This window comes from Carassius auratus, chromosome 34 (assembly GCF_003368295.1).
Source record: "Carassius auratus strain Wakin chromosome 34, ASM336829v1, whole genome shotgun sequence".
NCBI classification, from domain to species: Eukaryota; Metazoa; Chordata; class Actinopteri; order Cypriniformes; family Cyprinidae; genus Carassius; species Carassius auratus.
Genome location: NC_039276.1, coordinates 21,524,670 through 21,746,554, shown reverse-complemented (window position 1 = coordinate 21,746,554; position 221,885 = coordinate 21,524,670). Strand labels below are relative to the sequence as shown.

At 39.3% G+C, this 221,885-nt stretch overlaps 5 protein-coding genes and 1 long non-coding RNA gene across 9 annotated transcripts in view; 2 read left to right on the top strand and 4 right to left on the bottom strand.

Annotated features, from left to right (window-relative positions):
* The window catches only part of mettl8 (methyltransferase 8, methylcytidine), a 25,713-nt gene extending 23,137 nt beyond the window's left edge, over nt 1–2,576 (top strand). The window contains exons 8-10 of one of the 2 annotated variants that reach the window (XM_026218648.1): nt 1,042–1,151; nt 1,433–1,498; nt 1,626–2,576. In XM_026218648.1, coding sequence (XP_026074433.1) covers nt 1,042–1,151; nt 1,433–1,498; nt 1,626–1,777 — 328 coding nt within the window. In that variant the 3' untranslated portion in view covers nt 1,778–2,576. The remainder of the gene's footprint in view (nt 1–1,041; nt 1,152–1,432; nt 1,499–1,625) is intronic. The other variant, XM_026218649.1, reaches the window with a different exon arrangement.
* Nucleotides 2,577–2,932: 356 nt separating this feature from the next.
* On the top strand, nt 2,933–34,926 carry tlk1a (tousled-like kinase 1a). 3 transcript variants are annotated; one of them, XM_026218634.1, is made up of 22 exons: nt 2,933–3,284; nt 16,047–16,168; nt 17,063–17,134; nt 20,144–20,182; nt 20,982–21,057; nt 21,148–21,191; nt 22,035–22,130; nt 24,182–24,268; nt 24,709–24,801; nt 25,072–25,182; nt 25,829–25,965; nt 26,126–26,314; nt 27,212–27,278; nt 27,574–27,671; nt 27,846–27,927; nt 28,018–28,109; nt 28,501–28,590; nt 28,692–28,861; nt 29,282–29,417; nt 29,501–29,612; nt 30,009–30,116; nt 33,943–34,926. In XM_026218634.1, exons 2-22 carry the CDS (start codon nt 16,052–16,054, stop codon nt 34,081–34,083), a joined length of 2,157 nt encoding a protein of 718 aa, XP_026074419.1. In that variant the 5' UTR covers nt 2,933–3,284; nt 16,047–16,051; the 3' UTR covers nt 34,084–34,926. The 3 variants fall into 3 exon arrangements, with proteins under 3 accessions (XP_026074419.1, XP_026074417.1, XP_026074418.1); XM_026218632.1 differs by having other exon boundaries at nt 2,934–3,195; XM_026218633.1 differs by lacking the exon at nt 20,144–20,182 and having other exon boundaries at nt 2,934–3,195.
* A 7,553-nt stretch (nt 34,927–42,479) lies between these two features.
* gad1a (glutamate decarboxylase 1a) lies at nt 42,480–57,214 on the bottom strand. Its single transcript, XM_026218637.1, has 17 exons — nt 57,062–57,214; nt 56,420–56,583; nt 55,215–55,274; nt 53,630–53,782; nt 52,307–52,549; nt 52,128–52,218; nt 49,812–49,924; nt 48,571–48,686; nt 45,859–45,938; nt 45,724–45,778; nt 44,944–45,060; nt 44,806–44,870; nt 44,481–44,559; nt 44,111–44,260; nt 43,160–43,267; nt 42,955–43,044; nt 42,480–42,823 (listed from the first exon to the last, which is right to left on the bottom strand). The coding sequence occupies exons 2-17, from the start codon at nt 56,487–56,489 to the stop codon at nt 42,650–42,652; spliced, it is 1,764 nt and encodes a 587-aa protein (XP_026074422.1). The 5' UTR covers nt 56,490–56,583; nt 57,062–57,214; the 3' UTR covers nt 42,480–42,649.
* A 4,568-nt stretch (nt 57,215–61,782) lies between these two features.
* sp5a (Sp5 transcription factor a) lies at nt 61,783–64,239 on the bottom strand. The gene is made up of 2 exons (XM_026218647.1): nt 63,969–64,239; nt 61,783–63,246 (listed from the first exon to the last, which is right to left on the bottom strand). Exons 1-2 carry the CDS (start codon nt 64,017–64,019, stop codon nt 62,194–62,196), a joined length of 1,104 nt encoding a protein of 367 aa, XP_026074432.1. The 5' UTR covers nt 64,020–64,239; the 3' UTR covers nt 61,783–62,193.
* Nucleotides 64,240–65,926: 1,687 nt separating this feature from the next.
* Nucleotides 65,927–219,986, bottom strand: myo3b (myosin IIIB). Its single transcript, XM_026219068.1, has 37 exons — nt 219,980–219,986; nt 219,636–219,672; nt 210,795–210,978; nt 209,856–209,990; nt 207,794–207,898; nt 207,471–207,570; nt 205,969–206,045; nt 204,359–204,504; nt 183,606–183,671; nt 177,624–177,779; nt 175,020–175,104; nt 173,723–173,839; nt 173,424–173,528; nt 172,705–172,788; nt 172,289–172,491; nt 172,113–172,211; nt 171,892–172,006; nt 171,668–171,794; nt 170,655–170,865; nt 169,168–169,315; nt 168,531–168,684; nt 168,256–168,344; nt 167,574–167,703; nt 149,077–149,156; nt 148,699–148,719; nt 145,898–145,975; nt 145,607–145,812; nt 141,017–141,128; nt 131,776–131,938; nt 130,792–130,872; nt 126,309–126,363; nt 124,244–124,295; nt 122,986–123,085; nt 78,545–78,645; nt 77,979–78,025; nt 76,291–76,466; nt 65,927–66,623 (listed from the first exon to the last, which is right to left on the bottom strand). Exons 1-36 carry the CDS (start codon nt 219,984–219,986, stop codon nt 76,331–76,333), a joined length of 3,912 nt encoding a protein of 1,303 aa, XP_026074853.1. The 3' UTR covers nt 65,927–66,623; nt 76,291–76,330.
* LOC113053535 (uncharacterized) lies at nt 94,693–95,521 on the bottom strand. Its single transcript, XR_003277237.1, has 3 exons — nt 95,487–95,521; nt 95,215–95,361; nt 94,693–95,058 (listed from the first exon to the last, which is right to left on the bottom strand). It is a non-coding gene; the product is annotated as an uncharacterized LOC113053535 (long non-coding RNA).
* Nucleotides 219,987–221,885: the final 1,899 nt, after the last annotated feature.

Sequence of the window (221,885 nt, the reverse complement as noted above, 5' to 3'; positions counted from 1 at the left end):
ATTTTAGCAGACTGAATCACACAGTGAAAGAACGCACTCTAAATGCGCACGCACATCATTAAAACAACAATTATGATATTATCGCAGACGATATATATCAGTACACTCCGCATCACTGTCGTTTTGGCTAATTTGTGCAAAGCCTCTTGCTTAAATGTCAAAGCTTCATTTTAACCACCTATGCAACGATGCAACTATTTATCTTACCTCTACATGCTTGTGAAAGGTTGATATCTTGTCAAGATTTTACAAGCTTCTAGTTTGGTCTTCCTAGGTAAACATAGCTAACACTCAATAATACAGCATAAATATGGCCAGGGGTTTACTTCATATCCTTCATACTCCATAAATAATGTTTTAAAATGCAGCGAAGTGCAGTACTTCAAACTAAATATGCTTAAGTAAAAGTAAAATTACAGATTTATGTATATATATTACGTTTTATATATATATATATATATATATATATATATATATATATATATATATATATATGTATGAGAGATTCACATGTGATTTATCATGCAGCCCTAAGTTTTGTTTGTTGATCACAAAGTAGATGAGGAAAACTAGGATGCCTGGTGTATTCAGAGCTCATTACTGTCTGGAGTGCGTTATATCACGTTCTGCAGAGGAAGGAGACTGGCGTTTGTCGCGGTTTGGGAAAAAAAGGGTGAAAATTTGACCTAATAACTCATATCAGTTATTACAATAAATAATATATGTATAATAAATTGGGTATCGTTTTTTGCGTAAAATTTAACTTGGACTTGTCCATACCGACCAGATACTATACTGTATTTGGCGGAAACTCAAAAAAAAGAAGAAGAAAAAAAAGGTTTTTATCGTGTTTTGAAACTAAAATCTTCATATATATATATATATATATATATATATATATATATATATATATATATATATATATATATATATATATATATATATATATATATATATATATAAAATAGCCTTATAGCATCTCTGTTATTAATAAAATATGAATCTGCTTAAAACCCCTCTAAGCGTTCTGGTTTCCTTCAGCAGAGCTCAAGATGTGGTGACGTCTTTGGCTGGATTCCTGAAGCAGGGAGGAATCATGCTGTTCAGAGACTATGGCAGATATGATCTGGCACAACTTAGATTTAAAAAAGGTGACCGTCTCTTGATCCACCTTGATCTGGCTCAGTCTTTTCACTTAATTAGTCACGTGTCAGCTGTGTAAATGACATGGTTTAAGTGCATACAGTATACTTTTTTTTTCTCACACTCAGAATTGCCGCTAGAGTCACATTAGCATGTTGTGTGCCTCTTCATTCCTCAAAAAACACCAGATTAATTATTTATATTTGAATCTCGTGACAGTCCTAATATTGTGTTCTATTGAAACTTGATTGTTCTACTCTCTATAACCATGCACGAACACTTCCTACAGGCCAGTGTCTGTCTGAAAACTTCTACACGCGTCAGGATGGAACCTGTGTGTATTTCTTCACTAAAGGTAGAACCGTTTCAGCTGAATTTTGGATGTTGTTGTTAAATTCCTCCCCTATATTTTTGAATTCCATCCCATTTTTGGCTCGCATAAACACCTACTATTCATGCTGCGCATCCTGGTCTCTTTGCAGATGAGGTTCATCATTTGTTTTCTAATGCTGGTCTGGAGGAGCTTCAGAATCTGGAAGACAGAAGACTGCAGGTAAACAGAGGAAAGAAGGTGGTGATGCACAGAGTCTGGATGCAAAGCAAATACAGGAAGCCTTACCTGATTCCTGACTGAGCTCTCAAAGAACTGGGCTGAAGGCCTTAACTTGAACACAAAGTCCTTTCAACATTTTATGTGATAGACTTCAACTATAGCAAATGATGGAGATAACATTGGTATGTGCCACTATTTGTTTTTTATAGGTTTCAGTAAATTGCAATGAATTCATTGTCTTGTATTGCATTTTTAGGTAGTTGAGTGAATTAACATGATTGGAGTCTTGAAAGTTAACTGTGGTTCTTCTAAAAGTCACTTTAGAGTTTAATTAAAGAAACAGAGATAATATTTAGTGCTGGGCAACGATTACCTTTACATAATCTATGTGTGTGTACTGTGTATGCATATGTAAATGTGTATACACACATATACAGTATATATTTTTTAAAATAATTACATGTGTGTGTGCGTGTGCACGCGTGTACGTGTGTGTGTGTGTGTGTGTTTAAATGAGAAATATACACAGTACACACTCAAACATTATGTAAACATTGGCCAACACTAATAATATTATTTAATCATTAAAAATGTGTTTTCTTTCTTATTTTAAGATTATTTTGTGTACTGCTATACTCTTTTTGTATTAATTAGAACAAAATATGTGAACTGTCCATCCTCACAAAAAGGCCAGTTCAGTCAAACTTGATCATGTCACAGAAGATTTTATGATGCTTGTTCTTCAAACATGTATTTGCTCAGGTTTTTATTGAATGGTTTGTGATGTGGTATATTTATGTTTTTATGTGTAATGTTTTACATGTTTGATGTGGCAAATTGATTTTTCAAGAAATAAATTTGTAAAAAAATAAAAACGTTTATTGGACAGTTATTTCACAAATATACTCCACAGTCATAAGGATTCTAAGAGGTGTATCTTATACACAGTACAAGTCATTGTATTTATAAATTACATTGCATGAGATTGCATGGGAATTAATTTTTATATATATTAAAAAAATGTTTTCTGATAGAGCGATAGAAAATACAGTTTGTACAGAATAAAAACCATTACACCTATGGAGAATCCCCACAAGGATGGTAATGATTGTGTGATGGTAATGATTTGTAGACTTAAGGGAAAGTAATTTCTGAGTTGCCCCTGAAGTCTCCCACCATCTCACGAGTGGGAAGTATCGCGATAGTGTCTGAAGAGAGCAGCTTCATGCCTTGAGTTCATCTCTATCCTCTTCAGCAGCAGCTTCAGACGCACTGCAGAGGGCGATGAAGGTTTGTGTGTCTGTCCCAAGTGTTGACAACCCCTCCTCCCCCGATGAAAAACACAATCATCCTTCACTTAGCCTCCCACAGTTCGTGTGAGGTGGACAGCTGACTGATGTTCGTCTCTGTGGGTCTCTGAAGCGGCTGGATGAGTGCGCAGAGGAGCAGTGGAAGTTCGGAGGGGGCGCCATCGTCCTCTCTCACAGCAGCCAAAGAGGGTAAAGTGTGCTCGATTCATCCTCAGATGTGTCTAGCTTCGGACACTAGAAGTGCTTTGGTGGAAGGTTCCTCCAGCTGATAAAAGCAGGTTAGAAACACTCGACCGACTTGGGTTGCGAGTTACAATACGAGGTTAGCTTACTAGCTAATCTGCTAGATCGGCTCACAGTATGTTAGCACTATAGCTTTTAGCGTGGTGTTTTTTGGGTAGTTAGCCGCCTAGCGTGTGCTGTCAAAACTAATATAAATAGCATCTGACTGGCTAACGTGCTAGCGGTTTAGCTTCTCTGCTGGTTAGCATGGACAGCTAATTCAGTTGAGACTAGCGTCTTAGCATTTTAGCTTTGGGCTAATTAGCATCCTTAGCTCGTACTGTACTACAGTGCAACCGCTTAGTACGAGCTCCAACAAGTCAAAATAAGAAACGAAGAGAACGTCAAACTGATAATTCACTGTTTTAGAGCATGTGTGCGATACTTGCTATCGCGTTTGGAGACTGCAATGGCGCTTTTGATGTAATATGTGAGGTTTCAGTGACTTGGAGACTCACGCTCCACGTTTGGTTTCTTAGCGTGCGTTTAATTAACTTTTCCACTTGTTAACTGTGTCTGGACGCTAGATTTGTGTTGCAGTGCGTGTTTGCGTGCACACACGTGTATGTAAAAGCATTTGTTGCGTCTATCAAACACACACAGAGTCACACTGAGTGTTATTATTCTAACAGTTTGGGCTTGGTCTTGCTGTAATGGATGTATATTTGGCACTGTGCCCGTGCTAAGGTGTCGTCCACTTCCACACGTATGGCATTCGGGATATTATTGGAGTTGTTGGCCAGTTGTCAACTTGTGTCAGTGCACACAGCTGAGCTTTCACCCTGTCACGAGCATCACATCCTAACACTAATGTGTGTGTGTCTGTCAACATGCCTGAAGAGGAGATCATCTAGCTGTACTCTCTCCGTGCTGTTGCGTCTGCATGTGTTGTTTTCATTATAAAGAGACCAAAGACAAGTGATATTCCCCCAGAGAGAGGTTTAACTGCAAGAATAGAGATGGCAAACAAGCACTGTGGTGAAAATCACAGAACATGAAGAGCCGATTATTCAATTATTAAACAATAGGTTAATATTTATAGATTTTTATTGACATATGTATGTGTGTGTGTGTGTGTGTCTGTAATAATAAATAAAATATATAAATTGATCATAAGTCAATTATACACACCCACACACACATTATTGTAAAACTTACGGCATAAAGCCCAGAGTAGGTGCGTTTGATTGACAGCAGAAGTCCGTGTCAGAAACAGGTGGACGCTGTGTCTGTGAGGAGCAGAGCTGAAATGACATCCCTGTATTGTAAGGGTTCACCCGGGTGCGTGTGCAGGGGCCGGAGAGCAGGAGACCCGTGCAAAATGTCAAGAAAATGATGCCTCTTCACCAGAGAGTGTGTAAAGGACAAAGAGCAAGAGAGTATTACAGTAAATCTCCTAGAGCCGTCCTTTACACGGTTTTGTGTTTGAATTATTTTCTGTCTTAGAGATGTGGAAAGGTAATTTATCAAGTCTGGGTGATGCTATTAAGCTGCATCTGCCAGATGTTTTGTTTTTGAGGAATAACTGGATTTTTCAGCACTCTTGAAACACATCCAGTGAGTCTGAGGCTGCTCAGAATAGCCTCACCTTCTCCATTACGAACTCTAATGATAAAGCTCCCCCGCGGTCCTGTCTGTGTCCTGTCTGTGTCCTGGCCTGATAACTCCACTGATCTTTGCTCTGCCATTTTGTGTCAGTGGGAGTGTGCTGGGCATCCATGTTGGCTCTTGGTCCTCCAGAGAGAGAGGGATAAGCCTGGTTAAAGGACTGCAGCAGACACAACGCTGCTAGAGAGGTTCATTCAGTGTCTGTCTGCTTCAGGGAACTGCTCGCTCGCTGCTTTTATAGTCCTGTTCACTACACAATATGTGTTTAACAGTAACACACAATTCACAGCTGAAGTGCAGATCTGATTAATAGTGATTCGGATCAGGTTTTCTGCGTTTTTGCATCCGTAGCATGTATTTTGATAGGAAAGCATGGTGTATATGAAAAACGGAAAAAGGCATCTTTAATCTTTGTTCTTATTCAGTCGTTTCCGGTACAGTTAAATTGGTAGACCAACAATGTTTTACAAATACTTTTAAGGGTAAGACCCTGGGCTAGACGTCTCTCTAGACTTTCAAAGCTGTAGGGGTGTCTGTTTAAACGTACATTCCTGTTGATCCTAATTGTGGTGTTAGTGTGAGTGTTGAATCCTGTTGATATTTTGCTGCTAAAAATTATAGTAAAATTTGCCAGAAAATACTAATTATGTAGCTGGTTTATGAGCCAAAACTTTGCTAGATTGCTAGAAAGTTACTAGCTGGCAAGTTTGATCAAGGTTGGAGCAAAACTTTGCTCCATATAATTATAATTCTGATTCAGCCATCAGTCTGATTATTAGGGCTGGGTTTTGTCTCACGATTCAATTCGATTATCCTTCACAAACTTCGATTCAAGATTTATTATTTTGGATGTATATCAGGTACAGGTACATTTTTTTTTCTAATGCTGTAAAATATACCTGTGAGTCAGAAATATTTTTGGGATGTTTAAATTTGCTGATTTGTATTTAAACACTTAAAATATGCTAAAAGTTTTTCTGATATAAAATTATAATACTAACTCCGATATAATTATATTACTTCTCCAATTCATATATATCACTGTAAAACCGAACAGTGAAATTAATCAAATGAAATTAGTTAATTGCACTCAAATAATAACGAAAGTTCATTGGACTTAATTTAAATAATTTCTGTTAACTCAAAAATTTGTTGTAGTGAGGTGAACTTAAAATGATTGTGTTTTCTAGTTCCCAGCATGCTTTAGATGCATCAGAAAACAAGGAAAATAAATTTAGAAATTAAGTTTTATTTTGTGTGTTTTTACACAAGATTAACATAGAGGGACATAAGTTAATACATAAATGTTGTGTTATATTAGATTGTACAAAAGTTTATGTTATGATGGATTTGTAGTGTTACCGTTGTGGTGAAGAGTAGAGCCTGTGGTTAGACTGAGGATGGACAGCCTAATTTTGAGTGTATTTCCCACATTATAGGAGTTGAAAAATAGATAAAATTATGAGTGAATTTATCCCTAATTATAAGTTCAGAAATATAATTATTTAAGATAACTCTGAGATAATTTAAGGCAACTGGAATTAATTTTTTTTAAGTTTATGTAAACTTAAAACATTTAAAAACATCACTTAAATGTTTTTGTGTAATCTGTTACAAAATATTTTTTGAGTTCTGTGAACTTATCAGGGTTTACAGTGTGTGTATATATATATATATATATATATATATATATATATATATATATATATATATATATATATATATATATATATATAAACATTTAAATGGTGGTTGTCACAAAAACTTGACAGATTTATTTAAACAAAAATAAATATCGAAAAACGGTAAAAAAAAAAGTTAAAATAAATGTTATGGCGCATATTTAGCAAAATGCTGCCTTCAAGTGAATTTTTCTAGCTGACTAACGAGTTCATGATCACCGAATAGCCTGTATTTTTCTGAGGTAAATGTGAAGTTACGTGGCACATTTTTTACAAGCTATTTTCGTCTCTCTGCGTTTGAAACACAGATTGAGCGATTACATGAGATGGGATTAGTGGTCGACCGATATCTTAGAAAGCAGGAGGCCCATAGCCGATATAAAGCAGATATAATTTTTAATAATTAAAATTAAAGACATTTGAAATGATTTGACAATGGATAAAAAAATAAGTGTAAAATAAACAGATGACAAAGTATTTTTCACAAATATTTAATTAAAAAGGATGTAAACACTGTAACCAACAGGACACTTTTGGTGTGCATTGTTTCAAATAAAGCCAGAGTAACACTAATTTAACATACAGCACACAGAGAAAATGTCATGAATATGATAGTGGGCAAATACATAAAGCGCAGCATTATTTGTAATCACGAGTTTAATGTTTTAAAGCATGCAATTAACACGGGCCGACCGTCAGACAGAGAACACGCGATCATGCAGGAAACACACTTCACAAGATCTCACAGCTGGATTCGACTAAGTTTATAAGGTTTGTGAAATTAAGTGTTCATTAATCATTCTAAGATTTAAATTCTATAAATGCATTTTTGCTTTATGCTGACTGCAAACGGGAATGTATTATAATGTTTGCCTATTACTAACAGTATAAAAGCAAACGTTATAATACTTTTTGTATACATTAATTCCTTTGTTTTACTTTTCTATCTGATTATTAGACAGACTTCTATCTGTATCAGACCGAACTGTTAACGACGACAGTAAATGAGAGAGAGAGTGTGAGCACTGTGTGTGTGTTCAGGTGCTGCTGCTCTGAGACGTCAAAATAAAAGTCCCGCCTCCAACACATCGGCCAAGCAGAAAACCTTATCAGCCGATGCTGATTATTGCGAAATACCAAATATCGGCCGATATTCCAGTCGACCACTAGACAGGATACAGATTTTGCTCACCTTGCTCACAACCTTCAGATGTTCATTCATGTTTATTTCATGCTTTTAAAGCGGAGCAGACCATCAGTTGACACTGCCACTTCTAACTGAGGCACTGCAGCTATCAGTCACTCCACATTAAACCGTGCCAAAACGCCATTTAATATTTGAATATTGTAATAAAATGGACAGATTTTGAAATCTGAGACTTTATTCATATAAAAAGTAAAAATTAAACAGCCTATTGCAATATATTAGATGGGAGGCGTGCTACAATGTTCTGTTCAATATCTGACAGGCTGGACTAATCAATTCTTGGGGTTTATGAGTTGTTATTGTTTCATAAAAATGAGAATTGATTGAAATAGAGTAATCAATATGTTTTGATCTCTGAACTTCCTAGAAATAGGCAACGGTTTTCCTCGAGTTCACACAGGTTAGCTATGAACATCAGGGGTCTCCAAACTCAGTCCTGAAGGACCTGTGTGCTACAGAGTTGAAGTCCAAACCTAATTAAATACACCTCAACCAGCTTACTACGCATATTAAGTCTTACTAAGCATACTAGAAACTTCCAGGCAAGTTGGAGTTTTGAAACCCCTAATCAACATGATCTGATAACATTAGACTACTGTGATAATTTTTTTCTCTTCATTTTGAGCTGTATATTTGTGACCTGTTGTTGCTTTTTGATTATAATGAGATATTCTTTGTCTTTGTAACATGGTGCTATAGCGTCACAAAGCTGTTTTCAGTGACACTGATTAAATATTCCCTCATATTTATGAAATAAGGGGTTGCTAATGCTGTGTGCGTCAGCTCTCATTTAATTTAGTGTCTGAATGGGTGGGAGTCTCTCCAGAAGGGTTATCATTTACACAGTAGAAAATAAATGTTTTATTGTTGCGGTTTAAACATAAACTCTATGGGCATACTGGGCAGAATTAGTCCTATGAGACATTACTTTTATATCTGTGTAAACTTCTGCTTGATGGTATGAGTCTCAGGCAGCACAGCCACAGACTGATGCAGATTCCACACGGAAAGCTTCCTCACAATCACAAGCTCTAATCTGATTGGTCGGCTTTGCAAAACTTCAAAGAAGTATTTATTTGATTTGACAGATTATGAGCTTCATGGCTTTCATTCTTGGAAATATATTTCGCATATTTATTATGCATATTACGCTGAAAATGAACGTGGATTTGCGCATCTTCTCAGTTAACAACAGCTCTGTGTTGTAACAGCTGCTCTATGTGAAATCACGCACCTGAGGGAATTTACCACTGATTAGAGAACCGGCTTTACTGACGAGATGCGCATTAACGATCGGCCGATCTCGATCGGTGCACCTCTAGTTATAAGAAATCTACATCTCGAATCGGATCTTGATTTGAGTGAATCGTTACATCTCTAGTTACAATGTGTAGAGGTGTTATAAATCCATTACCAGTATTACACAGTATACAGTTCTCTCTCTGAATGTCCCTGATGTAATCCTGTATATCTCAGGGATGTTTTGTTTTTCTCTCCTCATTATATTTGTGTGTTCTAGCTTTGTTGTTCCTAGAGAAGGAGAGAAAAGCCCAGTGTTTGTGTGTGTGGTCACTGGTCTCTGACGGTTGGAGGAGTGTGTCATCACATTCTGTCTGGATGTGGTTCGGTCCAGAAGCATTATTCCCAAAGAGAGTCATTGATCAGTGAGAATATATGTCCGTCACCTCACACTTAATTTGACATTGCACTCTCTTTTCTGAGCAGTTCTGCGTTATGGTGCCAATTACTGGAGGTGAATCCTTGTAAGAGTAGCCTGTATGGTGTTGTGTTGGTTTGCTAGAGAGACTGTAGGGTTTAGATGACTCCCAGTGGAGGCAATGAAACGCTGTTTATTTTTCTAGATTGTGGTGGATGTGGGGACACAATGTAATGTAACACAGTGATATGATGTTGTTGCAGTTAAAGGAACACTCCGACTTTTTGGGACTTTAGCTTATTCACAGTATCCTCCAGAGTTAGATAAGTCCATACATACCTTTTTCATTTCTGTGTGTTCTGTAAGTGTTATTTGATGCACCCACCGCTAGCCTAGCTTAGCACAAAGACTGGATGTAAATGGATACTGTTAGCATAGTAATCCCAATAAGTGACAAAATAATGCAAACATTTTCCTATTTACATGTTGTGATCTGTATAGTCACAGCGTGTACAAATAACAAGGCTATATGAGACAGGGGCCATTTTTAATCGTATAAATACTGGGAACTATATTCTCTCTAGGCATAGGAGCACAGCTAATGTTACTTGGGCGGAGTGGCTACTTGGGCGGAGTGATTAGCGCAGCACATGAGACGCGCTGTTGATGGTTCCGTAAACAAAACAAGTGACTAGCCAGACGTGACTCGTGATCATGGCTGACTCTGAGGAACTGTCACATTCAGAGGAATTTTACTGTGTATCAAACCAAGATCCAGAACCATGTAGTTTTGAGCCAGAATACACAGACGAGGAGTTACAAACTTTGGAAGCTGTAAGACAAGATGTCGAAGGGAGAATCAGAATGAACACAGACTGGTGCTGTAAATGTGGAACATGCCAACCTATGCCGACAGAACCGAGTGCCTTCGTTGTAATGAATGGGACCGGGTATTGCCATCAATGTCAAGGCTTGATGACAATGAAAATGTTTGCGTCACTACCACGGAAGATTTCTCTGCCCTAATACACCCGGCAGTTGTCGCTTTTTTTCCCCATTGTGACAAGATCAACTGGAAGAAACGCCCCATATGCCGAGTGAACCTAATGGTCAGCTGTCCACCAAGTAAGCCATTTTGTTATAATGATCACAAGCAGTGTGTTCATGACAACACAATAATAACCATAAAGGGGATACACGGAGCCCCTATTCACGTAATAGTGTCACTACTAAGGTTATATTACATTAGCATGGCACTGTTACAGTATGGCTAATGTTAGTCATCTCAAAACATAACGGAACACTTACCACAGCAACAGGTAATCCAATTTGTCCTGTCTTTATTATCGATGTGATGGCTGTATCCTTTAGCACACGTTTCATGGTCCGTGTGGCAACTTGCATTTTTTCAAAATAGTCGTCCACAGTAAAATGTTCAGAGCAAACGAAATACTTTGTGATGGTGTTTACAGGTGTGTTTGGATCTATTTCCAGAGCAAGTAGCCATCGATTCATCAGGTCAGCGTTTTGGGTTGGAATTCTATGAAACATCATAGTATTACCTGGTCTCCCCTGTTTATTGTCGCAGCTCTTTACAATACAGCAAGCACCCATGATTGTACACTATAAATGTACTATCTAGTAATTGCTGACTCTATTACTCCAACTCTGAGCGAACTCTCTCTTCTCCTCACCACGGCGTGTAATGTTTGCATTATTTTGTCACTTATTGGGATTACTATGGTAACAGTATCCATTTACATTCAGTCTTTGTGCTAAGCTAGGCTAGCGGTGGGTGCGTCAAATAACACTTACAGAACGCACAGAAATGAAAAAGGTATGTATGGACTTATCTAACTCTGGAGGATACTGTGAATAAGCTAAAGTCCCAAAAAGTTGGAGTGTTCCTTTAAGAAGATCTTATTCTTTATATTAATGCTGTCTGTAGTGGTTTCTGGTTAATGACTGGACTGGTCAGTGTAATGAGAAATTATTTCAAATGAACAAATACACGGATTAAAATGAAGACTGTTTCAGTTTGTGAAAGTTGATGATGTTGATCGGTAACAGCAGTATGTTTCAGCTCCTAGTGTTCTGGGTGGCTCTCAGTAGTATCTGTGTGTTTCCCTGTCCTCTGTTATTCCTGCACTGAGCTGTGGTAACTGTGCTAGGTGTAGAGCCGTAATGGCGACTCCTCCGAGAGAGATAGTGACAGCAGGATGAGCCTTTAGGAGCCCTCACAAGCAACACGGGGGCCATGAAGGACGGTGAGAGAAGCAGGAGGAAGTGATTGATAGAAGGAGAAACGGAGGGAGAGCTGGTTAAGAGGACTGTAATCATGGGAACAATGCTATTTTGGTTGAAATGTCAGTTTTAATGTGCTTGTGCTTGGCGTTTCCTTCACTGCGTGTTACCTTACATGCTCTCTCAGATCAGTATGACTGCTCCTGTATGCACTGACTATCAAACACTGGAAGAGTATATTTCTGTCTAATTCATCTGCGAAACCACCAAAAGTTTTGACTCGTCTGGTTACCTGTATTTATCTTTATCATAAACCACGTTTTTTCTACTTTTTTGCTATTCTGTTATCTACAGCCTGTTTCCATTCAGTTAGCCTTTTAAACAATAAAATGGTGTGTGTAATGACAGCATCCTAGCAGCGATCTTTAGCGCACCCTTTAGCATACACTCAGGACCGCTGCAGTTTGACGCGGCTGAGAAAACTACATGCTGCGTGAAGTTAATGGGATCATACCAATATTAATCCAGTGAAAAATGCTTTGTTAGGCCATTTCACTGTGATTGAAGTGCAAATATATTTAACACAGGTTTAACATTTATATTATCAGCTCGGAAAATACATAATTTGACTAGAAACACCAGAGAGTGGAAATGTGAAGCCTCGTTCTCGTTCAGGAGAAAGGTGGATCGTGTAAATCATGCCTTTGAACTGAGTGCATCAATTTATAAATAGGTTTATGAACTAGTCTATTGGCACATTCCTTTTGCTCATGTTTCGTGAATACAGCCCAGTTTTTGTATGAGCTGAGAATAAAAGATCAGATGGAAAGACCAGTATGGAAGTAGTGATGTGTTTAAAATGCTTAAAAAAAAGAGAAAGATCTGATAATGAACATTGGAAAAGTTCAAAACAAGACAACTATTGACATGACAAAGATTCACATCATATATATAAATAATATATATGTTAGTGCTGCAACAACGCGTCGACGTCATCGATTACGTCGACTACAAAAATACGTTGACGTGCGTGAAATGCGTCGACGCGTCACACTGTTTGTTTACATCTCGCATAATGGCATACTGGGAATGGAGAAAGTTGCATTCTATCACAAAAACAGAGACAACTGTTATCAAAAGTATGTGAATACTTTAAACACAGGACAAATAAAATGGCCCTTTGTTCCCTTTGTAAAACCGATATGGTGTACCACGGCAGCACAACTGCGATGCGCGAGCACCTCAGAGGAAAACATCTTGGCGCTCTCCGGTGTTACGGTTTAACTGGTTAACGTGTGATCTGGTGACCAACTTCCTGGTTCAGGTCTGATATTCTGAAATTCTGAAAAGTTGAGATGTTTTTAACTCGATGCGGTGCGGACGCACCTGGAAAAAATGAGTGTCCTTCCATTATGTCTCTTCCATTATGAGCGCGCTTGTCGCGCGCCTACATTGGAAATAACGAACTTGAGCGCGCAATAGACGTGATATGTGAACGGCCCCTTAAAAGACAGCGCGCCACGAGACAACAGTCACAAACCACGGAGCCACCCCGAATCAGCTCCAGATCTCTGGAAACCAAGCTAAACCATAGCAGAACCCTGACTACATTTTATGGTTTGTGATGCTAAAGAACATTTCATGACTTCTCAGACAACTGTAAATTTATGGCTACTGTGGTTTAATTATAAATGCTATCATAAGCTCATATTTACCATAGTAAAATAATTTTATTTGCCTCTTATTTTATACTGTAAAAACTTCAACCACATAAGTGGAAAATGAATAAAGGGTGAAATATTATATTAGAAGTTGTACTTATATATATTTTTTTTGATAAAGTTATCCAAAGGATTCATTAGCTAATTCAAAAAAGAACATTAGATTGATTATTTATTGTAATAAAAATAATCGTTAGATTAGTCGACTAATCGAAAAAATAATCGTTAGATTAGTCGACAGAAAAAATTGTTGTTAGTTGCAGCTCTAATATATGTTTTTTAAAGAGTTCGTATTTAAGTACGCCAAACAGGAGAAGGACAGCCTACTTGTTTTCAGTGCAGGACAACACTGGATGTTTTTGTGTCTCTAATTAGGGATGTAACCATTCACTCAACTCGAATTCGATTCACGATTTATTGATTGATTTATTTTTACAAAATTACAATCAAGACAAATTATTATTTGCAGCATAAAAAAAAAAAATCCAAAGTCCACCTCTATGTATTTTTTTGGTCTCTTTTTATGTTGTAATTAACCTAATTATATAACATTATGTTGTCAGAGCCCTACAAACTAACTTCTAGGTTTTTGTCCCTAAAACTGACAAAAAAGGATAAGGCCTAAGATTACTTAAGCTGTTATGACAGACAAAAAAACAACAATACACAATTACTGATTATAATTGTTAGAATTATTATGATTATTATTATTATTATTATTGTGGTGATTAAAGAGAGGTTATCTCTCTTAGGTTTTTGCTCTAATAATTTTTTTCTCTTTCTAATAATTGTTTTAACCCCTTAACTGTCACTCACATTTTTGAACAGTGGCTTTGTAGTGCACGATCCAAACTTACATTTTTATAATTCATGAATGAAAATATTTTGTAACATGATATTGATGTACCATAGGGCTGTCACTTTTGTGAAAAATCATTTTCGATTTTTAAGACATAAGTGTTCATTGAATCGATTGTAAAATCGATTTTCCATGTCTAAAAAAAAAGACGTTTCCTTTTTCAACGTCAACTAACGGACGAACGTAAAGAGAGCGCTGGAAACGCACAAGTCAGCAATATTTCTTATTTATTGGCATGAAGTTTCGTGCAGAATAACAAACAGCAACATGAGTGCAACCTTCTCGAAAAAATATATATGCAAAGGGGACGGCTGCCATAACAAGAGAAAAACATCATTGCAGGCTTCAACCCGGCTGCATTTATGATTTAGGCTTTTCAAAAATCTCCAAGATTATTTTAAATAATGATTCAATCCATTTCAAACAACTGTTCAAAAAAAATGGAACTTTAAATGGACTTGAGAACAGGCCGTGTGTGTTTTTTTTTTATTGAACATAACTGACACTTAGTCTAGATGGCACTAGGCAGGCATGAAACGCACAAAAAGGCTAGGGCCGTTACAAATTTATTGGACAGGAAAACAAGTCGATCAACATTTTCGGGGTCCAGAGCAGGGCGTTTTTTATTCGCTATATGTCCAGCTGTTGAGAAGACGCGCTCCGACCGCACTGATGTCCCAGGGACACTCGGGTACAGCTGCGCAAGGTGGGGGTATTACCGGTCGCTGTCAGCTTGCAATGGTCCTTTTAATAACTCAGAATCTCCTGTAACTAGATGCGCGAATAAGGCGAAATCGCGTCTACCACGCTGCGAGACCTCCAGGCGCGCATAAACGCATCTTTACATTGACTTAACATTGAAATCATTCGCGTCAGACGCTCTATTAGCATTTGGTGTGAACGCAGCATAAGAGGATGCTTTCGAACTTCACTGGGTCTTATAGGCGCGTATGGTATTTTCTGTCTAGCTTTGGCAAGGCATACATCACTTTTGGAATTCTTTATTTTCTTTTTTTGCTTGTTTGTGAATTTTGTTACATCTGTATTTTTTAATTGTTTAATTATTTAAAAATTAATAGTGTAAATATTTGGTTAAAATTGATTCCCTATTTACATTTTCGAAACCTTTTTTGGTTGGTCCGATTGATTGCGCAATCGATTTTCGAACTAAAAGTGACAGCCCTAATGTACCATTTACATGGTAATGCAATGTCTGATTTTAAAATGTTTTTTTTTTAAGGATGAATTTTGAGATTTTAAGTTTTCCGTCGATATATAATTTCTGATGATTTCTAAAATGTGATTATAAATTTGAATTTTTTTTAACAAAGGTCAAAACTCCTGTTGTAATTTAGATTGTTGAGGGTGCATAATATATAGATTATCAAGATTAGATTTAATTGTAATATAATGAAGTAAATATAGGCGTCCCACAGAAAGAGCAGGTGACAGTTAACAGGGTTAAATAATCTCTCTCTCTATAATTCGTCTCCTGTGTCAGCCGTGACACTAGGATCTTCTGTTTGTTCATCAGCCGCTGTAGGGATTTCCTGGGTTTCTTCTGCGGTTGTTTTGGGTGTTTTAGACCAAAAGCGCCCTCTGGCCTTCAGATTGAGATTTACAGCTGTTCACAGAACCGTGCTTCACTGAAAGATACGCATGACAATCACAGCTTCTGCCTAATCACGATTTCGATTTCATTTCCACTTCTCGTGCTGCCCTGATTTCCAAGGCTGAAGCCCGTTTGGAGTGACCTACATGTGTGTGTGTTATCCCTCAGGTGCTATGGAGGAGCTGCACAGTCTGGACCCGCGCCGGCAGGAGTTGCTGGAGGCCAGGTTTCTGGGTGGAGTCAGTGGAAACACAGCGGGCAGCACCAGCAGCGCCAGCGGAGGAGCCAAAGTTAGTGTCTGAGTTTAACAAACACACCGGCTTACAAACAGTGGCTGTGTCTGACACCGAAGGTTATGATCAATTATGATTTAGAAACCAATTCAAGCTAAGTTTATGCTTTGGTTATGATATTTCTTTGGTAGGAAAAGTATATTTAAATTTTTTTTTTTTTGCCAATATACGATATTTAACTAATTTATATGCAATCTAACTCATTTTGGCCGATAACTGATATATTTCCTTTACAAAAACAAAACATTTTTCATTGTGGTTTATTTTGAACAAAAATGTAATTTTGAGAATTAAATAAGCAGTGAAGTTATAATGAATAAATCTGTGTATATACTTAAAATTATTTAATTGTGATTCTAATCATTCAAATTTCGCCTCATTTGGGATTTTTCGTATTGGGCCGATGCCGAAATTCGCTTTTAAGCCATTATCGGCTGATTTTGATAATATTGTGCATCCCCTAATTTTAATTTGACCACAGGGAGCCCTCAAAGCAACACACGTTCATTCATATATTAATTAAATTAAATTGCAGCCTTTGCAAATCTCTGGCTTGTATCAATGTGAAAATCGGAGTCGTATGTATTTCAGTTGCTTGGGCCTAACAGGATGTCACACACACACTGGCTTCAGACGTCGATTCTTGCCTTCATGTGGTTTCCGACACAGCCAGTTTCATGAAGACACTCAAAGTCTTCCTACTTTCATGAAGTGCTTTTTGAAATAATTATGCTTTCTGAAAGAGAAGACGTTTTGACTGTGAGGTTCATGTCACAGTTTTCTTCTGCTGTGTGGTGATGTCTTGCTTATACCTCTGTCCTCTCGTTATAATTAACTGATAACACCTGCTGCGTGATCATCGACTCATGTAAATGTGTTTCTCCTGTGCAGACCTTGACAAACAACGAATGCTCCAATCACAGTTTTGGTAGTTTGGGCTCCTCCAGTGATAAAGAGTCAGAGGTGAGTTTAGTTCTGCATGATTGTACAAACAGCTTTAAACCAAATAGCTCTCATATACTGTGACGTATTTCCAAACAGAATATTCAGTGGGAAATAATCATATGTCATGATTTATAACATTTATTGACTGACTGATGTTATCTCCCTGACCTGTAGATCAACAGCATCTGCCAATAATTGATAGCTCATCCAAATTAAATAATTAATCAACCTTCATGTCGTTCCAAACCCAGAAGACTTTTGATCCTCTTCAAAAAAAATACAATAAAAAAAAAAAAAAAAAAAAAAAAAAAATATATATATATATATATATATATATATATATATATATATATATATATATATATAACTTGTTTTTTTTTTTTTTTTTCAAACCACCAACCAACTTGAATGAATCTAATTTATTAAATGATTAACACTTAGATAGAAACAGGTTCTGTTTCTATTCTGGTATGTTGTTGAAATGTAAACCTTTAAACACTGGCTGTAAAAGCTCATTTCAAACACATTAAATAACAATGACAACAGGTTGAGTTTATTGAACATGTAATATAGTGCATACATTTGGCACAAAAGCTTCTCTCTAGAATAACTAATGAGTGATGGACATTGAGTGGCTTTCACTGATTTATCAAAGATCAGTAAAAATCTTAAGGGTAAGGAACAACATGAGGGTGAACAAATGATGCCAGAGTCTTAATATTTAGGTGAATTAACTTTAATGTCTGTTCATGGTCATTTTCTGTTTTTAGATATTTTATTAGTGCACTCTGAGGAAGCATGTGTGTTAAATGACTGCTGATTGGCATACAGGAGCCACACTTGTGAGCAGTTTTTAATCTTGGTAGTTCCCAGAAAGGAGATCTCCATCCTGAAAATCTTCTCAAACAAAAGATTGACTTTCTTCATTCATCATAGCAGCTAGATGATTTGACTCAAGCTTCTGGATAAAGATTTCCATGTAGGCATTTGATCTGTAGGTGTTTTCTCACCGTGAGAAAAGTCTGTCTGAATCAGAGATGTAGTTGTACATCTCTAGAGGTTTTATCTATGGAAGCCCGTTTCAGTCACTGAATAAAGAATAAAACAAGGTGATTGTGACTTTTTTTTTTTTTTTTTTTTTTTTTATCTCACAATTCTGACTTTTTTCTTTAAAGTCATGAACCTTACAATTTTAACATGTTTCTATAGTCAGAAACTCGCAATTCTGAGAAATAAAGTAGTTTATTTTTTATTTTTTATGCAATTGCAAGTTACTATCTCGCAATTCTGCCTTATATCACACAATTCTGAGATAAAAAGTCACAATTATCTTTGTATTATTTATCCATAAGGACTGTGAATGACAAGGAAATAAATAAATCCGTACACTGAAGTGTTTGCTCCGAACTGAGATCTGTGATGGATCCTCTGTTTCTAACTGCTCTGGGTTGAGTCCTGATGAAAGCTGTTGTTAATGACTCAGTTCATAGTTCAGCAGATGGAGCAGAGACCTTCTGCTGTGTTTTCTTTTTACAGAGAAATTGGTGCTGGTGTGTGAGTGTGACTCAGGCCGATGGGACATGTTCCCTGTAATGAAGCTCTAGTTCTGTGTGCTTCTGCATCATTCTGCAGAGGATGCTGTGTGTGTGTGTGTGTGTTTAGGTTTGGTAGTAGGCTCTAGCTGGGTTGGCATCTGTCATAACTCCTGATAGTTTAACCATCAGCAGGCAAAGCTCTACACATGTGCATGCACACACACTCACTCACACACAGACACACACACACACACACGAAGCATCATACTAAGGAGAACTGTCCTCCACACACAACACACCTGCTGTGACATAAATCAGAGCAAGAGAGGAGGAGGAACCAGGGAGAGAGTAAGTGAACAAACTCCACTCATGTGGCTGGGAGCTGCTTATTAGGCCAGACGTCAGACACCTAGATAGTGTAGACCCACACACACACACACACACACACACACAGTGCCACTGCATTAGAGCCGCCACACACACACACACACACACACACACATAGTGCCACTGCATTAGAGCCGCCACACACACACACACCCAGACACTGTCTGTTAGAGCGGCCACACACACACACACACCCGTCAGACTTCCCATAAAACCTCCATTACAGCGGCACCTCAGACTACCTACACTAGATTACCCATAATCCCCTGAACACTAATCACAGCCTCCAACACCTGCAGCCTGAAGCACAGGACTCATTTAATGCCGGCTGATTTACATATTCATGATGGATTAGAATATATGTCTATATGAAGGATTTGCATGTTCAGTGACAGGAATGAAGATGATGTTTCAGAAGTCTTCTCTCAAGTGAAGCAGCACAGATCAGTTCTCTCTCTAACGCACTGAGTCATGTTTGCCTCTGTGTCTGGTCAGTAGTTGTGTGACAGCGGTGGCGAGCGTGTTTGTTTGTGTTGCCTGTGGCCGTCCAGTGACATCAGTCTCAGGTGTGCGGCTCGTTAGGGTCACAGCGGTCCGGGACGGTCTGGCACGGTCACTGAGGACTGATTATACACCGCAGCTTCAGTCCTGTTCCCTGCTCCTCCTCTCCACTGCCTTCTCCTTTTCATTTATTGTTACTTTGTCTTTCTTTCTTTTTCTCCTTTTCCTTTCCTTCCCGTTTTCTTATATCATAAATCATATCATATTTCTTTTACTTTAATTTCCCCCTTTCTTTGTCCTTTTCCTGTATTTTCTGCATCCTGCTTGTATTCCTGTTTCCCTCTTTTCTTTCCCTTTCCTATTCTCTCTCTCCCGTCTTTTTGTTTCCCTTTTCATGACCCATCCCTTCACTTTTCCTCTTTGTTATCCTTATTTCTGTCTTTTTCTTTTCATTTCTTTCCTTATTCATTCTTCTCTTGGTCTCTGTTGCATTTTATTTTCTCTTCCTTTTGTCTTTTTCCTTGTTTCCTTTTCCCTTTATCTTTCATCGGCTCATTTTATGTATCTTTTCCTCTGACTCGTTCTTCCTCTTCCTCTGTTGCAGGGCTCAGATGGGAAAAGAGGAAGTTCTCCTGCGTATTCAGTAAGTCTCGTGTCCCAGTCATGTGAGAATTGAAAAGAGACACAAATGATGTTTTCGGAGGCTCTTGGTTCAGTCACCCAGACAGTGACGCAGTTTCCAGAAACACCTGGCTTTGCACACACACACACACACACACACACACGAGTACATCATTATTATTCTATGATAACCTGAGATTAAACTCTGATATGAGAAATGATGTATAATATAGAGGGCGGAGTTTAACCACATCTGTTTTGGAAACACTCTTTTTCTGTTTCACAGCTATAAAGAGATTAGCATTTGAATCAATGCATCAAGCATTTTCTTCTTTAGATTAAGCGTGTGTGTTCATCTCTTGATGGTGTTGGTGTGTGGAGTTTGGTGGCAGATGTGGAGGTTCAGTCCAAGCCCGTGAGCGAGAACTCGTCTCTGATCTGAATGCAAAGATGCCCTTGGCAGCACACCCCTCTTTGTCTGTGCTGAAAAGAGCAGGATATTTCTGCATCCTTTCCCCAGAGAGACAGAACATAGACTGTGATCATTGGTCCAGGCCCTGGATTATGCACTCTCACATTAGGGATATTCTCATTCTCACTTAGTCTCAAGAGTCATTAAATACAGTTTGAAGACTCACAGTATGTCTCGTTATACTCTCATCTGATGTTCAGAGATTGTATGATTTGCTCTCTGGAGACTATGAATTGAAATGTGGTGCTCAGTGCTCGCTGAGGCCAGCGCTATTGTGTATCGGGTGCAAAATAAGACCTGAATAAATTCACAACAAATGGTGTTTGAATGTAATGTTTCTCATTTCTAGACTCCTGAAAAGAAGCACTCGGAGTCATCACGGGGCAGGAAGAGGAAAGCTGACATCCAGTCCGAGAGCAGTCAGGGTAAACCATTAACTCTCTTGCTCTAGTATGTTCTTCACGTTTAGCTTAATATGCTTAATAATGTGTCTTTTTTTTCCTTTTCTTTCATAGGGAAGTCTGTCATACGGGGACCCAAAATTAGTGATTATTTTGATGTGAGTATCTGTCAGTAATTCGAGGGGAAGCTAATGAAAGCATGTGATAAATCCTCAGCATTGGCTTAATGAAAGCGTAACTGATATACAGAGATTGCAGCTTGGATGATGAAACCAGATTTGCAACACAGCTAGCGTAACATTTTCAAGCAAAACAGAATATTTGCATGGAAGTAATATAGGGTAGACTGAATTTTATTTGTGATGTGATTTGGATAGCGAAGAGTAGTATTGTTTATATATTTTTTTTTATAATTAATAATATGTTCCCACTTGGCATTAATGGTTACATCAAAGACATTCAGAGGCGGTGAAACATTTTACATTGATAAAAGATATTTCAGACACCATAAGTTTTTTTTTTTTTTTTTTTTTTTTACATTTATTAAATGATAATGTGCTTGTCACGTAGCATTGCAAAAATACGGCATATTTTTCATATTCTTCCTTGTGATCCATTGGTCTGATTCAAATTTAATCTACACCAGGATGCTCAAACCGAACACTGTGTCTCTCCACATTAAGCTGGAAAAGCAGAAAGTGTTTTAACATTGAAATAATTCTGGCATCACCTTAAAATAGTTGAACCATAATGCCATTTCTGTCTTTCACTCTCGCTCATGTCATTCCAAACACAAATGTTTTTTTATTCAATCAGAAACTGAAGCTAAAATGTATCACAAGTTGCTGTTCCATGCAATGAAATCATATAATAACCAGTTGTTGTTAAACTCCAGAATGAACAGAACTGTCTATATGGTGTTCGGAGGTGTGGTGTCTAGAACTGCTCCATTAGATAATCATTTAAATCCATATGATTTGTATATTTGCCCTTTTCTGTAGTTTCAGGGTGGTAACGGGTCCAGTCCAGTAAGAGGTCTGCCACCAGTCATCCGCTCACCCCAGAACTCACATTCCCACTCTGCACCAGGATCCAGCGTAGGTCACACACACACACACACACCGTTCACATCTGGTGTTAAGAGCTGCCTTGAGTTATCCGATCACAAGTGGACAGCAGCATCTCTCAACACTTGTGATCAGATTTCATCACATCACCATCTTATTCTGTTTTGAGCAGAATGTTCTTTAGGGTTTTAGTGGAGTATCTGCATTAACCAAACTTTAGATGCGTGTTACTCCATGTTGATGTCAGGGTGCTCTTTACACTCATTAGTAATGGTCCATGAGTACAGGAAATGTTTGGTACAGGTCTTTGAGTTGAATGAATGAATGCAGCATTGTTTTAACCACTATATGTGTGGAACATTTGTGTGTGCAAAACTTGATTTGAATGAGATAATGCCGTTTATATCTAGTGCGTGTTTCCAACAACTACCCTATGTGCAGCAAGATTTGGAAAAAAAGAAAACGTTTTTGACCACATTTACACTTGTTTTTAGCATGGACTACTTATGAATGGGTCATCCGGGACTGAAGCTAATGCTAATAGACCTCAGTCCAGTAATTGTATATCGTGATCAAAGACGTCTCAAACACACGCTCCTTAAACGACTGACATTGAGTCCTCTGCACTGAGTTTGCTGCAGCCTGAATTGAACTACTGGCATTATTGACACACTGTTTTCCTAATTAATGCTGTATAGAGGTCTTCACGGGTCCAAAAATTCTTGCCCGAACCCGACAGAGACCCGTAATGTACCACACCAAACCGACCCGGACCAGTCTATTATTTCAAAGGCTGGACCCGGACCCGTGTAGATCCGAGAAATGCCTACCCGGACCCGACCCGGACCCGTATATTACTTGAAATCTGGACCCGAACCCGCCGGGAAGACACAGACCCGACTGGACCCGACGTTGACATATTCCACCTTAAATTGCTATTACAAGTCAATAAACCTGTTGCGAAGAATACAGCTTTTTGTCTTACCTAATTTAAAGAGCCGTGGTCTCTCTTCCTTGTACCTGACTGCCTGTGATGCATTACAATCCTCCGTCAAGAAAGTTATTCATGTTATTCCTCTCGTTATTCCAAGTCCAAGCTGAATCCACTCATTATTTCAGCTTCAAAAGTCCACTTGATGTTACGGTGACGGATGACAAATGCTACTGTGCACATGTACATTCTGACTCGAGTTAATTCGCATAATAACTTACACTGTTTGCCTTTTGAACTATAATAACGATCGCTCGTGCAATGCCATGGCCGCTGACATTATTTATTTACTATCATCTGATCTCTGTCTGTGCTCTCTGCTCTGCATCGAGTCTGAATCTGAACAACTAAAACTAAGATTAAACGGTTCATTTATAATATTATAAAAATGGGAGAAAATGCAAAACGCGGTTTGGCGTTCGAAGTGTCCCTCACTGCTTGCCATAGAAACATGACTGCACATTCGTGCTAGCTTTATAAACCTAAAATGCCTTAACGCAATTTAAGCGTAATAGAAAACATTCATGTGACAGTTCACCTCAAATTGTGTTGCTGATTTGAAATATATTAAACATGAGTGTGTCAAGTCTGCAAGCATTACCGTGTGTGCACTTGTATTAACTCGAGTCTGCGAGCGAGAGAGAGAGAGAGAGATCACTTTTTTTTGGCTCACTCTTTTCTTTTCCTAATTTTACAAGTTGCAAGTTACAAAAAACACAAGCAGTCTTTGATAACGGCCGGATGTTCTCCGAGTCCGATGACTCCGATCGGCGATCGCACGGGTATTACACACAATGTTAAACAGACCCGGGACCCGAGGTAATAGATTCGGACCCGACCCGGACCCGGCTGATGATTTAAAATATAGACCCGAACCCGTACGGGTCCCGGGTCGGGTCCGGGGTCGACGGGTCTCGGGTGCACTGTGAAGACCTCTAATGCTGTACAGTTGCTCTGACACGATCTGTATTGTTAGAAGCACACACACACACATGCCACAACAACACTCGTCTATATTCCCACAATGCAGACTGTCTGTGTGTGTCTCTCATTACTACACAGTCTAATGTTGTGCAATGCTGTGTTTCAGACCCGGCAGAACAGCTCGTCCCCCACCAGTCTGTGTTTTGGGGACTCTCTTATTTCTTCTCGACAGCTGTCAGTCAAGAGTGTTCAGGTGAGACTTTGCATAGGTGTGCTTGCATTATATTAGTAACAAGAGACTCATTAGTAATCATTGTACAACAATCAATCAATCATCACGTTAACTATTGTTTTACTAGTATTCTTTAGAGCAAAAATTGTTGGTTACTTGGAGCAGAAATATTTAAATATGACATTTTGTGGTTGTCAAAAATGTACTTATATTTCTAATTTTAATATTTAGAAGAAATATATCTGGGATAATGTCAAAACATTAAAATGTACAAATTAAAGAGATTCGGAAAGTAGCACAAATGATTAATGCATGGTGAAAGGTTTGTATTGGTTGTAATTTTTATAATCCGTTATCAAAAGTGAAATCTTTTGATAACGGATGAAGCCCTGTAACTTCAAATGAGTGTATTTGAAGAACATCAATCATGAATAAGTGTTGAGTTGTGTGTGTTCGTGTAGACCGACCTGACGGTGGTAAAACTGGCCGCTATAGAGAGCAATAAAAACCTGGACCTGGAGAAGAAGGAGGGCAGGATAGACGATCTGCTGCGGGTGAGAATTCATTTGAATTCATAGAAACGATTATGTAATCAGACTATTCGTGATGTTGTTAAATATATTTATCTTTTATGTGAAATCTTTGAATCTTTTGAGTGACTAGAGTGCACTTTGATAATGTACAGAGTTTTGACAGAATAAGATTTGATGTGAAAAATCACTTGCATCTTGCAAATTTCCGACTTGGTGTAACCAAGTTCTAACAATGAAATTGTTTGTATTTTTCATAATATATTTAAAAAAAAATCTTCCTCTTTTCTGCAGGCAAACTGTGATCTTAGGAGACAAATTGATGAGCAGCAAAAGCTTCTAGAAAAGTACAAAGAACGTTTAAACAAGTGCATCACGATGAGCAAAAAACTTCTGATTGAGAAGGTGAAGCATCCTTGGGATATTTCAGAAATCAGCGTTTTAGGTTTTGGCTGTAAAGCCCACTGCTTACAGTATGTGTAAAGCAGCGGTTCTCCATTTCAGTCCTTGCGCCCCACTGCTCTGCACATTTTGTATGTTTCTCTTATTGCTTCAGACGTTTGTTCTATTCGAACGTAAGTGCCCTGCGAAATGGACGTCACTGGATATTAAGCCATGATTCCAGTTTGAAGCGAACGTATATGTTCCATTCAAAGTGCATTGAAGTGTGCGAGACGTGAATTTAAACTGTATTGTTTTACAGAGGTATATTTTGTCACAGTTGTCCGTGTGTGCAGATGGACGTTGTGCAACTCAAATCAGTGAATGAATGATCCGAAGTGAGGTAAACTTCAACAGATTTCCCCTGCTCAGGGAGTAGGGAGCAATGAACAATGGGAACACAGTTAATGCATGGAGCTCACTTCTAACGAGCTGATTATCTGAATCAGGTGTGTTAACAAAGAGGGGACACACAATATATGCAGAGCAGTGGGGCGTGAGGACTGTTTTTGAGAACCGCTGGTGTAAAGGTCACGCTTTACAAGTTTCAACACTGTACAATGAATAAGAAGCGATTGAGATGTTTCTGAAGCTGTGTGTGTTTGTCCAGAGCACACAGGAGAAGCAGGCGTGTCGGGAGAAGAGCATGCAGGATCGACTGCGTTTGGGTCATTTCACCTCTGTGAGACGCGGAGCCTCGTTTACAGAGCAGTGGACCGACGGCTACGCCTTCCAGAACCTCGTCAAGTAAGACGCTCGCTGAAGCCCAAAGTAGATTTGCACATGCAGTCCTCTGTAAACACTATTTGCACATTACGATAACTTGACTTGTAAAATATGTTGGACTAAAGTCTTTCTTTAAAGTAGGTCTTTTGTAGTGCATTACAGATTGACTGTTTTTATGCAGACAGCAGGAATGGATCATTCAACAACGGGAAGAAATCGAGAGACAGAGGAAACTGTTAGCTAAGAGAAAGCCACCATCAGCCAGCAGCTCACAGTCTCCCAGCACCAACTCTGAGCCCAAACCACGCAAGACCAAAGCTGTGAACGGCGCTGAGAGCGACCCTTTCCTCAAACCCAGCCTCCCTCAGCTGTGAGTGCTGCTCAACACATTTCCTGATGCCATAGATTTACTATCAATCTCTAATATCTGATGCAACTTAAGGATCTTAAAAACCCTTGGATGAAATGGATTCATTAATATAAAATAAAATAGACAACACGGTAGGACATGATTTATTATGAACCAAAAGTTAATTTTAATGACGTTTCTTTCCACTATGTGGAAAATTAACTTTTTATCTATTATGATACACTGTAAGTCTGTAAGTGAGCATTGTGGAGAAATTGCATCAGCTCCTTCAGAAGCATACGTTTGATTCCCTCTCAGTCAGTCAGATCGTCTTAGCCCAGTACATGCATGGAGGTTTTTTTATGAAGGTAAAACGGTAGCAAAACTCGAAAACTTGTTGATCTGACTGTGAGAACTTGTCATATTAACATTCAAAATTTGTACGTTTAAATTTTTACTCCCAGCTCTGAATCTCTCAATTTGCACACACAATGATCAAAACTACCATGTTCTGAATTGGAAGTTGCAGCTTAATATTTACAAATGTGTAGAATGACATTCATGTAAAGAAAATGACACACAAATGTTTGACAAATGTTTTTTTTTTTTTTTTTTTTTCACCTGAACGTTTTTGTCTTTCTAGAAGAAAACTGTCTGGATTTTAATCATTGAGAAGACAAAATGAAAATCTTTGAACTAAATGTTTGACATATTTCCTTTTGCTCTTCAGTTTCGCTGCCTTGCGTCAAGTCGGCAAGTTCAAATCCTAGCGCTCTGACTTTTGATTATTGTCTGTGTAAAAATGTAATCTTCAAAATATTAGTATGACAAGTTCTCATATTCAGATCAACAAGCTCTCGAGTTCAGCTGCTGATATACCTCCATGTTTCTAAGCCTGTTCCTCTGATGCTCCTGCAGGCTAACTTTAGCGGAGTACCATGAGCAGGAGGAGATCTTCAAACTGAGACTCGGACATCTCAAAAAGGTCAGTGGCTCCTGTATGATTTCAGATGTAAAAACTATTGAAAATGGGAAAGCGATGTCTGTCTTTGTTTCCGCAGAAGTACTCCAAAGAGCAGCATAATCTTCTGTAACATTATGAATGTCTTTACTGTTACTTTTGATCAATTTAATGTGCCTTTGCTTAAAAAGAAAAGGTAGTGATCATCAGCTTTACCCACAATTTTCTGTCCACCTTATCTCCTCCAGCAGCAGAAATGGCAGAACATGCCACCATATGAAATATAAAATAAAATAAGTGTATGTTTGTGTGTTTGTAGGAGGAGGCAGAGATTCAGGCAGAGCTGGAAAGGTTGGAAAGGGTGCGAAATCTTCACATCCGGGAGCTGAAAAGAATAAATAATGAAGACCGTTCACAGTATGTACCCACATGATCTCTGATCTGTCACTATCCTCTGATCTCGCTTTATTTTTCCCTGTTATATTGTGTCTTTCGTACTGGACACACATGATTTAACTGACTCTAAAATGACCATATTCTCCACATTTGTAGCATTTTTTTTTGTTTATCTTTTGTTTTAATCTTTCCCAGATTCAAGGACCACCCCACCCTGAATGAGCGCTACCTGCTGTTACATCTGCTGGGACGAGGGGGCTTCAGTGAGGTCTACAAGGTACCCTTACCCCTCATTTATAACCGAGGCTGAGATATGCTGACCTCTGAGAAAGAAACTGGTCATTTGGTTCATTATTCTGCTCTTCAGGCGTTCGACTTAATCGAGCAACGCTACACTGCTGTGAAGATTCATCAGCTCAACAAAAACTGGAGAGAGGAGAAGAAAGAAAATTACCACAAGTATGTTTCTCCTCTTTGATGCTATTCAATGTTTGATCACCAACACTATATTGAAAATGTATGTTTAATGGCAATGCAGTTGATTAACGAAGAAGTCTTTTGATTTCAATATGCTATAACAGTGTGGCAAACAGCTTTCTACAGATGCTGCTAAGGGAGCTGTATTTAACCACGAAAAAAAACTGTTTAAGCCATTTCTCTCTCTCTTATTTTTATATGTGTGTGCTTGATGTGTAGCATAGGCTTGCTGGCTCATATTGCAGTGTGGGGATATTGTTATGTAAGGCTGTATTTCCATGCCAATTGGTATTCAGCACAGTACTTGAAATGTCTGGAAATCGAGTCCAGTGTCCGTCTGGGTCTCACCTCTCTGTGCCTCTCTTCTCTGCAGACACGCCTGTCGGGAATACCGAATACATAAACAGCTGGATCATCCCAGAATAGTGAAACTGTACGATTACTTTTCACTGGACACAGACACGTGAGTTGGCTCCAGCCCTGCAGACTTCACCGCCCGATCAGATCGATCAGTCATACGTGAGATGGGCACGAGTGACGGGGGGGGGTTTGTGTTTCCTGCAGGTTTTGCACGGTTTTGGAGTACTGTGAAGGAAATGATCTGGATTTCTACTTGAAACAGCACAAGCTGATGTCTGAGAAAGAAGCTCGCTCTATCGTTATGCAGATTGTTAATGCTCTACGATACCTGAACGAGATCAAGCCACCCATAATACACTATGACCTCAAACCCGGTGAACACACACTCTTGTTTTACTTTACTTTTTTTTATTGTAATATATTGCTCAATTTTCATCATCATTACTCAAATCTTCAGAAATCATGATAATATTCTTATTTGCTGCTCAAGAAACAGCTCTGATTATTATCAATGTAGGAAAAAGTTGTGCCGCTTCATATTTTTCTATATTATTTCTATAGAAAGTTTTAAAGAACAGCATTAATTTTCATTTTTATCGATGTAAATATCTTCACTGTCACTTTTGAACAATTTAATACAACCATGGTGAATAAAAGTATTAATTTATTTAAAATATATATTTTCAATGGTTGCATATGCTTTATTTTTTTATGCATACATGAAATATATATTGAAGAGAATGCTGTATAGGGATTACATGTGTGCTTGCATATGTCTGTGTGGTTGTGTGCAGGGAATATTTTACTGGTAGATGGAAATGCATGTGGAGAGATAAAGATCACAGATTTCGGACTGTCTAAAATCATGGATGATGACAACTATGGAGTAGATGGGATGGACCTGACCTCACAAGGGGCAGGCACTTACTGGTAACACACTCACAGATACACTCACATTTTGACCTGTGCCTTTGAAAGCATGAAACTCAGTGGTGTCTTGTTTCGGCTGTAAGGTACTTACCCCCGGAGTGTTTTGTGGTGGGTAAAGAGCCTCCAAAGATCTCCAATAAGGTGGACGTCTGGTCTGTCGGTGTCATATTTTTCCAGTGCCTCTATGGAAAAAAGGTGAGAAGCAATTATCTGAATAACTGGGAAGATTATCAGTAGGATCTACAGTGCAAAATGGAAATGGCTGTCATTTTACTGATTTCTAGTACACCTTTTCGATTGCATAAAGCGCTTAGACTAGTCTTAAAAAGTTAGTCATATATATATATATATATATATATATATATATATATATATATATATATATATATATATATATATATTATTTTTATTTTATTTTTTTCTTAGAAAATGGTTGTGACTTTAAAATCAGTTATGAAAAGTGTCTCATTTGAATCCAAGAAGTCTGATTGTCTCTTGGCTAACCAATAGTTGCAGTCTGAACAGTAGTGTCTTGATGTTTGAACTAGAGCTAGTTCTGTTTTACTATGCAAACTTGATATGTTTCTCTAGCCATTTGGCCATAACCAGTCACAGCAGGACATCCTGCAGGAGAACACCATCCTGAAAGCCACAGAGGTTCAGTTCCCTTCCAAACCTGTTGCCAGCAATGAGGCCAAGGTCAGTTCAGGTTTTCTTTTGAAAAATAATCAGTGTAATGTTTTTAATGAAATTTATACAAATAAATTAGTTGTTCATATTGCACGATTTTTGCAGTGTGGCATGCTCTACTTTGTCTAAAACAGTAGTCATTGAAGGAACAAGTGCTGTCACGGTACCAAACTGTCAGTATTCAGTACCGATACCAGTGAAAATCCACTGCTCTCAGTACCAATTTCGTTACCAAAGCAAAACACAAAAATCTACTAATTAAAAACTACACACTTTTTATCACTAAAAATAAAACCATTCCATTCTTTATACGTATTTACAATTGTGTAATTTTTTGTACAAGTAATATAATTAAGAAAAACAGTAAACAAGTTTCACCCAAATTTAATTGGTCTTTTAATTAATTCAATTTAAACATTTTGTTTTTTGGTAAATAAAGGGGATTCGCTATTAAAATTAAAAATGTAAGACATATTGTGTGATTTATTTCTTAAAAAAATAAAGTTTGATATTTTTTCAACAGTAGTAGCATTATCAGATATATTCTACTAAATAATAGTAATATTTCTAGCACAATGCCTTTATGTAAAATTTTGACGGGCTACTTTTATTTTGACACTGGTTTTACTCAAATTAAACGGTAAAATGCTTGTGAAGTGACTCAGTTCTGGTGATGTTTATGTATTTATGTCCTCATTGAGATGATCACGCGATTCAGTCTCTGTAGTAAACAAACCATTCACACAGAGACGCGCAGAACATGCAGGATTCAGACTTCAAACAACTTTACAGATACTGGTCCATACGGAGATTTGATTTGATTCATTTATGCTAACTTTGACAAATTCTGTGACTGTCCATATTAAAATGTAAGTTTCATTTTCATGACTGGATTTTGAGATTCTGTCCGCGTTTTGCGTGCTGTATGCGTCAAGAACCGGGTTGAGCGGGTACTCGGTACCACCAGTACTTACAGAAACCTGCTACCATGACATTTTCATTTTTTTAGTACCGAGTTGGTACCAAAGTACCGGGTCTTTTGACAACACTACAAGGAACAAACAGTTGTTGAATGGGTGAATTAAAATAAGAACCATGTTCATTGCTTGTCTTAAGTCATTTTAAGTAATCTTGCTGAGGCGCTGGTTGAGAACCATAGATCTAGAACTATTTTAAACAGTTTTTGCAAATTCTTTATAAAATGATGTGTGCAGTTGGTGTAAGCATTAATTTACAGACTACATTGACTTGTTCGGTGTTGTGTCAAAGCTGTGTGGGCGGAGTCAGTGCGGTATTGGTAATAAAAACACCAAAAAAAAAAGAGAAAAACAAAAGCCTGGCTAAACTACTATACATTTACTATAGAAATACCATGGCTAATTTTCTGAAATAAATGTCTTAATAGATTATGACATCACAAAATATCAGGACATTAATTTGAATGGTTTGTTTTCCCCCACGGCATAAACTGTTATGACGTTTTTTGTGGGCGTTCCCACCAATGCCGAACAAGTCAATAGAATATTTGTACTTTAATAGTTTATTGCACTGTAGAACTATTTCAAATGACCTGGGAAACAAGCATTGATTCCCAACTCCAGTCCAGTCATCATCAGCTCATTAGGAGAGATCTCCAGGAACTGAACTGAAAGGGTTCACTGCTCCCTGTTCCCTGAGCACATTCACTTTCAGAACACCCCCCACTGTCAACACACACAGACAAAACACCAGCATTTAGACAAGTTAAAGAAGTTTAGTGTGTGTGTACTAACTTCAATGCTCTAATTTTGTCTCTAGTGTCTTTGGACAGCTCTTTGGTCTTGGCCTTGTAGTAGTGTATACATATAAAGTGAGGAAAATAACTATTTGAACACCCTGTTATTTTGCAAGTTATCCCACTTGGAAATCATGGAGGGGTCTGAAATGGTCATCGTAGGTGCATGTCCACTGTGAGAGACATAATCAAAAAAAAAAATCCAGAAGTCACAATGTATGTTTTTTTTTTTAACTATTTATTTGTATGATACAGCTGCAAATAAGTATTTGAACACCTGAGAAAATCAAGTCACCCTGTCCCATGTGCAGAACCCCCCCCCTAAGCATGATGCTACCACCCCCATGCTTCTCAGTAGGGATGGTACTCATCATTCTTCTTCCTCCAAACACGTTCAGTGGAATTAAGACCAAAAAGTTCTATTTTGGTCTCCTCTGACCACATTACTTTCTCCCATGACTCCTCTGGATCATCCAAATGGTCATTGGCAAACTTAAGACGGGCCTGGACATGTGCTGGTATAAGCAGGGGAACCTTGCGTGCCATGCATGATTTCAAACCATGACGTCTTAGTGTATTACCAGCAGTAACCTTGGAAACGGTGGTCCCAGCTCTTTTCAGGTCATTGACCAGCTCCTCCCATGTACTTCTGGGCTGATTTCTCACCTTTCTTAGGATCATTGAGACCCCACGAGGTGAGATCTTGCATCTCGGAGCCCCAGTCCGAGGGAAATTGACAGTAATGTTGAGCTTCTTCCATTTTCTAATGATTGCTCCAACAGTGGACCTTTTTTCACCAAGCTGCTTGGCAATTTCCCCGTAGCCCTTTCCAGCCTTGTCGAGGTGTACAATTTTGTCTCTAGTGTCTTTGGATAGCTCTTTGGTCTTGGCCATGTAAGTAGTTGGATACTTACTGATTGTATGGGGTGGACAGGTGTCTCTATGCAGCTAATGACCTTAAACAGGTGCATCTAATTTAGGATAATAAATAAGGCAGACTAACAGGTCTTTGAGGGTCAGAATTCTAGCTGATAGACAGGTGTTCAAATACTTATTTGCAGCTGTATCATACAAATAGTTAAAAACCATACATTGTTATTTCTGGATTTTCTTTTTTAGATTATGTCCCTCACAGTGGACATGCACCTATGATGACAATTTCAGACCCCTCCATGATTTTCAAGTGGGAGAACTTGGAAAATATCAGGGTGTTCAAATACTTATTTTTATTATACTTATTACAAATACTTATTACAAACTTTTGAACGGCATTGTGTTTGTGTCATACACACACGTGCATTTAAATCAAGAAGTTAATATTTAGTATTATCATCAACGTTAATAAAGCTAATATTTAAAGTGCTATGTGCATTTAAATGTGATGTTTATATTAGATGTGAATTTTATCTGATAAAGTGTCATAGACCCATAAATGTAAACCTAAAACAGATGAAAATTATTAAAGCCATGCCAGTCTATATAGATTATATATAATGATTTTCAAACTAAGATATCATTTATTAGATATTTTCAGTTTGTTTTATAGAAATGTAAAATTCTGCTGTTGAAAAAGAAATAAATTTATATATACATTATAACTCCAGCTGTGCTAGTGCATTAAATAATTAACCAGACAAACTCTCTATCAGTATACAGTTTAAATTCACCCACAGTGTCAACATTTCCTAAAAATTATTCGAATTTGAGAAATAATCAGTTTTCTTCTCCCCATTATGCAGAGAAAACAGCACAGTGCTCTTCTGCTCATTGCATCATACAATCATTCAGTAAGACTGCTGTCCGTTTCTTTACCGATGCATCATTTGGTTAAAGATCGATCAGACAGAACAGTGTGGTTCAACTCTAGTGAGTTTGTGAGTCAACATAACTTCAAACTCGGTAAAAGAATGTCATAAGAAATTGCAGAACACTGGGTGGCATATTAGTCCAAAATTACTATAATTATTTAAATTATAATTTTTTTACATTTAGCATATTTTCTTATCTAGTGCATAGGCATTTTTGTGTTAGTAATAAAGGTAGTGTCACTGTTTGCTGCAGGCTTTCATCCGCCGGTGTCTGGCCTACAGGAAGGAGGACCGGTTCGATGTGCATCAGCTGGGCAGAGACTCGTACCTGCTGCCTCCCATCAGACGGCCCAGTTCCTCAGGAGCCCTGGCTCCTAACTCCAGCTCATACTGACCACAGACACACAGCCCGGCTGGACAGCGGAAGGAAGTTTGTCTTGAATTCATGTGCTTTTGCAGCAATGAGATTTGGGTTTACTGAAAAAAGTGAGAAAAAAGAAAATAAAGCATGAAAATTTAGACACACCTGGAGAATGTCACAAAGTCATTAAATAAAAACAATGCCTTCTGGAGACTCAATAGGGCACAGCTACTGTTAAGTACTTTGAAAAGTGACTGTTTTCACTCGGTTATTCACATGGTTGCCTCCCAGTTCAGAAAACAGAGAGACCTGGCGAGCCTCTATTAAATTCCCACGGTCTCTGCTGGGTTTCCGTAAATTTAAGGATTTCTTTCTTTCCGAGTTACTGTAACTGGCCTGCAAAGGTTTCATTCTTCACTCTGTAGTAATGTTATGTGGTACAGACAACAGTGTTAGCTTTCTTGTTTTGTTCAGCTAGCTACGAGAATGTAATCCTAGCATACAGAGCGTCTGCTGGCACACTAGGCCCAGGCGGCGTACTAATGTTAAATGCACAAAAGAACCAAATCTAGAGGAATGGCAATGTACAGAATCCTATGCAGGACAAAATAAAGTATCCCCTCTGGAGAGTTCATGTATATTTGTTGTACAGGATCTTAATTTCAGATATTAACTTTCGGCAGATTCGTTCTGTACAGAGGTTTAACATTTTGCCCAATTTCTTGTAAATTTGGTTTCCTGGTGTGTTTTTTCTTTATTATTATTATTTTGCTGCTTTGATGTTGCTCTTTTTCAAACCGCTGTATAATGTACTTTAAGTATAAATTGTACAGACCTGTTAAAAGAATGATTGCAAATAAATGCCAGGAAGCTGCATTAAGTGTGTTGATGTGAAGTGCTGTTGTGTAGCGCCACCCACTGGCCTTCCAGAGTAATGCTCTGTGCATGTGTCAAAGCAGTTTATCAAATGCAAAATACAGATTGCAGCAATACATGCAAGCATTGCCATCATTTATTCTGTGAAATTTTAGTTTGTAAATTGCTGTGGGGTAAGAGGAGCCACTATTTACACCTTGTAAATGCCATCAATTTTAAAATATGTCTCATTAGTATATTTATGGAAAGCTATTTTTGTGAAGACAACGTGTTTTAGCAGCAAATGAATAGCCACAGAATTTCTGTTACACAAACCAATTTTAATTAAGGTATGTAAAATATTTCTGTATTAATAGGCCTATATAGGACTAAGATAACAACGTCTATTCATATCTTGCATATCAGTTCTTTTATTTCCACCGCACTGAACACATTTTCAGATTTTATCAGATCAATATTGTGTTAATGGGGTAAAGTGTTGATAAATGGCACTGAATGCACTGTATGCCACGATTAACAGCTAGATGTGCAGCTGTCACAGCAGAACAAGCGGCTGACATCTATTATTTCAGTCTCATGCAGTGTTACTGTTCCAGCTCTTTTAACTGTATGTAGCCTATACTTGATGGACATTTGGCTTTTTAATCACCCAGCAGCAAAAGAGCCCATTACAGACTCACACAATACTTCTGAAGCCGAGAAACAGTCCAAGCATCACACAGAGCCAGTAACAACTGCTTGAGGAAATGAAATGAGCTCCTATTTCAAAAATAAATCTTATTTTACATAACTGATTAGGCAAGGATAATGATGCACTAATCATTATGAATGACTGCTGAATGAACAATCATTGAAGTATGGTTAACACGGTATGATTTAGTAAGGTGCCCGTGTGCAGAGGTTCATGTATTAACTTTGCACTGATTACACTGCGTTCTAGAAAGTGATTTAGGAAGGAACAAATAGAGGAGAGAACAACAGTGAAGCACACTGGCAGCACTCCAGCACTGTCTAGTCAATGGCATCACTGTTTCAGCTGCAGGTACACACTTGATCATCTGCAGATCACAGCGCTTGATGGCTTGGCTGTGTTTGAAATCAAATACTAGCTCACAGCTTGCTGCATACTGTGCAGTACATGTTTTTTTTTCTTTTTTAGCAGTATGTGCCATTATTACACTCCAACATTTGTCACATGACCTCACAATATCATCTGCAATTCAGGCAGTGGCTTTTAGTTATCACAGACTTGATTCACACGGCTGTTATTATTCTGTGCCAAGGCATGAGCAAGTATTGTTTATATAATACATAAATCATTGGCATAGATGTATAGTGCACATAGATTGATTTAACTTCAAGTCAACTCAAAGTAGGCTAGAGTCGAGGCAAGACATCACTCAGGTGAGGGTAAAACCTTACTTTTCGCCAGGTGATTATTCACAGTACATTTTGTATCACACGTTTTCTAAAACATTGTGTATTTATGCATTATGTAATTACATGGGCAATAGTTTGCATAGGCCTACATACATAAAAAGACATTTGACAAAGCCAGATTCAAAATGTATTATTATTTTTTTTTTTTAAATCACAATGGTGGTGTTTTGTATATATCGTTTCATCACTCAATAAGTCAATAATTTTTTTTTACATTTTTGGATATTTTCTTTGCACTAGGCTGAAAAACATATTATGGAAGCAAATATCTTAGAATTGGAGGGAAAAAAGCTTTTGGATGTAATGTTTTTCCTTTAAGGTTTTATCTGAAGAATAAAAGTCAATAGCCTACCTAAATAGGACCCTCTTAGTTTATAGTAATATAAACTGTAAATATGTTCACTTGTGATTTTTCACTTATAGAATAAGTTACCATATGAAAACGTTTAAACTAGTGGTTTATACATTTGAAAGTAAATGTTTATAAACTAAAAAGTGGGTTAATTTAGTTCCAAGAAGTATTAATTTAAAGTTAAATAATATAGTCCCACGGTATCTGTACATTTGAAAAACACCAAAAACTGAACCTGGATAACGCTACTAACACAAATTCAGTTTTAGCTGGACACTGCTTTTTACCTGTACATTACCTTTACATTTCAAATATATTAATCAAACTGGATGTAATTCATGTAACATTGTATTTATACTCAAGGTACTTCAATGAATATCATACTTTTGTTATTGTAAAAAAAAAAAAAAAAATTCATTAAATGTAGAGAGGTTTCACAGCAATCTATTTTGGTTTAGATGGTAGTTTTACGTAGTGGCAAATATGTGTGTGTGTGCAAGTTGTCTTGGGGTGTTAGGGCAAAGCAGACAGCTGGTCTTTTCAGTCTACTGGAATTGATGTTGATAGTGTTGAAGTTATTCAGCCAAGTGATGATATCTCAGATCATTATTTAGTTTTGTGCAAACTTCATATAGCCAAAATTGTAAATTCTACTTCTTGATACAAGTATGGAAGAACCATCACTTCTACCACAAAAGACTGCTTTTTAAGTTATCTTCCTGATGTATCCAAATTCCTTAGCATATCCAAAACCTCAGAACAACTTGATGATGTAACAGAAACTATGGACTCTCTCTTTTCTAGCACTTTAAATACAGTTGCTCCTTTACGCTTAAGGAAGGTTAAGGAAAACAGTTTGACTCCATGGTATAATGAGCATACTCGCACCCTAAAGAGAGCAGCCCGAAAAATGGAGCACAGCTGGAGGAAAATAAAACTAGAGGTATTTCGTATTGCTTGGCGGGAAAGTAACCTATCCTACAGAAAAGCATTAAAAACTGGTAGATCCAATTTATTTTCTTCTCTTTTAGAAGAAAACAAACATAACCCCAGGTATTTATTCAATACAGTGGCTAAATTAACGAAAAATAAAGCATCAACAAGTGTTGACATTTCCCAACACCACAGCAGTAATGACTTTATGAACTACTTTACTTCTAAAATCGATACTATTAGAGATAAAATTGTAACCATTCAGCCGTCAGCTACAGTATCACATCAGACAGTGCACTATAGACCCCCTGAGGAACAGTTCCACTCATTCTCTACTATAGGAGAGGAAGAATTGTATAAACTTGTTAAATCATCTAAACCAACAACATGTTAGACCCTATACCATCTAAGCTAGATCTTCTGACTATCATTAATTCCTCATTGTCATTAGGATATGTACCCAAAACCTTCAAACTGGCTGTTATTAAGCCTCTCATCAAAAAACCACAACTTGACCCCAAAGAAAGGCCATCCGAGATATAGATGAGATGTTTCTTCATCTGAACACACTTGGAGAAATGTAACTTTACATCACTTGCTCACCAGTGGATCAACATGATGAACTCATATTTTGGCAAGAAATGACAGTTATAATACATGACAACCATCAGTCCCTTCTTTATAAATACACACAAAATAAATCAATTTGTTGATGTTGTTGTTTATTTCTACTGGTGACAGTGAACAGGACTATTGCACATACTGCAAGCCAGTTAAAATGCACATCATTTAACACTCAGGCGCTTTAATCTAGAGATCATTAGCTTTGCATCTACTGTGCAGACTGAGGTAAGCATAGCATACACAAAATATTAGCATAGTTTGTTGATTTAGCATAGTTTGTTGTGTTTGGGCTACTGAAGAACTTAAATCTAATTACTAATACTACAAATCTAGCTTCTAATAAAATACATTTCCCTCTCTCAGGGGGATCATCGCTGTGACGTTGATGTGCTTTTCTCCTAAAAAGTTTTGTTTTCCCCCTATTTTATATACTAGTGACTAAATCTCAACAACAGCATTCATTGCACTATGGTTAGTATCTTAAGTTAGACAAAGTTAGATGCACTACATGGCCAAAGGCACTGATGTCGGGTGAGAGGGTCTGGTGACAGTCAAGGTCTTCCCCACCAGACTTTGTAAACCAGACCCTGTTTTTGGGCACCGCCAGTTCTGTAGATGAACATTATGGTGTAGCATTGACATTGTGTTCACTGGAGTAACTGATAAAACAAAACCCATTGATTAGAATGAGATGTTCACATACTTCTGGCCATATAATGTTGCAGGGTGTTACAAATGTGAATGTCATTTTGTTCCATGTCTTGTGAATTCAAGTTCAGTTCTAGATTTTAAAGATAATGTTCACTAAATGTTCAAAAGTTGTGCTCCATTTCCACATTAAACAATTTGGATTTGATGCTTAGTTTCTAAAAAAAATATTGTGTTTGAATTAACGTACTTGCAACAGATGTCCATGGGGCAAGATATCTGGGTTTTAAAGAAAAAAAGTGAACCTTTACATTTTTGAATAAACATTAAGATTAGTAATTGCTTTAAGTATTTTTCAATGTCATTTCATGTTATGAATGTAGTTAACCAATGTTAAGAAACTGAACATTATTGTCGATGTCAAAGAAAGAACAGAACACAATCGACATGAGACAAGAGAACATGGAGAAGGGTAGAGGAGAAGACATATAATGTCATAGGAGGAAGTCTGATCCTTCATTATGAAATCATAGCTTGAAGATCTCACCACCTCTGCATTCCACACGTCCAGTTTCCTAGTGGAACATTCTAGAACATCTGAGAGGTTTGTAATTCTAGAAAGAACTAGTTAATTATAGACCAATCTCGAATTTCCCTTTTCAGTCCAAGATACTAGAAAAGGTGGTATCCTCACAATTATATTCCTTCTAAGAGAAAAAATGGTATATGTGAGGATTTCCAGTCAGGATTTAGACCGTATCATAGTACTGAGACTGCTCTCCTTAGAGTAACAAATGATCTGCTCTTATCATCTGATCGTGGTTGTATCTCTCTATTAGTTTTATTGGATCTTAGTGCTGCGTTTGACACAATTGACCACGACATTCTTTTGCATAGACTTGAACACTTTGTTGGCATTAATGGAAGAGCATTGGCATGGTTTAAATCGTACTTATATGGCCGCCATCAATTCGTAGCAGTGAATGAATATGTATCATATCGATCACAAGTGCAGTATGGAGTACCTCAAGGCTCAGTACTAGGGCCGCTACTCTTCACGCTTTATATGTTACCCTTGGGAGATATCATCAGGAAACATGGTGTTAGCTTTCACTGTTATGCTGATGATACTCAGCTCTATATTTCTTTACATCCCGGTGAAACACACCAATTTGAAAAACTAATGGAATGGATATTAGTTTTTGTTCTTCCATTTGACATTATGGGAAATTAACATTTACAGGTGTATCAGCGCAGAATCTCAAACAGAAAGGGAACTGTAGATAAATAAAGAGTTTTAATAAAAGATTATTAATAAAGAGTTTTTTGAAGTTACATGCACATCTAAACAATAAACCTTTATGGTTTTTTATGGCATCACTGTAAACAAAAAAAAACTTTTGCATTAATTCATTTAGCAGATGCTTTTGTCCAAAGAATCAAAGAGGAACAAAGCAATTTAGCAAATAATATATCTTTCCTTTTAAAGTGTAATGCTTTTCCATTACTTCTGAAATTCCAGAAATCACACTGTTTCATGCAGCAGGAAGAAACTCATCTTGAAATGAAAAAAAAGAAGAAAGAAATATACCTTTCTCCCGCATTACCTTAACCCAGATAAATGTGTTCAGGCAGCAGAATGCTGAAATTAGCTCCCCACAGGCTGCCTTTGCTTGTGAAAGGGAACAAGCCCTGGTGGCTTTTCTGACAAATATCTTTAAACACATAAATAATGTGCAAACCTGCTCCCACAGAGGACTGGTAACACGTCACTGCTGTGATCACTCAGTAAAACTCCTATTAATGTGAGAAACAAGGAGTGACAGGGGACACGGAGGAAAGAGAGGCTGGATGAGATCCGGAGAAAACCCAGTCCTCAGGCAAATCACTTTCATCTACAGCAAAGGGCTTTCTTGAAAATCTGTCTGAAATCTGCCACAAAAAGGTTTTTGGGTAAGGTAATGGTGCGTTTTGTAGTGATTGCATTTCGATTAGAGAGTTGCATTTAATGCTGCAGCTGCGTCTCAACATTATACCCAATGCCTGTGAAATGCAGAGATAATCCCTGTGAAATGGGCTGGAACATGAAAATTCAACAGCTTATATATGGAGTCCATGCATTACAATGAATGATGAGCTCACTACAGTGCTTTAATGCTGCACTGACCACCGTTTTTTTTTTTTGTTTTGTTTTTTTTTTCAGAGAAAACTATTATAACAGCATTTATTTCTGATCTGAGACATTCAAGGAAAATTAACTCATTCTCAGGCCATCCGAGATATAGATGAGATGTTTCTTCATCTGAACACACTTGGAGAAATGTAACTTTACATCACTTGCTCACCAGTGGATCAACATGATGAACTCATATTTTGGCAAGAAATGACAGTTATAATACATGACAACCATCAGTCCCTTCTTTATAAATACACACAAAATAAATCAATTTGTTGATGTTGTTGTTTATTTCTACTGGTGACAGTGAACAGGACTATTGCACATACTGCAAGCCAGTTAAAATGCACATCATTTAACACTCAGGCGCTTTAATCTAGAGATCATTAGCTTTGCATCTACTGTGCAGACTGAGGTAAGCATAGCATACACAAAATATTAGCATAGTTTGTTGATTTAGCATAGTTTGTTGTGTTTGGGCTACTGAAGAACTTAAATCTAATTACTAATACTACAAATCTAGCTTCTAATAAAATACATTTCCCTCTCTCAGGGGGATCATCGCTGTGACGTTGATGTGCTTTTCTCCTAAAAAGTTTTGTTTTCCCCCTATTTTATATACTAGTGACTAAATCTCAACAACAGCATTCATTGCACTATGGTTAGTATCTTAAGTTAGACAAAGTTAGATGCACTACATGGCCAAAGGCACTGATGTCGGGTGAGAGGGTCTGGTGACAGTCAAGGTCTTCCCCACCAGACTTTGTAAACCAGACCCTGTTTTTGGGCACCGCCAGTTCTGTAGATGAACATTATGGTGTAGCATTGACATTGTGTTCACTGGAGTAACTGATAAAACAAAACCCATTGATTAGAATGAGATGTTCACATACTTCTGGCCATATAATGTTGCAGGGTGTTACAAATGTGAATGTCATTTTGTTCCATGTCTTGTGAATTCAAGTTCAGTTCTAGATTTTAAAGATAATGTTCACTAAATGTTCAAAAGTTGTGCTCCATTTCCACATTAAACAATTTGGATTTGATGCTTAGTTTCTAAAAAAAATATTGTGTTTGAATTAACGTACTTGCAACAGATGTCCATGGGGCAAGATATCTGGGTTTTAAAGAAAAAAAGTGAACCTTTACATTTTTGAATAAACATTAAGATTAGTAATTGCTTTAAGTATTTTTCAATGTCATTTCATATTATGAATGTAGTTAACCAATAACCAAGAAACTGAACATTATTGTCAATGTCAAAGAAAGAACAGAACACAATAGACATGAGACAAGAGAACATGGAGAAGGGTAGAGGAGAAGACATATAATGTCATAGGAGGAAGTCTGATCCTTTATGAAATCATAGCTTGAAGATCTCACCACCTCTGTATTCCACACGTCCAGTTTCCTAGTGGAACATTCTAGAACACCTCATCAGTTTAATATTCCGGAATGTCCAGCTGATACAATACTTCAAAATGTCTTCTCCATTTCCAATACTTAGTACAGAATGTACTAACATCTACTGAATTTCCAACCTGTGTGCTCTATAAATCCTGTCCCAGTCTTTCTATCTCATCGATCAGGAAGTCAATGTCAGATCTGGTTACAGCTGGATTAGAGATAACCATCCTGAAGAAGTTGACCTTGTCACCTTGAGGCTGATAGCCCACCATTGTTGTCCCACACTCCATCATCATTGCCTTGATCTTGGGGGCAACCTAGATAGAAGTCACAGGATAGAAGCTTAAGGTAACCTGGCCGAATAAAGTGAGCGTTGAAATATGTGCCGTACACATTTGTAGAGCAACTTATGTAGACTGAGAAGGAGTGAGTTTGAGTATCGTCTCACCCTATGAAGCCTTTGTCTTCTCTCCTCTCCATCTGGCAGGAGCCGCAGGTTTGGAGGAATGTACCAGAAACACACATTGGTGTGCTGCGGCTAAGAAACAGATAGAAGGGCAGCATTTAAAAGTTATGAAAGAAACCTTGACTCTGAATAGTACTAGAGTATGTGATTAAGCCTGGTAAACTCTGTTGTGATTGCTTTCACTAACCTCCCCTTGAAACACCATCTCATATCCTTCTCGGCTCTTTATCTTGTGGTAGAGATACTCAGACAGCTCCAGACATCTGTCAATGTGCTTCTCAAAGCCTATAGTGCCCTGTTAAAGATGACAGATGCATAACATTACAGCTCATATTCTACACAGACATCTATGTGTTGGATTGACATTAATTCTACACATGACAATACAGTAAATATACATTCGCCATCTATTCATCCAACCAAACATCCATCTTGCTATCCACCCATTTGTCCAACCATCCAGCCACCCACCCACCCATTCTTCCATCCATTCATCCATCCATTAATCCACCCACCACTTTAACCATCATCTTTCCACCCATTTATCCATCATCCATCCACCCATCCATTTATTCATCATCGATCCATACACCCATTTATCCGTCATCCATCTATGCATCCACCCATCATCCATCCATCCACCCACCCACCCATTTATCCATCATCCATCCCAACAGTTAATCCATTAATCCACCCATAACTCTGTCATTTATTCCAACTATTCATCCATCTTCCACCCCTTCATCCAATTTACACTGTTCATCATCCATTCAACTGTTCATCAATCCAACATCCGTCCAATCCACCATCCATCCATCCAACCAACCAACTGTTCATCCCCCCATCCATCCATCCCCCACCCATTCTTCCATCCAACCATTACCCATCAATCCACCCACCTGTTCATAAATCCATCCATCCCTCGGTCCACACATTTATCCATCATCCATCCCATTGGTTCATTAACTCATCTGTTCATCCATCCACTCATACATCCATCATTAATTCCAGCTGTTCATCTATTGACTGATTCCATCAGTCCATTAAAAACATGATTTTTGCATTCTGCGTTTGATTCATTCATGAGTATCACATTATCAAACGCAGAGGTTCTGATCTCATGGATGTGAACACATACCTTTGACTTCCACATGAGCCAGAATTTGAAGATGTCTACATGGCGGCCACACTGTATGGCTTTGTCCCCTGTGTCATAGGTAACATCATACTGCTTATCCGGCTGAAAGAGATAACCAGCACACATGGAGTTGCAGCCCTGAAGAAGACCCTGGAAACACACACACAGTGAGAAAGCAGGAACACTGACAGGATATGAACATAATAACGTCAAACTCAGATAGCAGCTATTTATCTCTCTTTTGATTCTTTGTCTCTATGCTTCTTGTCCTCACTCAGCTTTCTTTGTATTCTATCACTGAATTTCACTTAGTTCCATTACTATTCAGACTCATTTACTCTAATGCACCATTTCTCCCTTTCTCTCTTACCTTCTCTCGGACCAGAATGGCAGAGCACTGCAGTGGAACGCCCATCATCTTGTGTGGGTTCCATGTGACAGAGTTTGCTCTGGAGAAACAACACTGATCAGAACATGCTGTTCACATGTTTAGTTGGTCAATAACACAGATTATGTGATTAGCAGGGGCATAGCAACCATTATAACATTAGAAATTTGAACTTCGTTAAAGAGTCTTAAGTGGGTCATGCAAGTTTACTCTAAGTATTTAATTCCATTAATAAAATATGCATGTACTATTTTTTAAAATAGACTTTTAAGAGTCCCTTTTCCCCCTGGTGCGTAATGTATCATACCTCTCAATGCCATTCAGTTTGTGTCTGTGTTTTCTGGACATCAGCAAACCTCCACCCCACGCTCCCTTCAAAAAAATTCCACAGATCAGTTCCAAAATATGTCTGCTAAAGTGAATAATGAAATGATCACAAACGTACATCCACATGTAGCCACATGTTGTATTTCTCACAGATGTCAGCGATCTCATTGATTGGATCAAAGGCGCCATACACTGTAGATCCAGCTGTAGCGTTCACAAACACTGGCACAAACCCCTGGACAGCAGAGACACAACAAAACCATTTTACCAGATAACATGCACAAGGAAAATCAGAGATGATCAATACTAAATCTTTCAAACTAAACTGAAATGAAATGCTTCTGAAACAAATATGGGCGTAAAGGAACTCCGTTTATTTAAATGAACCCCATGTTATGCTCAGCATCTTAATGGGCCAGTACTGAGATACTATGTTCTGGTGTCTTTTAGATACATCATTCATGTTTATTAATCAACTACACAACTACATTTTTAAAAAAGTGTTATCAAAGGAATGTTCCAGTTTCAATACAGGTTTAACTTTAGAAGTCCAAATGTGCTTACAAACAAAGTCTGCAGTGCAAGGAATCAAAGGTGTAAAAGCAGATATGTCCAGTTTGTATTTTCTTAAGCAGTTTGTAATTGTTCTTTACAAATAGACAAATAGATAAAAAGACAAAAACAGACAAACATATGATTATGCATTATTTTCTTAATCGTTGCTTATTGTGAGAAAATGACAGTGCATAAAGGTTTTTACATGGTTGTGACAGAAAAATAAAGACTGGAATATAACTTTATAAAAGGATGGGCAGCAATCAAATCTCAATAGTCTCATATAATGTTGAAGTCTTTTGGTTAGAGGTGAAGAGTTTATTCTTGTGCACTAGAGACTCACCTTCTGTTTGGCATCAATGACTTTGGTCTCCAGATCAGCCGGAATCACTCTACCTCTAACAAAGACATGCAAATGACTCTTGTTGATGAGACAGTCCACAAACACACAGCACAGACACAGAGAGTTTCCACTTACCTCTCATCTGTCCTCAGCAAGATCAGATTCTCTGTGCCGAAACCCAGCACTGCACTGGCCTTCTTTATAGAGTAGTGACTCTGGGAACAACATTATAACAGACATGTAAGTGTACGGAGGTTTGTGCATTTTTATTTACATTCAAGTCTTCAAAATGGAAAGACAAGACCCATAAAGACACACCATCTTAGAGCTTAGCTCTCACGTTTCATTTGCATTTGGATACATTTAAATATGGTGCATCAAGTCATATCACACCAGGTTATATTCATCTGTTGAAAAACTGGTGCAGGCCCATCTGAAGGACATTACTGGACTCTTGCTGGATCCTCTTCAGTTTGCCTACAAAGCAAACAGATCTGTGGATGATGCAGTAAACATGGGACTGTATCATGTTCTGCAACATCTAGACAGACCAGGGACTTATGTGAGGATCCTGTTTGTGGATTTCAGCTCAGCTTTTAATACCATCATCCCAAACCTCCACCTGCCCAAACTACCTCCGTCTGTCAGTGGATCACCAGTTTCCTGACAGACAGGCAGCAGCTAGTGAGGCTGGGAAAACTCACATCCAGCACCCATACAATCAGCACCGGAGCCCCCCAGGGCTGCGTTCTCTCCCCACTGCTATTCTCCCTGTACACTGATGATTGCACATCTAAGGACATCAAGCTCCTGAAGTTTCCAGACGACACCACACTCATCGGCCTCATTCAGGATAGTGAAGAGTATGCTTACAGACAGGAGGTTAAAGAGCTGACTGTCTGGTGCACTCTCAACAACCTGGAGCTTAACACGCTCAAAACGGTGGAGATGATTGTGGACTTCAGGAGAAACCCCCCTGCACTCCTCCCACTCACCATCATGAACAGCACTGTGACTGCAGTGGAGTCATTCAGGTTCCTGGGCACCACTATCTCTCAGGACCTGAAGTGGGACATTCACATTGACTCTATTGTGAAAAAGGCCAAGAAGAGGTTGTACTTCCTTCGCCAGCTGAGGTAGTTTAACCTGCCACAGGAGCTGCTGAAACAGTTCTACTCCACCATCACTGAATCCATCCTCTGCACTTTACTAACTGTCTGGTTCAGCTCAGCTTCTAAATCTGACCTCAGAAGACTACAGAGGGTAGTCCGGATTACTGAGAGAATCATCGTTACAACCCTCCCTTCTCTCCAAGAACTGTACTTATCCAGAGTGAGCAAAGGGGCTGGCAAAATCACTCTGGACCCCTCACATCCAGCACACTCCCTCTGTGGTTTTATACCAGTGGCGTAGGCACGGGTGTGCCAGGGTGTGCCTGTGCCACCCACAGTGGCAGCTGGCACACCTAAAAATAGAAGCAGAATTATTTTTTATAGTCTCAATAAAAAATGTTTACCAAACTTGGGCTATTATTGATTACTTAAAAAATAAATATATATTTTTAAAATCAACCCTTTCCCGCGTAGATTACAAATATTTTAACTGACCCCTTGTTTCCATGGCGACGCATCATGATTGTCACGTGACACACCACAGCCACTAACAGATGTATCGGTATTCGTTTTATTTCGTTTTTCATTTTTTATTAAAATATATACACAGACTTGCTTACCATGTAAACTATCTGATATTCCAATTCTTTGTTTAAAAACTTTTATAAATTATCTTGATCTATAACGAGATGAGCGCTGCAGTTCAGAGTCCTGTCAGCCGGATTTAATGTAACGTTACAGCACTTGAATTCCCCAGTTTCTCCCGAAATACATAAAAGTAAGTGGCTGTTGAACTGGACGAAAAACAGAGTAAACTTTATTGTTCTGCTATGTGTGTCTGATATATGAATAAAACACTGTAATTCTCTGCAAATTACATTTGATTAGATAGTTTTTGCTGCTTCCATAGACATTAGTGTGTATTTTACAAACTACCAATGTATTGTTTTACTAGTGATTATGTACATTTAAATGTATGAAACCTAAAATAAACATTATGCACTGAGCGCGTCCGTCTCTGGCTCAGTGCCAGCCAAAGCACGAAAGCTGTTTGACTCTGGCAGTTCTGTGACGCCACTGAACATTCTAAATCATACTCTCAGGGGCACAGAAATAAGAATCCAATGTATGGTGCAATAATGCTAAAAACGTTACAATTTAATTTACATTTTAAATTATTTTTGTTAAAATATATCTGCCGACATTTGGACTGCCAACCAATCAGCAAACAGCTGCTGACTGTGACCCCAAAAGTCTATGATATAAACAGATCATTTTTGATTGCACATTGCTAGCTAGCAATATGTCGGAGAGCTTCTTTCTTAATTTTTTTTTGGCTTGATGGACAGCCGGACACAAGGCCTTAACGTTACACCTGATGAGGATGTTTCTCCCTCCCAGGGCCCAACATCAACAGACAGTGTTGCCAGATTGGAAATGTCCAAGTCTCGTACCAGAAGTTCAAAATTATTGTGTTTGGAAGAAAATTATTACATTTAACAATTAACTACATTTTGACACGACCAAATTACCACTAGGAGTATGGTTGGACAGAAGCAGTGCGACAAAAATACTATCCCATAATTTTGCACAGTAATCTGACAATAAATGTGGCACACCCAGATTTTCATATGCACACCCTCTCTTTTCTGGCTACGCTACTGTTTTATACTATATATTTACACTGAAGGCAAGAGAAGAAAGAGAGTGAAGAAAGAGCGAGTAAATGACTTACATGTTCTGAGGTGAACAGCACCAGTCTGGGAGCCGCTGCCATGCCTTTGATTTTAACCTCAGGGTAGTGTTTGTACCGTGCCACCATCACGCTGTACATGTTTGAGATCGCCCCTCCTGCAAGGACAAACATTTCACTTCATTTAATAGGTCTGAAATTAAACATATAAAGCTTACTACATCATATATGATGCACACATTTCTAAGGCCTTTTTCAAAGCTGTTGCACACAATCTACTACATGCCTTCTTGTTTATATAAAGTTCACTTGTTTTCTGCAAGTGAACGTCGCTTGATTGTGCCATCCCAAAGAAGCACAAAGTCACTTTTACGGACTTTTAAATTAAATGTTCCCTTCTGGTGGAATGAACTCCCCAACTCAATCCGAGCAGCTGAGTCCTTAGCCATCTTCTAGAATCGGCTTAAAACACATCTCTTCCATCTTTATTTGACCCTCTAACTTTAACACTCACTATTCTAATTCTATTCTTTAAAAAATCTAACTACCTTTCTAATCTTTTTGTATTCTATTTTCTTTTCATTTATTATGCAATTGTATATGTATGTGTGTGTGTGTGTATGTGTAAAGACCTCTAACTAGCTTGCTCTATTCTTTTTTTTTTAATTCTATCTGTTTTCTTTTTATTTATTATATAAGTTAAAAACCCATCCTACGTGTACTGTGTTAACCTAACTGAGACTTGTTATAGCACTTAGCATTGCTCTTTTTGTTGTTTTTGATTGCTTCCACTGTCTTCATCTGTAAGTCGCTTTGGATAAAACCGTCTGCTAAATGAATAAATGTAAATGTAAATGTAAATATAAATGGCCATATAAATATCACTGACTGCACCAAATTGCATATTTTTGTCCTGTTCGGGCCTCTAAAAAAAAAAAAAATAAAAAAAAAATATATATATATATATATATATATTGGTGTTTTTTCTTCTGTGCGAGCTTCAAATTCTCCGATATCATACTATACGAGCCACAAAAGCCTGATGTGTCATAATTGAACACATATGCAGTTTTATTTTATTTTGTTCAATATGCGGTTTCATAAAAAACAAAAAAAAATGTTTCACTATTATTTCATATGTCGGGCTTTCAACAGCCTAGTGTAGGCAGCCACAGGTTGTCATTTTTTGTTTGTTTGTGAATCAGTGCACCGATGAAAACACCAGCCAATGGTGTGCTATATTAAACATCACCACTTAATCTAGATTTCTTCATTATTCACACCTGGTGAGAAAATGCCATCGCCCTCTCCATTCGGCCAGCCAATGATCTCTCGCATTTTCTTCAGGGTGAGCTGTTCCATCAGTACAAACACGGGTGCAATCTCATATGTAAACCTGTAAACACACACACACACCTCGTTACTACTCGTCCCACATTAATGAGTGTCCTGACAGCAGGAGGTAATTCACTATCTGTATTTATGTCAGTCTGTTCCATCCATCCCAGAATCATTGTGATGGGATGAACCCCACTGGATTCATCTTCAACCTATTATAGCCTGTCAATAATCATCCACGGTGATTAGTAATGATGAGCAGCTCATTAGTTCATGCAAATGTCAAGTGCTCATGCAGTTCTGTCTAATCTATATACACAGTACTGACAGAGAATTTAGAGACAGCATGAGCGTGCAAACATGAGAAGATGAAATCATATACTGTCGAGGAGACCGGGGCTAGTTGTCACACGAGTTAGAGGCAAAAGTTTTATATTATTGTTAAAACATCTAGATTGAAACTAAAAAAAAATTTCACGTCTTTCAAAAAATGTAAATTCCATTACATTTTTGTAATAGCTTTTGGGTAAATGCAATAAAACCACATTCTACATTCAGACAATAAGGTAGTTTTAAAAGTAGATTTTTTTTTTTTTATTAATTAAAAAAGAAAATAACTTTATAAAATAAATTGCACCAGTTTGAAAAATACCTTTCTTGATTATTTTTTATAAAATAAAAAAAAATAGTTGTATTGTGCTTCATAATTATTTATTTTTCTTTTTAGGTTGAATAAAGTTTTTTTTTTTTTTGGACAATAATGGTGAAAATTTCAATATCTCTTCAAACGGGATATTAAGGACAGACAAATGTTCATTTAGGGATTTTATTATAGGGATATTAAGGACAGAAACAAAAAGTGTGACTATCCCTGTGTATACTTCTGTATATGCTCACTTTTAAGAAATTTACGAGGTGAACAAGAGCTCATGATCACATTTGATGTCATTTCCTAAAAGTGTTAATTTGCTGTTTTTATGACACCATCAGTTCTACCATAAAACTGTCTGTTAGCCATTATAGATGTTAAACAGCCCCATGAAATCCAGAGGATCAGTCATTTGGGAATGAGGGGAGTAAATCTGAGGATGTGGAGTAAATCTTTTATTGATCAAAGGAGAATTTGGGCATGGACTGTGAAAGACGTCATAAAATCTCTGAGCCTCAGAGGTCAATCAGAACCAGGGGACTCACTGCTGTTGTCCTTATATAAATGAAGAAGATCCCAATAGACCCATAAAAATACCTAGAGCAGAATTAGGCTTCCTTTTAGTTTTATAATCTGACATCAGAGTCATTTGACCAGATCACACAGCCATTTAATTTTTTAAAGCACTGGCATGGTTAGAGTTAATTTTTTTTTTCACATGAATACCGGCATCTACACCAAATTGCATATTTTTCCTCCTTAAATATGACCTTCATATTCTCCTATATCATGTATGAACCATAAAAAAAAAAACATTTTTAGTAACTTTCCTATTTCAAATATATAAATGAATAAATAAATAAAAGATATTATGACTATAACAGCTTTTTAGTGATGCTTACTAAGACAATCATCACTATTATTACTACTCAAACTTTATACAGCATCATTTTTGTGTGTAGCTCCTCCCTCATCATTTTTACTACAGGCATATATGATACCTCACATTTTGTTAAGAGGTGCGATATTAATATTATAAGTAAACCAATCCATTTTTGACCTGCCATACAATAACAAAAAACTCACTTGTACTTAGCCAGAGCCATATTAGAGACTTTGGGATTTGGGGTTTTTTGACTGTCAGTAATCACAACGACCTACAGTTGCATAGCCACACATTTAAATGCCTACAACAGCATAGCAATGCAATGGCAACCATTCACAATGCACAAATAAGAATTGTGCACAAATAAATACATTTTCTTTTAAAAAGCGTGGTTTGTTTTGCTCTTATATGTAATACTACTGTAATTCAAATTTTTTGCATTCTCAATATCAAATATTACTCACCAGTCTACGTTTAGGATGAACAGACAAATGGCTTGGATGGACAGATGAATGAATGGAAGGGACATGGGGGTGGAGGTGTGGATGGAGTCTCAGCTGGCACTGTGTCTCGGTGTGTAGCTGCAAATTAGTCTTGACCAATGAAGTGTTACTCCTCATTCTGGCCACGTTCATCCGCAGACTGAGCTTTTCTGATGAGAGCTGATGTGTGTTACTCTCAGCTGATAAACACAAGTAAATACCAGTCACCGCAGGCTGAACTCACATGTTGGTGTTGGCAGTAGAGGTCAGCCACTCTCCAGCTAAACCAATGATGTCTAGACCTGAAGACAGCTGGTTAAAAAACCTTGGGTGACCTGCAGAGACAGGAGGAACGGAAATCAGACACACACAGCTGAATATGCAGGTGTTACTGTAATGCTCTTGAAGACTGGTATGGGTCACCTGTGCGGACGCCGTATTTGAGCGTGTCCCTGCAGTCCACCAGGATCTGCTCCAGGCTCTCGGGCTCATCACACAGATCTAAGTTGAAGCCCTCCATTCCCTCCAGCAGCTGGTGCGGATGATGGAAGTCCAGCACTTTTGTGGATCTGTCGAAGGTCTTGCACACATAGTTAGTGAGGATGTCCACCACCTCCAGCAGGAACTGCATCGTATACTCCTCACCGTTTTTAGCAGGAAGCAGATCTGTGACCAATTTTGTTACACCGTTTTATCAGTCAGTCAAATTGCTGTTTGTTATGACAGTTTCCTTCATTCATATAAAAATGTCATTTACACATGCTTGGAATAATTAGGATTTTTCTTTGATGTTTTTAAAAGAAGTATCTTCTGCTCACCAAGGCTGCATTTATTTGTCCAAAATACAGTAAAAACGTTAATAATATGAAATATTATTATAATTTAAAATTACAATTTTCAATTTGAATATATTTTGAAATTTATTCCCATGATGGCAAAGATACATGATACATTACCGCTGGTGGTGAGTTTTTTTAATTATATATATATATATATATATATATATATATATATATATATATATATATATATATATATATATATATATATATATATATATATATATATATATATTAATGAAGGATTAACATTAGCCAAGGATGCATTAAAATCACCAAAAGGGACAGTAAATAGATAATGTTAGGAAATATTTATGTTGTTCATTTGGACTTTCTATGCATACAATAATTTTGTAAATATATATTTTAAATTATATATATATATATATATATATATATATATATATATATATATATATATATATATATATATATATATATATATATTTTTTATTATTATTTTATTTTATTTATTTTATTTTTTATTTTTTTAAGTATTAATCGAATCAGCATATTAGTCTCAAATTAGTCATATCAGCATATGATTTCTGAAAGATCATGTGACACTGAAGACTGGAGTACTACAGACACAATCTGCTTTGCTATTCAAATCCTTCATTGGAATTACATTTTTTTTTTACCTTTTTTGTTCATTCTAAAACAATTAAATCCATACTATTAGAATAAATATGTATATTAAAAAAAGAACTTTTATAATTTTATTTTTTTTATTTATTTTTTAATTTTTATATTTTTATAATTATAAAAGCATAAATTAATTAATATGAACAATTTTGCATTAACCAGAAAAGTTATTTTGAAATAGTTATATTGAAAGTCAAAGTAAGAAAAAAAAAAGAGCGAGTATGAGTGATTGTAGAGTAAAGCAGCAGCCCTCGTCACTCACCTCGCGCATACAGATTGGAGAAGTCCGTCTCTGCGCGTCTGAAGCGAGCGTCGCGCTCGTTGTCCCGTGTTAAAATGCTCTTGGGCTGCTGATCGTTAAAAAACCGGACAACTCGGGTCTTGTCGTCAACATTATTATTCTTCTGCAAAAACCCTATATTATTACACAGAGAAGGAAAATGAAATGAGCGGCTTCCGTTTCCAAACATCACTGCAAATAATTAAACACAGACGAAATGTCTTGAAACTTCTCTCCGGTGCAGTGAGGGTGTTCTCGCGGCTCGACTCGAGTGTATCTCTGGGGGGAGGACACCACTCATGACATCAGTTACACAGCGATTTTGATGGACTGTAAATGACCAATGAACCCTCACCACCACAGAGACCCAGACGTGAGCGCGCGCCGGGGACGCGCTGCGCGTGCTGATCCGACGCCGCGGGTTATACATGTTACATGTCACATAAATAACAATAAATAAATAAATACATTAATGAAAATTATGTAGCCACATGCTTTCGTTAAGAAACAATAGTAGGTAGCCTAACAAAAGATCTAGAGATTTAAGATCTCATCACACTGCATTAACTACAGAGGAGTTATAGCATCATTCGCTTGCATCTGCATATGAACGCCACTACAGATTATTTCATTTCGTCTTCCTCACTGTCCGCATCCTCATCTTCCTCAGCTGATATGGGATCAAATGAACGCTGTTCTCCGACAAAGGCAGCTACATTTCAAGTATGCCAAATTAATATATTGCAAATTAAGTAATATAGTTTAAATCGTTTTCAGACTGAATTGTTTTTTCTTTTACTCAGCAAAGCAAATGGTCATTTTATAGGCAGAATTATTGACTAATTATTTTCTAAAATGTACATTAATATTCTCATTCGTCTGTATCTAATGAAAGACAACCATAAACCGATTTATCGCGAATGAATAATTCACGAAAGAGCATTTCTTCTGAAAGCAGCTCTTATCAGTAAACTTGCGCCATCACGGCTAAACAGAGGCTTGACGGATTGTGCTTTAACAGATCTTCATTGAGCACAAATTCTCTTATTGGGACAAATATAGATTTATCTGCTCACCTCTTCGCCAGATTTTAACTATACGCTGGATAAAACAATCTTAAAGCTATTCTTTATCTTTAATAACCGTAACTTTTCGAAGGGATTTTCTTTATAAAATAGCAAATTCTGTCATTTTCAGGATGTTTTTTCTTCTTCAGTAGCCTAGTCTATTTATTGCAGTGCATCTCCAGACAGTCAAATACTCGCCCCATTAAATATGTCTTTACAAAGAAACGCATTTTTAGTCTTCTCCTCCATTCATGGGTCCATAATGGAGGTAAATTGCTTTGGTGCTGTTGACTGTCAATTAGGTGATCAGCAGAAACCACCAAAAGGGGGCGCTTAGAGACACGTCTGGTCGTAGCAATTCATATTCATGCACCAGAGGACCTGGTGGTTATCAAGACAGCTCGCTCTGCATTTCAGGCCTACGAACCGAGAAACACTTCCATCTCATTCACTGAGTTGCTTATAGAGGAGGCAGGTTTATTTATTTATTTTTTACTCACCGCATATCTTCATTCCGAGTTTCCTCGTGCATCCATGAGCGACTCCACTCCAGTCAGAGTCTACGGGGAGAAAACGGCGAAACCTCTAAGTAATCTGGCAAATAATGCCATAATAGTGCTTCATATTCTACTAATATGAAATCAATGCGTGGCAACTGAACAGACTTTATCATTAATACAGGTCAAGTCAGGACGAGAGGTTGATCTGGAGCGTTCAGCACCATTCACCAGCAGCTCAGGATCATCTCTGTCGGACCCGTTCTTCTCTCTTCATCTCGGGAGCATTCAATCTTCTTCTGTTTCAGCTGCAATTTTGATGTGACGTAAATAATTGCCATGTCTGGTGTGGCATGATTTTTTTTTTTTTTTTTTTGATCTGTGATGCAATTGTATATTTCTTAATTTAATCGTCACAAATGGCTAAAATTGTATATGACGAATTGATTGACGTTTTGTTTCTAAAAGTCTTCATATCGAAAATCTTTCAAGAGTCGAATAATGGAAGTTAATAAATAAATATGAAAATTTGGCTTCGGAGAATTCTAAAAAGCAATATAAGAAAGAACTATGAGAAATAAAGTATTCAAATCTATAACTGCTCATCTAAAAAACTAAAATAAAAACAGAGCCCGCAGATACAAACAAAGCCGACACGAAGTCACATTATACCATGTCTAATGTCTGAAGAGATTGTTTCTGTTGCGGTCGTACGGAAAGTAATAGACGAAGCTGTGTGCGTGTATTAGAGCTGATTTAGAATACCTAAAATTGTATACTCCACCTAATTGCACGTATAGGCCTAAAGACAGACTCGTTCCCGGATTTTATTTATTTTTTATTTTTTTTAATTTTTTTTACGACGAGACGACAAATATATCGCATATTTAATACAATACTGAAGCTAGAAAATTGTCCTGGATAATAATAATAACAATCGGCTAATTTTAAATGATTAAAAATATAATTAATTTCAATTATAGACTATAGGCTACATTTAAAGAACAGTGGGATGCACATTACCTGTTAGCATCTATATCTAGCAAGACAAAAAATGTGTTTGAAATGAACGATGACTGCTCGTTTGTCTTCACTAATTGTCTGTGATGAAGAGAGCGCCGTTTTCCCGCCTCACTGACAAGATTAATAGCGTTGGATACAAAGCAAATTGCCGGAGTGAAATAGTGGTTTATCGTTGATGGACCTACTTGAGGAGGGTGGCCATAAATTTGTCGAGTTGGGACCCGGATCTCCGCCAGAGGAGGAGGAAGCCGCCATCAGCCCCAGTAACTCCTCACTCCAAACAGCCTGTCACTCTCAGAGAAACTGCTCCTGATTCAGCAGACAAAAGTCAGGCTGACTGGAGGGAAGACTGGGGAAGTTCAAAATAAATAAATAAATAAATAAATAGATCAGATACATTAGGTTCTTTGGGTTAGAAGCTGTTATGGAAACAAAACCATAAGAACAGCAAGAAAACAGAACAGAACAGAGCCTTATCAAAGAGTCACTTCTGTATAAAAGATTATTTAAATGGATATGGTTTAAAATGAAACTATTAATTTCATTAAAGGACCTTTAAGACACCCCGAGTTTACGCACATGTTGCCGAGTCTTAAAATTATTTATTGTAGGCTAACATCCTCAGATAAGTCAAATAAGCCGTGAATAAACAAACTCATGAAAATTCATTTATTTTTTATTTATTTTGTTTTTACTGAAAATTCTACTGGATCGATATGTCAATGTATTTTAAGACACTGAAATAATACATGTGAACTAAAACGATGCTCTAAAGGTTTATTCTTTTAAAGAAAACAAAACACTGAAAAGTCCAGCAAACCGCTTACCTTGTGAAAAAACGGAGGGTGCAACAGTATCCAAAATCTCCACGCAACTAAATTTCCTCGACGTCAGATGCGCCCTCACTCCTCCAAAACCAGCTCTCAAATATCAGCAGAAAAAAGCCATTGACCTTCTAGAGACAGTGTTTTATGAGCTGCTCCTGCTCTGCGCGCGGTGGTTAATCCTCTGACAGAATCAGATCTCGTTCCTGCAGAAGCATCGGCGCGAGCGTTACGGCAGCTCTGGTACGTTCCCGCAGGACTTTGTGCCTAAACAAAAAAGCAAGTCACGAACAAACACTTTTTCCAAGTTTGACACAACAGCCACACAGGACAGAAGCGCACAGCACTGCCCATTACATGCTGCTCCAGATCTTAAAAGAGCTTGTGAGAGGAGTGTGGGTCATTCTGACCTTCAAACATCAAGGACAACAGTGCTTGTCCAACAATGCGTTTTAGCACCTGTGCTTGAACACACTATTCGTTATAAACATCGATAAGCGAGATACTCATCGAGATTTGAAGGGTTAGCCTATATGCTTATGGTCAAGCAATCTTCTTAACCTTGAAAAGAGAAGCTCTTGTTTGAGAAGTTTTAGTCCTTGGACACGAATGGGAATGCTGTTCAGACTGGTGCTGTAGAAGATATCCACATGGTGGCAGCAAGCGTTCAGTTAATGTAAGACTCTCACGCGCTTCACATGCATATATATTATCCTAGTTCAAGCACCGCGCGCACCTCGTTTTAGTTTGTTTTTCTTCCTCAGTGTGATAAAATTTCTTTAAGTACTATCTTCTCTAAACAATACAATTAATCGCTGGATTCTGTCATGTTGTACGTCAATAGCGTCCAGAGACGTTTCAGCACCTGGACAGCTCCCTTTGTGACTCAGATCTGCAACACATGAACATCAGTACTAAACATGTATTGAGCTTCAGTGAATCAAACTGGAAACTCACAGCTCCCGCTGTTTATTCTTTATTGTTAACAAACAGGTTCATCAATGGACTTTCCAACTCAAAGAACCCTCTCTTATGAGGCATCACTTTCTGTTGAATTGAGTTCTTGAGTTACAGTTAAACTGCAGTTTCAACTGGTAATGGTTTTCTGTGGCACCCTTAGTCTAAATTGAACTATATCATATTTATTTATTTTCAAAGAAAACCACGTTGAATACTTTGGAACCTTTCTTTTCTTTCTTTTTTATGTGCAGCAAATATATTTATTTTCTATCAATATATATATATATTTTTTCATAGACATTAGCATTGTAGACATTTGTGGTTATTATTATTATTATTATTAGGTTGGCTTGAGAATGCTAGTCACTTGTTAATCATGCTAGCGACATACTAGTCACTTGTTAATCATGCTAGGAAAATGCTAGTAACATGCAAATCATGTTAGAAACATGCTAGTTACATGCTTGTTACTTGCCATCAAACTTAAAACTTTTTAAACTTTTTCAAACTCTCTGGTCAGGCAACAACTACTTAAGACTTTCGTGCTATGCTTTCTCAAGCCAACCTAAAGTTTGTCTTGGCAAACTTTTTTGTCTAGTTTTAATAGTTCTTGCAGGTGTATGGATGCAATTAAATTTTTCATTTTTAAAAACAACGCTGTTCTTGACCTTAGTACATGTTACTTGAACTATCACTATCTATGGATTATGAGTACATCTTATAAAGGCCATGTCGTGTTTGAACACACCGTTCAGAAATGTTAAGATCATTTCAGTAAGAAGCAGCAGAACAGAAGCAAAATATGATCAGATCCTCAAGTCGACGCAAGGTGGCGCTGGTATATTAGTAGCTCAGTCATCACTTGCACCTGCTTCTCAGGCAAATTATGTCATCATGAATATAAAATCCCCCAGACACATCAAGTAGATATTAAGTAATAAAATGAAATAAAATAAAATAAAATAACTATTATTTATTATTCTTTTTAAAAAGACAATTTAATTAGTCGACTGTGTCTCTTTTCAGAAGGGAACTTAATAAATTAATAAAATAATGTTTATAATAATGTTTATAAATTAATAAATAATGCTTAATAAAATAATGTTTTAAAATAAATGTTTATGCAACATTTTTGTATTTATTTTAAACGATAAAGTCACAATATAGCAGTGTATTCTGTCTCACTGTTTAACAAAATGTGTTGTTTTGTAAAAAAAAAAAAAAGGTTTGAAATGTATAAATCATTTGACACAGAGCATCACTTCATACTCAAGTGTTGCTCTTAAACGCACCCCAAACAACCTTTGACACTCAGCTAGGCCTGGCTTCATTATATATATTTTTTCACATAAAAAAAAACAAAAAAAAAAAAAACAGATTTCAAGTATGCATGCTTAAGTATGTGTGTCTAAATGCCTGGTTCTGCCAGACTTTCAACAGACTGACATCAAAGGAAGATCAGAGTGTGGCATTCAGATCAGGTCACGGTGAGGCTTAAACACAGACTCCCTCCAGCAGTCCCTCAGTGCACCTCCACATGTGCTGCTGTGATACCCTGACCATATCTCACCCTCTGGAGGAGAGGAACAGCCTTGTCTGCCCTGTGGGAACAGCTCACTCTGCCTGCTGGTGACACATGTTACTCAGTACCTGAAGACTGGAGGCACATGTGCAGATCCCTCAGGGACATTTTGAGTCATCTGACTTATTGTCTATTCTATAGCACGACACCGGTCAAAACAAAACTGACACATCTACTAAAGCACCTGACACATTATTTTGTGAATCAAATTGACAAATACGCTGATTTCTTTTGTCTTATATTTTGGGATTCATCATGGTAATGTGAGAGTTTAGTAGTAACATATTTAATAGACTATTATAAGCAAGTACCAACACAGTGTTATGGCAATTCCTATCTATTTTGTGCTTCAGCGAATCGGTGGTTAATCTCTATTGGCCTCTCATGATGTTTAAGGGCGAACTTACCAATCATGTGTTTTTATGTCACTCTAGTAAGAAAGTACTTGTTGAAAACATGAATGAATGTGAAGAGATGGATATGAAAGTCTGGATAATAATTTGTCTTGTTTTATGTGTACAACAAATGACATTAATCAGCTGCATGTTGAGAAAATCATTAATCGTTATGACCGTAGTACATATGAACGAACTGTTCTAAAAAATTTGTTTGAGAGTAAGTATGGCTTCTCTCCTTTACTTAATTCAGAATGTGGCTGTTGATGAAGATGAAGATCAGTACATGATTGGTATTAGGAATGAGGAAACTAGGATTATGGGCTTCCTGAAGTGGTTATGAGAGAGAGAGAGAATAATAATAATTTTTTTTTTTTTTTTTTGGATACTGAAGTACATGAAGTCAGTAACATTTGAGCAACACATTTCAAATCACCAAATTGTCATAAACTTTAATTCAATGAATGAATTTCTGCATTTAGCAGATGCTTTTATCCCAAGTGCATGTCCTCAATGAGAAAGAGGTTTTATGTATAAAATTTAATTGTAGGCCTACAGTGTGTCTAAGAAACAGGAAAATAACTATTTTCATAGAATATTAATACATTTCACTATTTACAGTAGATTTGTTACAGTTGTATTCACAGTTCAAATCATAAAAGCAGTATAATACTAGTTAAAGTGTTGCTGTATTTGCACTTCTGTATACAGACTTCAGACACTAACCCTAGTATAACTATAACAAGTAGTATAGCTAGATCCTCTAAATTCGAGTAAGTGGGCGCACATTAGAAAAGGGTTTCGGGATTTGTGCCAGGATTTTACCAATAGAGGCGCTATTGTAGGAGAAACCGCACCATAGCGTTCAAAGAATACCGAAATCCCTCTTCCAAATATCAATAATACATGTATCTTTAATATATCCTCCGTTGATTTAGCAATGCTGGTTTTATGCAAGATAATAGAAACTGCAAGAAGAAACCTCACTTAATAATAAAACATTTTTTAAGGTTGTTCTGTCTTTTACTGTACAAAACGTGCAACATTTTCAGTTTAATTCAGAACAAATAATTAATTAGAACTACAATACAATACTCATTTTTAGAGTGAATTGCCAGAAACCATCTGGTAAAAATCTAAATGCACAGACTGAGGATAAAACTGATTCGATTTGATTACAGTTTCAGCAAAAACAACAGCAGGATCCAAAATCTGCATAGAAATATGTTGTATTTGAATGCCACAGTACTGATACTCATAAACAGATGTTATTATATGAACGTATAATAAAAATCTGACGTGATGGTAAGATCTGCCATACAGTTAGTCACATCATTGTTTCATGAATGTGACTTTAGGATTTCGATGCAGTGCAAAAAAAAAAAAAACTCCACAATAATTTCTTAAAAACAGACAGATTATGTTTTGTAGAATAACTTGGGGATGTGTTTATATATTTTACAAATCAAATACTGACTGCATCTGCAAAACGCTTATGAGTGACTGAAAAACAGAAGAATACAGCTCATGTCAGTAAATGTTTATTTTATGTTTTGTTCTTAAACTCATTTAATGCTGTATAAAAGCTGTCTTTTGCACTGAACACCAGAGCTATGTGTATCCTAATGACTGCTAAATCTCACAGTGCTTTATTCTAGACCTTTTAACAGAGTTTCACTGTTTCTCTGTTAAGCCTTTCATACACACTTCACATAATATAAAACTTACTCCAATTCAAACTTTGACATCTGTTTAACATTTTTCCTTTTAAAAATAAATCTATCCGCTTTAATAACTCCACGTCTTATATTTCAGTGGCACGTACAAGTCATAGTCTTTATTTTCACACGATCATGTTGAAAGATTAACAGATGGTTTTCAATAGCATGCTAAAACACCCCACAAGGAGCGAGAACTGACACTTTCATTCAACAAAAGCTGTCAATACATCTACAGAATAAAGAAATCTTCCACCGAAGACAGAGATCTGAACACAAGTCAAAACTTGTTAATGTTTTGATTAGCTCAGGGACCCGGAAACATTTTCCATGGTTTCCAAAGAATGACTTGAAAATTATATTCACAAGTACAAAAAAAAAAACAGCCTTTTTAACAAAAAAATAAACAATTATTTTCGCTTCATGAGGATCCTGAAGATTGTATATATTGCACTAGTCTATGGTCATCCAAGTCTACTACTACACAGGTCTGAGGTCTTCTCTTTTGACGTAATCAGAGGTCTTTTCGTGACTTTTGCTCTTCTTGTTCTGGTGCGTCTTCACATGTTTGGCCAAATGGTCGCTCCTCATGAACCTCTTGCAGCAGTCCGGACACACAAAACGTTTTTCCCCGGTATGAGTTCTCAGGTGCCTCTGTAACTCGTCCGATCGGGTGAAGCTCTTCCCGCAGAAGAGCCAGTTACACACGAAGGGTCTTTCTCCCGAGTGCCAGCGCAGGTGCGCCTTCAGGTGGGACGTTTTGCCGTATACTTTCCCGCATCCGGGGATGTGGCAGATGTGCTGTTTCTTTTTCCCGGGCTCGTCACTGGAGCTGGACGACTGGCAGTTAGGACACCGGCATCTCCGGCAGCGCCTGGCGGTGGCCAGGGGGGATTTGGTGTGGAGGAGGGCTGCGATTTGAGTCTGGTACTGTGCAAAGTCTGTGTGTCCCAACACCAAGCCCCTCTGGATGGGGAAGCGGTGTGGGCCGAGGCTCGCTGGGTGGCTGACGTGGTTTCCTTGCTGGAGGCTCCACCACGGTATTTCCTCCCCGGGGTTTGGAGACAGCTGTCTCTGCTGCTGATGGACTAGCCCTGAGTGTCCCGGGACGAAACCGTGCGGGATGGGGGGCGGCGCTGCGTAGGTGACGGCCGGCACGTAGGTCGGTGGACGGCTTGATTGTAACGACTGCATGGAACAAGGCAACATCTTGACCGGAGAGAAGTCATAAGGATAGGTGGGGTCGGCCGGAGGGGTCAAGGGGAGCTCGTGGTGGGTGGTGTAGGAGCCCTGCAGGTGAGATTTGGAGGATAGTCCAAAGGAAGAATTGTTGGAAAGCGAGGACTGGGGATTGGCCTCGTTACTCCAAGGGTGGAAAATCCGTGACGGAGACCCGAGGGTCGTGTCGTAGGGAACCTGAATGAAGTCAGTGGGTGTTGATCCGTGATGATGACCGATCCGGTTACACGTCGCCGCTAGAAGCGTCAGAGGAGAGTGTTTGCTGTTTTCTGGCGAGGAGTTAGGAGTGCGGTCCTGGATCGTAGGAAAGAGCCGTAATTAAATATATGCACATGACACATGCTTGAAAACACTTTTTAAAGATCTTATTGTACTTTTTGGGGAAACACTTCCACATGTTTTGTTCAATCATACATACAACATTTTTCACAGACGCAAATTAACCCTGATGTTAATAAAGTATTTCAAAATGAGCCAAAATGACCTTTAAGATCTGTGCTCACAAAACTTTTGTTATTTGAATACGCATAACTTTAGCTGCATTGGTGAAATATGCTCTCAATATTTTTTAAGCAAAAAAAAAAATAATAATTGATTCATATGAGATATTTGCCATCTTAATGAAATACACTGTAAAAAAAAGTTATCCAACTAAAGTTCAACTGCATCTGCATCACAAATTTCTAATTAAAGTGCAAAACAAATTTAGTGCACTTTTTGTTCCACTAATTATAATTAACCCGCTGGTGATAAAAATCGAACTGAAACTCTGAAAAACTCGAACAACATAACGATAAAGGAAGTCAGAAAGTTCGTAAAGTCTTTTTATGTTCTATAAATTAAATATGAACTCGTTCGAATAATCGCTGGCCTAATAAAGTAGAAATGTCTCGTTATCTGCAGGAGTTTGCGCAGTTGCTCGTCAGTAACCACCAGGTCTTTTCTTTCCTTCGCGTTATCCGCGACACGCGCGCTACGAAGAGCATTTTCAGCAACATCTCAAACTTTTGACGAACCTGAAGAAATGCCTGTAGTGTGTCGTTCCTCAGCACAGCCACAGCTGCCATGGCAACACTTCCTCGAGTTCCTCAAGCTTCCCGGTTTAAAGCAGCCAGATTCACTTCTTCTGAAATACTTGAAAACGTCTTCTCACGGAAAGTGCGCGCGCGTCGCTTCCTCTCCTCCAGCTATCCCTGGACCATCTGAGGGAGTGAAGGATCACTTCTTTGGATGTGATAAGGACTTTGGTGGGCCGCCAGCCAGTCAGGAGTGAGATTTATGACTTTGAAGTTCGCCGCTGCCCAATCATCAAAGCAGAGCGGCTCTTTGAGAGGGGGAAGCAAATCCTCTGAATCCACACAAAGCTCCTATGGTGTGTTTGTTGCTCTGGATAAAAGGGCTGATTATTAGGGGGGATGGGACGGGTGGGGATAAAGGCGGGACAATTAATGAAGTAATCACTATGTGGGAAATGTATATACACAAATAATTGGATTTTCTTGATCAAAGAGCCCCTCGCCGCCTGGAGACCCCGCTATTGGATGCCGGAGTCACCCGATCCCCCTTTCTGTAATTAAGGATTTGTTGTGTAACAATGCAACTGTGTGTTATCTCTAGAGATCTGGTGCAGGCTTATGAGATAACTTCAAGAGGAAGGAATCATTTGACTCAGTAAAAAGTTCACACGTAGTTTATTATTAATATTATTTTTTATTTATTTTATTTTTATTATTATTATTGGATACTTTAGTTTTATTATAGTTACCCAAGGAGTTTGGCTTACAACAAAAATCACAGCGAACACGCCATATTAGCAGTTATTCATAAAAGAACATGGCATTAAAAATGAGGATTTAATACACAATTTATAAACAAAAAGATGTACATCAAAATTGTGCAAATGAAATAGGGAGAATAAATAGAAGACATGGAGTCTGGTGTTGATATTTTATGTAATAATTAGAAGCTGTCCTGTGAGTAAATGCAATAATACCACTTTTATTTAATGACAACAGTAGGCTAATGAAACACACGACTTTGATCAACAGATTTAATGGTGACCAAAGCAGGCTACAATTTTCCCACAGACAGGGGAAACCCAAAGTGTTTTAACAAATAATAAAAGTATAGGATCCGGTTGTTTCTGCCACAAATAACAAAGCACTTTTCCTTTGGTTGCACTAATTGCTGGTGATTAAAGACCAAAGAGAACAAGCGACTGCTTATTGTTTCATAGTTAAATAATTTATTAAAGAACAATCCCACAGCACTCTGAGAAAGTCAATGTGAAGCCATCAAGGTGTGGAGGTGACATGATGGAGATGATGTCTTAGTTGTGTGATTTGTAGGCATGGCAAGAGGAGGAGATCCGATCTTTGAGAAAGTCTGAACATTTTCCAGTTCTCCTCCCTCTTCTCCGCCCCGAACCAGCCAAGCCTTCAGTGAAACCCTGTCTCTGTCACATTTAACACTTCCAACAAACATCACAGGAATCAGGGACTAAGCATGGTAAACGAGTGCTAAAAACCACAAGTGCCTCAAAGTAGGATGTGTTTAGGAGTTTCAAAGTTTTGCAGGCAGTTAAGTAAACCGTCAAATCAGCGCAGCTTCAAATATGAGCAGTAAAACAAGACCCACAGAGAGATGTGTCTAATCTATGACTTTTTAAACTGTCCCTTTCGAGCAGTTTGGAGTAGTTGATGTCGAAGCAGATCAGCTCTTTTGATGGGATTAAAGTTTCTCACATATTAATGGAGGAGGAGTGGGATTCCCACCGGGAGGAGATCTCAGTTTCCCTGCAGTCCATTGAGTACAATTCTGTTTATTCTTCTTAACAGTCGCCTCCAAATTATAATGTGTAAACTGTTATAACTATATAATATTAAAAACCTATGATATATGAATAGATTTCTACAGACAGTCTCATAAGCATTTAAAAAGTAGCACACAATAAAACTTGAAATTGTTTATTTTAATTATCAGACAGATTAGGATACAAAACAGCTGTCAAGACCGGATTGAGAACACAGACACTGTACAAGACTGAAACTTCACCACAACTCACAACCATGTTTTTTAAGACCATGCAGTGCATTACTTTCCAGATGTTATGTTTTCTGAAACTTTACTGTGTCGTTGAATGAATGCATTACCAGAGGGAGTTTTATAATATCAACATGAGAAGCAGTGATGCATATTTAAGATCTGTACCAAACTGTTACTGGAACAGCGAGTCTCACATTACAGCGCCGCTCATTTACACGCTCTGCTTCATTAAAGTGAAGAGAGCACATTATTGAGCAGCTGATCACTTTCTATCAAGAGGATGTACACACTTCGTTCTGTGGTCTGTTGCTCATAAACAGCTTAGACCAAACAGGAACAACAAAAGAAACAAATAATGCACAGTGAGTCAATCATCTAATCATGTTGTTTGGCAACATATAATTTTAAATATTAACAGTTCAGTAGTCTGCCATGGAGGGACGGTCTTTATATAATTAACCACAGTATGTATTTTTCCTTTTTATTTTACAAGAAAACTGATAAAGAGAACATTTTTTATTTCATAATAGATGCTTAAATCCAGAAATAAATGCATACATAGATAGTAACCCCTCATTATTTTATATATACAGCAGATTTCGCAGCAAAAGGCTGGAGAAGGCAATCTGTAAAAGAAAAGAAAAAAAGGGTGATTAGTTTTCAGTGGTTATATAAAACATAAATGCAAACATTTGACCATGTAAGATAAAATTCTGAAAGCTTGTCATGTAAATCAATTATCTTTATAAAAATACAGATGACTACATAAAGTGCGCGTAAATATCAGTTGTTACTCTACATCTCCTAATAATATGTTTTACCAAAACATATAATAAATGCAATACAACGATTGAGAGATGAACAAATATTATGTTCTTGACAATCCTGTTGCATTATATTTGATACGGTTTAGCAAGATTTAAAAAAATAATAATTAATACATGAATAATCAAATACTTCACTTCAGTCCAGTAATTGTTCAATTTGAAATATTATTAACAATATAAAGGTTATTTTTACATTAAATCTATCAAAAAGTCAGGTGAACCACAAGCTGACGTATTTACAATCAGATTAAATGGCCTTTTACTTGCTGAAAAAGTCTGAACCATCAACCAGACTAGAGAAGGCATGTAGACATTGTACACAAAGTTTTCCAACAAATTTTTGATCATGTTCATAATTTAAAATAAGAAACAGTAGGCTTTATAGGGCTAATGAAAAGTTTGTCCAAATCACGTTAAATATCAGTCAAATCTACAATAGTTCGATGGTGACGCACAATTTTAACGGATGTCTTCTGACATTTTGATAAAAGCATCAACATTTTTAGTGCTTCTTTCGGACAGGTCAGAGTCGTGTCTAACTTTTCACGTTCTCTGGACAGACAGCAGAAGAAAATAAAGCAAAAAGTCTGAAAAAAGAAAAAGGGGATCCACATCTGTCTCGCACACAAGAGCAGGAGAGATGGAAAGGCAGAGAAATGCTCGGGGCGACCGAGAGCCTCAGTAATGGTGTCTCGTATGAGAAAACATCTGTGAATTTCCTCAGCGATCTTCAACAAAGTCCAACTCAGAGCAGTCACTCAGTGGCCCTTTGAAGTCTCCCCGACAGAGAGCTGCCATTGTGTGCTGAGCCTGACTCTGCTCTTGCTAATTTCCAACATTTTCTCCTGAAACCTGATCCTGTTGCCTGTGCTCAGGCTGGAGTGGTGTGCTGACGGGCCTCGGGTCAGGAGATGAGGGAGAGGTCGCCCCTTGAACACCCGCTCACCGCTGTGTGTGGCACCGTAAATCTGACCCAATGTGTCCCCGCCGGCCCGGGGTAACTGTTGGGGTCACGTCTGGCTTCCTCGAGTGTGATCAGAGGTTAAGGGTTAGACGGAGGGGCCAGAACATCTAGCTCATGGATATTTACTTATTTTAGATTCAGATTGGGATTGGGTTTGAAGACCTGTGTAGACGTTTGTCCTCGAGACTATTTAGGCTTCTGTTGTTACTGAATTAATCAAACATTTCAGAGCACATAGAAAGAGAGAGTTATAACATTTAGATTTCAAAACAACAAACAGTTGTTTTCAAGCAAATTAATATTTATCAATTGATGGCCAACTGGAAATAAGAGATATTGTTAATCAAACCTTTCAGCTTTACTGAAGTATCAGCTTTATCTCAAACGTTTCTCATTAAATCTGTGAAATGCATCAATGAGTCAAGAGTGATTTACAGTACATAAAACTATAGAAATATAAAGCACATAGATTATCACATCAGATTATAAGGATTCGTAAAGTTTGTATTAAATTAATTTGCAAACACAGTATCTTGCCAAATTTGAGAAATATTTGGGATCTCTTCTGAAACCTTAAAGTAGACCTGAGAGATTACTAGAGGTCTTTTTTCTCAGAATAAAAAAGTGGTGAATTGGGAGCCTTTATTTAATTTAATTTAATCTGTGTTCATAATCACAACTGAGATATTAAATTAAGTTTGGCATTTTAGTGACTTTATTATATCCCACTAGTCATTAATTAAAGTTAAATCTAAAACCATAATAAAAAGTTTAATTATTTGAAATAAATGTTAACAAAAATTACATAAAAAAACAAAAACAAAAAAACAAACACTTATTTCAGATAGCTGACAAGGAAACATTTCTCATTTATCATAAATTTAATTTGATGTACTAAAATAAGTACAATTAAAAAAACAGCAAAGTTAATAAAACACCAAAAATATTAAACTAAAGTAACTACAACTAAAAAAACTTTAATAGTACATCAGTGATGCTAAAATAAAACCACTTTTATTTCTTTATGATTCCAGAACTCACATTCTGTAACACATAGTGTAGAGAAGATAATGGTTCAAGCTGTATATGGTAAAGTACTTCCCACAATGGTTATGTGTGTATGATTATGATGAGCTGTAAGAGACCGACTGAACTGAGACTTGCTCTGACGTAAGGGACAGATTTGTTGTTTTTCCTCCTGAATGTAAACAGGTCGTGGCCACTTCTTCTCTCAGCGCTCGTCCTGCTTGCGTTTACTCAGTGGCAGCTGCGAGCACCATCTGGGAGGGCTTCAGCAAGGCCAAACAAAACAGGTTACACCTTCGGCCATGCCAAGTCCTGTAGCCTGTTCCTGGTCTGCACAAACAACAGGGGCTAATCACAATTTCATGCTCTGATTTTCCCCAGACCTCTATCCAAGCCCCGCAGGAATAGAAACTTTAGCTCATTTTCAGGAGATATGGCTACATGCGCTTGCATATGGCCGTGCTCATGCGGGATAGTGCTCAGCTCATAGCTTATGATTACAGAATCCAGCATTTTCATGCTCAAAGTTGTTTCTCCAATTATGGGCACTTTTGGAAAGATAAACTCCCTTAAATCACACTTTTAACAGTCAATTAAATTTTTGTGTTTCAGTGTTTAACAGCACAGACGTCACAGGACAAATGTGTCATCCTATTTCATCGCATGGCAAACTAATTACTACATTTAATTTTTGTAATAACACATTTTTTTAAAAACATTGTTCGCAAAAATTTTAAAAGGAGGATATTATTTGTCCTATATAAATGCAATTAAATTGTATTTGAACCCTTTTTATACTTTGTAAAGGATAACAAAAATGCTTTTAAATTCACATACACTACTGTTTCAAAATTATATATTTAACCCAAAAGTCCAAGTAAAAACTCTAATTGTTATATGCATATATATTAAAATATTCAAATAAATGACATTCTGTTGAACTTTCTTTTCTAAAAAATCATAAAACATTTATCATGGTTTACACAAAAATATTAACCACAACTGTTTTCGAATTTTGATAATAATATTTGTTTATTTATTTTTTGATTTAATCAGCAAATCAGCATATAAGAATGATTTCTGAAGGATCATATGACACAGAAGACTGGAGCAATGATGCTGAAAAATCTGCTTTGATCACAAGAAGAAATATCTTAAACTTAAAAACAGCTATTTAATCAGTTCCCTGTATTTTTGTTTATGCTATATTTTTGATCAAATAAATGCAGCCTTGGTGAGCATAATTATTATTAATTATCTTTCTGACAGGTAGGGTAACAAATAATGTTTTTTTTTTAAACGTGATTTTTTTAAAAGCAAAAATCTGGCTACAATATTCACATCCACATAAATTCATTTTTAAAAGTAAAAGCCATGGTAAAAAGTTTTCAAAACAACTTTAGAAAAAAGTTAGAGATCATGGAACATAAAAGAGTCCATAGTTGAGGAAAGTTCATGCGAATCGACTGAAAAAGTTAAGACTAGTTTGATAAATCTTTTAGACACAAGACTAGTTTGGTAAATCTTTTAGATGCAAGACTAATTTTGGTAAATCTCTTTAGACGCAAGACTAGTTTGGTAAATCTTTTAGACGCAAGACTAGTTTGGTAAATCTTTTAGAAGCAAGACTAGTTTGGTAAATCTTTTAGACGCAAGACTAGTTTGGTAAATCTTTTAGACGCAAGACTAGTTTGGTAAATCTTTTAGACGCAAGACTAGTTTGGTAAATCTTTTAGACGCAAGACAAGTTTGGTAAATCTTTTAGACGCAAGACTAGTTTTGGTAAATCTTTTAGAAGCAAGATAGTTTGGTAAATCTTTTAGACGCAAGACTAGTTTGGTAAATCTTTTAGACTTTTAGACACAAGACTAGTTCGGTAAATCTTTTAGACGCAAGACTAGTTCAGTAAATCTTTTAGACGCAAGACTAGTTTGGTAAATCTTTTAGACGCAAGACTAGTTTGGTAAATCTTTTAGACACAAGACTTTTTCGGTAAATCTTTTAGACGCAAGACTAATTTGGTAAATATTTTAGACGCAAGACTAGTTCAGTAAATCTTTTAGACGCAAGACTAGTTCGGTAAATCTTTTAGACGCAAGACTAGTTCGGTAAATCTTTAAGACGGAAGACTAGTTTGGTAAATCTTTTAGACGCAAGACTAGTTTGGTAAATTTTTTAGAAGCAATACTAGTTTGGTAAATCTTTTAGATGCTAGACTAGTTTGGTAAATCTTTTAGACGCAAGACTAGTTTGGTAAATCTTTTAGACGCAAGATTAGTTTGGTAAATCTTTTAGACGCAAGACTAGTTTGGTAAATATTTTAGACGCAAGACTAGTTCGGTAAATCTTTTAGACGCAAGACTAGTTCGGTAAATCTTTTAGACGCAAGACTAGTTTGGTAAATCTTTTAGACGCAAGACTAGTTCGGTAAATCTTTTAGACGCAATACTAGTTCGGAAAATCTTTTAGAAGCAATACTAGTTTGGTAAATCTTTTAGACACAAGACTAGTTTGGTAAATCTTTTAGACACAAGACTAGTTTGGTAAATCTTTTAGACACATGACTAGTTTGGTAAATCAGTTGGCTAATAGCTCAGTTAGTACTGAGACAGATGTCGAACATTGGTGAGATTTGGCCACAGTCCTCTTTCAGTTCCAAATGCAGCGGGACAAAATCACCCACTTTTATCCCTCCGGTATTCACTCAGTGCTCATGCAAATGTGGGTAAATCAGCGGGGCATAGAAAGCCCTCAACAAATTGCAGGTGTTAGGAAGCCGAAACAAAGGCCACTACAAGCCCTAATGGCATCCAGCATCATTAGCAAGTCTTTGATGTGCGTACTCCACTCACTCTTTTATCTCCTTCTCCCCCTCTCAGCCCTTCTCTTTCTACATCTTACACTACCCCGCTCTCTCCTTCTGTCTTTCTCCTCTAACCCGCTCTCTTTCCGCGGTTCTTCATTAAATCGGTCTTCGGGGAGGGCGCCCACTCCAGCACCCGACATTTGTTTGGCTCTTATGCCTGTCTGTCTGTCTGTCACACATCAGTCAGCGTAAAAGCAGCATGCTAATCTGCAAATATCCTAAAGTACCTGTTTACTCTGAGAGGCGGCGAGCAAAGATGGCAAAAGAAAGTGTTTACTTTCATTCCCAGTTTTATTATCCTGACGCGATTAAGAGATGCGGGCTCGAAGGAAGCATTTACTAGCAAACTAACATATACGTGAGCACAGGAGTGTGTGTGTTCTTTGGTATCAATGGCAGGTTACCTGCTTTACATCCCAGCAGGTTTGAAAGAGAGGCTTTGGAAACACTGCTATTCAAAACTCTTCCTTTGAACTCTAGAGGATATAGAGACAGGACAATGCCAGCCTATTTGTGTTCCCCCTTTGAAGTCCACCCTGTCTATTAGTATGAGAGAGTGTGCTGTCTGACAATAAATACCGCTCTATCTAAAGATTACGGCTGCAAAATATCTGAAAGGTGCCACATTGCTCCGCATACTTGAAAAAGAAAACACATGCTCTAGAACAAACAGTTAAAACCGACAGGAAAAACTCTTCGGTGTTGTATGCAGACCACATTAAAAGAGCTCGTCGGGTGTTTCAGATGTGGAGGGTGCTTTAATGAAGGCAAAGAATAGGCCGTCCTGGTTTTATGGAGCGTAATTGAGATATTAAAGAGCACAGGTGCAGGGCCAACTTTGTTTACAGGAGCTGAGCTTCTGACACAAGATCAGGGATCGTCGGTAGCTTTAGCTTGTCAATAAAGCATTGTATTTGACAGTTTCACAGCTCTGTTTAATTCTCGACCTGCTTTTGATTGCTAAAAGTCACATAGAGTTTCTTCAGTCTTCGTTAACCAAGGATTCCTGCTGAAGAACAGTCTCTACCGTGAAGGCAAACTTCAGAAGCAAGCACAAAAACTAGAGTTTGTTCAAAATTGATTTTTTTATGGCGAAAAAGGCCAAAATAATCTGGGGAACAAGATCTCTCTTAATGGATTCGGTGTTCTTTAAAGAGGCACTCGCGGGTGTTAGAGTGACCTATTTCAGCTGGCGCTTTTCTGAGGAACTAAATATTCTCCCACGGGGAATAATGCTCACACAATATTCTCATTACCACCTCATCCAAGCGCTAGAAAACTGGACACGGCCAGCTATGATTAGAACTAGAACTGATACACACACTAACTGAAAGCGTTATGAACACAACTTTGCGATGATCATTTATCTGCTTTGCCATTGTCTGCAGTCAGAGGGATTACTGTCATTTATAATTACGCTTTAATTCAAATTTTAAGTTGCATGTCCCTTGTAACAAACAAGAATTGAATCTACACTTTCAGTTGAACTTAAAAATTAATTCTAAAACCCAAATCTGGCTAACGCCTGTTTGCTATAAGCCTCATGGAAGTTGAGTGAGTACAGGCCATTTATGAACAAGGAGGTTATTTGTTCAGTGTCATACTTGAGAAAGCATGCATGTTCACAATGCATTCAGATAACTGTTCATAATGTGTTCAACTCACAGAAGCCTAATATGTGTCTTTAAAATGAAACGTGTTTTTCATATATGTTTCAAACTTGGCATAAATTTTAACAGTTCAGTGAGAAACGACTTTATGTTGCATGTAAAAACGATAAGAACCTCTCTCTGAGAAAGGAAAAATAATATCAGCTAGATCCAAATAAGGACAGTTAATTACAAAAACGAACAAGTGAAACTGGACCACACTAAAGAACACCATCATAAACATTCAGAAAACTGGAAAACAAATAATATCTCTCTTAACAACAACAAAATAGGCACTACAAAGAATCCCCAAACCACTAACAATAAATCTGCACTGTCCATGAAACATATAGCAAATTTAGATCAGCCTGTCACAAACTGCTACTGTGCTGGAGCGAGCGGCAACGAGATGCAGAGACGCAGGACAATTCTCAATAAAACAGTCTTTAATCATCTGAAACCAAGGGTTAAACAGGGCAGACAGGAACACACGTAGAATGGAGAGGAAACAAGGGGCAGAACACACTTTATAATCAGTACTAAACAAGGGGAACGAGACGAGACACACCTGAAATCAATGAATATAATCATCACGAGAGAGAAACTAGGTCATGGAGAGCGCATGGGGAGGGAAAACACAACATAACAGGTTCACAATCCTGACACAGCCATTCTCAAACTCATTTTCTTCAGGACGCACATATTTCACAGCGTCTGCTAGCAATTCTACAGGATAATTGTAAACAGAGACCTATGTAAAACACAAGAGGAAAATCATCCGCTTCTTTAGTGACAGATATATACTGAGCAAATGCCAAGTTGGCTTCTTACCAAAATGTCACACATCAGATGATACACTCTGTGTACTATAATTGGCTAACAAATCAGCCGAAATATAGGCAAAATCTTCCACTTCTTCATCAATTTCAAAGAAAAGAAATGTTTTTTGGCATGTGAGTCTCTAAATCAGATTGACTGACTGCAGTATTGCAGGAAATTCATTATCAAATCAAAATAAACAACTGTAGCAAACACACAGATCCCATCACTCCAATATATGCATCAATAAACTGGTGAGAACCCAAACTTGAAAGTTTAGCTACAAGGAATGTGAATTGCTACTATAGAAAAAGGGATGAAACTGGTCAGCAACTGCATGTATTTATATTTACGTTCATACAACACTCATGTACTTCACTTGATATCCACGTTTTATTGACAGTACATCTTTAAAATGTATATTTGAAAATGTGTGCAATATTTTTATATTCTTTGAAAACTTTGTTATTGTAACCTTGCCAATGCTAATGAGCCTTTTATTGACCCCCAAAAAATTAACTGAAAGAGAAAGACAGAAAGATATGGAGGAAGTTTGAGAGAATAAGATCTGTCTACATCTTCACTAAAGATCAGATATTCTTGTGGGCCCTAAAGGGGTCAACAACTGCAGATGAACCAAATTATATGCAAATAATAATAATAATAATAATAAAAACAGTGCCACAAATTGGCTTGTGTGCGTGGTGCGGCCCTTCTCATCTCAGAGAGAGTTTTGTCTAGAATTTCTCATCTACACCAACATCACGGCAGGATGACAAATGGAGTTTTTGAATAAAAGAGAAATAATAATAATAATAATAATAATAATAATAAAACACGGTAAAAGAACAAAGTTGAAAGCAATTTAAAATGTGAGGCATTCACAATAGTCTTATCTTGCTCTCCTCATGTCTTTCTGTCTCTGTGTTTCTCTGAGGGGGGATCAAACGCGAAGAATCACTTTTCATGTGCTAATGTTATCTGGCTCCTTGAGGAGAATTCAAATGAATGATTGTATCATTATTGGTTTGATAAACTGTGTTTAATGAAATAATTATATCAAGGATGTGAATCAAAAATAAGAAAGACATTGGAGGGTATTCCTCAAACTTTCCATTACCACGAGAGGCTTTGAAATGCAGATATTGCCTGATGCCATGAGATAAGGTCAGATTCATCTCTAAGAGTGTCATAAACATCAAAAAAGGGCAGTTGAATATTTGGTTCACAGGGCCCTAAAAAAAATAGGTTTAGACAAAAAGGAAAATTTCTTTTAAAATACTTTATTTATTCTCTGATTTTCAGCACCATTTCAGTGTTTATAATATAAAATATACACTTTTTAAAGTTATGAATTACCTTCATAATGTTTCATAATAACCCTATTTTGACACTGGAATCACAATTAGAAATGTCTGAATTTCACTACAGCCGATATCAAATATTATAACTGCTTTCCTCTTCACTTCTTCCAGACTTCACAACTTCTTCCAGACAATCACATTAACTAGCAACATGATGCACTAATACGTCTCAACAAAAAAGTGCCACATTATTGTTTGGTTTAAATTAAACCGTTTCTTTCTTTCACAAAATTCTGAGTTTATTTAAGCAATTCTGGGTTTACATCTTGCAAATGGCAAGTTTCTGAGTTACATAATTGTAAAAGTCAAAATTACCTTATTTTATCCTTTGGTGGAAACAAGCTTCCTAGATATCTATTCAATTATGTAATAACATAATACAATGCAACATAACTTAACATTAGTTATCTATTTTATCAGTTCAAACAGATTGTTGTACAAGTTGGTTTGCTCTTGTTAAAATAAATCTATTTTCAAGTGTGTGGTAAGTGTCTAAAGTGCTTTGTGGGGTCACTGTAAATGGATAAAAAGTCAACAGAAAGTCAGAGTTTCTGCTGTTGTGTCCTGAATGACTATTACGACACCACAGGACGTCAGTGTCTCCAAACTCAATGAGCTCTGTCATTAAATTCTTCATTCATTCATGCAATGTGACATCTGCACTGTCTGTCATGTGTACTAAGGTGAAACAAGTCAGATCTGACAGTCTGCCACAGCAGACAAGACTACAATCATTGAAAGAGGAGAAAAAAAAGTCTGCTGTCTGCGAAGCTCTCACCAACTGTCAGCACGCGTCAAGGCGGTGGGCGGAGCACAGCTCATCTGGAGGAGATAGCAGGAGGGCCAGTGGGCGTGGCGTTCTTAGGGTTTGGGGAGGGGTCAGATAAAATCTCATCCTCAGGGACAGACAGTAATTGATAATATTCATCCTCTCCATCCAGAAGCTTGATCTGCCTGCGATAATAGAGAGAAATATAAGAGGGTCACTGATACATTAAGCCAAACAGAGCATAAACTGTAAAAATATAGGTATGGTAAGCTAAAAACTTGCTTCTTGTAATATCTAAATTAACTGGATCAATCCATTAAAATAATATATTAATATAACTGAATTAACCTGACTTTATTTTTTGTAAGGGTGAGATCAAGATGTTTCTTAAAGTAAATATAACGTGGAATTTTTTTTGTGAATGTCTTTGTCAATATTTTACATGAAAACCTATTTGACATAACAGCCTATGACATTTTGAAAATGTGTTTATTGTAGTTGCTGTACCTCATTTTTTCTTTCAAGTCATCTAATTTTTTTAAAACATCAGAGATTGTACTTTTTTCTCAGATTTTTTTTTTTACGGGATTGATAAGAGTATTGTGTTAAAAAAAATTTTAAAAACTATTTTTAGGGATGGTATAACTGTGTGTTTTGTGTTGAGTACAGACAGCAATGAGAACAAATGGAGGAGAGAACAACATAATCTTCCATTTTTATATGATAAATACTTCTAATCAAATTACTCAAATAGAAATATTTAAACGTAATCTCTCAACTAATATAAGCTCATTAAAACTGCATAAGTAATAATGATGATAAATTATCTAAATACTGTTAAAAATATATTTAAAATTCCTTGAAAAACAGCAGAACATGCAAATTTCCCTAATCACATCCTAAATGATATTGGCTGCACGTGTCTTTTCGTTTCCATTACAAGATACTGTAATGAACTTTCAACTAAATGACCTTTTCAACCATCTCAACTAGTTACTCTAGCTTCACATATTCTCTGAGGTCCTCGGATTCAAAACATCTTGACTTTCCTCTGTGGGTGGAAGGTCATTTGGTATCATGGAAATCCTGAAACTCACTCCACACAGCGACTTTTCCATCCACTCTTCTATTCTCTCAATACAATTCCCTTCCACTAACTCTTAATGTGTGTTTTTTTTTTTTTTTTTTTTTGAGTTTCTTATGTCAGTCAGCTGCATTTGTGTCTGAAATTTGAACAAACCTGAGTGCTATAAATAACAGCCAATAAATTAATAAAACAGTGTTTTATTTTAAAGTTTTAAAATAGCCAAACACATAACCAGAGAGCTTAAAACAGCGAACTAAATGCAAAAGAAAGTTGCCTTATTTTTTCACCGGGGTTAAAAATAACAAATATATAAAAGAAAAAGCAAGAAACAGTTAATCCTTTCATAAAGAGCGCTGATATACAGCCTGCTCGAGGTATTAGAGGAAGCAGGCTTAACTTCACAGACTGTGAGGTCACATTGCTCACAATTAATACATGCATTCTTATATCACGCTTCTCTCCTCCCAAAAATAATAGAAAAAATGGCCTTCTTATAGTTCGTATTTTCAGCTGCGCATTTGCATGAGAAGCAAACAGAGCCGAGGTCGTCTCGGCTCCCCTCCTGAGCTGGTGGGGTGTTTAGATATGAAGAAGGAAAGCTGTTATTTACCCCAGTTTTCTGGGTTTCCTCTTGCTCCCCTGATAATCCAGACTTCTCTGCAGAGAGGACACAGAACCAGCGCACGCAAACACATATGGACAAACACACACACACACACACACACACACACACACACACACACACACACACACACACACACACACACACACACACACACAGAGTTAGAAAAGCTTCAGAAAAGACAAGCACGAAGCAACGAACATGCGCGAGAGAATCATTAATTTTTAATTCAAAGTGATTTTGTGTTGAATGTGTGCAGATGCTGATAATATCAGAAGTCACAGCATAATTTTTCTTGATCAAAGCGCACGGGGCTGAGGCTGATGAGGCAGGCATCTTGCTCGGCTTTGATAAACCACATCAATTATTCACCGTGAAGGGAGACATCCTCACATGAAAGCAACAGATAAAGCGCCAAAGCACATGGTGGAGACAACAGAACGGCGGAGCGGCGTGGGGGTGGGGGCTCGGGGGTCTGGCACAGGTAGCTTTAATTGTATTATCATCTGGAAACAAAGTTAGACAAAGGCTTCCATGAAAGGCTTTGAACTCACATTGAGATGGTTGTAATAAAGACTGTCTTCCGGGCTGTTTAGGAGCTTGGGCTGCTGTCCTCTTCGCCGAGGGGAACGGTGATGTAGCTTCACCATTGGACCTGCGGGACACACACACACACACACACACACACACATGCATCAGTGACATGTCTCCCATTGTGTTCCCCTGCAGGAATTGTACAAGCAGAGCGGGACAAATAAAGCTGACAGCTGCAACATAAATACATCACACTAAACATTAGTGCACTGCAAGATTTGCACATTTCGTGAAGAAAATGTGAGTTGTGCTTGCCCTTACAAAAGTTGCTATGCAGTGGCATAAATGTGTTCTGAGTGTAATTTGTAATTCGTGTGTTTTCATTTTGGTCAATAGACATGGCTTCTTCAGTATTTTTCATCCTTTTTTTGCAGAATGTGTATTTAGCTAAGAAAGTACTGAGTAATATAAGGCAACTAAATAGGTTAAGGTTAGGTTTAAGGGTTAGTACATAGTTATTACCCAGCTATTGTAATTGCAATAATAAGTACATAGTATGTCCACACAGAACAGGACTGTAAAATAAAATGCTACCCAAAAATCAGTAATTGTACACCACTCCATAACAAGCCAAATCATTTGAGGTGTGATTAATGTCCTGTTCATATTAAACCACTTTAAGGTAAGTTACACATGTAATTACTTACTAGTAACAGTTATTACAAGTAATTACAAGCAATTAATCCTAATCATAAACCTACCAATAGTCTTAAAGTAAGTACACGTACCTAATTAATATTTCACAATATTTAATTACACATACAAAATATCAAAAACAAGACAAAATCAATTTGAACAATTTTTTTGTTCAAAACACTATCTATACATTTACAAACTTTGAAAGATGTTTCTTACGCTCAGCAAGTCTGCATTCATTTGATAGAAAAAATAGTAAAACATAAATATTATGACAATTTCAATTTAAAATAGCTGTTTTATATTGAGATATGTTAAAGGGGTCATATGATGCTGCTAAAAAGAACATTATTTGGTGTATTTGGTTTAAAGAAATGTGAAATGCGGTTTAAGGTTCAAAAGACACATTATTTTCCACATACTGTACATTATTGTTTCTCTATTGTCTTCTGAAAAGCGTTGATTTTTTAAAGGCTTGTTAGTCTGAAAAGTAAGGTGTGCTCTAATTGGCCAGCTATCAAGTGCGTTTTGATTGGCCAAATACCTCAAGCGTATGACAGCAGAAATGTTACACCCCTAACATATTGTGATGCCCTGTCCAGCTGGAGCAACGAGACATAAACAAAACCCATTCTAAACGTGATATAAACATGATTTCTAGTCGTGTCCTTTTTTGGAAGGCCAAATACAGTTGTTTTCGCTTTCTCAATGAAACAGTGTCACACACACCGGCCTTGAGTGAGCGTAAACACACTCAACACTTACATAAAATGATTATTGTGTTTTGACTATTGCATTTTTGCAGTTTGACTATTGATTTTAATGTTTTGACTATTGCAGGTTGAACGACATTATGCAGAAGAATACTTATCCTATCTACCGTAGGGGGCATCATTTTTCACAAAACTGGATCTCTGTAATGCTTATCATTTCGTTCACATCATTCCATGAATAGAAAACCACTTTTAATAACCCCAGGGGACACTTTGAATATTTTTTTCTTCCCTTTGGCCTTTGTAATGCCCCTGCGGTATTTCCAAGGACTCGCTAATGATGTGTTGAGATATATGGTAGATCAATTAATTTATGTCTACCTGGATGACATACTGATATTTTCACTTTCTTTCCAGGAACATGCTCGACACATCAGGCGAGTGCTTCAGGGGTTGTTAGAGAATGGGCTTTTTATCAAGGCGGAGAAATGCATTTTTCATGCACAATCTGCTCCTTTTTTGGGATACATCGTCTCAGCCGAGGGGGTGTGCATTAGAACCCTGCACGGGCCTCAAATTTAGGCCCAAGCCTGGCCCTGGTTTGAGACGCTCAGGCCCGAGCCCGACAGCTTATCAGAATTAACGGCCCAAACCCACACTTCTCCCAAAACAGCTTATAGCCTGTTTCAGCTATCAAAAAATATTCAGTTTTGTATGTAATGGCAAAGTGATCATATTTTGTTTATTTTTTTTTTTTATTAAGTTAATTTAGAAAAATGTTTGGAGCATTTTTTGTTCGTTAAATATCAATTTAACCTTCTCAAATCATCACAACTTGCCTAAAATAAAGTGCACAGATATACTAAAACAGTTCAAGCATATAACAATTATTAAACATTTAACCTAGATAAATGTGCACTATATACAACAGTTTGTGCAGACGCTTCAGGACATGGAGATGCCAGCATGGTCACTTGCATGTTTTCTGTGGACACACCATCATTGTTGGTCATAAGGTAAGAGCAATTCATCATTCGCAACTGTAAAGGGTCTACTTTGGGGAAGACTGCTGACACCTTGCACAAGGAGTGAAAGACACAAAAGGTCATTGCAAAAGAGGCTGGCTGTTCACAGAGCTCTGTGTCCAAGCATATTAATAGAGAGACGAAGGGAAGGAAAATATGTGGTAGAAAAAAGTGTACAAGCAATTGGGATAACCGCACCCTGGAGAGGATTATGAAACAAAACCCATTCAAAAATTTGGGGGAGATTCCAAAGAGTGGACTGCAGCTAGAGTCAGTGCTTCAAGAAACGCTACACACAGACGTATGCAAGACATGGGTTTCAGCTGTCGCATTCCTTGTGTCAAGCCACTCTTGAACAACAGACAGCGTCAGAAGCATCTAAAGACAAAAAGGACTGGACTGCTGCTGAGTGGTCCAAAGTTATGTTCTCTGATGAAAGTAAATTTTGCATTTCCTTTGGATATCAGGGTCCCAGAGTCCGGAGGAAGAGAGGAGAGACACACAATCCACGTTGCTTGAGGTCCAGTGTAAAGTTTCCACAGTCAGTGATAGGGCTGTCACTTTAAGTTCGAAAATCGATTGCACAATCGATCGGACCAACCAAAAAAAGTTTCAAAAATGAAAATAGGTAATAGATTTTAACCAACTATTAATTTAAAAAGAATTAAACAATTAAAAAATATAGATGTAACAAAACTCACAAACAAGCAGAAAAAGAAAATAAAGAATTCAGAAAGTGCAGTAGGCATTGCGAAAGCTAGACAGAAAATACCAGAAATTTTACGCGCCCAGTGATGTCGAAAGCGACCTCTTATGCTGCATTCACACCAAACGAGAATAGAGCGTCTGGCGCAAATGATTTCAATGTTATTAAGTCAATGTAAAGATGCGTTTACGCGCGTTTGGAGGTCTTGCATCTAGTTACAGGAGATTCTGAGTTATGAAAAGGAGCCACCATTGCCAGCTGACAGCGACCAGCTTTTGTGGTGGAAAATTGTCAGTAATATATATACACATATATATTTTTTAGAGAATGATGCACTCCTGTTGCTGTTTGTTGTTCTGCATGAAACTTCATCCCAATAAATAAGAAACATTGCTGACTTGTGCGTTTCCAGCACTCTCTTTACGTTCATCTGTTATTTGGCGTTGAAAAAGGAAATGTCTTCTTTTTTTTCGACATGGAAAATCGATTTTGCAATCGATTCAATGAACACTTATGTCTTAAAAATCGAAAATGATTTTTTCACAAAAGTGACAGCCCTAGTCAGTGATGGTTTGGGGTGCCATGTCATCTGCTGTTGTTGGTCCACTGTGTTTTCGGAGGTCCAAGGTTAAAGCAGCCGTATACCAGGAAGTTTTAGAGCACTTCATGCTTCCTGCTGCTGACCAACTTTATGACCAACAGGACTTGGCACCTGCACACAGTGCCAAAGCTACCAGTAGCTGGTTTAAGGACCATCGTATCCCTGTTCTTAATTGGCCAGCAAACTCGCCTGAAATTAACACTATAGAAAATCTATGGGGTATTGTGAAAAGTAAGATGCGATATGCTAGAACCAACAATGCAGAAGAGCTGAAGGTCACTATCAGAGCAACCTGGGCTCTCATAACACCTGAGAAGTGCCACAGACTGATCGACTCCATGCAACGCCGCATTTCGGAAGTAATTCAGGCAAAAGGAGCCCAACTAAGTATTGAGTGCTGTACATGCTCATACTTTTCATGTTCATACTTTTCAGTTGGCCAAGATTTCTAAAATCTTTTCTTTGTATTGGTCTTAAGTTATATTCTGATTTTCTGAGATACTGCATTTTGGGATTTTCCTTAGTTGTTGGTTATAATTAGGGGTGCTCCTATCACGATCGGCCGATCGTTATGCGCATCTCGTCAGTAAAGCCGGTTATCTAATCAGCGGTTAATTACATCAGGTGCGTGATTTCACACAGAGCAGCTGTTACTACACAGAGCCATTGTTAATAGAGAAGATGCGCAAATCCACTTCATTTTCAGCGTTTATTGGCGCATCTTCTCAGTTAACAACGACTCTGTGTGGTAACAGCTTCTCTATGTGAAATCACGCACCTGATGGAGATAACCGGCTTTACTGACAAGATGCGCATTAACGATCGGCCGATCGTGATCGGAGCACCCCTAGTTATAATCATCAAAATTAAAAGAATTAAACATTTGAAATATATCAGTCTGTTTGTAATGAATTAATATAATATACAATTATATACAAGTTTCACTTTTTGAATGGAATTACTGAAATCAACTTTTTGTTGATATTCTAAATATATGACCAGCACCTGTATATCTATAGAAAACTTTAAAATAGTACTTAATGAAATAAAACAAATTGAAAACAAAAACTATTTTATTATAATCATAAACCGTATAGATGCATTTCTTAAAGGCATGTCTAATGAGGAGATGGCGAGCACTGCATGTTACGGATCACTCGGAGACAGAGGAGTAACAGATGAAGTAGATGTTTATTTTAAGACACAAGCAGAGGAGAAGGTGGTGAGGAGTGGATGGGAGTTGGGATCCCTGCCGGGAAGGAGGTGAACACACACACACGCACCATTGGGGTTTGGAGGAGTCTTCGGGAATAATCCTTGGAGAGAAGATGAAGGCGAAGTAATCCTTAGAGTATATCCTTGGAGAGAAGATAAAGAGGAGTTAGTCCTTATAGTTTGCGCAGATGAATGATCTTGTCGCGAACGTGACCGGACAATGACTGGGTGCGTGTGTGTGGCTTTTATAGTGCTGTGATGGCTGGCAGGTGATGAGGATCAGGTGGTGATGGTTAGAATTCAGGTGAGGGTGTGCGCCGTGATTGTGTGGAGGTGGAACCTGGCATGTTTGTAACAGTACCCCCCTCCCCAGGGCCCGCTCCTGAGGGCCGGGGACCCCGACGACGTGGTGGGCATCCTCTTCCTCTGGGAGCAGGTCGGTTGGGGTGTATGGAGTTGAAGGTATCCAGCAAGGCGGGGTCCAAGATGTCGTGACAGACCGTGTAGACAGCCAGACATTCTGACCGGGTTGGTACTGGGGGGCCTCGGAACGGCGTAGGTCAGCTGTCGTCCTGCGTCTACGGAGCACCCATTGCAGTTGGTGATGGGCAGCGTCCCAGACCCTCTCGCTCTCCCGGAACCAATAGTCGACCGCGGGAACATCTGAGGGCTCTCCAGACCAGGGGAATAGAAGTGGTTGGTAGCCGAGTATGCACTGGAAGGGTGTGAGTCCGGTGGTGGGTTGACAGAGGGAGTTCTGTGCGTACTCGGCCCACTCCAGGAATTGGTTCCAGTTATGAAATCCACCCCTAGGTGTGACCACGGGCGGTTGGGAACGAGCAGAGGATGAAGTTTGCCAGATGGTACATGGCAAGGACTTTTTGACATGGCGCAGCTGGTATATCCACTCACGTATCTTCTGACATCCGAGGCCATGTTGGGCCACCAGAAGCGTTCCCATAGCAACGAGAGGGTTCCATTGACCCCCGGGTGACCAGTGCCAGGTGATGTATGGGTGGAGTGGATGAGAGGAGTGCGCTGTGTCCTAGGGATGTATTGGAGACCTGGTGGGCAACCCGGCGGAGTGTTGTTGGGGCCCTCTGCTGGAGGGAGAGTTTCTGCAGACCAGGTGATGGGGGCGACTATGACCTTGTCCGGAAGGATGGGTTCGGGGTTCTCCGACTTTTCTTCAGGTGCATAACATCTGGACAGAGCATCGGCCTGTTTTTTTTTTCGCCCCAGGGCGGTAGGTGATGGTAAACTGGAAGCGGGTGAAGAATAGCGCCCAGTGGGCTTGTCTGGGATTGAGTCTCTTGGCTGCTCTATAAGGTATTCCAGATTCTTGTGGTCTGTGAGTACTTGAAAAGGGTGTTTGGCTCCCTCCAGCCAGTGTCTCCACTCCCCCAGGGCAAGCTTGATGGCAAGTAGCTCCCTATTGCCAATGTCGTAATTTACCTCCGCCGAGTTGAGTTTCCTGGAGAAGGCGGCGCATGGATGGAGGCGGCTGGGTGTCCCCTGCTGCTGGGATAGGACCGCTCCCACTCCGGTGGTAGATGCGTCCACTTCCACAACGAATGGTAAGTCCGGGTCTGGATTCACAAGGAGTGGGGCGGTCGTGAAGGCCCGCTTCAAGGTTTGGAAGGCTTAGGTGGTGGCAGGAGTCCATGAAAGGGACTTGGGCTTCTGGCGAAGAAGGTTGGTAAGGAGACTGGTGATAGTACTAAAATTCTGAATGAATCATCTATAGAAGTTGGCGAAGCCAAGGAATCGCTGTAGTTCCTTTATGGTGGTAGGAATGGGCCAGTCCCTGACGGCGCTTACTTTCCCCTCGTCCATCCGGATGCCACTGCGGTCGATGGTATATCCAAGGAACTGCACTGAGGGTTGATGGAATGTACACTTCTCTGCTTTTAGGTAGAGATGGTAGTCCTTCAGGCGTTGCAGGACCTCCGCAACGTGGCGTTGATGTTCTGCCTGGCTCTGGGAGTATATCAGGATGTCATCGATGTAGACTAGGACGAACTGATGAAGGAAATCCCGGAGCACCTCATGTATGAAATCCTGGAATACGGAGGGGGCGTTTACAAGTCCATACGGAATCACGCAATATTCATAGTGGCCAGTAGGGGTGATGAAGGCGGTCTTCCACTCGTCCCCCTCACGTATCCGGATGAGGTTATACGCGCTGCGGAGGTTCAACTTGGTAAACACAGAGGCACCACGGAGATGTTCCAGGGTCGCTGGGCGAGGGGAAGAGGATAACGAAACTTCTGATTTATCTTATTGAGAGCTCTGTAATCGATACAAGTCCGTAACCCTCCATCCTTCTTGGCCACGAAGAAGAAGCTGGAAGCAGCAGGGGAGGTAGATGGGCGGATGTATCCTTGAGCCAGCGCCTCCCTGATGTAATCCTCCATGGCCTTCTCCTCCAGGACGGATAAGGGATAAATCCATGCCCTTGGCACTGGTTCACCAGGCAGCAGATCTATAGCACAGTCCCACGGCCGGTGTGGAGGCAGCTTGGAGGCCCGCTTAGAGCAGAAGACAACGCTGAAGGGGGCGTAGCATTTGGGTATGGAGATGGACTGGTTCTCGACAGGGCTTTCAACGGATGTGGAGTAGACTGGTAGTGGTTCGGGGGGATGTTCCGCTGGAACAGGACAGCCGGAGATACATGATTGAAAGCAGGCTTCGCCCCACTTCAGGATTTCTCCGGTCTTCCAGGAGATCACCGGGTTGTGCTGCTCCAACCATGGGCGCCCTAAGATGACGTCAGCGGTGGAATCCTCCAGAACCAGCAGATGGATGTCCTCGTGGTGAAGGAATCCAGTTTGAAGAGAGATAGGGCCCAAGCAGTGGCGTACATATTTCTTGCTTAGCGGCCTGCCGGTGATTGCGTGGCCGTGGTAGGGAGCATGAGCTGACGGCAGAGGGTGCCGGAGATGTAGTTGCCGGCTGACCCAGAATTGAGGAGGGCAGAAACTGGAAGAGATACATCAGCCGCAGTAAGTGTCACAACAGTGGTGAGTGGTTTCATTTGATATTGTGAGGGAAGGATGGCACTTACCATGGGACGAGGAGGATGAACGGGGCATCCAGCTATGGTATGCCCCGAAGCTGCACAGCACAGACACAGATTCTGGGCCAGCCGTCTTTGATTCAGATTCAGATTCAGATTCAACTTTATTGTCATTGCACATGTGGGCACAAGGCAACGAAATACAGTGGACAGGGGAAGAGATAACAGCAAAACATTAGGAAAGAGAGGAGAAAAAAACCCAGCACCCAGACTGTGCTCCTATGGGAGCACCGTTTGAGAACAGTAAAAACACCACAGCACAAATGCACATATCAATACACCATAAACACACGACTAGCAACTGGGGATGGAAATTTGGGGGGTCGAGGTGATCCAGTCCAGGCAATCAGCATCCGGTCCAACAGCCATTATAGCGCTGGTCACAGGCCCGCTTGCCAGACTGGCGGAACAAAGCGGCGAAGGCGAGGGATGGGGGTGTGGGGTGAGTGCATATCTGTATATGTGTAAGAGTTTGTGTATTTGTAGGCCTGGAGAATTGCGATTCTCTCTAGATGCCTCAGTCTGCAGATTATACCGCGTCACAGCAAGTTGCCATGGAGACAGCCTTGGTCAGGTCCTAGACAGAGTCAACAATCAACAGGTGTGGGGGGAAACGGGTGAGGAACGCAGAGTCTCTCGCTGCCGTGCTTTCCAAGGAGAAATTTGTTTTCCAGCCAAGGCCAAGCCAAGGCCAAGCTGGTAGTGGAGCCGAAAGAAGATAAGATACCAGTTGTTTTGGTCTAGTAGCCACATTCCAATTTAACGGTCACTATGATTGTCCCTTTTGGTCTCCAAATCCTCCAATTTCCCTTCCAAAGCCGTGAGATTCACCGTGATGTTATCCATATTGCGGTAAATAGTCTCAGTCTCAATGCTGACCGTTCTGCCCACTGCTTCAATCATGACGGGCAGCCTTATGAGGCTTTGAACAGCTGTTCCCGTCTTCTTAATTTTCCGATAACCCAGGGCAAAGCCTAATCCAATCAGCAGAAGACCTGTTATCATGGTTCCGAATAGGTAGATGTCTTCAATGTCCTCCACAGAAAGAGCCGCCAGACACACGACCCGCCAATTCGCCCACGCGTCCATCGTGTAGCCATCTGCAAACGTTCCGGCAGGGCAGTCAGGTTCCCCCGAACCCAAGCTTCTCGTCGAGAAGATGGTGTCAATTGTGTTGAGAGACCAATTTATCAAATCCATGTTTCAGTTTAGGATAGTTTTGTCACGCTGCCAGTCTTTGTTTTCCTGGGTGTTCCCTAGTGAGCTCACTTCCCCTTAGGCACTTCACCATAGGCACTTTAATTCCGCTAGTCTGGTTGTGTCTTCACAGTAATTGCACTCCAATTAGAATCGCACAGGTGTTGACAATACTCTGTCATTAGTTTCCCTATATAGAGCTGTCTTTCTCTGTTGTCATCATGGAGTCCTTACCCTATGTGTCTCATGCTTTCGTTCCCCCGAGACTTCCTCTACCTTCTCATTCTTCCGAGTTCCCCGTTTCATCCGGTTCCCTCTTTTGGTTACGTTTGTCTCTCATGACTGTTTATTTTTGTAGTTACCCCTCTGTTTAAATAAAACCCTTACCTGCATTTGGATCTACCCTCTCTTTGTGTTTTCCCAAACCCAACCGTGACAGAAGGACTCCATCATGCCTAGATCCAGCGGTGTGAGATTTCGAATCGTTTCCCCAGCCACCATGGAGGAACGGAGGGGGAGATTCCGGAACTTAACCACCCTTCATCAAGAGGGAAGGGAGGTGGGTGGCCTGGCGCAATTGTTTTGGACTTTGGCAGTCGGGTTAGGTTACAATGATGCAGCACTAAAGGATTGGTTTAATAATTGCCTGGATGATCCTTTACCTCAATGGGAGATGAAGGGGTTAGAGATCCTGGACTTTTGGGGGTTTACCAATTACCTGCACCATCGTGCTCAGTGGGATGCAACAACCACACCAGAGTTTCCAGACAAGGCTGCCAGCTCAGCCCCACAACCCAAGATGGCCACCAGCCCAGCCCCACAGCCCAAGATGGCCGCCAGCCTAGCGCCATAGCTCAAGATGGCCGCCAGCCCAGCACCACAGCACAAGATGGCCGACTCAACGCCACCGACTCTCCATCGTAGAGGGCGGAGGAGGAGACAGGCAGCTACTGTTCCTCAGGACCCGGAGAACGTTCCCGAGCGGGGGGCTGCCGTCCATGAGGCCATTCCCGATGCGGTGCCCGCTGCTGTTCCGGAGGCGGTGGCCGAGGCTGTTCCCGATGCGGTGCCCGCTGCTGTTCCGGAGGCCGAGGCGGTGGCCGAGGCCGTTCCCGATGCGGTTCCCGTTGCTGTTCTGGAGGCCGAGGCGGTGCCCGCTGCTGTTCCGGAGGCCGAGGCGGTGGTCGAAGCCGTTCCCGATGCGGTTCCCGTTGCTGTTCCGGAGGCCGGGGCGGTGGCCGAGGTCGTTCCCGATGCGGTGCCCGCTGCTGCTCCGGAGGCCGAGGCTGTTCCCGAGGCGGTGCCTGATGCAGTTCCCGAGGCGGTGCCCGATGCAGTTCCCGAGGCGGTGGCCGATGCTGTTCCCGAGGCGGTGCCCGATGCAGTTTCCGAGGCGGTGCCCGAGGCAGTTCCCGAGGCGGTGCCCGAGGCAGTTCCCGAGGCGGTGCCCGATGCAGTTCCCGAGGCGGTGCCCGATGCTGTTCCCGAGGCGGTGCCCGATGCTGTTCCCGAGGCGGTGCCCGATGCTGTTCCCGAGGCGGTGCCCGATGCTGTTCCCGAGGCGGTGCCCGATGCAGTTCCCGAGGCGGTGCCCGATGCTGTTCCCGAGGCGGTGCCCGATGCTGTTCCCGAGGCGGTGCCCGATGCAGTTCCCGAGGCGGTGCCCGATGCTGTTCCCGAGGCGGTGCCCGAGGCTGTTCCCGAGGCGGTGCCCGATGCAGTTCCCGAGGCGGTGCCCGATGCAGTTCCCGAGGCGGTGCCCGATGCTGTTCCCGAGGCGGTGCCCGATACAGTTCCCGAGGCGGTGCCCGATGCTGTTCCCGAGGCGGTGCCCGATGCAGTTCCCGAGGCGGTGCCCGATGCAGTTCCCGAGGCGGTGCCCGATGCAGTTCCCGAGGCGGTGCCCGATGCAGTTCCCGAGGCGGTGCCCGATGCTGTTCCCGAGGCGGTGCCCGATGCAGTTCCCGAGGCGGTGCTCGATGCTGTTCCCGAGGCGGTGCTCGATGCTGTTCCCGAGGCGGTGCTCGATGTTGTTCCCGAGGCGGTGCCCGATGCGGTTCCCGAGGCGATGCCCGAGGCGGTGCCCGAGGCTGTTCCCGAGGCGGTGCCCGATGCTGTTCCCGAGGCGGTGCTCGATGCAGTTCCCGAGGCGGTGCCCGATGCAGTTCCCGATGCTGTTCCCGAGGCGGAGCCCGATGCTGTTCCCGAGGCGGTGCCCGATGCTGTTCCCGAGGCGGTGCCCGATGCTGTTCCCGAGGCGGTGCCCGATGCTGGTCCCGAGGCGGTGCCCGATGCAGTTCCCGAGGCGGTGCCCGATGCAGTTCCCGAGGCGGTGCCCGATGCAGTTCCCGAGGCGGTGCCCGATGCTGTTCCCGAGGCGGTGCCCGATGCTGTTCCCGAGGCGGTGGCCGATGCAGTTCCCGAGGCGGTGCCCGATGCTGTTCCCGAGGCGGTGCCCGATGCAGTTCCCGAGGCGGTGCCCGATGCTGTTCCCGAGGCGGTGCCCGATGCAGTTCCCGAGGCGGTGCTCGATGTTGTTCCCGAGGCGGTGCTCGATGTTGTTCCCGAGGCGGTGCCCGATGCAGTTCCCGAGGCGGTGCCCGATGCAGTTCCCGAGGCGGTGCCCGATGCTGTTCCCGAGGCGGTGCTCGATGCTGTTCCCGAGGCGGTGCTCGATGTTGTTCCCGAGGCGGTGCCCGATGCAGTTCCCGATGCAGTTCCCGAGGCGGTGCCCGATGCAGTTCCCGAGGCGGTGCCCGATGCTGTTCCCGAGGCGGTGCTCGATGTTGTTCCCGAGGCGGTGCTCGATGTTGTTCCCGAGACGGTGCCCGATGCAGTTCCCGAGGCGGTGCCCGATGCAGTTCCCGAGGCGGTGCCCGATGCTGTTCCCGAGGCGGTGCTCGATGCTGTTCCCGAGGCGGTGCTCGATGTTGTTCCCGAGGCGGTGCCCGATGCAGTTCCCGATGCAGTTCCCGAGGCGGTGCCCGATGCAGTTCCCGAGGCGGTGCCCGATGCAGTTCCCGAGGCGGTGCCCGATGCTGTTCCCGAGGCGGTGCTCGATGTTGTTCCCGAGGCGGTGCTCGATGTTGTTCCCGAGGCGGTGCCCGATGCAGTTCCCGAGGCGGTGCCCGATGCAGTTCCCGAGGCGGTGCCCGATGCTGTTCCCGAGGCGGTGCCTGATGCAGTTCCCGAGGCGGTGCTCGATGCTGTTCCCGAGGCGGTGCCCGAGGCTGTTCCCGAGGCGGTGCCCGATGCAGTTCCCGAGGCGGTGCCCGATGCTGTTCCAGAGGCGGTGCTCGATACAGTTCCCGAGGCGGTGACCACAAGGCCGTGGTGGTCTTCTACTCCGCCCTGGGGGACTCTGGCGGTGACCACGAGGACGTGGTGGTCGTCCGCTCCACCCTGGGGGACTCGGGCGGTGACCACGAGGACGTGGTGGTCGTCCGCTCCGCTCTGGGGGACTCCGGCGGTGACCATGAGGACGTGGTGGTCTTCTGCTCCGCCCTGGTGGACTCCGGCCTCGACCACAAAGACGTGGTGGTCTTCCGCTCCGCCCTGGAGGGCTTTGACTTTGACCACAAGGCCGTGGTGGTCTTCCGCTCCGCCCTGGTGGTCGCCGGCCTCGACCACAAAGATGTGGTGGTCATCTGCTCCGTCCTGGTGGACGCCTCAACATGCCCTTCATGGACTTATGTTTTGTGTTTTTTGAGTTCTGTTTCTGTCTGTTCCTTTTAGTTTAGTCTGGCCCTCCTTCCCTCCCCCTGAGCCTCCACCTGTCCGCCTCCCTCCTGGACTCCTTGTTTTGTGTTGCACCTTTCCATTTCTCCTGGTTGCTCCTGTCCCTGTTTTCTGTCCCTCCGTCCCTCCCCCTGGTCCGCCGCCGTTCCACCTCCCTCCTGCCTCTTTTTCTGTTGGGGTTTTCCTGGGTTTAGGTGGAGCATCTGGTAGCTGCTCCGTAGGGAGGGGGTAATGTCACGCTGCCAGTCTTTGTTTTCCTGGGTGTTCCCTAGTGAGCTCACTTCCCCTTAGGCACTTCACCATAGGCACTTTAATTCCGCTAGTCTGGTTGTGTCTTCACAGTAATTGCACTCCAATTAGAATCGCACAGGTGTTGACAATACTCTGTCATTAGTTTCCCTATATAGAGCTGTCTTTCTCTGTTGTCATCATGGAGTCCTTACCCTATGTGTCTCATGCTCTCGTTCCCCCGAGACTTCCTCTACCTTCTCATTCTTCCGAGTTCCCCGTTTCATCCGGTTCCCTCTTTTGGTTACGTTTGTCTCTCATGACTGTTTATTTTTGTAGTTACCCCTCTGTTTAAATAAAACCCTTACCTGCATTTGGATCTACCCTCTCTTTGTGTTTTCCCAAACCCAACCGTGACAAGTTTAGGATAGCAATGCAGAGAGAGTCTCTCAAAGTAGACGAGACAAGAGAAACAGGCGAAGCAGGGAAGACAGGGAGGAGAGGAAAGAAATGCGACCGCCTCCGTTGAGAGCTTTTCCCTTATTGACGCTCCCCCATAGTGAGGTGGTAGGAATCCACGAGCATGGGTTCGCTGGCTGGTTCTGGGGAGCTGACGTTCTCTGGTCGGCAGAGCGGTGTGGAGGAATGTGCCTGGCCCTGGTGCTCTTCTAAGCACGACTGCATACGAGTGGCGAAGCGGATGGACAGCTGGATGAATCGCCCGAGGTCGATGGTATCCTCGTATGCAGCGAGATGCAACCGCACTCTGGGATCCAGTCCTTGACGATAGGTAGTGAGCAGGGCCTGTTCGTTCCACCCACTGGAGGCCGCCAGAGTTCTGAACTGCAAGGCATAATCATTGACAGACATTTTCCCTTGTTTTAAGTTGTAAAGTCTCTCACCTATTGAGGAGTCCCAGGCAGGTTTGCCGAAAACTTCCCGGAAGTGTTCGATGAAGCTAGAATATGGCTGGGTTACAGGATTATTCTGGGTCCAGAGAGAGTCTGCCCACTGCAATGCCTTGCCTTGTAACTGGGAAATTATAAAGGCTACCTTGGATCGGTCCGTTGGATATGAGAGCAGTTGCATCTCCAGGACCAGTGAACACTGAAGCAGGAAACCGCTGCATTCCTCCGCCGAACCAGAGTAGAGCGCTGACTTGGCCATGGGACTGGCGTGCACGGCAGGTGAAGGAGAGATGACGGGGTTAGCGGAAGTGCTTGCTGCTGGTGGTGATGTGGGTGCTGACATGAGTGTCAGACAGAGTGCGTCAACCAGTTCCTGGTAGGGGTCCGTGAGGCTCATGCTTGCGTCTCTCTGTGCTGGTCCGGTCATCTGTTACGGATCACTTGGAGACAGAGGAGTAACAGATGAAGTAGATGTTTATTTTAAGACACAAGCAGAGGAGCAGGTGGTGAGGAGTGGATGGGAGTTGGGATCCCTGCCGGGAAGGAGGTGAACACACACACACACACTGTTGGGGTTTGGAGGAGTCTTCGGGAATAATCCTTGGAGAGAAGATGAAGGCGAAGTAATCCTTAGAGTATATCCTTGGAGAGAAGATAAAGAGGAGTTAGTCCTTATAGTTTGCGCAGATTAATGATCTTGTCGCGAATGTGACCGTACAATGACTGGGTACATGTGTGTGGCTTTTATAGTGCTGTGATGGCTGGCAGGTGATGAGGATCAGGTGGTGATGGTTAGAATTCAGTTGAGGGTGTGCGCCGTGATTGTGTAGAGGTGGAACCTGGCGTGTTTGTAACACTGCACATGACCAATTGGCTCATTGTTTGTCGTGGTAATCAAATCAAAACTCTGTCAAAATGCAGCTTTTCCCGAAGCATTGGGAATGTTTAATAACTCCCCACGCTCACATTTCTCCCTGATGCTCTGCATGGTCAACTGTCACCTGTATGATAATGCATGTACCGTGTGTATATATATTTTTATAGCCTATAATCATTATTATCAGTATATCATACAGTAGCCTATGTGTGTTCTGCGCGTATATGGGCACAATAAAAAGAAAAAAATGGAATGAGACCGACCCTGACCCAAGCCCGATTTGTGAAAAAAAATGGCTAGAGCCCGGCACGGGGGGACCCGACAGACTTGCAGACCTCTAGTGCGCATGGATTGTGACAAAGTTCAGGGTGTGGTGAATTGGCCAAACCCAGATTTCTGCAAGGCCTTGTAGAGGTTTCTAGGCTTTGCCAATTTTTACCGGTGATTTGTTTGCAATTTCAGCCAGCTAGCCACCCCTTTGACTGCCTTACCCTCTATCAAGACTGCTTTCAGGTGGTCCAGTGCAGCAGAAGCTTCTTCGTTCCAGCTCCCGGCAGTTTGTGGTGGAAGTTGAAGTGGTCCTATCCAAGTGTTCCCTCAAATCCTTGCACATATTTTTCTCACCATTTGTCTCCAGCCGAGTGTAATTATGACATTGGTAACAGAGAGTTGTTGACAGTCAAGCTTGCCTTGGAGGAGTGGTGTCACTGGTTGAAGGGTTCAGGGGTTCCTTTTGTTATTTGGACCAACCACAAGAATTTTGAATATATCAAGTCTGCCAAAAGATTAAACTCTCAGCAGACCCGGTGGGATTTTTCTATTTCTTACCGTCCAGGTTCTAAAAATATCAAACAGAACGCATTTATCCCTTATTTTTGATAATTCAGAGCGGCCAGGTTTTTTTTTTTTTATCCCATTGTGATGCAGAAGGTTTTTATTTTTGCGGTCACCTGGGAGATCAAGTACACACGGCCTCTCAAGGGGTAATGTCCCCATCCAGATGCCCACTGGGTCATTTGTTTGTGCCAGAGTGTTTAAGGTCAGAAGTTATCTGATGGCGTCATTATTCCAAGGTAGCCTGCCCAGTGGCGGTTCTACATTGAAATACACCCTGGGCGAGACCCCTTTCGAGCGCCCCCCCCCCCCCACACACACACACACAAAAAATAGCAAACAAAGTTCTGCACAAACAGCAATATTTTATTATAACAACTGTTTTCATATGATGTGATATCATTGCATGCATGTTTCCAATTTGCCATTCCTGCACTTGTTAAATTGATGTTCCTCTTGGAAAACAATTTACAGCAGAAGCAAAAGAGGCTGTTGTTCTTAATTGAAGAAATCAGCCATCTTCTTGCCATCTTTTCACCACTTACTAATGTCTTCTTAAAATATTAGTGGTGGCAACTTCTCACATTACTCTCATTCCTACGGAAAACAAAGCCAGGTGGCACTTTACTTGGTCCTCTGTGAACCAGCTCAGTCCGAATCCTGTCAGTCAGATGTGAGGGCCAGTGGGGCTCAGTGGGGGTTCAGCTCCAGGCATTTCTATCAGACAGCATATTGGCATATTACTCAAAACACATAGCAGTGAAAAAACACAGTCCTACTCATAAATTATCAGAAATATTAAAATTACATTAAATTGCAGTTGTCTTGTAGCCCACACACACACACACATACACACACACACGATATGCACACCTGAAAGCTCATGCTGGGTAGAAGTAGAGGCAAAGAGGTCTTCATCCTCAATATCAGATATTTGTGGAGACATATTTGTAGCGGAGGAGGTGGTTGGCTCATCCTGACCAGTGGTAGAGGACGCTCCAAAATATTTTAGAAGTGCCCCTGAAATTGCAATTTAACTGCATTTGAAATCAAAAGACCATAGGATAATGTTTTATAAAGCTAAAACAGCCTAGGGTCAAATTGACTCAAAACATAATAGAAGGGTTACATAAACATGCTCTTACACACTAAATGTCTGTCATTACACGCTATATCCTCCTAGACCCGAAAAAAAAACAACATTTATTTATTTCATTTTTTCCCCCCATGTCATCACATTTTTTAGAGCATAGAAACAAATAGTAAAACAAATACATTGAAAAATTATATTTTATTCACGTTATGCTATGGTCACTGGGACTCAGTTGTTTAAAAAATAAAATGACTTTAAATTATATGTTTAGGCAAAAACAAAAACTTTTTGGGTTTCAGGATATTTTTCAACCAAAATTTGTATATCAATCTAACTTTTCATGGAGGTACCATTAGGTTACTGCCTCAAATTATAGGCATGACACACTTTTAAAGCATCATAGCAAAAATGCTAACAAAGAGTTATACCCACCACCAATTAACATTAGCCCTTCATTCATGAAATGGATACTGTAATCATACAGAGACAATAGTTGCATACCTTTATCTTTTGCTCGTTTCTCCTCTTCTTCTTTTCCGAAATTGGGCACCTGGCTTTGACCTTTTCTTCTCCATCTCTGTTTATTTGGCACTCGACAATCAACAGATTTCCCATCCCCCCAACTGTCACTCAGGACCAGAAGTCAGGACTAAACCAATTCACCTTGATGACCGCATAATCGTTTTGTATTACCTAGTTTCATTTGCAGGAACTATAGGCCTGTATATAGGCCTGTATTATAACATTATGAATGAAATGTGCGTTATTTGGAAGAAAGTCGGGGTGTGTGACTGACTTTAGCCTATTATTAATTATATTACTAGTGTGGATCCCCCGTCCCTGTCCACCCCCGCCCTGTCCGTTCCATTTGAGAGAGACCCAGAGGTGAAATGTCGCACGCGCCTCTCGCCCCACTCCCTTACACTTCTCTCACAACACAAAGCTTCAGTGGATATTTTCAGCAAGCAGGGGCGCCAGCAGCTGCAGGGAGCGCCAATTTGCCAATTCCACACACAGTGAAATGATATAAATGACGAAAAAACCGCTTCGCGACACAGAGGATTTTTTGTTTATCTACTCGTGCTGCCGCCCCCAATGTGTCCCGAAAAAATGACGCCCCGGGCGGCTGCCCGGTTCGCCCGTGCCTAAAACCGCTACTGAGCCTGCCATCCTTGAGTTGATTGTATGGTTTTGGTGGCCAACCATGGCTCGTGACATTAGTTTTATTTTGTAATGGCTTGCTCTGTCTGTGCTGTTTCCAAGTCTTCCAGTCAACCCCCTTCTGGACTCCTTCAGCTGTTGTTAGTTCCTTCGAGACCCTGGACCCACATTTCATTAGATTTGTTTCAGGTCTCCCACCCTCACAGATAAACACGATGGTTTTGACTGTGGTAGACCAGTTCTCGAAGGCAATTCATTTCATTGCTCTGCCTAAATTACCTTCTGCCAGAGAAACATACATGGCCTCCCAATGGACGTGGTCTCTGACAGGGGGCCTCAGTTTGTTTCCAAATTTTGGAGAGAGTTTTGTAAATTGTTGGAGGTGACTGTTAGTCTTTCTTTTGGGTTTCATCCCAAGAGTAAGGGACAGACAGAGAGGGCCAACCAAGATTTATAATGAATGTTGTCTTCTCAGAACCCCTCCTCTTGGAGCCAGCAGCTCTCATGGGTTGAGCATGCACATAACTCGTTACCAGTCTCAGCTACTGGCCTATCACCTTTTGAGTGTAGTTTACGGTACCAACCAGTGGAGTGCGAAGTCGCGGTTCCCTCTGCCCATGCATTTGTCCATAGATGCTGATGCACCTGGACCATAGCCAGACTGACCCACCTTCAGTTGCACCAAGGTTCAGACCGATCGCCACCGGTTGAAGCCTCCCATCTACGTTGTGGGTCAAAAAGAGTTGCTTTCATCTAAGAATATTCCTCTCCGATCTGTCAGTAATGAGCTTGCTCCCAAATTTATTGGCCCATTTACTGTCTCCAAAACTATTAGTCCAGTGGAGTAAAGGAAAATTGATCCCGTATTTAATTCATTCAAATTAAAGATGTTTTTCATTCAGCCATTCATCTGCCAGTCACGGTCCCGGTGGATTTATTCCACATTTACCTTGGACTCACCTGCACTGGGTTCGAGATTCTTCACTTCAAGAGCGTGCTGACTGTTATCCGCTATGGTTCATGATTGCGGTCATCTTCCATCTCGTCTCACTGCTTGTTGTTTCTCAATTAACCTAATTGGCACTCGCACTTGGATCTCGAGACTTCTCATTGTGACAGAATATCTCTTTGGATTTGAGACTTTAGTCTTTTCAACTTTACAGATATTCTTTATGCACCAAGAGTTTGTAACTCTCCAAATAGAAAGGGAAAATTGAAATCGCATCATATGCATATGACCCTTTAAAATGTAATTTCTTTCTGGTGCAAATCTGAATTTTCAGCAGACATGGGGACTTGTGACTTGGTGACTTGGACTCGAGTTGACTCGAGTCGCTATTTTTAGGACTTGAGACTTGACTCGGACTTGGAAGTTAAAGACTCGGGACTTGACTTGACTTGAGACACGATGACTTGAATGACTTGAGTGTTAATCACATCATGTTTTCAGTTTGAATATAAAATATATAAATTATTTTTTTAAATAGAGTTGATTACTCAGCTGGAGCGCAGGCTGAGAATAGCGTCATGACTGGATCAGGACACAATCATCAGTCATGCCCTCTCTACCTTACACACACCACGCCCACTTAAATCAGATATCACATCACATCAACATGTCAGCCTGAGAGGTACCAGAGGGTCATCGCTTTTGTCTTCAATAGTTCGCGCCTAAAAACGCGTGGAAAACGCTAGTCGCGCCGCTTTCTACTTCTTTCCAAAGCGCTCGGACAGAAGTGCTCCTGGGGCGTCTGTCGTTGCTAAGCATCCATGACACGCTCTCTCTCAATGAAGACGCGGAAATTTCAGCAAAGGATAAATGGATTTGCAGCACTAAAAATCGCTCGCAGTAACTCTGCTACTAAATTCGTTTCAAAATGGCAATCCATATACAGCTATGAACAGCTGTTCCTTCATCTTAGCTGAGTTTTCAACGTTGATACGGGAAAGGATGAAGCTGATTGGTTAGTTATTGTCACATGACCTGCGGTGCGCTTGCGGCATTGTGAAAAGTTTAGATGTTTTTAACCCGATGCGGTGCGACGCGCGCGCGTTGCTATCATTATGAGCGCGCATACCGCGCGCCTACATTGGAAATAACGAACTTGCGCGCGCAAAAGACGTGATGTGAACGGCCCCTAATGATCCGCTAGCAGGCCGTCAAAAAAACGCATTCCAGGGGCGGCGCTAGGGCTGGGCTAAGGGGGCATAAGCCCCGAATATTTTGTTACCTTGTCTTTCTCATAGAGCAAAACAATTAATCAGAAAAACAAATGTAGCTGCCGCGATTACCCAATCATGAGAAGTGCATATATATATATATATATATATATATATATATATATATATATACAGTACAGAATATAAATATGACGTATTTTAAGTTGTTTCATACTTTTTTGTTATGTACAGTACAGACCAAAAGTTAGGACACACCTTCTCATTCAAAGAGTTTTCTTTATTTTCATGACTATTAAAATTGTAGATTCACACTGAAGGCATCAAGGGCTATTTGACCAAGAAGGAGAGTGATGGGGTGCTGCTCCAGATGACCTGGCCTCCACAGTCACCGGACCTGAACCCAATCGAGATGGTTTAGGGGTGAGCTGGACCGCAGACAGAAGGCAAAAGGGCCAACAAGTACTAAGCATCTCTCGGGGGAACTCCTTCAAGACTGTTGGAAGACCATTTCAGGTGACTACCTCTTGAAGCTCATCAAGGGAATGCCAAGAGTGTGCAAAGCAGTCATCAAAGCAAAAAGTGGCTACTTTGAAGAACCAAGAATATTACATATTTTTGGTTGTTTCACACTTTTTTGTTATTTATATAATTCCACATGTGTCAATTCATAGTTTTGATGCCTTCAGTGTGAATCTACAATTTTCATAGTCAGAAAAAATAAAGAAAACTCTTTGAATGAGAAGGTGTGTCCAAACTTTTGGTCTGTGCTGTACATAACAAAAAAGTATGAAACAACTGAAAATACGTCATATTTATATTCTATTCTCTGAGAGAGAGAGAGAGAGAGAGAGAGAGAGAGAGAGAGTGTGTGTGTGTGTGTGTGTGTGTGAGAGAGAGAGAGAGAGAGAGAGAGAGAGAGAGAGAGAGAGGAGAAATGTAACAGTTTAATGTTGTATGTAAACTGTGTTTGAGAGAGAGAGAGAGAGAGAGAGAGAGAGAGGTGTTCAGAGAGGAGTCTGTTGGATGTTTAGCTGTTATTTGTTTTATGGAGTCAATGTTGAAAATGTAAAACATTTCAAACACTGTTGGCAGAAGTGAAAAATAAATAATTTTAGGAAGTTACAATTTTGTTTGATTCCATGATGTATTTTACTGAACATGAGTATTTACAATGCAAATCCAAATTATTTTAATTTACTGACAGTTACTTATATCTTGTCTTTTAACTTTATTAAGATCAGATTCTGCAGGTAAAATAACAATAATTAAGGTGACTTGACTTGGACTTGACTTGACATAGCTTGTGACTTGACTTTACTTGACTTGCCCAAGAAAAAAATACTTGGGACTTACTTGAGACTTGAAGGTTAAGACTTGAGACTTACTTGAAACTTGAACATGTGTGACTTGGTCCCATCTCTGATTTTCAGCATCATTAATCCTGTCTTCAGTGTCACACGATCCTTCAGAAATCACAATAATATGCTGATTTGCTGCTCAAGAAACATTGCTGATTATCAATGCTGAAAACAGTTGTGCTACTTTTTTTTGTATAAAAATGTGAAATACTTGTCCAATATAAAAGTAGATTAGATATGCAGTGTGTACTTTTCAAAATCATACATGAGTGCCAACCATCTGATCCACCAAAATTCTGTATATTATTGTAGATCAAACAGCATGTCAAGAAGAGGAGAAAGAGAGATAGTCTTGCTTCCTCGTGTTCACTTGTAACCTTTTTAGATCTACAAACACCACAAAATGAGCAGAAATCCAGGACACCTTTCTACGCCAGCATGTATATTTAATATCTCGGTCTGTTTCATCTCAACTTCATTTTAGACAAGGCCGAGCTTCCCTGCTCAACGACTTTTTAGATCCTCCGTAAATCTTCTCTAAAACAGAGTTCAGTGATGTAGTCGTTCTGTAGAATGCTCCGGAACAGAATGGCATGATGGCTTTGAACAGACTGAAGAACATCTCTATCCTTCTCACACATCAAAGCCTTGAGGTTCAGGCTTTCTCTGGCTGGGTGTAATTCTACTTTGCATAGATTTGATTTTCTGCTGCTTCAAAAGTGTTTAAAGAATGGGTGATGTGCTCTTCCACTGTACATTGATGCACTTGTAATAACTGCAGAGTTCTAGTCCACAAGTTCTCCAAATGGGTCAAGAGCACTCAGTGTCACACGCTGCATCCTCTTTCAACTTTAAATTCAAATTTTCTTTTGGCAGAAGATTATTTGACTTTTCCCATCTCCCATGCTTAAGGACCTGCAAGCTTCCTGCATAACGGAACTGCTCTGCAAGTCATTTCACGACTGTAAATCAAAACAGTTTGGACAGAAACTCTATATTTGCCCAATGAACAGAGATCAAACAGAGAGCATAACTGTTTAGGACAAAAATAAGAGATGAAAAATTGGAGAAGCACATTTATGAACAAATTTGTTCTGACAGCAAACCAGTAATTTCATCCATATACTAAACATACATAAGAATATTCCCTCACTTCATTACAATTCTGAGAAAATTAACTAATAGAAATATCTATATTTATACTAGAATAATTTATTAATAATTGATATATAGACTAATTAGTTAAAAGTGTAAAAGTCAACATCAAAACTGACCTCATTTGCATTATTAATACACGTCAGGTCTTTTTAAAATATGCATCTGCCAATTTGCATGAACTGATAATATGCAAAAAAAAATTTTTTTGTTGCCAAACCCTATTATTTGTAAACCTCTTCCCATCAATCATCCATTTTCACCATCCAATCAATTCTGAAAGGATATAAGTAAGTTCTGCTTTACACTTTTTCTTGTTGAATATCCTCTTATATCACCCTCAATTTAGTGGCTCAATTACACCTGAAATGTGAGAAAGTGCAACTGAATTTGAAGTCAAGTGGGTGCAGTTAAGAGGGAGAGAAAGAGCGAGAGAGAGAGAGAGAGAGAGCAATACCTTTCAGTTACTCCCCTAACACAGAGTTTACTGTAAGTAGTCTGACCTAGAGCCGTTAGTGATATGTAAGTCTCAGTAACACACACACACACACACACACACACATATGTGGGATAGTGGCTGACCCCCCCCCCCCCCTTTGTCTGGGAAATCAGTAGCATTTGATCCCGAGCTCTCCCTCAGGGCTGCCGCTCTTGCTTTGACACACCAGCAGCACACAGGCAGCCAAAAAGCCATTCAAACACTCTTCATCTCGCCTATGGCCTATGTACCACATCGCTGGAGCAGAGAATCCCACCATAGACAAAACCAGCGGCTTAGCCTTCGACAGAGGGGACCCCACTCTATAAAATCACAATAAAATGTTAGCTTTTTTTTCCTCTAAAGGTTTTTTTTTTTTTTACTTAAACACATAAATGTTTATTGAATTGACCAGGTAAATAAACATGTATGAATTTGTTATAACTTTTTTATTAATCAAGCTGTTACATTATTCAGTCAGTATTCATTGCCCGTGTTTACGTAAATAAATTACATGCATTTTGCTTTAAGAGAGAGACTCATAATGTAAGGAAAAGAGAGTTTCAATCTCTCACACAGTTTGCATACTGAACTGGATTTGACTGCACATAGAAATGCCAGTTTAGCAACCTCAGGATATCGATGCAGTATTGGGAGAAAAAAAATGTCAATGTGATTGTGAATACTGATATATGACTGTATAAACAAAGTCCTATGGGGTAATATATAAGCTAGTCATTCATTTTCTATCACAGATGTGTTACGTCAGGAGTTGTATTATGTTTATTATTTGTGGTTGTTCCTTTTGCTACTGTGATGTACGGATATGCTGGTATCAAACTTTTATGTTGCGATTACAGTTTTTGCCGTTGCTTGAACACTATAGACCCATGCTTAGACTAAAGTAACACAACTTGAAGCTTTTGTTACCATACATCAAACACATGTACCCATACCTTAAACAAAAGCGCTGCTTTGCACTCTAGTTGCAATTCTGCAACACACTTACTCCTTTATGCAACACACTTGGTCCTGCATACTACACTCTATTTCATACATAAGACACTTCGTTCAAAAATGAAATCCCAGAGTGCCGTTTGGAAAACACATGTATCCAAAATACAAAACACATCGGGTAATTGCTACCACTCAAATACACAACTGAAGGCACTTACTTGCAAAACTGAACACCAATCAGCCAGCTACAAAATCCCTCAGTTTAGCCATTTCAAGAACTTTGCAAGCATGGATAGAGGGAGAGCAAGAGGAAGAGCAGGAGGAGGAGGAGGAGGAAGAGGAAGAGGAGGAGGAGGAGTAGGAGGAGGAGGAAGAGGGAAAGCAAGAGGAAGAGGAAGAACAGGAAGTGGAAGAGGAGGAGAAGGTCGAAGAAGCCATGCACGGACCCCTATTTCTGATGATATAAGAGCAACTTTGGTGGACCATGTGATCAACCATGGCCTGACTGTGTGACATGACATGACATGACCTGACATGTCTCTTCTGCAGGCAATGGAACTGTGGTGACATTCAGGTGACAGCAATCCATGGATGGTTTCGACATGCAAGGGGATATTTTCCCCGGTGCCTAGCGGGAGAAGACATTGCTTGCGATGTCAATGAGGCCAACAGACGGCGGGATCCATGAGCCCACGAATGCACAATTGCAATGATTTTCTGTGTTTACAGTATAGTGTTTTTTATATTCTTATTATTTTTTTGCTTTATCTGAATTCATGTTACTGCAATGTACAGTGCTACAATGTACAATATTGAGTAGGCCTATTTCCTTTTTTGGTTGTTTGAAAATGTGCCTCCCGAAAATATGCCTTCTGAATAAACAGTGAAAATCAAACACTGCAGTGTTTTATATAAAGTAGACTAGTGTGTTCCCCCTGATCTGAAAGTGTATGCATAAGATGCAAGTATGTGTCATTTTGTCATTGAGTTACATTTTGACAAAGGAATGTTAGGTTTTGATAGCAGAGTTTAGGTTTTGATAGTAGAGCTTCAATTTGACACAGATGTGAATGGTACATTTCCCAGTGTTGTGTCATGTTTACTTGTGTGTAGAGTTTTGGCACAATGAGCGAAGTTTTGCAAAATGTGTTCAAGCAACGGGCAAAAACTGTAATTGCTAATGCTTTTAGCACAGTTTACGGTATTATCACTAGGGATGCACCGAAATTTCGGCCACCGAAAATTATCGGCCGGAAATGGCCTTTTTGGTTTTCGGCCGATAGACTTTTATCACCGAAACAACACGGCCGAAATGTTGTGATGACGCAAACAGAAACCGCGACCTGCACGTGCACCAGCATAGCGCAGACCACGAGCTCCACGCGACATTCACTTAACACCAATGAGAACATTCTCTCTCTTCGTATTCCTTTATTCGCAGCACTAAAGCATCTCCTAACAAAGAGATTAAGACGGACCACGAAGTAAAAACAAAGAAAAGTACAGTCTTATAAAGTCTGTGAGCACACGTCTCACTGAGATCTTTTCGGATCCTCTGCACTTCATCGCGAATGTGCTTGATCCGCGTTATAAAGAACATTACTTGGATGCGGAAATAAGGCAGCGCGCACGAGAAATGATCCAGGCCGCGCTGGATGCGGAGAACCCGCGTGGAGACGGAGAAGCGCCAAGCGCAGGAGACAGATCAGAGCGCAGAAAAGACTCGTCTCTGCACCAGATGAGTGGCATGCACCATCGTTGTCTGATATGTTCAGTGGAATTCTGCAAGAAAGTGCCTCAAATAATAATAATAGGTTGGCTATTTTGTTCTTAGGCTACTATACACACACACACACACACACACACACACACAAACATATATACATACATAATATCAGATTGTAGCCATATTTATGCTAGATTTTCTGCTAGATTTCTGCTTTAATTTGATAAAAATGTTTATTTATGCCCTGGCCCTATTTAAATACACTATCTCAAATGTCAGGCAGATGACAAGCTCAACTGCTCAACAGCTAGATGGTTATCTGTCTGAAGTCCCCATCCCCAGAAGTGATAACAGTCTTGCCTACTGGAGAAGTAATGCACTTTCTAGTCCTACATAGAAAAATTTCAAATGCACTTCACCTAAATGCACTTTGTTTTTATGAGAGAACTGTTCATTTTAAAACCTTTCTGCAGGCCAGTAGGCCTGTACATTATTATTAAATATACACGAGTGGGATACATTTTTAGTTTGAATTTTATTTTCTACTGTGCATTGTTGCAATGTGCTTAATAAATATTTGCATCATTTGTAATTATGTATTTTTATGTTTTTTTTTTTTTTTTTTAAATAAGTTATGTAATTGTAATTATTTTTGAAACTTTAATATTAATTTATGCAATTGCAATGTCTTAATTTTAGTAAAGTTAGTACACGGTCATAGCAATAAATGCAACGGTACTAATAATTGGCATATTTTCTTTCGGTGTTTCGGTTTCGGTTTTCGGCCTTGGTTTTCTCTTTTTCGGTTTTCAGTTTCGGCCAAGAATTTTCATTTCGGTGCATCCCTAATTATCACAATATTGAAATTTAGTTGGTGGTAATATTCACACCAAAAAAGTGGTCATATTACAGTATAACAGGTTTAATAATTATTTTCCTATAACAAAAATAACTATGCAATAAAGCAATACAGAAAAATGTATAAAGTTTACACAGAATAAAGTGCAAAAGAACTATAAATACCAATAGGTATCACTTTACAATAAGATCTCGTTAGTTAACCTAAGTTAATGCATTACCATTCACAATACGCAATAGCTACATTTGCTACAGAAGTTATTAATTGTTAAAAAAAAAAAAAAATGAGCGAAGTTTTGCAAAATGTGTTCAAGCAACGGGCAAAAACTGTAATTGCTAATGCTTTTAGCACAGTATACGGTATTATCACAATATTCACAATAAGCAATAGCTACATTTGCTACAGAAGTTATTAATTGTTAAAAAAAAATGAGCGAAGTTTTGCAAAATGTGTTCAAGCAACGGGCAAAAACTGTAATTGCTAATGCTTTTGGCACAGTATACGGTATTATCACAGTATTGAAATTTACTTGGTGGTAATATTCACACTGAGAATAACTAAGATTAATGAATGTTCAGAATAATTTTTCATTTTTATGTTAAGTTTATTTTAACTAATGAAGCCCTACTGTAAAGTGTGAATTAACAAAGCATCAAAACACTTTCAAAAATATCTAGGGCATGTTGTAGTCCAGATTAAAATGTAAAATGTAAAAGTATTTGGCGCTGTGATGAACAACACAGCAAATCCACTAATCTTAATTGCTATTTAAATATGTTTTAGAAAGTAGACTAGCTGCTTTATTTATGGTGTTTTCAGATTAAAGGCTGCATTTTCTGCTGTCACAGAGTGAATGTGCTTTCATTCAGCAGGTGTCCCACGCCTTCCCCCATGTACTTCTCATGCGTGCTTGTTTACATCAGAGCTCACAAGCATCAACACACACATTCTTTAAGCATTCTTTTACAGCACTGTTGTTCACGGTATTTAGAAGTGGCCACAATAATATCGTGCATATACATTACCGTGATTTATCGCATTACGGAATACCAGCATGCTTACTGTGGTGTTTCTTTTTTCCCCCTCTTTCTCTCTTTGTTTTTGTGTGACTACTGATATGTCACACTGTTTAGTCTCTGTTTCCCTGGGTGTCCACTAGTGGGCTCACATCCCCTTAGGCACTTCACCGTAGGCACTAGAATTCCACTAGTCTTGTCCTGTCATCACAGTAATTGGACTCCTGCTAATTGCACCAGGTGCATTCACTTTATTGTCATTAGCCTCCCTATAAATACCAGTCTTTTCCTTTTTATTGTATGGAATCCTTACCTTTCGTGTTTCCAGTCTTCTCTGTTTCTATCTTTCCGAGTTCCCTTTCCTGTCCCTTTCCTTTGTTTGTTTGTTTTGGACTGCCTTTTTGGTTTTGACCTTGGCTTGTGTTGACAACGATTTGGATTACCCCTCAATAAATACCTTCAATTGGATCTCTCTCTCTCCCTGTGTTTCACTGGTTGCGATCGTCACAGAAGGACTCCATCACTGAGATCCAGTGGTATGTCTGTTCATGTTTCCTCCCCAGCCACTGAGCGGGATAGGAATGGTTTTGAGGGAACCCGCCTGGTGGTTTTCCGTGGGACTAGGGGAGGTCGCAAAGGAGTTAGTGGTAAAGAGGAGGTTCGACATCGCTCTCCACCATGGCCCCCCTTCGACCCTGGGCTCGTGTGGAACGGATCGGAGCCGCCGTCTCACCATGGCGGACGGAGAGGAGAAAGGAAGCGTACATCTACCGATCCAACGCCACTGCACGAGATCACCTACCTGTGATTTTCTAATGATCCCAAAAACACTGGTAAACTTGCTCAGGTGTGTTTGATTACGCTTAGAGCTAAACTCTACAGGAAAATGGATCTTGTGGGCCAGATCTGAGGATCACTGCCCTAGACTAAAAGGGCTAGCTTGCAACAAAAGACAAGAAAAGTAAAAGCCAGAAAATCACAACACAAGCAAGCAAACTTAAGGCTTTAATGGGATAAAGGTTTCATAATGAAAGTTCCAACAAAATAGATTTCACACATGTAAGATCACAAAATATATGGATGATATGCATTAAAAATGTTTACTTTTTAACTCTGTTCTTTGTGATTTCTAAAGAGAAGAAAATGTAAACATAATCTTTGCAAAAGCAGCAGCACAGACTTCACACAAATGAAACCAGCTAACCAATGGTGTACCTCAAGTTTGGGTACTGAGACCTCTTTCTTCTCAATAAACATAATATTAATGTAAATAGTTAGGCACAAAATCTTGTAGGAATTATTTTTTATATACTACAAATAAATCACTCCTTACTCACTTGAGTAATAATTCTCCTGTAGCACAAACAGTAGAGCATGGCAGAAGCAACACCAACACCATTTTTATCTCTCTCTCCTTTTCCAAAGTATTGAATATGTGGTAACACTTTATAATAACTGCATGCTATTAATCATTAGTTAAGCATTAGGAAACAGTTAATTCATCATTTATAAAGCATTAATAGACATTTATAAGCAGTTTATAAATACAGATATAAATGCTTTATACCTGATTTAAAAGCATATCTATAATGTATTTAATAATTGTTTTTTCATACTTTATTAACGATCAATTTATCATTTCTAAATTAAGTATAGCATTATTTACACACCAGTTATTAAGGAGTTGTCAGTGGTTCATAAGATCACTTAGAAATTGTAAGTAAATGATTAATAAACTATTTAAATGTGCATTCATACATCTTTTTATTCAGACATATAGTAATAGTTACTTATAGTGTTAATAAATGGTTTATTAACATGTATTTCTACTGTAATTCAGGGTTAATTCAGGTAGTTATAAAACATATGTAGTTGTTAGTTAACTATTTTTGTGAGCTCATCTAAAGTGAGGACTATGTATGCCTTGTAAAGCTCTTACAAATGAGATTTAAAGGCTGTTAATATTTCTATGTTCTGTATCACTGTGTTGTGTTTGTTTCCGTTTTTTGTTTAGAAGATAACTTGAGCCTTTAAATATCCTTTATAAATGCTTTACAAGGCATAACTAGTCCTCACTTTAGATGAGCTCACATAAATAGTTAACTGACCACTACTAAATGCTTTATAACTACCTGAATTTACTACATTTCTTGTGATCTTATGAATCACTGGCAACTCCTAAATAACTGGTTTGTAAATAATGCTATACTTCATTGAGAAATGATAAATTGATCATGAAAAAAGTATTATTAAACACATTATAGATATGCTTTTAAATCAAGAATAAAGCATTTATATCTGTACTTATAAACTGCTTATTACTGTCTATTAATGCTTTATAAATTATGAATTATCTGTTTACTAATGCTTAATTAATGATTAATAGTGTGCAGTTATTATAAAGTGTTACCGAATAGGTAATGTCACTGTGTGACAAAAAGGGTCACACACAAATCCATTAATGGCATAATAAACCATTGTATGTTTTTAATTGTGTTGGGAGGGTCATTAATAATCTCTGAAGCAATCTATGAAAAAAAAGCAATAAAATAAACCACTAAGGAGATGAGTTTTATGTTGTACCATTTGCCCTGCGTATCATAAATGTTTGGATTTGATTTCTTGTCAGAGAGGGGTTTTAATTTGACGAGACTCAGTCCGGCTCTTAAAAAACACCTCTAAATCCCTTGAAAATTAGAACACGCTTCAGAAACTACATAAAAGAGAAACTAAAAGGGTTTTTAGTCATATAAACGCGGGAGGCGTATTGATTCTCGTCGCTCACGTGCATGATCACCTGACACGTCTTGGGCTGGGCCGAGCCGTCAAGGTTTGTTTGTACAGATGGAGCAGAGGGATGGAGGGGGGTGGGGGGTTGTAAGGCAAAATCAGCAGCAGCACTCTTTGATGTCTAAGTGAAGCATGTGCAGACCAGACCATACACACAAACACACTGCTGAACAGAGATGCAGAGAAACAACACACACTCTGATAAAAGCACAACACTAACCCACATACTATGCACAAAAATGTAAAGAGAAACCCATCACTCTAAACTGTCCTGTAATAGTGCATGCAAACTACATTCTTGAACCCTTGCAAACTAAGCTACTGAATAAAACTAAAGGTGGACGATTTCCTGGCAAATCTGGAACTGTTCTAAAATCAGACTCTCAGTAAAGTCTGATGATTGAATTGAAACAGGCCTGTTAAAAGCTAATCCCAATGTTCTTGAAATTACACACACAGCAAGACATTTACAAAGAACACACATACCCACAAACACATTAGGTTTCTGTGAATTGTGGTGACATATAGACTTCCATAGTTGTTGTACTGACCAAACGACATTCTCTATCCCCTAACCAATTGCAGTTCAAGGATCTTTCTATCTCTAATCCAGTTAAGTTCATGGATCTTTCTCCTAACAAACTGATGATCTAAATCAGGTGTGTTAAATAAGGGAGACTTACAAAATGTGCAGAGCACTGAAATTGAGGACCAGTGCCCTAACCCAACCCTAAAACCTAAAACATAATCCTACCCACATAATCCTCCCTTTTACAGGATAAAATAATATTATTACTATCCTATTATATGTTATATGACGATCTGCTGCTCAAAAAACATATCTTATTATAATTGATGTTGAAAACAGTTGTTCTACTTATTTTTCTGAAAACCCTTATAGTTTTTTTCAGGATCCTTTGATAAATTGAAAAATGAATATTGTTCATTTGAAATAGAATCTAATTTGTGCCATTTTCCACATGTAAAACCCTTCTCTCTGTGGTGCCTGTGGTCATTGGAAATCTGACATGATAAGACAAGTCTCAACTCAAAACAGTCGCACCTTAGGAGGATGAAGGGAAATCCACCCAACTCATCACCAAGACTTAAACCATAATACCACAGATGCTTATATGCTAATAGATGGGACAGTATAAGTATCATTTTAAAGACTCAGTCTGTTCTACTGTCCCGCATGAAAGTACATCCTGTTAAACTCTGTTAAAGTTATTCTGTTTCTCACTGACATTAAGAGGATTTCAAAAGTTGGCACCAAGTTAACCAGACTTTCCCACAATACAGTGCTCACTCAGCCAAATCTCACCTACTGAAAACAGGTGTCAATGTTCAGCCAAAGCTAGAAAGTATCTAATCAAAGTCAAGCTTCTCTTTAAAAGAATTACAGTACTGTGTGGATGCACCTGACTTGACTCGGGAAGGTCAACAGGAATCTGACTTGATTCAAGAGGAACAACTGGAACAAGACTCGACTCTGGATGGTCAGCAGGAACTAGCCCTGACGCTGGAGGGTCAACGGTAACTAACTCTGACTCTGGAAGGTCGACGGTGACTAACCCTGACTCTGGAGGGTCCATGAACACCTGACTCAACTCAGGAGGGTCAACCGAGAACTGATTCAACTCTGGAAAGTCAATGGGCACCTGACTTGACTTGGGAAGGTCAACAGGAATCTGACTTGATTCAGGAGGATCAACTGGAACATGACTCGACTCTGGATGGTCAACAGGAACTAGCCCTGACTCTGGAGGGTCAACGGTAACTAACCCTGACTCTGGAAGGTCGACAGTGACTAACCCTGACTCTGGAGGGTCCATGAACCCCTGACTCAACTCAGGAGGGTCAACCGGGAACTGACTCAACTCTGGAAAGTCAACGGGCACCTGACTCGACCCGAGAAGGTCAACTGGAACTTGATTCGACTCTGGACTGCCTGTGGATACGTGAGGCGCCTCGGCTTCAGGCACTGCCTCTGAAATGGCCTCGGGCACCGCCTCAGTCATGGCATCGGGAGCGGCCTCGGGCACCGCCTTGGTTACCGCATCGGGAACGGCCTCGGGCACCGCCTCGGCCTCCGGAATGGCATCGGGCACCACCTCGGCCTCCGGAACGGCATCGGGCACCACCTCTGCCTCCGGAACAGCATCGCACACCGCCCTGGCCTCCGGAACAGCATCCGGGGATGGCAGCGGCCTGCTCGGGCACCACCTCGGGGACGGCAGCGGCCTGTTTGGGAATGTCCTGTGACGGCAGCGGCCCGCCCGGGAACATCCTCCTGGACAGCAGCGGCCTGCTCGGGAACGTCCTCCGGGCTTTGAGGAACGGTAGACGCCTGTCTCCTCCTCCTCCACCCTCTATGATGGCGAGTCGGTGGCACCTTGTCTGGAGACTCAGGCGTTGAGTCGGCCAGCTTGTGCTGTGGCGCTGGGCTGGCAGCCATATTGTGCTGTGGTGCTGGATGGGCGGCCACCTTGGGCAGTGGCGTTGGACCGGCAGCCATCTTGGGCATTGACAATGGACCGGCGGCCATCTTGAGCAGTGGCAATGAGCTGGCGGCCATCCTTCTGAGGAACCGGGTCATCCAGTCCAGTGTTAAAATAGTCTTTAAGGGCCGCATCATTGTACCCCCCCCATGCCCTCGGCCAGGGACCAAAACACCAGTGCCATGGCACCCAAGTCATTGCCCTGGTACCCAAGTCATTGCCCTCTTGGCGGAAGGAGGTCAACTTTAAATATTTATCCCTCCGCTCCACCATGCTAGTTGGGGAGGAGACATGAAAAGACATACCGCTGGATCTTTGGTTGATGGAGTCCTTCTGTGACGATGTGTGTTAGGGAAAACACAAGGAGAGGGTAGATCCAACTGCAAGTTTGATTTATTGCACAAAAAGGGTGATACAAAATAAACAGTCTTGGGAGACCAACAAAACAAAACAAAAGAGGAAACCGGATGGAACGGCAGAAACTCGGAGGAACGAGAAGGTAAGGGGAAGTCTCGGGAGACGAGAACATAGGTACATGAAGGGTAAGGACTCCATACAAACAACAGAGAAGGACAGCTATTTATAAGGAGACTAACGACAAAGGATTGTCTGCACCTGTGCGATTAATTGGAGTGCAATTACTGTGAAGACAGGACCAGACTAGAGGAATTAAAGTGCCTATGGTGAAGTGCCTAAGGAGAAGTGAGCTCACTAAGGAACACCCAGGAAAACAGAGACTGACAGCGTGACAACAACATCCCGTTGAACTAAACAGAAATTCCCAGTGGCCGGATCTCTAAAGATACAGTTGGTGTGCCCTATGCTCCATCTCAACTGAATTTTAGGCCATTTAAAATTAGTTATCATTAAAAAAAGTTATCATTCCTAACTTGTTTAATATTCAGTGTAAAATGACTAGGGCATAAACTTACGAAAAAAAAAAAACATGCAAAAATCAAGGTTGCTGCGGTTCTTGCATTCCTCTGCGTTTGCTCATCAATAGTGTGGTATTGCGGCAGCCCTAGGATGTAGGTGTTTCACCAAAACAAAATTCACCTTGTGAGTCTGTAATCCTAAAAACAAATATAGTAAACAGTTGTGCAACAGTGGTGGCTGAACTTAAATTTGCAGGTGTCACAGAGACAAATATTAACTATGTTGTTATTGCTCTAGAAGAAATGATTAAAAACTAAATAATCTGTGAAAAACAGCCTATCATTAGAGGAGCCCATAAAAATTGTGGTTAAGTCTCAAATTGATCAGTGCTTTGAAAAAATGCTAAATTCTTTTGTGGCATCAAACACTGAGAGCAAGAGAATGCAGTACTTTCTTAGAGAAATGGGGAAAAGTAGATCCTGTCCTCGGAACAAGATTTGCAACACGGCATAACAGAACAAATGGAACTTTTGCCCAAACCATTGTTAAGAAGAAATGTGTATATACAGCAATCCTTGAGCCATTACAGTCCATTTATTCATAATAGACCAATAGTAGATTCAATAATAGATTCAAAATAGACCAAATTTTCTTTATGACACACACATAATGGAGAATTCTTTAAGAATCATACGCTCTTCCCAAAACAAAGACATGCCTTTCAGACACAACAGTTTTTTTGATAAATTAGAATGCTCAAACTCCCTTGGATCAAAACGAGGAATGCATAAATTAGGAGCTATTTATTTTACGCTTTCAAAATATTTTCCCCTAAATACAACTTGAGTTAGCTAAATATCAATTTAGTCGCTTTATTTCATGCATAAGGTATCAAAACAAATGGGTTTGATAAAAGACTAGAGCCGCTTGTCCAGGATATCTCAACACTGGAAACTAATGGGATTCAGGTTCCTTTACATACCATTGTCCAAGTTACCACTGACAACCTTGGTGTCCATTCCTTATTTAGTTTTGTGAAATATTTTAGTGCTAGGTACTGTTGCTGCTTTTCCCAACTAAAGAATGAAGAGTTTCAGACAGTGTTCAGTGTAGATAGTCCAAAGACAGCAGTGCAAACTAAAGAACTTCATGCTGTACACTGCCAGAGAATGTAGATCAATCACTGTCTACATTATGTAATGGGATTAAAAATGGGAGTCTTGCCTTTTAAATTCATTGCAATATTTCCACACTACTGCAATTTTTTTGGTTGACACTATGCACAATATATTAGAGGGGGTAGCACAATATGAGATGAAATTACTCATTCAGCATCTGATTGACAATTGCACTACATCAGCAGAAGTACACAGAAAAAATGAAGGTTTAAACTATGGCTTCATGGAATGGTTTCCAATTACTTGGGCTTAAATTCTACTCAAAGCTTGCATTAACTGCATTATCTGCCCATCATGTTTGGAGATCTTGTGTGTCCCAATGATCAGTACTGGCAATTTGTTCATGCTATCGATTCATTCACGAATTAGAATGATTCGATTGCAGATGTTCTCAAGTCGACAACTCACTGATTCAAATCAACCATTTAGTGCGAGTCTCCAGTGAACTGAATTCACAAGTAAGAACCGGGAGATCTTGTGAGCACGAGAGCGAGCTGATGCTGCTAAAAGTAAGTTACTAATGTCAAATTTGTCGACTCAAAACTGTCTGTTGTTTGTTAACTAAATCTGCTGTAAAGGCTGATCTATTTAACTCCACTGAAATGCTTGAATGCAGACACATCAACATCAGTGTCATGTTTTAGGTAAAAAATAATACTGATTAAATAAAATAACTCATGCACATTATTATTCCCCGCTGCCATTACATTAACAGTTTTATTAAAATGCTATGTATGATGTCTGTTTTTATATTGTTTATCAATAGTATACATTTTTATATTGTTTGGATTAACTAGCTGAGTAGACAGATAAGTGCATCGCAGTGTAAGCTTCACAATGAACATTACTACATCACAAACAAAAATATATCTTCCCAGGCATTTTGAGCAGTAGGCAGAGGCCCAAAAGTGCCCAAAATGAGGCATGCGCCCCCTCAGATGTTTTTAGACAAGTGGATTTTGAATAGCCGATTAATAATTTCTATATTTAATACAATCACACCAGCGTGATTATAACATTCAGTGCATCATATCACCAGCTGCTCAATTCAAATCTGCATTTGTTCCCTGGCTGGCGCTGAGCCAGATAGAGATGCATTTAGAGAAAGACCTAAACTGTTGGATCCCACAAACTAGTTACTACACAGCCACAGTATATCTGATCTAATAGTATTGGATTTTTGAACGTGTGCCGGGTATTGCTTAGTCAGTCCAAGTACTCAATACTCAGTAAGTGCATAGTTGTGCCTCCAGGATGTTTTGTAACATATAGTTAATGGAGAAATTCTAAGTAGATTAGTAGTTTACTAGCATTTCACACTTTTGAGGAAAAGGAGAGTGATGTTGTACGAATGAGTCTGAGAGAGAGAGAGATTGTCTGGACGGGCTCCAGATTGTTGGTGTGACAGTTCTGATGACTTTGGTAGTGACAATAAAGGACCCCCCACCCCCTGTGTTCGTCCTGCATGACATGATGTGTTCCCTGCGGCCGACACAGTCAGCAGAGCGGCCAATTAGACACAGTCAATGACTTGAGCTCTGCACAGGCAGCCTGCTTCTATCAAATGATCTGATCTAAAGAGAACAACAGGAACAACGTCAGAAGATCTTCTAAGATTATTTTGTACTCTCAATGTGAGTAAAATATGTTTCTAATGTACACTGATCCACAAATATATTTGGACACGTAAGTCACAGTTAAACATGTCTGAATGTCATTGCACTAGACTTCAAATCAAAACAAGTGTAAATGACTGATTTTCCTCATTTTTGCTCAGCATCTTTGAATCAGCTGGTATTTTGATGGATTTGTCAGTTCTCCTCAATGTATATATTTCTCCTTTTACATTATCATTAAAATATGACAAGTCTGAGATGTATAGTTAAAGAGTCTACTCAGCAGTGAAGTTTCATTAATTACATAATGCTTTATTAATTAATGAGGATAAACAAAACAGATGAAGAATTATTTTACAGTCCTGACCCACATGTACACACTATACTAAGTTCATAGTAATTAATTACAGCACTTGAGTAGTTAAAGTTACTGGTAATATTTTCACTATGTTTCTCCAATGTTTCTGAATTTTAACTCGTGATGCTGTTTATTTTATTTTGATTGTATTTTTGTTTCTTTTGGATTTGCCCTGCTGATTTGCTTTACTTTTTTTTCTCTCTCTCTGTATGATTGTTTTTTCATTTTATTTCATTTTTTTATTTCAGGCCTTTAAGGCGACCTTAAGGTATTAAAAGATGCTATGTAAAAATAAAAATATTTACACATATCAATGCCTTATTTTGCATAACCATATTGTACAGTAGATCCCTTAACCTGGCCCCATACCTAAGCATACTGTCACTACTACATCAACTGTATATATATATATATATATATATATATATATATATATATATATATATATATATATATATATATATATATATATATATACATATATACATACATACATACATACATACATATATATATATTATATAAGTTTTTCTGAAGTGCTGCAATAACATGGTTTCCTGTAGATCAAAGTTCCTTATGTAACAGTTTCAGAACAAGTCAAAGAGAAGATTTCAGCTTCAGCCAGAAGATTAAATTCATTTGGGCAACACTACCTAGAGGAAATCTGCACTTCCTGAACTTAATCCACCAAAGTGAGTGAAGGCACACTAACTAGACATGACACTATCTGTTCGTGTGCACACATTCATTTGTTTTGTTGCTCATTTGTGCTAATCCTGTAAAACTTTTGATCTTGTTCTCGATGATGCATGTTCAGAGGTATGTTTCACAGCCAACACACTGAGTAAAGCCCAGATCAGACTATTCTAACACTCCCACTCCCCAGAACCCTTCAGGCCAATGTGCAGGCCTGCCATCCACACACAAATAAATAAGAGAAGGCAGCATGAAGTGTTTCCTTTCTAGAATTTTCTTTATGCCTTTCAAGGGCACTTATGTATATGGAATAACGCATCATTGTCTTTATACGTACGTACTTCATAAGTGCAAACTAGTTCTCTTCTGTTGCTCTCTGCTAAAAAGGATCAGACTTCATGGTTTATGAAAGCTGAGCTCCTTATGTTAAACCGCTTTATAAAGATTATGCTTTTGGTAAACATATATGTCAGCAGTGGGAAAACAAGAAAGGTAAATTATGATTCTGAGGGGCTGAAAGAGAGAGAGAGACTCGAACTCCTGATCTGTACTTTGAAGGAATATTCGGTAATTTCCCAACAAAATAACTGATGTCTATACTTCAGATGCTGTCGAATGACACAGAAAATATATATTTCTCAGTAGAGAAAATGTTTACAGAAATGCATATCCTTGTGAGAAAGTATCTGCTAGTATACTTTGGAACAGAATGCTTATTATATAAATAATAGACTTAAAAAGAAGCAATCAAATGAAATGCAAACTGAATACAATGGTTTCAGACACTTTACATTCATTTCAGCTTAATGGAAATTTAGTATAGTTTAAATTTATATTTAATGTAATTTGATTAATTTTGAGTGCTGTTTTGACCTAAGTAAGTAGAACTTAAGGTCACACTTTATTTTAGGGTCCAATTCTCACTATTAACTAACCATTAACTATAACTTTTGACTCAATTAACTCCTTATTTGCTGCTTATTAGTAGTTTATAAGGCAGTTGTTAAGTTTAGGGTATTGGGTAGGATTATGGATGTCATGCATTATATGTACTTTATAAACACTAATAAACAGCCAATATGTTAATCATAGACATGCTAATAAGCAACTACTTATTAGTGTGAATTGGACCCTATACCCTATAAGTGTCACCGAATTTAAGTACATATTTTTATGCAATTTTTGTAATTTATTTGTCTTTGAAATGTGGTTTTGTACTGTCAAATGCATTGACAGGCATGGTTATGGTTATGGTTAATGCTGCACTAAAACTTTCCCAAAACAGAAGTGATACACATTTGCTGAAGCAGCCCTGTCATTTTAGCTTGCTTTTTATATGACTTTGAGCTCTTTTATCATGATGTTTTACAGGACTCATGATCGAGTACTCCACAATGCTGTACCAGGTGAGCTACTGAGCAAGTTTACTCCATTCAGAAAGTTATGCATAGGGAGGTGGTATATGATTCACACATCAAAATGTATTGGTTTACAAATTATGCATTATGGCAAAAATGTTTGAAGGTCATAACATTGTTTTGTGCAAAGAATAATGCAAAATCAAGTATTTTTTAATTGGTTGTCAGCTAAATATAACTATAAATAGTTTGAAAAGGAATAACATTTTTTTGACCTTTTACTGCCCTTATTGTTTGTTACAACCGGGTACTACTGCATCTTTGGAGTTCTGCAAAAATAACATATAAATCACTAGTTTACAATCTTTTAGCAACCTTTTTTCTGTAGTGTCCAATCCAAACCTAAATAAATAATTACCAGATAAATAATTACAAAAAAAAAATCATTTTGTTTGAGGATACCAAGAAAGTACATGGGAGGGATGAGATGCAACATGGTTGCAGTATATAACTGAGTACATTGTGTGGCATACTCCATTCCCATAATGTAACTGTAATGCACTCACCTTCTTTCAAATACTTTCCAAATCTCTGTTTTATTTTCTAGTTCTACACTCTTTCTCTCACTGTGGTGGCCTTGCAGCAGAGAAAAGAGTACAGACATGATCACTTCTAAATGAAATGACCACCAATGTAATGAATAAACTAGAAGCTGCAATTATCTTCTGGACTCATTATTTATTCTGTGCATTGACACAAAACTTTGGATTCAACATCCATAATTCAATTTCCGATATGATAACAGGATCCTACTTATTGAATTAAACAGTATTTTTAAATAGATAAGTATTTAAATATAATTAAAAAGTGTTTTTACACATTTCTAACTGTTCTGTTATCATTTACATTTCTGATTTGACTCGGAAATGAGCAAGTACTCTACTACTGACCTCTGGATCAATATATCATATAGACAATAAAACTTTATTTTTTAAATGTATTTAAATGTATTTCTGCTTACATTTCTTTGTTTCATGACACCCATGGTCTTTGTATTTATAGTTATAAAAAATGGTTATAGTACAAAATATTAAATAAATACATGTTTTTTTTCATATTTGGCTATGGATTTTAAGAGAAAAACTGCAGTCTACTTGTATAAACTAAGGGACAAATCAGTTTTTTTTCAGTGGCAATGGATACAGATTTGGCTGTCTATAAACATTAAAGGAATAATTCATCATCATGTTATTCCACAACCATAAGACATTTATTCATCTTCAAAACACAAGCTAATATATTTTTTATGAAACCTGAAAGATTTCTGTCCATTCCACCAAAAAGATGCTTCAAAAGTTCATAAAGACACTCTAGTCATATTTGATATATCCCATATTTGATGTGTTCATATGTACATAAAAAACTGAATTAAATATGTTCATCATATACAGCAATTGTGCCACCAGAAGACTTGTGTTAAACCGTTTGATTGATAAAGAGTACCTATACAACGTCTTTATGAACTTGTTGACTCATCAAAGTTTTGGTGGAATGGACTTTGAACCTCTCAGGTTTGCCTTAATAAACTCCTAATTTGCTGCTTATTAATAGGTAGTTAGGTAGTTGTTAAAATTAAGTGCTCAGAATTCATAAAAAATATCTTAATTTGTGGTCTGAAGATGAACAAAGGTCTTACTGGTTCGGAACAACATGAGGGTGAGTTATTAATGGCAGAATTTGTATTTTCTGGTGAACTACAGGTATCCCTTTAAAGGTTCACTAAGCAATAATTGAAAAACACTTTTGTGCCTGTTGCCTCTGGTGCTTTCAAATATCATAAACTTTGGCTAAATTCGCTTAGTACACCTTTAAGGGATCTAAAATATGGTCATACAGAAAAAGGCATTAATATGTGCTTTATAAGTACTAATAAATAGCTAATATGCTAGTTATATGCGTGCTAACAAGCGAATAATTATTAGTGAGAATTGGACGCTAAATTAAAATGTTACTGAACACTAATCAGTATAGAGTAAAAATAACAGGCCATGTGAAATGGTGATGGACTTTCGGTCTGTTCAGTCACAAACACACACTACATTCTGTAACAGCTGGGATCAGATCAGAGACTCAGCAGTGCACTTCACGTCCAATAAAGACAGGAGAAGTGTTTTTGGGACTCAGCATAACACACTGGCCATGACCTCTCAAACATTTGATATGGAGAGGTTAGACAGGGATATTGTGTGTGCGTGTGTGTGTGTGTGTGTGTGTCTCTAGGGTGACAGAAGCAGGATGAGAGGCAGGAAATGAGCAAAACTCCAGACATCTGGCACTGCCATCTCCCCTGACACACACACACACACACACACACACAAGCACACTCTGATCTCTTCCGATCAAAGTCTGCCCTGCTTACTCTTCCACAACTCACACATCCACAGACACATTCAAGTGTCATCCACACACACTTACACGTGTTCACCTTCACAGACTGAATCAAACCTTTAGTTTAGCCAACAGCTCCTCTGATGAAGTCATCACACTGTGATCTAAAACCAGTCTGTGTGTGTGTTGGCTCTTAGGGCGGTCCAGTCAGCAGTTCTGTTCTTTTCATATTCAAGGTGAGGTAATTTGACTTAAACAGCTTTAAACTGCGAGTAAGAGTCATGCTGAGAGATCTTTATCCCCCAGCACTGCATGAGTTGAATACAGAATGAACTGTGTGAAAAGTGCAACTAGAGCTGGACAACAGTGTTAGTGAACAATATAGTGAACCCTACTAGCTTTTAACACAAGTGAAAGCTACTGAATATTATTTAGCATCAGTGGCAAGGCCGACTTACAGATGAAGACAGTGGAAGCAATCAAAAACAACAAAAAGAGCAATGATATATAAGTGCTATAACAAGTCTCAGTTAGGTTAACACAGTACACGTAGCATGGGATTTTAAATAATATAATAAATAAAAAGAAAACGGATAGAATAAAAAAAATAGAGCAAGCTGGTGTTAGAGATCTTTACACATACACACACACACACACACACACACACACACACACACAAACACACACACACATACAATTTCATAATAAATGAAAAGAAAATAGAATACAAAAAGATTAGAAAGGTAGTTAGATTTTTTTTAAAGAATAGAATTAGAATAGTGAGTGTTAAAGTTCAATCAACATAAACACAGTCACACATATATGAAAACTGTTGAAAAATAAAACAAATTAAAAAAAAGGCGATCGCTATAAGTTCCACCTCCATCACCTGACAGGTGCGTCAGAGCTTGCACGAGCGGTCACAAGAGCGCACCAGAAATGAAATTAAAAAAAAAAAAAATTCACTTTTTTTTTTGGTGGATTGGCTCATGCTGTTTGTGACACTGTACGCTACAAAACAATGCCGTTTTTTTACTACCAAGACGTAGTTTCTGAGTGTGAGTTATTCTATAACGGGCACAAACAATTCTGTCCATGAAGAACTGAAACATAAACAAAGGAATTATCATCCATATTACAATGTTATTGCTTCGTTGGACTAAACGTGCTCCATGAGATGTCGTTCAGTGGACCCTTACCTTTCTAACTAAACTGGGATTTATAGCTGTGGATGTGTTTATGACTCGTTATTATGACGAATCTGGTATGAACTGGGTTTTCATTCTTCATGTTTTGATGTGTACTGATTACACAAATGTAGCAAATACAGTCTTTATAAGCTTTTCATTGAAAAACAGCGATCTGTCGTTGATGCTTGTTCATTTTCATTGGGTATATATGCGGCTGAAACAGGTAGCTTAGTGCATCCCAAAATTTTCAACATGAACATTTTAATATAACATTATAGTCATGATGGTCAATGGCCTATGGCCTTTAAAAAAAATGTTTATTTGAGGAGGTGGGGTAGTGCACATTAGGCCCCTGTGGCACGGCCTAAGCAGGTACACACTACCTCCAGAAAACCAATAATTTATACAAAACTATAAATGATAATCACAAAAGTAACCATTAAGAATAACATTCTACCAGAAGGGACACTGAGTGTGTTTTTCTTTGTTAGTGTATGTCATCTCCAATGTGTGTGTGTGTTTCAGACAGACAGGATGAGAGGGGTCACCTGTTCTCAGTCTCATGGAGTTAGCGTGGCTGTCTAACCCAAGGCGTGCTCTATTGATCTGACAGTAATCCAGAGCCACTGCAGAGCGGAGTGTGTGTTACATTATCTGTTTTAAACCAGTAATCCATGAACACATGGTTAATCTCAATCCCACCCCCACACACACCTTCCTCACTAATCACTCTAATGATGGACCCCCGGCAACTGATCCATGCAGCACCGCCCCTCCCACCCCGACTGACACACCTTCCCTTTCTCTGTGTAACGATGCACGCACACACACACACACACACACACACACACACACACACACTCACTCCTCCCAGGCAGCTCTCATTAATGGAATTCACAGCCCAGGGCAAAACACAAAGCAAACATATGTTCAGCAAATATGTGTGTTTTGGTCTCTGTGTCACTGTAACTGTGAGCGTTTAATAGAGTCACTGGTGTGTGTGAGTCTTTGATATGATCCATTGTCTGGCCTGAAACTGAAAGCTCATCCAAACCATAAGCTGATTTGACAGGACATGAGAATCAGAGAAAGAAAAAAAAACAGGTGCTTCTGGTTTTAAATGAATAGTTTAGCAAGAATATGAAGATTTTGTCATCATTTCCTCACCAAACGTGTATGACTTTCTCTTTTCCGTGAAACACAAAATCTTTAGCAAAAGGTTTGTACTGCTCATTCATGTCAAACCCTAAAAAACTACTATAAAGTAGTTAATAATTATATGCAATATGCATTAATATTTATATATATATATATTTAAAGTATGCCATTTCCATGATAAATACAGTTTCTAAAACTATGCTAGAGAGTGCTTCTTTTTCGGAAGGGATTCTTCTGTTTATGTAACTTATGTTACTTATGTAACTTATGTCACTTCACCAATCCAATCTTTAAGGTGTTGAAGTACTTATGCATTTTTGTCATTTTTGGAGTTTGACCACTGGTCACACTTTCATTTAACGTGAAAAAAAAAAAAAGCAGTTTAGAGGTTCTTCAAAAGTCAATTTGAACAAAAACAGGGAGAGTAAATGTTGGGTCATTTGTGTCAATGTTTTTTGTTCATTATTCATGTCCGCATGTGTGTGTGCATTTGGGAACGGGAATGTTTCAGCAGCAGACGCACACCAGTGTAAATGTGTGGGTGAACTCACCCTGCTCCTGCAGCCCGTCTCTCTTTCTGCTGTCACTCCGTTTGTCCGTCTTCAGCACAGAAACGTCACCGGAGCTGTCCTCTGCGCTGACAGAGACAACCTGAAAAGAAATGCACACACACACACACATGCATCGACAGAAAAAACATCAGGAACAAAGCAAACAAATATAAACAAGCGGATCATAATGAATAAAACAGCAGTGGGTCTTTTGTGTGAAATAATTGCAGTGATATATTAAGAGCAGGCTGCTTTGGAGCATCCATTAACACAGTGTTTGGCAACAGTAAGTGCTAATGCACTGGTACCAGAGCGCTCCCTCTCTTTCTCTCCCGTCACACTCGCTTCATTGTAATGCAGGAAATAACGGAGGCCGTCCTCGCAGACTTCCACACACATTTAATTTTATCTTTGAATAAAAGAGCTATAGGAAAGAATTAATCTGCTTAACATTTCTAAGTACACCCTCCGAAGGAGCGGGCTGTTTTAATCTTACATATGCTCAGCAGAGTTACTGGCAAAAACTGTACGTTTTCTTCATCTCATCCTTTCAACATCAAATGGCGAGCAGCAAAAATTGGATCAGACTTCAAAGCTCAGCGATGTGCTCCAAGTCACAGAGTGGCTCTACTATTTCACATATTGAATTCGAGTAGGATATCAAAGTCCTAGCAAAGAACCTCAGGTCTTTACTGGAAAAAAAGGGGCTCCAACATCTGTAGAGAGAGCAGCGAAAAGACAAATCACCTCAGGGAGAAGTCAGCGTTTACTCTCTACCACGCTTTTCCAGCCTTTTGATTCACTCCTTCTCTCTATACCTCCATGGGTTCCTCTCTCTCTCGCTCGCTCTCTCTCAGCGGAGAAGTGAATTCTCTGCGAGGGAACTGTCTCTTTTGTTTCAAGGACTGTGCTGTTTGATCTGAGGGTTGCTCTGTCTAATATTCAGTGCAGTCTGGTGACAGTAGAGTTCATATTAACTTGAGCCGCATCAGAAGTGCAATTAAAGGACTAGTTTGTTCAAAAATGAAAATTCTGTCCATGTTTACTCAGCTCTGTGTTGTTTCAAACCTGTATATTGGGAGGATGCTCCTGCTGCAATATCCCATACTGTAAAAGCATACAGTGACCAAGGGCAAAAGGACAGAAAGCACCATAAAAGCAGAGAAAACCTTTTAAGCAGCACGGCAGTTCTACAAACCGTCTCTTTTTTTGTGTGTTTAAAATTATACATGTGCATTCTGTAATGATAATATCTGACCTCTTTATCTGGGAGGTAACTGGTGGAAAATCTTCTTTCAGGTGTGGGTTGTCTGAGAAGAAAAGAAATCATTAAACAGTAACTCCTCATAAACTGCAAGATTAAGATTTACGTAATTCAGAGAACAACTATTAAGTTTAATGCATGCGAAATGATATCATTGATATCAGATGACTGCATTACTGCAAAACTAATATTTTGATTATTCTGATTTTCATTGCTCTCTCCTTCAAATCATTGTAAACATCTGCTCTAAAATCAATGCATGGCACTGAGTGGCCCATGAAATCTAGTTTCATTATATGAACTGCAGACCTGAAGAAAGGCACAGAACATCATGTGGAACAGCTCATGTTCTCCACCTCCAGGTCCAGCTGCTTCCTTTCATTATACTCTATAGGTCCTTGTATATTTATTCTGTTACCAGATTTTATTGCATTAAATTATTCTTTATTTCATGCTGTATATTTTCATAATATATTGTGCTGTTCACAACAACTCTAGGCAGTTTCTGAGAAAAAAAGAAGAGACTTTTAACTTATAAGAGTTTCCTCAAAATGTTCTTCGGCATACATGTGACCACATCAATATCAATGACATCATCATCATCATCAAGTTTGTGACAGTCACCAACTGTGACATAACTATTTAATGCAGTGACTCTTGATGCACAAGGATGGAACATTTAATGTACACACACACACACACACTGACGTCATCTGGTTCTCGTACTCTGTGACAGCGCTCACACACACCTGCTCCTGTCAGCTAATGAGCATGTAGGTAAGCCTATGAACTTTACAAAAGAAAATTGGGCCAGTTGATGTCAAAATAAATCTATAACACTTCTCTCCAGCCCTGATGAAACAGAATAGCAAAGTGTGAGGTTTGAAGTTTCACCACTGAGACTTCTGATATAAACAAGCATTGAGAAACCCCTCTGATAAACCGACTGGCTGGAGGATACACCCCCAAACCCCCCAAAAACACTCAGATGTGGGAGGGCGGGATGAAAACTTTAGATTTTCTAAATCTATTAAAACGATTCATCACAATATGATTATCAACAACCTTTCTGCTAAATGGTATATTAAAAAAAAAAAAAATCTGTGCACTTAACATAAATTATAACTCTGATAGCTCATCTTAATTGTGATCAGAGCATAAGGATTCACATTATTAAAAAAATGCACAAAAGGAGATTTTAAATCATGTTTCAACAAGAGTCAAGTGCTTTGATTCATTGAGCTGTTGGGAGAAGTGCATGGTTAAATGCAATCTGCATTTAAGCAAAACAAAACAGCAAAGTAAAGTGAAATGAAGTGAAACAAAGCAAAGCAAAGCCCAAAAAAAAAAAAAAAGCAAAGCAAAGCAAAAAAAAAATAAACAATAATAATAATGAAACAAAGCAAAGCAAAACGAACAAAGCAAAACAAAATAAAACAAAGCAAAGCAAAATGAAACAACATGGCAAAAAAATAAACAAAACAAAACAAAAAAATAAAATCAAAACAAAACAAAGCAAGGCAAAATAACAAAAAAGCAAAGCAAAACAAACAAACAAAAAACAAAGAAGAACAAAATGAAAGAAAACAAAAAAAGCAATGCAAAGCAACACAAAACAACAACAACCAAACAAAAAAACTAAGGCAAAAAATAAACAAACCAAATATATTTTGTTATTTTGTGCATTTTTATTTATTTATTTATTTTATTTTTTATTTTAAATAAAGAGCTGATTATTGGTAGTTATCTGCATTGATAACACTGATCATCAGTGTCTTCTGAACACTTCTGAACACATTTGTCAGAAGCAGGATCTGCCGTAAGGTTAAAGACGATCATCTGCTAGTGTTTATGTGTGTGTGTGTGTGTGTGTGTGAGGTGATGGTCACTCAGGAGCTATGATTTAAAAAAGGTGAATGCAATGCTTGCACACGCTCTACCACAGCATCACTGGGACATGCTGTAGGGGACCTACTGTATAGAACAAACTGATTCCTACACACACAATCATGCAAAAACACACAAAGGAAAGAAACACAATTAACACACCCTCACTCACCCAGTCCACTGTCGACTCTGTTTGTAGTCTTTCCTGACTCTGTAGCCTCTGTATGCTGTAACAAACATTCACAAAAACAATGAATAAAATAACATGAATCATTATTTACTAGTTTTACAGCAACGAGAGAGTCATAAACCTGATTGTTCAGAAATGTAATAGCACGCCTACTGAGGAATACACATAGTTTGTCCAAATCACTAAAACTAAGTTTGAGCAAAAATAATGGTGATGTTTGAAAACCCTGTTAATAAAAGTGCCACAGATTAGCACTAATGGTGTATTTTGCTTTGTGGTTTCATCAAATGTAATGCAAAAGTTTCCTACTTACAGTATACACATATATTCAGATAAATCATTTCCTTTGATCAGACACACTAAGTGAATTATTAGGATTAAAAAACACACAATGAGCTCTGAGTGAGTAATTAGTACTGTATCACTCATACAAATGAGTGTAAACCCCAGAACACATGAAAGCAGCAGCACTGCTGTAAAATACTAAAGCAGTCATTTATTCCACTTTCAACAAGACGCCCAATTAAAACTCACAAAACTTCAGGGTTTAATCAGAGCAGAGGAGATCAGGGTGTGAACACAGGCCTGAACTCAAACACGTAAACCACTGGAAACATAGTGAGAGTGTATTTTTGTGTAGTTTGTGTAGTGTAGTGTAGTTTTTCGTGTTTTGGAGGGTGTTTATATATACAGTACAGACCAAAAGTTTGGAAACATTACTATTTTTAATGTTTTTGAAAGAAGTTTCTTCTGCTCATCAAGTCTGCATTTATTTGATCAAAAAACTGAAAAAAAAAAACAATAATATTGTGAAATAGTATTACAACTTAAAATAAAAGTTTTCTATTTGGATATACTTAAAATAAATAATTTATTCCTGTGATGCAAAGCTGAATTTTCAGCATCATTACTCCAGCCTTCGGTGTAACATGTACCACCCAGTCTATCACATGATCATTTAGAAATCATTCTAATATTCTGATTTATTATGAGTGTTGGAAACAAAATAATATATATTATAATAATAAATTATAATAATAAATAAATTTTCTTTTCTATCACTTTTTATCAATTTAAACACATCCTTGCTGAATAAAAGTATTAATTTTATTTAAAAAGAAGAAAGAAAAAAATGACTGACCCCAAATTACTGACCAGTAGTGTATATTGTTATTATGAAATATTTATATTTTAAAAACATAGCTTCTTCTTCTTCTTTTTTTTTTTTTTTTTACTTTTTATTCATCAAAGTATCCTAAAAAAGTATCACATGTTCTGAAAAAATATAAAGCAGCAGAACTGTTTCCAACTTTGATAATGAATCATCATATTAGAATGATTTATAAAGGATCTTGTGATAATGATCACATTGTTTTTGATCATAAAAATTCAGCTTTGCATCACAGAAATAAATGATAATTTAAAGTACAATACATTTAAAAACAATTATTTTAAATTGTAATAATATATCACAATATGACTGTTTTTTTTTCTGTATTTTTGATCAAATAAATGCAGACTTGATGAGCAAAAGAAACTTCTTTCAAAAACATTAAAAATAGTAATGTTTCCAAACTTTTGGTCTGTACTGTATACTCAACCAGGGGTGTGTTTTCTGTACACAACGTAACTTTTCTCCATAGTACTATACATCACTGTAGAAACTAACTAGCTAGTCATGACTCTTTCCTGAAAGCGAATGACTTCTGTAATTTAAACAACATTGATTAAAAAATATGGGACTGTCATTAAAGATGTCACGTCTGGGTGGTGGAATAATAATTTGAGATCACAATTAATGTTATATATTTACAGTTAATTTACACAGCGGAAAGCCGTTGATATTTTAACCAAGTTATGTAATTGGTTTACACTTTATTCCTTATCATCATATCATCATATCATCAGCAGCTTTCTCCATGACATAACTGATCTGAGATGATGCTCTATTGAACCAAGGAGCACTTGACTACTAGTCGTTTTGGATTATTTGATGTTTGATTGATGCTTTCCTTAAGACTCTCTTACACGATTACACATCAGCGCATTCTTCAAAACACTGCTGATTGTTCACACACATATTTACATTTGATGAAGTCCAGATGTCATACTAACAAGAAACTATGCTCCCAACCACAAAACGGCAGGATGCTGTTTGTGAATGTTTGTTGGATTTATGGTTTTGGGAAACAACAAACTGTTAAACTGTGCTGGGAACGACAGAGTAACGACAGACTTACTTGCCTTCACAGTAAGCTAACAGTACTTTTGGGAAACACACCCCAGTTACATTTCATGCATAAAAATCTTCTGTGAACATGAATAATTTTGGTGGTCTGGTTTGGTTTAAGGGATAGAGATAGGGTCAACAGTGTAATTATAGATGTAATTACAGAAATTAATTAAGCCCCTTTCACACTGCCATTCCGGCAAATACAGGGGTAAAATGTTCCTGTAATTGTTCCCTGGTCGCTAGATTTGGCACTTTCACACTGCCAGTGATGACCCGGTATATGTGCGTGCTTTCACAAACAGCCCTTGAAGATCCCGTAACGACACGTGACATCAGCGCGTGACGTGTAATGTACGAGTCGACAGCGCTTGGCACGTTATACTTTAACTGAAGCAAGCAAACGATCTCTGCGTCAGCGCGGAAAGTGAGGAACTAACTGATCTCTGCTTCATTACTGTTTGCACATATGTTTTCGTCGGGAATGTTGGTCTTCCTTCAAAACAGCCGGTAAAAAAGTCGCGCGATAACGCGCGTCATCACTTCGATACCGAATTAGATCTGGCTTTTGTTCACACAGCGCTCGTTCCGGATCGATTACCGCAATGTTACTAGGTCCCCGACCCGGGTTCGATTCGGTAATCAATTCCGGGACATGGTTGCTTTCACACAGAAGGCGACCAGGCAATGTTACGGGAATATTGCGGGTCCGACGTGCAGTGTGAAAGGGGCTTTACAGATGTAATTACAGAAATTAATTACAGATGTAATTACAGGAGTATACGAATTTTAGCGAAAACCATCAAAAGTGCTGGGGATGACTGGCAACTTTTTTCAAAAACGCTGGCAGGGAAAGAGTTAATATAGTTGTTGTTTACAAAAATACAGCATTCTCAGCCCATGGATTTCAAATGTTTGCAAGAAGGGTGTTTATTTTAGAAATGCTAATGCGGCCCACCCCAAAGAGGATACACACACCTCTACACGGCTCTGAACATGTGGCCGAACACCGCGCCACCTGCACCAGCGAGCACAGAGCCGGAGAGAGACGTCTGCCAAAAAGAGGAACTGAAGTACTCCAGAAGAGAAGAGGAGAACAATAGCAGCACTCCTCCCTCTCCTTCCTCCCCTTGGACCCCTGCCTCCGCCCCTCCCTCCTCACGCCCTCAGAAGACGAGCGTGGTGATGGAAACGCACCCCAAGAAGGTTAATATGCCCACTTTGATCTCTGTCAGGCCACTGCATGTAAGAATTCATTTACATCTCTAATGAAAAGGGTGACAGTATAAAAAGCCATCTTGTTTCTGGTATGTGCGAGTCTGTAATGGGCCGGGAATGTGAGAGAGGAAGAGGCAGGGATCCCCCAGCACCCCTCTCTCTCTCTCTCTCTCTCTCTCTCTTCACTCGTCTACCGCCTGCTCTGGGCAACAGATGAAAGCAAAGAGAGAAGCTCTAGTAACATGGGCACCAAATGCTGTGACCCAAACTTGCAAAAGAGACGCTGGCTTCAAATATTATTAATTTAGCAGCACTGTTTCATGGGAATGCTTGTTGAGATCAAAAAAGGTACTTTGTTTAAACAGAAGTTTTTGATTGGAAGAAAAAAAAAGCCAAGAGATTGGAAAAGAAAGAGAGAAAGAGCTGTATTTGCTCTTGGCTCATGCATTTTCACTACAGATCTTTACACTACCATTTAAAACTTTGGGTTCTAGGATTTATTTCATTATTATTATTATTATTATTATTTATGTTTTTGAAAGAAGGTCCTATTCTAACCAAGGTTACTTGGTTAACTACAATAAAAACAGCAATATAGTGAAATATTATTACAGTTCAAAATAACCAATTGCTAACTGAATATAGCAACACATTTTCTTGTGATGGCAAAGCTGGATTTCCATCATCATTACTCCAATCTTCACAAGAAACATTTCTTATTATTTTATGGAAACCATGGTACTTTTTATTTTAAATTGAATAAAAAAAATAAAAAAAAATATTTGCCATTTTGTCACATTTTAAATGTTCGCTGTCACTCTATCAATTTTATGCATTCTTGCTAAATGAACATATTATTTTCCTTTAAAAAATGTAACAGATCCAAACTTTAGTTATATTTTTGATAGCATTACATATGAATGTTATTGTAGTTTGATTTTCATAATTTCTATTTTACTTTGCATGTTTTTCCCATGAACTGGATGATGACGTCACTGTATGCTCAGAGATGTGTACCTGACTGGATCTGTACAGCAGCCTGCGCACGCTCTCTCTTTATCTGCTTCAGATTCTGACGGGCCACATAACCCCTCCAGGCTACACCGGGACACAAAAGACAGACATTAGGGGATTAAAACATGCAATACTAGTTTATAGTGCCAACATTTTTCTAGTATTCATCACAGAATTGTAATACAAAACAGAGATCAACAATAAGATTATTTTTTTTTTTTTTAAAGTTCAACCAGTAGTTTTTACTTACAACATTCTCAAGGGATAAACAGTCAAAAATATGATACATTGTTAATTTTTGGGCTCAGTAAAATTCTAATTTAAAAGAAATTAATAATTTTATTTAGCATTAAACTGATCAAAAGTGATATTAAAGATGTTTTAAAAAGAGCTCTATTACAAATAAATGCTGTTCTTTTCAACTTTCTGTTCATTAAAGAATCCTGAGAAACATTAGAAATGGTTCTTGAGCAGCAAATCAGCATATTAAAATGATTTCTGAAAGATCATATGACACTGAAGACTGGAGTAATGATGCTGAAAATTCAGCTTTGATCACAGGAAGAAATTACATTTTAAAACATATTACAATAGAAAACATTTATTTTAAATTCAAATTATATTTTAAAAGTTTACATAACAGCTCTTTCAAAATCATTAAAAGTTTTACCAACCCCAAACTTATGAACAATAGTGTATGCAATGCTAGTAAATAATTTAGCTGTAAAATGCCATACAGTGTAGCCCATTTCCGTCAGAATTTTCCATCCATTCTAACCATGTTTTGTCCTTAAAATTTTATCAGATTTCCTCCGTCATATTAGACAGCTATATAACAAATTTTAATTACAGAAATAAATGGTCACTCATGATTAACAAATGTAAAATGCAGTGACCCTCACAAACTAGCCTAATTTCCTTACTGCTGAGCACTGTACATGCATCTGTTACCAGAGTCATTTGGTAATGCGTTTGGGTTACAAGAACCTGACTGTATAATAATGGCCCCGTTGTTGCGTTTCTCTCTCTCTCTCCGGTACCGCCGAGCTCCCAGCCAGCCCTTGGTGTAGGCCTGCATCAACACCACCCGCGCGATTACCTCCCGCAACATCAGATTGAGCTGCTCCACGTGATAGTACTTCAGAAACACCTGCAAAGAGACGTACAGTCATAGATCCAGGGAAGCATGCTCATACCAATAATAACACCATCTCCATGAGTCTGTCGGGGACACAAAATAATCAAGGGGTACGGGTTGAAAAAGGACTCTTTGAACATATTTTTTTACTAATTTACCAACCGCCTGGTCAATTAGATCCACCGATAACTTCCTTGACTTCTCAGTTATTAAAATAAATGGTAAAACTTTCTATGAAGCCCGTACTTATAATACATTATAAGGGTATTCTTAAGGTATTATAATGAAAAAATAATGCATAATAAAAAAATATAATTATAACAACAATTATAATACATCATAATACTTATGTATTTGTGGTTTGAAGTTATAAGAGTGTGATTATTTGTAACAAACAATGAACTCCATATTAAATCTACTTCATTTACAGAATAATGAACTGTATCATCTTGACATTGTTTAAGATCTGCACAGTATCTTACTACAGCTTGTGAGAGGTTAGATGCTGAGTGTTATTTGAGTGTTTCTGTGGAGCTAATGCTAATTAATTAATGTGAGCTTTATACTCCGACTGAAAAAAAGCAATGTTTTATATAGTTACATTTTATTTTGATGGTCCCCTTAATCAATCGATTATATGCAACTTTGTAACTTCATGCCAACTAGCTGTCATTACAGTATTGGTATGCTCAAGAGTGGTAGAATCTAGACTAAGCGGACATACTTGCAAATGCACTTATAGAAAGTTTATGGGAAGTCGTGTGTTTGTTCACAGTGTGTGTGTTCACTGCTTAAATGCAGAGCACAAATTCTGAGTATGGCCAATGACCCACAGGGAACCAAGCCATATGAACACCTAGCCCAGTACAGGGGCTGACCAGAACTCCGGGCATGCTAACACCAGTACTGGGCCTGGCGACAGACTGCTCCGCCAAGTCTGACTGCCGAGGGTGCTGGAGGATGTTCAACCAGGGTGCGCCAACCGGGGAACTCTACTGGGAGAAGAAAGGCGCTCACATCCCCGTGTTAGGGGGAATGGCGCAGCAAGCATGACACCCAGCCAGCCCTTCCCGCTAATTTACCTGTTACCCAACACCAGGGAAGAAACTGGCTCTACACAAAGGTTGCAAAACCTTGCGAAGGTGTTAGGTGTCGCCCAGCCCGCAGCTCGACAAATGCCTGCCAGAGAGGTGCCAATTGGGAATGGTACGCCAAGGCGATCACTTAGGTCTGCCGCGTCCCATCCAGAAGCCACATGTGGAGGTTCCAGAGATCTGGACGCGGGTGCCAAATGGTGCCAAGCCCCTGAGAGAGAAGGTCCCTCCTCAGGGGGATGCGCCAGGGAGGGGCTGTCACGAGGAGCATTAGTTCCAAAAACCAGGTCCGGGTGGGCCAGTAAGGCGTAACCAACAGGACCTGTTCCTCGTCCTCCCTGACCTTGCACAGTGTCTGTGCGAGCAGGCTCACTAGGGGAAACGCATACTTGCGTAAAGCCCGAGGCCAGCTGTGTGCCAGTGCATCTGTGCCCAGGGGGGCCTGGGACAGGGAATAGTACAGCTGGCAGTGGGAGGACTCGTGGGAAGCAAACAGGTCTACCTGGGCTTCCTTGAATCGACTCCAGATCAGCTGGACCATCTGGGGATGGAGTCACCATTCCCCGGGGAAAGTGAGCTGTCGTGAGAGCGCGTCGGCTGCATGAGGAGGATGTGGATAGCGCGCAGCGACTTGAGCCGCGTCTGACTCCAGAGGAGGAGATGGCAGGCAAGTTAAGACATGTGTAAGGGAAACAGGTCAATTTAGCTCAAAGGGAATCATTTAAGATTTTAAAGGGAATTTGAACAGAATCACTGTTTCACGGCTGTTCACGGAGATGCGCCTGCGGTTCAGTGAACGAGCCGTTTAACATCAAATCTGCGCTGGATACTAATATCCAAACTATAGTGAAAACACTATCAATTAGCACAGTAACAAGATCGGCAGTTTAAGACATTAACTTGTAAGCACAAAACACAAGATACTTCTCTTTTCAATATGAATAAGGCTTTATTAGATAAATCTAAGACATATAAACTAATCTAACACATAAACGCACGCACACACACATTCACACAAGTTGCAGGAAGGTCGAAAGTTAGGGAAAGATGAGTTTAAGAGAATGGAAATATGGAATCCCAAGTTTACAGCAATACGTTAAATTGCATAGACATGAACAACCATCAATCACGTAATTAGCGCTCGCATTGAGTTCCTCAATGGGGTTAAAATTATATTAGATACACCAGCACAACAAATATCTGGGAATACGTTGCCTTAGTTTGCTGTGAAAGGGACTCCAGTTGAAAGGGGTATCCCGGTGTCGCTGATTGGCTTGAAGTTCAGTAGTGAAGTGACGTCTTGGGAAGCCCGTGGTTGTTGGGCATTGGCTGAAAGTGCAGAGTCGTGTTCGCTGGTTGAAGTTGAATGGACGTTACAAAACTTAACGCAGAACACAAAACTCTCAAACGGTAAAGAAAAGAAATAAAGTTTGACGAGACTAGGTTGTTTTCTTTCTCATCGTGGCATAGTAGCAGCAGGCAGGCACGCTGGAACCGCGCTCAAAGAACAATGACGACTAACCGCATGGCTAGATGCTTATAGCTAAAGCTAGTTAGCAAAGCTACAAGCTAAAAGCTAAGAGCAGGCATGACTGATAGCACGAGCAAGGCTGGAACTAAAAGCAGACTAAAAGCCCGCATGACTGATAGCACAAGCAATGCTAGACTAAAAGCCGACATGGCTAATAGCAGCAGCTAGACTAGAACTAAAAGCAGAAATTTAATCGTATCCAAAGTATTTAAACTTTCCTGTTGGCCACCCCTCAAATGTTGCCTTGACCAATCAGATATGTTCTTGGGGTGGGTATCATAAATCATTTGTTTATCTTACCAAGCATGTGGTTCTTGCCTCACAGGGTCTAATTTTGGACATGATTCCTATAACATGATTATGATATATTATACAAATAAATGATTGTCAGGACAATATCAAGCAAGAAAATGCGATTATTTGAATACTAGACATGACTAGGTATCCTATAGTTATCAAAAGACATACACAATAAGTGATTATACATTATAGTCAAATGTGTGGGTTACACATAAATGAATATGGAGTTAAGCAATGGAATGATTCATTCATAAGTCTTTTTTGAGTTCATTCTGGTCCATATATAATGTATAAAAAGGGTTTCTTTGCCATTCTCTGGCAAAGGACTTTTCTGTGAAGACAAAGGTTTAAAGCCCTTCCCCCTTAGGAATTTCAGTCTGGTTCTTCTGGGTGGGGGGAAGTCAATGCAAGTATTTAACTTGATCTCCTGGGTTTACATGTGATGTCCAGTGTTGCATTTCAATCACGAACAATAAATTTGACAATCTCTTCTTCGAATTAAAATTGTCAATAATTGTTATATTGGTGTTAATGTTGAAAGCTGTTGTGTGAACAAGTTGGTTGGTTGGTTATCTTGCTTGGTTCTTGTGGCACTAGAACTGATTTATGACTTCCTGAGGAATTCAGCTCCAATGCACACAGCTCTGATAGACTCTTTGATTTGTCTGATTTGACTCATTTCTGCTACACATGCGACGTGATCGTAGACCGCCCTGTCGGTTGATGTACGAAACAGCCGCAGTGTTGTCCGCGCGGACCAACACATGCTTGTCCAGCAACAGCGGATGAAACCGTCGTAAAGCTAGATGCACTGCCAGCAACTCCAGACAGTTGATGTGCCAATGCAGTCGAGGTCCTGTCCAAGACCCTGAAGCTGTCTGCCCCTTGCATGTCGCACCCCAGCCCGAGTTGGAGGCATCTGTTGTGACAACAACGTGCCGGGACACTTGTTCTAAGGGCACGCTGGCCTGTAGAAAGGCAAGGTCCGACCAGGGGCTAAATAGGTGGTAACACATCGGTGTGATGGTGACACGATGTGTACCGTGGCTCCATGCCCATCTCAGGACTCGGGAGTGCAACCAGTGCTGAAGTGGCCTCATATGAAGCAACCCGAGTGTCGTGACTGCGGCTGCGGATGCCATATGCCCCAGGAGCCTCTGAAAGTGTTTCAGTGGTACCACTGTCCTGCCTCTGAAGGAACTCAGGCAGTCCAGCACTGACTGGGCACGCTCGCTGGTGAGCTGTGCCGTCATACTCACCGAGTCTAACTCCATACCGAGATACGAGATTCTATGCACAGGGGAGAGCTTGCTCTTCTCTCGGTTGACCTGAAACCCCAACTGACTGAGCACCAAAGTCCCTGTGATCGCACAACTGCTCTCAGGACCGGGCCATAATGAGCCAGTCGTCGAGATAGTTGAGGATCCAGACACCCACTTCCCAGAGTGGGGCAAGGGCGCCCTCCGTGAGCTTCATGAAGACACGGGGGGACAGGGAGAGCCCGAAGGGGAGGACCTTGTACTGCCATGCCTGACCCTCGAATGCAAACCGCAGAGCGGTCTGTGGCGAGGGAGGATCAAGACATGAAAGTACGCGTCTTTCAGGTCGATCGCTGCAAATCAGTCCTTGGGCTGAACGCATTTGAGAATGCGTTTCTGCGTCAGCATCTTGAACGGGAGCTTAAAGCAGGGCCCGATTCAAGGCCACCGCTTTTCTTGTGTACGATGAAGTAAGGGCTGTAAAACCCCGTCCTCATCTCGACTGGAGGGACCGGCTCGATTGCATCCTTCGCCAGCAGGACAGCAATCTCCTCGCGCAAATCATAGGCGTCCCGGACTGCTACCGAAGTCTCGAGGATGCCATTGAACTTGGGAGGTCGCCAGGCGAACTGAATCGCGTAACCGACTCTCCCAACTCTGTACAAGTGGCACCAAAGGGACAGTCGACATACCCGCAGTGGTGCAGCGATGGGGAGTTGTGTCGGATGGCCCAGAAGGCATCGCGTTCCAAGTCATCACAGCCACACTCCTCGTGTTCCCGGAGGAACTGGCCAGAGATGCGTGGAGAGGAGTTGCGTCTCCGAACCGCAACCTCTTGACCGCTGGCGAAAGGGGGCATCTGAGAATGAGGAGGCAGTGCGTCGCTCATCGTTAACCCACGAGCCTTGCAACTCGGAGGAAAGGGAAATTGCTCTTTATTTGAAAAAGTGGGTGCAGAAAGAAAAAAAACATAACAGAACAGAAAGAAACATAAACTGAAGATTTTCCACCCGGCCCTCCTCCGGGGGAAGGAGTGGCGCTGTTTTTGCCAGCTCCTGAAGAGCAGATTCCCACATCTCTGAGTTGCCCATGTTAGGGCCGCTTAGTCGACTTCTTTGAGGAATTCGCAGCCGGGAGTGACACGGGGGGCGCAGCTCTCCTGCGCGGGGCTCGACGAGCCGGCCTCGAAGAACTCTCAGCATGGGGCGGAGATGGTGTGGATGATGCAGGGGGGCACCCACGGCGACGAGCAGTCTGAGGCACTGCCTGCGACGGAATGGTGGCAACCGGAGGATCACGTCATGGCGAGATGTGCTGTATGGTCTCAGTCTGCTGTTGTTCTGTCAGGAACTACTGGGCACAGCCCCTGACAGCATCGCCACACAGGACAGCCTGGGATATTGGAGCATCGAGAAAGTGCACTTTGTCAATGTCTCTCATACAGACCAGGCTGAACCTGAAACGGCACTACTGGACCACCAGAGTGGACATCGCCTTCCCGAGGGACTGCGTTGTGACTTCCGTCACCCGGAAGGGGGAGGTCAGCGTACAGGCCTTGGGTGAGAGGCACGGACTATCCCTCCCAGTGGCGGCGTTTTGCGGACACAAGTGCACAGCAATCGCACTCTCCTGCTGGGGAATGTAAACGCCCCCCTAGCTGCCCCGCCATCGAGGGAAGTGAGGACGGAGGAACAAAATGAGCTGCTTCCGGCCGTAAAAGGGGGCCATCCACGACTACATCCGGGAAGAAAGGAACCAGAGTAAAACGCGGTTGTGAGTCGCGCTCCACACCGAGAACCAATCAAACAGCCATGAGCATTCAGGGCTGGTCGGTGCATTCACATCCATCCTAATGCTCACAGCAGCCCGGGCAAGCATGGCTGTCAACTCTTGGTCCAATTCAGCAGTGTCGACAACACCCGAGGGGGGCAGCCCCGCTGAATCTTCATCCACAGAGGTCAACAGCCCATCCCCGATGCTGCAATCGACATCTAATCCCCGGCAGCAAACTGAATGACCAGTTTGAACTGCCATAAGACAGCCCAGCAAAATCACCCAGCAGCCGCACAGGACAAACACTGCGGAAGGGGTTAGAGGTCCATGGGGCTCGTTCCGGCGGAGAAGCTCTCACTGTCACCTTCAAATCTCCCAGAGCACTAGCCGGCGGTCCTCTGCTTGTGGCAGAGAAGTCGGAATGGATAGTGACAGAGGGGTCTGCTCCCTTCCCTTTAAGAAAGGGGAGACGCGATCACAGCGTTGCCATGGTCACACACGCAGTGCGTGTATGAACCATCCACGAACATGCCTTCAGCGTGCTGAATGCCCAGACACGGAAGGCAACGAACATGGCCCTTGTCAGAGAACAGGAAACTACCGCATCCAGAAGGACGCGGACGAAACGGCATCTTTAAAAAGACGCGAATCGTCCGCGATTTGATCTTTTATGAAATCTGCTCTCTTAGTTGAAGCGCCCAGGGGAATCGCTGAAAGGGACACAGCTGTTTGCGCCGTACTGCCAACCAGAACAGCTTCCCGACACAGCAGATGAATGGCTTTGTGGAGTATAACAGCTTTCATACAACCACTCGGCTCCGAAGCAAAAATCTAATGAGTTGGCACGGGGAGTGGCTCAGGTATGTTGAATCCACTTGCCAATTTTCATTGCCGTTTTCTCTTAAACTCAAAGATGATTGGCCTCCCAAGTGAGACCCCATATGTCGTTCGACATAACTCGTAGTGACCGACAGATGGGGAACAGGGCTTTTCCCTGAAAAAAAAAAAAAACATTCTGGGGATGAACCTGTTACATGTATGATCTGGGTTCCCTCCTTTGTTGTGTTTCATTTTTTGTCCTGTGACCTAGTTTTCCTGAGTTGTCTTATTTGTTACTAATTAATTCATTTTGTACTTATATTATACTTATTGTGTACTTAAGCCTTCCGTTCTCCATCAGTATTTGTCAGCTCTCATTTGCAGTTGTGTTTGGTAGCATTTGTTCCTGTTCTCCATTTAGTTTGACATTAAACAAGTGCTCCTAAACTATGCTTCTTTGTCAAACAAATTAATATCGTACCATACTGTAACAGAAGAACTGACAACAAACAGTAAAATTATTAGCAGTGTTTCCCCCTCTGTTATTTCTTTTTAATCTCTTTTTTTTCATGGACCTTCCAACAGTCCAGCTTCCACTGGAAAAGCACACACGGAACTTCATCCATCTGGCATTCCTTATGCATTACCCTGATCACTCCCTACTGTATGTGTTTTTTACCAGCCTGACCAAGAAATCGAAGACAGGCCTTCCAGCGGATGGTTCAAGGAGGATTTTGCTGCTTTACTAAAGTGGGTGCTGATGAACAACAACTCGCCTTTCACCCTCGGCCCTGCAGATAATGACTTCGCCCCAACCCTTATTATTAGGAACTTTAAGACATTTTTGAGGAGGATCTTACAGACTGGTTTGAAGAGGTTATTCCCAGATCTTAAAAATCTCCAGTGTTCTCTCAATCTTCGTTGATTTCGTCCAGCCTAGACTCTCTTGTTCCCCTGCTGGTTCCATCCAGCTGCTGTTCTCCCGTGTTCCCTCTCAGCCTCTCTCTCCCACTTCCTCAATCAACCAGTTTTCAGCCTGCTGTTGCTAAGTATCTGTCATGTGTCTCAGCCCACCAGCTCTGTCCAGCACAGAGGATCCCCTGTCTCCATCTCCAGCGTCTGTGACCATCACTCCACCTCTGCCTGTTGACACTGTGGATCTGCCTTAGCTCCTCCCTCCCTTGGCTCCACCAGAAACCATCAGCCATACGTCTTTCCAGGCTCCCTTGTCTCTCCAGCGATGCCCTTGTTAGAAATAGTCCTGCCTGTGCCTTCTGCTCCATTTGGCTCAACCTTTGTTCTTAGTCCCACTGGCTTAGCCTCTGTCCTCAGGTCATCTGGCTTCACCTTGGATACTCGTCGCCGTGGCTGCACATTGGCCTCCAGTACCACTGACATTGCTTGGGCTCATTGGCTCATCAGCTCTGGGTTCACTTCAGAAGTAGTTTCTTCTCTGTTGGTTGTCCCCAGGGTGTCGTCTACCATCAAGTTATCTCCACCATGGCTCCTCCCACCTACAACTCTGCCCTGAGGCCTCATCCTGACTGGACTCTGTCATTGCATTTGGCTCCTCCTGCTCTGAGCTCCCCACTGGCTCCTCCCACCCCACCTTGGACTGCTTTAGAGACCTTGGACTATTGTGTTTCAGTTGCACTGCACCCTCCTCCAGAGCCCCAGCCCTCCCTCTGCAGCGATTCTATTTATACGGTGTTACATGTGTTACTGTTACATGTATGATCTGTGTTCACTCCTTTGTTGTGTTTTGGTTTTGATATGACTTAGTTTTCCTGAGTTGTCTTATTCATAATTATTTACACCTGTGTCTTGTTGATGAACTCATATGTTTTTTTCTGTGCTTTATGTTCTTAAGCTTTCAGTTCTCCAACAGTATTTGCCAGCTCTCATTTGCACTTGTGTTTGGTAGCATTTGTTTCTGTTCTCCAATTAGTTTGATATTAAACAACTGTTCCTGAACTATTCTTCTTAGTCGTGCAAGTTATTGTCCTACCAAACCGTAACAGTACCATTGTAAAGTGATAATAACAGATGATAAAACTATGGTACTGAACAGTCACTTAATGTACCATGGCATTTATATGATTCTTCAAAGTAAACTAAGCTATTCTACCATGGAATATGCCCAAAAAACCTTGGTATGTTAATGTAGTACAGGGTGAAATTTCCTGGTAGCATCATAGTACGTTTTGTTGCTTTGCAATTCAGCAAACTAAATTGAAGACCACTGACGGAGAGATAAAAAAAAAGATGAAAAGAAAATAAACAACATACTTTGATAGAATGATGATATCTGTACCTTGGTCTTGCCCAGAACCCAGTTGTCTAGTTTGGCTTTCTGCAGTATTGTGATGGCGTTCTCTCTGCTGCCCTCTGGCATCTGATGGGCACGAAAGGCCAGATAATAATACCTTCAAGAAAATAAAAATTACCAGACTATCATCACACCAGTCAAAATGATAAATGTACAGTGCTGAGGTCTCTTCACAAGCTCAAACATTTATTTAACTTGACTAATCATATTGTATCAAACAAAAGTTGTTCTCGGAAAATTTATTTGTTTGTGTTAACTACAGACCATATTTAATGCATTTGACCAAAAACCCATTCAAAAATGCGTATTGACTTCAGGATGATTGAACAAGAAGTGATAAAATGCTAACTCATTTCTGTGTTTTGGCCCTGCAGCACTCCATCAATTTATATATATTATATATTATATATATATATATGGCAATTTGACACAATTCACAAAATTTAGTATATATGAACATGGAGTTAACCATTCATTATTTTTGTCATTCATTTTGGTGACACAAGTGAAAAATGTAAAACATTACACATTTCACTGTTTTGCAAAGAACAAGATGAAAGTCTATGGCAAGACTATCTCTCTATATTGCTCTTCATATTCCAATGATAAAATCTTTCTGCTACAAAAACCTTTGACAGTCAAGGTAAAGTGTCACCTGATTCTCTGATAAATCACTAGATATGGGGCCATTGTTGCCTTGTTGTTACTGTCTGGGGACCATCAGTTTTACTTCTGAATATACCTGCCTATGAATAACTGCCCCTGAATCTCATAAATGAGTCTCATAGAAACATCTGAAGCTTGCGGTTGATCTTGACTATTTACTCACTCTGAAGAGGAAGATATCAACCTTTGTGTTCAAGAAAGAATACTGTCTTTGATTCCACTTGAACCGTGGCCTTTTATAATTATGCTCCTGATAGCTGTTATGTCTCTGGTAGAAAATACAAAGAGCTCTCCTTCACAACATCAGAGAAGGTTTTCCAAAAAAAGATCCATTTGAAACCACTTCTTATTAAAGAAACTGGTTTTACAGAGCCGGTGTGTCAGTGTGGATCAGACAGGAATAGCTATAGTCGTTGTCCGACTAACGAAACGGATACAGAATGGTCACAGTGTTTTTCTTTTTTTTTAATGCAAACTGGTCGGGGAAGTCTGGGGAAAAATACAGATAACCAGGACACTTCTGTGATCAAAAGGATGATGGGGGAAAAAAAGCCGGCGAGAGTCTTGCGTTTGAGTGGCCCCTCTGAGTGCAGAGAAATTGTCTGGGATGTTTATGTAAAAGAGTTGACCTACATGTCCACCATCTGACGGCCCACAAGAGAAAGAGATGGATGGGTTGAAAAAAAAAACAAGAAAGAGAAAAGTTTATAGAAAATGAAGTGTGATTCCCAAAGCCTCTGAAAAGTAAATTTGGACCATGAATTTCCATGGTGTTGAGAAACTTTCAGCGGATTTACTCCGCCCCTTCAAAGTACCACTTCACCACTAATTACTGAACCAGAATCTAATTTAGCACTACTTGTATTCTCAGAGGCTTAATGACCTATTATTGATGAGATTATGGTCTTCGTTCAGAACTGCCAAAATATATAGATAATAAACCTGCAACATGAGTCTTCCAGGAGCTTTAGGGAGCACTAGAGGAGGCGGGTCTATTCAATATGGGCTCATGAAGCGCTCTCTAAGCTTTGATCTCTCTAACTGTCTGTCTGTCTGTCTTTTTTCCTCTTTTCATGATGCCCAAGAGCTTCAGCTAATTAAATCTAATAAAATTCCTGTAGTCAAACAGTAATGCCCAGAATAATATAATTTTGGCTGCATAACTGATGAAGTCTGCACTTGGAGAGGGAATGTGTATGTGTGTGTGAATTTTTTTTTTTTTTTTTTTTTTTTTGAAGGAAGGCATTGTCATTATGACCACTTTTATAAATATAACCTCTGTAAAATGGATTTGGAATTCCAGTCAATAAAGAAGCTAAAACTACATGTATATGTTCTGAATGATACTGCCATAATGCTTTGATATTCTGGGTGGCTGCTTGGTTTCTTATTGACACAATATTATGATCTAGATATACAGTATTGCTCAAAATAATAGCAGTACAATGTGACTAACCAGAATAATCAAGGTTTTTAGTATATTTTTTATTGCTACGTGGCAAACAAGTTACCAGTAGGTTCAGTAGATTGTCAGAAAACAAACAAGACCCAGCATTCATGATATGCACGCTCTTAAGGCTGTGCAATTGGGCAATTAGTTGAAAGGGGTGTGTTCAAAAAAATAGCAGTGTCTACCTTTGACTGTACAAACTCAAAACTATTTTGTACAAACATTTTTTTTTTCTGGGATTTAGCAATCCTGTGAGTCACTAAACTAATATTTAGTTGTATGACCACAGTTTTTTAAAACTGCTTGACATCTGTGTGGCATGGAGTCAACCAACTTGTGGCACCTCTCAGCTGTTATTCCACTCCATGATTCTTTAACAACATTCCACAATTCATTCACATTTCTTGGTTTTGCTTCAGAAACAGCATTTTTGATATCACCCCACAAGTTCTCAATTGGATTAAGGTCTGGAGATTGGGCTGGCCACTCCATAACATTAATTTTGTTGGTTTGGAACCAAGACTTTGCCCGTTTACTAGTGTGTTTTGGGTCATTGTCTTGTTGAAACAACCATTTCAAGGGCATGTCCTCTTCAGCATAGGGCAACATGACCTCTTCGAGTATTTTAACATATGCAAACTGATCCATGATCCCTGGTATGCGATAAATAGGCCCAACACCATAGTAGGAGAAACATGCCCATATCATGATGCTTGCACCTCCATGCTTCACTGTCTTCACTGTGTACTGTGGCTTGAATTCAGAGTTTGGGGGTCGTCTCACAAACTGCCTGTGGCCCTTGGACCCAAAAAGAACAATTTTACTCTCATCAGTCCACAAAATGTTCCTCCATTTCTCTTTAGGCCAGTTGATGTGTTCTTTGGCAAATTGTAACCTCTTCTGCACATGCCTTTTTTTTAACAGAGGGACTTTGCGGGGGATTCTTGAAAATAGATTAGCTTCACACAGACGTCTTCTAACTGTCACAGTACTTACAGGTAACTCCAGACTGTCTTTGATCATCCTGGAGGTGATCATTGGCTGAGCCTTTGCCATTCTGGTTATTCTTCTATCCATTTTGATGGTTGTCTTCCGTTTTCTTCCACGTCTCTCTGGTTTTGCTCTCCATTTTAAGGCATTGGAGATCATTTTAGCTGAACAGCCTATCATTTTTTGCACCTCTTTATATGTTTTCCCCTCTCTAATCAACTTTTTAATCAAAGTACGCTGTTCTTCTGAACAATGTCTTGAACGACCCATTTTCCTCAGCTTTCAAATGCATGTTCAACAAGTGTTGGCTTCATCCTTAAATAGGGGCCACCTGATTCACACCTGTTTCTTCACAAAATTGATGACCTCAGTGATTGAATGCCACACTGCTATTTTTTTGAACACACCACTTTCAACTAATTCAACTAATTGCCCAATTGCACAGCCTTAAGAGCGTGCATATCATGAATGCTGGGTCTCATTTGTTTTCTGAGAATCTACTGAACGTACTGGTAACTTGTTTGCCACGTAGCAATAAAAAAATATACGAAAAACCTTGATTATTCTGGTTAGTCACATTGTACTGCTATTATTTTGAACAATACTGTAGCTTGAGTCTCTCCTTCAATGTCCATAAGCCTAATCAATTACCAGCACACAATAAATGCATACCATATTTCATGGTTTACGGTTTACAGTAGTTCACCCAAAATTCTGTCTTCGTTTACTCACTCTCATGTTGTTCCATTAGACTTATGGGAAGCACAAAGGAAGATATCTTTAATATTCTCTCATCACTGTTGTCTGTCCTTTGAATTAATCGAAAATTTAAAGCCATAAAAGGTGTCATAAAATACTCCAAATGAATCAAGCATTTTAATCAAAGTCTTCACTTTATATGAAAAACAGTTTTAAACAATTAAAGTTATTTAATATCTTATTCACATGCAAACATTGATCAATGCACATGCATAGAGCTCATCAAATATGGTAAACCATGCTTTCTTGACATTACAGCAGTACCGGCGCTCACTATACACAGAGGATGCAGTTTGTGTAGGGCACCAACTCCCAGACGGGGCACCATCCCAGTAGCAAAAAAAACAAAAAAACATGCACCATTCACCCATCCTCACTCGCGACCGCTCGCACCTCATGTATTAATATTTAATATTGAGAATTGGACCCCAATAAATTGTGGTCAATTAAATGAACTTAATGAACCTCAAAGACATTACAGCTTCAGGAATCTGCTTGTGAAGTGCATCAAATATTTCATTCAACAATATTCTCTCTAACTTGTGTGAATTGTCAGTCTTCTCTCAGGATGTGGTGTTCACCGAGTCCTTCCTGATCTCTCTCTCCACCCGCTCTCATTAGCAGCTTGTGTTTTGTGTGATCTGCATTGTTTCTCAGGCCCTGTGGGACAAGCACAACACTTGTTCTAGCAGTGTTACACTGTTTTCTACCTGTTAACAAACTCCTCGATGAGTATCCGGTGAGAATAGCCCTGCCGGCGGATGCTGACGGTCTCTAGGATGCCGGTGTAACGCAGCTGAACCATCACGCGCTCCTTATTGAAGCGCAGAGCCTGCCGGTCATCATTGGGTTTGATACAGCGGACGAAATGAGGCGTTCCCACCACCATTTTAGACAGCAGGTCCATGAGAGAGTACTGAAATAATATATGGGCAATATATTCATGTTTACAATAGAGCAACAAAATACAAGACTGCTGGTGTGATGTGCTGAGATCTCACCCTGAAATAAGACGCCACTGTCTGTCTCCTCATGTTAGTGGTTTCTTCTGGGTGACGCATCATCTCCATGGTGTCCACCTAAACACACACATAAAATGTCCTCGTCACCAAAATACACACGTGTACACACACATACATCTAAGCACACATAAAATGAACACACTGTATTCTGTTTAAGACTAAATGAACATGTAACCTTCCTGTTCATATATGACAGAACTTAACATAATTTTATCTTTTTATTTTTTTTGTTAAAACATAATGACAGACCAAGAGCTATGGACTATAGGTACAGTGTTAGTCAAGGACATCTTGAAATAATTGGGCCAAATGGTGGCTAATTTTGTATACATTCTGTATAAGTGTTTTTTGTATTAATACATAGGATGGACCTTCGTGCTTTCTTTTTTAATGCATGTTTCCATACAAACTGCATCATACAAATTAATTTAAAACTGCAATTTAATAAAATATTTAAAAAAATCTTATGAAAAATTTCATAAGAAGTTTTTTTTTTCTATTTTGAAATTGGGTTGCTGTTTGCGATGTGTATTGTAAAGCGCTATACAATTAAATGTGACTTGACAACATATTTTGGAACACTTTCCAATACGGTCCCATTAGTTAAAATTAGTTAATGCATTAACAAACAATATTTTAAATATTTGTTAATTCTCCGTAATGAAATGCAACTATTTATTGTTAGTTTATGTAAATGCTGAAATTAAATGCTTTTCAAGAATTTTTTTTTCTTGTTTGTGCAAGTTAACTGATGTAGGGACTAATGTTAATAAATTGAACTATTGTAATGGACTGTTTTTGTATAATCTACTGCTATATAAAACTATTAATAGGGAGGATGACAATGATCACTTCATATTTATGTAAAGACACAAAACAAGCAGTTTAAAACATCTCGATCCAAGCTGAGCTCGATTCAAGCTGTGTTTTCATGATGAACTTCAGGCTTCCAGCTGTTCTTAACAAGGACAAGATACGATGTGCATAACAGCCATCGCTACAACAGACCTCATGAATTTATCAAGGTGATACATAATTTAGAACAGGTCTATATCAGCAAAGTGTGTCTTCATATTCTATTTCATCTGCGTGTGGAGAGGCAGGTGTGTGTGATCTTTATGAGAAAAAAGTGTTGGACATGAAGCCTGAATGAGAGACAATCGAACTAACCCAGTGTTTTAATAAGACATCTGTCCCACTTCTGCTTACAAGCAGAACTCTGTAAGGCATCTCATCTGTGACTGAAGCAGTTTAAAAGTATCTGCAATATTAACTGGAACTAATTAATTGGGTTCTGTGCTCCAGTGTCTAATTATAGTCTGCAGGACTGTTTTAATCTTACACACAGAACAGAGGAAAGGGAGGAATAATTATCCAGGGGTTTCCTCCATAAGAACAGCAGCTCAGCACTGGAGTGAGGATACAGTACATTACAGCTTTGTGAAGTCCTCAATCTGTGCTAGATCTAAACCAATGAAAACTTCACCTGGGGTGAATAAAATGGAGTTTCCTGGCACTTTTAAAACATTTTACATGGCAAGTAAATTAATCATTTTATCATTTCTTTTTAAGTGTTAATAAACCACATTATTGGGGTACATTTCACAAGAAAATAATACTTCGGACTTTCTACTTCAAATTTGCATGTTTATTTCAACATGGTACATGCCGTTTCTTTGTTATTATTTTGTAAAATTCTCTAGAAATTTCTGAGTGAAAATCATTTCTAAGACATTTTCAGTGTATTTATTTGTAAAACAATTTATTTTTTTATTTTAATTTAACAGTACATATACTATGTACATATACTAGTCAGTTGCAGGTGGAATTGGGGGAGAGATAATCTAAATTTTTCGATAAAAAAAAATTCTGTGTTGCAAGATAAGAACAATCAATATTTTTGTTTTACTTTCCTATAAAATAGATACTGTAAATTTTAAATGCTTATATCTACTAAAAGTAAATTTTGTAAATTTTTAAGGTGTGCATCACAGTGGGGCTCGAAAGTTTGGGAATCTGTGAAAATTTGAATAATTGTCAAAAAAAAAAAATGTTATTTTTTATTTAGTACTGTCCTGAGTAAGATATTGTACATAAAATATGTTTACATTTAGTCCACAACACAAAACAATTGATGAAATTAATAAAATAAACCCATTCAAAAGTTTGGGAACCCCTGGTTCTTAGTACTGTGTGCTGTTACCTGATGATCCACGACTGTCTTTCTGTTTTGTGATGGTTGTTTATGAGTCCCTTGTTTGTCTGATCAGTTAAACTGAGAACTGTTCTTCAGAAAAATCTCTAAGGTCCTGCAGATTCTTCAGTTTTTCTAAATTGTTCACATTTTCACAGATTCTGCAAGGGGTGCCCAAACTTTCGAGTCCCACTGTGGCTGTTTTTAAGTTAAAAGACATTAACTAAACATACAAAATTCCAGTTTGGATTTCTTGGGATTTTCAGAGAGAGAGTGGAAAATAGTCATGAAAAAGTAAATTACAACCGTTTGGTGAGAAAAACCTTGATTGACAAATAGAAGTTGACTTTAAATAGGTTAAAAAGCATAGGGAGAGGCCGTTTTAAAGCTGTTCTCAAATGAAACAGTGATTCAAGGTCTCAGGATTATTTACAACATTAAGAGATACAACTAAGAAGAGATTCTAAGTATTCTAGGTTCTAGATCCATTATTTAATCAAATCAGAAAGAGAAAATCAAAAAAGTGAAAATTGCTAGGAAAACATAAGGCTAATAAACGTGAAGATGGATTTGAAGAGATTCTTACCTTTAGCAGATATTTAGGAGACTGAGGGGAGAGAGGATAGTTCAGAGGGACGGATAATAGATAAAGAAGTACAGAAGAGTGAAGAACGGAGGTATTTTACAGTGAAAATCATAAACACACAAATACAGGCACACTCACAAGTTCAGAGGTTTTGGAGTAAATTCATTGGCAAAAGAATAGCATCCTCAGCTTAATCAGTTGTAATATATTAATTCCATTATGTGGCTGATGAAGTGATAGCAGCCCATACAGTAACACCTGATTTTTTAAATTTACACCAAACTGCACCTTTACTGAACAGATAAAACTGTCAAAAAAATAAGAAAAGGACCTGGAATAGAAAAGAAGAGTTTGTGACAGTCAGTGAGAAGCACAAACCTTATTTCTGCCACTGTTGAGCTGTGGAGGCAGAGATCTGGATGCTGCTGTCACTCTTGCCCTGGATGTGGCCAGGTTACCTGTTCAAAAGAAGAAACACAGATCAGTGACACATCAGTCTGCCCCCTCTGAAGCACAAATTAATATAACAATATGCTAGTGTAGGGCTCTGAGCTTGCAACCCAAAGAATGCATGTCCTGGAGGAGATCGACAAAAAGACTTGACTAGACTAGAATTACAAAGACTTTTGATCAAGACCAGGGGTCTCATTTATAAACATTGCATATGCACAAAATAGGCATAGAAATTGTGTACGCATTTTTTTTTTTTACGCACATATCGGGATTTATTAAAAATAAACTTGGTGTAAATATGTACGCACCGTTTACGAACATGTTATACGAACATTATAAACCATGCGTGCAAACTCTTTTTCACGGAGTGAGAAAATTAATGAAGTAAACAATGACTTTAAACTCTGTTTTCATGTCGATATACACATCTACATTAAATATTCCACTCGCATTAAACGTTAAACTAAACTAAAGACCACGTTATCAGAAATATTTTAGCGAGAACAATGATCAATGAAGCAATGATCACTTACTGCTATATTATGGCGGACACTACTGTACAACCACAGCTGCACAGAGGTGTTAATGTCGTGTAAAGTCATCTCTACAACATTATGAAAAAATTCCACTATATTTGATGGACATAACAAGGAGAAAACGGTAAGATTTGCCTGTTTTCTTTTTAAAATTCTTTGTCAGTGACACCCTGAATCAGACAATACACTGCAATAAATATGCTGTTATCTGTTGCACAAAATCCAATCAAAAATAAAAGGTCTCTTAAAGCAATTTAGAGAGGAGGTGAGAGAGGGAGGCTAGGCATTATGAAAACATAGGAACTTAAACCCACAGAGCAAACAAGGGTAATTAACTACACACACCTGAACAGAATTACACAATTGACTCAATGAAGGAGAACAGTGTGAGAGGAAAACAAAGTCCAAACTGAATGGGACACCACATTAGTAGAAATACAATAACCCTCATTTACCCTCTAATTGAACTAGATCACTGTTTTGTGATGTAATGTGGGGAATTATTAAAATAAATAAATAAATAAACAGTCTTAAGGGAACCCGTGTTGGCCTTGTGATATATGCAGTGTCTAATATCCAGTGCTGAGAGCTTTCAGGATCAGAGTAAGCCATCACTGTCTCTCATCTCTCTTTCTCTTTGGCGTTCATACACTCTCTCTCTTTCTGCTTCCTCTCTTCTCTCTCTTCCTTAAACACACGCGCGCACACACACACACACACGTCTTCTGGAAATGAAACACCACTGTTGCATATGCAGCACCGTCTGAGCTTTTCAAAAGTTTCTGCACAAGATGTCCAAATGTTTTCCCTGGCTGGGTCTTCAGAGACTAAACTCTGATTAATGGTACTGAAGGAGCCTTTGAAGCCGGATTGGTGACATCAAAGTGCTAATCCATGGGTGGCAGGAGTTTTATAATGAGTGGGAAGCATTTTAGCATGTTTCAAAGGCTCTGGCGCATGAATAAACAATGGCAGCGCAGATGTGCCACACACCTTTAGAAAAATACCCACCACAGAAACACCAAGCTGAGCGTAACTGTAGCAGTGTGCATGTGTGTAAATCTGAAGGTATCTAGGGAAATGAAACATCTGTTGTTCTTGTAGTCTGTGCTCCGGTAATACACCAGATGACAGATTAGAATGGGTCACAGACTCAAACAAACAAACAATAAGTCAAGAAAACAATTATCGTTTTTATTACCATCACCATGCTGGTTTCATAATGACTGTCTTGTGTGAATGAACATGCATGGTTCCTAGCATTCAGAGCAGATCACATTTAATTGCTCTATTTGTCATGGATTAATTGAGTTGTTTCAGATCTAACTATAGCTCAGGAATCCCACGCTCCTGCCAATGGGATTACACATGTAGGCTGCTGGTAAATGTTGTCTCTGCTATAGTCAAAATCCTGACGCAGCACTGGTAGTTGGGGCCATGTGTAGCTCTTCTCCACTGAGCTGCTCAATCTCATACTGTGCATTTCCAAAACGCAAAACTGGCTACCACTGCTCTTAAACCAGTGTCCAAAAATCTGTCTACACTGGGATAGACTCATGCTATTATTATTAGTTCTTTTTTTTTTAAATGCTGCACAGCTTTTTTACCCCCCGAACACAATAAAGCTGGTATTAATTGGTAAATTTTATTTGTTTAAAATAATTGATCATGATATCAAAAAAAAGCTTGTATTGGCATAAAGACGCTGAATTCACTAAACTAGAAGAAAATAATTCAATACGATATGCATTTTTGCTTACATTAAACCTATACAGTAAATTTGTTGGATTGCTGTTTCTGGTAAATGTTCTACATCTTCTGTTCACACAAGTAATGGCTTAAGGCTGATGAAACACAGGGCAACTCTTTGAGCAATGTTGCTGGGCAGTGTAGCCGTCAACGGGCAACCTGGTGAGACACAGGAGCCACCACAGATCTAAAGTATCCAAATTTGTTGCACATTCTTAATGGGAAAGTGCCAAAGCAACATTGTTTGGCAACCTTGCCCCATGTACTGTATCATCACCTTTACTGTCTTTCGATGGTTTAAGGGATACTTCACTCAAAAATGAAAATTCTCATGTCTTCACAGTTGTATATGACTGTCTTTCTTTAGATTAATACATTTTTAGAAAAAATATATATTCTATCCTTGTGAGTCAGGTAAAGTCACTTATTTATTTAGTGCTTTTAAAAATACTGATTGTGTCAAAGTACTTTACAGTATTAAGTAGGAAAATAGTGCATCAATAGTGCAAAATGACAATAGTAAACACTCAATTTTCAGTTAAAGGCAGTTCATATCAGTTAATACCTAGAATATCAAAATCAACTGCGGGCAGCAGATCCTTTTCCTATTTGGCGCCTAAACTCTGGAATAACCTACCTAACATTGTTCAGGAGGCAGAGACACTCTTGCAGTTAAAATCTAGACCTGGTTTACACATAACATACTAATATGCTTCTAACATTCAAATCCGTTAAAGGATTTTTAGGCTGCATTAATTAGGTAAACCGGAACCGGAAACACTTCCCATAACACCCGATGTACTTGCTACATCATTAGAAGAATGGCATCTACGCTAATATTAGTCTGTTTCTCTCTTATTCTGAGGTCACCGTAGCCACCAGATCCAGTCTGTATCCAGATCAGAGTGTCACTGCAGTTACCCGGATCCAGTACGTATCCAGACCAGATGGTGGATCAGCACCTAGAAAGGACCTCTACTGCCCTGAAAGACAGCAGAGGCCAGGACAACTAGAGCCCCAGATACAGATCCCCTGTGAAGACCTTGTCTCAGAGGAGCACCAGGACAAGACCACAGGAAACAGATGATTCTTCTGCACAATCTGACTTTGCTGCAGCCTGGAATTGAACTACTGGTTTCGTCTGGTCAGAGGAGAACTGGCCCCCCAACTGAGCCTGGTTTCTCCCAAGGTTTTTTTCTCCATTCTGTCACCGAAGGAATTTTCGGTTCCTTGCCGCTGTCACTTCTGGCTTGCTTAGTTGGTGTCACTTCATCTACAGCAATATCGTTGACTTGATTGCAAATTAATGCACAGACACTATTTAAACTGAACAGAGATGACATCACTGAATTCCATGATGAACTGCCTTTAACTGTCATTTTGCATTATTGACACACTGTTTTCCTAATGAATGTTGTTCAGTTGCTTTGACGCAATGTATTTTGTTTAAGGTGCTATATAAAGAAAGGTGACTTGACTTGACCTAGAGCTCCACAACATTCTCGTTAATGCACATATGTGACAGTTGGCTGGAATCGAAGGTTTATAGTTTAAAATATGATTATTTTTCTAATTTACTTGGGTCATATCGGTTACAGTCTTACTTTCGCTTTGTGTGGTTTTTGAAGTGTCAACTTTTGGTCACTCATTCACTTGCGTATTATGTGAACTCGCAGAGATGGATGCTTTTTCAAAAAATCTTTGTTTGCGTTAATTTGAAGAAAAAGTCATCTGACAATTACATTTTTGGGTGGAGTATCATTTTAAGATGCCATTCACACATCAGCACCAATATACTAGTACTCTGTGATGTCAATTATTTTGAATTATCATTGTGAAATAACAATGTAATGGAAGCAGTGACAGATTTTTTTTCTTCTATATTGTGACGTATACCTAAGAAAAACAGTTTATTGAATAAAAGATTAAGTAGGGCAGGACTTAATTCTATCCATTGGTTATTGATATGAATGCAAGCTTGCAGTAGATTGTAAGAAATGGGCGGAGTTTATGTTGACTAAATTAAAGAGTCTTGCAAACATTACCAGACAAAATCTGGCAATTCACAGTGAGAATGAGTAATAACATGCATTTAAAAAATAAACAAAATTTCACCATAAACGTTTTTCCACAGCCGATGAAGAGTAGCATGTTAGTTACACTGTCCAATTTGACAGCATTGTTTGACTTCTGAGACGCAGAAGTTAGTGCACATAATTTGGAGTAATTGTACAGTAATTTACCGGCAATATTACAATTGATCATCCCAGCAAATCGTGTTTACACATGATCTTTAAATGGTAAAATAATGGCTATTTTTCAGAAAAGGCCATATTGTGGTGAAAGATGGCTAAAAGTCATTGCAGATATAATTTAGTTTAGGTTACTGCTTGTCTAATTGCAGTGATATTGTGTTTGTCAGGTCATATGACAAACTGCTAAACACAAATGAGAAGAACTTCAGTTTCTCTCTGCCTGTCATTTTCTCATAACGTTCTCTTTCTCTTTCTGCTCCTGCCTGTCTGTCTGAGACTCTCCCCTCCCCTCCCCTCCTCGCTCTCTCCCTCTCTGTCTCTCTCATATCTCTCAGTGCAGATTATTATAGGACATTTGTCAAAATGAATTAGTGCAAGTGGAACAAGCATGCAATGCATAAGTGCATTTCCACGCTTTTCACACACGCATCATCGTCTGATGAAGGGGATCTACCCTGAAGTCAGCTTATAACGCACCTACGCACACTGATACACACACACACACACACACACACACACACACACACACACACACACACACACACACACACACACACACACACACACAAACACACAAACACACACACATACAGAGAGAGTGAAGCTATGCATGTATTTATTCAAAAAAATGACTTCTTGATGTTTTGACACCACACATACATCATATTTAATTGTAAGTCTGCAACGCCCCAATATTCAGTTTTCAACAAATATGGAGTTTTCATATGGAGGTTGATTTCTAAAATACTACCCCCAACTCCAATTAATTCTATAAGCTTAACCCTGAAGCACAACATTATTTATATCCTGTCAGTATGTTTTCTATTCATATACTTATAATTTGAATAGCCAGCTGAGGAAAGTCTATAATCACTCAGTTTGTGTGTAAAACATCACACATTCTAAATGAAAAATGAAGAACCCAGGACATTTCTCTTTAATGTTTTGTGCAAAGTCATCACATTTAAAACGTTGGTTTTACTTTATTTTACAGTGCATTTTACTTATGTGTACATACCTAAGAAAATACTGGGTAATATAAGGTTATGGGTTCAGGTTAGGCTTGACTGTAATGAGCTTGTCTTAATGATTAAGGCATGCAGGTGTGCGGAAAGAAGTATTTGCACATAAATATACTCATACTTATTGATACAATTACTAGTTAGAACTTTTAACTTGTAGTTACTTTACATATTAACCATGGTTCGTTAATTACAATTAAATCACAATTAAGGGTTTATTTTTAGGTTTATTTTGAATTATACACTGCTATATAGTCAAAGATATCAAATAATTTGGCTGCTGTCAAGAGCTTACAACACTGCCAGAGCTTCTCCGTATTCTGTGCTTGCATTCACACACATTCCAGATTTAAATTTTTAAATGTCACAACATGACGCTTTTTTCCCCCTTACATCTAATTTACTACTTGTAAAGCAGGGATTTTTGGGACAACAGTGGAAGTATTTAATTTCATCATTTTAATGACATTGCGAGCGATCAAACTCATTGGTACCTTTTTGCAATGGTGTGGGATAGAATATCAGTGGAGTCTCATTTATGTGCTCATACGACAAGGTTTCTCTCGATCATCACTTCTTTCTGACGTGTTCATATAATAAGAGAAAAGATTAGAGAAAAGTAGGAAAGGATAGAGCATGGAGATGTCATTCTGATGTCCACAACCTACTGTAAAAGTTGCTTAATAAACAAGGTTTTATAGACTTGAGAGGATACAGAGACCTTAAGGTGCTATGCCGAATCCCCCAGTCAAACAGTCACATCATCACTACGACACATACAAACCTTCACGGTATTAGCTCTGGCTTTGTTCATAAAAACACTTGCTGGCATCGATTCTGGTAATTAATCACATTTCCTGCCATTCTGGCTGACATTCACACACAAGGCTCACTGAATATTTCTTAAATGAATCACCTGTGAATGCAGCTATGGTCACAAACAGAGCATAAATGACACCCTTTCCAGAGAATGATCTATGTGTTATTCTTGTTTACTAATCACTCACATAATAGACTTTTTATAAATAGCTAACTCAAATACATATAGCAAAATAACGTTTTATGTCTACTTCTGATATTAGCTTTGAGAGAGACATAATTACAATCATTTAAACTCTGAAAAACATCAAAGTGTTTCAGAAAAATAGTACATTTCTATTGAAAAAACACAGAATCCAAGAGAGAGATCAGGACACAATGAAAATAAATTGTGTGTGTGTGTGTGTGTGTGTGTGCACCCTGCCCATCAGGTCAGTCAATCTGTCTGTTAAGTCACAGGCCTGTAAAAAAAAAAAAAAAGATGACACCCAGCATCTCTTCTCACATGTGCTTCTGACACAAGCTGCCGAACGAAAGACGGGGAAAAAAAAGAGAAAGAAAGCACTGTGCATTCACTTTGAAAAATAAGCCCAGTAAGAACCTCACAGAGAACAGCGGCCCAAGCTGCCACTTGTGTTGCCTTTCTATTGACCAGAACAGTCAATGTGCCCTGGATTATAAAGCAATCCCTGCTTTAGTGTGACACCTTTCATCCCAGAGTATGCATGTGAAGCCCAGGAATGAGCTGTCGGCACATGGGGACAATCAAAGCTGTCAGACAGCAGTCTACACGAGCTGACTTCTGCTGAGGAAAGCGCCTTCGTATCTCCTGTCTTTTCCTTATGCTTCATATCTTATTCAGACACTCTCTGCTCTTTTAAACAAATATGAAATGTTTTTGAAACTCAGCTCAGAAAGCAGCCAAATGTGATTGTTCCAGTGCGAGAAGCCCTGCCCCATCTACCTTCTCAGTTGAGTGCTTGACCAGAGGCGGTTTGAGCCATCCATTTGAGAATCACGTTAGTTCTGTCCACTGTAAAGGGCTTTGGATTCTTGTATGTGGATTGCTTTAATCAGTAAATGGTCTGCTGGGCCAGTTTAGTGTGACTAAGACCCAATATCACAGTTGGAAAAGCAGCAAGGGATTTTGTCGACCTAACACGCCGCTGCCCTGAGGTCAAGCTGAAGTTAAAAAGTGGTTCTCCTATTTGAAAGATTGTAATACTTGTGAGAGTACAACACTGAGCTGCATCTTCTGTACTGAAAATGACCCTGATATACTCATGACAAAGTTTTTGTTTTTTAACTTGAGCAGTGGTTGCCTGTTAGCGAACATCACGTCATAGATAAATATGTAAATATCTGCTGCAAGCTTTCCCCTCAATAACAAAATAAACACAAATGACAAACAGTAGTTAAGAAAGCATCTGATCATAGTAATTTGGATATATTTGGACCAGCTTAGTAATCATGTCACGTCATGAACTTCAATATGACCGACAATATGACCATCTACCTATTATGCTGTTGGTCCTCTGTGTGCTGCCAAAACCGTGCCAAAACGCTGAGGTTTGTCAAAAACCACCTCAAGCGAGCGTAAAAATCTTTTTGCAACTTAAGGCATTTTTATTTGAAATTCTGCGTTTCCATCACTCGATTCTGATGCAATACTTCAAGATGCGCATACAAGCAGGTTGATGGAAACCCAGCTGGTGTCTCACAATGCATCATCATGCCAAGGTAGATGGCACACTCTTACACAGCTATCCATGTGATTTTTACAAAAACTGGACTCATCGGACCAGACGACCTTCTTCCATTGCACAAAGTTCCAGTGCACCCATTTTAGGTTCTTTTGTTGGTGGACATGTACTCTGATTGGCCCCATATGTAGCAGATTGTGATAAACTGTGTTGAGACTAGGGCTGGGTGATAAAACATTAATGATAATTATAATTATCATGATTTGATTTTCCTCAATAAAATGGTAACAAGAGTTAGATAGATGTCTAATATAATGTTTATGCACCAAAAACAGAATGAAACAGTGCTAATAATTTGAACCGTGTCACATGGACCATTTATCCACTAGGCTCAAAGTTCAAATGGCAGCGCAGCATGAGCTTATGCATGCATGGCAATGCAGATGCATTTTCTCGCAGATGAGTCTTTGTCACTCGACCACAAAAAAGCACAGTGAGATACACTGTGAAGGGCTTGAATACATTGTTCATTTATTAGATTATTAATGTGGAAATGTATTCGATATATTAAAAATTTAATGGAATATAATTAGTGTTTTTTGTGATTAAGCTATGACATTTGTGCATTTACACTAAATGTATTTAGACAACAGTTTTTCATATAAATATGTAGAAACCATATAGTTAGACATTTTATCATAGTATTGAAGTGCTATGCAGTATGTGTGGTTTAAACTGTGGTTATCATGATAGAAATGTATAGAAGGACCACGATTAATTTGAATAAAACTCAAACAGTCAGAATAATTCCATTTCACCGTGTAAAGAATGAGGTAGTTACGTTATGTACTGTTTTTGATAATGAACATAACGCATAATGAACATAACAAAATGAACATTACAAAAAACATGAGTACACGAGTACAAGAATATCAAAATAAACGCGAAATAACAGATAATATGTGACATTCTGATAGATATTTCTTCATATTTTTTTTTTCCTAGTGGAAGAAATAAAGGCATAGAAGTTTAGAACGACACAAGAGTAAGAAATTATGCATGTGTGTTTTTATTATTATTTTTAGATGGACTACCCCTTTAAAGTTACTAAGGCTGAATAAGAACAATGTTGAAAAAGACTATTTTAATTTTGCTTTTCATGTTTTAAATAAAATGTTCTGGAACCAATCTAATATAAAGCAAATATAAAATATATTTTATTCAACTGGAAAATTCTAATCACTTTCAGACCTCACTAAGTTTAGACATGCAAATTTCAACAGCCGGTCTGACTCTACTCATTCAGTCCATATGTACAAACTACTCAACAATCCATTCTGTACACAGCAAAAACACCATCAGTCCTCTCCAGAGACCTCGAGAGCAACCATCTCTAGTAACCAGAATACCATACAGTTCTGTTCTAATGCACAGATGTTCTATGCAAATCCACTAGAAGGCTGCACAGAGGAGCATATACATGCAGTGTGGCCACAGGCCTGCACTAAAAGCCCCATGGAGTTTTCTAAATCAAAGCCAAACCAAACACCCTGAAACCCTAAATCCACACAGCTCTGGCTTAAGGGGAATTTGTTCATGCAAATATAATCCATTTCCTCTGACAAAACCACATGGACTGCAGGCTGACCCCAGACCCAAACCAGAGGTCTGAACTCAGAGCATGGCCTTCTAATGGGCGCCAGTGTTTATTCTGCAGTTTCAAAGGTTTGAAGAGACATCTAAACTTTGTGCAACTAATTAAAGCTAAATCTTAATATAACATTACTATAACATTTCTTATAAAAACACTGAGCAGTTCATGCCCCTCATTCTCTGAGTTACAGATTTTTCTTTTAAAAGTGTCTTTCAATGTATCTAACACTAGAATTGGATGATTCTGAGGCGCTTACTCTGAATGGCATTGCCAAAATACAGTGTAAAAAAAACAATGTTGTGGCAAAACAGTTTTGTAATGAACCGTCAGTGTGCAAATAGGCATGGTCTAATCTTCAACAACAGTATCCAAGGCAACAAAGGTAAAACTTAAACAGGCAATGGTTCGGGGCAGGTGGCACAACATCCCCTAAACAGTGTCCAGGTAAAACAACAGGCAGGCAGCAGAGAATTAATAGTTAGCAAACAGTCCAGGACCATACGTAAGAAAAGCAAACCAAAAAGATTTATGCTCAGAATTGTCAGCAAGGGCAAGAAAAAGACTTTGCAAAGAACAAGCTAGAGTGCACCACATAAATATTTCTGCTAATGGGCAAGGGGTGACAGTTCCCAGGTGTGTGGGCTTGTGGGAAATGGAGTCCATAAACAGGTGTTAAAACCCTGAGACCTCTGGTGATGAGTGGGAGGAACCACAGGGCGAACTTGTGGTAGGCCTCCTCGCCATCTACAATTATGGGTGAGGGGCCCATTGAGTTGCCTTCTTCAACCTCCCCTCTCAGACCACCAGCAGGTTTTAGAAGTGAGTCATGAAATGTGGGAGAAATACAATAATTTGTAAAGGGCCTTTCTGGCATATCAGGGCATGTTCAAGATGTACATGGGCTTTGTGGCTTTCTTTCCTTTCTAGCCAAGTTGGGTGGGTTCGCCTGACCAGGAAAATAGCCGGGGTTGATAACCAAGGATTTACTGAAAGGGTGACAACTCTGCTGGGGGTTTTCTCAATTAATTCTGTGCATACTCTACCCAGAACAAATATATACTCCAGTCGGATTGGTTCTAAATGCAGTATGTTCTGAGGAAACAGGTGATTTTTTGGTTTAGACATTCTGTTTGGTTGTTGGATTGGGGATGGTAGCCAGAGGTGAGGCTGATGTTTACCTCTAGTCAACTGAAGACTAGAGAAATGGGAAATGTTTGGAGCAACTCGGTTGGCAGATGTTTGGACAGTTTATTGATGTTGCAATTCGAGCAGTTTAAAATCAGTTCATTGATGATTAAGTGATGTCATCATCTAGTTCAGCTCTCTTCCAATAGTTTCTGTGCAATTAAGCCGACAATACTGCTAAAAATACCGACAATACTGCAAAAAAGCAAGCCAAAGGCAACAGTGGCACCAGTGGCAAGGAACCAAAACTCCATTGGTGACAGAAATAGATAAAAAAGCATTGGGATAAACTAGGCTCAGTTGGGGCCAGTTGTCCTCTTAGCCAGACAAAATCAGCATGGTGTGGTTTAATTCCAGGCTGCAACACAGGTCAGATTGTGCAGAGGATTGTCTGGGTCCTGTGATCTTGTCCATATGGCCGTCTAGTTGATGAGGTGTTCCTAGGGCAGCTGTCTCTGGGGCTCATATAGTTGACATGGTCTCTGCTGACCTTGTAATAAGTGAAGTGACATTCAGCCAAGTATGGTGACCCATACTCAGAATTTGTGCTCTGCATTTAACCCATCCGAAATGCACACACACAGAGCAGTGAACACTCAGGCCCACAATTCCGTCCGGCCTGAGACTAGAACTCACAACCCTTCGATTGGGAGTCCAACCCTCTAACCATTAGGCCACGACTTCCCCCAAAGTGACATTCAGCCAAGTTTGGTGACCCATACTCAGAATTTGTGCTCTGCATTTAACCCATCCGAAATGCACACACACAGAGCAGTGAACACACACACACACACTGTGAGCACACACCCGGAGCAGTGGGCAGCCATTTATGCTGCGGCACCCGGGGAGCAGTTGGGGGTTCAGTGCCTTGCTCAAGGGCACCTAAGTCGTGGTATTGAAGGTGGAGAGAGAGCTGTTCATGCACTCCCCCCACCCACAATTCCGTCCGGCCCGAGACTAGAACTCACAACCCTTCGATTGGGAGTCCAACCCTCTAACCATTAGGCCACGACTTCCCAAAAGAGTGGGAGCTTTTGCCGAAACCCGGGAGGTAGAGGTTGTAGAGGTTGTCTCTAGGTGCTGATACACCATCTGGTCTGGAAATGTATCGCAGCTGCTGTAAGGCTGCAGGTACAAGTGGTAAGGGGTAGAAAAACTTTACTGTGATTTTTTTGAGACCACGATAATCGATGCTGGATCAAAATCCACCATCTTTTCCATGCAGAAGAACACGACTGATGCTGCAGAGGTTGTGAAAGTGAAAAAGTGAAAGTGATGTGACATTTAGCCAAGTATGGTGACCCATACTCAGAATTCGTGCTCTGCATTTAACCCATCGAAAGTGCACACACTCACCATTGAACACACACAAACCGTGAACACACACCCGGAGCAGTTGGCAGCCATTTATGCTGCAGCACCCGGGGAGCAGTTGGGGATTCGGTGCCTTGCTCAAGAGCACCTCAGTCGTGGTATTGCCAGCTCGAGATTCGAACCCACAACCCTAGGGTTAGGAGTCAAACTCTCAAACAACTAGCCCATTACTTCCCCAAGGGGGAAAGGTCTGATGAATGTCTGATGAAACCCTTGGCCAGTTCCTCTTTGATGTAATTTTGCATGGTTTCAGATTCTGGTTGTGACAGTGGGAAGATACAACGACAAGGGGGCCATAGTACCTGACAGTAACTCAATGGCACAGTTGCTTGGTCGGTGGGAAGGCAATAAACTGACAAAGGAGATACACAGGAAGTCACCGGTATATAATTTTGCTTAGTAAAAGTAAATATCAATGAGATTGCCTCGGTTCTGGCTCGTTCTGGCTCTGATGAGTGGGGGTTGTCTCAGTAACGGTAATTGTGAGTCTTCGAGCTCACTTAATGCTGTCAACATGAATCGCCAATTCAATGAACCGATTCAAATCCATTCCTTCACCATGATAAGACAATTCAGACTGAAGATTCAAATTTAGTCCCTTGTGAGAAAGCACTTTCAAAGTATCCTCCACCAAGTTGGTTTGAGCCACTAAAGTCAGAAAATTGAGAACATACTCCACAGCAGTGCTCTTACCCTGTCAAAGTGACAGTAGTTGGTCTCCCACATCCCGGCCACTTCCAAGATGCTCGTACACCTCCCTGGAAAAATATATTGAATGAGGAAAAAATGAATCCCTGGGTTCCCCAGATAGTGGTGACCCATTCCAAAGCCCTGTGAGCAACGAGCACACAGACAAAATCCTGCTACCAATTGTGGGATATAACCTATAAAAATAGGTCTGCTGGTTAACAAACATAGAGCACTGTAGCAGGAAACCTTTACACTTGGCAGGGGACCCATCAAACTTTCAGGGAAAGATGAGGCAGGGATAAACAGATACCGCACACATGGGTTTCAAGCTTGTGGTGGAAGTAGACACTGTACTCGGAGGAATAGTGGTGGGTAAGCAGAACTTCTCAACTAGCTCCTCGGGTAGTGTTGGTTGAGCTGTTGCTGATGCACAGCTAAGATGTTAGCTTGAGCAGAGACCTCCGATGTGAGCTGTTGGAGAGCTGCTGGATTGGCGGGTGGCAAAGTCTTCTGTAATGAACCATCAGTCTGGTTTACATCCATATGCAGCTTTATTAAATAAAATGTATCAGTGTGCAAACAAGCAGGGTCAATCTCCAACAGTACCCAAGACACCACAGGAAAAAGGTCAGTAAACAGGCAATGGTTCGGGGCAGGCGGCACAACAATCATAAACAGTGTCCAGGCAAAATTATAGGCAGGCAGCAGAGAATCAATAATGAGAAAACAGTCCAGAATCGTGCAAAAGAAAGGCAAACAAAAATGAAGAATGCACAGAATTGTCAGAGAACAAGACTTTGCAAAGAACAAGCTAGAGTGCACCACTTATATAGTCCTGGTAATGGGCAATAGGTGAGAGTAATGAGTTCCAGGCACGTGGGCTTGTGGGAAATGGGGTACATGAACAGGGGTTAAAACTCAAGAGACTGAGACCTCTGGTGGTGAGTAGGAAGAACCACAGGAGCAGTTTCAACTCATGGCAAGTTTAGTGGTATGGCACGTTGTTTAGTATTTGTTACTAAATGTGTAACAAAACTTTGTTACTAGTTGTTAAATGTGTAAAAAATCATTTTACATCACTTTACACAACCTGAGTGGCTTTATGTCTTACTGCCTGGATAAGGACGCTCTAAACTGGCTGCAACATCACAAATTCTCCGCAATTGTGGCTTGTATGGGAGGGTTGCAAGAAAAAAGCCACTTCTCAAGTAAGGCCATATGCAGTCACAACTGAGCTTTGCCAAAACGCAGCTTAAGATTTTGAGACAGATGAGAGTAAAATTGAATTATTTGGCCTCAACACCAAATAAAATCCAATACAGGTCACCATCTAAATAACAGCATTAAAGTAAAGCATGGAGGAGGTGGGTTGTTTCTGGGGTGTTTCTCTGCAGCAGGGACTTGAGCACTTGGATAGAAGGAAAAATGGATAGGGCAAAATATTGTCAAATTCTTGAGGAAAATGTGTTGCTCTCTGCCAGAAAGTCACCAATGGGAAAAAAGGTTTACTTTCCAACATGACAGTGACCCAAAGCACATAGCAAAACTGACCACACAGTGATTGAAGGAGAAAAAGATAGAGATGCAAAAGGTGAGAAGGGGTAGTAACAAGGTAACAAGGGGGTGAGAACCTTTTTTTCCAACTCAGCGATTCTGGATATTTAATTATTTGTTTGTTTCTGACATGTTGGTGTTTTATCTTTCACTTGGATGTTTTGAGTTGCACTGATTAAATATATATAGCTGGATAACACAGAAACTTTGTCCGTCTTCATTTCAGACCTTAAAGCAACAAAATTAGATTATTTTAAAGGGAGGTAATTATTTTCAATATCCACTGTATCTGTACAGAAGAACAAGTAGTAATTGCAGTCATGCTTTTTTCCGTTATACATTCCTATACATTTTAAAAACAGTGCTTTAGCTAACCATGAATATGTAAATCAGTTTATCCAGAGTTCAGAATTGTACCATGTAACATTATGAAATCTGACAGTTTAGGATTAATTAGTAACCCAGAGTGCAACAAAACAATCTAGGAATAGTAATTAACTGTTATTTAAATAAAAATGATATGCTAAAAGTATTTTATTTTCAATTTTATTGTCAACATTTCTAAATAGACCTCCACAGCTCTTTCTCAAATATTATTTCTTCAGCACAGTTCTCATTTTACAGCATGCACATACTGTATGCTACTAACATCACTGACTTCAAAACAGCATGCTCTGTCTAATCAACACAAAGCCACTCTGTGACTGAGATCATCGATCCTGACCCCTACTGGTTTGAGCTCACCCTGCACTCTGATGAAGAAGATGAACTTCACTAAGTCACCAAGGACAAACAGATTAAATCAGGTTCAAAATAACGGTTCAGTTTTTATTTTTTTAGCATATTATTTTTATCAAAATGGATTACCCTTTTCTTATCTAGAACCATTTTTTTTTGCATAGAGTCATTGAGTTTGAAAAAAAAAAAAAACTTAAGGATTCATTATAGGTTCTTCAAATTAGTATCATGTAAATGAACTTTTTATAGTTAGTTATACATCAGATTTATATTAAAATAAAGTGTACATAACATTCAAGATTTTTTTATTTGCTTTTAGTATGGTTTATATATATATATATATATATATATATATATATATATATATATATATATATATATATATATATATATATATATATATATATATATATATATATATATATATATATATATATATATATATATATATATATATATAATTTATTTTTAAATGACTCACCAAGACTAATTTGGTGATTTCATGTGATGGCAAATCTGAATATAAAGTTAAATAAATACATTTTAATTGCAATAAAATATTTGGTAATTGTACAATTGTCTTTACTTTCCCTTTTGTGTCATTGCTTAAGAAAAGTATTAATTTTAAGTATTAAAAGTTAAAAAAAAAAAAAAAAAAAAAAAGGAGACCCATCCTGAAGACTTTCTGGAGGTATTAAAGAATAAGAATAAGAATAAGAATAAGAATAAGAATAAGAATAAGAATAAGAATAAGAATAAGAATAAGAATAAGAATAAGAATAAGAATAAGAATAAGAATAAGAATAAAACAGTGTATGCTTTGATGTGGATTAAAAATCAGTTCATGTTAACAATATATATGTACATTTGTATGTAGAAATAATATTTATATTAGCTTTCAGAATAAGGAAGCATGAATATGTCTGCTTCAAAATCCACTGAAATAATAAACCATCCATAACCTTTTTTAATACCATTTTCAAAATCCTAGGATTTGGAACTAAAGGGAATTAACTCATTTACTCACTCCCTGTCCCTCTCTCTCTCTCTGCACACCTCAAATTGACCAATAAAATTCTTCTATTCCATTTAGCATAGTATCCAACACTTTAATATAAGCTCAACACATTAATTTACTTCAAATCTTTTCATTTGGTTCTGACTAAACACACTCATTAACAGGTAGCCGAAGGGAGCGGCCAACTAGAGAGAGCGGCTTAACTAAAGAGAGGTATGAAAATACACATCCTATAATTACCCAGCATGCTCCTATTCACACACCTCACTAAGTCTAGTGACCGTCTAGCAACTCTTGGCATTATTAAGCACCTGGCTAGCAGAACGATAGCAGAGGAAAAGCAGTTTACTGGGCAAAATAGCTGCTTTTCTTCCTCAGGGAATTTGAGAATCTTATCGCTGGAATATCCCAAACTCCAGAAGATAGCAGAGAAGCAGCGGGAGCCTAGCGGACAGCTTAGAGGAAATGAAAACACATCCATCCACAGCTCTATCCTTCCTTTCTATTCCACTGTTCTTCTGCCTGGAGATCAGCCACTCCAGAGATAATGGAGGAGAGATTTATATTTATAAAGAGAGAGAGAGAGAGAGAGAGAGAGAGAGAGAGAGAGAGAGGCCACAGTGTCTGAATTCAGCTGACTTGTTAGAGTTTTAGATCCACACAGCATGTTCACACAGTCACACTGTAAAATCAGTAAGTCAGACCACACATTCAACGGGTGGCTGCATTTACATAAACTCAAAACTCAAACAAACGAACACAATATTAGAAATGGTTTTCACAAAATTGGCGTATGCATTTAGAGAAAGAATTCATTTATATCCCACAATGCTCTCTGTTTACAGCATTTTTGTTATGAGAGTGAACTATGTACAGTACCATTCAAAAATTGGAGTCAGTAATATATATATATATAGTTTGTGTGTGTGTTTTATTATTAGATTTATATATTTTTTAAATATCTTATGCTCATCGAGGGTGCATTTATTTGATCAAAATAAAGTAAAAAATATATATATATTGAGAAAAATTATTACAGTCTATATATATATATATATATATATATATATATATATATATATATATAATTTTTTTTATTTAGTATTTTATTCTTGTGATGTAAAGCTGAATTTTCAGCATCATTACTCCAGTCTTCAGTGTCACATGATCCTTCAGAAATCATTCTGATATTCTGATTTACTTCTCAAGAAACATTGCTGATTCAGTGTTGAAAACAGCTCTGCCTCTTTACAATTAGATGGTATTTTTGTGATTTAAAAAAAAACAAGTTTTTATTATTTTTAATTATTGTAGCTGGTGATTTATAGGGTCATTTATCAGGGATTTTTGAGCTTAACTGATGAATAGCTCAGAAGAACAGAATTTATTTGAAATATTTGAATATTTTATAAATATGTCTTTTGTAACATTATAAATGTGCCTTTACTATCACTTTTGATAAATGTAATACATTCTTGCTAATTAAAAACAATAATTAAAACAAAAAAAAAATCTAGGGTTAGCTTATTTAGGCTAAATCTACATTCCTGTTACTCATTCTTAGTGCTTTTAGATAATTTTATGCCAATTAATTTCACGCTTAAAGCTCATACATATTTAAGAAAATTTATATGTGTATTTTGTATCCTAAATCTGGGGAAATGTGCTTCAGCATATTGTCTCAGTAATGTGGTCTCTCAGCAGCTCTGTGGACCTGAGATTGACCTTTAACATCAGAGCAAAAAGACAAACAATCATTTCCTCAAGGGCTCAAGTGTGAACATCACTTTTAAATGATTGCTTTATGTTATACAACAAACATTTACACCAGCTACCCTTAACATTTTACAATCCCCCATCAGGAATTAAAATGTAGCTCTCGCCCATTGGCCCTGACATGATCCAGTGACCCCTGGAAGCCGAAAATGGGGTGTGAAGCATCTCAAGCTATTGGGACAGTTTTAACACATTTACTGCATTTCTTTTACAGCCTCCTAGATGCTCCGTGGCACCACATTTGTCAAGAGAAGTCTGGGACCTGACAGTCATTTCTGATTGGCCAGAGACGTGACAGAAGGGCTGTGGTGACATGAGCCGCTAACATGAAGTTAAATGATTCTGGTACCTGTTTTAGTCAGAGGGCTGGAAAACAGCTGCTGCAGGAGTTTGTTCTCTGACGTCCTCAAAACCACCACAATGTCTGCAGGAAGAGTGTCCCGGTTCTTCTCCAGAAAACCGCTGACATTATACAACACCTGACAGAGAACAGACAAGACATTTTATTACACACTTTACTTGCAGGAAATTCTTATATTCTGACATTACAGGGCTTTCATTTCATGCTAATGAATTACTGCAGTAGATATTGATTACATTTACCTACCATTAAAAATCTGGGGTCAGTTACAGTACATATAAAAATATCTATACATTTTTAAGAAATTAACAATTTTATTGAGCAATTATGCAAGAAATTGATCAAAAGTGACAGGAAAGATAATTAATCTTATTCAACAAAACACTTCTATTTCAAATACCTTTTTTAAACAATTTAACTTCTCTGACACTGCCCGAATTTCATCGGAGGTCAAATTTGATCGCAACGGTCAATTATGGATCGGAGGAATCTTTTAGGATTTCCAAAATCTGTCTGGCCAAAATCGTACAGAGTGCACCCCGCTTAAGTTATACATTATTTGCTAAAATGTAATTAAGTTGCCCTCATTTGAAATAATAATAATGATAAATATAAAACAAGTTAAAGCTGTAGGTGCTGCAAATAAAATGGTAAGTGAGATTTTATTTACCTTGCCAGCATAATGCTGGATCCCGAAGCAAAGCTCCACACGCTTGGGCGTCCAGAAGTACTTGTTTCTCAGGTTATCCTGAAACTTATCTTTATCACAAACACTGAAGGTGAGTGGAGGATCTCATCAAACTCACCTCTCATATCAAGAATAAATACATATTTCAATGCAATGCCATAATTCAATTAAAAACAATTTGCTAGTAGTGTGTTTCTTTAAAATTAATGTATGTGAAACATCGTGTAATCATGAAAGATCTCATTCAAAAGCATTACCGACGAGTGTTTGGTCGGTGGCCTGTGGGAACCGGCTCTCCTCGTCCAGCAGAGACAGCAAACCCATGGGCTTCTGAAGAAACATGTCCAGAATGGGCCTGTTGTCCTCATACTGCACCAGACTGGCATCTACACCCTCGCTCTGATACTCGATCTGAACAAACACACACAGACACACTCTCAATATCACATCAAAACTACATTTGTAAATAAATTACATTTCCTGCAAGCCTTACAGTTGAATGACCGCATCAACAATGTATGTGATACAATATTAAATAATTTAACAATGTATAAGTTCATGATTAATGCTTGTCAGAATTCAGCAGTACTTTAACCACATTCAAAGACAACAGAATGATGATGAAAGTGCATATAAAGACGTACTTAAGTCCAACTAAAGGGGATCAAAAATGCATTAAATATAAACGTATCTGCTTCACAAGTCAGAAGAAAAATGCAGACCACTTGATAGACAGAACAACAACAGTTCTAGAGAGTTTCTGCTGAAGAGAAAAGCTCATTACACATTTGACCAGGTTTTTGAACTTGCCATTTAAAGCGATGCAGATGTATTCAAGGATAAAGAGTGGTGGGTTTAAGATCAACTCCAGCTTAGACTCAGAGAAAGTCTCACCTGTTCCAGGGCAAAGATGTGTTGATTGAAGTAGAACTGGATCTGTTCATTAGCGATGTTGATACACAGCTGCTCAAATGAGTTCTTCTTGAAGTTTTCGAAACCAAAGATGTCCAAAATCCCCACGTTCATTCCACTCTCAGCCGCACTTCAAAGACACCAAGAGCCAAACATTATCTGACCGTCACAACACATTTAGGCCTTAAGCGCTCTAATGACCCAAACAACTAAATATTTTACGACCTGTCAACCAAGAAAACACAAAAACAAAGACCTTTAAAAACCCAGGTCTGCGTGAGTGTATCATTTCAGTTAACGAAGAGCTCGGGCGCTAGTCTCTGAACATTCAGTCAGTCGCGATCTCCTCCAAACTCTTCAGACAGCGTCCAGGGGTCACCTTCTGCTCCCGCTAACAGGCTATTAGTGGCAATAACGCTGAAGGCGCATCTGATTGGAGTGGAAATGCCAGAGTTTGGATGGTGTGCATCGAGATGGAAGATGTGGGTTTCTCTGACAAGCCCGTGGCAGGATACGCTCAGATCAATGAACGGCTTTTCCACTCGCTCTGAAGTCTTTTTAATCATCTACATATTATTTTACTCTGTATCAAACATTTATTTAAAAAAAAAAAACTATTTTTTTATAGCTCTTTTATTCTTTTGCCTTGGATGTTAATATTCTGAGCTTTGTCGACTGGAGGTCATCGCTGCAGATGATGCTCACGCATGCAAACGCATCCGTAATGGAGAGATTGAAGGAGGGAGATCGGGATGAAAGCTTAGAAGTTACCTTGAAGTTGCCGCTAAATTAACTAAAAATCAATCAATAAAGATGAGCCAACAGTATAGAATAACTGAAAAAGAAAAACAAAAAACCAGCTGGGAGACCAGCAAACCTACATGTGAAAAAGAAGAGTGCTTAACTGTATTGAATGTGCACTTGTAGATTTAATTATAATAGTATATTTTTAAAAAGGTACTTGCAGATAGTAATAAATAAATAAAAGGTAAGCACATGTGATAGCCTAGTACACCTTCAAGTTGCATCAAACTTGCATGAATTTCTTTCTGCTGAGCAGAAAAGAAGATATTTTGAAGAATGCTGTTAACCAAACCAATGCTGGTAGCCATTGGCTTCATACTATTACATTATTTTTCCTACAATACATGTCAATGGCTACCAGCAACGGCCTGATTAACAAACATTCTACAAAATATCCTATACTGTTTTCGACAAATGAGCAAACGATGACAAAACTTTCATTTTTGGAGTACTTTCATGACAGTTTTCTAAAAAAATACTTCTAAGATCTGACTACATGACTTGTTTTTCACACGGGTGATGTGAATAGTGATAAACTATTTCTTTGAGAACCAAGTTCAGGTTGTGTTAATGAACTGTTGCTTTGTAAAATGGTAGGCTTGGGTATATTTGAACCTTAAACTGAATGATGCACCTCTGCTAATGCTGGTAATATTTTATCGTACCAGATGTTGGTGTCCGGCTGCAGCAGTGCATTGATGCGGTTCACTATCCAGCTGAAGAGGCGTCCGTACAGGGCTTTAGACATGGCGTCTCTCACATCAGTGGCCTTGTCCACGGTGTTGGTGCGAATGATGGTTTCTCCTCGAGTTACCACACAGTGGGAGGTCAGAGCTTCCTGAAGCTCCTCAGAGCCGATACTGAGGAGAGCGGCCGCTGAACACAGCAGATACAGACAGAAAAACATCAGGAATGGTTCATTAGGAACACATTTATTATAGTTGGAAAATGTGCATTAGATGCAAACCCAGAACATTTATGGAAGGTATAACTTCTTTGAAAGGTTTAAAATTAATACAAAACATCAATAATGCATTTATCTTTAGGGCTAATTCACACTAAACCTACCGACGCTGACCAACGGTAACAGGCATGTTTTGTCAGATCAGTGTGTTACCCCTGTGGACGTCTGCTGTCGTTGGTCAGTGCTTGTTTTCACCAGGTGAACATCTTTAATTTGTGTTTATTGGGCCATTCAATCTAAGAGAAGTAATGCTCTGCAATCTTGTGACTGTTGGTCTGTGCTTGTCAGTTCAGTGTGAATTAGCCTTTAACACAACAACTTCAACGAGTTTCACTTCTGTTTTATCTGCAATCTAACATTTGACACACAGAATTTCCTAATATTATTTTCCAGGTTTATGGAGTTATGGGTCACAAAGTGACCTGTGTATCATTCCCTGTATTCGGGTTGATTATACTGGGCTTGAACAAGCGGCAACAAACTAACTACCCAACCAACTACCATCCTAACTAACTAACTAGTCCGTAAAAAAATACATAAAACATGACTGAGTGATTATACAGCAGAGATCTGTAAATGTCTCTGTAAATGTCCTACTTTATGTAGTTAAAGTTTTCAGCAAAATGCCTTCAAGTAGAGTGCTTACTGTATTCTGATATATGTTATATTATTTATAGCTCTGTGTGTATTTAAGCGTTTTATTAAAGCTCTTACCATTGTCTAAGGCCTTAGAGTCAGGCACCTCACTCTTGTCGCTCTGATGTTGAGAGCTGGTGGATGTGAACTCAATATTTCCTGTGTTTAAAATGGCTGATAGGATTCTGTACACAGAATTCACTTCCTGTATATAAAAATATAAATGATTTATGGTGAACTCAACTTACCCTTTAATAATTGCATTTGATTAAAAAATATATAAATTGGAATTCCAGCTTTACCTCTTCAGTAAATCCTATGATACGGAAACAGTCCTGAATGGCATCAAATTGCTCCTTGTAGAGTTTGCTGGAGATGATGTCCTGCATTACCTTACCATTAACACAATCAATGTATCTGAAAGAGCAGAAAAAGTGACTTGAATCTCTGATCTCAGTCAGCGAGACTGTAGATAAACAATCTGTAGTAGCATCACACTGATTCACTGCAAGTAAACACAAACCTGGGGGCAGTTTTGTTGGGTAGCCTGTATTTCTTGAGGTTGTCTTGATGGTAAAGACCAGCATAGATGTAGTAAAATATATGGAAGTTTTTCTCGCCCCTGCAAAAGAAAATAGAAACTGTGAATAGTGATTCATGTTAAAAATGGCCACTGATCTAGGCCCAGGGGTTTCTCACATGGCCTGTTTGATGACTCTTGATTTCTCCAGAAGATACTCAGAGATCTTAGCACCCATCACCGCCCCTGTAGGTGTGAACTTCATCTCCAGGTACTTCCCGAAGCGGCTGGAGTTATCGTTGATGGCCGTGCACGCATTCCCAAATGCCTCCACCAGGGGATTCACTTGAAGAATCTTCTCACGGAGCGTTCGATTATTAGCCTTGAAGTAGAAAACAACAGATGATGTTTGAAGAGTGTGACCCAGATCTTTAATCAGCAAATCTTACAACCACGGATGATGACGCCATTAGAGGGAAAATAAACATGTAAATAAAACGCAAAAGACTGGTTCCTGAAGCATTTCTTTAGAGCACATACAGCAGTGTACAGTATGAAGTAAATGTATAATGTATAAAAGATGTGCGTACTCAACCTTGCCCAGAAATGTGAGATGTTGGACGATGAGGTGGGCACTCTCAGTTTTACCGGCTCCACTTTCTCCACTAATGATTATACACTACACAGTAAAAACAATTGAAAACATAATTCTGTCATTTAATAATGATTCTTCTTATTTATTTATTTATTTTGCTAGCAGTAAAATTATAAGCAATTAAGATATATATATATATATATATATATATATATATATATATATATATCAGCCATTTTTTATTTAGTCTTAGTCTTTTAAATAAATCTTGGTCTTAGTCCTGGGTCAAATGTACTTTTTAGCTATTATCATATTTAGTCAACATTGTGTATGGTTGCCAGATTGCAAAAATTCAACAAAACAAATTTTAGTCATGGGAAAAAAGCTTGTCAACTAACATTTTTTGTCATAGTCTTTGTTAAGGAAATTACCATTAGTTCAAACAACATTTAATATAAAAAAAAAAAAAAAAAAAAAAAAAGCTTTTTGCCTAATTTTATGTCAGTGTGGAATCAAATATGAATTTATCTCCCTTTCAAAAACTAGCAATAAATAAATTATAGTGTCAACACTATTTAAAAAAATGGGACCACTGGTGAATCCCACGTAGATATGCAAAACCATATTTAAAGACAACCTGCTAAGTCAATGAACTGTGTTTATGTTAGATATAGTCTACATTGTTTAACGAACGAGAGTGCAGACACAGAAAGCAGTACCTGGTCTTTGCAGAGGGTGACCATGCTCTGATAGGCTGCATCAGCGGTGGCAAAGATGTGCGGGGGGTTAGTGGAACGTTTCATCCCATGATACAGCTTTGAGAACTGAGAACAGAGGCAGTTTAAGACACAAAATACATCTCAGTTCACTCCCTGCATGGAAGCTTTGATTCCAGAAGCCCACACAACTGTTACACAGTGTGATGTGAATCATGTATTCCACCAAAACCGTTAATGAACAATGGTTAACAAAGGTTGGTATAGTTTAGACATGTATTCTTCTCTACTGCACAGCTCACCTGTGGAGAGTAGATGCTGAGGTTCTGGAAAGGGTTGAGTGCTATGAGGATGTCCCCAACATACGTGTAGATCTGCAGATCCTGATATCGCCTCTGAAGATGTGCAATGATTGTTTCCTGAAAAAGAGAAATCCTGGAGATGGAAATGTGTCTTTGCTGTTTATACTACAAGATTCACTGAATTCACACAGTCTGAGCAGACAGTTTAGTAATGGTCTGTATATTGAATTTCACCTCATTTTAAAGTCAGCATGAAACGCCATTTGCAACTCATTTAACTTTTGCGATTTTAGACATTTTAAATGGAGTTATGTTATTATTTGGAATAACATTTACTGATTTCGCAATTTCGCAATTTACAGTCCATAAACATGTTTTTAAGGTATACTCCACACCAAAATTTACATTTTGTCATTAATCACTTGTCCCCATGTCGGTCCAAACCCATAAATGCTTTGTTCGTCTTCGGAACACAATTTAAGATATTTTGGATGAAAACCGAGAGGCTTGTGACTTTCCTGCAAAGAAGTTAGACTGTCAAGGTCCAGAGAAGTATGAAAGATATCGTCAGAATATTCTATCTGCCAACAGTGTCTCTCCACATCACTCAAACTGCCTATTCTCTTCTGTGTCAGCTGCACCACAAGGATGCTCTGTTTCTACCTGTATTTATGCTTTGATCTGAAAGAAAACAGCACATCCTTGCGGCTGACACAGAAGAGCGTAGGCAGTTTGAGTGATGTGGAGAGACACAGAGGAAACTGTTGACAAAGGAATTGTTGAATAAATTTGTTAAATTTGTTTTCTTCGCTTACAAACAGTATTTTTGCAGCTTCATAACGTTATGGTTGAACCACTGATGGCAGATTCTATTCTGACGATGTCTTTCATACTTTTCTGGACCTTGATAGTGTAATTTACTTGGCAGTCAATGGGACAGTCACAAGCCTCCTGGTTTTCATCCAAAATATCTTAAATTGGGTTCCAAAGATGAACAAAGCCTTTACGGGTTTGAAACGACATGGAGGTAAGTGACTAATGACAACATTTTAATTTTGGGGTGGAGTATCACTTTAAGAATGAGGAAAATTCTGTTCAGTTTATATCTATATCTATATATCTATATCTATATCTATATCTATATCTATATCTATATATATATATATATATATATATATATATATATATATATATATATATATATATATATATAAAGTAGTAAAAGTAAAATGAAATATGACTGTATGATTATGAAAATGAAAGCTTTTGTTTAGATTTCAGGCAAATCATCTAATACCTCATCTAAAACCTCCAGGTTCACCAGATCATCATCAGGACAGCTCTCAATGATCAGGGTTTTGCGGGTATTGATCCGCTCATGCCTAGAAAAGACAATACAGCAATGTTATTGCTTCATTAAACATGAAAAAAAAAAAGAATTGAATCATAAACAATTATTATTATTATTATTATTATTATTATTTTTAAGGAAATGCAAAACTCAGTGCCATGATTCTAGGATGTTGTTGGAGATTGTCAGGACAGTGCTATGCTATTTCTAGTATATTCTGAAAGGTTGGTGTTTACTGGCCTCTACAGACAAAAAAAGCCCACAAGTGTGATATAATACTCTAGTCTTGACTGTTTGGAGTCGGAAAGATTTTATAATGTTTCTTAAAGTCTCTTCTGCTCACCAAAACTGCAATTATTTGATCAGAAATAGACAAAACAGAAATATTGTTAAATATTATCAAAAATGTTAAACTACAGATTTCTATTTGAATATATTTTGAAATATAATTTATTTGTGTGATGTAAACCTTAATTTTCAGCATCATTACGCCTATGTTTCCCCCACCCCCCGGGCATTTTATCAACTAGCTGGTTCAAATCTCAAATGCAATAGCACACATGAATAAGCTGCATAATTTGAAGGATCATAATGATGTCCATAACACAAACAGTGTAGGACTAGTTAGTTACATGCAAGGTAAATGTTTAGTGGTAGAGGTTTGTTGCAATCCTTAACTCTGGTGGTGATTGCTTGACTTAGTACACACCAAAAATAAATAAATAAATATAAAAGATAAAATAATAACACTAAACATCTAGCCATGCCATCCCTGTATGCGATATCAGTGTGTGATGCAGGTCTATCCTCTGGGGTATAAAGGCTATTATAGTGTGTATTGAATGCACTTCATCAGGGTTTGACCCTCTATTGTATTTCTGACCTTTAGATCATGAGGAAGCAGCTGCTCTGTTCACAGTTCTTAAAACCCATCGGGCCCCGGGGACATGACAGCGTACAGACACCATGCACTGTGCTTTATGTGTGTGTGTGGCTCTGTTTCTGTGTGTATCAGTGTTCACTCACTCTGTAATCACTTCACTGATATTTACCATCAGTGACTAAACAGAGAGAGCACAGCCAAGCTCATAATCTCATTAAGGCGCTGTCACCATCAGGCTTGCAGATTATATGTGGCCTGGGGAATAAGGGCTACAATCTGGCAACTCTCTGACTGTTTATTCACAACCACAGAGCATCCCAGCCCCCAATTTAATAGCTCAACTTAACCAATTCACAAGGTGCATGGAAGCAAACTGTGTACAAAAATGTGAACAAGAATTCAGCACCACTTGTGATGAAGAGAACTTTAATAACAATAAAAAATAAATAAAAAAACACCAAGGCATTTCAGCCTTAGAGTCTTCATCAACTTCATCTCTCATTTAAAAACACATCTGCATTTGGTTTACTCATTCACAAATTAACAACAGCTTCACTCAAGACATCACACTAATTAGTAAGAGTTAACTATCCAAAAGCATCAATACCCAACCAGAGTAGATCCACATCAGATTAACATATCTAACATATAAAAAAGAGTCATACAGCATACTTTAAACCACCATCACAAAAGGTCTTCAAGAGAAAAATCCTCATTCATACATGGAAAAAAAAAAAGATCCAAAAAGTTTCCTGCTTCTTTCTTGTACAATTAATGTTACCACCCCTTATATTCATGGCTGTTTTCAATATGAAGAAAGAAAAAAGATGACATTTTATGGTTACATTCACAAAAACAAAACAAGATATTTTACACTGCTCAACATACTTATATTTGGAATTCAGCAACATACATTTTCATTCAAATCTTAAGAGCAATTTGAGTTCATTTTATAACTCTGCTAGTGAGAATAGTAAAGGCAGGGTTGTCAATTAAATTCAGAAGGCCTGGGACAAAATTTTGGCCCCGTGTACCCTCCTCTGGGTTCAGAGATCTGCTGGATTTTAGCAGTTTAAAAGAAAATGTTTAAGGAGAATCCAGAAACTCTTTCATTATGTTTTTAATGTTATCCATTTGGTTTGACTTATACTCTGTTAAAGTGATACAATCCGACTGAATCGAATGTTCCTGTATGCCAGCCTCTCAGAATAAACTCGAGGAGCTTCATTCCTCCACAGATAACACTGCCATCTGCTGGAAACAGGAAACCCTCAACACACAGGTCGTTTGCCTCTGATTCATATATTTCTAGACTGTTTAGACTAAATGTTTCACATTTAGATGTGATAAATCCAGCACGACAGCTCTGCATCAGAGGACAGTGATAAAAGCAAGTCTATGACCGCTGTCATGGTCAAGGCAGCCAGATCTTAGGTCGGACCCTGAGATGAATCAGAAGTCACTAAAAGCGCTGCAGAATGACAGTCTAAGATGGGCAGACTATTATACAACATTAAAAAAATGCTTCTGTTTAATTCACCTGTATTTTTACAATTTCAAGTGGTGAAGTTTCACAGTCAGCCTTTTGTTTTTCTGTACCTCATGAACATATCAATCTCATTTCAGAAAAGAGCTGGCATGTGGTTTGTGTTGTGGGCAGAATGTACCTGGTCTTGATCCTGTTTCCCACATCCTGTTGCTCGCGGATGAGGACTGACAGCTGCTGTCTGAGCGACGTGTCTTTTCCATGAGCCTGTTTGATGAACGGATGCTCCAGCAGATGCGTCACCGATGGCCGCGTCTCAAAATCCTTTATCAGACACCTGCAGATCAGAGAAGGGATGAGGGAGAAAAATAATAGCCAAGACAAACAGAAAGTAGAGAAGCATGCACTGTCACAGACGACATAACAAAAGCAGCTCCCCATATGACAATAAAAGTGTGCAAAGTGAACAAGTCACAGTTCCTGTATGATCATGTAAAGGCCTTCAGAGAGGTTCAACAAGTCACCTGTACATTGTCATATCAATTCTAGTCTCTGACACGATGACCAGAAGCTCTGTGAGGTCTGAACTGAACATCTGACCAGCCGTCTCTCTCTCTGTCTCTCTCTTTTTCTCTCATCACCATAGTATCCGGTGTAAACAGTGTTATCATGTGTCTTCAGGCCTGTCTCTGTTGTTCTGGACTACATGCATGCAAGTGTCCTCCTGCTCAGATACTGTGGTTACCTGTTGATCGAGTCTCATGACACCATTTTCATATTTCTTTATGATCTCTCGAACAGCAGGTATTTCCTCTCATGATATATGAGTGCACTGTAGCTGTACTCTTAATTGTAGCTGTGCTCTTAATGGGCACTTTTACTGTACACCACATCTTACAATGTATAAATATAGAGAGGAAGAGAGATTTGCAGAAAATATAAAATGAATTAAGTAAAAGGCTGCTGAAGTGTATATAAAAAAGAAAACAATTTCATGACTGTTACTTAAAACACATATATACACCTAAAAAGTGCACTTTGTAATCATGTCAAATGAAGTTTTCCTTAAATGTACATTTAAATTTATGATTAAATAATATGTTTTCTTGCTTTGAAGAAGTGCACTTCTTTTGATGTGTTGGCTAACATACTGTACTAAAGCACATGGAAACTACTTGCATTAGTATGGTATTTGTACTTAGATTATTTATCTAGAGTGTGTTATTGTCACGATCATTACAGGGAGTGCTCATGAACTTCTGTAGAGGGCACTCCAATCAGGACATTCCACATTAACCACCAGATGTCACTCGGACTCTAGCATCTGTTGCACCACACCCTACAACATTTCCCATGAGTCACTGCATCACAATCACCCTGCCACACCTGCACATCATTCCCCAGACAATCTCCTTGCCACACCTGCACCTCATTTACACACACATATAAGCAGCACACTCACTCTCACTCACTGTGAAGTCTTGATTTGCTGTGTCTGTAATTTCCGAGCGTTTTCCTGGCTTTTAAAATACAGTTACCATTTAAAAAATACAGTCGAATTGATTTTTATATTACATAAGGATGCAATTAAGTCCTACTTAAGTGGGCCTGAAAGCACTCTAAATTTCAACTAATTGCATTTAATATTTGTTTTCCAGAAAGTAAAGCACTAAGCACAGTGTCAGTCTAAATCTCAGTGGCCTGTTTTACTCTAGACTGAAAGCACGGCCGTGCTGAGAGCAGCCCCAGAGCCCATTAAATGCTGTAAAGAGGTGCAGGGGTCTGACATTAGTGCTCGGGATGGCTGAGGATCTGAACAGCAGGCAGCTCTGATAGCAGAGTGGAGGCCATTCAGCTGCACAATTACGCATGCATTCATAACGCAGGAACATCAACGTGCTGTTATAGTATACACACAGGCAGAGAACAAACAGCCAGCACCACGCGATAACGTTGTGTCCCTGTACACATATAAAAACCCTCATCTGTGCTGAAGTTGATTTATTGTGCCAAACACAAATACAGAGCAATGAATTTTATTTTTCCCAAGCTTTACTTAATTGTGTTTACTGTTAATTAGTTGCGGACAGCAAAGCATCTTCAGCTCACTAAATACTCTTCGTAACAGAAGCAATATATTAACAGTAAAGAAATATATACACTATATATATATATATATATATATATATATATATATATATATATATATATATATATATATATATATATATATAATAAATATCTAGTTCAGTCATAAAACTCTAGATCCCCTCACCAAAAGTTGTCTGATATTTATAAATTTATATTATATACAACCAATGGATGTAATTAAGCATGGAGCATAATTTGACTTAAATAAAAACTAAAATTACATAAAAAGTAATTCAATTATTTAACTCATTTAAAAAAAAAAATTAAAGACAGCTGCATAAAGACAGATGTTAAACCAGTGTTGGATGCTAAATTAGTTACTAAGACACATTATAGTTATTGTTTGTTTACGTTTAAGTGGCTTGTTTTTTTTTTTTTTTTTTTTTTTTTCTGGCAACCTTTTAAGCTGAAGACTTTTTAGTAAGCTTACAAATAATAATGATGATAATAATAATAATAATAATAATAATAATAATAAATAGATTATAATAGCTTTATATAGTACAAATTGTATCAAAGCAGCTTCACATAGGTAATGTGACTTGACTTTACCGTTGTAACACTACTCACTATCCCCTTAAACCACAGAATGAAGTAAAAGATGACTGCCATATTGGCCAAATTCAAGTAAATATTGTACCTTGCACAAATGAAAATGTACATTTAGCAAATTGTTCAAGTTAAAAGACAGACTCAACCAGTATGGATACAACCAACCATGAATTTTCCAAACCAGCCATTTGTGTGGCAGACTGTACACACAGACACTTAAAGAGCACTCAGGAAAAAAATCTCACAGAAACACACAAACCTACTTAATGAATAAGACTGTTTCTGTGCTTTTAATTCATCATGAGCGGCCAGCAGACCTGCCACACTGACAAATGAACAACTAACACAAATAAATAAGTCAATTAGCATTCACAGCCCTCCTGCTATACACACAACATCCCTCTCTTTGATGTTTTCATTCTCAATAATGAAATAGTAATCTGGGTGTTTCAATGCTTTTATATATACAGCTTGACAAGCACTTATTCTAGAGATGCATAAGGGGTCCCAACCAGACCCTCGAGCACTAGAGCCAAGTCCCGAAGGGACTGTCACTTTGGTGGGTGATCTCAACTGCTTATCTCCACGAATGAAGCAGGCAACTTACCCCATAAATCGTGGCAAAACAAAATAGTGGACACATAGACTAAGAGGACCAGGACATGTACCTGAGGACAGTTTTTCTTTTTTGATACAACTTGGCAGTGAACTGGGTCTGCATGGTGTGTCATACTCCAACTTTTGAAAAACGCGCCATTTGAGGGCATAACTTATTTTAGTGGAGGGAGTCCTAGCACTCACAATAGTGTATTCTAGAAGTCTAGAAGTCTAGTCTCTCTTATTTGGTCCCTGACTGAAATTGCTCACAGTGAACTGTTGAGGAAGGATATTAGATCTGAGAACCACACTCTGGTCGGCCATTGAGATACTAAGAAACAAGACCCTTGTTGACAATCATGGCCAGAACTCCTGGGGGCAGAGCGATCAGGGGAAATGCATCATGAGACAGCCTGGACCTAATATGGGTCATCACATCTAGATCCAGGGGAGCTGGAGGAGTCAGAGAAAGGTACAGGGGACAATATTATTATGTTTGTTGTGAAGCAAAGAGGTCCACCTCTGCTTTGTAAATCTTCCCAAATTGTCTGACTACTTCAGGATAGAGTTCCCATTCTCAGTGTGTCACAACTTGTCTGGACATCTGCTCCCAATATTCATATACCCCAGATTGTAAATTGCCCAGAGGGACAGGAACATGTCCTGTGCCCAAAGCAGAACCTGCTGTGCTAGCCTGTTCAGACGGCAGGAACACAGTCTGCATTGGTGATATATCTTAAGGGACTACAGCAGTGTTGTCCACCTTTCTCTGGTGCCTGAACCACAGAGAAAGGGTACGAAGCCCCTATCACGTAATCTTTATATGGATCTGGGGATTGGACCTTGAATGGAATCCTCTGGTCCATTTCCACAACTGAAACAGTCTCATGTTCTAGATGTGGAAAGTTTTACTTCTGAATGTAATGTACAGTACCTTTTTAGCCTTTCCAGAAATTTCTTTGGGAGTTTAGAATGGATTTGATACATGCAGAAGACAGCTGTGCCTGCAGTGCGATCAAATCCCATTCAACTCCTTAATTCATTGCCCTCTGGGCAAGATAGAAAATACTCTCCTTACCATTGAGTCTCAACCCCAGAGATTCGAGATGAGCTAGGATGACTTTTGAACTTTTATGTTCTGGGACAATGGTAAAAAAACCATGAAGATCCAAAATTGGACACAACCCCCCATCTTTATTGGGAACCAGATATTAATGGCTGTGATAACTTGGCTCTCTTTCTGGCACGGGAACACTTTCTATGACCCCCTAGTCCAGCAGAGCTTGCAATTCCTTTGTCAACAAATGCGCTTGTTCCGGTTTATGGTAGTGGAAACCTCGCTGTTGAAAGGTGGAGGATGACGGGCAAACAGTATCCTTCTTCTATTGTCCTTTTGACACATGGAGAGATTTTTGGCAGAAGCTTCCATGCTACCAGTTTCTCTGAAATGGCCATTCTGACACTTTGCTTTGTTGGGGGGGGGGGGGGGGGGCTTGCTCCAGCCTCAGGACTCCTTTTTAGAGGAGAAGATTCTCCTCAGGTCTGGCAGGATAGTGGAGTTCTGTGGAGTGTGGTGAGCCACCCAGTTTTTACCCAGAATTACCCAGTTTTTGTGAGGAGTTTTGTGAGAAAGCCCAGTCCCTCTCCTTGATGCCCCTGAGGTTCAGCCACAGGTACTTCTCCATGGAGACCATAGTACCCATTGAACAGCCAATGGTGCGGATTGTCTGATTTGTCTGACAATCCGCCAATGGTGCGGATTGTCTGATTTGTCTGATTTGAGACAGATCTGTGGCCCGGCAAAACGGTGCAGTGCTTGCAGTGTGCTCATCACTCAAACACTTGAAGCAAAAGTTGTATGGAGTCATCCTCCGAGATGAACCTGAAGGTGTGTCCATTTCACATCTATTTATAACCTGGCAAGTGACTGCAATCAAAATATTTATTTGTTTATTTGAAAAATATCTCTTATGTTCACCAAGGCTATATTTAATTTATCAAAAAACAGTGGAGAGCACCTTAGGTAGGTATGTACTTAACCTTGGGCCCAAATTTCAGGCAAGAGGGGCTCACAAAGATCTCCCATCTGCTTTACCGATGCTAACGCCAGTAGCAGAATGGTTTTAAGTGTCAGGGGGTGAAAGTCAATGGGTTGTAGAGACTCAAAGTGAGGGCTCCTTACAGCCCTCAGCATCATGGACAGATCCCATGTAGGGACTGTGGTGGGGCGAGACGTGTTAAGCCTCCTAGACCCATTCAAGAAGCGAACAACCATGCTGTCCCTTCATCTAAGGGCATAGAGGCATCTCGTATATGGTGCTATAGCCTGAGATATTGTATTTAAAACACTCTCGGGGAGGCTTTCAGATGCCCATCGTGAGGCCAGAGGTGCAGGGCTCACAGGTCGGGCTGGGGGTGCCAGATTGGTCTGTTCGCCTGAGAGAGGAGGTCTCGTCTCTGGTTCTTCTAGAGTGGGGCTACCGTAATAATACCGTAATAAAATTTGTTATTTATTGAGAAAAAAAAATCTTACACTTGCAACTTGCAACTTACAACATAAAACCTTACTGACCTCAAACTTTGGAATGGTAGTAAGCATACAAATAGATGTATAAAAGTACAACAAATACTTTTTGAAACCACTGAAAATTAGGAGAAATTAGATTGCCAACTTCGGAACACTTTTCCTGTCTACTGTATTTACAGAGATCCCGATTTCAGTATTTCACACAGATTCAGGAATAAAAATATGATTAACTGGCAAGTGACTTTAAGCAAAAATTATGCACAATATCAATAAGAAAACACATCATAGGGAGAGTTTGGTCTGTACAGAAGAAAGAAATGAAGCTGTTGTACTCACTGAGCAATGAAGTGACAGAAACTCCTGCACCACTGCTCCGGGTGACGTAGGGTAGGAGACGGGTTCCTGCAGATAAAACACACAAAGATACAACGCACATGAATGAGACAAGCAAACGTATTGGACTGACCTCATTCAGCGATGGTAAAGAAATTACAAATCTAAAGAGACAACTGTGTTTGTTCAGAACAAATGTCTATTCACATTCATCTTCCTATACAAAGAAAAGCAGAAAGCACAAATGCATCATTCAGGTATAGACCTGTGCCAAAGAACAGTTATTCAAAACAGCTTCTCTAGAATAAAAGCCTAGAAGTCAAATACTTTTACCTCTCTACAGTCCTACACTAAAATCAATATGCTTTCACTTTCACATCTTCTCTTTATACTGTAACCATTAAAAATCCCCAAATTTTTTAACATTAATTGCAGACTTCAGGTTATAAATACAGCATATTGTTGCTATGAGTTTTTATTTTAAACTACCACATATTTTGGCAATGTTTAGTTTAGCAAAGATGTCTGGGAAGCGGTGTCATTTTAGTGTCACTGCTTTAAAAGTTCATGTTAATATTTTTAATTAGTTTCTATTTTTCTGTTAATTTTAGAAAAGTTTTTTTAAATGCCTGTTTCATTTTTATTAAGTTGTATTTTTTGTTCATTTACTTTGACATTGTAGTACTTTAACTTATACTAAATGAAAATTTGCATTTTATATTTTATTTTATTTCAGTTAATATTTATTTTATTTGAAACAATGAAAAATAAAAGTAAACTCAACATCAACATTTAATTTACTTATTTGATATTTGGTGAAGTATATAGTTCTGATAATGCATCAGATAATGAATCAGTGCGCAGCTGCTTACATCTTTGGTTAAATGCAAAATCCCAGAAGCCCTCAGCACTTCAGTTCAGAGTTTTCACTGCAGAGAAGCAGTTAAGCGAGCCTTGAGCTCTTCAATAGAGCAGGTCGTAACTCAGATGAGCTGCTGCACTGTATATCAGTGAGGTGGAGTTGTAAGTATTTAAGTCTTTAAGGCACAGAGTGTGGGCCAGGGCCGGTCGGCCTGCTACTGGATGACAAACGAGCCGCCCTTCAGAGTGTCTGGCAGGCAACATCTGTCCACAGAGCTGCCGAGTTATGAGAGCGAATAATCCCTCTGTCAGCTACACTCAGACAGAGCCATCTATTAACTCACACACACACACTTTCACATGCCTATATATTAAAACGCTCATAGGCTCATTTATTTACACACAAGCAGCTCTCAGTAGCCACGTTTCCACTGTCGAGCTTAAACCAGGCGTGCTAGTCACTTGTTTGATCGTGCCTCGTCAGGGCTTCCTCTGGGCCAACGGCCAGGGTTTCTGGCCTGACGAAAACCTTGGGCCAAAGCGGGCCAGCTGGGGCTAGAGGAAGGGTTATGAACAAGGGAGGAGTTTCTTCATGTCTGGAGAGCTCAGCGCTGCGGATCATTTCAGAAAGATAACAGCTATAACACCAGCATTAAAGATTTTTAAAAATAAGTTGAGCTCAAAACTCACTCTTAGTCAGCAGCGAATGTTTGAAATTATTAGATCCAATGTGGATTATAATCACAATCGTGTATTTATTTAGTAACATATATTATCTGTTAGCTGATAGTTTAGCTCCACGTAGCCTATCATAAAAATATAATAATGTTTTTTGTTCAGGAGCTTTTATAAAAATAGAGATATTATCATTCATTCTAAATGTGACTTATAGGCTACAAATAAACAGAAACAGACTCGACTGAATAAGCAGGCTATTTTCATAAGTGTTTAAAATAAATAAATAAGTTTGAGTCCTGATAAATTAATTCATTATGATCAATGCATCACTTATTCTATAGTAAAACATCAATGCTTTAGAATTTGAATATTTAACAAAGCATGCAAACATCGTGTTTGTTTTGTGATCGCGCATGCTCCAGTGATTTATTTCTTATTAGTTTTCTGATAACTTTTCTTTGCTGGTGAAATGATGAGGTTGCATGACGTTGTTCCTGAGAGGTGTGTAAAGGGTGTGTTTTAGTGACGCGCAGCGGAGCTAATGACCCGACGGAGGAAATCCTGAACTATTCTGGCCTCAGTGCTACTGGCCCGAGTCTATTAGCCCCCGCCCGGCCCGTTTTAAGCCCTGGCTCGCACTGGCCTGACAGAGGAAACACGGCTAGTGATGCTGTGAAGCTTCAAAACCTGGGACAGTTTTAGGCCAGCTCAGAAAACTTCAAATCATAAAAGGTACTTAAAAAAATAAATAAATAAATAAAAAACTCTACTTGCATTTAACGTAATACTGAAATAAAAGGTCAGTTAAAGGGATAGTTTACCAAAAATATGAACATTCTGTCAACATTTACTCATCCTCAAGTTGTTCAAAACTGGAATGAGTTTCTTCCTTCTTTTAAACACAAAAGGAGTTATTTAGAAGAATGCTGGTAGCTAAACAGCTGATTTATTTGCCATTGACTTCTATATAGTATTTCTTCCATACGTATATTTAATATTCTATTTTTTTTTTCCATATGTATATTTAAAAAGAGTGCACTTTATGACTATTTTTCTCAACAAACTTATTTTTTTTTTAAATGTGCACTTTGTAATATATGCATTAAATGAGTTTTAAAAGTACATTTTAAAAATTTTTTTTTCAATAATCTTTTTTTGTGCTTTTAAGACATACACTTATTTTGATGTGTTGTCTAACATACAACAGCACAAGCACTTGAATATAATTTTAACTGTAGTGCCTTATTCGATACTACATTTCATTTTAATTGCACTACAGTAAATTGCAACTTCATTACAAATGTTTAATTAAACATTTATATACATAACATAAGGTTGAATATAAATTACATTACCATGCATTGCAGTATTTCGGCAGTACAGTTTAACCATATTACAAAGAAAACCAAAGCAACAAATATGAAATTACATTGATAAGATGTACTTAAGTAGTCCATATAGGGGCTCAAAAAAACACTCTAAAAGTCCAACTAATAGCAGTTATATATATTTAAACTATGACACATTTTATGTTTAGTGCATTTAAAAATCTGAAGAAGACTGGTGCCTGCCATACAAATGCAAATCTCCACGAGTCTGTAAAAATAATGTGTAAAAATCGTAAAAGTGACAGAAAGAGCCCAAAAATCATGAAACAGAGGACAAATCAGAACTCCAAGCAGAAGCCCAACAAACAAAAATATTTTGCACTTGATGACTGGATGCAGGTTACTTCTAAAGTCTATGGTAATAATATGATTTTTGAGTCTAAAGTACAGTAATACCGTGTTATGATGATTTACCTAGAGGACAACAGAATAGATGGGCCCAGTGCTCATCTGCAGCAAGGACAGGAAGAGAAACAGCACTATGATCATGTTAAGAATCCAGCCTGCCTGCAGCGTCTTATTGCTAGATGGGCTGTTGTTAGGCATACACGAACGTGGAGCTCTCATGTTTTCATTTATATTCCCTACTACTACTACTTCTGCTTCAAGATCTCCTTGTTTTTCCCCCAATGACTCTTAATCTGATTTTGTCTTGATTGAAGTCCCAAACAGACATAAAGAGACATAAAGAGCTGTGCAGGTCGAAGGACAGACATACTACTTAAAAACACATCTTCTCTGTCTTTCATCAGAAACTATCACCAACAACAAAGCATCAGGCATATAAACTAACCCCTGTTAAACAGCGATTTCTTTTTTCCACGGTAATCTGTCATTCTGCGCTGCTCTAAGTCACTGGGTGCTTTGATAGATATTCAGACAGGCCGTCCTCTCTGAAGAACACATCAAAGGAAAATAAGCGACTCCTTCAATGCAGAATATAATTCGTGCCTGCAGCCACACGCTCGCCTTGATGTTGCAGTGCTGTAGAGAGCTGCTTATACATAACAAAGTGAAGGCGACGTCGCTGATGGCGCTGCTATTGTGCTGGGTAAATTCTGCCGTGGTATTCAACCTCATTGGGTGTTTGTGAGCACATGCAAACAGGATGTAAACACACTTGGTTTATTCTAATATAGCCGGAGAGCTATTAAACTCTGTCTGTCAAACAGTCACGCTTTCAGACATGTTACTCACAACATCAGTTTGTTACGCTGTAGATGACACAAACAGAGGGAGGGAGAGATAGATACTGTAGATTTATATACATAAATGTAAGTGTGTATTTCATAAAACCTGTCAGTACACGTCTAGCCTAGGTCATATTTCAACAAAAAAAAACTTGCTCACCAATGGATGCTCTGCAGTGAATGGGTGCCGTCAGAATGAGAGCTAAACAGCTGATAAAATACTCTACAAGTAATTAACATGACTCCAGTCCATCAATTAAAGTGTTGTGAAGTGAAATATATTTATTCTTAAAAACACAAAGCCTTTCGCTACTTAAGAGGTTAATTGATGGACTTGGAGGCTTATTAATTACTTGTGGATTACTGAGATGTTTTTATCAGCTATTTGGACTCATTCTGACGGCACCCATTCACTACCAAGGATCCAAGGGTGAGCAAGTGCCTCCAACACAAGCGCTGTGGCTACACCGGCTTCGGATGATAAATGACATGGCAGACGTTGTGTCAGTACTAATCTGCTACATACAAAAGACTAAACCTCCCAAGGCTTGCCATACTGATCAAATAGTTTCTAGACAAGTGGAAATGAAGGCAAAATCCTTCAAGAAAGTAAAACAAAATAGCAACGGGACATTACAATATTAAAGAGAGATGGTATTTTGTCTTTTTTACTGTATGTTTCCATACATACACAGGCTACACTGTCACTGACAGAATTTGACCGGTGTGAATTTCCATCTTGTCCATATCCAGGCTGTTTTGATGCTTTTTAGCAGTGGTTATGCCTGTTAATACGTCCAGCAGGAACTAAGTAGGTCTATAATATATGAAGAAAGCCATCCATTAACATTCATTCAAACTCCATAGGACTGAGATTTCACTCATGTTAAAGTTGGTCATGCACATTTTCTGTGCTGACCAACAGAGGCAGCTTGGTTTGAAAGTGATTTCCATGTGAGCTGTGCTTCAAAGATAGCTCTATATTGTTGACAATTCACTTTTTTATTTTTGCAGTGATATTACTAATGCGACCTTACTTTAAATACAAATTTTAGCTGATCAAAATAAAATCTGTCAAAGCTTTACATGAGCCTTTACCTCTAGGTGCAGTGGATTGAATACAGTACACTTTACACCACAGCTAGCTCAGGCTTGAAAGATTTTAAGTAAATGCAAATGATTTAGCCTTAATGAAAAACCCAGGAGTCACTGCACTGCATGTCAGTGAGAAAAGTGCTTTAGCTTTAGCTCCAACAACTGTATTCAGATTGGGAATAGTGCAGCCTTGTATGAGTACCTATTCAGTTCCCTCTGATGTCCTTCATCATGAGTCAAACATTTGGGGCTGACAGGCTCCGATTGCTCCACGACCCCCTCCTAATCTCTCCGTCTGAGAGAGGGGCTGATGGTGGGAACGCCGGCCCAGACATATGACATGTTAACAGAATCATTTCATGCCCGAGTGCACACACCAACACTGATTTATTCACCCGCTGCTGTGCTAAAGGTCCACACATCTGATTTCTGCAACAAATATCTAATTTCATTTGAAAGAAAGAAAGAAAGAAAGAAAGAAGCTAGAGATAGAGGAGGGGAAGAAAGGTGGGTAATATTTATTTGTTTTAGTAAACATTTTTTTCTTGAAAAGTAGGCAGTATTTAGTGTATACTACATACTGTGCATTAAGTATTCTATGTCAATGTGTTGTGTAGCCGCTCTGTAAAAGTGAGCTAAGTGCTGCAGTGTCAGTGTCATGAAGGAGTGTGTCCCATCCCCTGCAGGCCTGGAGCGGGGCAGATAACATGAGTGTCAGCCTCATCTTAATGACAATAGGGAAGGAAGGGCGGCTAATCACAAATGCAAATTACAATCAAAGAACAAACCACTATGCATTCTGGGTGATGATGGTGTGATCATAACAATGGCAAAAGGTCAGATTTTCATCAAAGCTCTTAAATTTGATTGTTAATCAGAATAGTGTGACGTAAGATATCCTGACTCTGTGACATTAAAACAGTTAAGATAAATGAGGGTGAACTGAGAAAGAACCAGGCATTATGAAGTGCACATGGGGCTATTCCACTGAACAAAGCACTAATGTGTCATTTCACACAAACAGCATTTGAAAACATTCATATGTTGATAACATTAGCTACACAAAGCTTCAGCTGAGCCAAGATAGTCCATTTACTGAAAATAATCACCAAAACAAATATTCACAGAATTGAAAATACAACCAAATGATCAAACCAGATGTTTGCACATCTACACCTATTCAGTATTCAGAGATTTTAATACTTCTATTTTAGGTGAAAGAAAAATCAATCAAACATCAAAATCAATCAAATTATCAAACAATCTAAAAATACATATCTGGAACATTGGGATCAAGAAACTAAAACACAAAGTAAATTACAATTCTATCGAGTTAAAATCTGATTATGAATGTGTCAGAGACACAAAGCAGAGACGGATCCTGAGCAAGTACAGGCTGAGTGAGCACAGTCTAGCCATCGAGACGGGCAGACACAGAAAGAGCTGAGTGTGTGTGTGTGTGTGTGTGTGTGTGAGGGAGAGCGAGAGAGAGAGAGAGAGAGAGAGAGAGACAGAGAGTGAGCACAGTCTAGCCATCGAGACGGGCAGACACAGAAAGAGCTGAGTGTGTGTGTGTGTGAGGGAGAGCGAGAGAGAGAGAGAGAGAGAGAGAGAGAGAGACAGAGAGTGAGCACAGTCTAGCCATCGAGACGGGCAGACACAGAAAGAGCTGAGTGTGTGTGTGTGTGTGAGGGAGAGGGAGAGCGAGAGAGAGAGAGAGAGAGAGAGAGAGAGAGAGAGAGAGAGAGAGAGAGACAGAGAGTGAGCACAGTCTAGCCATCGGGACGGGCAGACACAGAAAGAGCTGAGTGTGTATGTGTGTGTGTGTGTGAGGGAGAGCGAGAGAGAGAGAGAGAGAGAGAGAGAGAGAGACAGAGATATAGAGATATAGAGAGAGAGAGATAGTTCCATTCAACAGCAGCAGCAGCATGAAAATTAGCTCCTGATTTTTTACTTTTAAATGTTGTTTTGAGACAGATGATCAGTTTTTATAAAATTATATCAAATAAGACCTTCTGCAACATATTAACTGCAAAAGAACATTGACTCAACAAAGAAAAATCTGCAGAAGACAACTAGCAGACAACCAACTGACAGAAGGCTTAAAGGTCCCACAACTACCACGAAAGAGGAAAAAAGGAATTCCGAGTGAGTACACAAAATACCATCAACAATCAACAACCTTTGTTTTGGAGAAAGATTTGCCCAAAAACTGTGATTTAATTAAGCTACAATATAAGGGCTAACTCCAGTAGATAAAAACATTCATCAATCAGACATCATTACCCCACAGTCATCAGAAAGGGCATCAGTAATGGATGGAAGCTACAGATCAAGGAAGGGGAGGAGTCAGATTCAGATGTCATGATAACAGCCAACCTGTATAAAAATGGGACTTTAATGATTCAGGGCAAGCTGAAAGAATTTGAAAAGGACTTCCTGCTAATTAAAGAAATAGCTCAGCAGAACAAGATCAGCCCTAAAACACAAAAGGTCATCCCTAATACACAAAAGTGTGCAGAAGAGCCCTCGACGTCCAGCCATCAGTCCAGAGACGACAGTGAGGAGATGTCCCTTCTACACAGCATCATCAGTGATATGAAGGAGAAGTTCAGGGAGATGGAGCTGGAGCTGGTGCAGCTGAGAGAGGAGATGCATGGAGCAGTGAAGGAGACGGATCCAACACAGAAAGAAGCAGATTACAGGAAAGAAATAGAAATGCTTAAGAAAGAAACTCAAATAAATGAAAAAATATGGAGAAGAGTACAGCAATCAGCTGTCTGTAATGAGGGAAGAGATGAGAAAGCTGAGAGAGTCCCACATAATAGAGCGGTCAGCTGTGGAGAAGCAGTCGACTCAGAGAGGAGACCAGCAGAGCTCAGAGGAGACTCGAGAGACCCGGCCCAGCAGACTCCTACAGTCCATCACAGCCTCACATTGTACTCCTCATGGACTCCAACGGCAAGTTCATCGATGAAAGGAGACTTTTTCCCAGAAAAAAACGTCAGAAAAATCTGGTGCCCAAACACAGAGAAGGCCCTGAAGCTCTTGTGTGAAGTACAGCTGGGTTCCCCCAGCCACATCATCATCCACACCGGCACGAACGACCTCCGAGCTCAGAGAGAGAGTAGCAACAGCTCTCATCAATGTGACTGAGAAGGCATCCTCAAAACTTCCCCAACTCAAAAATCATCCTCTCCCCCCTTTTATTTCTGCTCGGACTTCCACCAGGACACCATCACCCAATGTACACCTGGTTCAGCACCCCACACTGAATCTCGGCAGCCTGTATGACCATGTCCACCTCCACAGAAGGGCTGTCCCCATCTTTTCTAAAACCCTGAAGGACATCTCAATCAACCGCAGCTCCAGCACACCGCAGCGACTTCATGGACACCCTATAGAGCTACTGCAGGGACACCACTTCACCTCTGACCGGAGGAAGCCCATGACAGATTCTGTGTTCCCCCCTGGACAACAGCGCATCAACAGGCCTGAAGCCCCCTCACCTTCTCATCAGCCAGAGCAGCAGACGGGCAGCAGATCACTGACCCCCTGCAGCCCCAGCACAGTCCCCAGCCAGCCTACCTCATCGCCCTGCAGAGACCTCAACAACATCCAGCACATGCTGACCCTGCTGTGCTCACACCTCATGGGTTAGTGACTCACAAAAAAAAAAAAAATGTATATATATAATTATATTGAGAATGAAAAAGAAAAGAATGAAAAGAATTTAAAATGCATGTGTGTGTGTGTGTGTGTGTGTGTGTGTATGTGTGAAAATGTGTTTTATTTCTACTTATTTTAAATGCGACTCTTAGAAACCTATTTATTATTCTTTAAAAAAAAAAAGGGTATGGATGTGTATGCATGTATATGAGTTTATTTTTTATTTTTATATCAGATTTTAGAAACCTCATATTATTTATACTTCCTGAAGAAAAAAACTATATAATATGAATATGATATTTGTATATTTTTCTTTACCTAATGTACCCAATATTTAATATATTCTTCTTGATTTGTCAATTCAATATACTGATGTCTGTCTTGTTTTGAAATAACAAATGTGATTATTTAATGAGCTCATATTCCCTGAAAGTCACATGTTGGAATATTCAAGGTCTGAGGTCCTCTGTTTTTGGTATCAAGAGTCAACATTCAGACTTTAAAAAAGAAATTGAGAATTCTGATATTATAATACTACAGGAAACATGGAATGTTAAAGATTTGTCCACTGGCTGTCCGATTGGATTTAGGGAAATAGCTGTCCCATCGACGAAACTAAGAGGGGTGACTCAGGGCAGAGACTCAGGGGGAATGCTGATATGGTACAGAGCACACCTCATAGACTCAATCACAGCTATTCAAATCGGAAAATTTCACATTTGGTTAAAAATCCAAACAGACATTGTCTCCACAGACCGTCCCATATTCTTGTGTGCTATATACCTTCCCCCAGCTGAGTCACCCTATTACAGTGAAGAAACCTTCTCCATCCTTCAGGATGAGATTAGCCATTTCCAGACTAAAGGAAATGTGTTAATGTGTGGCGATCTAAATGCCAGAACTGGAAATGAACCAGACTTTGTCAACATGCAGGGAGACAAATATATCACAAACACCAGCCACTATCTGCCCTCATACCAGCTAAGAAACAATTATGACAAATCAACAAACAAAAGTGGGAGAAGCCTTCTAGAGCTCTGTCGGTCACTGGGCCTGTATATAGTGAACGGTCGCATACGAGGAGACTCTTTTGGTTGTTACACCTTTAATTCTTTCTTAGGCAACAGTTCTGTAGATTACTTCATCACAGACATTGACCCAGTGCATCTCAGAGCATTCACAGTCAGTCCTCAAACCCCTCTGTCAGACCACTGTAACATTACACTCTATTTAAGACCAACTCATAGCAACGAATCACACAGACAGCCCTCTCATTTACTGAAGCTGCAACCACCCTACAAGTGGACAAATAACAGCACAGAAAATTATCAGAATGCATTAGAAAGTCAAACAATCAAATTACTATTAGACAATTTTATAATGAACACATATCCACAAAATAAAGTAGGCATAAATCTGGCACTAAAGGACATTACAGATATATTCCACCAATCAGCATCCATGTGCAATTTGAAAAAATCATTAAAAAGAAAACCAAAAAACAACAATGACAAGTGGTTTGACGAAGAGTGTACAAGAATTAGAATGACAGTACGAAATCTTTCAAATCAAAAACACAGAGATCCTGACAATGAAGAACTCCGCTATCAGTATCACAAAGCCCTTAGACTGTACAAACAAACTCTAAGAGTAAAAAAGGAAGAGCATAAAGAACAATTATTTCAAGCAATGGAGGAATCAATAAATACCAATAACTTCTGGAACAACTGGAACACTCTCTATAGAGCACAAAAAGAAGAATTGGCCATTCAAAACGGGAACATATGAAAGACACACTTTGAAAATCTGTACAAAACAACTGAAACAAATCCTGCTCGAAATGAATTAAAAACCATCCATCCATCCATCCATCCATCATCTTCCGCTTATCCGGGGCCGGGTCGCGGGGGCAACAGTCTAAGCAGAGACGCCCAGACTTCCCTCTCCCTAGCCACTTCCTCCAGCTCTTCCGGGGGGACCCCGAGGCGTTCCCAGGCCAGCCGGGAGACATAGTCCCTCCAGCATGTCCTAGGTCTTCCCCGGGGCCTCCTCCCGGTGAGACGTGCCTGGAACACCTCCCTGGGAAGGCGTCCAGGAGGCATCCGAAATAGATGCCCGAGCCACCTCAGCTGGCTCCTCTCGATGTGGAGGAGCAACGGCTCTACTCTGAGCTCCTCCCGAGTGACCGAGCTTCTCACCCTATCTCTAAGGGAGCGCCCAGCCACCCGACGGAGAAAGCTCATTTCGGCCGCCTGTATCCGGGATCTTGTCCTTTCGGTCATGACCCACAGCTCATGACCATAGGTGAGAGTAGGAACGTAGATTGACCGGTAGATCGAGAGCTTTGCCTTACAGCTCAGCTCCTTCTTCACCACGACAGACCGGTACAGCGACCGCATTACTGCAGAAGCTGCACCGATCCGTCTGTCAATCTCACGTTCCATCCTTCCCTCACTCGTGAACAAGACTCCAAGATACCTGAACTCCTCCACTTGAGGCAGGAACTCTCCACCAACCTGAAGTGGGCAATCCACCCTTTTCCGACTGAGAACCATGGCCTCGGACTTGGAGGTGCTGATTCTCATCCCAGCCGATTCACACTCGGCTGCAAACCGTCCCAATGCACACTGAAGGTCCTGGTCTGAGGATGCCAACACGACAACATCATCCGCAAAAAGCAGCGACGAAATCGTATGGTCCCCAAACCGGACACTCTCCGGCCCTTGGCTGCGCCTAGAAATTCTGTCCATAAAAATTATGAACAGAACCGGTGACAAAGGGCAGCCCTGCCGGAGTCCAACATGCACCGGGAACAGGTCTGACTTACTGCCGGCAATGCGAACCAAGCTCTTGCTCCGGTCGTACAGGGACCGAACAGCCCTAAGTAGGGACCCGCCGACCCCATACTCCCGGAGCACCCTCCACAGGATGTCGCGAGGAACACGGTCGAATGCCTTCTCCAAGTCCACAAAACACATGTGGACTGGTTGGGCAAACTCCCATGAACCCTCCAGCACCCTGGAAAGGGTATAGAGCTGGTCCAGTGTTCCACGACCGGGACGAAAACCACACTGTTCCTCCTGGATCCGAGGTTCCACTATCGGCCGAATTCTCCTCTCCAGTACCCTGGCATAGACTTTTCCAGGGAGGCTGAGAAGTGTGATCCCCCTATAGTTGGAACACACTCTCCGGTCCCCCTTCTTGAAAAGAGGGACCACCACCCCGGTCTGCCAGTCCAGAGGTACTGTCCCCAACCGCCATGCGATGTTGCAGAGGCGTGCCAGCCAAGACAGCCCCACAACATCCAGAGACTTGAGGTACTCGGGGCGGATCTCGTCCACCCCCGGTGCCTTGCCACCGAGGAGCTTTTTAACTACCTCGATGACTTCAGCCCGGGTGATGGACGAGTGCTCCTCCGAGTCCCCAGCCACTGCTTCCTCAACGGAACACAAGTCGGTGGGATTGAGAAGATCCTCGAAGTATTCCTTCCACCGCCCGACGATATCCCCAGTTGAGGTCAACAGGTGCCCATCTCTACTGTAAACAGTGTTGGTAGGGCACTGCTTCCCCCTCCTGAGGCGTCGAACAGTTTGCCAGAATCTCTTCGAGGCCAACCGATAGTCCTTCTCCATGGCCTCACCGAACTCCTCCCAGGCCCGAGTTTTTGCCTCCACGACTACCCGGGCTGCAGTCCGCTTGGCCTGCCGGTACCTGTCAGCTGCCTCCGGAGTCCCACAAGCCATCCAGGCCCGATAGGACTCCTTCTTCAGCTTGACAGCATCCCTTACTTCCGGTGTCCACCACGGGGTTCGGGGATTGCCGCCTCGACAGGCACCGGAGACCTTACGGCCACAGCTCCGAGCAGCCGCAGCGACAATGGAGGTGGAGAACATGGTCCACTCGGACTCAATATCTCCAGACTCCCTCGGGATCCGATCGAAGCTCTGCCGGAGGTGGGAGTTGAAGATCTCTCTGACAGGGGGCTCGGCCAAACGTTCCCAACAGACCCTCACAGTGCGTTTGGGTCTGCCGAGTCTGTCCAGCTTCCTCCCCCGCCATCGGATCCAACTCACCACCAGGTGGTGATCAGTTGACAGCTCCGCCCCTCTCTTCACCCGAGTGTCCAAGCCATATGGCCGAAGGTCTGATGACACGACTACAAAGTCGATCATCGACCTCCGGCCAAGGGTGTCCTGGTGCCACGTGCACTGGTGGACACCCTTATGCTTGAACATGGTGTTCGTTATGGACAAACCGTGGTTAGCACAGAAATCCAATAACAGAACACCGCTCGGATTCAGGTCAGGGGGGCCGTTCCTCCCAATCACGCCCCTCCAGGTGTCACTGTCACTGCCCACGTGAGCGTTGAAGTCCCCCAGTAGAACGACGGAGTCTCCAGTCGGAGCACTTTCCAGCACCCCTCCCAGAGACTCCAAGAAGGCAGGGTAGTCCGCACTGCCGTTCGGCCCGTAGGCACAAACGACAGTGAGAGACCTATCCCCGACTTGAAGGCGCAGGGAAGCGACCCTCTCGTTCACCGGGGTAAACTCCAACACATGGCGGCTGAGCTGGGGGGCTATTAGCAAACCCACTCCAGCCCTCCGCCTCTCACCATGGGCAACTCCAGAGTGGTAGAGAGTCCAGCCTCTCTCAAGAAGTGTGGTTCCAGAGCCCAAGCTGTGCGTTGAGGTGAGCCCGACTATCTCTAGTCGGTACCTCTCGACCTCCCGCACAAGCTCAGGCTCCTTCCCCGCCAACGAGGTGACATTCCACGTCCCTAAAGCCAGATTCCGTGTGATTAAAAACCAAATTAGAAATCCTGAAAGAAAAGATTAAAGACAATCAGAACCCCCTGGACTTTCCAATCACAGTAAATGAGCTTACCGATAGACTACATGTGCTAAAACCCAACAAGGCATGTGGCATCGACGGAATATTAAACGAAATGAGAAAATACACCAACGACCAATTCAAAAAGGCAATAATCAAATTATTCAACCTTGTTTTGAGAGTAGGATTTTTCCCCGACACCTGGAACCAAGGCTTAATTACACCAATATTTAAACAAGGAGACAAATATGAGCCAAACAATTACAGAGGCATATGTGTCAATAGCAACCTGGGGAAAATATTCTGTTCGATTATCAATATGAGATTGCAAAACTTTCTCAAAACCTACAAAATCAAAGGACTTCCTTTGAATCAAAGTCAAATTGGATTTCTGCCCAAACACAGAACATCGGACCACATCTACACCCTCCACACTATCATTGATCGACATGTATACCAAAATAAATCCAAAATCTTTGCTTGCTTTATTGACTTTGAGAAGGCTTTCTACTCTACTGGCATGAAGGACTCTTTCTTAAACTCCTGGAGAATGGGATTGGAGGGAAAACTTTTGATTTGATAAGCTCCATGTATAAAAACAATACATGTGCTGTAAAAATAGGAAATAAACGAACAGAATTTTTCTCCCAACGACGAGGAGTCCCTCCCACCCTCCCACAAGCCATCCAGGCCCGATAGGACTCCTTCTTCAGCTTGACAGCATCCCTTACTTCCGGTGTCCACCACGGGGTTCGGGGATTGCCGCCTCGACAGGCACCGGAGACCTTACGGCCACAGCTCCGAGCAGCCGCAGCGACAATGGAGGTGGAGAACATGGTCCACTCGGACTCAATATCTCCAGACTCCCTCGGGATCCGGTCGAAGCTCTGCCGGAGGTGGGAGTTGAAGATCTCTCTGACAGGGGGCTCGGCCAAACGTTCCCAACAGACCCTCACAGTGCGTTTGGGTCTGCCGAGTCTGTCCAGCTTCCTCCCCCGCCATCGGATCCAACTCACCACCAGGTGGTGATCAGTTGACAGCTCCGCCCCTCTCTTCACCCGAGTGTCCAAGACATATGGCCGAAGGTCTGATGACACGACTACAAAGTCGATCATCGACCTCCGGCCAAGGGTGTCCTGGTGCCACGTGCACTGGTGGACACCCTTATGCTTGAACATGGTGTTCGTTATGGACAAACCGTGGTTAGCACAGAAATCCAATAACAGAACACCGCTCGGATTCAGGTCAGGGGGGCCGTTCCTCCCAATCACGCCCCTCCAGGTGTCACTGTCACTGCCCACGTGAGCGTTGAAGTCCCCCAGTAGAACGACGGAGTCTCCAGTCGGAGCACTTTCCAGCACCCCTCCCAGAGACTCCAAGAAGGCAGGGTAGTCCGCACTGCCGTTCGGCCCGTAGGCACAAACGACAGTGAGAGACCTATCCCCGACTTGAAGGCGCAGGGAAGCGACCCTCTCGTTCACCGGGGTAAACTCCAACACATGGCGGCTGAGCTGGGGGGCTATTAGCAAACCCACTCCAGCCCTCCGCCTCTCACCATGGGCAACTCCAGAGTGGTAGAGAGTCCAGCCTCTCTCAAGAAGTGTGGTTCCAGAGCCCAAGCTGTGCGTTGAGGTGAGCCCGACTATCTCTAGTCGGTACCTCTCGACCTCCCGCACAAGCTCAGGCTCCTTCCCCGCCAACGAGGTGACATTCCACGTCCCTAAAGCCAGATTCCGTGTGATTAAAAACCAAATTAGAAATCCTGAAAGAAAAGATTAAAGACAATCAGAACCCCCTGGACTTTCCAATCACAGTAAATGAGCTTACCGATAGACTACATGTGCTAAAACCCAACAAGGCATGTGGCATCGACGGAATATTAAACGAAATGAGAAAATACACCAACGACCAATTCAAAAAGGCAATAATCAAATTATTCAACCTTGTTTTGAGAGTAGGATTTTTCCCCGACACCTGGAACCAAGGCTTAATTACACCAATATTTAAACAAGGAGACAAATATGAGCCAAACAATTACAGAGGCATATGTGTCAATAGCAACCTGGGGAAAATATTCTGTTCGATTATCAATATGAGATTGCAAAACTTTCTCAAAACCTACAAAATCAAAGGACTTCCTTTGAATCAAAGTCAAATTGGATTTCTGCCCAAACACAGAACATCGGACCACATCTACACCCTCCACACTATCATTGATCGACATGTATACCAAAATAAATCCAAAATCTTTGCTTGCTTTATTGACTTTGAGAAGGCTTTCTACTCTACTGGCATGAAGGACTCTTTCTTAAACTCCTGGAGAATGGGATTGGAGGGAAAACTTTTGATTTGATAAGCTCCATGTATAAAAACAATACATGTGCTGTAAAAATAGGAAATAAACGAACAGAATTTTTCTCCCAACGACGAGGAGTCAGACAAGGTTGCCCATTGAGCCCCACTCTATTTAACATATATATCAACGAATTAGCAAAGCCTTAAATAATTCGACTGCCCAACCCTGACGCAATCAGAAGTTAAATGTCTCCTCTTTGCAGATGATTTAGTGATTCTGTCAAAAACAAAAGAGGGACTACAGCAGCTCCTCGACATCGTACAGACATTCAGTCAAACGTTGGCTCTCAAAATTAACCTCGCAAAAACTAAAATAATGATTTTTCAAAACAGATCCAGATGTAGGGAAAATAAATACATCTTTCGAGCAGGAAACCAAGTCCTCCAACACACCCATGAATACACCTTTCTGGGACTAAAACTGGGTTCTACAGGGAACTTTAATCTGGCTGTGAATGAACTGAAGGAAAAAGCACTGAGTGTCTTCTACATGATTAAAAACACTATTCGACATGAAATTCCAATTCAAACCTGGCTAAAAATCCTAAAATCAATAATTGAACCAATTGCTCTGTATGGCAGCCAGATATGGGGACCTCTAAAAACCCAAGATTTTACAAAATGGGAAAAAGAAGAAATCGAAACTCTGCATTCACAAATTAGTAAAAATATCCTAAAAGTAAACAGATCAACGCCAAACAACTCGTGCATAGCTGAATTAGGACAATACCCCTTATTGATCAGTATCCAAAAGAGAGTGGTGAAGTTCTACCAGCACCTGAAGCGCAGCAAGCCGAGCTCATACCAGGCTGAAGCCCTGCGGTGTCAGGAGCAGAACCTGCAGAGGAGCGCTCTCTCACAGCTGATGCTCAAACTACAGCCAGACCAGCACAGCACCATCTGGCCAAACCAAATTCTACAACTACAAAAACAGAATTACATCACCTACTGGAAACATGCTACTAAATCACAGAAGAAGATGGAGCTTTATTTAGACCTGAAGAAAGATTATAAACTAGCAGAATACCTGAGCTGTGTAAAAGATCCCAAATTAAGAAAAACACTTACAAAATACAGACTGAGCGATCACTGTCTGGCTGTAGAGAGAGGACGACACAGACAGAGATGGCAGCCGAGAGAGCAGAGAGTGTGTTCACTGTGCTCTCAGAGAGAGCTGGAGACAGAGGAACATTTCTTACTACACTGTGATTACTATCATAACATAAGAGCTGCATATTTCCACAAATTACAACAAATTAAACCAAAGTTTATGGCATTACCAAATACAGAAAAATTAAATCACATTTTAGGGGAAAATTCCAAAATGATCACAACAGCAGCAAGATATGTATCAGCCTGTCACAAACTAAGACTGTCAGCCAGTGGACAAAACTGAAGCAAGAGCATTTCTTACATGTACTCTTGCGCAAATTTATTATTATTATTTTTTATTTTTTGTTATTTGTTGTCTTTTTCTTGTTTCTCATTTGAAGAAAAAAAAAGGGAGAAAGAATACATATACTTAATTATTTTACAAATCTGTTTTTGTTTTATGTATTATATAATTGTTTATTCCTTATTCATGTAATGTACAATGCTTTGGCAATACTGTGCAAGTCATGCCAATAAAGCTCATTTGAATTTGAATTAGACAGAGAGAGAGAGACACAGACAGACAGACAGAGAGAGAGAGAGAGCTGCAGTCTGAGCCCAACTCTATTCAACATCTACATCAATGACCTGGCGTCAGCGCTGGAGAGCTCTACTGTGCCCGGCCTCACTCTACAGGGGTCAGAGGTCAGAAGTCTGCTGTATGTGGATGACCTGGTCCTGCTGTCCCGCACACCTGAGGGCCTTCAGCAGAGCCTGTCCCTGCTGGAACAATACGGTCATGACTGGGCCCTGACCGTCAATCTGGACAAAACCAGAGTCATGGTGTTCCAGAAGAAAGCCAAATCTCAGGGACACAAACACCAGTTCCTGTATAAAGGCCAGGTCCTGCAGCACAGCTCTAGCTACAGCTATCTGGGCATCGACATCGGCGCTTCGGGACGCTTCGGTCTGGCTGTGAAAACACTCGGTGAAAAGGCTCGGAGGGCTTTCTATGCTATAAAGTCACGTTGTGGACACTTAAAATTACCCATTAAAACCTGGATAAAATTATATAATTAAATAATAAAACCAATTCTTTTATATGGATGTGAAATTTGGGGACCAGTAAATTTAAAAAATTGGGATAAAACATCAGTAGAAAAATTACAATTGGAAATTGGCAAAAATATTCTCGGGGTTCACAGAAACACGTCCACTGCGGCCTGCAGGGCTGAGCTGGGCCTGTACCCGCTGAACATCGAGATCCAGAAGAGATGTGTTCAGTTCTGGCATCACCTCCATCAGTCTGACCCAGAGTCAGTGCAATATAAAGCCTTCCTCGCCAATGAAAGCTCAGCAGAACCTCATCCTCTGAACTCACTCGCTCTTCAACTCGTCCATCAGAATATACTCCCCATCAACCCCAAACCTTTTATCAAAGAGTATAGAAGTAACAAGAGGCGAAACTCCATTGCAGTTTTGACAACAATCGCTAGATGGCGCTGCTATCGCGCTGCCGCCATTTTGGACTGAACCAACGGCTTTACCGTTGGCAGAACTACCGTATACACTGCAGCATTAACAATTATGTCTGTAAGGCAAGGCAAGGCAAGTTTATTTATATAGCACATTTCGTACACAATGGTAATTCAAATTGCTTTACATAAAAGCAAGTAAAATAATCATGAAGAAAAATAATAACAAAAATAAAACAAGCAATTTTAAAACTTTTAAAATGATTAAAACATTTAAAAACAGTTAGAAAATGATTTTACATAAAAAAATAAAATAAAATAAACAGTGAAAATATAGTGCAATCAAAAAGGGTGACAGTTAAAGAGTTAATTTAGTGATAACAATGAATTAATAAAGCGGTCATTTGCCAGGTCAGGTGTTCATATATCTCTGAAAATATGCGATTTAAATGGTTGTAATTCAAGAATGCTTTGGAATATAGACTTACTGTATGGTTGGTCTTGTTTTAAAGAAGACATTTGCTAGGTTATTGTTGAAGTGAAATAAATTATGAAAGTGAAACAGAAAAAAAAGTTATATAAGTTTGAGTTTATTAAAATGTACAAATTAAAAAATATAATTATTTATATTCTATATATATATATATATATATATATATATATATATATATATATATATATATATATATATATATATATATATATATTTTGTTCTATAACTGCAAGAAAATGAAAGCAAAAAATCTGAACAAGTTGTGTTTCACATTTTAGAGACATGGGATGTCTGCTATAGAGATATTAAAAACAATAAACTACTATTTAATTCCATCAACCGCTTTTGAAATGGGACCGGTATCATTCAATTCTATGACAGCTGTGTTGCGTTCAGTCCAAGATGGCGGAGCTGCAGCTCTGCGCATGGGTGCGTTTGTTGCTATGGAACGTTCTATTGAGTTTCGCCTCTTGTTACTTCTATACTCTTTGCTTTTATTAACGATATCCACAACCATCTAAAAGTCACTCATGATGAAGCACTAAAAGCACATTTTGCCCTCCAGAATAAACTGCAATGTTACTCGGCCCTCAATAGAACCACTAAATTGGCCAGTTATCTGTTTATTAAACATTTTAAAGAAAGACAAATCCTCTCCAAATACAGATTAAGTGACCATGATCTAGAGATAGAGAGAGGAAGACATAGACAAACATGGACAGAGAGAGAGCAGAGGATCTGTAGACACTGTGACCTACAGCACATCGAGGATGAGGAACACTTTCTGCTCTTCTGCTCTAAATACACCAGTATAAAGAGAAACCTTTCTGCCCAGATTTGAAATTTTAATTCCATCATTCTCTGAACTGAGCGACACTGAGAAAATGTTCTTCTTACTGGGAGAAGATGATAGTACAGCTGCACTAGCGACTAAATATGTGTTAGCTATTCACAACGCCAGAGTCAGCTAATTTTCTAGAGAGATCGACTGTATTTATTCATTTATTAGGATAAAATGCTACATATGACATGATTTGTAAATATATGTTTTGTTTGTTTGTTTTATTATTTATATATAATATGTTGATGCTTTGGCAACATTGTGTTCCACAGTCATGCTAAAAAAGCTCATTTGAATTGAAATTGAATTGAAATTGAATTGAGACAGACAGACAGACAGAGAGTCAGACAGAGAGACAGACAGACAGTCAGACAGACAGAGAGTCAGACAGAGAGTCAGACAGAGAGTTAGACAGACAGAGAGAGACAGTCAGACAGACAGACAGACAGAGAGACAGAGAGAGAGACAGACAGACAGACAGACAGACAGACAGAGAGAGAGACAGTCAGACAGACAGAGTCAGAGAGTCAGACAGAGAGACAGAAAGAGAGTTAGACAGACAGAGAGAGACAGTCAGACAGACAGACAGACAGACAGACAGTCAGACAGACAGAGTCAGACAGACAGACAGACAGATAGATAGATAGAAAGATAGACAGATTGATGGATAGATGGATAGATAGATACTCTCTATTCTATCTTCTTTTCCATCTATTCCTCCCACTATTTCCTCACGTTTCCCATTCTTTTGTGAGTGCAGTGTGTGCATATCTCCCCCTGGTGTCTTACCGTGGTATTTTGAAGAGCGCTTTGACAGGGTGCATCTCTGCCAGGGGTGGGTCTCCATCTGCCAGCTCTATGGCAGTGATGCCCAGAGACCACACATCACAGCGTGCGTCATACGAGTAGTCATACTGCTGTTCACACGCTATCACCTGCACACAGACACACAAACCAATCACGTTCACTCTGTCAATACAAAAAACAAAGCTCACCAATCGTGAAATCTTGGTGTGTCAATTATTTAACAACAGTTAGAAGACTTGGAATCTCACATACATCTCATCTACCCTGAAAGTTCATAATAAATAAAATTTGAAAATGTAGAAAGTTTTTAAAGAATTTTTTTTTTTTTGAATTCACTTTCAGAAGAGATCTTAACTGTCCTCGGATTTGTCAAGATACTAGACTATGTGATCTACAGTCAGCTAGACTAATATGAATGCTTATTATTAAATAATAATAATAATAATTCTTAGTTAAGCACAACCTTTATTTATTTTGTAGCTTTATGCACTTACCGCATGTCACCTATTGACTCATTTGGGTCTATTTTTAAATTCCCAAAGGTATTTTAGTAGAAGCATCTTATACAAGATATAGCCTACTGTACAAGAAAATAAACTTCAGTATTTAAAGTTTTTTTTAATAAAGTCAATTAAAATTTTAGAGGGACTAATTTCATTATTACATGGTTTAAAATGATTAAATAAGCTATAAATGTATGCAGTACTGTATATCCATGTAAATTTAACAGAATCATTTTGTAAGTTAATTTGGTTTCAGCTCCAGTCAACCAATTTTTGTGATATTTAATAATTTCTGTAATGTAATAATCACAACAATTATGTTGTATTGCAGCATTAAATCAGTCTGTCAGAAACACTGTGGCCAATCGGCATATTGCCAAGCGTTTAATTTAGACTGTATTTTAATTGGCCCTAAGGGGCCTCCCCCACTGGCCCCATCACCTCGCTTTATTTCACTCAGCTATTAACCTTCACATAACCCCCCCCACAACCCACATACACACACGTTACATATCTCAGTAATGCATATACACAAAAACACACTAAGCATTAAGACAAACATTTTTTTTCACACAGATTTACTGATTCTACTCACAGATTGTTTCAGTGAGTACAAAATTAACTATTAGTATAACAGACTTACTGGAAAGTTCAGTAATATAGCACTTTAAATAATAATAATGCTCTATATTAAACATATTTTAAAGTTATATGACTGCTTTGTTTGGGGAATAGTCTGAACATTTAAGTCATTATTTACTTACAATCTGTCATAGCTTTCAAATATTATTCATTTATGTCTGAGAACCAACAATGTCACTGAATTCAATCCAGCTAAAACACATACTGGCATGTAATTTTTTAATTGAATTCACATTTGTTGTGCAAGAGCAGCTGGAGCTTTCAGTTAAACACTGAACCATTCAGGTTTGGAGTGACACGAAGGTGTGTGATTGTAACAGAACCTTCATTTTTGTGTGGACTATCCATGTTTTGTACTTTATCAACAATAGAGATGGGTGTTGACTAGAAAGAGACTGAAATGCAGAAATAAAAAGAGTAAGGTCATATTTTTATGACAGGACAGACCTCAGGAGCCATCCAGAACGGGGTTCCCACTGATGTGTTTCGGCGGAGACGGGCACTCGTCAGCTGAGCTGAGACACCTGCAAGAAATCAAGACCTCATATGTCAGAATCACAGCTTAATACAGTTATTTGTCTTTATTTTCATTTAGTGTGTTTTCCTACTGGAATTTGTAAACATCTGTGATGATAAACAAAAATAACTGTACAGGTATTTCTCAAGTAGGACCAAATAACAGTTCAATGGATTCAGACATTTATGAAGTGGCAAGTAATCTGAGGCATGCATAAGTTTTATGTGATGAGGGCATTTTGCTTCAAAGCAGGGAACCACTTCTTTCTCACACGGGACAAACACGCCTCAGGCAGACAAGAATCAGTCGCCCCACACAGCCCCCTCACCCCCTCACACACACTTTCCATGCAGAACAGCACTGAACAGACGCCTGAATGGCTCCGTCTCAATCAAACAGCATTTCATTTGCTGATAACTCATGAGCCATGGTACAGTATTAGCATACTGTTCATTTTATTATGCATACAAAAACGATATATGATGTGTATCTGCCTAAAAAATTATATATTTTAAATCTCATGTATAGTCAACAAATGAATTGCTGATGCAGTAAATATATGTTTTACACTCAGCACAAAAAAATAAATCAATCAATCAATCAAAATTACAGCCAAAACCAGCTAAAGTAGTTTAGCAACCAGCTTAAATTACCAATGCAAGTTATTGTTTATAAGTATAAGTTATCTCTTGTGAAAAATAAGGTGCTTAATTACACTAAATGTGCACCTGCAGTGTACTTCAAATCTATCTCTCTCTCTCTCTCTCTCACACACACACACACACACACACACACACACACACACACACACATATATATATATATATATATATATATAAACTGAACTTACAAATAGAAATATAATATCAATCAAATAAAAAGCCACTTAAGTGTGCTTTAAAAGAGTAACCCTTTCATTACTATATTGAATATATTTTAATAAATAACAAAAGTTTCATTTTTAAATTACACTAAAGTGTATTTTAAACGTATATTTTAGTTTATCATAAATTTTACAGTCCACTTTAAACACTTCAATTAGAAATATGAGAAAAAAAAAAGAAAAAAAAGAGTAATTATGAAATTACATACCAAGATGAACTTAAGTTCTGCTCGTATTTAATGTATATTTGAACTATTATTGCAATTAATGTGTGCATAAGTGCATTTAGTTCAGACTCTTTTAAAGTACATATTCCCATTTGTTAAAATCTATTTCTTTTTAATATTTGATTTAAAACTTAAAGGTTTTAGCATTGCTACACTGTTTAAGCTGCATGCAGTAATAATACTTTAAAACCAGCTAATGTCCATTTTGGAACCAATGTTGCACGGCAAGGAAAATGAATATAAATCTCTCTAAATCAAGATAAAACCCTCTTTCTAAAATAAAAATCTTCTCTCTCTTCAGAGAAACAGCAGTGACCATTACCAAAGTCCACCAGTTTGACTCCACCGTCTGTGGTGAGGAGGATGTTGTTGCCCTTCACATCACGGTGGATTATTCTGTTGTTGTGAAGATGCTGGAGACCCTGAGAGAAAAACAAGAGAAACTTGAGTCGGTAAGGTGGTCCTGAAGGCCAGACTGCCTCTGATTGGTCCATAAAGTCTACATCTGGACACCGTCGGTCTTTGCTCACTATCACGGTCCAAAATAACTACTCTGGCACTGTCAGAGCGCTGAGGCAGCATTCACAGTGCTGGGGTGAGCAGCTTACTTTAGTCTGTGTGTGTGTGTGTGTGTGTGTGTCTCACCAGAAGTGCTCCATACAGGATGTAGGAGATGATGGGCTCCTCAAGACGTTTCCCTCTCATCAGCAAACCCTTTATCAGGTCAGTTACTGAACCTCCATTGCACAGCTAACAGAGAGAAATGCCAGAAAGAGAGAAAAGTAATGAGGAACAGAAGAGAGAAAAGAACAATGGATAGTCATAAAATAACAAAACATACAAAGCATTTTTATTCAGTGTTATTATTGTCAGTAATAATATCAGACATAATATCATGGATACATATTAAATATTTCACCTAAACAAAATGTCATTTTTTATACAGCTTTGTGTCTGTCATTCCAAACATACATTAATACAATATAATAAGAATGTCTGTGCTGCATACACAAATAAAGATTTAGGCCTAAATGTAGGATGTTTTTATTTATTTTGTATTATTATTACATATACATTTTCCATGCATTTTAATTATACAGCTTTAAAATGAACTAATGAACTTAATGTGAGGCACATTTGTCATGCATACATGAAAATGTTAATTAATAGGTAAGATTTCTAATAAATAAATAAATAAATAAATAATGGCATAGGCCTAGTTTATTGCTATTTGCATCTATTTAATTCTGCATAATAACATATTCGAAATTAATTTATTTAAATTAATTTATTTCTCATTGTGAAAACAAGCAGATTCATTCAGTTAAATGAATGAACGGTTAAAATATGGCTAGCTGTGGAACAAGCAATATTCAGTCAAAGCAGCACTGTGTAACTTGTTCTGTGTTCAAAATTTGCTAAATGTTTATAATGAGCGAGTACATCATTAATTCATCTTCCAAACCGCGTATTGTTTTACCCCTAATCCCTACGGTACACTTATAATAAGTGCTTATATTTGGACTAGTAGCCTGGTCAGGTCGTCAACGCTGAGGAATAACACATACCTGCGTGTATCGCCATAGACATAAACTAAGAGAAGTAGCTCCGGCTAGAATGTTATTCCGCGGGATGTGTGCAGTTCTGTTTATTAACCACTAGAGCGCCAAAAAGCTACATAGTGCTGCTTTAAAATGTATGAGACTGAAACAAATCGGATTCATTGATGTTAAATAAATAAAGCTGTTTTTTTTGTATGTAAATTGTGTAATCCAAATGGATGGAAATATATAGCTATAGCTATATAAATCAAATACATAAATGTTACATTTAGGCCTAAATATTAAATTAACTGGAGTGAAAACTCTAATCAGCGCCAGTCTTTGTGTAGTCTCAGCCTCAGACGTCATGCCCACGGACCGTTGGCTAAATGTCTGATGTATATGGGACACAAAATTGTGGAAACACTTCAGGAGTGTCAAAGTGGTCAACGGATTGGTTGAATTATACAGGATTTCCGGGATACGTGTGTATCGCATTCTTTAACGTCTTTCAGCCTTCAGTCTGAAGGTCCGGCTATGCAAGACTAGTCTTTGTGAGGAATACCTCAAAATATAAATTGTTATTAATTGAAATTATTCATTATCTTCCTCCGTAGCTTTTGTATAGCTTTCGTTTACATTGGGTTTATCAGTGTACTTAAACAATGAAAGATTTTCAGTAAATAACTTCTATTTCAGACTTTTTTCCAGGACCTAAATTTGGATCAACTGACAAAATTAAATCTTCAGAGCATCAGATCAAGGTAATATTTTATATGTTACTAATCCAGTCTGACGTCACGCACAGTCCAAACGCTCTTTCAGAGCCCAAAAGCAAACAACAAACGGTACTAATATGCACTCACTGTGTGCTTTAATAACACCAAAACATCATGATCTAACCTTTAAATCTCAGCTGTGTATGAATTGAGTTTTAAAGCTGTGAAGCTTTGCTTTAAATTGATATAGAAGAAAAGTGCTCAAAATGGCTTTTGAGATGATATTCTCAACTAAGAGGTTTAAACCCAGAAACAGTATTACCAGAAAGGTGCATCACAACTTAAAGAGTCACTTGAAAATTCCACTCTACTGGAAATCTTCTAGGGACTGTTTCCTGTGGATAATGTAAATAAAAAGCAAAACCAAGCTCTGGTAAAGAAATGTACCTCCAAAACAAGCCAAAGCTGCCCTCCAGAGAGTTCATCTGATTTGTAGAACATGCCGAAGAACTTCACCACATTGGGATGGTTGGACAGCGAGTGCAGGATGTTGTACTCCGCTTCAATTTCCTCATCCACATCCTGACACAACCATTAACACAACTGCATTAAACATATATGCGAGTACACAAAACTGTGCCCTGATTCGCATTTGCTGTCTGTAATGATATTCATTCTTCTTATGAGATTCTGTGATTAACAACATGAAGCTAGAAATGATTGAAAACTGCTGCTGATTCAAAAAAAAGCTGCTATATACAGTACAAAGATAACTTGTCAGAATAGATAATAACAATGTAAAGGATGCAAAAGTGCTCCCAAGCTTTCGTGCATGTGTTTGTATGATGACCAGCAGGGTATTTGATGGGAGCAATGAAGGCAGCCATGCATGCACTGTGCAGCAGGGGGTTATGGGGGATCAAGCAGCACTACATGGGGAACGTCAGGGTTAGGCATAAAAATAAAACATCCTGACAAGGTTTCCAGAAATCAATAGTGCTTTTATATGAAAATATCTGTTTAGGAAGAACATCTACTTACTCTGTTAGTGTGACTGGGATTCTGAGAGGGCAAGAGGAGGAGAAGAAACACCTTTAAAGATGTTTCTAAATCTCTGAAAATAATGTTATGAGTCTTAAATCCTAACATGAACTAATTAACTTGACTAGAGTGCAGAGACGATAGTTTTATTTAAAGTACATTTTCAGCATGTTTCAGATTCATTTTTGAATCTACTGGGTCTACTCTATGAAAATCAAGGTTTGAGACTCTCTGCGGAAAAATAAAAATAGTTTTGATGTGTTCACATCGGGATGGGATACATTAGCAATACACTGAACACAGAAGTGATGCCACAGCTGAAGAAAATGTTCAACAATGACTTACATTAATGGGATCCAAAACTTTCACTGCTGCTTGACTTCCATCTTTCTTACTGATGACTTTGTAGACCTTGCCATATGTTCCTTTCCCAATTGTTTCTATGATGTCCCAATCAGAAGATGGATCCGTCAGCGACTCCAGACCGATCATGCTTGACTTGTAGGGATACAGTCCATAGAAAGACCTCCTGAACAGTACAATTAATTCAAATAATAGATTTAATTCAATTTCTTCACACATTTTAAAATAAACAAACAATTAAAATAAATGTTTGAGTTGAATTGTGTTTTCACATGATGTTAAAATATTTTAATTAAGAGTCACATTTATAATTTTTTAGCAGTTAAATTCAAGTTATTTTTCAATAGGAATCTACATGATTGAGAATTTTGTGTGGCCACAAATTCACTGTAAGTTGGTCACAGAAATTCACTGTGCTTCTTTGCCCTAGAAATGTTAGTAATGTTATGAATGTAATAGTTCACCACAAAATGAAAATTCTGTCACCATGTACTCTTCCTCATGTCTTTCCAAATATATACAAAATTTTCCATGGAGCACAAAAGGTAAAATTCAGCATAGTTCATAAATTTAGTGTTCACTGCTCTTTTCCATACGATGAAATCAGTGGCTATCGTACCCTGAAAATAACCAAATGGACCATCAAATACAGAAACTGTGTGTAATGTTTCACATCTTCTGAAGTCACTTGTGTGAGACTAAGATTAATTCATTAGTCAGGGGTGATCTCCTCAAGTCTCATCTCATTAACATTCATGTACAGGTGCATCTCAAAAAATTTGAATATCATGGAAAAGTGTTTTTTGTATTAAAAATGTAAAAAGCTAACTTTCTTATATTCTGGAATCATTGCACACAAACTGAAATATTTCAAGAGTTTTTTGTTTTGACTCTGATGGTTACGACTTATAGCTTAGGAAAATGTAAAATTCAGTGTCTCAAAAAATTTGTAGATTCCATTTTGAGCTTGATTAATTTGATTAATTATGAGTATGAATTCTGGGTACCTCTTGGACTAGTTTAGAACATGCAACCACAATTATGGGAAAGACTACTGACTTGACAGTTGTCCAGAAGACAATCATCAACACCCTCCACAAGGAGAGTAAGACACAGAAGGTCATTGCTGAAAGGGCTAGCTGTTCACAGAGTGCTGTATCAAAATATAATCATAGAAAGTTGACTGGAAGGAAAAAGTGTGGGTAAAGGTGCACAAGCAACAGGGATGACCACAGCCTTGGGAAGAATGTCAGGAAAAGCAGATTCAAAAACTTGGGAGAGCTTCACAAGGAGTGGACTGAAGCTGGATTCAGCGCATCAAGAGTCACCACAGTCTGAACCAGAAAAAAAAAAACGTCAGAAGCATTTCACATTGGGTAAGGAGAAAAATATCTGGACTGTTGCTCATTGATCCACAGTCCTCTTTTCAGATGAAAGTAGATTTAGCATTTCATTTGGATGTCAAGGTCTGGCTCCTGGAGGAAGACTGGAGAGGCACAGAATCCAAAGTCCAGTGTGAGCTTTCTGAAGTCAGAGATGATTTGGTGTGCCGTGATGTCTGCTGGTGTTGGTCCTTTGTGTTTTATCAAGTCCAGAGTTAATGCAGCCTTCTACCAGGAGATTTTGGAGCACTTTATGCTTCCATCTGCTGACAAGCTTTATGGAGATGCTGATATCATTTTTCAGCAGGGCTTCAGCACCTGCCCACACTGCGAAAACCACTTCCAAGTGGTTTGCTGATCATGATATTACTGTGCTTGATTGGCCAGCGAACTCACCAGACCTGAACCTCACAGAGAATCTATGGGGTATTGTGAAGAGGAAAATAAGTAACATCTGACAAACAATACAGAGAAGCTGAAGGCAACCTGGGTTTCAAAAATGCCTCAGCAGTGACACAGACTGATCACCTCCACGCCACCCCGCATTGAAGCAGTCATTTGTTCAAAAGCAGCGCCAACCAAGTATTGAGTGCATAATTAAACAAGCTTTGGAGATCTTGAACATTTCTGTTTTGTAAATCTTTTTTGAATGATCTTTGAGAAAATATTCAATTTTTTTTTAAATACGGATTTTTCCTAAGCTGTAAGTCAACCATAAAAAAAAAAAAAAAAAAAAAAAGATAAATACAATTTAGTTTGTGTGTAATGAATCTAGATTATTAGAACGTTTGCTTTTTTAATGAAATTTCTAAAAATAAAGAACTTTCCATGATATTCTAATTTATTGAGATGCACCTGTATGCTGACATCTCACACATCAAAATATGACACACCACATTTTAATATACACATATTCATGACTGCGCAAAAGGGAAAATTGCATTTAAGGAACATCAGAGGTTAGATTTTAGGTAAGATTTTCAGTCTGTTTCTCACATAAAGCTACTGTACGAGTTGGATTTTATGATATAAAACTTGTATTAAACGTTATCGTGTTCTCTTAATCGTTAAGGTTTTGGAATGACATGCGGGTATGAGAATATATGATGACAGAAGTTTAAATTTTTGGCTGAACTTATTCTTCTAAATGCTTTAAAATAAGATTTATAGAAATATAAGATAGTTTTGTTTTTGTTGCCACTACATAATTGTTATCCATTTGAGTTGTTTTATAACGTTATTCATAACTGTGTTATTTCACATGTTCCAACATGAACTCTATGACCTGTAAATCTAATTAAAATGTGTCTCATTATGTCAAACCCATGCTAATAGATTGCATCAGATCACAATTACAATGTTAACACAATATTTAAAAAATAAAAATAAAAACCCACTGTGTTTATTGGCTAAATGTTTAAGAAATACAAGATGGCATAACAAAAAGCTATTCTTTCTCAGGAAATTGCAGTTAAGGGTAAACATAACCATGCTGTCAAAAGTCATGCTGTAATGCTGATGTTCTGTAATAGGTCAGTTTTTTTTTTCTTTTTTTCCTATCAGTCTTTCTGACTTTGCTTTGGTCTTAATGTCTTACATTACAAAAATAAAATTAAGCCTTAATTTCCTAATAGAAATATATCACAAGGGGCGCGCATGCAGTATACAACAAAAAAGGACCTAAGACTGAGCCTTGTGGTACAACATTTTTATATAATAATAATATCACTTTTTGTGTTTATCATTGTTAAGCGTTTTCAGTACTCAGATACACAAATGCAAAAGCAAGATTATGAAATCTGGCTCTGTAACCACTGTTTCTCATTAAGACAGGTTGATAAAGACACTACAATCACAACAGCCGATGTACTTACATGGAGAACAAGACCTCTCTTTGATTCATCCCCTCAACAACAAACACTAATAATCTCAGGTGTACAAAATATCATCATAGTGCTCCAGCCAGGATAAAAAGAAAGTGTCCTTTTTTTTTTAAATGATTATTTTCTAAGCAAGAGAGTTGCCGGTGTCTCACTGGCATGTGGGAGTATTAGTTGATGGATTCAGATCCCACTTTCCTGTCACTGCGCTCTAAGAAGTCACAATCAGCTCACCATGATCGGATTTAACAGAGATTAACTCTGTCATGTACCTCAGGACTACTACTCTCTCATTTATCATTTAGAGTCGGGATGTCCAAAACTTCCCCTTCTGATTACATTCCTGAACGTAATCTACAGAGGTATGGAGAGAGATACCAAAGACAGGAACTGCAATACCAGAAAACCGATGTCTGTCCTCACTGTGAGGTGATGATAAATGAGGCACAAAATGTGCTCTGATACCCAGCTGAAGTTTAAAACAGTGGAATGGATTCAGAGCTAAAATATTGACTTAAAGCATAATGACAAATAACAAGCATAACGTAATAACGTAAATTACAAGCAAGCGCAAAAGCATAACAACAAATTAGAAAATAGTGCACTGCACAGAGGTTCTTAGGCCGATAAATGCTATCAACAGGGGTTAATACACTTTTTTCACTTTATTTTTAATCAGTTTGCCAATATTAACATTATGGTTATCATCAAGTTAAAAATTATTAAACTTCATCATAATAATTTTCTCATCAGTTATCATGTAATGCTAAATATTAAATGGTGTTCTGCTCATGCAATGATGTAGTGTTCTGCTTACTAATCTCCTGCACATATAATTCATTTTAAAAATCTAACACTTGTAAAAACCGAAGCACCTACACCTACACACTGCGGAAGATAGTAATACTTTTCACATGCTTGCATTTCATTTTCACCTTCACGAGATTTTTAAAATTAATGATAATGGCTCTACCGAGTCTAAAATATCAGAGACATGTGATGAATTTTGCCACTCATACTGTCATACAGACTCCTGAGAGAGGGAAGCATTTATTCTGAAGTCACGTTGAAGTGGAAATGGTAAATAGTGTTCTGTTCGTGGGGCTCTAAGCCTTGCACACATAGAATTATGGATAGTATGCACTGTTAGAGTGACAGATGCTTTGACTCTGCCATGTGAGATGGATATTTCATACCCCTAATCTATTTTCGGGGAATGTAGAGAGCAAAACTGAATTTGAACTAATGTTGTTTTAAACTGAGGAATAGTACATAAGCTGCAAACCAATCAATGCATGGCATGATAATCAATGCATATATAAACTATGTAATTCATAGCACTTCTTGTCAAAAGTTTGGAATAATTAGGTTTTTAGTTTTTGAAAAAAGTCTCTCGTGTTCACAAAGTTCTGTCATGAATCTCTACATGGCGCAGGCCGATAGGTTCTAACTCAATCTGATTTAATATAATCACATCAATATTCACACGGCACAGATGATTGGTTTCTTTTTGCATCTAGCAGTTGCAACGTGTTTCAGAAACCCTCCTCCTTCCCCAGCTCCACATGTATAGATCTGCTATGGGGTGAATTCATGCATGTTATGTATGGGGATTATTTTATATATGTTATATTGGCAGCAGCAGTATTTCTTACATGCTCACAGCAGTATATCTGTGAATGTATTGGCAGTAGTGAGTCTCAGTACTTGCTCTTCTGCAGCAGCTATTCCTCCGAGACCAAATTCATTGACAGTGTCATGCTAATTTCTCAGAGAGTTGTCATGACAAAAAATGAGGTTTGTCTGCTTTGAAGTTTTATTTAGAAAAGGTCTGACCAAACAGACAGCAGTCTTCAGCCCTGGGAACGTGTGAATCACTCGCTGTTTGTACGACAGCATGGATGATTTATTAATACTGCCCAAATGTGTTTTGAGTCGCTGAAGGATCTGTAGTGGAGTTGAATTGCCTGCTATCATCTGATCTGCTCTTCTCCAGATTAACTTTCACCGTCTCTGACAGTTCCTCATCCCTGCATCCACCCCCTCAACACGGACAGACAGCTAAACAACTTATTTTAATTCAATTATGCTTCAGAGCATTCAATTACAGAGTATATAATATTTCATATGTAATGATCACACGTTGTAACTTTCAAAGGCTAAAGAGAAATAACACGACACAGCGGCCTTATCAAGTGCACAATCATGCAAAACTCTGTTACATAACCATAACTGTCCCCTCAGTTACCCAATTCAAATACAGTACAGAAGATCAGCAATACGAACGTCATAAAACAAGCTATTCCAACAAGTTTGCTCTGGTGGGAACTTCAAAAGTGTAGGAAAGAAGTTAATGATAATACATTTAAATGGTTTAATTCTGAGTAATAAATAAGTAAATACATCTGAAATAATAAAAATAACAAAGAACATACCTCTGTTTGATAGACCTTCCTAACAAGTTGCTGAAATGTATGTGAGGGTTTGTCAATGTTACAAGCCTAAATCATTCGAATCAGCCTCTCTGAATTATTCATCAGGTTGTAATGTGTAATATGATCTCGTTTTAAATATTCATGAGCCAGATGGAACTAGTCATAAAAGTGCTTTATATGGAAGACATTGAGTTATACAAACACTGACAGGCGCACACAGGTCATGTGACTCAAACCACTCCCATAATGCATGAAGCACTTACAAACACAGGTAACAGGTGATGACTTCTGGAGTCCATTCATAATAATACCGGACTCTTTTATTATAGAAAGATCGTTAATAAGTATTATGAGCTGAATTCCAGGAGACAGAATATTCACTCGGACAGGTCCAGAAAAATACAACTGGGTTTTAAACCTTCATAGACACAGAAAACACATAAACGTGTTTAAATGCTCAAATAGAAAGATATGTTAGTTCCAGTAAAAATGCAAGCTCTGTGTGTGTTAGCCTGAGATGGTGATGCTACCACAGGACGAGACTGCGCCTCTGCAGTCATAAACACAAACGGTGTTTCCATGGCTCATATTCTCATGGGAACAGGAGACCAGTGAAGCAGGACCTGAGTGAAAACAACAGCCAAGTACAATAGCTGCCTCTCGTTCTCAGCTAGTGCACGTGTCAGTTCAGCATCTGTCCAAATACACACACAGATCATATTCTGGATTCACAATACACAGCCTCAGAAGTCAGTGTATTACAGTATATAAAGCCTACTGTATGATAGTTGATGTGCAAATTGAATGAAAATAAAATACCTGTTGTAATTTGATTTCCGTAGTCTGATGGTTTTTACTTTTTAAGCAAGTCCATGGCCTATTTAATATAATTCACTTGTGTCATGGTGAAAATGTTAATGATTTTTATAAAGTAAACATAAGAGGTAGTTTTTATTAGTAGTAATATTTCAAGATAAATGTTTTTTTTTTTTTCATATAGAGTGATACTGATATTTATATAATTGTATAGTAGTTTGTAATACTGTTATACAGACCTCATTGATTTACATTACACGCTATCAGAATCTCCTCTTATATTTTGGCCATATAAATAACAACTGCTGCACAGAATTTCATATTTTTGCCTCTGAATGACACTAATGTGTCTTTTTTTTTTCCTCTTTCAGTATGAGCCCCATATTCTCACTGGCTGGACGAAGTACACACATCAAGTACTCTTTTTCATTTTACTTGAGTAAAAGTAAAAAAAAATATTTCATTTTTAATGTACTTAAGTATTAAAAGTAAAAGTAGTAATTAATGAATGCTATTTTGCATCTTGAAATTTAATAATTTTATATAATATATATTTTATAGAATCCTACTGCTTGTCATACACTATAAAAACACTGAATATATGAAAATATCAATTGAGGCGACTGATACTTCATGCAAAAAAAAAAAAAGAAAAGAAAAAAAATCTGTAAAATATGAAAAACCAAATAAGCAAATTTTTCTGATTTTTTGATTAAAATAAAATAACATTTTTTATAAAGTTAACTTCCCGCAATACATTTGAGTTTAGTTTAAAGACATTTTCAAAACAGACAGAAGTTCCACTTCTGGGATTCCCTAACAACTGCATCGTGCACTAAAACACTCACTAAGGACTCCTTAACAAGCACATGACAACAGCCTGACGCTCTCTCTCAGTGTGGGGCAGAGGAAAGCAGACACCACACACAGAGACTGATTGGTTTACATTAGCAACAACACAGCACAGAGAAATCAACAGGCAGTGTTGGTTTCCAGAGAAGCATGGCAGAATTGCTCAGGTGAGCGTGTAAGTGAAACGAGAGTTGGCAGCACAGGCAGAGAGGAAGAAGGTCTTACAACATAATCTCATTTTCCAAGCTCCCCTCTCACACACAGGCTTGACTTCTTTCAGGACAAAGGTGCACAGCCCTGTCCACTCTAATCCTGTTACGGGAACGTGACAGACTGTGCCATCCACCAGTAAACACTGGATTTACAAGCATGACCACTGACAGATCGATCCGGACTAACTGAGACCAAAAGCGCACATGAGCCATCACAACTTTACTGGCTATCAAGTTGGTGTGAATGAGCCCTTAGAATACAATTACAACTAAATATGTATTATAAAAAACTAAATATAAAAACAATAAACACATAAGTAAATAAATACATCTCTTTTTTTTTGTGTTGAAAATGAGTGCAAGAAAGCATATCTTCATTTTTTTTTTTTTTTTTTTGGATGACACTAGCTAGACATGATTAGATGCCAAAACAAAGCATTGAATTGGATGCAACCACTGACTGACAACATGTTTGTGAGATGTATGTTCTTCAGCAGTGTGTGATGCATATTCAACATCACCACAGTGAAGAAGCATCACATCTCTCTTTCTCTCACCATATCCTGCCATGGAGATGATAAAACTCTGTCCTCTGTATTTCCTCAGAGTTATCCAGCCCTCTGGGCACATAGTGAAACACACACACACACACACACATCTCAGGTTTAGTTAGGACCCTGAGAAACTACACACACATACACACTTATCATCAGCTTTAATTGGATATACACTCATCACACCATACATTAAAAACACTCATTATCAGTACAGCTCTTGACATACAGATCAAATCATATGCATCAGTCATCAGTCAAGAGCAATTTCTATTTATATCAATGTGAGATAAAATCAAATTTTGTCAGGCTGAGACAATATAGGAGAAAGAAGGCATTTAACAGAAGAACAAATCAGTTTGGGAATATGCTGTGATGCTAAACAAAAATACATTGGCCCTCCAAAAAATATTTAGACACCTAAAAATCGTCTCTTTAAACATTTAAAAAAATTAAGGGTAACTGACTTCCAATGCAATACAATTCTGACATGTCAATAAAGTGTCCAGATACTTTCGTGGTTTTTGTTTTTTATACTTGAATTCACATGATGCATGATGATTTCCCAATAAATAATATTTATGTATCCTTATAAACTGAATTAAACTAACTTTTCCATTTAAGTTCTCTTAAATCACTTGAAATCAATTTCAATATTCTTTCTCTAAAATGCTCAAGATGATGTTTCTTACCTGCTTTGGACCACATTGGTTCTTCCATTGGCATTTCCTGTAGGAATATTAAAGAATCATACTAAAAATGCCTTTAAATTCTAGCTCAATTATCTACCTTTTTATTATAGATTTCACACTAGTATGTGAAAAACAAAAGCAGAGCTGTTTGTTCTAATTGTAAGCGTACACTAGCTCAAGCTGTGTAGATGCTCTTCTGTGGATTATCAAGTGACCCATCACAGCACATCACCTGTAATCATGTCCACCTGTGTTTCTTTGTGGCCTTGAACTGCACTAATGGCTTTTTTGACATTCTAATTTATTTTTCAACCAGTTAAAACAAAAATTTAGAGAAAACCTACCTGCCATAGCCGGTTTCTGACATATCCGAAGTGATTTTCAAACCTTCCTAGCTGTCCTGAGGTTAATAATTCACTAGAATTTGATAAGTTCCTGTGTGAGCGCTTCAGAGAGGAAGCAGTGTGCACACATGACCAATCCCACACAAGCACGGGTGCAATATAACACTTACAAACAGCTGGAAGATGAGTTAAATCACACAAAAATGCAATGGAATGCGGAATTTGGGAAGATGTACTTTAAAAAGGAAGGTCAAAATGCAAAAATTAATGGACCTAAAAATAAAAATAGCAAATGACAACCTATTTCAGATGATAATAATACCTACGGTAGTTACTGGAATGCATGTGGCATCAAAATATTCACAGAATTCATTACCAAGCATTTTTTGATAAAACCTTCATAAACAGAAACTGCAACCATCCAAACAAATACACTATGATGTCATGCCCAATGTAGGCGGTGTATTGGTCAGTGTGTCGTCCAGGCAGCTATTGTGTTGCCAACCCACTTTCCATTCAGTGCACAAACATGTTTACAGGGGTTTGGTTTCTGGTCCGCAGCACAACATCATTGAAGATTGAGCCATTAGACAGATGAATGGTGCACTCGTTTAGCAAATGCTGAGTCTAATGCACCGAATCTAATGCGGTGTCTGTTGTCTGATCAATCATAACACATTTGTGAATGTGTTTGACTTTAACAAACAAAAAAATCAGAAAACAGATTTATATTTTCTGTTAACTTTTGAAGAATTCATATTATTTGCTGTAACTAATTGGTACAGAAAGGGCCATTATGTTCTCTCTTGGCGAAGATAAACTGAGCCTCTAGTGATTAACCCTCATGAGAAAAGACAAGACTCTCATTAATATGATGCGGTCAGTTACCAAACTTAAGCAAATTTAACTGCTGCTATACTCGCAGATTAGCAAATCTAACAACCAAGCAATATAACAAGAGAAATTCAAATGGCAGTGCCAGCGGATGACACACAGCTCACATTGAGACAAAGATATTAAAATAAATCATTATCTCATTTAACTACAAAAGTTATTCTGTATGGTAAATACTTGGTCACTGTGAGTGGTGACTTATTTCATATGAAAATGTACATTTAGGCAATTTCACCAATTGAATAAACTTAATGAATAAGCTGTCTATCTATCCCCACATCTTGAACTCTGAAACTATAATTAGTAATGTGTAAATTTGCACATCAAGCTAAATGGTCTATTTATTTAAATAAAACACCATATATAGCCATATATACCATATATAGCCTAGGCATATTGAAAGTAATGCATAATGCAAATGCACACTTGAGACGAATCGTTTTTCAATAATTAGATGGAGCAGAGTCAGTTATTTCGCTTATTATATTAAATCACTGTTACCACAACTAAAAACATATTGACTATGTATATATAGACTTGAGCTGTTAGTATGCAGATATGAGAGAGACATTAAGTGTGTGTAAATTAGCCTAACTGTCTCTCAACTGTGGCATCTGTACTAATAGCAAATCTGTAAGTTTAACTGCATCAAAAACAGTGACGTTACCACCTCAGCTTTTCAGTTGCGATTCTTGCTATCTATTTTATCTATAAAGTCAATCGCAGGGTAGAGTGGCACTGTAAAAAAGCATGCATGAAAGAGAGAGAAAGAGCAAGCAGGAAAAAGCATTTTATTATCCATAGATTTTTTGTCATTCGTTTGTTTGCTTTGTCTTTGTGGATTTTGGCTCATCTTTCGTTGATAATAATTTGGCGAAGTGATATGGACATGTAAAATGCTAGATGTTTACCGGAAAATAATAGCATATTTATATATTTAACACCACTGTAGAGTGTACAAATTAATTAATAGATAGTAACACTTTAGATTAGTGAACTCATAATCACTATT

Bases quoted from the DNA above. Each gene is read 5' to 3' on its own strand.
- tlk1a (XM_026218632.1), top strand. From the start codon at position 3,126: ATGAGTGCGCAGAGGAGCAGTGGAAGTTCGGAGGGGGCGCCATCGTCC. The intron at 16,169-17,062 runs GTTAGTGTCTGA...TCTCCTGTGCAG, and splicing joins GCGCCAGCGGAGGAGCCAAA to ACCTTGACAAACAACGAATG. The intron at 21,058-21,147 runs GTAAACCATTAA...TTTCTTTCATAG, and splicing joins CCAGTCCGAGAGCAGTCAGG to GGAAGTCTGTCATACGGGGA.
- gad1a (XM_026218637.1), bottom strand. From the start codon at position 56,489: ATGGCGGCTTCCTCCTCCTCTGGCGGAGATCCGGGTCCCAACTCGACA. The intron at 48,687-49,811 runs GTGTGAATAATG...TTGTCCTTGCAG, and splicing joins CGATGGCATTTTCTCACCAG to GAGGGGCGATCTCAAACATG. The intron at 44,871-44,943 runs GTACGTTTGTGA...ATTTTTTTGAAG, and splicing joins ACATGTGGCTACATGTGGAT to GGAGCGTGGGGTGGAGGTTT.
- sp5a (XM_026218647.1), bottom strand. From the start codon at position 64,019: ATGGCAGCTGTGGCTGTGCTGAGGAACGACACACTACAGGCATTTCTT. The intron at 63,247-63,968 runs GTTCGTCAAAAG...CCTACGATCCAG, and splicing joins CACTACAGGCATTTCTTCAG to GACCGCACTCCTAACTCCTC.
- myo3b (XM_026219068.1), bottom strand. The intron at 172,007-172,112 runs GTTTGTGTTTAC...CTGCTCTTTCAG, and splicing joins CCCAACAAAACTGCCCCCAG to ATACATTGATTGTGTTAATG. The intron at 123,086-124,243 runs GTCAGATATTAT...ATTTCTTTTCAG, and splicing joins GTTACCTCCCAGATAAAGAG to GTTGTCTCTGTCAGCGCAGA.